General features: G+C 40.9%; 1 protein-coding gene across 2 annotated transcripts; it reads right to left on the bottom strand.

The window, feature by feature from the left end:
- Positions 1 to 61,823: 61,823 nt before the first annotated feature.
- Positions 61,824 to 277,731, bottom strand: angpt2b (angiopoietin 2b). 2 transcript variants are annotated; one of them, XM_048558424.2, is made up of 10 exons: positions 277,432 to 277,731; positions 260,125 to 261,037; positions 188,275 to 188,430; positions 179,986 to 180,107; positions 176,840 to 177,072; positions 173,305 to 173,426; positions 159,092 to 159,193; positions 134,571 to 134,737; positions 85,325 to 85,455; positions 61,824 to 63,575 (listed from the first exon to the last, which is right to left on the bottom strand). In XM_048558424.2, exons 2-10 carry the CDS (start codon positions 260,422 to 260,424, stop codon positions 63,415 to 63,417), a joined length of 1,494 nt encoding a protein of 497 aa, XP_048414381.1. In that variant the 5' UTR covers positions 260,425 to 261,037; positions 277,432 to 277,731; the 3' UTR covers positions 61,824 to 63,414. The 2 variants fall into 2 exon arrangements, with proteins under 2 accessions (XP_048414381.1, XP_048414382.1); XM_048558425.2 differs by lacking the exon at positions 277,432 to 277,731 and adding an exon at positions 265,813 to 265,897.
- Positions 277,732 to 288,358: the final 10,627 nt, after the last annotated feature.

Below are 288,358 nucleotides of genomic sequence, written 5' to 3'. Positions count from 1 at the left end.
CCCTTGGCTAGTTCTTATGAAGGTGTTCCTGGTAGGTAAACAGGGGGTCTGAGGGGGAATATCTGATTTGTGTTCTTTAGGAAGTCCAATGAAACAGGCGATGTTTGTACCTTCTGGTTTTATGCTCATGCAGTCCGTCTTGGGTATCTGCCTGCATCCTTTAGTGCCGTGTCTGGTTGATCCTATTACCTAGCTGGGGTGTTGGGTCAAACGCATGCAGATCAAGACCTGAAATGACCCTACTCACCATAACGGACCAAACAGTATAAATTCCAAACGGAATAGAATAACATTGCTTCATTGGACGCTCCACTGATGATGTCACCTAGCATGGTGACGAAACGTCTGAACTAGAACAAGCTAGCTTGGGGAGCAAGTCAACAACCTCACCCCCAACCTGAGATACAATTCTTTACCAAAACCTTAAACAGCAATATAGTTCCAAGTCAGACTGCCCTACCAGAGTTCTTTTTGGGCATGTTTGAACATAATTCATTTTTAGCAGCTTTCATTCACTTTTGCAAACCTTCAGAAATAACTTGGCCTTATTTGGACATAAATGCAATCGTTCAGCTATCAGCGCCAAGAAGCAATCACATGACCATAAATTGACATTCCTCATGGGTATGTGTTGGCCTTTTGCCAATGATTGGTATTGAATGTAATACCACTGCACTCAAGCATTTGCAGGTCGCCATCATTTGATTTCCTTCAGCTCTATTAGCTGGTTGTATGAGAAAGTAAGAAAATTTGACTAAACCCAAGACATCTGTTTAACGTCAGCCACGGGATTTCTAGCCTATAAGCTAAGTCCTTTCAAAATTCTCGCATCTTACTTTTTTTGGACTTTGAGACATCAAGTTTGATCAATGGCTTTTTATGATAACTTAGTAATATTTTATAGTACAATATGGTGATGGCTAGAATAGTAAATACGTTAAAGGGAATTAAAAATAATTGATTCACCTCTGGGCACTGTAGGAGTAAATATCCAGAATAGTACTAATTTAAGAATGCAATTGGTTTAAAATATTACAAACCCTTGTAAAATTGATGCAATATACAAATACATTACAGGAAAATCAAAGAAATGAAATCAGTGTTGACATATGACAATAGTTTTAAAAAGGCAAAACAGATTGACATTTCTTGGACCTTCTTTGTGAATGCATCTTCAGCTGCAAGATAATAACTTCAGGATGGAGGTTTGACAGCAGGACAGAATTTGGTGAAGTTAGTGCTGGCTTGATATCTTTTAAATCACATTTAACATGGATAGGACACAAAAATCACAAATACAAGGCAATTCGTCCCCAGCTACACCATGAATGAGATACTCAAATATCTTTTTATCGAGCTCACAATGATGTTGCAAGCTGAGTAGGGTTGTTTTACACTAAGTACAGGTGAAATGTAATTTCTATTCATGGATCATTGCAGAGTCCAATTTCTGTCTATCAGGCAACAGCAGATCTCTCACCATAGCAATATAAATACAGTCATTGATACAATCTTGGGTAATGATACATGAAAAGCATGCACAGAATAGAAAGAAAGACACCCAGGCAAAATCATCATCTTCCAAAAGAAAAACCATGCTCAAACCCTAAAATTATTGAACTCAGTATTGACTCCAGAAAGCTGTAGAGTTCTGAGCTGGGAAATGAGGTGTTGTTGTACAGCTTGAATTAGCTTCTCTCATGTCCTTGCCCCAATGCCCACACACCAGGCCTTGTCATCACATGAGCTGCTACCATAAACAACCCATTATCAGGCACTAATGGCCCCATTATTCCTTTTCCCAGGCTGACCTTTACCCATTCCACTGAGTGTCACCTGTTATTCTCTCTCTCTAGGATCTATTTCAACTCATTGTTTACTCTTCCTTCATTCCATCTTCAGCATACATACCAACCTATTTCCAGCTATTATCAGTTCGGATGAAGGATCACTGGACCCGAAATGTTAACTGATTTCTCTCAACAGATGCTGCCAGGCCTGCTGTGTGTTTTCCAACAATTTCTACTTTCATTTCTAATTTCCAAAGAACTGCAAATGCTGCTTTATCCTCTACATCTCATACTATTTTCTTTGCCACCTAATATTCAAGTGGCTTTCCTTCCTTTCAGATGCATGGGCTGCAGACTGTTGCACTCCTGCGAATGTCGAGTACCTTCATGACCATCAATCAATTGGTAGCCTTTGGTAATTTGGGGAAGCTACAACACATGTGGGAGGTGCACGCTGCACATACACTTCCCGAGGCCTGGTTATGGATTCAGTGCTTGGCTGCTTTGTATGTCTCTCATCATTTTCAAGGCCTTCATTTTGTTTTGGTTTTAGCTTATTATGTTTATAGCTGTGGTACTTATAGCTTTATAGACTTTCATTTATTATTTTCTCATTTTTGATAGTTTCATTGCTTGCACATTTTTATCACTGACAATTTGTATAATTCCATAAGCTTATGAGTTTATCGTCATTTTTTTTTGCATTGTATTACAAGTTTGATTAGAGAGATGGAGGCGGATAGAAGATGTACAGAGGAGAATATAGGTAGAGAGGAGACAGACCGGTCAATGAGGTGGGGATGGAACCAATAAAGGTGAGTGTAGGTGGGGAGGTAGGGAGGAGATAGATCAGCCCAGGGAGGACGGACAGGTCAAGGGGGTGGGATGAGGTTAGGAGGTAGGAAATGGGGGTGGGGCTTGAGGTGGGAGGAGGGGATATGTGGGAGGAAGGACAGGTTAGGGACTGGAGATGAGCTGGGCTGATTTGGAGATGTGGTAAGGGGAGGGGAGATTTTGAAGCTTGTGAAGTCCACATTGATTTATATCCATCCTGGAGCTCCTGTAGTGTCACAATGATGCCACCCGAAGGTTGCAGAACAGCAACTCATATTCTGCTTGGGAACCCTGCAGCCCAAAGGTATCAATGTCCTCCCTACCTCCCCACCTACACTCACCTTTACTGGCTCCATCCCCACCTCTTTGACTGTCTCCTCTCCACCTATCGTCTCCTCTATCCATCTTCTATCTGCCTCCCCCTCTCTCCCTATTTATTTCAGAACCCCCTTCCCCTCCCCCATTTCTGAAGAAGGGTCTCGGCCCAAAATATCAGCTCTCCTGCTCCTATGCTGCTGCTTGGCCTGCTGTGTTCATCCAGCTCTACACCTTGCTATCTCAGATTCTCCAGCATCTGCAGCTCCTACTATCTTTGCATTGATGCCTGGTTTATGCGCCAAAATCCAGAGAGACTATAAGACCATAAGACATAGGAGCAGAAATTAGGCCATTCAGCTCATCCAGGCTGCACGGCATGCAATCTTCAACACCATTCTCCCACATTGTCCCTATTACCATTGATCAACATCACAATCAAGAACCTATCTATCTCCATATTAATTTTACTCAATGATCTGGCCTCCACAGCCTTCTGTGGTTGTGAATCCCATAAATTTATCATTCTCTAGCTGAAGAAGTTTCACCTTATCTCTGATCTAAAAATTCTTGCCTTTACTCTAAGGCCGTGCCCTTATGTTCTCGTCTCTCCTACCAATGGAAAGATCCTCCCAACATTCACCCTGCCAGGCTATTCAGTATTTTAAAATTTTTATTTAAATCCCCCCTCATCCTTCTAAACTCCATCAAGTTTAGACCCAAAGCCCTCAAACGTTCCTCATATGTTAAGATTTTCATTCCTGGGACCATTCTCATGAACTCCCTCTGAACCTGCCAGTACATCCTTCCTGAGGTATTGGGCCCAAAACCACACACAATACTCCAAAAGTAGCCTGACCAGAGGCTTATAAAGCCTTAGTAGTACATCCCTGCTATAACGTCTATTGGCTGTCCTTGGTCTACCTTGCTCAGTGCTTCCCCAAAGATTTCTGGCAGATTTGTCAGGCATGACCTCCCCTTGATGAAACTATATTGACTTTGCCCTACTTTACCATGCATTTCCAAATATTCAGAAATCTCATCCTTCATAACGTACTCCAAAACCTTGCCCATAAGTGAGTTTAAGCTAATCGGCCTATAATTTTCCATCTTTTGCCTTACTCCCTTTTTAAACAGGGGGTGTCATGTTAGCAATTTTCCAGTCCTCAGAGGCCTTCCCTGACTCTAGCGATTCCTGAAAGATTAGCACTAGGGCCTCCACTATTTCTTCTGCTATCTCCTTTAGAACTCAGGGCATCGAGAGAAGAGATTTTTACCTTTAATCATTTGTTTTTACTTATTGGCATTGCTCAATTCACATATATATAGATTGACATAGATTTCTTACAGATTGGCGTTATCAATGTCAGAACTTTACTTTGCAACTTACTGAATTAGTAGTGCATTTCAGAATCTCACCGAACTGATGATAAACTTAGTGAGATTTATGATCCAATGCATAGGCCACAGACACTACAAAACACTTTCCCCTAAATTTAAATATCGAGTTAACCTGGAGGGACATTGGTACTATTAAAATAGTCAGCTGAGAGATCATTCAGGTTTACCTAGACAGGTGATTGAAACAGAATGGCCAAAGTTTTCACCCACAATAAATTGAATTTGTCTAAAGCACTCACAAATTATCAACGTAACTTAAAATATTTGACATATGACAGGTCAGTTTTTTACAACAGGACTGGAATGAGTGACATAAAGTATCATGTCTGGACTTGTATTTCAATTTGTTTTCATCTATCCATCTTTTCCTATTATCTGTTGATGCTTTGCTTCCTCTGCTACACATTATTGACATGCCGGAGAGAAAAGGTAAGCAATCTACTTGTGCGTTCCAAAATTGATTGATAGGTGGGAAGCTGTGGGAGAAATAGGTTTGACATTATTGGACATTGGATCCATTAGTGGGGAAGGAGGGAGCTTTTCCAATGGAGTGGAATCCACTGTAATCAGTACTGGGACCAGAGTCCTGGCGAATCACATAACTTGATCTGCAGATAGAGCTTTAAAATAATTTCAGGTTTGAGGGGAGTATTCAGGTTCTTGGCACAATCAAAGGGGAGAGTGGCTCACCAAGTGTCACTAAAGTTTCCAGAATAAGTATTAGGACAGAATCAGGTATTTAACTTCAAGCACTAGCAGATAAAGGGACAAATACAGAAGTTAGGGGTGGGTGGACAAAGCAGGACTGAGAGTATTGTGCATGAATGTGCACAGTATATGAAACAAGATAAATGAGCTTATAGTGCAGATCAGAATTCGGGGGTATGATGCTGAGGCATCAAAGAGACATGGCTGAATGGAGATCAGGACTGGGAACTAAATATCCAAGGATATACATGCTCTTGAAATGTCAGGCAGATGGGCAAAATGGGTGGAGTTGCCTTTTTGGTAAGAAATGAAATCAAATTAATAGGAAAGAAGTGATATGGAAACAAAACTCACAGATCCTGTATGGGTAGCACTGCGGAGCCACAAAGGAAAAAGACCCAGATGGGAGTTATGTGAGGCCCATTGTTTAAGAGGAGACGTAAGTGGAAGACAGGAAATTATGGGCTGCTCAACCTAACCTCTGAGTTGGTAAGATGTTAAAGTCTATTATTCAGGAGGAGATTGCAGAGAATTCGGAAGTGCATGGTAAAATAGGGCTGAGTCAGCACAACTTTGTCAAGAGGAGGCCATACCTGACAAATTTGTTAGAAGTCTTTGTGGAGGTAACAAGCAAGTGAGTCAAAGGAGAGCCAGTGGATGTAATCTATTTGGGTTTCCAAAAGGTCTTTGACAAAGTGCAGTACATGAGCTGTTAAATAAGAGCCCATGGTGTTAGGTGCAAGGTGCTGGCATTGAGGATTGGCTTTTGGGACAACTATTTGCATTATACAATAACAATCTGGATAAAGGAACTGAGGGCATTGTTGCTAAGTTTGCAGCTAACACAAAGATAGGTGGAGGAATGGATCATGTTGCGGCAGCAGTGAGGCTACAGAATGACTTGGAAAGGCGAGGAGAGAGAAATGTTTGAGGGATTGAGGTTATGTACGTTGGTGAGAAGATTGGAGGCATAATCTGTTTTCTAAATCAGGGAAGGCTTCAGAAACCTGAAGCACAAAGGGACTTTTGAGTCATAATTTAAGATTCTCTTAAGGTTAACGTGCAGGTTCAGTTAACAGTCAGGAAGGCAAATGCAATTTCAGCATTCATTTTGAGAAAGCTGGAATACCAGAGCAAGAATGTACTGCTGAGCTGTATAAGGCTCGGAACCAACTGTATTTGGAATACTGTGAGCAGTTTTGGGCCATCTATCTAATTGAGGATATGTTGGCCTTGCGGAGATTCAGAATGTTTAGAAGAATGATCCTGGAAATGAAGGACTTGTCATATGAGGAGCAGAAGAACCTGGGTCTGTAATCAATGGATTTAGATGGATGATGGGGGCAACTCATTGAAACTCACAGAATATTGAGAAGCCTGAGTAGCGTGGCTGTGGAGAAGATGTTGCCTCTAGTAGGAGAGACGAGGACCTGAGGGCACAGCTTCAGAGTCAAGGGATGATACTTTAAATCTGAAAAGTGGAGAAGTTTCTTCAGTCAGAGGGGGATGAATCTGTGGAGCTCATTGCATAGGGTTGTGGAGTCCAAGTCATTCAGTGTATTTAACTTAAATGGACATGTTCTTGATGAGTAAGGGAGCAAAAGATTATGGAGAGAAGGCAGGAGAGTGGGGTTGAGAAACATGTTAGCCATGATCAAATTGTGCAAGAACTTTGATGGGCTGAATGGCCTAATTCTGCTTCTGCATCTTATGGCCTTAAGGGAGCTTGTCAAGAATAGCACTTTGCTGGGAATTTTGGTTTTGTCACTCTCCTTTACTGTTTGATTACCTGCCTCCTTATTACTTGCTGCCTAAGCCAGTTTTGTCAACACACAAAAGAAAAAAAATCAAACGGCAAATGAACAATGATTGAATCAATTACTATCTTAAGATATTTTGCAGTCTCATGGCAATATTTTGTATCAGCTGACTTTTAGCTTCAAAGACACTACCTAAACTGGCAGACTCCTGTACCCCCGTTGCTGTCATATTGATAATTTTCCAGTAAGACTTACATGTGCAGGTCTAATGGATGGTCCAAGAGCTTGCATTACATCTGAATGAAGCAACCTATACACAGCATGCAAAGGATTCATATACAGACAATCCCATCCCAAGCAATTTCCAGAAGCTATTCATATTCTTATTCATTCTGCGCAATGAAGACAAGATTCAGGATAAATACTTTCCCTTTAATGAGAGCAACTTGTGAGAAATTGTCAACATGATTTGTACTTCAGTGCTTCAGTGAGCTGATGCATTTTGGTAAAATATAAAGTTAAAATCAAGGCAGCTGTTTCAAAACATATTATAAGCAATGCATTGCTTTGGTGTTTAGTAAAATGTTTTAATGTTGTTGGTAATCAGACAGTGCAGAAAGAAAATGGAAAATCAACACATTCAGAATCGTTTTGGCAACCATGAAGTTTCAGCACACAACACAGTAATAGAACTCTGAAAATAATTAAACATATTGGGAAACTAGATAAAGGCGAGATTCTGGATGTGAGTCCATGCCAACCAGATGTGCATATTTACACAGCACAAACCTGTACACAATGGAAATGCTGTCTTAGATACTTTACTCTTATCACATGGGCTTCTTGTCCATAGAATATATACCTGAGGGGACAAGATATGAACTATCAAATCAATAGCTGTGTTGCGTCAAAGTCCATTTGCTATCATGCTAAATCCTCCAGTGCCAGATGTCACTGATGAGGCACGCAGGTACAAGAGACAGAGATAGAGACTGCTCCTGGAAGCCGTTGTCTGTTGTCTTCCTGTACAGCCTATCTATCTAAAATGAAGATACCAGAGGCAACTTTTGCCAACAAGTGCATCACCTGCCGTTAAGGGTGAATGAAGAACTTCCAGTAAATGAGTTACAGGCAAAGAAGATTCCAGGCCCTGGTTGTGCAGGTTATTATGTTCAAAAATGGCCACCAGAAAACCAGTCGAGAAGCATGGGTACGTAAGCTAAGGGGAGGGGATTGATGTTATCACTCTTCATCTCACAAGTAAGAGTCTGCATCTCATGCACAGCCGTTGTATTAACTCTCCTTTATTTAAGTCTGGTTAAGCATCAGCTTGGAAATGTTTTAATTGTGGATTTAAGCACTTTTATATTAGGCAGCATGACAAAGTTCCGAAGAAAATTAAATTTTATGGTTTGAATTTACTGACCAAATTCCGAGAGCTTAACGTCACAAATATTGCAGTTTGATTGGTCCAATGTGTTTTCACAAATTGCCAACTTGTGTAAAATGCAGGTCCGTATGTTTTTGGGCAGCTGCTAGCTTTGACCCCAACATGACTCATGCTGTCGAACGATTGGTCTCCAGGACATGTTTTAATTAAATGACTAATATTGAAGTAATCTTTCTTGACACTTACAACCTCCAATGCCCAAGACACTATCTGTAACTGATAACCACAGACATTTGAAACAGTCCCAAATGACAAAGCAGGGAAGAAAAGCAGCAGTGACTCCAAATATGAGTCGTTAATGTAGTCCAGTCCTGGGAAGCCTGTATATTAAACACATTGTTGCAATATTGTAGGTTTTGGCAGCCACATCTAAGACAAACAAACAGTGAAAAATATTACCTGCTTCACAATGCCCATCTGTTAATTTTGTCCTTTCACAACAAACAGAATCACCATTTGTCATCTCAGCTAGACAGCAAAAAAAAACAGAACTGTGTTAGAACAAACTGTGGCAACTCTGGACTGTGTATCTGCTCACATCTTGGAATGAAACAAGCACACACAAAGTAGTTTTGACTTTTGAAACAGATGTTAATATTTATAATAATGCAGAAGATTTCGGGCCATGTTAACTAATGTTATCTCAGCATGTTACTTTTATCTCTGTTGTGCAATTAGCAAAAAATATTTTCATAGTTTGGGCTGTAATTGAATTAGTTGTAGATGTTATGTACTGAGCTTCACAAAGACATGACATATTGTTGTCTTAAAAAATAAAAAAGTGTTGCTTTGTAAACAAAATCTCAGCCACTGTTATCTCACATGAAACAGAGTCCCACAGACCAAGCCAGTAACTAAATGCACTGCTGAGTTGATGCTTGGATAGGCAGACATTGAATTATGCCCCAGGCTACAGATGGAACAGATCACCCAGAGTTTTCCCTCATGTGGAGATCCAGTATCTCTCGCTGAAAGGTTCACATATTTTGACATTGAACAAAGACACAAGTTTGGGCTCATTCATGATTTTTGTAACACTATTGTCAAAATGTGCTTCCATACTTGGCTTTGCATAAAAACCATAAGGCTCATTGGCACGATATTTCACAAATGCTGGTACCATCATCAGCAGCCTTATTCAGAATCTTCAGGTTATTTTCTTTCAGCAGCAAGGTGTGAATTACTTCAAAACTCAAAGAAAGGTACCACTTGCATTAGCAATAGTGATATTTTATGTTTGTCTCCACATTGATTCAGTGCTTTTTTTTAATGACCTGATCTTCTATTTGGTTTGACTTACATCCTTTCAAAGCAAAGAATGGTATAAAAATCTCACATACCTCTTAAGAAATAAGCCCATGTCATTAGTTCCTCTGTCAGAGCCTTCACTGGATCAAATGAAGTTTAGAAATTTCCTGTTTATATTTCGCATTTCTGCCATTTATTGTTCTGACTTCATTTTCAGCTATTTCTGTCTATCACCTTCAGAGGATTCTCAGAACAAAGTCACAATTTAATCAAATGCCTTTTGTTGTTTGTGAAGACTTTGCTATTTATCCCATATTTTGGAAAACCAAAATTTTCTTTTACTTTTGCATGACTATGTTTTTATTTTCAAACAACAACAGAAAGTCAACCTTTGAACAGAAATGTGTGCCTTAAATAACAACTTGAATCTGTAAAACTAACTCTTGAACAATCTGTATAATTTGCAGATTAGGAAATTGACCGCTCAATCTATGATTGAGGGGTTTAGCTGCAAATCTCATGAAAGGAAGGCAATCTTTCTTGTCTGCCAGCTACAAAAAGTCTTAAAGTGATTGGTTCAGAACATTTATTCTAAATTTTTCTTTGGCATCCCAACAAGCTAATTACAGTAATTCACACAAGCAGTTTGCAAAAAAAAATAATTGTGAGACCAGTGTAGCCAGATGGGCCACTCAAAATGGCAGAATCGGATAGCATACCAAGCGTACTGGGAAATCAAGCCAAACATTACCAAGGTACCAAAATAAACAAGCTGCAGACCCAGAAAGGCAGGCTGCAGCTGCAGAGAGTAAAATATAAAACTGACTAAGTCAACACAGTATGGAGCTGGAGGAACACAACAGGCCAGGCAGCATCAGAGGAACAGCAAAGTTGAAGTTTTAGGTCAGGACCCTTCTTTAGAACTTTTCTTTCCCGCATGAACCTGTCTCTTTGAGTCTGATCAATTAGGCTAATCAATTCCTGATCGATCCATAGGTGGGAATCAAAGATCCTCCCAAAAGGGTGCAGAAGTTTCCAAGGAAGCAGCACCCTCACGAGCGGTAACTCGAGACCAACCACCATAAGAAGAGGTGCCCCTGGGACCAATGGGAGAAGAAGACCAATTGGCCATTACCACATGGATAAAGGCCAAGGTCTAGTGTGTTGACGTTCGATCATTTCATGTTAAGTTAAAGTACTTGGTACTGACTTAGACTAAGAATATTGTCAGATTTATAGTATTAATTGTTAGTTTGTAGTATAATTGCTATTGCAGTATTTATGGTGTTATAATCAATAAAGATCATTTCATATTACTATTAAGAGTCGGCTCACAGTCCTTTATGGGATATATGGACTAGACACACGGTGTGGCGAGTGCAATAATAGTTAAATCTAAGTGGGTGATGTGATCAACGACATTATCCATCTCCTCAAGCCATACAGAACAAGATTGCGCATGTCTTTTCATTGCCATCCTCTGTCGGAACGCTCAGTGTGGCATTTATTCTCAGTCATATCAATGAAAATTGATTATGGATGAAGGCAATGCGCACACCCCAGGTAGCTGCTTAATTGCCTTCCAACACACCACCTTGCTCTGTCTCCAGCATTCATCATTGTTGCTCACCTTGTGTTGCCATGTTATGAAGATACAAAGGGTAACAGAGGAGTCTTAAACTGATCTTTTGCTTTATCATCTTTGAAATTAGGTCTTGAAAGATTTGAGATTTCCATTCCTGCCATTGTTCATGCCTGCAATCTTGTAGTTTCCTTACACCCAGAATGTGGTCTTATAAGAAATGAGCATGTGATAAATAGATAAATAAATGATAAATAGAAGAAAATATAGGCACTGACATTCACATTCCTTAGATCGGAGCCAGATACTGTTAGGTTCTCTTCTTAGAAATCCACTGCACTCTCTCAATTTGTCAAGGGTAAAGGAGTCATGGGTGCAGGTGTGGTAAATGCCACCCATGTTTATGATGACATTCCCAGAACCACACACCATCTGTACACTGACAGAGTGGAGCCTTTTCCTGCTGAAGCAAATGGTTCCCATTCCCAGGATTCATGGAGCTGACTCTGAGTGCTGTCAGTAGCACCCAGGAAAACAACACTGATAAAGAAGCTCTGCCTCGTTCTCTGCCATTGCTGCTGCGATGATGGAAATCGGATAAAGTAATGTGCTTCTTCAGAGCAAATCAACTGTGACTTGAGAAATGGCTTTGGATATTGCCAACAGACTGCTGCCTGTTGATGCTCCAGCTGTGGTCTGAAAGGTGCCAACAGTGTAGGAAAGAAAGCATGGTCGCTGGCAATGGCTCATTTACAGCTTTATGATGTACCATTCTCTCCTACAGCTTGGCAGCTGAATTACTGGTTCACAAGTCCTTGAAAGTAGGGGTGGTGCATTCCTACACAGGTCATGATCTGAGACTGTTTGGATTTTTCTGATTTAAGCTCCTCCTTCCCTTCTTTTGAATGGGCTTCCTGAATATGGTGGTCAGGTGACCCATGGCCTCCAGAATTGGCACACAAATATTCTTTTCTTGAGCTGGGATGAAAAAATAAAATTGAATTGTGGAAGCTAAGCTTAAAGCTAGCGGTACTTTGTAATTTGCAAACTGCAGAGCCAGAGCACATAGTTTTCATGTAGCCAGGCCTTGGAGAATCAACTTCCTGCCAAAACCAGACGGGTCTGGAACTGCCTGCTGGGTGCTAACAGCCACATTGTCTCAGAATGAACTGTTGTTTCCATCTCCAGGGGACCTGCTTTGTTGGAAGGATGTTACACAGTCTTCATGACACCGAGCTCAGAGGGAGGCCTGAACTTACAGGACAGTAGTCATGGTGAAATCTCTATTAAATATCTTCACAAATGAGGCAGGTCAAAGAAGAAAATTGTGAGGGTACAAGGCCTCACACCCATTTCAGAAATGTTTCCAAAAATACTGGCCTGAATTTTGGCCTGTACAGTGTGCAGCTGGAGGAACACAGTGGGTCAGGCAGCATCAGAGGAGTGTGGCAGTTGAAGCTTTGGGCCTAGAGCCTTCTGGAAGGGACTAGGCCCCAAACATTGACTCTTCTCCTTCTCTGATGCTTCCTGACCTACTGTGTTCTTCCAGCTCCACCCAGTATCGCCTTTGACTCCAACACCTGCAGTTCTTGCTATCTCCTAGGCCAGAATTTTAGCAGAAACCGTAAACGTGTCAATTTCGTTGAGTTTCACTCTGTCTCTTTTGTTAAAGTTTCTCTTCATAAGGCCTAAGGAGATTTCTCATGCTCCTTTCCAAAATTCACCTCATTACCTGTGCACTGTGCTCCTATGGCACCCTGCTCGTCACATTCTCCCTCTCAAAACAGGTGGAAGTACTCACCAAGATTCTGTTATTGGGCACCATATTAAACCTGCAGATGGGTATGAGGTCATGTACCAGTCTGGAGCTGCCCAGTACAGATCCTGACGTGTGTGGAAATTGGCAAACCAGTTTGCAGTCAGGCCCCTAGAGATACTGGTAGACAGGGTTGTGCAGATGAGTGCTATCCTTTTCCTCCAGGATTGGCAGAGGACAACACAGCAGCAGACCCTGCCCGCCTGGCTCAGTGTAGAGCTCTGAAGGAATGTTCAGCCATGCAGGAAGAAGGCCAATGGCCTCTGCAAGAGTAAGTGAAACCATCTTTTCTCTGCTACATCATGTTCACCATTTCTGCTACTCCACAGGCTTCCCACCAAGGCTCATTGTCTACTGTCACTGGCCTAATATCCCACATCCTAAGCAAACCTGTGCACCCACTGCACTGCCAGCTCCCGATGTCTCAGCATCCTCCCCCCTCCATCTGTGCCAATACTAAAAGCTGTGCCTACCACTTTCATCTCTTTAAGTCCCTCCCTTTGTTGCATTCCCAGAGAAAATGACCCATGGAGAGATCCACTGTGGGTGGTAAGGTGCCAGACATTCCATCTCTTAGCCCCTCCCCCACTGATAGGGAGAGGATGTTGGTTCCGGTCGGTGATGACCATTACTGTTTGTGTGGTGATGACGAGACCTCCATGTTCCAGTAACCAAGTAAGAATCATTATCCACAACTTTGCTGCTTTCCTATTAATGTCCTCTTAACTTGTCTGAACTTCGATTTGTTTTTGTGACTCTGTCAGTTGTCTCCTTGTGGTACAAATGGCATCTGCACAGCTTCTGCAGTCAAGACATCACCCCTCTATCTGAGAAGAAAGCCACAGATCCCTCACTGGCACTCAGCATTCTCCATCAGTTCAAGTATTTTTAATTAGGTTAAAGTTAGAGAATCTGCTGTTCAGTAAGTTCGGCCATTTGGCCCTTTATGCCTGCTCCACCATTCGACCTGACCAGGGTATGGAGGGAAGGTCTTACGAGGAAAGGCTGAGGGACTTGAGGCTGTATTCGTGAGAGAGAAGAAGGTTGAGAGGTGACTTAATTGAGGCATATAAAATAATCAGAGGGTTGGATAGGGAGAGCCTTTTTCCTAGGATGGTGATGGCGAGCACGAGGGGGCATAGCTTTAATTTGAGGGGTGAAAGATATAGGACAGATGTCAGAGGTAGTTTCTTTACTCAGAGAGTAGTAAGGGAATGGAACGCTTTGCCTGCAACGGTAGTAGATTCTCCAACTTTAAGTAATTTAAGTCATCATTGGACAAGCATATGGACGTACATGGAATAGTGTAGGTTAGATGGGCTTCAGATTGGTATGACAGGTTGGCACAACATCGAGGGCCGAAGGGCCTGTACTGTGCTGTAATGTTCTATGTTCTATCTCAATGCTATATTCCCAACTTCTTCCCTTGCTGCCTGTAAAATCTAAAAATAAATCAATTTCTTGAATATATTCAGTGATTTGGCCACAACTATAAAGAATTTGAGATGTTCACTACCTTATGAGTGAAGAATTTTTTCCTCATCTCAGTCTTAAATGGCCTAACTCATATCGTGAGACTAAGGCTCCTTGCTGTAGACTCCCTAATCAGCAAAAACTTTGCACCTGCATCCACTCTGTCCAGTGCTGTTAGCATTTTATACATTTCAATTAGATCCTCCTCATTCTTTGAAACTCTAGTGTATACAGGCCGGCCCAGTCAAACTATTCTGTCCTTATAGGACAGTCCTGCCATTGCCGGTATCAGCCAAGTAAAGTTCTGCTACACTCTTTCTATGGCAGGTATATTTTTATTTGGTGGGGAGACCAAAGTTGCATGTGATACCCCAGTTGTAGTCTCATCATTGTCCTGTATCCCTGCAGTAAGACCTCCCTACTCTGAAATCCAATCCCTCAGCAATGAAGGCCAATTTAACATCTGGTCTTCCAAACTGCTTCCTGCAACTGCTTGTCTACTTTCAGTGACTGATATTTAACTTGCATTGACTGCTGCCAACAGCCTCAGCCACGCCTCCATAGCTGGCCAAGGAAGAAACAGTCCAGGTTGCTGGCACTCAGCACTGCAAGAGACGAGGCACCTGCTCATGCTCAGGCAGGTTCGGACCAGAAGGTGTTATATTTCAGAAGATAATTGGATTGCACAGACTGTCGGACTGTCGAAAGTCCTCCAATGAGGTTTGGTCTATGCTGCCTCAGGTTTAGATACACCTGACTGCGTCTATGAACAGATTGGCAGTTGCCATGGAGAGTCAGGTCCAGCAGTCTCAGTAGGTGCTGCAAATGCATACAGATCTTTACTGTCTCTTGCTGTAGCCATTGATGCTCAACAAAGGGGGCTGGAGGAACAGGCATTGGCGGTGGATCTTGACCTAACTCTGGATGCTCCTTCCTCACAGAAAGCAGCGCAATACCAATAGAAACTCAGCTGGAGGGGGATCCTGAGACATGGTCTCCAGAAGCCTCCTTTTAGAACACTCCAGTGATTGCTGGGACTTCCACTTCCACCCCGCTGGCAACCGTCAGCCCTGTGGGAGGTCCAGGTGAGCTACTGCTTCGGGGCAGGGTACATTCAGCATGCCTGGGCCTTCTATCCACAGTCACCTGATAAAAAACCATCAGACCATTAGGTTCCTGTGGAGGGCAGGCTCCTGCTTAACCAGCTGCAGACTCCGGGAGAGCACAAGAGGAACTTGGGGGGAGAGGAGGAAAAGGGCACGCAGGAAGCGTCATTGTAAATATGTTTTCACAAGTGTATGTGCATGCTTACCATTCATCACCAGCTTTGTGTCCAAATGTCTTTCTAGCTACAACTGCAAGATTGATGACACAAAGCCTAGCCACCTTTACACTACACAGTAACTTAAGATCCAAGGGGAGTAGGGAGCAGTCTATACAGTGCAGGAGCTATCAGACCTTGAAGGTATTTGCTACTATGGCAACAGATTTGTCAGCAAATTCGCTCCCCCCACCCCAGCCCCCAACACATTAATATCATGGTAATGTTAACAACTAAACTTCACAAAAGAATCATACCTTTTAAAGATAGTAGGAACTGTAGATGCTGGAGAATCTGAGATAACAAGGTATAGAGCTGGATGAACACAGCAAGCCAAGGAGCAGAGGAGCAGGAAAGCCGGAAGGGTCTAGCCCCGAAACATCAACCTTCCTGCTCCTCTGATTCTGCTTGGCCTGCTGTATTCATCCATCTCTACACCGTGTTATATCTCTTACTGATGTGGCCTTGGAGCCCCATCTCAAAAGCCAATGCCTGGTCAGCATCTCCATTTCTGAATATACACCTTCCCTGTTGGACCTGCATTCGCCAGACACTGTAATAGTATTCTGGTAATTACTAACAAGCTGAATTTCATCATTTTACTTACAGATAGCCTCCTGGAGCTAGTTCTGCCTTTGGGTATCCCCACCCGCAAAGCTCTAATGTTGATCATTTCACACTCAAATTCACATCAAGCATGTGATGCTCGAGCTATTTAATGCACTCTCTCTTAAAGGAATCAAAGTATTAGTGTTTGAAGGCTTCTCCAAGACCCTCACAAATTCCTCCAACATAAATCCAATGGCCTTCCTACTTCCACAGCACATCAAGGCTTAAAGTCTGATTCCAACACTGACCACAGTCCCAGTACCAATGGCACAGAGCAATCTGATTGCTCCAATTTCTTACTGCCTCCCTTGTGCAGAACCAATATCGTTCAGTTGCCTTCAAAGATGCACCAATGAAGGTAGCAAGGCCTAACATGGAGTATAATTCTCTCTGCCTCTCTCACATCTTCATTCTTTCCCATCTGTTTATAACCTTTGAACTCCTCCTCAGTGATCTCTATGGAAAGCCTTGCCATAAGCCTCTCCACTGTTTGCCCAATAGCAAGGAGGCAAAATATAAAATCTGTTTGCTTGTTTACAGCTAGAAAGGTCCCAATCTATTTCTAAAAGTGAGAGGCTGAAATGATGTCCCATTATGGGGCCCTTCCATTAGTCCAAACTGAATGGATCAATTAATATTTAAGTTGACATAATGCATTTTAACAAGATTGTACAATGAGGAATACATTTAATGACATCTGCATCTGAGAACATTGATAAACTTGCAAAGAGCATAAATGTCACAAAGCTGAAAGCTAAAAGCAGACTGTGGCAATTGCTGTTAGATAAGGAGCCCAAATTTCTAATGACCTACATGACACAATTTTAATGTTATTGTTTTGACGGTCTACATTTTGGAATTATAACAGTATCATGACCTTCTAAAGGACAATGTTAAACATACAATAGGATATGGATAATGTTGTCTGTCGGGTAGATGATATTCTCATGGGTCCACAAAAGTACATGACAAAAGATTACAGTGTCTTATTAGTGTTACAAGGTGCCCATCCAACACAATGAGATGTATGAATGTTCAAATCACAAAAAGCAAAAGTAATTTTCAATGGTACTGCCAATGCAATGCTGTTCACTGCAGATAAACAGGAGATGAAAGGGTCCATCATCCAGTAATAGGACAGAAATCTATAGGTATGGTGAATCAAGTGGAAAAGACGCTTAACCCATTTTGCTCAATTAAACAAATATCCAAGGCAACATTTAAAACAAGGTTGTGAGAGGTACTGAAGTAGTTTCCTGCTTCTGTAGAAGACCAAACCATCCAAAATTTAACAAAACCATTGAAGGTAATGATACTCTGTCACTGCTTCATCTAAAGATGGAGTTGGTGAGAATGATAAAGGAGTCCCGAGCAACCAAAATGTAGCCCACAAGACAATCACAAAAACCACCCTCAAAAAATATTTTGACCACTGGTCATGATATCAGAACACAAGATATTGGAATTTCATGGAAAAGGGCATTAATGTCCAGAGAAATAGGGCTTCCTAAACATCAATAGTTTGCAGCAGCTTTGTCCTCATCTATCTCAAGTTCACAGTGTTGCAAGTAATATTTTTTCAACAATGCTTCTAGATCTCTGCACTCCCACAACTCTGCCCATTATACAGCCGATATTTTTTGATTGTGGTGATTTCTGCTCAGGAAATGTCATTAAAGTCAAGGAGAAGTGGGGACAGAAAAGTTGAAATTATCACTGTTTTCAGTGTTTTGGTGATTCATTTTGGCATGTGTGCTGTAATGCAGCCTATGTTGGGGTTATGAATGACTGCAATATCAGGATTTCTACTCAATCAGCTCTTATACCACTCTCTGAACATACAATTTCAGAGGGTACTGGCAGTAAACATATGACAGCCTAATGCTTCCATCACAACATCCAGGACTTTATCTTGTTACAGTCATCCATATCGTGAAGATAAATGTCAAAATTCACACACAATATTATGTATATGGGAAACTCACTGGGAGCAAATCCTTACCTGGAGCTGAAACATTCAGCAAGACAGCGACTGTCATGTGAGTGTATCAATGACATTAGCCAGATCAGGACTGGATCCTTTGATCTGCTAGAAAACAGCCAGACAGAACTGAAAACCAATCCTGAGATCTTTCACAGGACAGAAGCCTGTGTTAGTCACCCAGGATTTGCTGCTAATGACATGTCTGAATAAATGAAAAACTGAACACTATAAAAGTTTGTTGGGCTAGTTGTGTCAGACCAATAAAACAGAGACCTTGGAGTGCAGGCTCATAGTTACTTGAAAATAGACTAGCAGATAAACAGGATCATGAAGAAGGTATTTGATATGCTTGCCTTTACTGGCCAGTGCACTGAGTATAGGAGTTGGGAGGTCATCATACAGCTGTAAAATACATTGGTTAGGCAATTTTTGGAATACTGCATGCAATTCTGTTTACCCCGCAACAGGAAAGATGTTGTGAAACTTGAAAGGGTTCAGGAAAGATTTAGGAACAATGTTGCCAGGGTTGGAGGGTTTGAGCTATTGGGAGATGCTAAGTAGGCTGGGGCAGTTTTCTCTGGAACATTAGAGGCTGAGGGCTGACCTTACAGAGGTTCAGAAAATCATGAGGAGAATGTTTAGGGTAAATAGAGAAAGTCTTTTCCCCAGGGCAGAGGTTTAAGGTGAGGGTGAAATAGTTAAATGGGGCCTAAGGGGCAACTTTTTCATGCAGAGGGTGGTGCATGTATGGAATGAGCTGCCAGAGGATGTGGTAGAGGCTGGTACAATTACCACATTTAAAAGGCATCTGTAAGCTATATGAATAGGAAGGATTTAGAAGGATATGAGCCAAATGCTGGCAAATGGGTCTAGATTTATTTATGATATCTGTTTGGTATGGATGAGTGGAAATGATGGTCTGTTTCTGTGCTGTGCATCTCCACGACTCAAAGTTGAATTTTACGTAACACTGCAAATTCAGAGATGTACGTCTCTGTAATATGTCCATGGTATTAACAGTAATGCTCACGAATGAATGTAATAATTTACAGAAACATAAGCCATAGATACTGAATAATTTATGAATAACTGTTGCTTGTGTTTTATGCACTGACAGTCACTCATTATTTAAATGTGGAAATCCACTGGGCTGCATGTGGTGCCTAACCTTCATACAAGATTAGTCATCTGATTATTTACTAGCACTAGTTTTTTCAATGATTTGTAAAGAAGTTCTTATATTTCCCAGAACCAGCAGAATTATGCTAAAGGATTGTAAATTCAACGTATTTTTCTACATACAAACACCATTCTGATTGTATGGCAATCTTTCATTCTGCACCTGTTCAATTAATTTCACCTGATACTTTTGACAATTGCCTTTATTGCTAGAAGAATACCAGTGAACGTACTTAAAAATCTCATCAAATTTAGTTTGCTCCTACATTATGGGAGTTTCAATGAGTTTCTTCAACACTAGCCATCAGCAAGACCTGATCAAATCTAATCAAAAATAAATGGGATAATCAATCTTTAGATTGCTTTGCTCATGCGGAATAAGTTTCATCTACAGAGGTTGCTTAGATGTAGATATCAGAGAAAGCAGTATCCAAGATAACAAGGTGTAGAGCTAGATGAACACAGCAGGCCAAGCAGCATCAAAGGAGCAGGGTCTAAGCCTGAAACGTCAGCTTTCCTGCTCCTCTAATGCTGCTTGGCCTGCTGTATTCATCCAGCTTTACACCTTGTTATCTCAGATTCTCCAGCATCTGCAGTTCCTACTATCTCAGTCACAGTATCCAATCTGGTTCCCTCTAAGATTTAGCTAGTTACATTCTCCCACCCTTCCCCCATAATCCTGCACGTATTTTCTCTTCAGTTAGTGAGGAGGCAGGATTTCATTTCTTTCCTGATTATTGCTTTGATTCCAAGCAAATCTTATGATCATTGACACAGAATAAGAAATGCTCACCATTGGCTATTGCCTCTTTTAAAAACAAAAACAAAGGAGAGGAAGCCTACACGTAATCCTCAAAAATATTGGCCTAAATACAGGGATCGACTGTAAATATTACCTCAAATTCATGCTTAATTCTCTTCTTTGAATAATTCTGCAGCGTGGCATGTGCCAACACAGACTCAGTGCCAATGGGCATGCAATTGTAATCTTGCCATCAGAGGTATTCCTGACATGAGATTATGTAACTCAACACTAAGCGACAAGTTAGTAGGCAGTAACTCAAATAAGAGATAATGGGAACTGCAGATGCTGGAGAATCCAAGATAATAAAATGTGGGGCTGGATGAACACAGCAAGCCAAGCAACATCTCAGGAGCACAAAAGCTGACGTTTTGGGCCTAGACCCTTCATCAGAGAGAAACTCGAATAATGCTCCCATAATTGTCTCTTTTGAATCCCTAGGCAGGATATACAAAAGGCTTATTTCCAAATGGGTAATCCCCTAACCATTAAACTGCACACTTTAGCTTAACTTCCTCACCTCAAATTTATTGACACTATATGAGTTATGCTGGGAAAAATAATGTGAGAAATGGTTAAAAGAGAACACACTAAACTGCATTTGATGTCACAAAATAAATTACAGCTATCGGTGCTTTTCAGGGAGACAAAGACAATTGAATTTCATAACTCCAGGCTGAAGCAAACATGGTGCCTTTGATCCCATTCAGGTATCAAAAATGGAGATTCAGTTTAGAGATAGCTAAACACAGGAGGATAGGAGGAGGGGTTTGTGCACAGGATTGAAGGGTGGAAGAGGGGGTGAGGGCAAAGGGGAGGGAAAGGGGCAGGAGAGGGAAGGGGGAGAAGGAGTGGGGGTTAGGGAAAAGGGGAGAGTGAAGGAGCAGACGAGGGAGCAAGGGGAATGGGGAAGGGGGGGGGAGTGGTGTGAGGAGGAGAGTTAGGATGTCAAAAACAGGGGTTCAGTTTAGAGGTAGATAAAACATAGTAGGAGAGGTGGCAGACAGGAGACGGGAGGATGGGGTTGAAGGGTGGAAGGAGGGAGAGGAAAGGGGAAGAAAGGAAGGGGCAAGAGGATCATAGAATCCTTACAATATAGTAACAGGCTCTTCGGCCCAACAAGTCCACACCAACCCTCACAGCACCCCACCTAGACCCATGCCCCTATAACCCACCTAATCGACACATCCATGAACGCTTTGGGCAATTCAGCATGGTCAATCCACCTACCCTGCATATCTTTGGACTGTGGGAGGAAATCAGAGCACCCAGAGGAAACCCACGCAGACACGGGGGGAACACAGACAGGTGCCCCAGGGTGGAATTGTGAGGCAGCAGTCGCTGTGAGGCAGCAGTGTTAACCACTGAGCCACTGTGCTGCCAGGTGGGATGGGTCAGAGTGTGAGGAGGGGAGTAAGGGATGTCAGGGAGGGGCAGGAGTGAAGTGGGAGAGGGAGCAATACACCACATTTGCATGGAAACTCTCAGACAATGGTGCCTAAGCAAATAGGGGTTTGTAAGAGGCTCCAGTGTGGCCGCACTGCTGTCCTAGCTGGTTGTGAACTGATTTCACAAGGACCACTCTTTCTGTGGTAATTCAAAACCTGCAATTTGACAAATTAGATTTGTCACAAGAAACCTGTTAGTGACTCTTGACTTAAAGAATTATCTTTCACTATTGAAATGAAACCACTCCTATCTAAGAATTTTTTTGGGGGAGTGTTGTTTTCAATTTGTAAACCATTTAATATTACAAGCTTCAATCTACATTCTGCTTAAGTATTAGAAGGTAAAAGGGAACAGATGCGATCATCTCCATGTGCACTGAACTCATGCTGACTCTAATAGGGATTCTACTGATACTGGAATATAATGGAGTTTAATATCATTTCTCTTTGGTCTCTTTGTTTTATGTACCATTTCAAAACATGAAGCCACATTTTCAAGATACTCTGGAAATAATTTTGATTTGGGCTTTACCTTCCCAATATGCTTTTTTTAAAAAAGTTGTTAATTAGTTACAGCAGAAAGGAAAAGAGGGAGATTCAGAATAACTGATCCCACCCAGCTGGGTAAATTAGTGCCATAACAGGTATTACAGTAACTGCATTGGAATATTTACAATGCACTGTTTGCGAAAGAGTTTTAGAATGGTGTGTTATAGTGCCCTTGCCCTTATGTTTCCCTCCTGAGCTTCAGTACTATATCCTTGATACCACTAACGTTTTAGCTTTACTTTGCTGTCTTTCATCCGAGAATACATTTGAGTTCTGTTATTGGGCTTAAATGTAATAAAGTAGAATCAGCATAATTTATGTGAAAACAAAACCATGGTTGACAAAATTCCCAGTGTTCCTTGAGGATGGAGCAAGCAGTTGGTAAAGGGTAACTGGTAAATGTAGCTTATTTGGATTTCCAGAAGGTATTCAGAAAAGGTGCCACGTAAAAAGGGTATTGTGCAAGAGAGAATCTCATGATAATGGAGGTAATGTATCAGCATTAATTGAGGATGGATTAATACATGAAAGACAGAGAATTAGGATCAATGTATCTTTTTAGATTGAAACGATGTAACTAGTGTAGTGTCACATGGATTAGTGTTAGGACTTCACTTCCTTACTGTATACAAGAATGAATAAGTGAGAGGACAGAGTATTCTACCCAAATTTGCCGACAACACAAAAATAAGTGGGAGCGCAAGTTGTAATGAGGAAATAGGAATTTATAAGAGAGTATATTTCCTTCTGGAATTTTCAGCACCATTCTAGCCATTCTGCTTCAATTACTTTTTCTGACTACATGATTTTTGATTCTTGCTGCATAGCTTCTATATTTTGACTTCCTTATACTATTTTCAGGTCCAAAGGTCACTGTCACATGGACCAGGACTCCTTCTAATCTCAGAAAAAGTGACAATAGATCTCCATGTGATTGATACAACCTGGTAAATGTCTCAAATTTATTTTTTTAAAGACAATGACAGATTCCAGTGTCATTTAAATAAATTACATATTTTCCTTGTTACTTCTTCCAGGTTAAACACATATCTGTTCAAATTACATCACCTGTAGTGGCTTCTGAATTGAAGGGTATTGTAAATTTTGGAGGCCTCTTGACCTCCAACCCTACTTGTAGGGAAAAAAAAAGTATATTTTTTCTCTTGTTCACATCTTGCACCAAGTTATCTTGTACAGTGGAAGAAAACATTGGTGCTTGCTCTCTTGCCTGTTCAAACACACCTCAAAGTAAAGCCACAATTATCCTAACGGGCTGTAGGGCTGCTCTCTCATTAGATAGAGATGAATGGTGATGGTTTAACCCGAGAGTCATCACACCTTAGGCAAGGGGAAAGGTTGAGAAGGAAAATCCTTCATGGTAACCTCAGCTGGTGTTGGTGTTACTCTGCGTTATAAGCCAACCATGAAACCAACTGATCTAAGTGACCTTCATTCCTCAAAGCATCACAGCCCAGATTCAAAAAAGATAATTGAAAAGGCTTAAATATATTTGGCATGTTTTGAAACCATCAGACGTCCACGAGCACTTTTGATGTTAACCACCACTCCAGGAGAAAATCTCTTCGTTTGCGATGCTGGATGAGGGATAAATATTGGCTAGAATATTGCTCATCCTCAAAATGGTATCACAGAGTCTTTTACAACCAACCGAAGAGGTGGAACTTAAGTCAAACATCTTAACCAAAATCACAACAACTTCAACATGCAATGCTTCTTGAAAAAGCCACTAGAGCTACAACCTTGATTTTTTTTTCTGAGTACATACCCTGAGGCTGCATTTTATGAGTGGGAGCCACGGAGATGGAGATAAAAGTGGTGTTATAGTGGGTCATGACTCCTCAGAATCCCGGTGAAGGAAAGTCAGCCATAAACCAAAATAACTGGAATAAGGGGACTACAGTTGTTGAAAGTAGTTTCTGAGCAGTGGTTAAAGTGAGTCCCACCTTTGTGGATCTATGTTCGTCTAGTTGTGCAGTTCAGGAATTAAAGATGAGGCAAATGCTTTAGTGCTGCACATTTTTAAGTGTGTCCTGATTCTTAGCTGCAAGTCATTTCCAGCAAAAAGACATTCAAGGTCTTGTTAAAGGCAATTATAGATAATGGATAACGTAAACAGTGCACTGAAAGGCAGTATATGGTCTAATGGCTGCTCCTTGCATCCAAAGGTAGGGATAAAACCAGAAGTAAAAAAGTTTGAAGTTGGCAGCCAATCTAATTGGCCAGAAACGCAAGTGGTGCTGATAGTGCCTGAGCTTAGGTTTGGGCATTGCTGAGACTCCCACGAAGAGCTCTGTAAAGACAATCAATGTTGTCCCAGTAAGGTACTCCCAAGGCCAATGAGAGATCAGACAACCCAGGGATTAGAAGATAATAAAATGTGAGGCTGGATGAACACAGCAGGCCAAGCAGCATCTCAGGAGCACAAAAGCTGACGTTTTGGGCCTAGACCCTTCATCAGAGAGGTGGATGGGGAGAGGGAACTGGAATAAATAGGGAGAGAGGGGGAGGCGGACCGAAGATGGAGAGTAAAGAAGATAGGTGGAGAGAGTATAGGTGGGGAGGTAGGGAGGGGATAGGTCAGTCCAGGGAAGACGGACAGGTCAAGGAGGTGGGATGAGGTTAGTAGGTAGATGGGGGTGCGGCTTGGGGTGGGAGGAAGGGATGGGTGAGAGGAAGAACCGGTTAGGGAGGCAGAGACAGGTTGGACTGGTTTTGGGATGCAGTGGGTGGGGGGGAAGAGCTGGGCTGGTTGTGTGGTGCAGTGGGGGGAGGGGACGAACTGGGCTGGTTTAGGGATGCAGTAGGGGAAGGGGAGATTTTGAAACTGGTGAAGTCCACATTGATACCATATGGCTGCAGGGTTCCCAGGCGGAATATGAGTTGCTGTTCCTGCAACCTTCGGGTGGCATCATTGTGGCACTGCAGGAGGCCCATGATGGACATGTCATCTAGAGAATGGGAGGGGGAGTGGAAATGGTTTGCGACTGGGAGGTGCAATTGTTTGTTGCGAACTGAGCGGAGGTGTTCTGCAAAGCGGTCCCCAAGCCTCCGCTTGGTTTCCCCAATGTAGAGGAAGCCGCACCGGGTACAGTGGATGCAGTATACCACATTGGCAGATGTGCAGGTGAACCTCTGCTTAATGTGGAATGTCATCTTGGGGCCTGGGATAGGGGTGAGGGAGGAGGTGTGGGGACAAGTGTAGCATTTCCTGCGGTTGCAGGGGAAGGTGCCGGGTGTGGTGGGGTTGGAGGGCAGTGTGGAGCGAACAAGGGAGTCACGGAGAGAGTGGTCTCTCCGGAAAGCAGACAGGAGAGGGGATGGAAAAATGTCTTGGTTGGTGGGGTCGGATTGTAAATGGCGGAAGTGTCGGAGGATGATGCGTTGTATCCGGAGGTTGGTAGGGTGGTGTGTGAGAACGAGGGGGATCCTCTTAGCTTTTGTGCTCCTGAGATGCTGCTTGGCCTGCTGTGTTCATCCAGCCTCACATTTTGTTATCTTGGAACTCTCCAGCATCTGCAGTTCCCATTATCTCTGATATTATTTTAACCCAGGGATTAGTTGGGTGTTGGGCTTTTGACAAAGGTGAGGAAAGGGGCTGAATGCCTGTGACGTGCACAGTGAATGTACTGAATGAATTGTATCCCATTCCATGTCAACGTTGTTAATCTCAACCATAAAACGAAGTCTACCCAAGTAGGCATACTCTGGTATATATGGGTATGAGCAATATATTATTCAGGTCAAACGAGCCCTAAGTGACCTTTAATCAACAAAGTTACTGGAAAAGCTCAGCAAGTGTGGCAGCATCTGTGTGGGGAAAAAATCAGAGTTAACATTTTGGACCTGGTGACCCTTCCTCAGAACTTTTCAGAATGCAATTCATCTCTCAGCTAGTATTTTATGAAAGAGCCCGAGGACCACTGAGGACATGTTTGTAGGCCTCAGATCCTTCTGGTTGTTGATCTTGCCCTTGGTCTTTGGGACAAGTGTTATTCGTGAGGCTCTCAATCTCTGTGGAACATATTCCAATGTCATAATTAAAGTATCCTGCCCAGATATTCACATCCGAGGCAGCTATGTCATCTGCTGTGACTCTGTCAATTCCAGGAGGGGAACCCCTAGAGGCCAATATGGCATTTTTCACTTCTTCCACCACACATGGGTTGATTAACCTCCTCATTGTTTCTTGGGTTCTTCTAGTAGGTCTCTCATCCATCTTAGTTTCTCTCGATAGAAGCTCTTTCCAATATTCCATGGTGTTATCCGGACAACATTTACCCGCTTTTACTGCATCCCTCCATTTGCCCTGGAGAATGGTTTTAACCATATATCTCCTTCATCTTGCCCAATGTGCTAGTACATGGGCGTATTCCTTCCTCTTTTTTTGTTTAGCTTTCACATACTGCCATTTTCTAGATATTACCCTCACTTTTATTGTCTTCCATTTTCTTGGCAATGTAACTACTGCTTGTTCATCCAGATGTTTTCTTGCTCCCATTATTGAGCATTCCTCTCAGATGGTCTGTCCTACTAATTCCTGGAGCATTCCGGATCCATAGGATACGAAGTTCTGAGGAATGGACACCGGACCCAAAACGTTATCTCTGTTTTTTCCGTCAAAGATGCTGCCAGACCTGCCGAGCTTCTCCAGCAACTTTGTTTTGTTCCTGCTTCACAGCGCCCACAGTTCTTTTGGTTTTTATTATGACCTTTAATTATTTATGTATAGCAGGGAAGCCACTATGTTCAGCAACCACCCTCTGCAACATTATCGTGCAAGGTTAACACTTCCACCCATCCCAAAATATAGTTTGAGTTGAAGAATCATAGAGATCTATGACATTGATAAAAGGCCCTTCAGCCCATTGAGGCTGTGTCATGCAAAAACAACCACATAGCTATTCTGATCCCATTTTCAAGCACTTGGCCCATAGCCTTGTGTGCCTTGGCATCTGTACATCTAAATAATATTTAATTGTTCGGAGAGTTTCAGCCCTCACCAAGCTTACAGTTGGCGAGAGCCAGTTTTTGGAATGGGGCTTGAGCTTAAAACCTTGTTAAGCCCAGGCAAGAGTGCTACTGCTGAGCCCCATCTACTCTCAAAGAACTACATTTCCAAGAGTTCTCTACATTTCTTGAAGCTACAACTCACTCCTCTCGGAGGCACAGTCTGCATTTACATGGAGGCAGCCACTCATGATACCAGGCTCCCTGCTCGGATGTGCAGCGAATGGAAATTGCCTGCAGGTCTGGCTATATGAAGTAATCATTTATAATGTAAGTGAGTGAGGTCAAGTTAATCAGGCACCACAAACACCCTGCCCATTTCTGGGCATTGTCCTATTTAAATTCCAGTGCATTAGTTTTATCCTTTTGATGGTATTAACATGAAACCACACAGATGAGCTAAATAGCTCTTTTCTGTGCAATGAACATTCATGTTTTGGGAGTTGAATACTATCAACTAAGATGAAAGAAGCCACATTGAAATTCAACCACACTATCTGAATAGATTGCAAAAAGTGGTGAATGGGATTAGTGTCATTATGCTGTAGCGATGACATGGCATCAACTTGATGGAATTTGAGATAACTGAATTTGGTTATTCTGGTGAAAATGTCCAAGGCTCCATTACACAGAACTTGCATAAACCGTGGGAATTGATAGAACACAATATAGCTTGTGGTCCATTTTTTTTCCAGCTCATCCTTTGTGACCTTGAATCAAAAACATGTATGTCTAATTCGACGCCAACATAAAGAGGAATTTTATTTTAACATAAATTGAACCAGAAACAATGAAAAAAAAATGTGCGCTGTATAATGAAAGGATCCCTGGACTACAAAGGAACATCAACGATAATGAAATGTGAGGCTGGATGAACACAGCAGGCCCAGCAGCATCTCAGGAGCACAAAAGCTGACATTTCGGGCCTAGACCCTTCATCAGAGAGGGGGATGGGGTGAGGGTTCTGGAATAAATAGGGAGAGAGGGGGAGGCAGATCGAAGATGGAGAGAAAAGAAGATAGGTGGAGAGGAGAGTATAGGTGGGGAGGTAGGGAGGCGATCGGTCAGTTCAGGGAAGATGGACAGGTCAAGGAGGTGGGATGAGGTTAGTAGGTAGGAGATGGAGGTGTAGCTTGGGGTGGGAGGAAGGGATGGGTGAGAGGAAGAACAGGTTAGGGAGGCAGAGACAGGTTGGACTGGTTTTGGGATGCAGTGGGTGGAGGGGAAGAGCTGGGCTGGTTGTGTGGTGCAGTGGGGGGAGGGGACGAACTGGGTTGGCTTTGGGATGCAGTGGGGGAAGGGGAGCGCTTTGCAGAACACCTCCGCTCGGTTCGCAATAAACAACTGCACCTCCCAGTCGCAAACCATTTCCACTCCCCCTCCCATTCTTTAGATGACATGTCCATCATGGGCCTCCTGCAGTGCCACAATGATGCCACCCGAAGGTTGCAGGAACAGCACCCTGCAGCCTAATGGTATCAATGTGGACTTCACCAGCTTCAAAATCCCCCCTTCCCCCACCACATCCCAAAACCAGCCCAGTTTGTCCCCTGCCCCCACTGCACCAAACAACCAGCCCAGCTCTTCCCCTCCACCCACTGCATCCCAAAACGAGTCCAACCTGCCTCTGCCTCCCTAACCTGTTCTTCCTCTCACCCATCCCTTCCTCCCACCCCAAGCCGCACCTCCATCTCCTACCTACTAACCTCATCCCACCTCCTTGACCTGTCCGTCTTCCCTGGACTGACCTATCCCCTCCCTACCTCCCCACCTATACTCTCCTCTCCACCTATCTTCTTTTCTCTCCATCTTCGGTCCACCTCCCCCTCTCTCCCTATTTATTCCAGAACACTCACCCCATCCCCCTCTCTGATGAAGGGTCTAGGCCCAAAACGTCAGCTTTTGGGCTCCTGAGATGCTACTTGGCCTGCTGTGTTCATCCAGCCTCACATTTCATTATCTTGGATTCTCCAGCATCTGCAGTTCCCATTATCCAAGGAACATCAACACTGCTTTCTATTACAGAGAGAGACAATTGGTTATGTATAACTTTGTGGTAACCACTCCACAAACATGGGGGCAAGTTAGAAAATTGGTTTCCATGAACTATTACAGTCCGCAAGGGAACTGGATATATTATGTTAGCTTTGGATTTACAGCACACTATAGGCATCTAGCCAAGAGAGTTGTCATCATCAGCAATGACTTGCTAACAAGTATGGTTGTCCACCGAGGAAATTCCATGACACGGTTATGGATGCTGTGGGTCCTTGTGTGCCCATTGAGTCTGAACCTTGAACTGCATCTCTGACTGCACATTTGGCAGATGGTGAAAAAGGCCCTTAGTCTTGAGATTGTTGGCATTCCATCAATCTCCTAATGTCCTGTATTTGATTTGCACAATGTTATTTGCACTTTGTAAGCTTTTTTGCTTCTGGTTTTATCCTGAGCTTTGGATGCAAGAAGCGGCCATTAGATTGCCTTTCAATGCACTGTTTATGTTATCCATTATCTATAATAGCCATTAATGAGGCCTTGAATTGAAAGCTATTTGCTGGAAATAACTTGCAGTTGAGCATCAGGACACACTTAAAAATGTGCAGCACTAAAGTATCTGTCTCAACTTTATTCCTGAACTGCACAACAAGACTAATACAAAGTTAAAAAGCTATTTAAATTCTTTAATAAATGAAAAAGATATAGATCCAAGGTAAGATTTTTGGACATATTTGAGCATTGGGCACAGAACTGCACATTCAATGATGCAAAGAGAATGTTTAGGGCGGGCAATGTTCTTTTTCTGCACAAGACCATTGAAACATATTGCTAGAAAAGATGATGTGATGTCATGATGGTTAGAGTGGTAATTTGAAAAGTGATATCAAATAGGCCAAAGGCCTTTTCCATCAATTATATTGATGATCCTGTAGAATTATAATTTTAGACAAATTGAGGGGTATGTGATGAACAGGAGAACTGTTTGTGCATGGCTGGTGTTCACTGCCCGACACAAAGCTTTGGCAACTGGTGTAACGAAAATTTCAGGCAATTTGAGAACAAGTTAGAGAAGGAATTTTGTTTAAACTTATCTTATCCGTAATTTTCCTTTGTGGAGGGTAAATGCCCTCTCCCTCATCATCTCAGACAAGCTACCAATGGTATGCAAAATAAAATCAGAGACTAGATTTACCTTATCTTGATAGAAGGTAGCCTAAGTCTGCTTGGAACATAAATAAAAATCTACAACAGCAGCCATACAGTTCAGATGGCTTGACTTTCTTCCAGTGATCTCTTAAATATTTTCCATGTATATGTTCCTGTATGGAGGAATGCAACAGGAATGTAAGGTGAGATTGCAATATTTGCCAGGACAGAGGGGAACCAGGGATGGTGACCAAATCATTACCTTTCCCCAGATCACATTGTTCCCATGATCATACTGTAGTCTGTAAAAAAAAAACCCCACACACCAACCTAAAACTTACTGAATTTAGGATTTATTTCGATGACACAGAATTTAAAGTACTAGAAGAGGCCATTAGTCTACATGGGTATAAGAGAAAGCTCTGTTCTCAGGAATTCTGAAACAAAAAACAACAGAATATGCTGAAGATATACAGTCAGTTTGATAACAACTGTGGAGAGAAAGTCAGAATTAAAATTTTTGGTCAGTTACCCTTGTCGTGGTTAGAGGTGTAATAGAAATGGTGAAAGATGTAACAGCAAGAACAGGGACAGAGAAAGTCAATAGTGTGCTGGGTTGGGATGGGATTGCCAGAGGAACAAAAGCTTGTGGCAAGAAGGATTCAATGAGAAAAGGGATGATAGATTGATATAAAAAATAAAGATGGTTATGAATCGGGTGAAGAAACAAAAGATGGTCTAAATGATATGTGAATGGGATTGGAATCTAGCAGAATCAGACACAGCTCCTATTCAAACTCTATGGAGGCAGAGTTCATGAATTAAAATTGTTGAATACAATGTTGACTCTAAAAGGCTGTGAAATAGCGAACCAAAGATGGAGTGCATTTCTTGAAGTTTGCATCAATCTTTGACAGAACATTATTGAATGCCAAGGAAAGAGAGCTTAGAGTGGGAAACGACAAGAGAATGAAATGTCAGGTGACTAGAAGTTTCTGGTCACTCTCTGGACTTGAGTTCCATGAAGCAGCTGTTCAGAAATTACACCATGTTAAATCATTACCTTTCTCCAGATCACATTGTTCCCACAATTATACTGTAGTCCGTTGAAAATTTACTGAATTTAGGATTTAATTAGATTACGTGGAATTTAAAGTACCAAGTGAATTGTTGTTTCATGTAGAAGTAGTATTTGGGTCCTTGGATGCTCGCAGGCAAGGAATTAAAAAGGCAGGCTTTTCGGATGAAGGGTCTAGGCCCGAAACGTCAGTTTTTGTACCCCTAAGATGCTGCGTGGCCTGCTGTGTTCATCTAGCTCCACACTTTGTTATCTTGGTGTTTGTAGAAGCCTATTTCCACCCAACTTCATTCAACCAACCAGATATCCATCCATTCCTTCTCTTATGTAAATTATTGCTTGTAAGTTGAGAATAATGGATTCTGTCACTCTGTGTTTCAGGTACTATGAATGAGAATGTGTTCACCGAGCATGGCATTGGCGCACAAGTGAAATGTTAGTGAAATTTGTGCATAAAATTGCACAAAAATACAGTATGATTACTTGCTTGAAATTTCCTCTTTACCTTTGAGAGAAATGTCTAATGATTGCATACAATTCATATTTATTGATAAATTATTCAGTAAATACAACATTGATTACACCAATGAAACTGAGTCATTAAACTACTATTCTACAATATTCAGCATTATCTCATCGCTTAGTGGTGATATAACACAACTTCCATAATCACTCACTCGTGATAAGAGATACATGCATACAGGAAACTGTATAGTGCATATTTAGTTTAGAAGGAAATTCACAGCTATTTACAAATGCAATTCTTCTGAACTTGCTAAAATTACCAGAAAGTTAATCAAAATTCATCAGTTCACAACTGATACCTAAGTTTTACTCCTACATTTTATATTTAACTTGAAAGGCAGGCTGGGTTACAGTTGCATGGAACAGAGAGTAATGTAGTTTTAGAATTTGTGTTCTCTGTGACCAATGGATCTTAATTATTGTCTCTCAAGATGCAAGTCAGGTTTCCCCTACTTAGCCACTCTGTAAAATAATTATTATTTGGCACCCCATTGGTCTAGCAACAGACAAATGAACTTATTCACAGAAGGATCCATTCATAAATGCAAGTAGTAACAGAGAATTGTTGAATTTTGTCCAAATAAGACATTGAGATTAATTGTAAACTAATCCACCCAGTGGGATACAAATGAATACGAGTCAACTATTTATTTATGGTCCATTCAATTTTTCTTGCTGAGAAATACAAGTAACCAATTTGATCCAGTCAAATCTCTCATCCTTAACTGAGGTTAAAATTACTCTCGGTGGCTTTGAAGCAATTTTAAAAAATTATACTTAATACTCAAAATTCCTGTTGCAAAAGCAACAACACTTCATGGAGCTTTATCAATCATGGAAAAAAGAATAGTCTTAATCCATACCTTTATCTGTACTTTGAGTTTGATGTGTAAAACCTAATCTTTAATGATGTGCCTCATTTGACAACAAGAGGTCATCTCTGGCAAGAATGAGAGTAAACTCACATTTTGAATATCTTACCAAAAATGTTCTGTTAGCAAGTTTATGGGTTTCATAAAGGACGCACAGTTAGAATGTTTATGCTCAAGATTTATTCAGAGGTCTGGATTTATGTGTTACATCGAGTTTAAAAATCAAACTGAAACAGACACATATTTTTGTGAAAAAAATTTTTTTCGCAAATAAATAACATTGTTAAAAATGCAATAAACTGACCGGTCATAAAATTTCCATCAAGCGTGGTAAATCTGATAGAAATAATAGTTACCTACCCTCACCATAGCGTGTTGAATGATGATTCTTGATAAACAACCCACATTGTAGCTCGTGACATGTTCACTTTGAATGCTACCTCGTCAAGAGTCATATGATATATATTCTAACAGACAGAGAAATAGACAGACATTTCTGAGACTAAGATAGTCAATAGTCCAAAGATGTGCAGGTTATGTGGATTAGCCATGCTAAATTGCCCATAGTTTCCAAGAGTATGCAGGCTAGGTGGATTAGCCATGGGAAATGTGGTGTCGCAAGGATAGGGTTGGGAGTGGGGCTGGGTGGGATGTTCTATGGAGAGTTTGTATGGACTCAATGGGCCAAATGACCTGCTTCCACACTTTAGGGATTTTAAGAGTCGAAGGTGTGTAGAGGGCAATCAGGTGACATGAATAGGCAGCTAGGTGGAGGGCTATTTCATTTTTGTTGGAATAGTGTTGTGCAGCACTGAGGTGGGTCTTTCTCATCATGAGCTTTGACACCCAACAACCTCTCTGCCAGGTCCTGAATGCTTTCAAGGAGCAATGGGATGACATCATCACACTGCCTTTGCTGAAATTAAAGTGAGAAAGTTCTGAGTACTTTTTCCTAACGCTGCAATCCCAGCATGGGAGCAGAAATTCAGGCCAAATGCAGCCATCATAGAGTTCGGAAGACAAGGCACCAGCCCCACTTCAATTCTCCTCATTCATGCAGGATCTTGTGCTCAAACTTTCCGACCTGCTCTGTAATTGTACACACCATGATGTTCAGAGATCGGTCATGTTTCAACTCACAAAATAATCTCACATGTTGCTATGAAAATGAGACTATTGGTACAACTTTAAAATATTTATCTTAATGTCACAAATCTGTCTATTTCTCTGTCTGTTAGAATATATATCCTATGATTCTTGACTAGATATGATTCAAAGTGAACATGTCACGAGCTACAATGTGGGCTGTTTGTCAAGGGTCATGGGAGACTTCTTTCCACAGACTATGGTGGGGGTAGGTAAATATTATTTCTATCAGATTTACTATCCTTGATGGAAATTTTATGACCAGTCAGTTTACTGCATTTTTGACAATGCTATTTATTTATGAAAGATTATTTTTGTTATTTGTCTATTTCAGTTTGAATTTTAAACTCGATGTAACACATAAATCCAGGCTTCTGAATAAATCTTGAGCATAAACATTCTAACTGTGCATCCTTTATGAAACCCATGAACTTGCTAACAGAACATTTTTGATTTGATGCACAAAATGTGAGTTTACTATCATTCTTGTCATACCAGAACACCTGATGGAACCCACGCAGACAATGTGCAAGCTCCACGCAGACAGTTATTTTAGGCTGGAGTCAAACTCAGACCCCTAACACTGTTAGGCCGCAGTGCTAACCACTGAGCCACCATACCACCCCTTGATAGCCCAAGGCCAGCTTTTGCACCTTTAATAATCCCCTTCATCAATGTATATTCCAATTGAGCGCCAACTCATATAAACTGATTGCTTGATTTGGAGTAACAGCCGCCCCAAGTCAACTCATGCAGGATCACCAGATATCATGACCCACACTTCGATTAAATCGAGTCCTTCAGTGTCTATTGATGAATTCACTATCGAACAAAATCACATTCGTCATTTTAAAAAATCACTACATAGAATATTAATGACTTCCTTATAAAAATAAACATTTGTATTCACTGTTTCACGACAAATATCGTGTAGCCACTTGGAGTTGTCAACCGACATGAGAGCTGCCAGTCACCCTGTTGTGATAAAATATATGTTGTGAATTTGATCTTGCAATTTTAGTTTGATAATAATCACTCACAGGTGTGAGTCAATAGAAAGATTGAAATAGCAAATACAATATTTTGTAGCATTTCAAACAGTTCTTTTTCAAAGATTTAAAAGGCAGAATATTAAAAACCTTTGAGAGCTCCCTTTACAGTTCAAACCAGTTTTTTTTTCATTTTTTACTCGCAATAACGTCTACCTTTACCAATCTTAAAGGCAATTTGATCTCTCCCAAAGGTTATTTTACCTCCTCCAGTATATCTTTTCCGCAAAAATTGATCCAAAAACTGTTTAAGTATTCCAGCTGCGGCCTGACTAGCATCTTTTGTAGTTTTAGGAAAACCTCTCAATTTTATACTCCATTCCTTTTTGAAATAAAGGCCAACATTGCACTGGTCTTCACTATTACCTGCTGAGCGTAAATGCTAGCAACTTGTCATTCATGAGCCAGGATCTCCGTATCTCTCTGCACTACAGCTTTCTGTGGGCTTTCTCTGTTTAATTCTTTTTCTTTGTTTGTGAGACATGGGCATCATTGGCTTGCGAGCATTTTTTTTAATTGTCCTTACCACATTGCCTTTGAGAAGGTGAGGGTGAGCTATCTTCTTGAACTGGTGAGCCCACATGTTGTAGGTTGACCCACAATGATCTTACGGATGGAATTCAAGGATTTTTACCCAGTGATAATGAAGAAACGTTGACATATTTCCAAGTCAGAGTGGTGAGTAGCTTGGATGGGAACTTGTAGGTGGTCGTGCTCCCATGTATCTGCTACCCTTGGGTTTCGAAATGGATGGCGCTGTCCAAGGATCTTTAGTGAATTTCTGCAGTGCATCTTGTTGACAGTGTACATTGCTGTCAGTGGTGGAGAGAATGGATGCTAGGGGATGTGGTGCCAATTAAACAGGCTGCTTTGTCCTGGATGGTATCTTGAAGAAGGTGGAGAAGCATCTACCCAGGCAAATGAGGTGTATTCCATCGCAATCCTGACTTTTGCCTTGTAGATGGAGGGTAGGCTTTGTGGAGTCAGGAGTTATTTACTGCAGTATTTCTAGCCTTTGATCCAGGCCTAGCTCCACTATTCTTTCTGCAAAACTCACATCTTGCCACAATATATTCCATCTGCCATGTTCTTGCCCACTCGTTTAATCCTGTCTATACCCCTCTGCAGACTCTTTGTGTCATCCTAACCACTTGCTTTTTCACTTATTGTCATGGCATCCACAAACGTAGCTATGGTACATTCACTTCCTTCATCCAAGTCTTTGTACATGTTACATATACTTGTGGGCCCAGCACTGATCATTTTAGCATCCACTAGCTCTAGGTTGCCAACCTGAAAATGCCCACCACCCCTTATCACAACTCTTTGTTTACTATCAATTATCCAAACCTCATCCATGCAAGTATAATATCTCCAACAGCATGGCCTCTCATCTTGTTACATAGTTTAATGACTGGTATCTATTCAATCACCTTCTGAAAATCCAAATATGTTAAGTGTGCTGCTTCCCCTTCATCTGTCCTGATTGATACCTTCTCAAAAAAATTCTAGTAAATTTGTCAGGTATGATTTCCCCTTCATGAAGCCATCATGAATTGTTAGCCCTAGCTGTCTAATTATTTTCAAAAAGATGGAGTATATAGTCAAGCGTACTTTTGTTTTTGGCTTCTTACTCTGCTTCTGTTTCATTTGCACAGCGATCTTCCAAGGAGGGGAAAGGGTCTGTAAATGGGACAGAGGGATCGCAAGGAAAACTGAGGGTCTGGGGAGGGGAGTTTGTAAGTCTGATAAGCAGTGGGGTGTCTGCAAAGGGAGATGGATTGCAAAGGAAGACTGAGAAACTTCAAATGGGGAAGTGAGAGGCCAAAGATGGAGAGAAGGGCAGAAAAAAAAGTGAGCTTATTCAAAGTGGGTGGTCGAGGAGATTCAGAAGAGGTCATAGAGCCTGCAAATGAGTAACGGGGGCTAGAACGGGGAGAGAGGGGCTGCAAAGGGGAAAGGGTCTTCAAAAGGTGAGAAGCGCAAGAGCAAGGACAGTGGGGTAGCCAAAGTGGAAGAGAGGCTGAAAAAGGGCAGGAGGCAATGGGGTAAAGAGGCCATAAGGATGAAACAGGGCTGCAAAAGAAATTGAGGGACTGCAAAATGGAGAGGTTCTTCATTCAGAGGGACAAGCTGCAAAGAGGGTGTGAGGAGGCACAAAAGGGGGTTGAGTGTCTTCAAAGGGAGAGACAGGCAAAAAAGTAGAATGGCGTCCAGGAAGAGACAGAGGATCTGCAAAGTGAGCAGAGTCTGCAAATCTATTAAGGGGACGGAACTGGGCTAAGGTCAGCAAACAGGAGGGAGAGTCTGTAAAGATGCGTGATGGACTGCAGACAGGGAAGGGTCTTCAGTGGGGAAGGGTCTGAAAGGGGGAAAGAGCTCTGCAAATGGAGGGGAAGGGTCTGCAAATATTTGAACATTTCTGAAAGGAAGGAGAGTGTCAGCAAAGTGGGAGAATATGCTTGGGGAGAAAACATTCTATTCATTTCAAAAAAGCAAGAGTGCCCGAATTGGGAACAGGAAAACTAAGGTTATGAATTCCTTACAAATGAAAATGAAGACTCGAGGTTAAAGCCGCAGGAATTCAGGAACTGCTATCTTAGGGAAATGAACACTATATCAATAGAATAATTTAAAATTTAGCAGTTTTGAACACAAAGATTTTGAGTTATCACATTTCTAGGCATCGTGTATTCAATGATTTATTTGAATTTCAATGACTGTGTTGGAGACAAACATGCAACAATTCAGCTGTGGCCTCACCATTCCACAAAAGAGCATGGCTAGAATGTTGGCTTTTTATGCACAGATGCGAGTTAGTTACTTTTTATAAAGCATCTATGTTTATCTATGCCTGTTGGCAAATTAAATATTCTGGTGTCTCAGAAATGAATTCTTTCCCCTGTGCATTGGGATTTTATGTTTGATAGAGTGGCAATGAATGTAGGGGATGTTGATGAATTATTCTAATTCTACTTCTGTGTGAAACCAAATCTCTCATACCAATGTCAATGCAGAAGATGTTGTAACTAAGTGGTTGTATCATCCAGTGGAGGAGTTGGTGAGACTAAAAGTGAATTCCCTGAGTATCAAAAAGTAGCCTTTAAAAAAAAATCATGAAAAGAAGTCTTCAGAAGAAAACTATTTTTAGCGCAGTTTCTCTGGGTGGACAGAAAACTCCATCACTGTCACAAGGGAAAGGCTGCAAAGTTGACCTTATTCCAATTGTGTCACTTTCCCAAGTAAATGACAACAGACAGTTTGCTTCTGAAAACCATTCTGCTTGCCAGTTTAATGGGCAGATTTTTCTTCAATCCAGCATGGATGTTGATTGGTCTCCCATAGTAATCAGCCTGAGAACAGCATCTAGAAATACTATTGCATCTAGCTAGAATTTTACCTCGCCCATGGAACTCAGGGCTGATGTGTTTAGCTGTATGGAAATTGAAGCCAGACCTGTTTAAATTTTGCTTTCTTTTTGTAATTTTGAAACTTTTTCTTAAAGCATAGTTCATCTGACATTCAATGCTGCATCATGTTCTGAAAGATTTGTTGAATTAATGTAAGCAATACTGGAGGATAAATTTGGTGTGGGATCAGTTTAAGATGCAAGCATTTCCATTTTCTGTTGTTAATGTGGAATGTTAAATCTATTTCCTTAATTACCTTGTATTTCAAAAGATTATAATTTAGCCAGGCACGGAATGGAACAGGCTGAGAAACTATAGTTTGTAAATATGATAAACCGAATTTGGAAACAAATCTAAATCATGAACAAATAATCATTTTAAAACAAAATTCTTACACATTAAGACATCTCAGATAAGTTATCCACAACAAACATAAATGTAATTGGCTTCTCACATGGTCAATTCTAGTCTGCCTGCTAAAAGAAACTACTACTACTTCAGTAAGATTGGTCTTCCTGAGAATAAGGATTATTGGCTGGATTTTACAGAGAAATTATACAGTTTGCGAACTCAGCAGCCCTCCTCCAAACCTGGAAGGAAAGTTGGTTGCAAATGAACTGATGTAAAACAAATACAGGAATTGCCAGAAAAACTTAGCAGGCCTGGCGTTAACTGTAAGGAGAAAGCACAGTTAATGTTAAAGGCCTGGTGACTCTTCATCAAAACTGTTAGTAATTGGGAAAATGTAGTATACATGCTGGCACTGAAATGGGGCGGGGATGAAGGTGTTGTAGGGGAGAGGTAAGCAGATATATAGAGTTGGAGCCCAGAGAGACAGAACAAGAAAAGAGGTAAGTAAACAAAGATATTATGGACAGCCAGTCAGAACATAAGAAAGCTAGAATAAGTAATAATAAGAACTAAGATTAGAAGAAAATAAGTGAGCTGTTCTGAAAGCAACCCATATAATATGATGAAAACAAAAAAAAATGGACATCATAGCAGGTCAGCCAGCATTCTGGGAGACAAAACATATTAATGTTTTCAGTCTTGATGACTCTCCATCAGAGAGTCATCCAGGGATCCTACCTGACATATTATGATCTCCAACAATTTTAGTCTTCAGTACAGATTCCAGCATCTGCAATAACTTGCTCCTCTATTTAATGTGATGAATGGGCCTAGGAGGAGTTGAGAATGGGTGGCTGTGCTCATAACAATGTTTGTCACAACAGGGCCGGGTGTGGGAGCTGGTGAGAAAAAAAATGAAAAGATGAAATCAGGATCTAAAGTTATTTAGCTCAATGTTGAGTCCGAGAGACTGCATGGTCGCCAGTTGGAAAATAGGGTGTTGTTCTTAGAGCTTGAACTGAGGAAGGAGTGTCCACCCTCAAGCTCTGCTTGTCATTCTAATTAGCCAGCAGCTCTAGTGGTCCAAACAATGCTGGATATTGGCAGTGGACACTGTTAGCACTGCAAGCATTCCCAAAGAGGAGACATGATGAATGGAGTGATCCAAGTGCTGGGAGTTTAGAATAGGAATGTGTTGGTCACTTCATGGAGAAGTGGGGTGGAGTGAAGAGGGTTTGGTAATGTGATTATTTTGGACGTTAGATGAGGATGAGCAAGAGGGCTGGTGTGACATCTTTGGGAGGAGAGACCAATGTTCTCAAGCCAGGCAGTAAATGACCTATTCCCCTTCCTTCACACCTTGTTAAAAACAAACTATTTTAAGAATAGCATTTGCACACTGGCCTGCTGGCCACTGCCCAGCTCTTTATGGCAGTGGAGACAGATTGACACCCTAATAGTGTTTAATTAAGGGCCTCAGTAGAGCAGGGTACCATCATGTGCCTAATCCGCACTCTCCCCCTGTGTTACATGGGCTAGGTCGGGAATATGGGTGGTATTACTTACCATTTCTGTTCAAAACACACCCCTCAGACTGCCTACCCCTGCAGGTGTTATTCAGAATTTTATACTTGAAATGAGTATTTGATTGCAAAAGTTATATAATGGAACAGACACAAAAGATGCCAAATGTCCATCACAATAATATTAAAATGCCATCTCCCACGGAGTATCAAGGAGGGAGGCAAAGCAGACGACAGAAATTCATTTGAATTGAACTTCAACTCAAGCGATAAAGCATATATTTTAGTTTAATTTCATTTTATTTAAGATGAGTTGATGTGACACTTCTTAAGCTTCTTGAGTTAAATAAATGCTTTGAACTTCTTCAAGCAAAACCTGCAGCTTCAACTGACCTCCAGCCCGAGTTACGAGAGATCCCCCCTCTCCCAGGTTACAATTCACAGAATTTGAAACTATGGTATTTACAACATGTTAACAGATACATTCTTAATCTTTTTTTGAGGCCAGTGATTAACAGTTTGCTCCAATACTTCAAAACCTGAGATTGCACTCCAACTTCAAAGGTGGGATAAATCCAGAGATTAAACTTGTTTCAGATCATTACATCCATATACTTCCCACCAGTATGAATCACTTCATGGTTCTCTGCCTTAAATTTCATCCGTTAATTGCCTGTTATTTCTGCCAACCTGTAAACATGTTGATGAAGCTTATCACTATCCTCAGTGGAGCTCATTATACTTCCAAGGTTTATGACAAATTGCAAATTTTGAAATTCTTTCTCATACACACAATTCTAGGTCGTCTTTATTTATCGAGAAAAGCAAGGGCTCTGGAACACTAAGAAACAACTGTTCACAACCACACTCTGCCTCCAGTCAGGCAGCCAATTTCGTAACACTGCTACAAACTTCATTGTCACTAGCAAGTACCCTACCGCACACGATCCTATCATGGAAGTATATTGTCACTCCTTTACTGTGCAGGGTCAATACTTGGATGTTCCTCCTTTGCTGTGCAGCGGGTGGAACTAAACAACATTAATTGAAATAGTCCAAGCAGGTGTTCACCTTCTCCAAGGTTTTTGGAATAAATACTGACCTTGTCTGTGACACCTACATGTTGTGAATGAAATAAAGGAAAGTTGAAAGCTGTGAACCTGATATCAAAAATGCTGCCCTTTATAAGCCAGGGTTGAATGAATTATCCTTCACTTCAAGAATATTATGCAGTGAACTGGCCCTTACTAATTGAAAGTAACATCGTTTTTCCTCCTTTTTGAACTAGATCAACATGGCACTGGATACATTTGCAGGGAATACCACATGTTTAAACATTTTTTTAAAAAAAACAGTAACAGCTGGCTGACTCCTGTCAGCTCTCTCCTAACATTCAACTTTAACTGGCGTTCCAATGTTGGTGAGTGACGTACAATATTATTCAAAGGTTTGTTTACTCTGACACAAGAGCCAGAGGGAGAACTTCATGCAATTCAGTTTTACTGGTTCTGTTTTCAGTTTTACCCAATTCCTGTGGTATTACAGCAATCTGTACAGAAATCTAAACCTTTATCTTAAAATGACAGAACCTCTAATTGTACTAGTTATTTGGTGCTTTCTGTAATGAAATTCGTTACTCTAATCTCATAACATGTTGAAATCTTTTAAATCAACTTATCACAAATTTTGTATTACACAAATTTTGTATTATTTGTATTACAGTGTAGAATTTACAATGAAAGAGAGTTCAGTTAATAAACAAGACAGATGAGTTTAATAATGGTCAAAATTTCAATCAATATGGACTGTTCCTTTTTTTGACAATTGTCCATTTTTCAAAAAATATGTTACATTTCACGCATTAATTTTAGCACTTCAAGGTCGATTTTGGCACTTGTTCTCTTTTCCCTCAGTTCTTTCTCTGCTGAACTATTATTACAGGGACATAACTTGACGTGCTGATGCAGCAATGAAATTTATCCAGAAAGGATATCTCAGTGAAATGGTTAGCTGGCAACATATCTTTTGTTTTGTCAGTGAGAACCAGAAATATCTTTTCTATAGCTATTACAAACACAAAGCTGAAAGTAGTTTATTAAAGCATAACCAAAGAATTCAAAGTACAACAATTAAGCCATTGGGATTGTCTTTAGAATGTATGAATCAGATGTGAACCACACCCTTGCTGCTAAGATAGGGATGATATGAAAACACAAATGTAGTGAACTGTTAACAATGAAAATGCAACAGTTCTTACAATAACTAAAAGTCAAACATTATCAATAGGTTCAGACTTGTGATTCTAAATTGGAGGAGATGTATCAGTGGGAATCAGAAGTAGGAGTACTCACCAATATATCTGTGTATATGAAAGCACTAATAAACTGACTATCTATGCAGCAACTGTGCCTCCAGCCTTTTCAGCATTCAGTCTGTACATGACTTATGGATTATTCTGCAGCCCATCTACCTGCCAAAATGGTAAAGCAACCCCGTGTTCCTTTATTACTAGCTCATGAGCAAGTGAAGTTTCCCATGGTGTTACAGAACCAGGGGAATGCCAACTATAATAAGTTTCATTGGTGCACAACACCCCGTAAAATAGATGGCAGAGACCTGCAGCACATAAAAATATCCTTTCCTTTCAAGTTTCCTTTGCAGCTTTTTCTCCCATATATTAAGGAGGCGCACTTTTAAGTTAAAGGCAGGCGGTTTAGACAGGGTTTGGAAAAACGGTATTGTTTCACCCATAAGGTACTGGGGGTCTGAAATGCATTGCCTGGGAGCATGGGTGAGGTGGGTAACTCATAACTTTTAAAAATTACTTGATCATGTAAAGTGTCCTTGTCTTCAAGGCTAACAATGTGTGAAACTGGATGAACACAGCAGGCCAAGCAGCTTCTCAGGAGCACAAAAGCTGACATTTCAGGCCTAGACCCTTCAGCAGAGTAATCCTGAGATGCTGCTTGGCCTGCTGTGTTCATCCAGCTTCACACTTTGTTATCTTGGATTCTCCAGCATCTGCAGTTCCCATTATCTCTTGTCTTCAAGGCAATTGGCCAAGTGCTGGAAAATGAGCCTAGTATGGGTTTAGTATATTTTGACTTGATGGACTGAAGGGCCTCTTCTGTAATGGATGGCTCGATGATTCTATCAAGGCATCAAATGCAAACTGTATTTATACCTTTAAAGAGATAGTGATTTGTCCTTATATGCTTATACTAGCATCATTTCAGATGGCTATGCATGTTAAATTGTTTGCATCTAATGATTTTGTACTACAGGAATATCACCAAATGAATTCTTCAGGAGTATTTTAATCCTTTCCACCAGCCCATCTGTCAACTGTCAAACAGTCTGCTAACAATGACTGCCAAGGCTCACACGTAATAACAACTGCTTTGGTAAGCTGTGAGAATTGATCTGTATCCTTCAAATTGTCTCCAAGAAAATGATTTGGGTCTCCAAGAAAAGAAGAGGGGCAAAAGGTTTTCTAATTCAAATGGAATGCCCCTATCCTGGATCTTTATAATTTAAATCTGCGCAATTAATAAGCAGTAGAATGACCAAACTCTAAATTCTCGAGGTGGATTTTTTGCATCCTATAACTTGGAGATGATTCAAATATGCGTCAAGAAATTAGTTGTTATTTTTACCAATTGAGTGGCAATGGTACAATATGAAATAATTTTGCTGAATTTTGGATCAGTTCAGATTCAGATTAAAGGTGAATAGGTATTAGGTGAATAGTTATCTCCATTCCAATGTCACACTTGGAGTCGGCACAGGAGAAAGGGTTGCTGATATCCCCAAACAATAAATTTGAAGGATTACAGGAGCTGGAGTATTGTTGAAAATCTCCAAAACAATAAATTTGAAGATTTATAGAAGCTGGAATATAAAGGTGGAATAAGTTTGTAAAGTACTAACTGTATTGCAGATAATGTGCCATCATATTAGACTCAGTGGTGAGTGTATCAATAAAATTTATTATTTACTAAACAATTGATTCCATGACAATCCAGATATTCCCAACCATCAATAAATTACCTTTGTTATGAACAAATATACTTTTTTTTGAACTCTCTAATTCAATTTTCTTCAATTCCAATATCAACCTGGAATTTACAGTTAAGCAGTATGCTAGATACATTGAGATTCTGAAACGGGAAATCCACATTGAGACCATTGTGTTGTAGGCTCCCAAGGTGGAACATGATCTGCTGCTCCTCCAGTTTCTGGGTGGCATCATTGTGACACTGGAGGAAGCCCAGGATGGACATGTCACCCAGCGAGTGGGAGGGGGAGTTGAAATGGTTTGCGCTGGAAGACATTGTCGTTTGTCACAAACAGAGCTCAGGTGCTATATAAAGCGGTCTCCGAGCCTCTGCTTGCTCTCACCGATGTAGAGGGTCTCCCAATGTGGCCTCCTCTACATTGTTGAGACCAAGCAGACTTTACCAGTTTCAAAATCTCCCCACCCCTGGCTCATCCCATGACCAACCCTCCCTCTGATCCTCACCTCCTCGACCTGACACAACCTGTCCATCTTCTTTCCTACCTATCCGCTCCTCCCAACTCACTTTCCAAACCCCACCACTCCGTACCTGCACTCACCTATCACCATCCCAGCAACCTTCCCCAGCTCCACCCCCGCTCTCTATTTATTTCTAAGCTCCCTCCCCTACTCTCATTTCTGAAAAAAGACCCCATCCCAAAGCATCAGCTTTCCTCCTCTGATGCTGCCTGGTCTGCTGTGTTCCTCCAGCTCTACACTGTCTTATCTCTAACTCCAGCATCTGCAGTTCTCACTATCTCTGCCAGATGTATTGGTTGTTCTTATCTACTGGGTATTTAGCAATACTTGGAAATGAGAACTGATATCAGTGGTTGTCTGTCTTTTAGTTCACGTGAATTAAAGAATTGGAAGCAGAAGTAGGCCATTTAGTCCTCAAATGTGCTCTGCCTTTCATTATGATCATAGTTGATCTATACATACTCCAGATTTCCACCTACCCCCAATATGCTTTAATTCTTTTGCCTAATAAGTAGCTATTTACCTCTTCCTCAAAAATATTCAATGACCCAACACCACGGCCTTCTAAAGCAAAGATTTCTAAAGTTGCATAATTCTCTGACAGAGATGAATAACTTCCATCATAAAAGGGTGACCCCCACATGTCTAAACAGTGCCCTACAGTTCAGGGGCTCACCCACAGAATCTCAGAATTGTTATTGTGCACAAGGAGGTCAGTTGGCCCATTGTGCAGCCATCCGTCTCCAAAAAACATCATTACCTTGTGCCAATCTCTAGCTTTTCCTCCATACCTTTGCACATTGTTTCTATACAGATGATCATCCAATGCCCTTTTTGAATACCTCAACTGGACCTGCCTCCACCATTTTTCCACATAGTGTATTCCATACTCTAAATACTTGCAGTGTGAAAAAGATTTTTCTCACATTACACATGCTCCATTTGCAAGTCACTTCAATTCTATGCCTTCTTGTTCTTGTTCTTTGTAATAAGCAGGAAGTTTCTTTCTATCCACTCTATCCAGCCCCCTCATGATTTTGAAAACAGCCATTAAATCTCCTCTCAGCCTTCTTCTCTCCAAGGAGAGCAAAACCGGCTTCTTCAATCTATTCGTATCACTGAAATTTTTCATTCCAAGAACCATCCCTTCATATTACTCCTGCACCCACAAGATGAAATAATCTTTCCATGTAAATCTTGTCAAGACCATTCAGTGTTTTTCACATTTAAATCAAGTCACCCCTTCACTCGTCTAAATTCCAGTGCAAACAAATCTTGACTATCCAAGTTTTCTTCATGAGACAATTTGCTTATAACAAGTATTATTGTGTAAATCTTCTCTAACCACTTCTAATTAATCAACATCACTTCTTAAATTGGGAGCTCTAAACTACAAACAATATTCGAGATGTGGTCCCACCAATATTCTGTATAAACTGACATGTTGGATAGACCTTTCAAAGAGGTGTCTTGAGTCCAGTTTCAGCAGCACACTTCGATAATTATTCAGAGCTCCTTACCAACGTGATGTGGGAGAGATCTCTGGGGACAGTCTCCAACATAGTTCCCCTCTCCCAGTCAAGTACAGAATATTCACACAATCTGTGTGACAATGAATACATGCAACATTGATATCAGTGCTTGCTACATCCACTCTGACCATTCTGCTCCTCTCTGGATATTTGGCAGCTGCACCATTCTGAGTGGACGCTGATTGTTACCTTGTGATGCTGTGATTGTTTATTTTTCTGAGGTCATAATGACTGTATAATGCTTTTCAATTGCTTTTCCCCCCCTCATAATGCTACCTGTTTCCTGGTATTCTTTCATGAGATAATCTATTTATAACATCTAGTCCTTGGTGGTTAATATCATTTGTCATATGTCCTCCAGCCCTTGGTATTTACATCATTTGTCATTCAATCTACTTTGCTTGTAGGATGGGGCCTTGTTTTTATTAAATGCAAACATTTGTTTAAAGGAATCCAGCTAAATTCCTTTACACTAGTTGCTTTTATAATTCCAGTTGGCCAACATGTATAGAATGTAATGATAATTATCTGGAAAGTATTTGATTACAGTGGGATCAGACTTTTCCTTCTGGACATTACTAAATAACAAACTTTGGACTCGTTGGCATCATGCATTTTTCTAGGTTCTTCAAGGGTGCTCCTTAATAAGATTGTTTCTGTGCCTAGAGTTGACTGCCTACAGGAATCTAATTAATTTTTCAATGTTTATTATACTAAAACTACCACAAATTGAAGTTGCTCCTATTATAAAATGAATATATATGTAGTTACAATCACCTAAAAGGGACATAACTCAGGTTGTTTGAGCTTTCCTCTTCTTCCTCATATTAGATAGCAAGCTTTACATTAGCTTGCGAAAAGGCTTCAAATCTGAGCTTCCTTTATCAGAAACTTCCCTTATCACTGTCTCAGTGTTCACATTTTTCTCCTTATTTATTGAGATTTGAACAGGCCACTTTGTTATCTTATCTGGTTGCCTGGAATACGAAGGCCATGATTCTGACTGTACAAAGTGCTGCCTCAGCTTTCAAAGAAGGGTTACCAAACCATTGACTCTGATTTTTCTCCACAGATGCTGCCAGACCTGCCAAATTTTTCCAGAAATTTCTGTCTTTGCTCCTCGTTTATAGCATCCACAACTTGTTCAGTTTTTATTTGCCTCAGCTATCAATTCTTCTCAGCCACCTTGTCAGCTAAAGGCTACAGCCAGCCATTTTATGTAAACTTCAGCCATAGACAGCCCCCACATAAAGCATAAAATCTGACTTTTATGTTCAATTTCTCTTTTAATAGAGGATAGCATCTCTTTAGCCTTTATAATTACCTGATCTACTTGCATATTAACTTTCTTTGTGATTCATACACCTGAACACTTGGACTTCACAGTACCTTGGAATTCTGCAGTCATTCTCCATTTAAGTTATATCCTGCTTTGTAATTCCACCTGCCTAATTGAATAAACTCACATTTTTCCACATTCAAATTCATCTACCAGTCTTTTACTCATAACTTATCTCTATCTGTCTGCAATCTTATTAAATCTTCTTCACAACGTAATCTTTCTGCCTCTCCTCATTTGTGCTATCTGCAAATGTAGCTAATATGTTTTCAACACCTTCATCCAAGTCATTAGGATAAATTGCCAAAAGCTGAAGCAATATTATAGAGCCCTGCAGGACTACAATTGGCATATCCTGCCAATCAGACAAGACCCATTTATGCCTACCCTCTATTTTCTTCTAGCCAATGAATATTCTATCCTTGCTAAAATGTCACCCACTACACCATGAGCTACTTTGCACAATAGTCTTTTTTGTGATGTCTTGTCAAATGTCTTCTCAAAATCTAAATACAAAACAGATGCCAGCTCCTCTTAATCCACAACACATGTTACTCCTTCAAAGAAATCCAATGAATTGGTTAAATATGGTTTGCCTTTTATCTTGAGTATTTCTAATTGCCCAGCTATAGCCTCCTTAATCGTCTATTCTAACCCTTTCCCTCAACAGATGTTAAGCTACTGACTTGCAGTTTCCTTTTTGTAGTCAATCTCCCTTCTTAAATAGATAATTTGTATTTGCTGCTTTCCAATTTAGTGGAGCCGTTCCAGAATCTCGCTAGTCTCAGAAAATTAGCACAAACACATCTATTACCTCATTCATCACTTTTAAGACTCAAGAGTGAACTCCCTCTGAACGCAAGGACTTGTTAGCACATAGCTCCATCAGTTTACTTAGTACTGTTTCTCTAATGATTGTAATTTCACTAAGTTCCTCTCTCTGTTGCATCTCCTAATTTACAGCTGTTACTGGATTTTTGTTTTCGTAATGTCTGTCGTGAAAACAGAAACCATTTATTGTCACCATTTACACATACTAGCATCAAAGATTCCAGCACATTCTACACCTTTCATGGGTGGAGCCACCATGCACTGGGTCAGGAACAGGGCTACAGTGCTCGGCTCAGGAGTGGGGCAACTGTTCTCATGTCAAGGGCTGGGAGCCTAAGCTTGGAGAAACATGGTTTCTGTCCCTGCCTCTGGCATCTGCCCCACATGGATGGCAGTTGTTCAAGAAGGAAGCTCACCACCACCACCTACTTAAGGACAATTAGGGATGAGCAAAAATTCTGGCCTTGCCATTGATTGCCCAAAAGAAATTCTTTAAAGCTGAGATACTGGCTGCTCTTGAACATGAGATAACAAAGTGTGGAGCTGGATGAACACAGCAGGTCAAGCAGCATCTTAGGAGCACAAAAGCTGACTTTTCGGGCCTAGACCCTGTTGAAGGGTCCAGGCTCGAAACATCAGCTTTTGTGCTTCGAAGATGCTGCTTGGCCTGCTGTGTTCAGCCAGCTCCACACTTTGTTATCTCAGATTCTCCAGCATCTGCAGTTCCCATTATCTCTGCTCTTGAACACATGTTTGATTGCGTGTGTATTTACATTATGGCACCAGTTAGAGAGTTTAACTTCAAAACTGGGAGGTGGAAGGGAGTGAGGAATTTAGGGAAATCATCACCACTTGGGGAACAGCGCTGAGCGAAGTTATGGGGCTGCAGGTAGAGAAGTTCTGATGGAATTTGTTCCTGTACTGTATTGTTTTATATTCTATTCTGGGGCATTAAAAATGATGGCTAATGAGGTAGTTAATTGATGTTATTTTTCTAAATTTTTTTAGATTTGGAAAAGGTTCTATGAGTTTTGTTTTATTTGTTTGTGGATGGGGGTGTTGCTGGCTGCCCAGCTTTTATTGCCTGTGCTTAGTTGCCCTTGAGAAGCTGGTAATGAGCTGCCTTCTTAAACTGCTGCAGTCCACTTGCTATGGGCTGATCCACAAAGTCCTTGGAGAGGGAATTCCTGGATTTTGACCCAGTGGCAGTGAAGGATCAAGAATGTATTTCCAAGGCAGGATGGTGAGTGGCTTGGAGGGGAACTTGCATTTGGTGGCCTACCCATCTATCTGCTGCCCTTGTCCTCTGGTCATGGGTTTGAATGATTTAGGTTTGTCTGAGGATCATTGGTGAATGTCTGCAGCACATCTTGTAAATAGTACACACTACTACTCTGAGTATTGATGGTAGAGGGAGTGGATGTTTGTGTACAAGATGCTAATCAAGAGGGCTGTTTTGTCCTGGATGGTGTCAAGTTTCTTGAGTGTTGATGGAGTTACACAAATCCAGGCAAGTGAGGTATATCTATCACACTGCTGACCTTTTTGAGGAGGCAACGGAGAGGATTATTGAAGGCAGAGTGGTCGATGTGATCTATATAGACTTCAGTAAGGCCTTTGTAAGGTTCCGCATGATAGACTATTTAACAAGGTTCGGTCACATGGAATACAGGAAGAACTAGCTATTTGGGCTCATAACCGACTTAAAGGTAGAAGACAGAGGATGGTGTTGGATGGTTGCTTTTCAGACTGGAGACCTGTGACCAGTGGTATGCTGAAAGGATGGGTGCTGGGTCCACTGTTTTTAGTCATTTATGTAAAATACGTACGATTAGTAAGTTTGCAGATGACACCAAAATTGCTTGTGCAATGGATAGTGAAGCAAGTTATCTCAGAATACAATGGGACCTTGATCAGATGGGTGATGAGCCAAGGAGTGGCAGATGACATTTAACCTCAATAAATATGAGGTGCTGTATTCAGTAAGATAAATCAAGGCAGGATATAAACTCTGAATGGTAAGGATCTGGGGAGTACTGCTGAACAAAAAGACCTTGGAGTTGCTTGAAAATGAAGTCCCAGGTAGATAGGATAATGAAGAAGGTGTTTGAAACATTTGTTTTCATCCCTCAGTGCATTGAGTACAGGAGTTGGAAGGTCATGATGTGGCAGTACAGGACATTGGTTAGGCCACGTTTGAGATACTGCATTCAATTCTGTTCTCCCAGCTAGGAAAAAAATGTTGTGAAATTTGAGAGGTTGCAGAAAAGATTTCTAAAGATGTTGCCAGGGTTGGAGGATTTGAGCTATAAGGAGAGGCCGAATAGACTGGGGCAACTTTCTCTGGAGCATCGGAGGCTGAGGGGTGACGTCATAGAGGTTTATAAAATCATGAGGGGCATGGATAAGGTGAATAGGTAAGGTTATTGCCCCCGCAGGTAGGGGAGTCAAAAAGTAGAGGGCAGAGATTTAAGGTGAGGGGGGAGAGATCTAAAAGGGACCTAAGGGGCAACATTTTCACACAGAGGAATGTGCACGTGTGAAATGAGCTGCCAGAGGAAGTGGTGGAGGCTGGTACAATTACAACATTTGAAAGGCATCTGGATGGGCCTATGAATAGGAGTGGTTTACAGGGATATGTGCCAAATGCTGGTAAATGGGATTAGATTAATTTGAGATATCTGTTCAGTGTGGACAAGTTCGACTGAAAGGTCTGTTTCCATGCCATACATCTCTATGACTCTGTCTCTTTGACTTGTGACTTATGGATGATGGAAAAACTTTGGGGAGTCAGGGGGTGAGTTATGTGCAGCAGTATTCCTTGCCTCTGACCTGCTCTTGCAGCCACTGTATTTTTACTGTGGCAAGCCCAGTCGAGTTTCTGGCCAATGTTAAAACCCCAGACCTTGATGATGCAGGATTCAGTGACTATAACATCATTGAATCTCAAGGGGCAGAGGCTAGATTGCACTTGACCAGTGATAGTCATTGCCTGGCATTTGTGTCAAGCAAATCTTACTTGCTGTTTTAAAGCACAATCCTGAATGTTGTCCAGATCTTGTTGCATTTGAACATGAACTGCTTCAGTGTCTGAGCTGCCATAAATGGTGCTAAACATTACTCAATCATTAGCGAACATCCCCACTTCTGGCCTTACGAGCGGGGGAAGGTCATTGATGATGCAGCTGAGGAACTCCTGCAGAGATGTCCTGGAGCTTAGATGACTGACCTCCGACAACCCCAACTATCTTCCTATATTTCCAAACAGCAGAGAGTATGTAGAGTAACAGATACAAATCCCCTTGCTCTGATTGAACAAACTGAAAACATATTTGCTAGCATCACGTCAGACACACATATGAACATACAAACAAGGCACAAGAGTAGGCAACTTGCATATTGAGTCTGCTCTGCCACTCAATTAGATCAGGGCCGATCTGATTTTAACCTCAACTCTACATTCTATAAAGATTGCCCCAGATAACCTTTCCTCTACTTGGTAAAAAAGTATTGATCTATCTCTGCCTTAAGAATATTTAAAGATTCTGCATCCATTGCCTTATGAAGAAGGGAGCTACAAATTGTTTTTTTCCTCTTCTCTTGTCTTAAATGGGTGACACTTTTATTTTCAAGCTATGTTATACGTTCTAGATTCTTACAAGAAGAAACTTCCTTTCTACATCCACCCGGTCAAGACCCCTCAGGGTCTTATTATTAAAATTATCTTATTAAGTCATGTCTGACTCTTCTAAACTCTCGTAGATACAGGCATAGCCTGTCAACCTTTCCTCAGAAGACAGTCTGCTTGTTGCAGGCCATTCCACTGATTGACATCACCATCTGCCTATTATGCACATTCCTGGTGACTGTTCCAGACGTTCTCACTAACAAGAATGGTTTCTGGCATGGTGAGTGACAGAAGTGTGGATATACAATGTGGACACTACTTTGGAGTTAAAATGCAATTTATAGTGCTGAAAAATTAGGCTTCACCAACATTTTCTTGTAGCACGTGACTCTTATCCATGAAACAAAGTTGCATATTTATCAATGTTTTAGGTCCTGGAACAACCACATGCTACTAGAATAAGTTCACCCGACTTTCTTTTCTCTGCTCTTGCTCATTCCAATGCAGAACAGCCCTGTCAGGCCCAATTAGAATATGTAAACTGAATTGTGAGATCAAAGTTAAAGTTTGCAGCTTTTGGTCAGCACATAATGGTTACTGTGGAAGAATATAGCTGGAAATTACAGAAGAAGGTAATGCAGAAAGTGAAATGTAAAATGTCTAACAATGATCAAATATCCCAGTGATAAAAATCTGAAGGAGTATAAGGCTGATTGAAGCTCAGTATATTGGAGATCTATTTTCAAATCATATCTGAGGACAGGCTAGTAACACTTCAGCATGGGAACAGAATAGGCCATTTAGTTCTTTGAATTTTGCTATTCTGCTGGATAGATCCCAGTCTGTATATGAATGCTATCAGCTGATCTTGATTCTTCTACATCCTGCAAAACCATTGCTTAACAGAAGTGATCTTATTTGCGACATTTTCAATTCACCCAGCTTCAACTGTTTTCTATTCAAAATGCTCCAGATTTCCACGAATATTTGTGTGAAGAAGTTCTTCAGCTTCACTGTAGAATAGCTTGACTTAGTTTTAAGTTTGAACCTTTCACTCTGGACTCTCACAGCAAAGGAGATTGAGTAGATTGAGGGAAACTATCATATTCTTTAACCACCTGAAATACTTCAATTAGATCATGCCTTAACTTTTGCATCCCAGTACTTTGTAATAACAAAATTGTTACTGGTAACTTTGAAATCACAACCAGTCTGAGTCAGTAATTCTGAGGAAAGACAAGTGTGTTTGGGTTGGTGTTAAAATTTGAAATAAATATAGATCTTATTAAAAAAATGAAAGAAAACACCCCAAAATTAATTCAATCTGACTAAATTATCTAACAATGGGATATAAGACAGGCTGGGAAAGCTATTATTAAGCATAAAACCAGATGGATGAAATAAGCCAAGCATTTTAATTAATTATCGAAATGTGATTGTTCCCACCCATCCAAGCAATTTAGAACACTGTCAATGGAAAACCCACATCTGATTTGACGAGAGAAATAGATTGAGCGGTCAAGTAACCGAAGGACAAAGGAATAATAATGAATTGTATTCAAGGAAGACTGCTTAAAAAAACATGATGGAGCACTGCTATTGAGTTTTCTAGCCAGCATGTCTCATTTGAAAATCTTGGAAACAGATACAGTACTTGGCCACAATAGTGTAAAGATGCAATCATCAACCTGCTGTAGCAAGGCGTTGTCAAATAATGTGAAAGCTGCAGAATGCAACCATTGTCAAAGACATTTTCTTGACTGTGATGTTGAACAAATCTAACAAATGAGAATCAGCAAGGTTTGAGGTTAACATTGATCGATTTCTGTATTGTGACTGTATGAGAATACCAGAAGTTTCCAGTCCCCTAAAATCTGAATTTAACTGATTGCAAAGGGATATCCAATTCGTTATACAAATATCACTGAGCTGAAAGGTTAGTTTTCAGACGTTTCGTCACCATTCTAGGTAACATCATCAGGGAGCCTCCGACGAAGCGCTGGAATTCCGGTTGGAATGCCAACAAACACATTGACTTGGAGCCAATCTACCATCCCCTGAGAAAAAGAACAGGAAATGACATTACCAACACAAGGAAACCTAACCAGATAAATAGAAAGCGGGACATAACACCAGCGCTCCATCGGAGGCTCACTGATGATGTTACCTAGAATGGTGACGAAACGTCTGAAAACTAACCTTCCAGCTCAGCGAGCAAACTCACATCCAGAACCTCAACCTGAGCTACAAATCTTCTCAAAACTCGCTAACAAATATCACCTTTGGAAATTAATACAAGTGTCTAGGGTACTGCAGAACTTGATTACTGAGCACAAATGGTCTTACCAAGCAGCCTGCTCAGACTCCATTCATCAGGTTTTCTGCAGTTTAACTGGCACTCGCGCTCAGCAAGATCATGTCCCGTCCCCACTGTTACATAGAATACAATGAAATTAATTCTAAACTAAATACTCCATTATTGTGAGCAGGATTTATTGCTAACATGCCAAAATGTCAGACAGTCCTGGTTTTGAATTAATATGTCTGTTAACTCATAGAGAGGACAGCTTTAACTTAACTACTCAGTGGTTTCCATAGTTTGAAAGTTAGATTGTGTTAGTGTATCAGCAGATGAGTCAAAGGTGATTCTAGAATAATAAAACAGCACAAACTCAAAGGAATTTCTGTCTGAAGTAGAAAATAAAGACATGTTTACTGAGACAAGACAGCGAGGGGGAGGATGGTTAAATAATTCTTTTTCGACATAGATAGCTTAGAGATAGGCTAGATTTCTGGGCGCAGTACAAAGACAAAGCGACAGGATGGAGCAGTAGACGTGCACCCGGAAGAAGAATCATATGCAGACTGGCCAGAAGTCTGCTCTCAGAGTGCCTGGCCCACCCACCTTCACTCTGACTGATATCCCCATCAAGTCACCACAGGTATAAGGATCTGCTCAGTTGAATACTTCAGGGCCTGTCTAGACTGGCCCACACATTGGAATGATTGCATTAGTGTGCAAATAATCTGCACCTCTTATTTCTTATGGCAGCAAACTGAGGTTATGAATCACGTCATCAACAAAAGCGATATCTTTTCATCAGGGAAGGTGATGGCCGAGTTTTATTATCAATAAACTATTAATCCCAGAGACCCAGGTAATGTTCTGGGAATCTGATTCAAATTCCTGCCAAGGCAGATGGTATAATTTGAATTCAGTAAGTAACTGGAATTAAGAGCCTACTGATAACAATGTCTGGATAAATAACTTTTGATTCACAAATGTCCTTTAGAGAAGAAATCTATCATCATTAACTCATCTGGCCTACGTGTGACTCTCATTTCCCTTCTGGACAATTAGCGATGGACAATAAATACTGAACTATGAATTATGCCCACAAACCATTAATGAATTAAATAAAGCCATATCACTCCATAGCCACTCTGCTGTGGTGACATTTTAATTATGTGGCACAGCAGATTAAACAAGGGAGGCACCATGACGACTGAGTAGACAGATTTGACCTGTACTGTGTGCTGACTATGGTCACATTTGAAACATTGAGTTCTTTTCAGTTCTTGTATAAGACATAATTAAAATGCAACACAATACTCCTACAATCAATGGCACCCTGTACCGAACGGAAGCCTGCAAACATTTTAAACCCTTGCGTCTACTCTGCCTGCTTGACAAGAGGGATTGAAATGGAATTATTTCTTTCTGAATAGACAGCATCAGTGACCTTATTTTTATTCATTCAAGCGACGTGGTTGTCATTGTCAAGGACGCATTTGCAGCCCATTCTTAACTGCCATTGAGGAGCTGAATTTGAATGACAACTGCAATCTGGGAGGGGTTGTTAACATCATCAGCAAGCAGCCAGAAAGGAGCCGGACACATAGACATTCACTGCCACAGTCACTGATTGTGTGATCCTTTCTCTACTCCGAGTCTGTGATTCAGGCTACAGCAGTTGGCAGAATTAAATCAAGGCTTTCTTAATGAGGTGGAGACTTCTTGAATATTGGTCATCACTGAGATTTATGCTGGAGAATTGCTCCCTGAATACGCTAGCTGATATGATCATGGGTTTTATGTGTTATTTAGTATCAAATTGAATTTGATCTCCTGATATAATATTACTGTACTCTACAGAAAATTCTGTAAGAACCATTTATTTACAACTAAATCTAGATATACTGTACTTTCATGTAAGGTTAGTACTTCTTCTTCTAGCTCTCTTCAATTAATCAGGTGATTCCAACACCATCACAATATATGCTTCTGAAATTAATCCCATTATTCTACATTGTGAAACATCTGTGTTTTCCTCTTACCTCTCCTGACAAATTGTCCTAATCTGCCTGACCTTTGCTTATTCCTCTATATTTCACCAACTTCAGCCCTATGTAGATTCTGTGGTCCCTTTGCTGCACCACTAATTCCTGTGCCTTTACCTGTCTGGGCTCCAACTTCAGGAGATCCCTCTCTAAATATCTCATTTTTACTTTGCATCATTCTTGATCTCATCTAGCGAGTTTTGAGAAGAATTGTAGCTCAGGTTGAGGTTCTGGATGTGAGTTTGCTCGCTGAGCTGGAAGGTTAGTTTTCAGACATTTCGTCACCATTCTAGGTAACATCATCAGTGAGCCTCCGACAAAGCGCTGGTGTTATGTCCCGCTTTCTATTTATCTGGTTAGGTTTCCTTGGGTTGGTGATGTCATTTCCTGCACTGGTGATGTCATTTACTGTTCTTTTTTTCAGGGGATGGTACGAGCCACCACACACTGCAGCACAGAGGAACTACGCAGAGCAGAGGGAAATCACCTATACAGCGTATTCAAAAAGAATGGGTACCCTATGAACACAGTCCGCCGATTCCTCAGCAATGAACCCAAACAAACAGACAAAACGGGCTCAGAAACCATAACCACTCTCCCCTACATCAAAGACATTTCCGAAATGGCTGCCAGACTACTCGGACCACTTGGCATCAGGGTAGCCCACAAACCCACCAACACACTAAAACAGCAGCTAATGAACTTAAAAGACCCTATACAAACAACAAATAAAATCAGCGTCATCTACAAAATACCTTGCAAGAACTGTGACAAACACTACATTGGACAAACTGGCAGAAAGCTAGCCACCAGGATACATGAACATCAACTAGCCACAAAACGACATGACCCACTGTCACTCGTATCCTTACATACAGATGAGGAAGGACACCACTTTGATTGGGACAACACATCCATCCTCGGACAAGCCAAACAGAGAAATGCACGGGAATTCCTAGAAGCATGGCATTCCAACTGGAACTCCATCAACAATCACATTGATTTGGAACCAATCTACCATCCCCTGAGAAAAAGAACAGGAAATGACATGACCAACGCAGGAAATGACATCACCAACCCAAGGAAGCCTAACCAGATAAATAGAAAGCGGGACATAACACCAGAGCTTCACCGGAGGCTCACTGATGATGTTACCTAGAATGGTGACGAAACGTCTGAAAACGAACCTTCCAGCTCAGCGAGCAAACTCATATCCTTGATCTCATCTATTTTATCAAATATTCAGTCACAGATCTTAATATGGCAATCTATAATTTCCTTACATCCACCAAGGTGAAATTGCAGTATTTTGAGCCCAAATTGATCCAGGACAGTGGTGTAATTTAGATCTACTATTCAAAATAAAAGTAACTATGAACAAACTTAAACCTGTTTACAGCTTGTCACTCTTTTCTTCTTAGATTACTGATTCCCCACTGGTGTTCAGTCCCATTTGTGGTACTTGACCTTTGATTGGCCATTGTCAAGTGATTGCCCAAGAACATTGGTCAATATTGACAAAGTCACTATTTTGAAAACATTGTACCTTCAACATATGCTGAAAATCAATCCATCCCTGATCTAACACGAATGTACATTTCAGAATAACAGTCTTTCTTTATATTTTGTGTGACGGAACAAATGCTTCTGTGAAACATTGGACCTAGCTGCAAAAATAACTTACGATTCAGGAAGTCATGTACAACACTGTGATCCTAGCTTCAGCTGCTGTCTTAATGACAAATGCTAAGTGATTAAACACACCTACCATAATTTATTTCCCTCCAGATTGCAAATGAGTAACAGATGCGTCGCACAAATTATTGCTGATGAAATGTCTGTCAGTACTGACAAACGTCCTATTTTACAAAACAATAGTGTCCACGTATTAAAGAACACAATTCTTTTTTAATTTCTCATTACTAAACAAATCTAATTAGTCACACACATGTGCTGCGGCCAAATATGCAGAAGGAATAATAGATTCAGTTATCAGAATGCGACAGAGAGATTTGTAAAAGCATGTTCTCTGACCATCTTCTGTAAACAAGACAATTTTGTGCTAATATTTTTTGTATCAATCTATTGAATTTTTAACTAAGAAGTATATCATAATTAAGTTAGAAATTAAAGGCAGTGTCTTAGAGGTTTTACGCGTTAAATGGAATATTCACCATAGAAACCATTTGACATCACAAGGCTGTCCTGGAGTTTATGCTTCACTTGAGCCCCCACTCATCCTTTCTCATCTAATTCTATCAGCATTACCCTTCCCTTTTCTCCAATGTGCTTAAATTGCTACCTGGCACAGTGACTCAGTGGCTAGTACTGCTGCATCACAGGACCAGGGACATGAGTTCGATTCCAGCCTTGGGTAAATGTCTGTGTGGAGTCTGCACATTCTCCCTGTATCTGCCTGGGTTTCCTGCAGGTGCTCCTGTTTCCTTCTACAGTGCAAAGACGTACTGGCTAAGTGGATTGGCTTTGCTAAACTGCCCATAGTGTCCATGGATGTGCAGGATAGGTGGATTAACCATGGGAAATGCAGGATTACAGGGATGTGGATCTGGGTGGGACACTCTTAGGAGTTTTGGACTGAATGCAATGGGCTGAATGGCTTGTTTTCACACTTGAGGGATTCTATGATTCCCATTACGTCTATCTCTGCTATTCACCCCAATTACTATCTGTAACCGCAAATATCAAATTCTCACTACTTGAGCTTTCTGTAAAGAACCACCCTTATGAACCTGTGCATAAATATTGTTCACAAGAGATATGAAGTCAAAGTTTTTTTGTCTTGTGTTCGCCAGGGCTGAAATGCAAGAAAATCAATTCAGTTGGGAAGCAATAATCTATGCAGCATGTGAATAAAGTGAGAATTGTTTAGACTAGGGTTAACATGAACATGAATTGGGAACTGTTAACTCATGAAGTTCAAACCAGGCAAATTCACTGATTAGTAAGAGCCTTTCCCTGAAGATTCAGCAGGGATTGTTTGTTTCCATGGAGCTTTCTGCAATGGAGAATGTACAATTTGTGGTCATATTGCTTCAGCTTGCAAAGAACAGGGCCTTGTGTGCGAACAAATATAGCTTCTGGCACACTCAGTTGAATCGCACTGCAAACCTGACTGATTAAATTCATTTCTGGTTTAATTCTTAGCACATTTGGGATTATCCAGTGAATGTTATCCAAAAGCAGAATCACATCAAATGTTGGAAATTTTGGTTTGCTTAAGTTAAGTAACATGTACAGTTGACATGTTACCTGTGTCGTTTGATATATTACACAAGGTACTGGGACAAATGGACTATGTAACTGATATCACACTAGCAGGGGAATTCATGCCACATTTTACTCATCTGTGTAGCAGACAGAATATTTTCTTTTTTGCCATAACAGTAGTTTCCTGTTAACAAAGACTATCACTCATATATCTACTGCGAAATGGCATTGTAAGACATCCACAAACAAACGAATGGACAAATAGGTTCAAAATAACACAAATCAATTTGAAAAAATGCAGACAATCTATAAGATGTTACCCAAGGAGTACAATAACCAAACATGAAAAGATTGATAGCTTTCTATTTTCTGCATAATATAAATCTGTTTACCCTCTCGGTTCTTTCGCATTTTGCTTTTACATCTCGTAGAACCTATTAACAGTTTATGAATTAGTTTCAGGCAACAGGCATGCTCATTTTATACTAGTGTCATCAGACACCAGGATGTGAGGAAAAGCACGAAGGGGCTGAGGTGGGAATGAAGATGATAACTGTTTCCCAGCTATTGCAGAAAAGTATTCGGTTGGTCTCTAGTGCTTCCCTCAGTGTTACAGTAGAGATGTGAAAAATCTTGGATGGGGACAAGTCGCACTGACAAAATATGTTGGAGATCTGATCATGGCCTCACTGTTTCCTGGTTCACCATATGCATACTTATGACATATTACAGCTTTAACGCATAATTCAAGGTCACAGCATTGTGATAATGATCAAGTTTTTTTTGCTAGCAGATAGAACTGAGAAAAAAACATGAATAGAATTTTGAATACGTTAAATTTGTCCAAAACCTATAGTAAATTGTATGATCATGCTTCATGATGCATAAAAAGTGAAAGTATGCAAAACATTATCAATTTATTGTTTGCCAATTTACCTAAATTTCTTTTTGAAGAGTAGTAGCGTAATATTTTCCAACATCTGCATATACTGGAAACAGTAAATAATTAAGCTGAAATTATTTCGAAATTATGGCCGATGAATCAATGTTTGTAGCATTCTTTATTTCAACAGTCTGGTATATAAAAAAGATACTTAAGCATAGCCTAATTCTTGATTTTATGCTTCAATTGACTTAAAAAACCGTCTATCACATGAATAGGACTGGTCTGTGGCGATAAATTTGAACAGATTCTCATTTTTGGGAAACACACTTTCTTGGTTCTGTTACAGACAGAGTTAGTGCAGTTCAGCACAGTTTTGTTTTTTTGGTCATTACTTAAACAAGATCTGTAACTCATTGTTGCTCCACCTGCTTGTGACGTTTCACCATTGCCATTGGCACACCCTTAATATTTTGCTTGGAGCAACATTCTAGTAGACGGATACGCATCTGTGTTGTACTCTGCACACAGAGGGCGTGTGAAATAAGAGATGAACAATTACAAAGTGGTGTTCCTTAATTAACGCTTGGCAGTGGAATTGTTAATCTTACAAAAAATGTTAATAAACACTTGCCAATCAATGTTTGAAAACAAAGCTAATCATTTCAAGCTGTGTCATATTCTCAGCACCCTGCATCTGTGTTTTTAAAGGACCTGCCTGGGAACAAGGGTTGGGAAGTAGACTTGTCCAGATATTGAGGTGTAAATCTGAGAAAATACCTTGGGTCACTCTCACATAGTAGCTTGCAGCATTTTCACACTCACAGGCCAAAAAGTTGGCCAATTGTACTATCTTGGAACTGGAGAGTTCACAATGGGAACAGCAAGGAACTTGGAAGCAATAGCGATAACAAGGTGTAGAGCTGGATGAACACAGCAGGCCAAGCAGCATCAGAGGAGCAGGAAAGCTGACATTTCAGGCCTACACCCTTCTTCAGGAATCTTATAAAAAATTTCTGAATTCTGAAGAATTCTGAAGAAGGGTCTGGGCCCAAAATTTCAGCTTTCCTGCTCCTCTGATGCTACTTGGCCTGCTGTGTTCATCCAGCTCTACACCTTGTTATCTCAGATTCTCTAGCATCTGCAGTTCCTACTATCTATGGAAGAAATAGGTTTGTTTTACTTTTACTGATCAAAAGAATAAAATCAAAAGATCTTGGATCTCAAGCAATGTTTGTTCCTTCTCTCTTACAAAAAGTATTTGTTCACCTTTAGCATTTTATGAGCATTATTTTGATTTGCTACTTAGGATGATTCAGAATTTGTGTGCTCTTAAGCAGTCAAAATTATGTATTTTTCACATTCACAGTAATACTATAAAACCACAGGTGGCCCACATTTGTTGCAACAATAAAGGGGCTGGTATGCAAGCAAAAGTTAGACGATTTAAGAGAGTGTAGCCAGATGCAACCATCCCAACCAAAATTTTTTGGGAACATTTGAATTTCATTCCATATTTTGACCATGATAATAACCTTCGCCCTTTCCCCCAATTTTTGGCTTTTTGTTTGACGAGAATGTGAGGAGCAATGGGTAATTGTCAGAAGCACAATTACCAATTTTACAGTCAGCTGTGCACTGCAAAAGCAATGATATCTCAAAACTGGACCGCAGTTGAACTGGATAGGCTTCCTCAGTACCAATACATGCAGTAGAAGCTTTCACAGCAAATTGTCCAACAGAGGCTCATTGCAAAAGAATAAAGTGACCAAGCCTTCATGCACTGAAAGATATTTAACCATGTTTTTATACAGAGGTCTGGCACCAGGCTTTCTACATACAGCAGATTTAATCATCACTATAATGAAAAAAGAAACAAAGATGTCAAAAGTGCAGTGATACAAACAGCTGGGCATGCAGAAAATAGGACATCTGTTAGAATGCAAATAGGCAGTAATAGCCAACAAACAACTGGAGTTTTTTTTTGGAAAAGACTGTATATGTTGGCTGCCATAGTAACTTAGCCTACTCAGAAACAGGCTGTTTTCAAAAATACGGAAGATCCATAGATAGGTAAACATAATAATGTAAATATGCAATGATCTCTCAAAGAATTTACTGGGGAAGCACAACAAGATACTTTCTGTACGTTAAATAATTAAACACGTCACCTTCACACTATTGTTTGCTTTTGCAATGGTCATATGCCTCAGAAGCTACTGAAGGAGAAAGTATGTGTGAAGCTTGATGTATTGAAGACAACATTGAAGGCAGCTGACAAAGAATGAAGACTTTCAGATATACTTTGCCCTGAATCTAGATTATGTCAATGGGCAACACATGCTTTGCATCATTCGAGTTGAACAGGAGAAGGCCCAAGGGGATTTTCTATTTCATGAACTAGTTCAATGGCAAGTCACTTAATATTCTCCTTCTAGCTTTCCGCCGAGAGTGTCCTTGTCAATCTTTTCACCACTGAAGTAACGCAACAAAGCTTTTATCAAAAAAAATTTTGTAGCAAACTGCAGGCTGAAGGTTTATAGCTGTGGTGGTGAAGCCTTGAATATTTATATCCCACCAGTGTGCACTAAACAATTAAAAAAAATCTTTAATCAGTGGCTATGTGGCGGATGCACAGTATCCTGTACATTTGACGGCGAATTCCATGAGCTGCTCCGAAAAGCAATGCCGATGCATTGCTCAGAAACCTACAGGCCGGAACATCATTGTGGTGGACTTGAGGGAATAATGCGAACCTTTCCAATAGTGCCACTTGATCCCATTAAAGCGAATTGTGTTCATCCCGCCTGAGTAATACATACCATTCAAGTTAGAAGGGCCACAGGCCTGAAACCACCATCCTGCAGCCAAAACAAAGCAACAAATAAATCAGAGATTACAATGCATCCATCTTGATATCATCCTAAGTAACATCTTTTCACACTGAGTTACATTAGCAGTTTAAGTATAAGAAACCACATCCGTAAGCAGCACTATGAAATAATGTTGATAAGTGTCCTTGATTGTTTGCGTAGCGAATTCTCAATCTGGGCTATGCCGTCTGGTAAGGATTCCAGTTAATTCATTGGCAGTGGAAAATTAACAGCAATATTGTGCTAGTCACCTGTTATGGAGCTGGTGTGAAGTTGCAGCTTTGGCAGAGGGGCAGAAAGCATTGACATGGTGAATCTGTTCTTTAAAATGCACTCATAAGTTTGGCATTACTGGCTAAACCAACATTTCTTGCCCAACCCTAACTGGCCCAGACAGTTGCTAAGAATCACCAGTCTGGAGTCACATGTAGGCTAGACCAAACAAAGATGGTAGCTTCCACGCTTAAAGGATATAGATGGGTTTCTCCTGACAATTAACAATGGTCCCATGGTTGACATTACAACTTTAATTCTGTATTATTTTTTAGTTGAGTTTAAATTCCACCATCTGCCACAGTGGGAATCAAACCTGGGTTCTTAGAACATTAACTTCCACTGGGTCATCACCTCCCTATTAAAAATAAGGCAAAGATCAACAGTTGCATGAAAATGTGTAGTTTTTTTTTAATGTGGAAATGTTAGAGCCACAAAGATATTTTTATCTCGGAAGAAACATACTAATTGCTCTGAAACTCAGCAGTAATTGTTGCTTCTCATTACAACACAACCTCCTATTCAGTGTTTGTATGTGTCATGTCCTATTTGTGAGAAAGTATACACACATTGTTTTCAGTAGATGTACCCATGAGTAGGCTAACCAGGGCTGGTTTGTTCTCATTAATGGGTGGAGATTAATGGGAAAGTTGGATGGCTCCAGCAAAAGCCAGAACAGATTCAAAGGCATTTTCTGGGATGTGTGGGATGGATGGAATGGAAGTGAAAAGATTGGGGAGCTTGGGGTAGAAAGTCGAATAGAAGCACTGAAATATGCGCTCACCTGCATGCTGCAGAGTTCTAAATCCACTCTGTGGAATGTCAGCCCAGACAGTGTCCACTAGCAGAGCAAACTCACAAGAAGTGGCAGAACAATGGTATTATGCTGGACTCCATGAAGCCATATGGAATCATATCAGAGAAACCTCCTGCTGCTTTCCACTTACCTCCCTCCCTCAGCAGAACAACGAGCACTCCTCCATGTTAAATACCACTTGGAAAAAAAACACAAAAGGACAACAAGGACATAAAACACACTTTGGGTGGGGGATTCCAATGCCAATCACCAAGGAAAATTTAATAATACCACTGATGACCACGTTAACAGTGACAAAAGTGCATTAGTTCCAAGAAAACATGCAAAGGCACTTAAATGCCTGGGGGACCCCTGTGTTGTTACCAGATGGATTGTTTATACTGCTGAATTTACAACAAATCAGAAGGTCACTAGATATAGTTTTGACTTCAGAAAGTTCAAAGCCTCAGTTCAGAGGCAACGAGTGTTCAGTTCAAAAGGGAGATGCTTTCTCCTGGCTGGAGAATCAAGCTTTTACTCCCGAGTATCCAGTCACCCATAACCAAAATAATGTTTATGGAGCTTTCAAGCCGCGAGAGCCTGGATAGAAATATTCAATTGTCAGAACAGATAACAATCAGGCTACTAAAATCGTAAAAGCTTCATGCTGGCAAACTCAGAAAAGAGTTCAATATTGATAGGTATGATATTATTTGGGAAATCCAAACAAAGCCAGAGAATACATAATAAGCAGGAGGGCATTGCTCCTAAGCGGTCTTTTTGGCTTATGGGCCTCATGTTAGCAAGCACATGGCAACACCACTATATCCAAAGTATATTGGTTATGAATTGGTTCAAGTGCATATTCCCTGGAGCAATCCTGAGGCTCACAGGGTTTTGCTTTGAGGATATTTGCACAACCTTGAGTTTAGAAAATTGAGGGATGATCAACATCGAGATATTTAAAATGATGAAGAAATTTATTTAGGTAGATTCGGAGAAACAAGTACCTCTATTTAAATGAAGTAGAAAACATAAAATCTTTCCACCTTGATCTGCTGTAGGATATAAAGTAAATGAAAGTCACCATACTTCCTGAGGACTGTAAGGCTGCTCCCTCATTAGAGAGGGATGACTGGTCATGGCTTACCCTGAGGGTCACCACACCCGAGGTGAAGGGTGAGATTGAAGAGAAGAGACCTGCATGGTAACCTCAGCTGATACAGAATTGAACCCATATTGTTGGTGAAACTGCATGGCATTCCAACCACCAAATCAAGTGAGCTAAAATCATAGTTACACACACAAGTGGTAACAATATCAGGAATTCAACAGGACTAGTTCTTCAAAGAATGATTCAAGTAAGTGCACATTATCAGTTTTCTTGAGTGTTTGATATTTTAGATCTAAGAGCTCAGACATGGTAAACCCAGACACAGAGATAGCTAGGAATAGTGTTGTCATTGGTATATTTTTTTGATAGGCCTTAAAGCTAGGACAGACTTTGCTGGGCTCAAACATTGCAAGAAATAATACTTATGCTGCTGAGAAAGGTCCCGGACATTGGTTTGATGAACAAGGCAGAGAAAAGACCACATACATTACATCCTGAAAAGCCAAACTGAGAAATATTGGATCCAGTTGAAGGTAGGAATACAAAATGAGATTTGGAGGGGGTCATAAAGATTTCCCCCGATCAGGTAAAATTGTGCTGCCAGCAGTAGACAAGATAATTGCTAAAAATTTCACATCAGATAATCATGCCGCAAAATAGTGCCCTGAAATGACCATGGTAATCTTCTAAATTACGAGCCTCAATTGCTGGAGTAGCTTTTGAATCTGGTTTTCAGCTGGAGATCTTTTTTCAATATTACTTCCACCCCTTACGAGGACATGGAAAGCTGGGAAGTAAATGGTTTAAATCTTTAAAGGGGAATATTAAACTGAAAGAACAAAATGACAGCAAGAATAAGATAAACACACTTCTTGTTTTCCAATATGAATCTACTTCTCTTTGCATTGCAATGTTGCTATTGTTAAACAACATGAACAAGAGCTTTAACTGCCCACATTTTTAAAAATTCTTTTAGAGAATTTAAGTTCTCTGGCAAGGCCAGCGCTTGTTGGAATTTCCAAATTGCCCCTGAATTGAATGACATGCTCGACCATTTTTGAGGGCAGGTAAGAGTCAACTGCAATGTTGTGTGTCTGTCTTGCGCATACAATCCATAGTATCACCTCTTCACTATTAAGCCAGCAGGCCTCACACTTGACCTATCCTTTGCCACATCCCATCCATAATTTACTACTACTTTGCCCCCAATGCCCTCTATAAACCCACACCTTGCCATTGTCCAATTGGGAAAAACAAATATATGCAAACAATCAGGCAATTCCAAATATGAAACTTTATTTGCAGACAGCAAATTAAATTAATAGAGGCTGCGTTGTGCTCCACAAAGCAAACCAGCTTCTCCAATGATAGCCAATGACTATTTTGACAATTCTACAACCGTATGCTGTGCATAAGCCTTATCTACTGGAACCTGTTGATTTGTCAACAAGATGCTGTATGACTTATAGTACCGGAGCCCACTGAGCTCCATCCTTACAAGGAGATCTTCCTTCTCCCCAGTGTCCTTGGAAGGCTACTCTCATTCCCCGCTGTTCCTCAGTATCCACTAAATTGCCTTGTTGCCTGCTCCAATTGTGCAGCACAACACGGTGGATGCAGCACACTGTGTCTGGATTATACGGAACGCACCCCTTCCTGGTGCAGTCGATACAGCAGGACCCTCACCTTCAGTAGCCCCATTGTAGGCTCCACCACAGCCTAGATGAAGCCTGTGCAGCATTGTGTCTATGCTCTGCATCAGCCAGACAGGCACAGATCGCTTGAAAATGAATAGAATGGAACCCCTTCCCATTGATCAATTTCACAGTGTTGTTATATGCTGCACTCAGTGTGTATAGTTGATGGCACCTGCATTTGGGAAACCTTCCTGAATTACACTGCCCAGGGGTTCAGCATTGACCTTCTTACAAGGGAACAAAGTGAACCAAAGCAACCATGCACTGATGGTATTGGTTACCATCCTGATATACTTGTGGGTGCATGACAGATATGCCACACAAGTCATCCATCACACCTTGAAAGGAGATAATGGGAACTGCAGATGCTGGAGAATTCCAAGATAATAAAATGTGAGGCTGGATGAACACAGCAGGCCAAGCAGCATCTCAGGAGCTCAAAAGCTGACGTTTCGGGCCTAGACCCTTCATCAGAGAGCTCTCTGATGAAGGGTCTAGGCCCGAAACGTCAGCTTTTGTGCTCCTGAGATGCTGCTTGGCCTGCTGTGTTCATCCAGCCTCACATTTTATTATCATACACCTTGAAAGGAGCTAGTCACAGAGATGTTCACAATAGCTCTGACCTTCACAGCCTCCAGGAAAGGATGGCCTCTCACTCCTGCAATGCTCAGGCGTCACTCCAGCATCTGGCACTGCTTGGGCGCAGTGTCCTGGGAAATACAAAGCCTGTACTGACACTGCACCCCACTTAACTTCAGCAATGAGATTTGGTGTGCGAAAACTCTGCTCCTCCTGCGGGCCCCCACACATGCCGACGGGGCCCTATCGTTAACATTATCTGGTTGAGCTGGGTTCCTCTCATCCTCTGCGATGGATCTCTGCTGCTTTTGGTCTTGATATCAGGCCTGTATTTGCCTTCACCTTCTTAGGAAGGCTCCCGCAATGACCCACACCCCACTAGCAGCTGGTTTCATGACTCTTGCTGGCAATGATCTTTGTTGGTAACATAAGCAGTAAGACAGGTCCTGACCTCTGAGAAGTTAGTGGCAACATTCCACGCATTTAAGAGCTAAGCACACTTCTCCATGCAATGAGATATGCAACACATTGATGGACTGGCACATAGAATCATAGAATCCTTAAGGTGCAGATGGAGGCCATTTGACCCATCACGTCTGCATCTACATTCCAAAGTGAATCCCACCCTATTCCCAAAATCTCACACCTCCCATGTCTAATTTCCCTAGCCTGCACATCCCTGGACATTACGGGACAATATAGTATTGCCGGTCCACCTAACCTACACATTTTTGGACAGTGGGAGGAAATGAGAGCACCTGGTGGAAAGCCACGTAGACATGGGGAGAATGTGCAAACTGCACAAAGTTGCTCGAAGCTCGAATCAAATCTGTGTGCCTGGCACTGAGGCAGCAGTACTAACCCTTGAGCCACCATGCCACTACATGCTCCAGTGATGTGGAGCATTCTTGTTCTTAAATATCTTGGCCTCTTCCTGAGGTTCCCTGTGTCACTAATGCCTATCTTCAGCCAGGTTGATTCATTTCGCACCATGTTGAGAAACAGCTGAAGATACTGGGTACAAAAATGGTGACAAACACTGACAGCATCCCACCCATCCATCATACTGAAACCTTGTGCCCCAAAGCTGACCTAACCCATAGCCATGTTTTTCTAGTACAGGTACAACACTGTCATCTACTGAGAACGCTTGTCCTATTTGTTTGAAATCAAATGCAGCAAATTACAACTTAATCAGTCTACTTTCATCAGCAAAGTAATGAAGGATGTCATCAACAATGCCATTAAACAACACTTACATTCCAGGAAGTTGCACATCAATGATGAGCACACGTTCCATCATGGCTGCCTAACTGCTGTGTGTATTACAATCCAAGCTTGTCAAATGAACTGAAGTCAAGAGATGAAGTGAACATGCCTGCCTTGACAACAGGGCAGCATTTGACCTCAATGCCCGAGCAAAATTGAAGTCAATAAAATCGGGGAAAAAATTTCCACTGATTGAAATCACATCTAGCACAATGGAAGATGGTCCTATCCATTGGAGCTCAATTATCTCCGCCTTAGGATTTCACGGCAGGCATTTGTCCGGGTAGTATCTAAAATTCAGTGAACGGCTGCTTCATTGTTAACTACGCCACCCCCACCCCCGATCCTAAGGTTAGAAGTAGGGACATTGGCTGATGATTTCCCCAATGTCCAGACAAAACTTTGAAATTAATTCTACAATTTACAAATTCTGCTAGTTATTCTACATAGCAATATTCTCAAAAGTTATTTGAGAAATATAAGCCAAGAGGTCACTGATTGTGTCTGAAAGCACAGTTCAATAGCCTGGTGTTGCAAATATATTTCTGTTTTCCTTCCAGCTCTGTTCCTCTTTTACGACAATCTGTTGTCTCATCTAATGTCACAATAAGCAAAATTGTATATTCGGCTTCATCACCCGATAACAATGAGGACAAAATGGTAAATAATTCACCAGTGCTCCTGATTTTTATTCATATATGAAAATGGTATGTGAAATATGGAATTGTTTTGTCCAGGTGAGAAGCTTGCTGATGCTCACAGTGAGAAATTGTCACTTGGAATAGAGTCAGAAAGACAATTAGTAACTTCATAGAATCCTGAATTCAAAGGAATAAAAAAAGGTTTGTTCGTAGCTTATTGCTCTTGCCTCAAAAGCTCTTTACAAGAAAATGTTTATGCAGCATCTTTCAAAATCTCAGGACATCCCAAAGTAAAGTCTATAAAGTGCTGTAATCTGGAGTTGCAACAATTAGTTTTCATGCGGTTTAGCTCCTTAATTAGATAATTACAGTGTTTTTTTGTTTGGCATAGTTTGATGATATTGTGGAAAAATCTTTGTTCTTTCATGGTATGTGAACATTTCTGGTAATACAAGCATTTGTTGCCCATCAGTAATTGCTTGCCTCAACACACCACTGAGTCTTTGGAGTCACATGTTGGCCAGACTGAGTCAGAATGTCAGATTTCCTTTCCAAAAGGACATGATGAAACAAAGGTCTTGACAGAACTATCAATGATAACAGTCACTTTTGTGATAACTGGTAATAATGTTACATATTCAAGATTTATCATCTGAGTTTGATTCCCAACTGCTGATGCTGTTGGATCAGAAGCCATGTTCCTGGGGCATTAGACTGGAACTCTAGAGTGTTAAGACTCCCATAAACAACACTGCTCACAGAGTCATCGAGATGTACAACATGGAAACAGACCCTTCAATCCAACTCACCCATGCCAAGAGATATCCTAAATAAATCTAGTACCATATGCCAGCGTTTAGCCCATGTCCCTCTAAACTCTTCTTATTCATGTACCCATCCAGGTGTCTTTCAAATGTTGTAATTGTACCAGCCTTCACTAATTCCTTTCGCAGATCATTCCATACACACACCACCCTCTGCGTGAAAAAGTTGCCCCTTAGGTCCCTTTTAAATCTTTCCCCGTCACCTTAAATCTATGTCCTCGAGTTTCCAGACCTTGTCTACTTACCCTATCCACACCTCTCATGATTTTATAAACTTCTGTAAGGTCACTCCACGGGCTCCGAAGCGCCTGGGAAAATAGCCCCAAGCTATTCAGCCTCTCTCTATAGCTAAAACAGTCCAACCCTGGCAACATCTCTATAAATCCTGTCCGAACCCTTTCAAGTTTCACAACATCCTTCCTATAGGAGGAAGATCAGAATTGTGCACAATACTCCAAAAGTGGCCCAACCAATATCCTGTACAGCTGCAATACGACTTCCCAGCTCCTACACTCAATGCACTGACCAACAAAGGCAAGCACACCAAATGCCATCTTCGCTATCCAATCTATCGATGACTCCACTTTCAAGGAACTATGAACCTGCACTCCAAGGCCTCTTTGTTCAGCAACACTCCCCAGGCCCTTACGATTAAGTGTATAAGTCCTGCCCTGGTTTGCCTTTCCAAAATGCAGCACTTCACATTCATCTAAATTAAAGGCAATCTCTGCCCATCAGCCCATCTGATCAAGATTTCATTGTACTCTGAGGTAACCTTCTTTGCTGTCCACTACACTTCCAATTTTGGTGTCATCTGCAAACTTACTAACCATGCCTCCTATGTTCAAGTGACAAAAAGCAGTCACACTGTTCAGAGAAGTTATGACACGAATCTGAAGCAAGTGGGGCTTGAACTCAGTTCTCCTGGACTATAATTAGGGTCAATACTTCTGTGCCACAAGAGTCCTCCATGGGACATAGTAAGCTTAGCTGAGAGGATGGGGAAGACATGGATTTAACATGTAGTCCACAAGATTAAATTTCAAAGTGTAGCAGGCCTTCAGAACTATACTAGAGTGCCAACCTCAAATTTTTTCTTGAAGTGAGACTGAACCGGAAACGTTTTAACTCAGAGACAGAACTTGTGTTAAAATTGTACTTCTCTTGGCGGTTGACGATTTCGAGAGATTTGCAGAAGTAAAAAGTACCTTCTGCACATGCCATTTATGAATCTGCTTCAATTCAGCTTGACAGTCATGGAAGGAGGCTATTCAATATTCAGAAAAAATGTTCAGAACTGGAGTTGCAGGAGTCAGCAGAAGAGAATAGGAATGTACTTGATCAGATATCAGATCAGGAAGGGATAATTGCAGCGATTCTGCAAGATTTTTGACATACAGCTGTGTGTTCCTGGTGCGTGTCTCACTCTCAGCTCCGAAATATTCTTTTGCTGTATTAATTATCTGCACTGCTTTCCAGTGCTGGTGGGAATGTTTAATCTGGCAAGTTAGCAACAGTTGAATTTGCAGCTGTTTATTTGGTTTACTGCTTCAATAATCAGTCCAAATCTGAGGTATTACCCTAAACATCCATTCACACAGAAACACCTGTGAAGAGGGACTTTGAAATATAAAAAAAAGCTTGAAGTTGTTAAATTACTTGTGTCAGAATAGTACGCATGTTTGTATTTAATTAGTTACACAAATTACTGGAAATCTGAAACAAAAAAAATGTAGGGAATAGATGAAAGGAAAGTTTAATTTGCCTTTTATCTTTACACATTTAAATTTTTGTGCCTTTTCCAACATTTCATAACTGTGTCAAATTATCAATGCTGTTGGAAGTGTTCAAAGTAATTAGTGTACATAATTTTGAGTTTTGTGTTTGTGTGTATTCAGTAAATGAATTTATTTGAAGAGGAGCTTTTTTCTTCATTAGAACTGCGGCTATACACGCCTAAACATAGAAATTATTCCAGTGCATTTACTGGATAAAGGGATACAGCTGCTGGTAGAGCTTTGATTCAGAGGTTGCAATGCATGGTTTACAGATGAAGCTGGAGAATATGATGACAAGAACTTGCTATGCACAATTTGGCTGCTGTGTTGTCAACAGTAAAGCACACATGACACTTAAAAGCATTTCAATAGTTATGAGGCCCTTTGGGACATCGTAAGGTCATGAAATGAAATATACATATGAATTTTTTTTCCTCTTTAGTAAGAACCAGAAACTGAACTGATTAAAACTGCTCGTACTTTCACAAACATTCTCCATGACATACTTGGTTGCAGCAGTGTGTACTATTAACAGAATGCACTGCAAAAATCCATGAAAACTCCTGAGATAACATCTTCCAGAACAATGTCCACTACCATCTAGAAGGACAAGGTTAGCAGATACTATTGTGCACCAACAACTGCAAGTTCCACTTCAAAACCATTCAGTGTTTATACTCAGAAATACATTATTATTCCTCCACTGTAGCTGTGTTAAAATCCTGAAATTCCATTCCAAACAGTGTTGTGAGTCCACACACATCACATGAACTGCAGAAGAAACATTTGTATGGGCAATAGCCAGTCAATGACACTAACATCTCGATAAAGAAGAAAAAAAAAACAAATAACCACACAAATGCTGTGACTTCAAGAGCAGGTGAGAGACTAAGAACTCTAGCGAACAATTCACCTCCCAATTCCACAAAGCCTATCGACCTTCTACAGGGCTCACGTCTGTTGTGTAATAGAATACTCCCTGCGTACCTAGATGAGTGCGGTCCTAACAACCCTCAAAAAGCTTGACATCATCTGGACATTGCAGGCCATTTGACTGGCGTTCCATCCATGAACTTCATCAATTTCTCCCTACACTACCAATGCACAGTAGCAGCAGTATGTACCATCCAGAAGATACATTGCAACAACTCACCAAGGACCTCACAACAACATTATCTCAGATGGTGACACCTACCATCTAAAAGGTCAAAGACGAGTGCTACCACAATCTGTAAGCTCCCTTCAAGGCACAGCCTACTCTGGCTTTGAAATATATTGGGTATCTTTTAGTTTTGTTGCATCAAAATCTTGGAAATTCCTTGAAGTCACATCAATGAAACTGCAATAATTCAAGGAGCTGGAACTCTACCACCTTCTCAAACATAATTCAGGATAAACAATAAATGGCGCCTGAGCAAACAACATTTCCAGGTAAAACCTTCAATTCAGAACTGGTATAGAACATAGCAGAAGCAGTGTGAGGTGGTAAAACTTTTTTAAAAAAGGTCACACTTGGGAGTTAGAGTCCTTAGAAAAAAGAATGATGTGTAAGGGCAGACTTGGTTTAAGGTTCAGTAGGAAGTGATTGTTTCAGAGCTCCCTGAGCAAAGCTAAAAATTCCTGTCAGAAAAGGTGAAAATATGAAAGCCATAGCACAAAAAGATTGGTTGGGAAAGATTGAAGTTAGGAAAGACGTACTTACCATTCACAGTGAACATTGCTGCCACATTAAGTGCGTACATTGGTGCATGTCTACAGTGGAAAAGTGAGGGGCCATGATTTTATTTGTACTCAGGCCACAGCTTCAGGACATCAGAGAGTAGATTAAATTGACAAAGAAATAATTTCAAAAGATATGAGGTAGCATCTAACAGAAAAATATAGCTGAACACTGTTAACAATGTGATAAAGAAGCAAAAGCAATAATTCAGACTACAATTTTAGTGAGGAGGTTTAGTAAGACTACAGCAATTAAATGCATTTTGAAAATCACAGGAGTATATGCTTGTGAAATATGAGAAAGAATCCATTTTGCTTCAAGAAAGTAGAATTTTTGGCTGCAGAATGCAGGAAAGTACCATTTAAATCACAAAAGTCTTGGAAGACCCTCAGTGATCAGCAAAGATACAGATTTGCTGTTTCACAGAAATGAAAACTTTATTACAGGAAGATTATATAGTCCCATAAAAGAGAACACAAAGTTTTAAAAGAACAAGAATACAGTAATCCAAACTGCATAGTTTAAAAGCTTGTAAAACAAAAATTGGAACAGCTTTTTTATTTACAGAAGTAGAAGCTGTCCAAAGACAGATTAATGCAGTATTGACTTACTGTGGGATTAAAAGCTTTAATTCCAGAAATACAACAGAATATAGGTACTGGAGAATTAAAACAGCTTTCTTCAATATGTTCTGATGTTCTTCAAGCATTGGACAATAACTTTACCTGAGATCAAATACAATTTTTGAAAGAACATGATTTAACAGAAGAGTTTAACGTCCAGGGACTCTGGGGATAATTTTGTTAATGTTCTCTACAGGCTTTTGGAAACTATGACTATGGGGCTTTGAAATCAGAATTCATAAGATACAGCATTGTTGTTATAATTGTTATAATGATTGCTCTAAACTATCACAGTCCAAAGAAGGCTTGATTTTGCAGGAAGCTATTCAAATTGTTGTGGAAGCAGAAACAAGGAACACACAATTAAATCCTGAGAGGTGTTTAACATAGGAGTCTAACAGAATCCATGCAATTTATAAAGTTAGTGGGAAGTGTAGGCCAAACAACAGATACTGAGAGCTAGTGTCAGAACTGTGGAACAAAAAACCTCATAAGCATAAGTAGTGCCCAGCTATGACAAAAAAACACATCTGTAAAGTTAAAGATCACTTCTAGAAGATGTGTTGAAGTCGGATGCAGTTTCAGAGCAGCAAAATAGTCAAATACTTGCTCATACAATCATTAATGTGGAAGAACGATCACTATTAGAAAAAGCACTCCACACTTTCGTAGAGGAAATCATTGATTCGACCAATTTGAGTTTGATAGAACCTGTTAATGTCAATGGATATCTCACCAGTTTTTAGACTGAGGCAGAGATGACTGCCACGTCTTATCAGGGTGAATACCATAGCTGAAAATGATAGAGTATACAGAGAAGGAACTATGTAGGTGAGAAGGCATAACTCTCAATATTAAAGGCAGGCAAGAAGCAACTCTGCCAGACAAAAAGATTCAGAGAATTATGAGTGTATTCATAATTCATAATCAACACTTCTCACTTCTGAGTCTGCTGACATGTCTTGACTTCAATATTCTTGCAACAGCAGGAGTTCAACTCAGTCCAAGGGAATAACTGGTCCAGGAGCAAACTATTGTCAAGCAACCAGTCAAGTACAAATTATAGAAAAGTATATTGTGCTCATTTGCGCAGTGGCTATCAAGTCAAAAGCTGCTGAAACAAATTTGACAAAAACAAAAGCATGCCCAAGAATGTGCTGTCATTCACCAATGCTGCACTGGGTCAAAATTCTAGTGAGGTAGCTGGAAATAAATGCATTGAGCACCAAACACATTTCAAAGTCATAGATGACTCATTGATATATGACCAATGAGCAGTGGCCTGGATTTTCAAATGGCCAGACCATCATTACTCTCACGTAGATGAGAGTTGCACAAGAGGATTCTCTGAAATCCCCATCATTGCAAAATCCAAATAAATTGCCCAGGAGATTGAATATTCTAATGAGCAATTTCTCAATGCTTGGGGCTATCTGAAAGTCTCCATTTACATTAGGGAATTCAGTGGATTCCAATGAAATTAAGTAAACGATTAACAAGAAGAAAGCTAACTTTTAAAGACATAGTTACTCAGTAATGTTTCAACTGACATCATGGTTACCTCACACACCCCACACTTTACTTTCCTCAGACCACCTACACACCCCAAACATCGATCTGACATGTTCTCACAGACCTACAATCCTCGCTCCAACCGGGGAACCAATACTCTGCTTCTCTGCTGCAGGCCTGCCACTAGCCCCTTGTCCCCCTCCGGAAACAATCTGCCTCCCCCTCACCCTCACAGGACTCGGAATCCCTTTGTTACCAATGGAGACTGCTCAGCCTTCCCAGTCTGGACACATTCCTTCCCCCACCCCAGAGGGCATACCATCACACCAGGCCCCCCTCTGGATCTGCCACCCCTGCTACATCCTTTCTTCAGTTTGGACTTGCCCCACCTTTACTCATTTTGTACCCAATCTGTCTCTGGTTTCACCCCAGAACCTGACCCTCTATTTCACCCACCATCAGAACCAACTCCCGCAGAATGCAACATTCATCCCCTCCAGCCAATAACCCACCCATATCACCTAGATTAAACACTATCAATTGCCTGGCCTCCTTTCAATTTTGCACCTTAACACAGTATCAGCCTAATATCCTACGATTAACTATTTGGCATCTCACCTACCTGGCATCTGACCCCTTACTCACAAGGAATATACCTATGTGACAGTCCGCCCAACTGGTACTCTAACCCCTCCCAACTTTAGTACTCTATCCAATCTGGCATTCTGCTTACCTGGCACTTTAATCACCTGCCCTAACTTTATACTTCCCTTATTTATTTACCAGCTGACAGCAATGGTCACAACTCAGAATAAAGCAGCTGAATGTTGTGAAAACAAAGTGAGAGTTCCACAAATCCAGTGTACTTCCTCCAGCTTCCCTTCTGGATGTGTTTTTGGAAAAAGATACAGTGGAACTCATAGAGAAATTTCACAAGAAATTCAAGACATTATTAGTCATTGTGAAATCTACAATGACGCAGGATTTTCAGGACTGGAGAACAGTCTTATTATCACTTTTTTAAAAAATCAGATAACATAAACCAGGCAAAGTTTACCAAAAATTGGAAATTATGAGAAGATGAATAGGAGCTCATTGAAAAAATGTATTTTAGAATCCTGAAAAAGCCTGAATTTGTGAAGACAGAAACTTTGGGGGGGAATGGGATAATTGTAAATATAAATATAATCATATACCAAATTTTTTTAGCCTCCTAAGTAAGAAGGGGCTTTATTGCACCTTCTTGACTGTCACATTAATATTGGTGGTCCAGGACAGACTGTTGGTGATAGTCACTCCAAGGAACTTGACTCTCTTGACCATCTTCATCTCAGCTCCATTGATGTAGATCTGGCCATGCCCTCCCTTTTGCTTCCTGATATCAATGATCAGCACTTTAATTTTGCTGACATTGACGGAGAGACTGTTATCTTTGCACCATGTCACCAAGCACATTATCTCTTTTCTGTATCCATCTTGTCATTGCTTGATATCTGGCCTACAATGGCTGTGTGGTCAGCAAATTTGTAGATGTATTGGCCAGTGTTTTCTTTGTTTGGTCCTCTATCAATGTTACTCAGTTCAACCCTTATACCCAGTATGGAAAGAATGTTTGTGGAGTGAGCAGTAGAAGGGACTAGAGGGAGCATGCAATGCCCATCATCACAATACAGAACTTTAGAGACAGGTTGGCACTGCAGTGGCTGGAGTGTATCATCTTCCTGGGCTATGTTATTTTCCTTTCATAAGTTACATTTTTTTAATAAGTTTATGTCGACCATTTGGTAATGTTTCACTTATCAGGAGTTGTCTCAGCATTTGTTAATTTTGTGTTTAAAAGAGTATATAGGAGGACAGGTGGTACCACTCTATCCCAAACTTTAGAATTAGAATTAGAAATAACTTTATTGTCACATGCACTCACATGAAGAATTTCTAAGTTACCACTTATGGCGCCATCTTAGGTACCAAGGTACACAGTTACAGATTCTTCAGTACAAATTCTAAAGGGAAATAATTAGATAAAATAAAGTAACAAAATGTCCAGAAAAAATTAGAACAACAAAGAAATAAGAGATCAGAATAACTCAGACATCACTAGGCTTCACCTCAAGGCCGGGAGTCAAGCCTGTGCTGAGGCCTGGAATCCTCACTGGCTTTCACCCCAGACATCACCAATGCCACCTGAGGACAGGAGATAAAAAGAGAAAAGACATGAAAGGAAAGAGGAGTGAAGAAAAGAAATGGATAGAGCAGATGAGCCTTCAGCTCAGGAGTCCTACTCCACCACCTTCTTGGAAGTTAGTGCTATTATGTCGCACATATAATATAAACTGCTGACTTAGAATCTGAAGCAGGTCAGAATACTTGAAGAGGCAATGACATTGCAAAAAGACCATGGATATATTCTTGGAAAATTTCAACCAAATGGTATCGTGTGAGACTGGCAAGCATTATGCAAAATTGCATCATAACCTGCAGCTTCGGGCCGTCAAGTGGCAGTTGTTGATTTTGCTTTGTAATGGTAAATGACCCTGGCAGCAGTAGGAAGATGAAACTCAATTATCCCAGGTGATGGAGACTGTAACATGATATAATTTTATTACAAAATAGGCATCGCTATTGCTGAGGGAGAGCAACCAGGTTTGAAATTTTAAAATGCCAAGCTGCGAAAGAAGACTGAAACAGATTGACAGGAGTGATTGTCTCATAATATCGCCATTCAGGACAAAAGGAACACTTTGAAAGACATAATGAGAAACATGCATACAAAATTCAAATGATGGAGAGAGGCCAATGAAGGTGGCCATGTTTAATTAACAAATCAAAATAATGAAATGAGGTCAACAAAATCTGCAGAAAGAAGGGTAAGAAAGTCCATTGTGAAAGAGGATGTGAATCTTCTATAGCGTGTCAAAATAGTGATTAGTTGAGTGAAGGAGGAAATTGGAAATGAATATTGTTGTAAACAGGCACAGCTGCAAGAAGATCCCCCAATACCATTGTTGAAAGAGTAAATTCAGGGAACCAGCTTAAAAACATGCCCATGGCCTGAAATTTGCAAATGATAGACAATGTTTATTTTAAAAAAATCAGATGAAATTGCATTCCATCAGTTGGTGAGGGGTGGGGGGGGGAGAGGTGGAGGTAGAAAACACTTTTGTATTTTAACATCCACAGAGCTTCTCATTAGACACAAAAGCACTAAAAGTGAACAAGTCCCTAGACTTAATGACACCCATCCCACATTGCAAAGACAGATGTAGGTTGAAATTTATGAAGAGCTTATGGGCATCAAGAAGTCATTGAACACTCTGCTAGTTCTATCCAGTTCGGAAGAAGCTTACATGGTATCCAAAATTCAATAAAGTGAAATTTAGATTCATAAATTTTACATCAATACTGACAAAATAATGGCATGAATATTGCAAGAGCAAAGTTAAGAATCGTGAGCTTATAAGTAATGGAGCGAACTGAAACATGGAAGAAATTCCAGTTTTGGTTCATTCAGTTCATATTCTTGGAGGTGATTGGGTAGAATATCTGTCATTAAGGATCAATAAAAGGGAAGTTAAGGACGAAGGGGGGCACCCGGGGGAGAAAAAGTGATGTTAATCAAATCAGCTATGACCTTATTAACAGTGACACATGCTCTGTGAAGGGTTAGGGTTAGTGGGAAAATGGTTTTGCATTGGCCCTATTTCTTTTGATGTTAGGTTCTTGTGATCGAATGTTTACAGGCATTCTTAAGACAAGGTCAAAAATCACACGGCTCATGTTGGACTGTATAAAAAGCTAAAAGTACTGCGGATGCTGTAAATCAGGAAAAAAAAATGGAGTTGCTGGAAAAGCCCAGCAGGTGTGGCAGCATCTGTGAGGAGAAAAACAGAGTTAATGTTTTGAGTCTGGTGACCTGAGTCCTGAGGAACAGTCACTGGCCCTGAAACTTTAACTCAGTTTTTTTCCTTCACAGGTGCTGCCAGACCTGCTGACCTTTTCCAGCAACTTCTGTTTTTGCTCCTGTATGACTATAACCTGGTGTCATGTGATTTCTGATCTTGTCCATGCCAGTCCAATACCGGCACCTCCACATCATTCTTGAGATGGTACCAGGATGTATAGGAATGCAGGGGGGAGCTAAGTTGGCATCAAATTGGAAGAAAAAATAAGGGCCAAATCAAAAGAACTGACTGGAAAAGACTTTTGCAGTACCAGAAAACACTTTGTTACACTGCTAATGATATGGAATACATAACAAAAACAGAAGTTGCGAGAGAAACTCAGCAGGCCTGGCAGCATCTATGCAGAGAAAACCGAGTTAATGTTCTGCTCCAGTGGTGCCAAAATGTTAACTCTGCTTTCTCTCCACAGGTGCCACTAGATCGGCTGAGTTTCTCTAGCAATTTCTATATTTCTCTTGAATTTTCAGCACCTGTGGGGTTTTTTATGTGTGTTTTAGGCATGGTATTCATAAGTGTGTTGCACTGGAAATATGAAACTGGGTCATGGAGTCATACAGCACAAAAAGTCCAACTAGTCCATGCTGAACATAATCCCAAACTAACCTAGTCCCATAATCCCGCTCCAGGCCTGGATCCCTCCAAACCTTTCCTATTCATGTACATAGCTAAGGGTCTTTGAAATGATGCAATCCATGAAGCACATGGCAAATACAGTGATTACAACAGCAGGTCATAACACCTAACTCCTGTCTACCATCCACAAGACACTTTTCTGGGTGCATTTTCTATGCAGGTCTAACAACACTCAGGAACCTCAACATCTTGCAGGGCAAATCATATAGCTAAATTGGCATCCCATCCCACCACTTCCACATTCAGTCTATTGACCACAGATGCACAGTGGGAGCAGTGAGTACATCCATTAGGTGCACTGCACTTGCTCACCAAGGCTGTTCCGAAAGCACCTTCCAAACTCGTATCTTCTAACACCTAGAATCCCAATGGCAGCTGATGTATGGGAAGACGACTGCCTGCAAACAGCTTCCTAGCTAATGTTCTGCACATGACGATCAGTGCTGGCATTCTGGTTGCAACATTGACGGCCATTTTTGGAAGCCGCTGTCACACAGGGGCCTCAGAGACCCATGCAACCATAATGAAAATTAAGGGAACATTGCCTGCATGTTTGCCTCCGAGACACACATTCTCCTTCCTTGGAAATGTATCACCGCTCCTTCAATGTCACTGGTTCAAGACTCTTCAATGCCCTCTCTAGCAGCACTGAGGATTCACTTACACTGGTTCAAGAAGGCAGCTTGCCACAACCTTCTCCAGAGCCATTAGAGAAATGGCAATAACTTAGTCAGATTGCTCATATCCCATGAATAAATAATAATAAAAGGAATAATTTCATTTCCTGGATTAACTGTGGGACAATAACCTGGTTGAGAAGTTCAAGGATATAAAAAAGTATAACAAATACCTGCATGATATAAAAGTGCCTTTCAAGCACACAAGTATCCAAAGTGCTGCTGAAAAATAGATGATAAGCTAATAATGGAACTATTTGAAGGAATGATGTAACCTTTGGTGAAGGGCCAGTTTTCAGGAGGATCTCAAAAGAAGAGAGGGTGCAGAGGGAAGGGAGTTATGGAAGAATTCCATTGCATGGAGCCACAACAACTGAAGGCTTTGTTGTTTGAGAAATGTATGCCAGGGAGTTGATGCCTGAGACGTCAATATTAGAAAGATATAAGTACTGTGATGCTGTAGGTTTATAAGTCTGAAAGACCTTACATTCAGCAAGGGAGGAGGGAGATCATGAATGGTTTAAACATGGACTTGAGAGTTTAACATTGGAGCACTAGGAGTAAATACATGCTGGAGAAGATAGGAATGAACAGTGAGCCAGACCTGACGAGAGATAGGACACAGACAGTAATGCTTTCAAAGTATTGACATTTCCAGGCAGTCGAGATGAAAATTTGCCAGAAAAATCAATGAAATAATTGATGCTGGTGGTGAGAAGAGAATGGGTGAGTGTTTCACTGTCATCGAGACTGACAGAAAGAGAGAATTATTTGATATTACAGAGATGGAATGTATCTGTGCCAGGCATGGAGAATATGTAGTGTTAGAAACCTCAGATTGTGAACAATTTGGTTAACCCTGAAGTAATTAAGTGGTAGCAACAAAAGAAATTGATGATTTTCACTGATCTCCAAAGGTGATTTGAGGAGTGGGTGATTTTAGCCAGGAAGGGCAATAATGCTTGAGGCCTGATTATGCTCAAGATGGTCCATTCTGCACTGAACAGTGAAGCCAGTTGTCCAACAGACATGCCCTATTGACTTGGAATAAAGATAGAGTTCACACCAGAAGGCCTGATTGAAAAGGGGGCGAGGAAAGGTTGCACTCAAGTCAAAACTATCCAAAGCAAAAATGGTTAAGAAGATTGATGATGAAACATAAGCCATTTGAATCTGAAGAACCCTTTCAAATTCACTTTGGCTTTGCTTCATCCTTTAATAGCAAAAACCTTATGAGTCACAATTAGTATTAGTTCTGCGCTTATAGTGGCTGATTCAGCTTGATATCATTGGCACGCAGTTAGGTCTGCACTGAACAATTATTGAAGATGATATTGCAACAGCTAATTCAGCAATACATGGTTTGAAGAAGTTTATCTTTGGGAAATTCTAGCTCCACAGTATGTTTATTATTTTTCAGGCAAGAATTTACAGAATTCTGTTATTGTGTAAAATTAAAACAGTGAGAACATATTTTAGGGCTTGTGATTCATTCTTTCCTGCCAGAGATAGTGAAGTGGAATAAAGTGTACATCCAATCCAATGTGAATTAATACCTGACAAACTGTCAAACTGCTAAAATTTAAGTGCAGGATCAAATCGTACTTATCTCAATTTCAAACAAAGTGCATGAGAACCTACATTCCCTCTAATTTTTCCTGAGCTGTGAGGAATTCTGAAGCTGTGCCTGACATGACTTCCAAGTCAATCCTTCTGTGCGTAAATGTGTGTGGACCCTCTGAGAGGCAGACAGAGAGTATTGAAGAGAACACTATCCTTTCACCTCTAGAACTGAATGGTAATGGCACAGTATTTTCAAATTAAAGATATATGAGATTGATACCTAGGATGAGTTGGTTGTCTTATGAAGTTAGGTGGGTCAAGCTGGGCTTCCATTAGCGTTTAGAAAGTTGAGGGATAACATGTATAAGGATTGAAGTATATTTGATCCTGAAAATCTAATTAATAAGATGATTGAGAAAGGATATTTCTGATTTTAAATCAGTCCAGGACTGTTGGGTGTTATTTTAAATTAGGTCTTGTCCTTTTACGACAGTGATGAGGAGAGCATTTTTTCTCTCTCAGAGGGCTGTCCGACTTTGGAACTCTGTCACAGAGAGAAGCAAAATCATTAAATATTTTTAAGTCAGAGTGAGATAGATCCTTGTTAGGCAAGGGATTCAAAAGTTATTGGGGGCCAATGGGAATGTGAAATTCATAGCACCATCAGATCAGCTACGATTTTACCGAATAGTAAAGCAGACTCGAAGAGCTAAGTGGTCTACTCCTGCTCCTGTTTCTTATTTGAGTGTGTATGCTCATAACAACAATCTCTCTCAGAGTCTCTCCATGTAAGTGAAGACTTTCGTCCCTGTTACCATTCTATAAACCTCCTCTGCACCCTCTCTCATGCGTTAGCATTCTTTCCTCGAATGTGATGCCCAGAATTTGCCATAATATTGCAGCTAGGACAGGACCAGTGTTTTATAAATGCTGAGCATAATTTCCCTGCTTTCATGAAACGTGCTTCTAATTATCATGTCAAGAATCCACCAACGCAGTTTCTTTGATTTACCAACTCCTCCTTCAAAGAATCATGTACATACACCCCCAGGTCTTTCTATTCCTGAGCCTTTTCTAAAATTGTTTCATTTTATTTATATTTCTACTGTTCATTCCTGCTACTAAAATAAATCTCTGTGTGTAATTTATTGGCTGAGTTTTCCTGGGCCTAAGAAGCTCAGTTTGGAAAAGCTCAGCAGGTCTGTGAAGAAAAAGTCAGAATTAACCTTTTCGGGTCCTCAGATCATTCTGAGGATAGGTCACCGGACCCGAAATGTTAACTCTGATTTTTTTTCACAAATCCTGCCACACGCTGCCAAGCTTTTCCAGCAACTTATGATTTTGTCCCTGATTTACAGCAGCTGCAGTTCTTTCAGTTTTTATTACACTGTATTTCGGGATGGGGAGGGCATATTTCCATGGAGTGGGATGGTGGCCTTTCTATTTTGAGCATCACCAAATTTTCAAATGTCTCTTTTTTTTGTTATTATCCGATCCAATTTCCCTATTACCACCTCCTTTGGTGTAACGTTAGCAGCCTTCTCTCTTTAAAAAAGACAGATGTAATATACTCAGTAATGTAACTTTAACCATTTATACATTGCTGGGCACAAATTTGCAGCAGAATGTGTAAATATCAGAGTGAGTTAATAAGGGATTTTGTGGAAAATGGGGCCATCATTTCATTTTGAAAGACAACTGCTGGGTTGCAGCAACACTGCCTCTACTAGAAAATAATGCTGGAAGTCTTAAGTCTTGGCTTAAGTTGTACCCAATCTGGATAAGAATTTCTTGGCAAGAGTTATCAATACAAATCAATCTTTTCCATTTTTCATTTTGATTAGCATAAAACAAAAAATTGGAAAATGCTTTGCCACAATCATTATGGAGGCAAGAGAAAATGTTTCTTATTTCACCACTGATTTTGCATTCTGGTTTCTGGATGTTGCTACGGAAACATTCTTAGTCTCTTCTGCTTTCTAACAAGAGGTCACACTGATGATACTGTCCTGTTTTGAAAGCAGTTTCCCAGTACAACCAACAGATAGCTTGGAGAATGAACTTCTTCTGTCTTACCTCCAGATGCCATCTGGGAGCATTTACAGCCACATTCATCATTGTCAGCATCCTTGGTGCTAAATTTTGTACCAGAGGGGCTGAGGCTGCTGGTTCTCCCGGCTGTTCCACTGTAACCCTTTATGTGGAGCCTATGAGATAAACAGAAAAAAATTGAGACAATGCTTCCTATTGCCAGACTTTTCCTCAGCTCAACAAAACAAGCTTCTTTCGGCATTTGCTGTTAAATAGCTGAAGTAAACAGCGATTTATTAATATGATCTAGCCAAAATAAATTTGCAATTTATGCATATTTAACATCTCTGTGACTGCAATTAATTAATAATTGCCACAGATTTCACTGCAATAATCATGACACCTGAACAATGCACAGTGTTACTAATATGAAAATCTTCCATAATGAATTGTGAATTACCATCAGTAGCTGTTTGATATGTGTTGATTTAGTATTTCACACTTATCCACCCTATGATTTTCTTTGTTTGCACATTAATTATTCACTGTATTTATAGAAAATCCAGTCTAATAACTAGAGCAAGCACTGTTTTGAGCAAAGTGCGAAGTGTTAATGATTAACATTCAACATCTCTGGGCCAGAAAATGAATAATTTGCACTTCTAACCAGTTATTAGTTTATTTTTGTTTCCAACATAATGACTGATGTAGAACAAGTTGTTTTATCTGTACAGTTATTTCATACATGTTGCAGCAGACTGTGGACTATTCAAGCATTAGGCAGGGAACATCATGTTAATGATGAGGTGTCAAATATTTCAAACCTTCACTTGAATATAAATGTTTTACAAAAATATATCACACTTAACAAAAATGATACACTACGAAGGTATATTTCTAAACAAATGGTGAAGGCTAGCTCTAGAGTTCTGCACATGGGTTCCGTTAGACCAGTATTTATTATTTTGGTCCAGAAAGTTTACCTAACTGAATGAACATTCTTTGCATGGAAATATTGTTTGAATTAGTTGTCTAAATTCTGCTAAAATGTGCCCTGTTAGATAGAATCATATTATCCCTACAGTGTGGAAGCAGGCTATTAGGCCCACCAAGTCCACACTGACATTCTGAAGGGCATCCTACCCAACCACACCACCTCCCCCACCCATTCCCTGTAGCCTTGCATTTCACATCACTAATCCACCTCGCCTGCATCTTTGGGCTGTGGGAGAAACCAGAGAACCTGGAGGAAACTCACACAGACATGAGGAGAATATGCAAACTCTACAAAGGTAGTCACCCGACGTTGGAATTGAACCTTCATCCCTGGCTCTGTGAAGCAACAACCAAACCACCATGCCACCCTCATTGTTTCATCTATGTTCAGTTTTTCATTTATTTTCCAAGTGGATGTAGATTTAAAAGCAATAGGCCTTTGGAGACCAACAACATATCTTCTTAACCAATGATACAAAAAGAATTTGTTAAGGAAATAAGAAACAGCTGAGAAATGAATACATTTCAGTATTAAAGAAAATTCGGGGATAGCAATTGGCCTAATAGTATTTTCGCAGACTATTAATCCAGAGAGTGAGTGAGTGAGTAAGTGTGCGCATGTGTGTGTGTGTGTGTGTGTGTGTGTGTGTGTGTGTGTGTGTGTGTGTGTGTGTGTGTGTGGAATTAGGCAGATATAGATTAACTCACATTGTAGCTGACTTGATAATCAGTCTATCACTTGTTTGAGGGATAGGTTTGCCTGTAACAGACATGTTATATTTAGTATATTTAAATGATTGATGAAATCCTCTTTTGTTTTAGTTAACAGAAATAAAAAGGGAAAAGTAATCATTTTTGATGATTGAATAAGGCATATACACATTTGGTACAGCTGTGGAGTTGTCCAGTGTACTCCTTCTGCCAGAGTCATAACATTCTCCAAAAAGATTTAATGATCTCAGTGGTGAGGATTTCCTTTTTCCCAATGCTACTTTTAATCTGGTTTCAAAAGACAGGAATCTACAGACATCAGCTGCTTGAAACAGGGTAAATAGTCAATCAATCTGAAATATTCTTACAAATAGAACTAAAGCTAATAGCACTAAATTCATTTGCTTACAATTTAGGGAGTGTAATAAATAATAAAAAAAGGTGTTCAAAAAGAAGCAAAAAATTTTTTTCCTACAATATTTTGGTGTTATAATGGAAAAATTTGATACTCCACATGTAAGTTATCCTTTCAAGGACACTGAAGGTGATTGGTAATAATTCTGATGTTAGTGTGCTGTTAAAAGAAAGCAAGTTATATCTCTCTCAATAATTTGTGACCTCTTCAATGTTTTCAGAGACAGGTATATGAATTAACTGCAAGTTTCCCTCATTCTATAATTTGATTATTACATACAATCATTACATTTTGGAGGTTGTGATGTCAACAGCATTTCTACCAGAGAAAGTTGGACCCACTGTAAACCATTCCTGAATTGTCATGTTATTCTGTACACATGTGGACTCCATAAATATCTATCAGTTTCAGTGGTGCACGATGATAGTGTCACTTTCATAATCACTAGAAAATCTGGATGTTTAAGACAGGATGGAAGGTATCTAGCATGCTCAAGAAAAAAATAGAACAAAAGGAAAGAGGAAGATGTACTTCTAAATGAAAGAAACATCCAGAAGGTTAAGCAAAATTATGGCACATGAGAAGTTAACCAAGGTATTACTGTTGTGCTTTTAAAAATTCATAGCAAGAAATCATTGGTGTTCATCCTAGCTGAAGAGGAAAACCATCCACTTACGGTGAAATAACCAATGTGTATCCTAATCAATTGCTGAAATTTAATAGGGAATTTATGCCAAGCTAATACAAATTGTGAATGCCCAAGTGATTTTAAAATTAATAAATTACTGCATGATTGCTTCATGACCCAATGCCTCAGAGACACAGGAATAAAAAGATATCATGGATGGTAATTGTAAGTGAATTTTAAAAAAAAGACCCTTAAACAGAGAATGACTATGGAAACTAAAATTTATACAGTACATTTAAGTTAGAGAGATACCATGCGGCTCTTAGTAGTTAGTTCCACATAACTTAGTAACATCAGTTGAGACCAAATGAATTCCTTTTAAAAGCAAACCACTGAGTATCTAGAATGATGAAGAATGGTCCTAAAAAGATCAACAGTATGCTCTGTAAAGGAATAAAACATAGCCTAAACATTTTGTCACAATGCTGCACTGAAAAGCTCGACATTAGAATAATGGAATTTGAATGTAAAGCTTAGAAGAAAATAAGACATCATTTGAAGACTAGGAGGAAATTATGAGGCCAATGTTCAGTTCAGGAGGGGAAAAAAGATATTCCCCAGGAAATGGCATTGGGAACTCTATTGTTCTTATTCAGGTTAATGATTCAAGTAAGGATAGCCATCAAATGATAGATGAGCTCAGGAAGTAGTTGCTGTTTGATTTGTACAGTCAACCAAAGGCCTGCCAAATGGAATTGATCAATCTAAGTGTTCAGAACAGCTGCCAGGTTTATTTTAATCAACTTTTATGTAAATGTTGTTCACATAGCACCACTTCAAAGCTGTGCTTTACAGATTACATAAGCCTTCCCATGAGTTGACAGCACCACAGGCTAATAAAGTGTGAACATCCCACATGGGTTTCTCCATTGATAGCATGAAGAAAGCAGTGCTGCATGAACGAGCTTTGAACCTGTAATTTTTAATATATCCAATGAGTGAGAAAGCGGCAACCAAAACAAATGATGCAGAAATAAGTTGCTAAGCCAATAAGTCATCTTTGAAGGATATGATATGAAATATGTAGCAGAATGAACTTAATGTGAGGTAATCTACTTTGTGTCCGCGACAGATCAATAGAGTCTCTAAATGACAAAAGCTGGGAGCAGGGAGATTTAGAGACTTGCATGAAATCATTAAAAGCTAGTAGGCAAGCACAAAATTAATTTATAAGGCTACTGGAGTGTTGGTCTTTACCTCTAGAGGACTGGAATGCAAATAAATGATAGCCTACTCATATAAAACTAGGCAGACTATATCTGAATTACTGTGTTTACTTCTAGGAATACAAATGTACCATAGTCTTAAATGGGACACAATGCAGATCACCAGAACAATTGAAAATGATCCCAGGAACGATACTCAATGTCCCTGAAGAAAATTCAGACCCGAACCGACTGCGTATAAAAAAGGCCTTGCACACCACCCACGGGAAGAGAGGAGATGTCAAACTTGCACTTCTCAGTAACAGGCAATCCTGCTGTTGAGACCTGCCAGGGAAATCTGATTGTTTTAACAGTCCCCATAACAAAATGTTGCGTTCTGCTCGGACTTCAAACATTTCCCAGAAATAGGATACCATGAGCAATGGCCTCCAGGGTGTGGGATGCAAAGGGATCAGAGAAGATAGTGGGGCACGCATGGGATGGGACGCTGGAACTCAAGGATTTCTGGAGGCACAATGTGTAAGGCCAGAGAGGTTGCGAGGTTGGTGAGGGAAATGGCCTTCAGATGCTGAGGGGCACATCACCAAGGGGCTTTGGTGGACATTGTATCACAGAAAGAGAGGTGTAGAAAGAAAAAGAGTAGGCCATCAAATAGGCAATACTTGGTTTCTTAAGGGCCTCACGAGAACTAAGGCTGTAGGCCTACTGCGCACCATATTTATCCCTTAATACAAAAGGGGCAAGGTTTAGGTTGATGAGTAGGGAAGAGGTGGGCTTGCCATCAAAATATTTCATGTGCTCCCCCACAATAGGGAACTATGAAATCCAGCATAACCTCTTTATTCAAAGTGCTCTTCAAATTTGGTACCCTCTTTCTAGAAAAAGCTCTTGAAATAGCAGGTCCATTCACAATTCCCAAACAGAAATTGGTGTCATTGATTGGTTTCCTGCCTGGAAGCTAGCCAATTTTTTTCATTTTGCTTCCAGTTAGAGGGGGATCTGGGATGGTGAAAGCAATAGGATGAGACTATGTTGTTGGAGAATGTGGAAGGGAGGGTTGTGGATCTTTGGCGGGGATGGGAGTAGGGGAATGTGGTAGAAAAGAGATGCAAGTCCCACAAGAGTGGAAGACGGTGGATCATTCCAAGGGTTTGGGTTTGGGTTGACAGTAAAGTCAGTGGTGGTGTTGTGAAGGTGCAAGTGGGATGAGTGCAGTGGGCTGATGATCCCTGAATTATAGAAACTGGATTTGGATACTTGGGTGCACATCAGGGATATAGAATCATTGAATCCCTACTGTGAAGAAGTAGACCATTCCGCCTAGTGAGTCCACATCAACCCTGCAAAGAGCATCCCATCCACACTCAATCCCAATAACCCTGTATTCCCCATGGCTAATCCAACTAACCTACAAATCCCTGGGCACTATGGGCAATGTAGCATGGCCAACCCACCCTAGCCTGCAAGTCTGTGGACTGTGGGAGGAAGCCAAAGTACTGGAGTAAATCCACGCCTGTGTAACACCACACAGACAGTTGCCTGAGGGTGGAATTGAACATAGGTCCCTGGTGCTGTGAAGTGACAGTGCAAACCACTAAGCCACTCTGCAGGCTCATGTGGTGTTGGACATGTGGTGGTGGAATCAGGGATACTGTGGGGAAAATTGGTGGGGTTGCACAACGCTGACCGGTGCCCAGGATCCAAGAAGGAGATGAAAAGGCATGTAACTCCCTGATTTACTAAGTCCTTGCCACAGTGGAGCTATGTTGTTCCTCAATCTCAAAACATCCAGTGGAGAAAGTTGGAATTGTTGGTAATATTAAGAGTCATGATTGCTTTATCACAAACTACTAATGTATTTGCTTTGACTAGATTAGTTCCTTCCCACCTTCCGAATTCAGATAAAGTCAGAAATGAGTGGTTTGTGGAACAACATGACTTTCAAATCTTTAATCCCCTACCTTCACAAACCTGCCTCTTTTGTATTTAAAATTTCTTCCCCTCCACTGCACCACCATAGTAATATTCTTCTGAACTGTCCAAACACCTTTCTATTCTCTTAATAATAAAATAACATTCGCACACCACTATTTTTAAACTTTGGAATTACTGACCTATCAGAATGTCTGAAAGGCAGTAAATTACTGTTTTTAGACAGACTCTAATTTAATGACAAAACATCTTTCTCCAAATGGGTCTGAATTATTTTTGTCCTACTTGCCCATATTATGCATTACCACCCAACAAATTGTGTGTTTTAATTTATCATGTGAAAAAACATATTGAATAGATATAATGTATCACCAAGTGGGAAACAGATGCAACATTTATTGCCATTTTCCATAGGCATATTTATGAACACACTAATGATGATGCTACTAGAGTGATGTGAAGGGGTTTGCAACTTTCTTTCGAACAGGCTTAAATGTAATGTCCCTATTTCTACTCTTATTTAAAGTTTTTGCTCAAGGTAAAATTGGAGTGCTCACGAAAACCCATAATACTACAATAATGAATGACCATTGAGGCAACTCAAGTTTGAATCCAACTTGCTATTCTAAGATTTATCATTTACCCTTAATATGAATGAATATCAGATATCGATGAAGCATCAGGCCTGATGGAATATTTGAAGATAACCAAAGACTTTACTATTTTATCTTAGAACTGAAAAGATATCAAGGGCAAAGAGGAACCTAATCCATTGTCCAAACCAGGCTGAAGTGCCTATTTTCTATGCTGTGATAATTCTGTGACTATGACTCTATGACTATAACTCATAACTCAATACAAGCTAAAATAGTTGACTTGAGAATACACTGTCCCTTCTTTCAGCTCATGAAGTGCAAGGGAAGGATTGAAAAGAGAACAATCAGGCAAGGAATGTGTTTAAAGGCCTCAGTTGTAGATGGGGCAACATAGATTCGGAAAATAAATGAAACATAATTTAAATGAAATCAAACATGCCTGTATATTCTCTTGTCACTGCAAATTCATAAAATTTAATTGCGTTCACAAATCACTACAACAGATATCATTGTTACAGACTCATAGTGAACAACGTACAACTTTTAATCATCATTATACACTTCTACTTCAACAGTGCCAAAGTATTAGGCTCTGAAATATCTTGATAACTGAGATAGTGAGTCTGTGATTTTGGTCAAAAAGAAGGGATTTGCAGACACTGGTGAGACATGAAGTACATGAATCAAACTGAGGTCCTGAAACACGTTTTCTTCATTGTTTCATTCATGGGATCTAGATCTTACTGTTCTGGCCACTAATTATTGCTTATACATAACTGCCTTTGAGAAATTTGAGAGTCACCATCTAGATGGAAATGATTAATAGTCCATTCCAGAGAATAGTTAAGAATCAACTATTAACACAAAAACAAAATATTGCAGGCCGTGGAAGTCTCCAAGAAAATCAGAATATGTTGGAAGTACACAGCAAATCTGGCAGCATATGCAGTAAGAAACTGAGTTAATAATCCACCACTGTGACTCAAAATCAAAATCTAGTTATTAGTCATGTTGATGTGGCTCTGGGGTTAACTAAATATTTCAGAACAGGGAAGGACAGCAGATTTCCTCCCTAAAATGGCATCCCTGAAAGTGAATCAGATGCATCTTTCTTTAAAAGAAAGAACAATAATCCAATAGTTTTACTGTTACCATTATTGATAGTAGTTTTTTTTAATTCCAAATTTGTTTGATGAATCAGCATTTAATTTCCCAGTTGTCATGGTGGGAACTGCACATTCCAAAGCATTGCTAGTCGAGTAAGATAACATTATGCTATCATACATAACTTCTTTCCAAATGAAAGTCTGATCTAAAGTTAGACAGAGGATTACAAGTAAGTCAGGGAAAAGCAAACCCAAAGTATCAAAACCAAAATAAGTACCTTCAGGGAAATTAGAAAAATGTTCTGTAGTGAGTAAATATTTAATTACTTTGGCAAAAAAAAGTGACTTCCCTGATATTATCTAACATGCTTTTTTTGCAATACCTGGGTAGTTTAACTATGTCATGGAATTTCTTACCACAACACAATTACATCTATTGGTAGAAGATAAAAAATCAAGAATGGTCACTAGATAAAACTGATGATTATCACCTCACATTTGTTAATCCTACAATGTGGATCTCCCTATACATCAAAGTAGACACAAAGACTGAATTAAACAATCCCTGAATTAGATGAAATTCATTATAAAGACTGATCTTTACAGCAATTTCAAGGTTATCTCAAATATATTGCATGTGATGTCTTTAATGAGATTTCTGCTTTGTAGATTACTGATTTGCAATCAATCCCACGAAACTTTCATTGCCTATTTAATCTCATCAATTGCATGTTATGACTTTTATAAATCCCCAACCCAAAAAACTGCATTGAAGTGAAAAGCTATTCTCTGGTCTCCACCTGGTGATAAGTCAGCACAACACAAAATATTTATTCCGACCCTGTTGAGTGCACTATTAGAGCATATCAGAAACACATTAGTTAACTAAGCTTTAACAAATTAATTGCAACCAACTCTTCAAGTATATTTAAATAGAGGCTGAGTGCATTTTTGTAACAATTTATCTGATCTTCCTCTCAGGCAAGGTCATCAGTTAGTTCCCCAACTAAAAATCAGCATCTCCTGGTAGCATTGTTGGCTATTGGGATGATGCTGCTCGATGAAGCATAGTTAAACACACGAGATTTTTATATTGAGATGTGGTTCCCAGAGCCTTTGTTTCTTTTGAAAATTAGCACATCTGTTCTTCTGGATTCCACTCTAGACCTGTTGAAGGTTTCATTCCCTACACCTTAACTGTTAAGCCCAATTGTATAAAGCCAACTGGGAAATGCTTTCCAGGGCTCCTAACAACTTTTATAACATCACAAAAGTTTTGAACTATAAATCAGTCTCAGAAAAATGCCAAGATAAATTTAAAATGGCACTCAAAATGTAATGTGCAATCTACCTCCACAATAAGGCACATTGAAACTTAAATTTTAGTTTTGTTTCACACAGGTTGATGTTCTGTTTGAGAAAAACAGGAGAAAAGGACAAAAGGGAACGAACCGAAAATATATTCTGACATATGTTTCATTGGCTTATATTACTTGGCTTACACATACATGGCATAGGCCAAGGAGATTACTATATCTTGGAAGTGTTTTGACAATAAGCTGAAAGTTGAAACCCAGAGCTGCTCAAAACCATGGGAAAGTTGACCAAGTAATCTGAAAAACCCACAGCAGATTCCACACAACTTTTCATTCCCAATGTTTCTTTGTTGCGCTCTTTGAAAATCTGCTGCTTGACATTTTGACAAACGCCCTGAGTGCAGCGCATCAGGATTTATAGTTGGCTCTGTTCGTAAAATTTAAACAGCATGATTCACAATGATAAAGACCAGCATCACTTGGGAGTACCCAAATACACTCCTGCTGAGGGTTTCTGGAGCTCAGCTCTCGCAGCCTCAAAATGTTCCACAGAAATGTTTTAATACCTTATGGGTGACATAGCTGCTGTAGCTAGAAGTCAAGCATGATAAGTTATCATGCATTTGCCTCACTGGGTAATGGGGCTGTTCACTAATTCAACAAGCAACAATCCCTACAATTAATACTTATCACCAACAGTCTAGAATCAATTGAAATGTTTTAACGGCTGACAGGGATTTCAGCAAATACGTCTATATATGGGTTGCATTTTCTTACCTCAGTTAGCTATCATCGTGGCATTTTTCAGCTGGTGTGTCCTCTATATCTCTTGAGATTAGAAACAGAAAGTGCTTATAATGTATATAAGCAATGGAAGAGAAAAATCAGGCCATGCATCATTGTACCAATTATAATAATTGCATTTAGATAGAAAGAAGGTAGGCAATTCATTGAGCAGGATTGGTCTGTCCAAGCAAATGTCCTTGGCTTTGTTTTTGTGAGCTCCAGGAAATCAAACAGAATCATCATATCCATATTATTTCTGAAGATTACATTTTTGCATCTTAGTCAATAGTGACATCGATGGTGGTCCTGGAGATGAAGCCCCAAATGGATTTTGAAATAACTCCATGAAGGCCTGTATCTTGTCACCAAGTCACTGTTTATTTACACACGCAGAGTAACACTGACCCAGGTAGCACAGAGCCTGCACTGAGAGTGAGATCCTGGCAGATATTGTTCCAATCAGTATTTGTCTCCCTTTCTAAGTACTGGGACATAGGCTTGTTCCTTTTCCTGGAGCTTCTTCTGGCACATTTTGGCACCAGGTCGGTTCCTCTAACCCATCCTTGGGTATGAGCGATGTGTACCAGCCCATAGCCTGCCTCTTGCACCCAGAGTGCTTCACCTGAAACTCATCCTCAAATTGAGATGGTAACAGCATCAATGCCGCGACATCTGCCATGTCCATCTCATCCCCAGAGGTTTCTTCAATGCTCGGTGGAAGGGAAGAACCCACTGGCTCTGACAGCAATGTCAGATGTTCTGAGGGACTGGGTATGTTTTACTCCTGTTCCGTTTGTGAGGTTGCAGCTTTCGTGTGGCCCACGTGCTCGTTCGGAGTTCTTCTCCTACCCAAACTTTGTACGTCCCTTACTCACGTGGGGCTGCTCCATGGTTTTGACACCGTACATTGTCCCCCGAATTAAATTGCCTCCCTCACTTAGAAGAATCATGTCAGATATTAGCATTCCTGATGCCATTTCACCCTCTCCCCTAAGGCCCAGGAAGACCAGGTTTAATCTGGTGCACAGTCTTCTTCCCACTAGCAACTTTCCTGGAGCTATCCCTGTGGTTGTGTGAAGATTATTTCGATATTCAAGCAGGAACTTGGACAGCTTGGTAACTGAGATAACAAGGTGTGGAGCTGGATGAATACAGCAGGCCAAGCAAATTTCCCATAAGATGCTGCTTGGCCTGCTGTGTTCATCCAACTCCACATCAAGTTATCTTGGATTCTCCAGCATCTGCAGTTCCTATTATCTCAGCTTGGTAACCAAGTCTAGTTTTTACCCAGTAATTTTTGAAGTTACTACTTCAAAAATTCAATCAAACTGCTCAGACATGACATTACTTTAACAAAACCATGCCGACTGTCTTGATTAATCCCTGCCTCTCCAAATACAGATTTATTCTGTCTCTTAGTAGGAATTCTAATAGTTTCCCTCCACCAAAGTTAGACTTCTTCTCTGGCCACAACACCTTTCCTGAGATAAGGAGACCTATAATGTACACATTCCTCCAGGTAGGGTTTAGACAAGCTCAAAAACAATTGAACCAAGACTTTAACACTTTGCACTCAGATCTTGCACAAAAGGCTAACATTCCATTACAGCCATAGAGCTACAAAGTTGTACAGCACAGAAACAGGTCCTTCAGCCCAAATCATCTATGTTGAATAGATTTCATGAACTGAACTAGTATCCTTTGCCTGGATTTGGCCCAAATCCCTCTAAACCTTTCCTGTCCATGTACTTGTCCAAATGTCTTTTAAATAATGTAATTGTATCTGCCTTCATCACCTCCTCTGGTAGCTCATTCTATATATGCAACACATTCTGCGTGAAAAATTTGCCCCTCAGTTCCCTTTTGAATCTTTCCCCTCTCACCTTAAGCTTATGCCCTCTAGTTGTGATCTCACCCTATCCTGGAGAAGTGATCTTGACTCTTCATTTTACCTCTGCTCCTCATGATCTCTATATGGTCACTGCTCAGTCTCCTATGCTCCGGGGAAAAATGTTCCAATCTATCCTTATAACTTAAACCTTCCAGTCTTAGGTAACATCATTGTAAATCTTTGTTGCCTCCTTTCCAGCTTAATAACATCCTTCTTATTGCAGGGTAAACGGAATTGTGCAAGGTCCTCCAAATGTGGCCTTAGCAATGCCTTGTACAGCCGTAACATGACATGCTAACTCTTGCCCTCAGTGCTCTGACCGATGAAGGCAAACATACCAAATGCCTTTTTCACCACCCTGTCTCCCTTTGGCCCTACTTTCAAGGAATAATGCACCTGCACGCCTTGGTCCATCTGTTCAACAACACTCCCCAGGACCCTAACGTAAACTGCATATAAGTCCTGCCCTGGTTTGTCTTACCAAAATGTAACACCTCATATGTATCTAAGTTAAACTCCTTTTGCCATTCCTCAGCTCACTGGCCCTGTTGATCAAGTTCCTGTTGTACTCTTTGATAACCTTCTTCACTGTCCACTCTATCAAAAATGCTGGTGTCATTCTCAAATTTACTAACGATACCTCTTATTTTGTCATCTAAATTGTTTATGTAAATGATGAACTACAGTGGACCCAACACTGATCCTCCTGGCACACCATTGGTCATAGCCTTCTTAATCGTTTACTTTTTATGCATGTTTGCCCTCAGTGACCTATCGACAAAGACACTGAGGTCTCAATGTGCACCTACACTTTCCAACCTCTTAAATCTAGAGATGAGAGGCTTGTCTTACAAGGAGAGACTGAACATTTTGACACACCCTTTCCGGAGCTTAGAAGAACAAGATGAGATCTGGTTGTTGCATAAAACATGTTGAGGGAGTTTGATCATGTAGGCAAAGGAAGGGTATTGCCCCTTGTGGGTCACAGATTTAAAACAGAGATGAGGAATAATTACTTCTCTCAAAGTAATAAGATAATAAAATGTGAGGCTGGATGAACACAGCAGGCCAAGCAGCATCTCAGGAGCACAAAAGCTGACGTTTCGGGCCTAGACCCTTCATCAGAGAGGGGGATGGGGTGAGGGCTCTGGAATAAATAGGGAGAGAGGGGGAGGCGGACCGAAGATGGAGAGTAAAGAAGATAGGTGGAGAGGAGAGTATACGTGGGGAGGTAGGGAGGGGATAGGTCAGTCCAGGGAAGACGGACAGGCCAAGGAGGTGGGATGAGGTTAGTAGGTAGATGGGGGTGCGGCTTGGGGTGGGAGGAAGGGATGGGTGAGAGGAAGAACAGGTTAGGGAGGCAGAGACAGGTTGGACTGGTTTTGGGATGCAGTGGGTGGGGGGGGAAGAGCTGGGCTGGTTGAGTGGTGCAGTGGGGGGAGGGGACGAACTGGGCTGGTTTAGGGATGCAGTTGGGGAAGGGGAGATTTTGAAACTGGTGAAGTCCACATTGATACCATTAGGCTGCAGGGTTCCCAGGCGGAATATGAGTTGCTGTTCCTGCAACCTTCGGGTGGCATCATTGTGGCACTGCAGGAGGCCCATGATGGACATGTCATCTAAAGAATGGGAGGGGGAGTGGAAATGGTTTGCGACTGGGAGGTGCAGTTGTTTGTTGCGAACTGAGCGGAGGTGTTCTGCAAAGCGGTCTCCAAGCCTCCGCTTGGTTTCCCCAATGTAGAGGAAGCCACACCGGGTACAGTGGATGCAGTATACCACATTGGCAGATGAGCAGCTGAACCTGTGCTTAATGTGGAATGTCATCTTGGGGCCTGGGATAGGGGTGAGGGAGGAGGTGTGGGGGCAAGTGTCGCATTTCCTGGGGTTGCAGGGGAAGGTGCCGGGTGTGGTGGGGTTGGAGGGCAGTGTGGAGCGAACAAGGGAGTCACAGAGAGAGTGGTCTCTCCAGAAAGCAGACAGGGGTGGGGATGGAAAAATGTCTTGGGTAGTGGGGTCGGATTGTAAATGGCGGAAGTGTCGGAGGATGATGCGTGGTATCCGGAGGTTGGTAGGGTGGTGTGTGAGAACGAGGGGGATCCTCTTTGGGCGGTTGTGGCGGGAGCGGGGTGTGAGGGATGTGTTGCGGGAAATGCGGGAGACGTGGTCAAGGGTGTTCTCGATCACTGTGGGGGGAAAGTTGCGGTCCTGGAAGAACTTGGACATCTGGGATGTGCGGGAGTGGAATGTCTTATCGTGGGAGCAGATGCGGCGGAGGCGGAGGAATTGGGAATAGAGGATGGAATTTTTGCAGGGGGGTGGGTGGGAGGAGGTGTATTCTAGGTAGCTGTGGGAGTCGGTGGGCTTGAAATGGACATCAGTTACAAGCTGGTTGCCTGAGATGGAGACTGAGAGGTCCAGGAAGGTGAGGGATGTGCTGGAGATGGCCCAGGTGAACTGAAGGTTGGGGTGGAAGGTGTTGGTGAAGTGGATGAACTGTTCGAGCTCCTCTGGGGAGCAAGAGGCGGCGCCAATACAGTCATCAATGTACCGGAGGAAGAGGTGGGGTTTGGGGCCTGTGTAGGTGCGGAAGAGGGACTGTTCCACGTAACCTACAAAGAGGCAGGCATAGCTGGGGCCCATGCGGGTGCCCATGGCCACCCCCTTAGTCTGTAGGAAGTGGGAGAAGTCAAAAGAGAAGTTGTTGAGGGTGAGGACGAGTTCAGCTAGGTGGATGAGGGTGACGAGTTCAGCTAGGCGGACTTCTCTCAAAGTGTTGTTAATCTGTGGAATTCACTATCCCAGAGGGCGGTGGACACTACGATATTGAATATATTTAAGAGGGAGATAGACAGAGTTTTAATTAACAATGAGTCAAGGGGTTATAAGGAGCAGATGGGAGAGTGGAGTTGAGGCTGAGATAATTCTATGAACCAATTCAATTCTATGAAAATCAGCCATGATCATATTGAATGGTAGAAAAGGCTGAGAGAGGATGACTTGCTACTCCAGCCCCTAGCTCTTCTCATTCTTATGATTTAAGAAATACTCTGCACATCTGTCACTGCTGCAACATGGATAATCCCACATTTGTCCAGATTATATTCCATCTGACATGCTTTGATTATTCCCTAAACTTGTTTAAAACTTCCTAAAACTATTTATACCTTCCTCAAGATAAACATTCCCACTTAGCTTTGCCTCACCCACAAATCTGGAAATATTACGTTTTGTCTTGATCTTCAAATATTTGATATATATTGAGAAAAACTGAAACCCAAGTGCTGATCATTACGATAATCCAGCGATAATACCATTTGGCCATTACCTCCCTTGCAGGTATCTTTTCCCCGGGGTGTGGGATTTGAAGAACAGGGGTTACATGTTTAAGGTGAGAGCAGAGAGATTTTAAAAAGACATGAGGGACAATTCTTTTATACAGAGTGTAGTTCATGTGTGGGATGAACATCCTGAAGAAGCGGTGGATTTGGGTTAGCACTGTAGCCTCACAGCGCCAGGGACCCGGGTTCAATTCCAGCCTCGGGCGACTGTCTGTGCAGAGTTTGCACATTCTCCCCGTGTCTGCGTGGGTTTCCTTCGCGTGCTCCGGTTTCCTCCCACAGTCCAAAGATGTGCGGGCTAGGTAGATCGGCCATGCTAAATTGCCCATAGTGTTCAAGGGGTGTGTGGGTTATGGGGAATGGGTTAAGGGTGGGATGCTTCAAGGGGCAGTGTGGACTTGTTGGGCCGAAGGGCCTGTTTCTACACTGTAGGGAATAAAATCTAATCTAATCTAACAAATTTTGTTTCAATAGGCCAGTTTGCATTTTCATTTGTCAGAATCGATGGATTGGAGCTTGTTATTCCATCATAATTGGTTAATTTTTTACTATGGAAGGAATTTTTTTATTGATAATTAATAGATTCTAAAGATTGAAAATTATGTTCCTCAAATGGACTATTGGGGGTTCCTTGAGATGGGGTGGGCAGTATGGATGATCTGAGGGTGCAGGGAGGATTCCTAGGAGACCTGGAGATGGCAAATGTAACCTGGGAGGACAAGGGAGAGAACATGGGGTGTGGAGGTGGAATGAGGAGAGGGGGATAAGAGACGTTAGAGATCATTTAAACAGTTGAGAGTCAAGACTCACTTTCTGACCGGTTGCCTTCTGCAGGCTCATTCATAGCTTGCAAAATGCATTGCAAACTGGACTCCCATATGAAAAGACAAAAATAGTGTGCAAAGTCACGCACAAGTTTGGTATTCATTTTGTAATCGACAGAAATGCTCAGAGCACATTGTCCTGAGTCCAGAGGAATACTTGTCCCATAATCAATAGTTTGGTCTGTAATATCAAGAAAACATAACACACGAGGAATTGAGCCAAATTTGCTGTTGTCCATTGGAAAGGCAAGTTTTGGGCATTTCTGTGCATGAATAGTAAAACGTACAGAAAATTGGCCCAGAGGTTGAAGTGAAAGAAAATCACAAAGTCTGAAGCTAAGACCCTCAATGTCTATGTGTATTTGTTTGTTAATTCACTGAATGCACATGGTTTTATATACTCTAAAGATATCTGTGAAGAATGATAAGTGGCTGTTTGAAAAAACATTCTAATAAATTTACAAGTGTGAATCAACTCATGTTCTGCAAGAAAGAATAAAGCAGAAAGCTTCACCCTATCTGTTCAGTCACCTTGGTTATGCTGTGCTGAACACAATATCAATGAATTCATCCATGAATCCAAAGTCCGTTGGGAAGCAGTGTTATCAGTATCAAACTTTAGCTTTGTGAAAATAAGGCAAAAAATAGAAGGTAAATTTTGTCAAGTTTGATTAACTAGGAAATGTTAAAAAAATTTCTAAAAATTATTGACCTAAAACATTACCAGCAATTATCCCGCCACAGTTGCTGTCTATCTTGAGAAGTTTCTTTTCTCTCATGATAGATGGTGTAAGGCACACTGTTCCTCAAAAGATAATTTTTGCATGATATTGAATACCCTTAAAACTACTCATGGGCTGACATTGTTTCATAATCTGTTCTACAATGATCATGTAAAGTTTCTTTACTTCTTATTGCTCACACCATGATACAAACATCCTTCTGGCAAAGCTGATGAGTTGTGAAATTCATACAATCTGCTTCATCAAAACCAGCTTTTCTGGACTGCCATTCTTATGAACTTGATTAACCATCAACCAGCTCGTCAATAAAGGAAGCTAAACTTGAATTTTGTTAAAAATTGCAATTTTCTTTACTTTTTCTATGCTTTAATTCTACACCTTGTTCTATATATTGGGGATGATGGATGGTTTTGAATAGGAGTAAATGCAGACAACCTTTCCTGACAAAACCTCCAATTAAACATGAAATCAGGCTATGAATGTAGGAATGTCCTATGGATTTCTTGATGAGATGATTTGTCACACAAGAGACAGATGACCTATCAATCAAATCATTGAAGGTGGAAGGGCACGTTACTGTACAAATTGTGTGAGAACGAGACGGAAGTTCTTGCCATTGCTGGGGCCTCTGGGTTCCAAGGCTCTGGTAGATTATCTTAAGGTCAGTTGACAACTACTGTCGATACTGAAAGCCCTTACATTATCTTGGCTGCCCCATAAATCTCAACAGATGACACAAAAGAAATAACTGAATGAGCGCCCTGTTTCGCAGACAAAGCTATCAAGGTACTGTTGGGTGGGCAATGGGAGAAAGGTCAATTGTTTTTCCTGCTTCTCACAACAGTCAGTTATCCCAGCCTGGGCAGAGATAGCAGCACATGTCAATGCTGTCTCCACTATGAAAGGTGGCGGTCTGCAGTGCAGAAAGAAGGTCAATGATATCCCAAGCTCTACAAGGATCAGAGATGCTATCTTCCCTTTGCTACAAACAACTCACTATTGATTACTGCCTTGATTAGTGTATTGATTACACTATTTATCACCCGTGTCTCGCCATGGGTGATGGACTGTAACTCTGTGGGTCACATTCATCATGTCCACTCTAGAGCTGACAGCCACTTTATGCTGTACAACTACTAAGCCTCCTTATCTTCTGTGCATCCTACCTACTCACTGAGAACACCTCACCCTCTCTCATGGTTTTCATGATCACTAATTGCTGTTATATCTAATTCCATCAGACTCTTTTTTTCATTTCAGAAAATACTAACCCATAATTGGGCCTAGTGGTTCAAGGCTGGTGGATGGGTTTTGGACTATCAGGCTCCTCACCCCCATTGAGGGTAAGATAGTTCTGCGGATCATGGTTGACCAGGACTTGTTATGTAGTGACAGGGAGATAATAAAGGACACCCAATTCAATAAGCTCCATTGCGCTATGGTTATTTCTGAATACCATCAGCATTAGGATACTCATGTTCTGCAATAGCTTTAATCCATCTTCTCCGACTAATTTCCTCTCCTCTTTTATTCAAGCACTGTCTGCAACCAGCGAGCCACAGAAAGAAAGAAACCACATTTTCAACTCCCTCAGCGAGACATCTGCCTCTGAGCAGGAGGCCTATGACCCCTCAGTGAATGCTTTGTCAAGGCTTTAACCTGCAGTAGCCACCAAAACAGAGCCGTGTACTTCAGCTAGATTAGTCCCAGGACATAATCGAGTCAGCACAATGCTGACATTCGTTACAGGCTGGGCAGGAAGAAATGCCTGAATAAAACATAGCGTAATGAAATAAGCACAGAAAATGTTGGTGAAGCTCAACAGGTTTGATAGCAAGCGTGGAGGGAGAACCTGATTTAACATTTTGACTCAGGCTCAGAACACTGTTCAGTGAGCAGCTTCACATGTTCTGAAAAAGAGTCACATTGGATTCGAAACATGAACCGTTTTGCTTCCAGGCTTGCTGGGTTTCTTCCGCGCTTTCTGAACAAATCCCTGACATCTCTAGCAATCCGAGGACAGCCAGGCACCACGCACATACTCAGCATCATGATGATGATGTGACCCTACATGCAATCATAAGTGACATGGTCAACCTGCAAAGATAGGCATAGTATCATCAGACAGAGGCACTCATAGCTTCAAACAGAAATTTGAGCTGTCCATTGCTGTTCTCCCCACTGTGGTGGTTCTCAAATGTGAGTCCTTGACAGTGTCCATACAAAGAGCAGTGGGCACCTTGGAGACCATCCAGCAGAACATTCAGTGGACATGTGATCAGATCTGCTGTCCATAATTTCTCCACGGGGGCTCAGCATCAATGCCATGACATACGGTGGAACGAGGTGCCCCTTTGTCTCAAGGAGGCCGGGTGGTGATGGTAGGCACTCACAGGGAGGAAGAATGACACACGGATACCCCAGAACATTACAGAGATGCCCTGTCCATTTGATACCCTCTGCCTGTGATTTCAAAACCTGCTTCAGCTGACAGTGAGATGCATCTGGGCAGGACTTTCTTCAGAGACCTGGGCTCTCTAGGCATAGAGGACAAGATCCCAAACCTTCCAAACCACCAGCATATACCTTTGAGCCAGCTTTGGCAATTCCAAGTGCAAATGTTGAGGCTGCATCTAGAGGTGGCAGATGGGGGGTAAAAATAAAACATACTAAGGGACATATGTAACTCAGGTACTACATCATTGTAAAAGAAAGGCTGTTGTTTTCATAATAACATATTCACTATTATTAGTGCTTATGGAGTATTGTTGCCACAATGGGAGAGGATTAACTGAAACCCACATGACAAATGAAAGTCTCTTCATACAATCCTAGGCTATTAGCCAACAGAATCGCTGAGCAGTGATCAACTCTCACAAGCCAACGCATTGGAGAACGCATCTGTCGGGGGTTATCATAGAATCATAGAATCCCCACAGTATGGAATCAGGCCATTTGGCCCAACAAGTCCACACCGACGCCCTGAACAGCTTCCCACTCAGACCCATCCCCAGACTCTATCCCCATAACCCTGCATTTCCTGTGCACATCCCTGAACACATTGGACAATTTTGCATGGCCAATCCACCTAACTTGCTACACCTTTGGACTGTGAGACGACACTGGAGCACCCGGTGGAAACCCATTGACAAGTGGAGAATTTGCAAACTCCACACGGACAGTCACCCAAGGATGGATTTAAACTCTGTTCCCTGGTGCTGTGAGGCAGCAGTGCTAACTACTGAGCCACCGTGCCACCCTTACTGAGCCACTATGCTGCCTCTTGGACTACAATGTTGGGGATTGGATGCAAGGCATTTCATAGTAATGTGGACATCACTGATGCCAAAGATAACGTTAAACTAAGATGCCAGGAATGTCCTGCACCCACTGTCAAATACTCAAGGGTGAAAGGTTGGAATCATTAATAATTCAATGCAATCAGTGGGTAAGATTGTTCCGATGCCTGAGCTTTTCAGGGGAGTGACGTAACATTCAATACTGTGATATGTTCAATGGGCATGTCTCATGCCGTGCAAGATTCTGGACTGAAAAGGCTCACAAAATATTGACTTTTGCAGGTTCACCTCTGTCATAGATTGTGTCAAGCACATCAAGACAATGTTAGAGGCTTAGAGAGTACACAAAAGCATTGAAAGGACACAGATGAAAGAAGAGTCATGGATGGATAAAAGTTAAATAACAGCAGCACCATGTGATGTGCATGCAGTATCTTACTCACAGCTCTTTCCTAAATGCTGATAGACGGAAGGTTATGTGTAGGAAGTTTTTGTGTGAATATTAAAATGATTAATTCACTATTCATTCTGGAATGCAAACTGTGAAAAGCAGCAAAAAAAGCTATTTGACCTTTCAATTATGCAATACATGAATCTGCCAGCTGGCTAAGCAATATAGATGCACAAAAATTCCAATGACGTCTCAACCCAGCTCCATCATCCCAGAAGTAAATGTACGGCAATCGGCTTGTCTTTGGCACCTTGGGTTCTCCAAAAAATGCTTTATATTCCTCTTGTGGCTGGTTTTCCTGTCAATCTTTTAGTCCTCAGCCTGATCTTCACCGTCAGAGGCTGTCTGCCACCACTCCTCTATTTCTTCTGCATCCAGAACATCTGACTTTTTAGGGTTAAATTGTGATGGGTACAGAATGTGAAAGCAAGATGGGACAACATGTCTGGGCAATATTGCAGATGAGAATGTGAGAAATGCTGTCCAGGCTCATGGACTGGTACTCAGATCAACCCCTGACTGTTGGGCTCTAAATTTACTCCACAATACACTCCTCCCACTGACTTTCAGACCATTATTTCTTTAAGCACGTGTAGTATGTTCATCACGTGGGCTGCAGTGTGACCTTGGCTCTCCCCCAGCCAATTGAAACATTCCCACTCTCAGAAGCTGCATGTACTAAAGTAGAAAGGTGAAATCATAGAGGCTCCTTATCTCAGTGTTACACGAAAGACTTCCTGTGCCTAAAAGTAGGCTAAGTCAAAGAATCTGAGATAATGGGAACTGCAGATGCTGGAGAATCCAAGATAACAAAGTGTGAGGCTGGATGAACACAGCAGGCCAAACAGCATCTTAGGAGCACAAAAGCTGACGTTTCGGGCCTAGACCCTTCATGAGAGAGGGGGATGGGGAGAGGGAACTGGAATAAATAGGGAGAGAGGGGGAGGCGGACCGAAGACGGAGAGAAAAGAAGATAGGTGGAGAGGAGAGTTTAGGTGGGGAGGTAGGGCGGGGATAGGTCACTCTAGGGAAGACGGACAGGTCAAGGAGGTGGGATGAGGTTAGTAGGTAGAAAATGGAGGTGCGGCTTGAGATGGGAGGAAGGGATGGGTAAGAGGAAGAACAGGTTAGGGAGGCAGAGACAGGCTGGGCTGGTTTTGGGATGCAGTGGGGGGAGGGAATGAGCTAGGCTGGTTGTGTGATGCCGTGGGGGGAGGGGACGAACTGGGCTGGTTTTGGGATGCGGTGGGGGAAGGGGAGATTTTGAAGCTGGTGAAGTCCACATTGATACCATTGGGCTGCAGGTTTCCCAAGCAGAATATGAGTTGCTGTTCCTGCAACCTTCAGGTGGCATCCTTGTGGCACTGCAGGAGTTCCATGATGGACATGTCATCTGAAGAATGGGAGGGGGGAGTCAAAATGGTTGTGACTGGGAGGTGCAGTTGTTTATTGCGAACTGAGTGGAGTTGTTCTGCAAAGCGGTCCCCAAGCCTCCGCTTGGTTTCCCCAATGTAGAGGAAGCCACACCGGGTACAGTGGATACAGTAAACCACACTGGCGGATGTGCAGGTGAACCTCTGCTTAATATGGAAAGTCATCTTGGGGCCTGGGATGGGGATGAGGGAGGAGGTGTGGGGGCAAGTGTAGCACTTCCTGCGGTTGCAGGTGAAGGTGCTGGGTGTGGTGGGGTTGGAGGGCAGTGTGGAGTGAATAAGGGAGTCACGGAGAGAGTGGTCTCTCCGGAAAGCAGACAAGGGTGGGGATGGAAAAATGTCTTGGGTGTTGGGGTCGGATTGTAGATGGCGGACGTGTCGGAGGATGATGCGTTGTATCTGGAGGTTGGTGGTGTGGTGTGTGAGAACGAGGGTGATCCTCTTTGGGCGGTTGTCTTGGGGGCGGGGTGTGCGGGGTTGTGGCGGGGGCGGGGTGTGAAGGAATACCAACACCTTCCACCCCATCCTCAAGTTCACCTGGGACATGTCCAACACATCCCTCACCTTCCTGGACCTCTCAGTCTCCATCTCAGGCAACCAGCTAGTTACTGATGTCTATTTCAAGCCCACCGACTCCCACAGCTGCCTAGAATACACCTCTTTCCACCCACCCTCCTGCAAAAATTCCATCCCCATTCCCAATTCCTCCGCCTCCGCCGCATCTGCTCCCATGATGAGGCATTCCACTCCCGCACATTCCAGATGTCCAAGTTCTTCAAGGACTGCAACTTTCCCCCCACAGTGGTCGAGAATGCCCTTGACCGCGTCTCCTGCATTTCCCGCAACACATCCCTCACACCCCGCCCCCGCCACAACTGCCCAAAGAGGATCTCCCTCGTTCTCACACACCACACCACCAACCTCCGGATACAACGCATCATCCTCCGACACTTCTGCCATCTACAATCCGACCCCACCAACCAAGACATTTTTCCATCCCCACCCTTGTCTGCTTTCCGGAGAGACCACTCTCTCCGTGACTCCCTTGTTCGCTCCACTCTGCCCTCCAACCCCACCACACCCGGCACCTTCACCTGCAACCACAGGAAGTGCTACACTTGCCCCCACACCTCCTCCCTCACCCCCATCCCAGGCCCCAAGATGACTTTCCATATTAAGCAGAGGTTCACCTGCACATCTGCCAATGTGGTATACTGTATCCATTGTACCCGGTGTGGCTTCCTCTACATTGGGGAAACCAAGCAAAGGCTTGGGGACTGCTTTGCAGAACACCTCCGCTTGTTTCGCAATAAACAACTGCACCTCCCAGTCGCAAACCATTTTACCTCCCCCTCCCATTCTTTAGATGACATGTCCATCATGGGCCTCCTGCAGTGCCGCAATGATGCCACCCAAAGGTTGCAGGAACAGCAACTCATATTCTGCTTGGGAACCCTGCATCCCAGTGGTATCAATGTGGACTTCACCAGCTTCAAAATCTCCCCTTTCCCCACCGCATCCCAAAACCAGCCCAGCTCATTCCCTCCACCCACTGCATCCCAAAACCAGCCCAACCTGTCTCTACCTCCCAAACCTGTTCTTCCTCTCACCCATCCCTTCCTTCCCCCTCAAGCCACACCTCCATCTCCTACCTACTAACCTCATGCCACCTCCTTGACCTGTCCGTCTTCCCTGGACTGACCTATCCCCTCCCTACCTCCCCACCTATACTCTCCTCTCCAACTATCTTCTTTTCTCTCCATCTTCGGTCCGCCTCCCCTGCTCTCCCTATTTATTCCAGTTCCCTCTCCCCATCCCCCTCTCTGATGAAGGGTCTAGGCCCAAAACATCAGCTTTTGAGCTCCTGAGATGCTGCTTGGCCTGCTGAGTTCATCCAGCTTCACACTTTGTTAACTAAGTCATAGAATCTGCCTGGCTCCATGTCAGCAAAAAAAAAATCACAAAAATCACTTGTTTCTCTCCCTCAGGCCCAGAGCGCATGCTTAAAGCCCTCGTGTTGATAAGAGTTGGCCCTAGAACAAGCACAATGAGACTGGCATTTTGCTGTAGTTGAGTCATGTGGATGGAGGGTACAGGAAAGATGTGCCCATGGATGTTCTCTCCACACATGAAACAGCTCCATGTGATGTGAGTTTAAGTAGCTGGCACAGCAATTCTATGAGCTACGATGGGTGCTGCTAAGTTAGATTGATAAACAGGCCATCTCGTTTACTGGTCACATTTTGTGTCATCTAGTTTCCTGATTATGGCGAGGGTATTTGGGTATGTCATGGTAATACCGCAAATTAAGCAATTAGTTGGATGCAAATGCATACAAATTGGCTTCTTGCCAACACTTGCAAAGTTTATTTGACTTGCCATTTAAGCCTTGAGGACTTGAGTGCAGGAACTTTTTGTCGACAATAAGCCATTACAGCACAGAAGGCTAAAAGGAGATTTAAGGGAAATCTTCACATTCATGAAGAGTTGAGAACAGTCAAGAAAAAGTGAAAAACAGAAACACTTTCCACTTGCTGAGGGGTCAATAACCAGAGGACGCGGGGTTAAAGATAATTTGTAAAAGGATGAAGGACAACATGGAAAAACACCTTTCAGAAGGAATGGGCAGCTGGAGTTTAGAATACACTACTGTAATAAAGTAGAGAACATTGGTCCAACAGAAGCTTTCCAAACAGCATTGATAAATCCATGAAGGAAAAGAAATGCAGGTGTATAGGAGAATATCAGAGTAAAGGCATGAACTAAATTATCACTCAGTCACAGAGATCTGCAGAACTGAAAAAGGCCCTTCAGTCCATCAAGTCTGTGCCAGTAAAAACAAACAGCTAAGTCTTCCAATCCCACTTTCCCACACTTGTTCCATAGCCTTGTATACACTGGCATTTCAAGTACACATCTAAATATTTCTTAAAAGTGATCAGCATTTCTGCCTCTACTGCTCTGGGGATGAGTTCCACATTCCCACCACCTCCATGTAAAAATATTTTCCTCACATCCTCTCTAAATTTCCTGTCTCTTCCCGTAAATCTACTTCCCTTTGTCACTGAGCAATATAGACGCACTTGGTCACTGATCCCTCACCAAGGTAAAAATTCCTCCTGTCTACCCTACCTTTTGCCCTTCATTTTTCTGTACATTCCAGCCATGTCCTGCCTCAGCTTCTTTTGCTGCAAGGTGAATAACCCTAGCCTATCCACTCTCTTTTCCTAACTAAAACTCTCCAGGCCAAACAACACATTGGTAAATCTCCTTCTGCACCTTCTCCACTGCTCTCATACCTCTCCTATAGTGCAGTGGCCAGAACCACATACAACACTGCAGCTGTGACCCAACCAACAGTTTAGACAGCTCCAGCATAATCTCACTGCTCTTTGCTCTTTTGAGGTTGCTGTTTGAAAGAGCTGACCTTGACTCAATGTGCCGTCTTTGCTATACTATTCCACGAATTGAACTTTTAAGTGTATATTTTCATTCATAAACTGAAACATGAAGATGCAATTACATTTACACAGGATAGGAAGAATACTTTTTAATTCATACACCACAAAAGTAACCCCTTTCTTTGGCTTCTTCCTTATAGATAATGTCAAATCTCAAGTAAATAGATTCAGTGAGGGAGGGGGAGGCGGACCGAAGAAGGAGAGAAAAGAAGATAGGTGGAGAGAGTATAGGTGGGGAGGTAGGGAGGGGATAGGTCAGTCCAGGGAAGACGGACAGGTCAAGGAGGTGGGATGAGGTTAGTAGGTAGATGGGGGTGCGGCTTGGGGTGGGAGGAAGGGATGGGTGAGAGGAAGAACAGGTTAGGGAGGCAGAGACAGGTTGGACTGGTTTTGGGATGCAGTGGGGGGAGGGGACGAACTGGGCTGGTTTAGGGATGCAGTTGGTGTAGGGGAGATGTTGAAACTGGTGAAGTCCACATTGATAGTTAGGCTGCAGGGTTCCCAGGCGGAATATGAGTTGCTGTTCCTGAAACCTTCGGGTTGCATCATTGTGGCAGTGCAGGAGGCCCATGATGGACATGTCATCTAAAGAATGGGAGGGGGAGTGGAAATGGTTTGCGACTGGGAGGTGCAGTTGTTTATTGCGAACTGAGCGGAGGTGTTCTGCAAAGCAGTCTCCAAGCCTCCGCTTGGTTTCCCCAAAGTAGAGGAAGCCGCACCGGGTACAGTGGATGCAGTATACCACATTGGCAGATGTGCAGCTGAACCTGTGCTTAATGTGGAATGTCATCTTGGGGCCTGGGATGGGGGTGAGGTGTGGGGGCAAGTGTAGCATTTCCTGCGGTTGCAGGTGAAGGTGCCGGGTGTGGTGGGGTTGGAGGGCAGAGTGGAGCGAACAAGGGAGTCACGGAGAGAGTGGTCTCTCCGGAAAGCAGACAGGGGTGGGGATGGAATAATGCCTTGGGTAGTGGAGTCGGATTGTAGATGGCGGAAGTGTCGGAGGATAATGTGTTGTATCCGGAGGTTGGTGGGGTGGAGTGTGAGAACGAGGGGGATCCTCTTTGGGCGGTTGTGGCGGGGGCGGGGTGTGAGGGACATGTTGCGGGAAATACGGGCGACGCGGTGGAGGGCGTTCTCGATCACTGTGGGGGGAAAGTTGCGGTCCTGGAAGAACTTGGACATCTGGGATGTGCGGGAGTGGAATGTCTTATCGTGGGAGCAGATGAGGCGGAGGCAGAGGAATTGGGAATAGGGGATGGAATTTTTGCTGGAGGCTGGGTGGGAGGAGGTGTACTCTAGGTAGCTGTGGGAGTCGGTGGGCTTGAAATGGACATCAGTTGCAAGCTGGTTGCCTGAGATGGAGACTGAGAGGTCCAGGAAGGTGAGGGATGTGCTGGAGATGGCCCAGGTGAACTGAAGGTTGGGGTGGAAGGTGTTGGTGAAGTGAATGAACTCTTCGAGCTCCTCTGGGGTACAAGAGGCGGCACCGATACAGTCATCAATGTACCGGAGGAAGAGGTGGGGTTTGGGGCCTGTGTAGGTGCGGAAGAGGGACTGTTCCACGTAACCTACAAAGAGGCAGGCATAGCTGGGGCCCATGCGGGTGCCCATGGCCACCCCCTTAGTCTGTCGGAAGTGGGAGGAGTCAAAAGAGAAGTTGTTGAGGGTGAGGACGAGTTCGGCTAGGCGGTTGAGGGTGTCGGTGGAGGGGGACTGGTCGGGCCTGCGGGACAGGAAGAAGCGGAGTGCCTTGAGGCCCAAATTCTTCCAGGACCGCAACTTTCCCCCCACAGTGATCGAGAACTCCCTCCACCGCGTCTCCCGTATTTCCCGCAACATGTCCCTCACACCCCGCCCCCAGCACAACCGCCCAAAGAGGATCCCCCTCGTTCTCACACTCCACCCCACCAACCTCCGGATACAACACATCATCCTCCGACACTTCCGCCATCTACAATCCGACCCCACCACCCAAGACAATTTTCCATCCCCACCCCTGTCTGCTTTCCGGAGAGACCACACTCTCCGTAACTCCATTGTTCGCTCCACACTGCCCTCCAATCCCACCACACCCGGCACCTTCCCCTGCAACCGCAGGAAATTGCGACACTTGCCCCCACACCTCCCCCCTCACCCCCATCCCAGGCCCCAAGATGACATTCCACATTAAGCACAGGTTCACCTGCACATCTGCCAATGTGGTATACTGCATCCACTGTACCCTCTACATTGGGGAAACCAAGCGGAGGCTTGGAGACTGCTTTGCAGAACACCTCCGCTCAGTTCGCAACAAACTACTACACCTCCCAGTCACAAACCATTTCCACTCCCCCTCCCGTTCTTTAGATGACATGTCCATCATGGGCCTCCTGCAGTGCCACAATGATGCCACCCGAAGGTTGCAGGAACAGCAACTCATATTCCGCCTGGGAACCCTGCAGCCTAATGGTATCAATGTGGACTTCACCAGTTTCAAAATCTCCCCTTCCCCAACTGCATCCCTAAACCAGCCCAGTTCGTCCCCTCCCCCCACTGCACCACACAACCAGCCCAGCTCTTCCCCTCCACCCACTGCATCCCAAAACCAGTCCAACCTGTCTCTGCCTCCCTAACCTGTTCTTCCTCTCATCTATCCCTTCCTCCCACCCCAAGCCGCACCCCCATCTACCTACTAACCTCATCCCACCTCCTTGACCTGTCCGTCTTCCCTGGACTGACCTATCCCCTCCCTACCTCCCCAACTATACTCTCTCCACCTATCTTCTTTCCTCTCCATCTTTGGTCCGCTCCCCCCCACCCTCTCCCTATTTATTCCAGAACCCTCACCCCATCCCCCTTTCTGTTGAAGGATCTAGGCCCAAAACGTCAGCTTTTGTGCTCCTGAGATGCTGCTTGGCCTGCTGTGTTCATCCAGCCTCACATTTTGTTGTCTTGGATTCTCCAGCATCTACAGTTCCCATTATTTCTAAATAGATTCAGTAATGTTTGTCTGGATTTGATACACATTGCTGTTCTACTTTGAGTTTTTTCCAGATTATTTTGCACCCTTGCGGAATTCTTGGCTTTCTGTCTGTGCTTTCTTAGTAGTAAACCCTCAGAGGATGCCGTTCAATCTCTCATCAGGGCATTGATTCAAGTTTGCAGCCAGCCAATGACAGCTTTCTCATGGACAAAAAAACACGTAGTTCCAGTCGTATTATCAAGTGCGAGCTGGAGTGATTGTAATATTGGCTAATCACTGTGCCTGACCCTGGAAATGTAACCACTCCTGAACTATGATCTCATACCAGCATGAAAAACATTGCACCTCTGGGGCTTCTGTAGGTTCAGAGAGACATGATTCAGACTATGACATGAACTCTAATGAAGTAGCAAAATCCATAGACAATAAAAGATTCCCGGTCACGATAAGAGATTTTAAACCAGCGCACTGATTGCTGCATAGCAAAGATTAATCTTCTTTTAACAATGTAACATCAAACAGTTATGGATCAAATCTAACAAACATTTGATGAAATTTCTTTACTCTGCCCCAGTGTCGCAACACCAATTCCTTTAAATGGCAGTTTCCTACACCAAACATCACTGCAGCCTCCTTGAGTGAGTATGTCAATTTAATGCTAATTTGAGGACATTTTTGTACTTGAAACTGACAGCTATTTATTTTAAATTGGTTAATGCTTCCATTAAAATGCCAGCAAGCTGAAAAAAATGTGCCTAACTTGTTTCCATTGCCTGCCATTTTAATTGAGGCAGAAATCCATTTAAAATAATGAATTGCCATTTTCTAACAAAGAACTGCACACCACTTAGAACTACAGCCATCAGAGGGAGTGAGATCAGTGATAATGGGAGCTGCAGATGCTGGAGAATCCAAGATAACAAAGTGCGAAGCTGGATGAACACAGCAGGCCAAGCAGCATCTCAGGAGCACAAAAGCTGACGTTTCGGACCTAGACCCTTCATCAGAGAGGGGAATGGGGAGAGGGTTCTGAAATAAATAGAGAGAGAGGGGGAGGCGGACCGAAGATGGAGAGAAAAGAAAATAGGTGGAGAGGAGAGTATAGGTGGGGAGGTAGGGAGGGGATAGGTCAGTCCAGGGAAGATGGACAGGTCAAGGAGGTGGGATGAGGTTAGTAGGTAGGAGATGGAGGTGCAGGTTGGGGTGGCAGGAAGGGATGGGTGAGAGGAAGAACAGGTTAGGGAGGCAGAGACAGGTTGGACTGGTTTTGGGATGCAGTGGGTGGAGGGAAAGAGCTGGGCTGGTTGTGTGCGTCTCCCGCATTTCCCACAACACATCCCTCACACCCCGCCCCCGCCACAACCGCCCAAAGAGGATCTCCCTCGTTCTCACACACCACCCCACCAACCTCCGGATATAACGTATCATCCTCCGACACTTCTGCCATCTACAATCCGACCCCAACACCCAAGACATTTTTCCATCCCCACCCCTGTCTGCTTTCCGGCGAGACCACTCTCTCCGTGACTCCCTTGTTCGCTCCACACTGCCCTCCAACCCCGAGACACCCGGCACCTTCCCGTGCAACCTCAGGAAATGCTACACTTGTCCCCACACCGCCTCCCTCACCCCTATCCCAGGCCCCAAGGTGACTTTCCATATTAAGCAGAGGTTCACCTGCACATCTGCCAATGTGGTATACTGCATCCATTGTACCTGATGTGGCTTCCTCTACTTTGGGGAAACCAAGCAGAGGCTTGGGGACCACTTTGCAGAACACCTCCGCTCGGTTCGCAATAAACACCTGCACCTCCCAGTCGCAAACCATTTCCACTCCCCCTCCCATTCTTTAGATGACATGTCCATCATGGGCCTCCTGCAGTGCCACAATGATGCCACCCGAAGGTTGCAGGAACAGCAACTCATATTCCGCTTGGGAACCCTGCAGCCCAATGGTGTCAATGTGGACTTCACCAGCTTCAAAATCTCCCCTTCCCCGACCGCATCCCAAAACCAGCCCAGTTCGTCCCCTCCCCCCACTGCACCACACAACCAGCCCAGCTCTTCCCATCCACCCACTGCATCCCAAAACCAGCCCAGCCTGTCTCTGCCTCCCTAACCTGTTCTTCCTCTCACCCATCCCTTCCTCCCACCCCAAGCCGCACCTCCATCTCCTACCTACTAACCTCATCCCACCTCCTTGACCTGTCCATCTTCCCTGGACTGACCTATCCCCTCCCTACCTCCCCACCTATACTCTCCTCTCCACCTATCTTCTTTTCTCTCCATCTTCGGTCCGCCTCCCCCTCTCTCCCTATTTATTTCAGAACCCTCTCCCTATCCCCCTCTCTGATGAAGGGCCTAGGCCCGAAACGTCAGCTTTTGAGCTCCTGAAATGCTGCTGGGCCTGCTGTGTTCATCCAGCCTCACATTTTGTTATCTTGGAGGGAGTGAGATGTCTTGTATTATCAATAACATTGTTACATTGTACTTTGGGTTATAGTCACCTCCTCATGGTTTAGAAACTCAGCACTGGCGTTTTTAAAGCGCTCTTGTGGGCCAAGATAGTGTCCCTACTTCTGTGCCAGGAAGCCTGCATTCAATCCCACCAGCTTCAGAGATACATAATAATGTGTCTGAGCCAGTTGATTGGAAAATGTTGCAGTGTGATCCTTCTAACTGGAGTGAAAACCTCAGGTAACCTGTTCCTCAGCATTATACTGGATGATTGCTATCATTTGCCTGTAATTTCTGCATTACCCCTTTGTGAAAATATTTTTGGATTTCTTAATTTCACTGGAAATGTCAGTGGAGCCTGAAACACCTGTTTTGTTCCAGAGTCACGGATCTATCCCTGCACTTAGAGATCCCTTTTGTTTTGTATAATGCTTGGATCTTAGGCACATTGTCAGCACGGCCCAAAGTCAGAAGTTCACTCGGCATCTGATCAAGTCACATAGTGCCTTTGGCATTTATACTGATGACCAGATTGTGACCAAGTTCTGACATAAATTCTCCTGAAGTAAAAGTCCTTGCCCTAACTAATACAGAAATCAGCTTTATATAACAAAAAGAAAGTCTGTGGCCTTTTAAGTTGAAATGGTGATGCAAGCTCTCTGAACTGTAACAACTCATTCATAAAATATACTGGGCAAATCATTAGTTTGTTAATTCAAACGCTCAGCATAGTTCCAAATACTCTGCAACACATTAATATCACTGTTTATATTAGTCATCTTTGAGGAGTTCCAGTTTCTAACTGTGAAGCCACTCAACACAGCAACAAATTGACTGGCCATGTAGCTCTGGGTGAGTTAACTTCCTAACTCCAACAAAATAGCCACAGGCAATATTTGCAACTAATGTGGGCTTGGGAAAAGACTACTATTCGCTAAAAAGCCAGTCTGGCCATAAAGAGTAAACATTAAGGAACATTTGTTTGTTTTCTGGCCAGCACATTAATGCATTGACAGCTCCTGGATTTGTGTCCGAATTCTGCTACAGCAAGATATATGAAGTTCTCAAGTTCTTCCTCATAACAAGAGTTGGCATTGCTTGATCTGTGGTTATGAATAAATTTACCTGAACTTAACCTTTCTCAATACAGGAAAAATAAGTCAACAATGATAAATCGGCCACCAGAATACACCACTGAACTGAAAACAATTCGATGAGTTTCTGAGGCAATTAGTTTTTTTCTGTCAAAAAGAAAGGAATTGAAGGATACAATGAATTATGCAATAGGGACCACATAAATGCTGGGTTTAAGGCTAAACCATTACTTCTTGCTAGAAAAAGTCTTCCAATTCCCTTTTGCTCGTGCTGAGATTGTTCATATTGAGGAGAATGACAGAATGGAATTTGGTGGATGGCAGAGACAACAAAAATGAAATAAAAGCAGATAATAATGAATTCCTTCTTTTGCAATAAAGGACCAAACTTGGAGCTTAATTTTATATTGAGTTGGTTGTCAGGCCTCCCAACTTACAACACAGATTCTCTGCACAGCAGGGAAGCCTTGTGCCATTTTAATGGCCGTTGAGCTGTTGGCTTGGGAGGGTGGGTGTGATTTGGCATGACAACCTGTCTCTGAGCAGTGCCAGGTGGTCAGATGGCCGCCAGCTGTCTATTCTCAGCAATGCCATTAGGAGTGCTGGGCATGTAGGCACAGCCATGGAACCAGATGGACAGATTACTTCAGTGTTTGGCTGTTGCCATTCTGTCAGGAAATGACAAAGAGGGGATGGGGTTTAGGAGGATGAAAGGAGACACGTGAAGACAGGAAGTACCATGGGGAGGAGGAGATATCACTGCTGGGCATCAGATTCCCAAACAAGAGGGAGGCCCTCTCCTGGCTCGAGTCCCTGCAAGGGCACCACCTACTGGTGATAAAGTAGGAGTAAAAGTGGGCGGAGGTCTATTTGGCTTTTTGCTGGCCTCAGTTAACCAAAGGGTAAGTAGGCTGCCTACACAACTCCAACTACTGCCAAAATTCCAGCAGGAAACAGATTCACGATGAACAAAGCCCTGCCATTATGAAGCCTGATTTTACCATATCACAGGCTGGTAGTATATTCCCACAGGGTGAGGGACACAAAATTCCACTCTTGATTATCATCAGGGTAGAATAACTTTGTGGAGTTGGAAGTAATTGAGTGGAGTTCACTCAAGTATAAAGTTTAGCACGACAGGCCTCAATTTCTTTTGTGCACAATATTGTTATAATTGCAACTTCTATTGGCCTGCTATTACTCAAAAGTTACTTTTGCCATTTAATTCAGCTTCAGTTACGTGAACCCAATACTTAGAAATTCCAAAATCTCCTGAAGAGAATGATATGGTTAATTGTCATCCCAGAAACAAAAAAAACATAAATATAAATAAGCTTCAAACATGAAATTTAGAAGAAAATTGGAAATTTGGAAGCACTCAACTGCTCTGCTCATATCTCTGAAGATAAAAGTCAGACTCACACATTACCAGGCTTGACATTTCCACATTCTGATTAAGGGTCTGTTCATTAACTCTCTCAGCCTCTTTCTAAAATGTTGACAAATCCTTTAAGCTTTACTTTCTGTTACAAATGCAAAATTAATTGTCTCAAAAGTCTGGGTGATCACCTATTTTTATTGTTACATACATTTTCTACTGAATACTAAATACACAATCAATGGATGCAAACTTGACGTAACAGGTGGTTATAAAACACCCAGGAGCAACAGATGACATTGTAAATTGTTCAAGTGAAACCTTTGATCATGGAAATACAATTGGACCCAAGTGTATTATATCCTTAAGCGACATCCACAATCATTTATAAGATAAAGATTGAATTTTTCATTAAAAGAAATAGAAATTTTTAAATTTTATTTACTTACTATGCCATTTATCTTTTATTCCCTATTATTATCCACATTGGCTTCAATCATATCAGCACAGTTTATATCACCAGAAAGCAGATGGTTGTATGAACAGATTTTGACCAGGGTTATAATAAGTGTTGTGGAGGCAATGAAAGTTCTTTTTTAAATAAAATATTGTTTTCCCTTAATTGAGTACTTTGTTTTTGCAAAGACTATTGAGAATTACTAACAATGGAATCCTGAGTCATGATTTTTTTTTGTGTAGAAGATGGTCATGCCATGTATCTATCTACACTCTAATGAATGTAACAGTAACTGTGCTTCAGCACATGATGGCCAAAAATGTGGGTGGAATGTTCCAATTTTCAATTGAAGTGTTTTGTTGAGTAAGATTCATGGCACCCAGTCCACATTGGCTCAGAGTGAGTTTTCACTTGCAATCTTCCTCTCAGTAATTATACAGCTGAGGTGTTTGTTACCCATCTTGGGAAATTTGCACAGTAGGGGAGATACTTGGCACTGCCTGGACCTTCCAATCGTCCTGCCGCTGATACCTCATTTAAAGTCCACCAGCATACCACTGTGAACAAAATGAACCAGGTACTTTAGGGCCCAGAGAGAAGCAAAGCTTGCTCCCTGCTTCAATGACAAAGACCTGGAGGTACTGGTCAATGAGACAGTGAGGATGGTGGCACTGCCATTGCAGGCCCAAGACCCCCACCCAAGCCAGCTGGTATCAACTATAGAGTGGATTAGTGTTCTGTTCCAGGTGAAGTAGGATGCCCTGTAAATTGACGTTCTGTGCTCTCCTAGGGTAAATACAACCATCTTTTCTCTGTTAACTCTCATTCACAGGGCCACCACTCATTCCAATTCTGACACTGTATATGCCTCTCCTCAAGTCTAATGGATAACAACTCTCACTTTCGCATGTGGCAACCACTCTCATCCAGTTCATCCTCTCAACGTAACAAAGTATCCGAAACATCACTGGGGACACCTCACCACACCTCACCTTCATTAAACTGAACTCCCCCCGCAACACCCTTAATCTAACTGCAGAAAAAATCAGACCCCAACACAGGCCAAGAGGAAAAAGACTAATGGACTTGAGGTTCCTCATTCCTCGTGATCTAACCAAAGAAAATCTCATGCTGAGACATGGAGACCTCAATGGTCTCATTTTACTGCACTGTGCTGATCTCCTATTATTGACTGCAACCATAATCTGCACAATCTTTGATTCGTTTAGACAAACAATTCCCTCTTTTAGCATTGGCAAACACTTGCAGCAAATCACCACTAAGAAAGGGCTAGTGCCAGAGACACTGAGATCCACCTCCAATTCAGAGGAGGGATCCCCATAGAAGGCATCAGCAAGGCTTTCTTCTGCACCTTTTCCAGCTCCAAGTCTTCCTCCACAGTGGGTTTTTATTCTAGATTAGACTTGGGAGTGCAGTCTGGCGAGCACACCACAAATACTTCTCCATAGATAAATACTTCTCCATACCTGGCCAAGGAAGAAACGTTCTCGGTCTCTGACACTCACAGGACTGCTGAAGACCAGGCGGCTACTCAGCATCAAGCTGAAGGTAATCATATTTTCTCAGATATTAATGCTTTTGACAAATGAAGAGTCAGGAATAGGAGACACTGGTAGGTTTGTCAGGGGTACTTACAAAGCTGGTTTCTCAACATTATCAATACCGTGCTGCTGGACTATTTGTGCACATGACTTTCTCCACGGACAGGTTAGCAACTGCCTTGAAGAGCCAGGACCAGCACTTGGTATCTGCTGAATATGCATGGAACTGCACTCCATCGTTCAGCATCAATGGCACAGGTGAAGAATCCTGAACTCGCTCCAGATGCCCCATCCCCCTCACGTCACGGAGAGATAGCATCAAGAGCTGTTGAAAAGAGGATCCTCACACAGGTCCCATACAGGCATCCTCTTAGGTCACTCCAGAGGCTCCAGGGTCAACTACCCATATCTTTCAGTCCATCAGGCTGATGAAGCAGCAATGAAAATAACTGTTCATTTTTTAAATATATCTTCACTTGCATTGTCAAAAGATCTGATCTTGTGTAATTCTTGCTGGTCCATCTGGTTAAGTCGTACAAATTTGAAAGATGGCAGCTTTTTCTGAAATCCCAAGGGCAAAAGAAGCTGCACTGGCTAAGTATTTCTCATCTCTTACAAGCAACCAATTCCTTGGCTGTAGCTAGCCTCCAATATCAGGATGCTTGAACTGTAACAGTGATAAACCTCCATCATTGTGTCACCCTTTAATGCTGACAACAGTGAAGCTAAATGGAGAGATTGTGGTGCCTGGTCGACATAGATCTTCAACGTTTACGGTTACCTAGTAAGTGGGTATATCAATTCCGTGATGATTCCACACATCCCTGGAGGGAAAGGGTCATTCTCTGAACCAGCTTTTCAAGAAAGCACACTGCCTTGCAAGTCCGAAACGGCTTACATGGCCATTCTCTCTCATAGCACAGTTGCCTGCTGAGGAAAGTTACACAAAGCACTGCCTCCCACGCGTTCAATGTGGTCCAACAAGATGCTGAAACATTTCAAGGTAAAGTTAAGTACTGTGTAATGTTAGCACACTCTCTCACTACCTGCTGCTTTTACCCAAACGATCAGCAGGATATGCAATGTGTAAGTAGTTGAAAGGGGGATCACTCAAATTTTAAATCTGAGATAGATAGATTTTTTTGTAAGCAAAAGTATTAAGGGATATTGGCCAATATGGAGTTAGGCCACAGATCAGTCATTTGTTTGGCAAAATAGGCTCAAGGGGCTGAATGGCTTACACCTGTTCATATATTCCAAAGAAAACAAGCACATAGTAAGATAGATAACAAGTGGGTCATTCAGCAACACATATAACTTAAAATTGCATGGAAGCCTTCTCTGTTGATGAACTCTGCAGCTAGTGCTAGGGGCCTGTCAAAGCGACATGGAGATAGTTGATAGTATCCTGGGGGAAGCCAGTCGTGGTGAACAACCTGATTGTCAAAATTGCTTGACTCTCCTCAACATGTGGGAGGGAGTAAAAAAAGACTATGAAATGGAGAAAATGGCATCAATGGCCATGCAGATGCATTAATGGGTTGAAGATTGGGGGATGCCACACAAGTCCCCAGATACTCTTTGAAATGAATCACTGGCGTATAACTTGAATGCAGCCTTGACATTGATGGACATCAAGATGATGACCATCTACTCCTTTGAAGTGTAACTCCTAATCCAGCATCTGACAAGTTTTGGTGATAATGGCCCTTTGCTTCTTTCAACAGGTTCTCCATTATCTTTGAAAATAAAATGACAGCAAGGCATGTAGATCTGAGGGGGTCATCATTCTCCACCATCTCCTTGGGGGTTCTTCACCAGACGCTTTTCCCTCAAGAGCCTGTGTAGCAGCCGTTGTGGGCTGCCTTTTTACAGGGATTACTGCCGGCATTGTAATTGCTGTCTCTTTCTCTGTTGTCTTTGGCACTGAACCAAAGCCACAAAGACACCAACCATAATGATGTCTATGTCAGATGCATGAGAAGATAATCTATGAGAAATGTAGAAGGATAATATAATCTTATTCCACGTCCATCACAACAAAGCCTTATGTATGCCCTTGCGCTGTGCAGAATGGTGAGTTGCCAAAGAGGTCACATTTTTCATACTTCTCTAAGGAGTTCTGAGGTATGTAAACTGACCTGAATGTACAATGCACCATCACAATTTATGTTCGGCATTGGGAGAGTAAAATGCTTCCAGTAAACCAAACTGACTATTACCATCTCACCATCAAACCCAAACTCCCCACCAATCATACTATCCAATTCCCCCACCAGCACCTGATAAACTGCACATCAAGAAAAGGTTCTCTCTCATATAGCAATTATACAACCTGATACAATTACAGTTTGGAATGCAAATGTGGCTGTTGCAAAACACTGGTTTCCAGTAAAAACCAAAAGAACTGTGGATTGCTGTAAATCAAGAACAAAAACAAAGTTGCTGGAAAACCTCAACAGGCCTGGCAGCATCTGTGGAGGAGAAAACAGAGTTAACATTTCGGGTCCGGTGACCCTTCTTCGGTTCGAAACGTTAACACTGTTTTCCAGTGTTAGATATGAAATGTCTTTGTGAAACCAAAACAACAAATACCATTTTTGAATGCCTTTGTAGGTGGGACTTGCACCACGGCTTTCTGGCCCAAAAGTAGCCACGCTATTACTTCACCACAAGAACCTCTCTATCAGTGGAAGTATGATCACAGCTATAGTCCTGAACAGAGTCTTCAATTCCAAGGCAATAAAACAGAAATTGCTGGAAAATCTCAGCAGTTCTAACAGGAACTGTGAAGAGAAATCACAGCACTGATTGTACACTGATTATGTTTCGGATTCAGTGACCCTTCTCCAGAACTGATGGTAGCTAGGGAAAAGTTTATTTTTTTATAAATGATTAGGTGGGGGTGGGCGGGGATAAGGAGTAAACAATGTGTAGAGATAGAGCCTAAAGATACAGAAGAGCAGTTGGACTGATAAAGGAATGGTTATCAATCAACCTGGGAGAATGAATGGCTGCTCATGGGGACTATCAGTGGCTAACAATGGGTGGCTTGTAATAGCAGACCATGTGATAATGAGGCCTCATGTTTCGGGGGGTTGGGGTAAGGTCTTAGAAGAAGATGCCTCAAACTCTAAAATTGTTGAACTTAATATTCAGTCCAGAAGGCTGAAGGGTTCCCAAGAGGAAAATGGGTGCTGTTATTCCAGCTTGTGCTGAGTTTTGTTGGAGTACTGTAGTAAGTCTGAGACAGAGACGTTGTCCGGCCAACAAGGTCATGCTTTGAAGCAACTGAAAGCTCAAGATCTTTTTGTGTAAACAGAACACAGGAGTTCTGCGAAATGGCCACCCTGTCTATGTTTTGTTTCACCTGGAGGGTGTGTTTGGGCTCTTGGATACTGAGCAAACAGGCAGGTGTTACACCTTCTGTGGTGTGCTTCTGAGGCTTAATAAGGCTCTTAGTTAGGCCCCATTTAGAATACTGTGTCCAATTTTGGGCCCCACACCTCAGGAAGGACATACTAGCCCTGGAGCATGTCCAGCGCAGATTCACACGGATGATCCCTGGAATGGTAGGTTTAACGTATGATGAATGGCTAAGGATCCTGGGATTGTATTCATTAGCGTTTAGAAGGCTGTGGGGAGATCTAATAGAAACTTACAAGATAATGTATGGTTTAGAAGGGGTGGACACTAGGAAGTTGTTTCCATTAGGCAGTGAGACTAGGACCCGTGGGCACAGCCTTAAATTAGAGGGGGTAAATTTAAAACTGAAATGAGACGACATTTCTTCAGCCAGAGAGTGGTGGGCTTGTGGAATTCATTGCCGTAGAGTGCAATGGAGGCCGGCACATTGGATGCCTTCAAGGCAGAGATCGACAAATTCTTGATCTCAAAAGGAATCAAGGGCTACAGGGAGAGTGCAGGGAAGTGGTGTTGAAATGCCCATCAGCCATGATTTAAATGGCGGAGTGGACTTGAAGGGCCGCATGGCCTTACTTCCACTCCTATGTCTTATGGTCTTATGGTTGCAGGAGAAGGCACTGTGGAGCTGTGGACGGCTGCTGGGAATGAAGGGAGAGTGGACCAGGGTGTCCAAGAGGGAATGGTCCCTGCAGAAGACTGATAAGGGAGAGGAGGGGAATACGTGCCTGGTGGTGGTATCGCACTGGAGGTGGCGGAAATGGTGGCTAATGGTCCTCTGGATGTGGATGCTAGTGGGATGGTAGGTAAGGACAAGGGAGGCCCTATCGCTGTTGCAGGAGGGAAGAAAGGGAGTGAGGGCAGAAATGCAGGAGATGGGTCAGACCCGGTTGATGGCCCTGTCAGTAATGGTGCTGGGGAATCATTGATTGAGGAAGAAGGTGGACATTTCGGAGGCTCTCTTGTTAAAATGGCATCATCAGAACAGATGTGATGGAGCCAGAAGAACTGGGGGAATGGAACAGAGTTTTTACAGGAAAAGGGATGTGAGGATGTATCGTCAAAGTAGCTGTGTGAGTCAGTGGGTTTGTAGTAGATGTTGGTGGCCAACTTATCCCCAGAAATGGAAATCAAAATATCGAGGAAGAGAAGGGAGGAGTAAGAGATGGACCAGGTGAAGGTGACAGCGAGATGGAAACTAGGAGTGAAATTGATACACTTTACCAATTCTACGTGAAATTACTCTCCTTCCTGAACTTCCAGTTCTTTCCTATTCCTTAAAATGTCTCACCCCACAATCTCTGGTTGGCCCTTATCGCTATCACCATTCCCTCAGTGACACAGTCCAAATAAGCCCCTTGTAGAGTTGAATTGCCCACTTTTCCCATGAATCCCTCACAACATTTAAGAAATATCTGGATGAGCTCATAAAATTCAATGGACAGTAGGCTACAGGAGAAGTGCATATAAATGGGATTAGTGTAGTTTGGTGCTTGTTGGCCGACATAGAGATCGTGGGCAGACAGGTCCGTTTTTATGCTGCTTGACTGTATGACCTTGGCCTAATACCCCAGATGGACTTATCAGAACAGCCTCAATAACCCACAGCTCACCCTCTGGATCAATGTCTCCAAACCACCCTGGTGGACTGACCTGTAATTCCCAGGCTGGATGCAGTTGACCTACAAAGTTAAACATGGCACATCCCCTGGACTGCAAAAAGGCAGATTCCAGGCCTCTGATAGAACCAAGCATTTGACTGACAGTGGCAAACCCTCTTGATGTGAATTGGATGAGGCATTTGATTTGATTGCAGCATGATACCCACTGACAAAAGAGCTTTCTCATCCCACTAAGCAATGCTCCCCTTTCTCTTCACACATAATTTCCTGAATGAAGGAACTACAGTGTGTTTGCCATGTAAACTACTGCTAAATGTTACAGGTGTGACTTTAACAAAGCATAGACCGCATTGTGATATGTCCACCCCTTCAGCTGTAAAATGCATCTTATCATCACAAGCTCTCTGCCTTTCCTACTGTGCTAAAAAATCAATGCAAAGGGACTGTCAGCCTATGGCACACCTTGTGTGCTAAAAAAACAATGCATGCCATACTGTGACGAGCAGCCCGTAATTCAGTGCTGATATCAGTGAGTGTATACTAAGAAAACAATGCGAAATAGACAGACACTGATGGCACACACATAAGCATAATGTGAGTGAACACTGAAAAAGCAAGCTAAGAGCTATGAAATATATCCTGTGCAGATGGATAAGAAGTGTGTGTATCCCTGTACTCTGTTATAATGCTTCAGAGGTAGTCGGAACAGCAGATGTTGCAGAATCTGAGATAACAAGGTGAGGAGCTGGATGAACACAGCAGGCTAAGTATCTTCACAAGAGCAGGAAGGCTGATATTTCAGGCCTGACCCATCTTCAGAAAAAGGGTCTAGGCCCGAAATGTCAGCCTTCCTGCACCTCTGATGTTGCTTGGCCTGCTGTGTTCATCCAGCTCCTCACCTTATCTCTGTTATAATGATGTGACTTTAAGAGGTATGTTTTGTCCTGATTTCCTCTAGAGAAAGAATGAGGAACAGGTACAGAGCTGTCGATGAGAAGACAAACTTGTGAGGCCTTAGGTTTTCTTTTGAGCCGCAGTCTGAGGGGGTGAGGTCAAACTCTCACAGATCAAAGATTTTTAGCTTGCTTTCAGCAGTTGCTGTTGCGGGCATGAAGAAGTGGAAGCTATTTTTCCTTCTCTTGGTTACAGTCAAAAGCTAGGGGTTCTCTCCCTAGACTGCTGGATTGCATGTAGACAAAATATATTTCCCTAAAGTAGGGTTATACATTTCCAAAGAAGGGTCCCAACTGGAAACATCAGCTTTCCTGCTCCTCTAAAGCTGCCTGGCTTGCTGTGTTCCTCCAGCTCCACACTGTGTTATCTGTTTCTCTGAATTTACCTTTTGGCCAAGGGGAGTATGTATGGGATGTTACTATATTAGAACATTTGAATAGTAATAGCTACTGTATCTATTATTCTGTTATTTTTTCCAGTAGTTATTCGAAGTCCTCCTTTCTTTTGTTCTATTTTAATTATAGTGTTTGAATAAATTGAGTTTTGCTTAATGCTGAGTAGTTTGATCAGTCAAAATACATCTGGAACACAGTATGTTACATTTGCCTTAAAACAAGAAAAAGTTAGATTCCTAGTCTTCTTTCTTAAAATATTTTGTGGCGGTCTGGTCTGCTCCACAACAACTCATTAGTATCCCTGCACACCAAATAAAAGTGTTGAAGGGTTGTCGTCGTGAAGTGGTGTGTGTGAGTTGAACTGAGAGCAAGTATGATGATGTGGTTTTGCTAGTACTGACTTTTGCCGGCAATGTTTGTAAGAGATTGGTAGCCATGGAGCATGCAGGGGTAGTGGTGTGAAAAATGAGTTGCACAGTGACCAATACAGCTGCAGCTGCCAGATTCCTGCATTGATTTATATAGTGGAAAGTATAAACATGATTTCTTGGGCAAAGGCAGGAGTGGTGTTTAATTAATTTGAGAAAGGGCCTCTGTAAGATGCAAATATATGGAAATAGTGTAGTCACTGAAGTGACTCTGAATTTGCCATCTGGGTGTGAGGGGAAAATTGCAAATAATTTTCTTGAGGTTTAGAGTCTGATCTTTTCATTCTTTCTGTACTTTCCACCTTTCTTGCCATTGTTCATTTCACATCAGGGAGGGAAAATTCCACCTTATATTTCAACTTGTGTACAATGCCAATCAGTTGGTAATGATAGCCCACACCTTACTGAGCAGCCAACAGTACGCATCAGTAATTAGATATTTCCCTTCAGAAAGATATTTTCCTTAATATTGCTATAAATGGTAATTTTACGAGGAGGAGGACGGCGAATTTATTAAATGGGTGATCAGACCAACCTTACGTGACGAGATGTAAAGATTGAGAAAACATACAGCAGAGAGCAAGGGTGAATGAAGATATGAGAATTGAACTCAAATACGGTACAAGGGGTGAAGTCAGAATTGACAGTAGGGAAGAAAGGAAAAGAAACAAAATTAAATTTGACGCTTAATTCAGATTTAATGCACAAATAAAAGAAGGTCTTGAGAAATAAGGTTGAGGCTGAGGTGTCGTTTGTGTGGGGCAAGGTAGTGGCACTGTATAAATATTTTCTTCACCTGTGCATTAGTTTATTTGCATTAATAACAACATTTGTTATGAGCACTCAGTTAATGGCTCATTGTCTAAGAGAGAGATGCAAAGATTTGTTTTTGACATCCTGTACAAATTATTTTGACCTTTTGCAGAACACTGAGCTCCAGCTGCAGCAAAACTGTGTTCCTGAAACAAACGTGGCAGTTTGGTTTACACATCAACAAGGCTTATGCTCCTGTTTTGGGCATGATCATGTGCACACTGGTGGCTATATAACAGCTCTCCTCATTTTGTAAAGGATCTTAAGGGTTTGGAATTGAAATGAGTAAAGGAGAAAGAAACTGGTTTTCTTTGTCACTTGCAAGATAATGTTTTGTGCACTACTGATGTTGTTTTCTGAAAGTTCCCTTCCTCACATGATCCAAAACCTGTTCTTTGCACTATCTGGGGGGAAAAAAATGCCAAAAAGATTTCATTCAATGAACAATACTGATGTAGTTAGATGTGGTTGCTACAAAAAGACACATAACATTAAGGGGATCAGTTAGCAGGATAACCAAGTGTGAAGCTGGATGAACACAGCAGGCCAAGCAGCATCTCAGGTGCTCCTGAGATACTGCTTGGCCTGCTGTATTCATCCAGCTTCACACTTGGTTATCTTGGATTCTCCAGCATCTGCAGTTCCCATTATCTCAATTAGCAGGATAACTGGTTTGCGCTGTCGAATGAAGCTAACAGCAAGGGTTGAATTCCTTCGCCAACCGAAGTTACCATGAAGATTCTCCTTCTCAACCTCTCCACTGAGGCATGGTGGCTGTTAGCTTAAACTACTGTCAGTTGTCTATGGAGAATTTGCTTTACATGATGGTATACCTAAGTCAAGGAAAGGATTGGCATTTACATTGGAACGTCTGGAATCCTGTCCACATTTGCTGTCATTACTGTCTTTCTGGAATCTACACATGAGCAATCTAACATGGAAGTCCAGATGTTGCCTGTTAATGATTTTACATTTCTCTAGAGGTTGTGCAATAGAGGGGCTCCAGATGCAATCAATAGCAAGTCCTTGAATTAATGAGAACTTTCATTGTTGCGTGGTTAGTTTCACTGCAAAAATAACCCTTATAAAAGTTCAACTTTGTTGAATGAAGCATTAATTGATATTTAATGGCATACTAGCTTTATTACCACTACTAAAACATCCTCCTCACTGACCCTGGAAAACTTATCTTATAATTGTAAAATATCAAATTTATCCATGATGATAAAAAAATTGCACTTTTTAAAATATTTATTTAAGTTTTCAATGCCAGTGCGATTTCAGGTTCATAGGCTGTTCATTCCCAAAGACTAATGGATCATCTCAAACATCAAATCCCTTTGTTCACAGTAAGCAAGGCACTCACTGTGCCTATTTAGCCAGCACTTATAAAGCTTGCAACACAATACCCAACATTATTCATGATTCTGCAACTGGGCAAGATTCGCTACATGATTCTGTACATGATAAGAATTACACTAACAACCAACTTTGGATGGTAAGTCAGGCCCACAGTTTGTGCATTTACATGCACTGTATCTAAGTACGCAGAGTCCTGCTCCTTGCAAACAGATGGAACTGCACCTATTTCAAATAAATAAAACAGTATTTGCTTGTTCATTTCCATGGGCAGTTCCCTGGTCAATCGGGTACAAGAAGATCAATGTGAAATTGAAGGAAAGCCTGGTAGTTAATTATCAATCATTGTTAGTTGGTTCATTCTTCATGGAAACACCACTACTTATCAAAGTTCATTTATTAATCAATCAGCACTCTTCTCTCATATAACATTAATGATAATTAACTTGGTATTCTTGTGAATTTGTCCTGATAAGTACAAGATGATAAACTTTGACAAAGTCCATTTGTTCAGCAATATTTATGCATTTTTAATTATACTTCTGCCTTTTAAATCCAATTCTAATCATTTATTTGGTGATCTGAAAGGTTAAATCAGAAGCAAAGAATATTAACTGCTCCTTACTCCTTGGTTTTCAATTTGTTTGCTTGTTTCACCCTGGTACTAAGATCGTGGCTGCTATATGTTTCACATACTCAGATGTAGCCCCAGGTATAAATTGCCATCGGGAAAGGGCAAGTCTCCACCATACAGATCACTGGACTTTTGTGGGAAGGTTTCTTTGAAACAAATGGTGTGTTATGCTCTTCATCACGGACTGCACTGTCAAGAGTTCAAGGGGTTTTCCTGTGTTAGCAGGGAGGGTTGCACACTTAACAGATACAATTCATAATAAAGTGGAAGTGGTGGATTACAAAAATTGACATCATGTACATAAGATGTTCTTAATACTAGCACTGCACAAATATTCAAGTTTGGTGACATTGCTGGCAACTTCAAACTTCATTTCACTGAAACTTAGAACTTTAGAATCTACTACATTATCCACAAGGACATTTATATTTTTGATCAACTACGAGATGTTAATTGAATAGAAATTCTCAATTGTGCACTCCTCTGCCACCTCTGGTCCCAGTGTTGATGACATATTTTTCTTCCATAGCTATTGTGTCTCTTTTTTTATATAGCTTAATGATAAATACAAAATAATGCATTCTGGCTGGTATAATTCCAGGATGACTGCTCACTTTAAATGCAAAGACAAAAGATGCATTTGCTTTGTGGAAGATTTTGTTTTTGCAAGCTGCCATATTCAGTGGCCATTTATTAGAAACAGCCATGTATTTTCATAATAAACATAATTTCAAATTAAAGATAACAAGCTGAAAAAATATTGAGTTTAGTTCCAGAATATTTCGGCCATTACTTCTTTAAACTGATAGACCTGGTGTTAAGAGATTAAATATGTTACTTGTTCAGCACATTGATTGTTAATATGAACAACTTAATATTGAAACTGAATGCCACACAATCTCAGCACAGCTAATGTAGAGTGAATGTTATGTTGTTGTGAACAGCAACACTTTTTTATGTCATAGAGTTGTACAACATGTAAACAGACCCTTTAGCCCAAGCCGTCCATGCTGACCAGATATTTTAAATTAATCTAGTCCCATTTGCCAGTATTTGGCCTATATCCGTCTGAGCCCCTCTTATTCATATATCCATCCATGTGCATTTGCAATGTTGTAATTGTACCAGTCTCCATCAACTCATTCCATACATGCACTATCCCATGAGTGAAGACATTGTTCCTTAAGTCCCTTTTAAATCTTTCCCCTTCGTCTCAAACCTATGCCCTCTAGTACTGTACTCCCCTAGCCTGGGAAAAAAGACCTTGGCTATTCTCCCTACCTATGCCCTTAATGAATTTATGAGGCTCTACAAGGTCACCCTTTAGCCTCCAATGCTGCAAGGAAAATAACATCAGCCTAATAGCCTCTCACTACAGCACCAACATCCTTATAAATTTTTTGTGAACCTTTCAAATTTAATAGTATCTTGCATATGGTAGAGAGACAAGAACTAAACATAATATTTCAAAAGTGGCCTCACCTATGCCCTGTACAGCCACAACATGACATGCCAACTCTTATACTCAATGCTCTGACCAACAAAAGGAAGTGTATCAAGTATCTTCTTCAATACCCTGTCCATCTGTGACTCTAGCTTCAAGGAATCATGAACCTACATCCCCAGGTCTCTTCGTTTGTCAACATTCTCCAGGACCTTAACATTAAGTGCCCTGATTTGCTGTTCCAAAATGCAACACCTCACATTTATCTGAAATAAACTTCATCTGCCACTCGCGAGTCCACTTGCCCATCTGCTCAAGCCCTGTTGTACTCTGAGATAACCTTCTTCATTGTCCACTACACCTCTAATTTTGATATCACCTGCTGGTCATAGGCATCCAGTTAGAGAAACAACCCTTAGCTACCACCATCTGTCTCCGACTATCAAGCCAATTTTGCATCCAAATGGCTAGCTCTCTCTGGATTTCATATGATCTAACCTTGCTAACCAGTCTACCATGTAGAACTTGGTTGAACGCCTTACTGAATCCGTTTGGACAACTTCTACTGATCTGCCTTCATCACTCTTCAGGTTTTGCAACAAAAGAGAATTGACAAGCTTTAGGTTTTTAAAGTAAACTCTACACATACAAAGGTGGCAAAAGTGCAAATGGGTTTAGAATTGTTGTTCGCACAAATAATGAAAACAACATACACCCATTGCAAAATTAAGAAATGATTTGTATGCATTGAAAATTCTCTTACCTTGATAACATAATATGGGGTTGTCAAGCACAGGTCCTTCGTATTTGGTTGAGAATTATGGAAATCTTTTATCCTGAACAAGAAATTTAGGATACAAGTTCTTAACTAGGTGTTGGGTTGAATTTTCCCAACTCTGAACAATTTGGCCAATAGGGAGATAGTTTGGAAAATATGGCAAGATTGGAAAAATGCGATTCTTGCCTTCAATAAATTAAAAGCCTGTTTTTGCACCCAAGGTTTGAATGTCAAGGACAGAATCTCAATAGAGAGAGGCAAGAGGCCAATTTCATGCGTTTACATCTCAATATGACGTATTCACATTTTATTTAGATACTATTTCCCATTCTCCCACACCATAGACAAAGACCAGACAGTGACAATTCCTAACATGAAAGTCAGAATGTGTAACTGGCTGCTCCAGCTTACTGTTTTCTTCTCTAGCCTTCACCTTGACTAGTAGTCCCCAATATCTCAGGCTATCCCATGGGTAGTGACTGCCAGCATTCTTTGTCCTTACAGGTTGACATCAGACTTGTACCAGCCTCACCACATCATCATGGCACATTTACGATACACTTCAAATGCATTTGATCACTTTGGCATGCCCCATCATCTTCTGGAAATCCAACTACAATATGTCCGCAGGCTTCCTTTCACCAGCAGCACACGTTACTTCTTCAACGAACTTTAATAAATTGATAATTCCTTTTTCAGTTATGTTTCTTGAAATGCTCAGCTGTAACCTCTTTAATGATTTATTCCAACACCTTCTCCATTACAATCATCAGGCTAACTAGCTATTAGTTGCCATTTCTATGCCTAGTCATGTTTTCTATTTTCCAATTTGATGAGCCTTTCCAGAATCCACCGAACTTTGGAAAATTAATACAAGCACACTGTTATTAGTCACCTTTTTAAAGATCTTTGACTAGGGTTTGGATAGGGTAGGGTTAGGGTTAGGGGTTTTGGGTTACTGTTAATGTTACCATTAATATTAAGGTTAGGGCTAGTTAGCCCTCCCAAGACCTGGGGACTTATCAATTGATAGCTCAATCTGATTGATCAGTACTTCTTCCCTTGTGAATGTATTCTCATCAACTTCCTCCCTCCATTCTACCTCTTGACTTACAGTCATTGAATTTGATTTTGTTCTCCACAGTGAAAAGCAGAAGTAAAATATTTGTTCATTTCATCTGTTATTTCCTTACTACCTATCATTAGCAACCATTTCTTACTCAGTAGTGGATCAATAACCTTTCTACTTATCCAGATCCTTTACAAATCTACATAAACCTTTGCCATCCATTTTTACATTTCTAGCTGGGTTCTTCTCATAATCAAGCTTCCTTCATCTGATCAGTCTTTATATTCTCTGCAATCATCTGACCTGAATATGTATTCAGCCATATTGTTTTCATGTTATGACAAAAAGAACTGATATTTAACCAATGCTTTCACAAAAAAACTTCACAAGAGCTTATCAGAAAAAAAAAGTGTTGAAACATTACAAGGAGATGCCATAACAGATGATAAAAACTCATTTCAAGCAGAGATTGATTGTATTAAAGTAGACTTTTAAATACCAAAGTGTGAAGTTAATTATAAATCATATACTTAATTTGCATTTTCTGGATAAAACGGTTTGTGATTTTTATGCATTTCTGTCATAACTAAAAGAATATTCTTAAAGTATTATTTGAAATTTTGCAAACATCCACATCTTCCTTCCACTAATACTCAGTTGTTGTTGTGTCACCATATTCTTACCAGAACCCATGGCTGCTCTCTCATTAGAGAGTGAGAGAGAGTGATTTAAGCTGAGTGCCACCTTGCCTTAGGTAAGGGGAGAGGTTGAGAAGGAGACCCCTTTATGGTAACATCAAGTGGTGATGGGAATTGAACCTACACTGTTGGTATCACACTGCTTTGCAAACCAACCATCCAGCCAACTGAGTTAAATCAATCCTCTGCAGTGAGCACCAACAGTGTGTACTATCTGCAAGATGCACTGCAGAAATTCACCAAAGATCCTCAGACAGCACTTTCCAAATCCACCACCATGTTCATCTATATTGGGCAGCAGATACATGGAAACACCACTTGCAAGTTCCCCTCCAATCCACTCACCTTTCTGGAAATATATCGCCATTCCTTCAGTGTCACTTGAGAGAGTTACTTGTGCAATCTGCACCCAAAAAACTGCCCAAGCTACAAAATAGTCACATGAAAATGGTGTGGGATTGACAAGGCAAAGTAAAACAGTTTATTCAGCAAGCAAAAATCAACAAAAATCAATGATTCACAGCTCTGAGAACATGCATTTCTGACCCAACAATTAGCAACTTCTGACTTAATATTCTTTAAAACAAATGAAAATGCTCAAATGAAACTTACTGATATTTTTCCTCCTCACTTCCCACAAGGAAATGGTCAAAGGTAGCAAATGCTTCATTTCCATTCCAGTCTTTCAGCTGAATGCGCAGAACATGAGGAGACTGGCTGGTTAGAAGATGAACAAATTCATTTCCGAGCCAATATTCACCCGAGGCATCTCCAAAGCCCTGAGAAGACAATTGTGGTTATTTTCCATTAAGTAGCAACCACACCAGAACAGAAGACTGATCCAAATGGAAAAATGTCTTTCCAAAGCATGCACAAATTTCATACAAAGTTTGGAGCTGGATGAACAGACTAGGCCAAGCAGCATCTTAGGACCACAAAAGCTGATGTTTGACCCCTTCAGGGTCTAGGCCCGAAACATCAGCTTTTGTGCTCCTAAGATGCTACTTGGCCTGATGTGTTCATGCAGCTCCACACATTGCTATCTCAGATTCTCCAGCATCTACAGTTCCCATTATCTCTGATACTATTTTCATACATTTGCTTGTGAATTCTGAAGATTAAATGGCTATGTTATCTTAAGGGTAATAAATTCATGTGGCTGAAAAGAAAACTGACAGCTGTGTTGATATTTCACATCGGATAAAAGTGCATGTAAAGTTTTCTCCAAAGTATTTGATAAACGTTTGTTTAAATAGTGTTGCTGTTGTAATGGGGCAGTCAGTTGCTGCTGCAGATTAAAAACAAATGAAAAGAAAAGGTTAAATAAAATTTGGGGGGAAATAACATAACACCTGTTAACTGACGTGAATAGTTTCACAATACTAAACTAAAAAACCACAGATTTGGGAAAATGCAACAGCTGGTTCTGATAAGCATATTTTTCATGAAGGCAATCTACAACAAAAAGGAAACAGATCAGTCAGAAAGATGTTGAGTAGTAACTCACTCTACTGTTGTATTGTCAGAAATTGGACAAAGTATATAGTGTAGCTAGCAGACTAAAATAATTGTATGCCTTTGCACATTATCCACGGGCTTATTAACCAGAAGATCATATTCGTTTCAGTAGTAATAAAAATCATTTATACATTGTTGATAAAATCATGTCTTGGAAATAAGCTTCTTTGTGTTATTTTTATACCAGAATTGTTCAATTTGTTACCAATGGTTCCAAATTATATGCAGGGTTTTATTGTTGAGCTATAGCCACAAAGAATCAAACCAAGATTACTTAAACACTTTTTTTTTATTTGGGTCCCCTGCAGATGTTGGAAAAGAAAGACTTCTAGCCAATCAATTTCGGTGACTCAAGGCTCGGTGAGTTGATATTGTACTGATAATTGCACAAACCACTCTGCTTATTCACAATTTCAGCAGGTTGGGAACAATGATTTTGGTCAAAATAAAAGCTTTTCCATATTAGTATCACAATGATACGCACACACAAACTGAATCTAGTCACAGAGATTCCATTTATAGACGCCAAGATAATAAAGTGTGAAGCTGGATGAACACAGCAGGCCCAGCAGCATCTCAGGAGCACAAAAGCTGACGTTTCGGGCCTAGACCATTCATCAGAGAGGGGGATGGGGAGAGGGAACTGGAATAAATAGGGAGAGAGGGGGAGGCGGACCGAAGATGGAGAGGAAAGAAGATAGGTGGAGAGGAGAGTATAGGTGGGGAGGCAGGGAGGGGATAGGTCAGTCCAGGGAAGATGGACAGGTCAAGGAGGTGGGATGAAGTTAATAGGTAGGAAATGGAGGTGCGGCTTGAGGTGGGAGGAAGGGATGGGTGAGAGGAAGAACAGGTTAGGGAGGCAGAGACAGGTTGGGCTGGCTTTGGGATGCAGTCGGGGGAGGAGATGAGCTGGGCTGGTTGTGTGATGCAGTCGGGGGAGGGTACAAACTGGGCTGGTTTTGGGATGCGGTGAGGGAAGGGGAGATTTTGAAGCTGGTGAAGTCCACATTGATACCATTGGGAGGCAGGGTTCCCAAGCGGAATATGAGTTGCTGTTCCTGCAACCTTCAGGTGGCATCATTGTGGCACTGCAGGAGGCCCATGATGGACATGTCATCTAAAGAATTGGAGGGGGAGTTGAAATGGTTTGCGACTGGGAGGTGCAGTTGTTTATTGCAAACCGAGCGGAGGTGTTCTGCAAAGCAGTCCCCAAGCCTCTGCTTGGTTTCCCCAATGTAGAATAAGCCACACCGGGTGCAATGGATACAGTATACCACATTGGCAGATGTGCAGGTGACCCTCTGCTTAATATGGAAAGTCATCTTGGGGCCTGGGATGGGGGTGAGGGAGGAGGTGTGGGGGCAAGTGTAGCATTTCCTGCGGTTGCAGGGGAAGGAGCCGGGTGTGGTGGGGTTGGAGGGCAGTATGGAGCGAACAAGGGAGTCACGGAGAGAGTGTCTCTCTGGAAGGCAGACAAGGATGGGGATGGAAAAATGTCTTGGGTGGTGGGGTAGGATTGTAGATGGCGGAAGTGTCAGAGGATGATGTGTTGTATCCAGAGGTTGGTGGGGTGGTGTGTGAGAACGAGGGGGATCCTCTTTGGGCGGTTGTGGCGGGGGTGGGGTGTGAGGGATGTGTTGCGGGAACTGCGGGAGACGCGCTCAAGGGCTTTCTTGACCACTGTGGGAGAAAAGATGCGGTCCTTGAAGAACTTGGACATCTTGGATGTGCGAGAGTGGAATGCCTCATCGTGGGAGCAGATGCGACGGAGGCGGAGTAATTGGGAATAGGAGATGGAATTTTTGCAGGAGGGTGGGTGGGAGGAGGTGTATTCTAGGTAGCTGTGGGTGTTGGTGGGCTTGAAATGGACATCGGTTACAAGCTGGTTGCCTGAGATGGAGGCTGAGAGGTCCAGGAAGGTGAGGGATGTGTTGGAGATGGTCCAGGTGAACTTGAGGCTGGGGTGGAAGATGTTGGTCAAGTGGATGAGCTGTTGAGCTCCTCTGGGGAGCAAGAGGTGGCGCTGATACAGTCATCAATATAACGGAGGAAGAGGTGGGGTTTAGGGCCTGTGTAGGTGCAGAGGAGGGACTGTTCCATGTAACGTACAAAGAGGCAGGCATAGCTGGGGCCCATGCGGGTACCCATGGCCACCCCCTTTGTCTGTAGGAAGTGTGAGTAATCGAAAGAGAAGTTGGGTGAGGACGGGTTCGGCTAGGCAGATGAGGGTGTCTGTGGAGTGGGGCTGGTCTTGCCTGCGGGACAGGAAGAAGTGGAGGGCCTTGAGGCCATCTGCATGCGGAATACAGGTGTATAGAGACTGGACGTCCATGGTGAAAATGAGGTGTTGGGGGCCAGGGAATTGGAAGTCCTGGAGGAGGTGGAGAGCGTGGGTGGTGTCACGGATGTAGGTAGGGAGTTCCTGGACCAAAGGGGAGAAAATGGAGTCCAGATAGGTGGAGATGAGTTTGGTGGGGCAGGAACAGGCTGAGGCAATGGGTTGACCAGGGCAGGGACCCACCCACCCTCCTGCAAAAATTCCATCCCCTATTCCCAATCCCTCCGCCTCTGCCGCATCTGCTCCCACGATGAGGCATTCCACTCCCGCACATCCCAGATGTCCAAGTTCTTCAAGGACCGCAACTTTCCCCCAACAGTGGTCGAGAATGCCCTTGACCGCGTCTCCCGCATTTCTCGCAACACATCCCTCACACCCCGCCCCCGCCACAACCGCCCAAAGAGGATCCCCCTCGTTCTCACACACCACCCCACCAACCTCCGGATACAACGCATCATCCTCCGACACTTCCGCCATCTACAATCCGACCCCAATACCCAAGACATTTTTCCATCCCCACCCCTGTCTGCTTTCCGGAGAGACCACTCTCTCCGTGACTCCCTTGTTTGCTCCACACTGCCCTCCAACCCCAGCACACCCAGCATCTTCCCCTGCAACCGCAGGAAGTGCTACACTTGCCCCCACACCTCCTCCCTCACCCCCATCCCAGGCCCCAAGATGACTTTCCATATTAAGCAGAGGTTCACCTGCACATCTGCCAATGTGGTATGCTGTATCCATTGTACCCGGTGTGGCTTCCTCTACATTGGGAAAACCAAGCAGAGGCTTGGGGACTGCTTTGCAGAACACCTCCGCTCGGTTCGCAATAAACAACTGCACCTCCCAGTCTCAACTCCCCCTCCCATTCTTTAGATGACATGTCCATCATGGGCCTCCTGCAGTGCCACAATGATGCCACATGAAGGTTGCAGAAACAGCAACTCATATTCTGCTTGGGAACCCTGCAGCCCAATGGTATCAATGTGGACTTCACCAGTTTCAAAATCTCCCCTTGCCCCATCGCATCCCAAAACCAGCCCAGTTCGTCCCCTCCCCCGACTGCATCACACAACCAGCCCAGCTCATCCCCTCCCCCCACTGCATCCCAAAACCAGCCCAGCCTGTCTCTGCCTCCCTAACCTGTTCTTCCTCTCATCCATCCCTTCCTCCCACCTCAAGCCGCACCTCCATTTCCTACCTATTAACCTCATCCCACCTCCTTGACCTGTCCATCTTCCCTGGACTGACCTATCCCCTCCCTACCTCCCCACCTATACTCTCCTCTCCACCTATCTTCTTTTCTCTGCATCTTTGGTCCGCCTCCCCCTCTCTCCTTATTTATTCCAGAACCCTCACCCCATCCTCCTCTCTGATGAAGGGTCTAGGCCCAAAACATCAGTTTTTGTGCTCCTGAAATGCTGCTTGGCCTGCTGTGTTCATCCAGCTTCACACTTTTTCATCTTGGATTCTCCAGCATCTGCAGTTCCGATTATCTCTCTCCATTTATAGACGCGTAAGCTTTGTGACATTGTCAGACCTTCTTTGCTTCAAAATAAATGACACAATTGCACAACCAATAAATTGTTCTCTTATTAACTGTGTATTAGTAAAAGTACTGAGTTTTCCAAGTTCAAGCAATTAAGATTGTATCCTTAAAATAAAACCATTAAGTAACAGCAATTAACTATTTTCATTGTTGGCTGGACACGTTTTCACACAATGTACGTTAAGGAACAGAATTTTAATGTAATTGCAGTTATGTTCAATGATGTAAAGCTTCTTCTCACAATAAATAAGGTTAAAATAAAACATATTTATACTCATAATTGAAATTCAGCAAATACATTTGCATTCTTCTAACTTTCTTTATGTTTTTCTACCCTGTTGGGTTGTTGTCTGTGTAGCTCATGGACACTCATAGTAAATTCTTAAGTAAATTAGCTGGGACCAGAGTATTTACAACCTTCCAGATGTCAGAAGATCTTATTCTAATAAATAAAAGTGCCACGCAATGTAAACTGAGTCGTTTGTTTAAAATGCCCAAACTTTTTAAGACAATCCAGAAAGGAACGGTTGCAATTAATCTCATGCAAAATGGATTCATAGTATATCCTCAGCCTTTGATATATTGTGCTAGATTTAATACTCCGATGACTTGGAAAACGTAGCCTACATTTTTATTTCAATGCAATTAAAAGCAGCGAGATGCAAAACTCTGACAAAGTCTTTGAACAATTGTTCAATGAGCTTCAGTGGAAGGACAATCAAGCACAGTATACAAAAGAATGTATGTTGCTCTACATTGTCTTCTTGAGCTTTTGTTCCTTCTTCAATAATTAAAGAAAGATAAATAGAAAACAAACAAAAAGCAGAAAATAGTCCCTAACTTCTGACGATTTTATTTCTTTAGAGTTCAAATAACTTATTTGCAGGAAATGTTAACAGTTTTATCACCATGACAGACCAAACAGTTGCAACTGTTGATTACCTGATACAGAATAGCCGTCTTATTTTGACAGTTGAAAGAAACTAAACAAAATGCTTTCGAACAGATCGTTTGTTGGGTTTATTCACAAGCAACATATATTTATTTTGACTGATTACTGAACAAAAGGTATCTGCCTGTCTCGGATTCTGCCAATTTCCAATCTTCTATTCAGAAGCACAGTGAAGTTGACAACCTTAATCTAGCACTGGCTATTTTTGAAATTATAGAGTTAAAACAGAATTGCCTGCTTGCATCACAACAAAATATTTTAAAAAGTAAACAAAATCTTAAAAAAAAACTGTCTCTAAGAATATTTCAATCCTTTTCTGTTATTTTTTCTCTGCTTGACTTTTTCTACATGATTTAACCTTGATTTAAATATTCTATTTTAAAAATAAATCTTAAATATTCTACTATAGAGTCCTAGAGATATACAGCATGGAAACAAACCCTTCAGACCAAATTGTCCATGCTGACCAGATTCCTAAATATATCTAGTCCCATTTGCCAGCATTTGGCCCATCTCCCTCTAAACCCTTCCTATTCATGTCCTCATCCAGATGTCTTTTAAATGCCATAACTTTACCAGTCTCCACCACTTCTTCTAGCAGCTCATTCCATACATGTACCATTTTCAGCGTGAAAAAAAATCCCCTTTGATCCCTCTTCGGTCTTTCCCCTCACATCTTAAACCTATGCCCTCTAGTTTTTGACTCCTCCACTCCAGGAAAAAGACCTTGTCTATTCACTCTATCCATGCATCTCATGATTTTATAAACCTCTATAAGATCACACCCCACCCAGCCTCTGATGTTCCAAGGAAAATAACCCCAACTTATTCAGACTCTCCCTATGGCTGAAACCCTCCATCCCTCACTACATCCTTGTAAATCCTTTCTCAACCCTTTCAAGGTGCACAACATCATCCCAATATCCAGGAGACTAGAATTTCATTCAATATTCAAAAAGTGGCCTAATCGATGTACAATGTACAGTCACAACATGATCTCTCAGCTCTTATACTCAATGCACTGACCAATAAAGGAAAGCATACCAAATGCTTTCTTCAATGCCCTATCTATGTGCAACTCCACTTTTAAGGAAATATGAACTTGCACTCCAAGGCCTCTTTGTTCAGCAATATTCCCAGGTCCTTGCCATTAAGTGCGTAAATCCTGCCCTGATTTACCTTTCCAAAATGCAGCACCTCACATGTATCCAAATTAAATTCCAACTGCCACTCCTTAGCCCACTGGTTCATCTGATGAAGTTCCCATTGTACTGTCAGGTAACCTTCTTCACTGTGCACTACAACTCCAATTTTGGTGTAATCTGCAAGTTTACTAACCATACCTTGTACATTCGCATCCAAATCATTTATGTAAATGATAAAAAAAAAGTGGACCCTGCACCAATCCTAATGGCATACTGCTGGTCACAGGCCTCCAGTCTGAAAAGCATCCATACACCACCACCCACTGTCTTCTATCACTTCTGTATCCAAGTAGCTACTTCTCCCTGTATTCCATGTGATCTAACCGTGGTAACCAATCTACCATGGGGAGCCTTATTGAACACTTTGCTAAAATCTAAATAGATTACTTCCACCACTCTGCCCTCACCAATCCACTTTGTTACTCCTTCAAAAGACTCAGACAAGTTAGTGAGACATGATTTCCCATGTACAAAGCCATCTTAACTGTCCCTAATCAGCCCATGCCTTTTCAAATACATGTAAGTCCTGGCCCTCAGGATTCCCTCCACCCACTTGCCCACCACTGATGCCAAGCTCATCGACCTGTGGGTCCCTGGTTTTTCCTTACCAACACTGTTAAATAATGGCTCCATGTTAACCAACTTCCAGTCTTCTGGCACTTCACTTGTGGCTATCAATGGGAGAAATATCTCAGCAAGGGGCCCAGCAATCACTTCTACAGCTTCCCTTAGATTTCTTAACTTTTTCTTTTGGTTTAAGCTTGCATACCTCAGTAAGGATTATTGAATCTGACTAACTGAAAAGAAACAACATTACTTAGCCGTACACATGAAGTAGATGCTAATTTCGATGTAATTCAGTAAACTTGCAGATTACACCAAATTTGGAGGTGTAAGTGGGCAATGAAGAAGTTTACCTTAGAGAACAATGGGAAATTCATTAGGCGAGCCAGTGGGCTAAGGAGTGACAGATGGAACTTAATTTGGATACATGTGAGGTGCTGCATTTTGGAAAGGTAAATCAGGGCAGGATTTATGCACTTAATGGTAAGGGCCTGGGAATATCGCTGAACAAAGAGACTTGGAGTGCAGGTTCATATTTCCTTAAAAGTGGAGTTACACATTGGTAGGGTATTGAAGAAGGCATTTGGAATGCTTTCCTTCATTTATGAGTTCTTGCATGCTAGCTGGAGAGCCACTGATAGGTCCTGTGTCTCTCTTTTCAAGCTTGATGTATTAATTACAAGTCATTAGTTAACATCAGGCACTCCATGGTTTAGTGGCAGCAGGGACAGAGAGCATGTTCAATGAAGTTGATTGGTTCAGCAGGACGGAGACGATGACTGCTGTCGAGACCCAGAATCACCAATGGCAGGAGCGGAATAATGAGGTGACTGTCCCAAGGGGTGATGCTGGAGGTTAGTATCAAATGCAAATAGTGATTCTCAACAGGTCCACTTTTCCCAATGCCAGGTTTGTCCATAAGGCATTGCGTGCTTTTCAAATAGGAGCTAGCCTCTCCATTCCCATCCCAGCCCAGGAGCAATCCTGATAGCAACTGATTTTCTGCCTCCCCACATGATGTGCTCCCCATCTACTGCTGAATTTAACAACAGTGGTAGTGGAATGGATCCCTTCAGTTGGTATTAATTATGACAGGAAGGTAGCAGGTTCATGAGCCTCACTCTCAATTCAATGCCATCCTCGCAGCAAATTGATTGAGGGAGTAGACATTAAATTCTATGCACAAGTCCTAGATTCCCCATTGAGAGCGCAGCTGTGAATCTGCCCCTTTATTCCCACAATATGCTATGTGAAAATACATCAGAATTGGGGCATTGAATGCATTGCCAGAGAGGCCATTGGAGTCGGCCTCATTGGCGGCATTTGACCGGCTATTAGATAGGCATATAAATGATAGCATAAGATAGACATGGAGGTTATATAGACTTTATGTTTAGAGTGAACGTTCCCCACAACATCTTGGGCTGAGTGGCCTGTGCTGTGCTGTACTGTTCTATATTCTATTTGTTATAATTGTTAGAGTAACTGAATGTATTACAAATGGTAAGCAGGGCTCATTTGGGTGGCACGGTGGCTCAGTGGTTAGCACTGCTGCCTCACAGCACCAGGGACCCAGGTTTGATTCCAGCCTCGGGTGGCTGCCTGTGTGGAGTTTGCACGTTCTCTTCGTGTCTGCGTGGGTTTCCTCCGGGTGCTCCGGTTTCCTCCCACAGTCCACAGATGTGCAGGTTAGGTGGATCGGCCATGCTAAATTGCCCATAGTGTTCAGGGGTGCATAGGTTATAGGGGGATGGGTCTGGGTGGAATGCTTCAAGGGGCGGTGTGGACTTGTTGGGCCAAAGGGCCTGTTTCCACACTGTAGGGAATCAAATCTAATCAATTCTAATTTACCACTTACAGGTAAAATATAGATCCTTATATTCCCTTGCTCTTGTGTCCTCCATCAGAGGAAACTGCTGCTTCTCTCTGTCCTATCAGATGATGGAAATTGCATTTTGCTTTATTGCTTCGCAAAGTGAACTTTTAGAACTCCCCATTGAATTTTACAGCAAAGTCAAGGGTAATGATAAATTTCGAACTATGACATCTAGTAGCATTTTTGGGAAACAACTGTTTCATGCTAAAACGGTTAGAAATATGACATTGGCTGCTGATATTAGGTCCAATAAGACATTCAAGACTAAGAAGGCTGGACTTCATTTAGGCAAGGGTAAAATGGATATGGAGCAAAGGTGAGTAAATGGAGCTGAGATGTCTTTCAGCCATGTTTTTAAAGAATTACTTCATAATGTTGTCATTGCTAGCAAGATCATCCCTAATTGGACATAAGTAGTTTGCTAAAATATTGAGAGTTAACCACATTACTGTAAGTCTAGAGTTGTACGTAGGTGAGTTAAGAATGGCAGATTTCCTTCCTGAAAGGACATCAGTGAACTGGATGAGCTTCTACAATGATCAATCATAGGCTCATGATCACTATTTCATAAACTAACTTTAATTCCAGATTTTATCAACTGAATTTAAATTCTATTTGGTTCCATTGTGGAACTTAAACCCTTGTCTCCAGAACATTATACTGGGATCCTGAAGTGTGAGCCCAGGGTTATTACCACTACATTCCTGGAGGATTGAATGGCAGGACAGATTTGGGGAACTGAATGGTCTACTCTTATTATGACATTGAAAGTTAATATGCTCATCTTCTCCTCAAATGATGTGACGTGAAGCTATGAACTCTTGGTGAATTCAAACACAGCCTTTTAACTGCTCTTTTACTTGCATGCTTTATTCAGTTAAATAGAAGGCTGATATATATACACTTAAATAGATGAATCCTTTTTTCCCTTCATTTTCAGACAAGGTAGATACTGATGCAGATCACATCACTGAAGAAGCAACTCAGGAGACTAGGTTAATGTTCTGGGGACATGGGCTCACCTCTTCTCAGGTGGCTGGCAGAACTTAATTCTAGATTTTATTACTTTAAGTTTAAAGTGGCCTAAGTAATGCTGTCTGTAGAAGTATTTTGACCATAAAATTCTTGCAAAAACCCATTTGGTTCTCTAATGTCCCTTTAAGAAAGTAAGAAAATCTACATTCCTTACCCAGTCTTGTCTTTATGTGCCTGCAGACATGCAGGAATGTGCTTGATTCCTAATTATCCTTTTGAAATGCCCTGTCTACCATTCATTTCAATCAGATTTAACGGTGGCCAGCAAGTACTACCTTTATCAACAATACCCAGAGTAACTCAAAACTTCACAAGTTACTTTCCATGCTGTGAACAATCAGTGTCATTAAGCATTGAGTGTAAGCGCACACTCTAAAATGTTCACAACTCATACAGAAGTTTCTTCGTAAAAAGAAGCAAAACAACATAAATCATGAGAGCTGGTGATATTGATGCAGCTTGCTGTACTGAACATACTTCATTCACCATTCAATATGGCCATGCCACGTCTTGGGTTTCAACTCCATTTCTAAACCATTCCCAATATCTCTTGATTCCCAAAGAGGCCAAAATTTTAGCATAACCTGAAATATATTCAATGAAGTCACAATGGCAGATCCACAACCATTTAGGCCACAAAATTCTAAAAATTTACAGCCCTTTGAGTGAAGTAATTTTAGCACATCTCAATCCTAAATGATAGCTCCTTACCATTTGTTTTTTAGCCGTCCAGGCTGGAGAATCTCTCAGGACTTTTCTTGCCTACCTCCTTCATTATCTTCCAAGAATGTTCCAATGCGGTTATATTCCATTCTGCAAATTTTCTTAAAATATAGATCGGATATGTTCAGGCTTTCAAAATAGGATGATCCTTTCATCCCAAGGACCAAGCTAATGAACCTTTGCTGTATTAACTTCAATACAAGTACGTGCCTCTTTAAACAGAAAGATCAAAAATGTGCACGGTATTCTTGTTAAAATCTAAATAAAGCCACGTACAATTGTGGCTGGCGGCTACATTTTTTAAAACTTCCTTGTGAAGCCTGACAAATCATTTGCTTTCCTAATTTTATGCTGCACCCGTACGCTAATTTCCTGTCTTCCTTGTCGGAGGGCACACAAGTGTCTCAGAACATCAACATTTAAAATTTTCACGTGTTTCAAACATATTCTACTTTTGCATTTGTGACCACTCCACTGGTCACAACATTCCAATTTCAAAATGCCCCATATGTCCCTTCTCTCTGCTTTCAGCCCAATGACTAGCCCAATCTCCATCTTGTTGTGATTATGATTAAATTAGAATATTAATTTTCAACTTCCATGATCTGATTTTAATATTTAGGACCTTTACTGGACTTCCTTTAAAAAAACACTGAAATAAGATGGTAGGAGTGGCCAAGCTGATTAAATGATCTATGAACAAGAATCACTGCAAGCCAAAATTGACATTATGAAACAAACGGCTTGGAATAATATTCCCTGCTTGTTGGTTGATTCATAACTTCTCAAACTTCCATGTGTTAGGCTGAAGTTTGGTTCATGATTATCTAGCCTGAAACAAAAACAATGAAATCAGACATGGGAATACACCAGTGAAATGTATCTCACATAAATGGCTTTTGGGCATCATGAGGAAAGAAAATGGATTTGTAATAGCAATGGCCTAGTGGTATTATGGCTGGACTGTTTAATCCAGAGACTCAGATAATGATCTGGGGACGTGGGTTTGAATCGTGCTACTGCAAACATCAGGCTCACTAATGCCCTTTAAGGAAGGGAACTGCCATTCTGACCTGGTCTGGCCTTCATGTGACACCAGACCCACAGCAATGCGGTTGACTCTCAACTGCCCTGTGGGCAATTAGGGATGGACAATAAATGCTGCTTAGCCAGCAATGCTCTCATCCCATGAATGAATTAAAAAAGGTGGAATTTCAATTCAATAAATATCTGGAATTAAGAGTCTAATGATGAGCACGAGTCCATTGTTAATTGTTGAAAAACCCATCTGGTTCACTAATGTCCTTTTGGGAAGGAAACTGCCATCTTTACCTGATCTGGCCTACCTGAGACTCCAGACTCACAGCAATATGGTTGGCTCTTAACTGCCCTCTGGACAGTTAGGGATGGGAATTAAAAGCTGCCTAGCCAGTGACGCTCTTGTCCCATGAATGAATAAATTATAAGAAAAAAAACTCCCTCATTCCCTTTTCTTCTCAGGCTCTCAGAGGCACTAGCTGGTGAAAGATAAATTGGAGAAATACCCATTCATCAAAAACTCAAATACATCTCCTGGTTTCACTCCTGTTAAAGTTACAAGTAATCAAGTAAACAACCTTGGTCACAGGTTAAAACCTGACACATCAAGGACTCTAAGGATTTTTAAAATTGCCGAGTTTTTCTCTTCCATTTTGGATTTAACACCCAGACTTTTTTATAATTCATATCTGTTAGTGCATCTGTATGTTTGAGGTTGTTTCTTTTATCATTTTCCTCAGGGTTACAAAGGAAAATAATTGATTTTCTGCACTCAATGAAATGTTGCAATTGGACCTTTCTTTATTATCTGGAAAACTGATGTGAGATATAATTGTGCTCTAAAAGGAATTTAAGGCCTTGGTTGCATCCAGCTGAGGGTGGGGGTGGGGTTAAAATAAGGGAGTTGATTCAAACCCCTGAGCTAGTTGCAGCAATGCTAATATATCAATCTAACTCCATTAGCCCTGAAGTTGTGTACCAACATTTAAATAATATCTTATCAAATTCCCCTTTATCTACCCTCTTAGTTACATCCTTTAAAAAAATCTATAAAGTTGTTCAACAGAATTTCCCTTTTGCAAAATCATTTTGACTTATTCTGATCATACTATGCTTTTATGAGTACATTCACTTCCTTAATCATAGATTGCTAATTTCCAAATGATTGATGTTAAGTTAACTGACCTGTTCCTGGTTATTTGCTCCTCATTTCTTCAATAGCAGTGCTACTTGAACTGATTTCTAATCTGTTGTGACTACCCCAACAGCCGAGGAATTTTGAAAAAAAAATCACTGTCCCTTCAGCTATCTCTTTTCAAACATTAGGCCGTCAGATCATGAAGATTTATTGGAGTTTAGGCCCTTGAGTTTCTCAGTTGATGTTCAATATTTTAATTTCCTCACTCTTATTCACCCTTGCACTAACCTTTATCTTTAACCGTGACAGCGGATGGTTTTAACTTATGAAATATTACATTTGTCTTGCAATTATTGCCAATAAGATTATTCATGTAAAACTTCATCACATTTAGTGAGTGAACTACGTTTTCAAAGTTGTTTTGAATTTATATCCAATGCTTCTAACAGGAAATTTCTCGATACCCAAAACTGATGACAGAAGCAACACAGCCATGAGTACATTATATTTTACTGAAAGTTAATCTTGTGAAAATAGATGCTCATCCTTGGCACTTACCTTGCCCCATTTACCTACTTTAAGAGGATATGCAACATTGGACGGGAAAAGTAAATAGAAGAATCTCACTAGTCTGCACTAATCGTGCTTTCCTTCTAAGTGTCCACATGTTAATCAGTGCTTTTTACTGGTTGAGTAGGGCGTCAACAGAAGGGAGATGGGATCCTTCCTAAATTATATAGACTGGATGAGAAAACCCAGCAATGTGCTGGCTTTCCTATCAAGTGGAGTCTGGGGGAGAAGGTATGTATTAGCCATTATGGTTTATCAAGGCAAAAAAGATGTTAAGGACCACAGAAAAAAAGCCTTAGATTTCTCCTACACAATCACCCTCCACAATCAAAACAAGTATCTTCTTGCTCCCGAAGTGTGTGCGTAGATGTGTGTGTGTGTGTGTGTGTGTGTGTGTGTGTGTGTGTGTGTGTGTGTGTGTCTGTGTGTGTGTGTGTGTCTGTGTGTGTGTGTCTGTGTGCGTGTGTGTGTGTCTGTGTGTGTGTGTGCATAGATGCGTGTGAGTGTGTGTGTGTGCACGCACATGTGTGTGCGTAGATGCATGTATGTGTGTGCGTGTATGTGTGTGTCTGTGTCTGTCTGTGTGTGTGTAGATGTGTGTGTGTGTGTGCGCGTGTGTGTGTGTGTGTGTGTGTGTATGTGTGTGTGTATGTATGTGTGTGTGCGTGTGTGTGTGTGTGTGTGTGTGTGTGTGTTGGGCAGTGAGGGAGGCTTCTCAGAGGTCATGTTTTTGGAACTAGCACCGGATATTTTCCTGACAAGAATGTACTGCCACCATGGAAAAAACCTTGGATAATAATTAGATAGGGTGGATAGGGAGAGCCTTTTTCCTAGGATGGTGACGGTGAGCATGAGGGGGCATAGCTTCAAATTGAGGGGTGAAAGATATAGGACAGATGTCAGAGGTAGCTTCTTTACTCAGAGAGTAGTAAGGGAATGGAATGCTTTGCCTGCAACGGTAGTAGATTCGCCATCTTTAGGTACACTTAAGTCGTCATTGGACAAGCATATGGACGTACATGGAATAGTGTAGGTTAGATGGGCTTGAGATCGGTATGACAGGTCAGCACAACATCGAGGGCTGAAGGGCCTGTACTGTGCTGTAATGTTCTATGTTCTATGTTCTATAAATAATTGGTCATTTACACATGAATAATTCTCAATAGTGTAAACTGGTTATCGGATTAGTGTGCGTCTTTGACACTAAGAGAACAAATTAGATCTGTTGAAATTAAAGAAAACTTTTCTCTGATAATAATTTTCGCATTTTTTACAGGATGCGAATAAATTCTTCTCTTTCTGGGATGTAACCAAAAATAACTACAATGTCTACAAGAATACATCTGAGCAACAAATTCTACCACAAATATGAGGGGTATGCAGCTGTTTTTCATTTACTAATACGAGAATATACTACATGGATTCTGCCTAAGATGGGAAATCATGAGCCACACGACGACCATCCCATTCCCCGCCCCTCCTCCTCCAACCTCCCAGCAAGTTTTTTGTCTCCTTTGGAGGTCTTTCACAAATTCCTGACACCCTTCTGCAGAGGGAAGGATAGTTTGATACCTAATAGAAAACAGGCAATCACTATTCATCTCCTGCTGTGCAAAAGAACTTACTGATCTCAATCCCCACCGTTGGAATTTACCTCAGACTGACTGGAGATTTGCTTGAGAATTTCTAGATTGCCTTTCATAGACCCAAGATGATTCAGAGCTCTTCAGTTACTTATGAAGCATTTTTTCCTTGGGAAACACCAGCAGCTAAAGTGTTGACAACGCTCAATTTCTCTCCTTGTCCCCATGGCAAATCACCAATGGGAGAAATGATAAAAAAAAGTGTTCTTCCCGAACTTGATTCTATGGGAAATATATTCCAGCCATTGCACCTAGAGAACCCTAAAATGCTGTAGGATCAATCAGCGCCAATAAAGAGAACAGACAAGTTAACATGTTAGGTATGCCCCTACATCAGGACTGGGAAAAAATATCAAAGTAACTGCATTTGAAAAAGAACACAGCAAAGAGAACCAAAAAAAGCAAGTAAACTTATCAATTTCTTTCCTTATTCATAAGTAGGTTTCCTCTTAACTTAACCCTGTTCCTTTCTGAATATTGTCCACTTATAAAGTCCATAGTTCTGTTGAAGGTGGTGCAATTTGACTTCAGGTTGTTTATTTATTGCACAATTGTCGCCTGAACTAGTGTTGCTGTTCTGTTTTCTGATTTGCCTGGTTTCTTATGTATTTTGCTTAAACAGTAGAACCTGCTCTTCTGAGAATGTGCAATGGGATTTCTAACAACTATATCATAAATTGATTTAACTTTTGTTCTAACATATGGCACCTTCAACAATACATTCCCAAACTGCCACCTAGATTATGTGTTGAAATCCTGGAGTTTATTTAAAATTCATATGATACTGACAGATACCAGGAAGCCATGTGAATGATAGTGAATCAAAGTCAGTAGTTGCTGGAAAAACTCAGCAGGTCTGGAAACATCTATGTTACGAAAGCACAGTTAATGTTGCAGGTCCACTGATTCTGCTTCAAAACAATAGAGACAATGGGCTAATCACACAATACTGTGAAAACCTGTGGGCAAATTTTGAATATAAGCTAATAAAGTGTGGAGCTGGATGAACACAGCAGGCCAAGCAGCAACTCAGGAGCACAAAAGCTGACGTTTCGGGCCTAGATCTTTCATCAGAGAGGGGGATGGGGAGTGGGAACTGGAATAAATAGGGACAGAGGGGGAGGCCAACCGAAGATGCAGAGAAAAGAAGATAGGTGGAGAGGAGAGTATAGGTGGGGAGGTAGAGAGGGGATAGGTCAGTCCAGGGAAGACAGACAGGTCAAGGAGGTGGGATGAGGTTGATAGGTAGGAAATGGAGGTGCAGCTTGAGGTGGGAGGAAGGGATGGGTGAGAGGAAGAACAGGTTGGGAGGCAGAGACAGGTTGGGCTGGTTTTGGGATGCAGTGGGGGGAGGGCAAGAGCTGGGCTGGTTGTGTGGTGCAGTGGGGGGAGGGGACGAACTGGGCTGGTTTAGGGATGCAGTGGGGAAAGGGGAGATTTTGAAGCTGGTGAAGTCCACATTGATACCATTGGGCTGCAGGGTTCCCAAGCGGAATATGAGTTGCTGTTCCTGCAACCTTCGGGTGGCATCATTGTGGCACTGCAGGAGGTCCATAATGGACATGTCATCTAAAGAATGGGAGGGGGTGTTGAAATGGTTCGCGACGGGGAGGTGCAGTTGTTTGTTGCAAACCGAGCGGAGGTGTTCTGCAAAGCAGTCCCCAAGCCTCCGCTTGGTTTCCCCAATGTAGATGAAGCCACACCGGGTGCAATGGATACAGTATACCACATTGGCAGATGTGCAGGTGACCCTCTGCTTAATATGGAAAGTCATCTTGGGGCCTGGGATAAGGGTGAGGGAGGAGGTGTGGGAGCAAGTGTAGCACTTCCTGCGGTTGCAGGTGAAGGTGCCGGGTGTGGTGGGGTTGGAGGGCAGTGTGGAGCGAACTTTGGAGTCATGGAGAGAGTGGTCTCTCCGGAAGGCAGACATGGGTGGGGATGGAAAAATGTCTTGGGTGGTGGGGTCGGATTGTAGATGGCGGAAGTGTCGGAGGATGATGCGTTGTATCCGGAGGTTGGTGGGGTGGTGTGTGGGAACGAGGGAGATCCTCTTTGGGCGGTTGTGGCGGGGGCGGGGTGTGAGGGATGTGTTGCGGGAAATGCGGGAGACATGGTCAAGGGCGTTCTCGACCACTGTGGGGGGAAAGTTGCGGTCCTTGAAGAACTTGGACATCTGGGATGTGCGGGAGTGGAATGCCTCATCGTGGGAGCAGATGCGGCGGAGGTGGAGGAATTGGGAATAGGGGATGGAATTTTTGCAGGAGGGTGGGTGGGAGGAGGTGTGTTCTAGGTAGCTGTGGGAGTCGGTGGGCTTGAAATGGACATCAGTTACAAGCTGGTTGCCTGAGATGGAGGCTGAGAGGTCCAGGAAGGTGAGGGATGTGTTGGAGATGGCCCAGGTGAACTGAAGGTTGGGGTGGAAGGTGTTGGTGAAGTGGACGAACTGTTCGAGCTCCTCTGGGGAGCAAGAGGCGGTGCCGATACAGTCATCAATGTAACGGAGGAAGAGGTGGAGTTCTACTCGGTTTGCAACAAACAACTGCACCTCCCAGTCGCAAACCATTTCAACTCCCCCTCCCATTCTTTAGATGACATGTCCATCATGGGCCTCCTCCAGTGCCACATTGATGCCACCCGAAGGTTGCAGGAACAGCAACTCATATTCCGCTTGGGAACCCTGCAGCCCAATGGCATCAATGTGGACTTCACCAGCTTCAAAATCTCCCCTTCCCCCACTGCATCCCAAAACCAGCCCAGTTCATCCCTTCCCCCTAGTGCACCACACAACCAGCCCAGCTCTTGCCCTCCACCCACTGCATCCCAAAACCAGCCCAGCCTGTCTCTGCCTCCCTAACCTGTTCTTCCTCTCACCCATCCCTACCTCCCACCTCAAGCCGCACCTCCATTTCCTACCTACCAACCTCATCCCACCTCCTTGACCTGTCCATCTTCCATGGACTGACCTATCCCCTCCCTACCTCCCCACCTATACTCTACTCTCCACCTATCTTCTTTCCATCTTCTGTCCGCCTCCCCCTCTCTCCCTATTTATTCCAGAACCCTCACCCCATCCCCCTCTCTGATGAAGGGTCTAGACCCGAAACGTCAGCTTTTGTGCTCCTGAGATGCTGCTTGGCCTTCTGTGTTCATCTAGCTTCGCACTTTATTATCTTGGATTCTCCAGCATCTGCAGTTCCCATTATCACTGAGGCAAATTTTGAATGTTCTAAATTGAAAATAAAGTCTCAACTAGGCTGTTAACCATTGAATTGTTGCCAATTCTAACCTTTAAGTTCATTGTTTTAGTTTTGTTGACTTTTTGAAATACTGTATAAAACCACATGCTGAACAATTCATTCCAATGTTGAAGGATCTATCAGTATGCATAAGAAACACAAGCACTCATGAGCCAGTTAAGCTTGCTGCTCGTGCAAAATAGACAAGTTAGACTACCGGACATTTTCTCTTTTGTGATTCATAAATTGGGTGCAAATTTTACTCACAACTGTACTGGCTTTTGGATGCTTTGTTTCTGCAAGTTTTCTCTCAAACATATTTTCATATCACAGAATGTAAACATTATCCTGAAATTGAACAATTGAGCATCATTTTATATCATTTTTGGATTAGAAAATATTCCTTGATGTATTTAAGAACAGCAATGGAAAGATGAAAGTGTGGGTAATGACATTATGTAAGCATTTTTGACCAGTTTATCCAGTATATCACTTGCGAATGTTTTAATATTTGAAAATGATTTTGAAAAAATATGTCGAAATATTGGTTACATTGGCACACAAGACTTAGTTTCTCAGTAAATATTTTTTGGAAGTTTTTAAAATGGATAGGTTGGAAGCTTATGGCTTAATTGCACAGGGCACTGGAGAGACCAGATCTGGATACTGTGCATACATTGGTTAGTTTATGTAAGGAAGGACACCAATGCATTACATGTGGTTCAGAGAAGGTTTACTAGATTAATATCTGGAATGAGCATGTTGCTTTCTGGGGCAAGGCTGGAAAGGTTGGAAAGGCTAGGCTGATATCGACTGGATTTTAGAAGAGTAAGAAACAATTTAATTGAACATAGAAAATTCTGAAGGGTCCTAGGTAAAGAGGATATTTCCTCTAATGGGAGAACCTCAGACTAAAGTTCACTGTTCAAGTGTCAGTGTATATATTTAAACCAGAGGTTCAGCAATTTTCTTTCTTTCGGAAGGTTCTCAGGCTTTGGAACTCTTTTCCTGGAAAGGGTAACTGAGGTAGAGTCCTCAAAAATTTTTAAAGGCAGAAATGGATGGATTTTTGTGAAGCAAAGGATTGAAAGCTGATCTGAAGCAGTCAATATGTATTCAAGGTTGCAATCAGAATGGACATGATCGTGTTAAAAAGTTGAGCAGGATGAAGGGCCTACTCCTGTTTTTGATTTGTATGTCCTTTGCACAAAATCTGCAACTGGGTACAATTAATGGAAACTCACAATGGAGATAAATACAATCTGAGTGTAGGTCTTGTTTTATGGGTGACTAATCTTCCAGTGAGCTAAATATAGAACATAGAATGGGCTTTAGCACAGGAACAGGCTTTTCAGCCCATGATTTTGTGCCAAATATGGCGCCAAAATAAACTAATCCCTTTTGCCTGCCCTTGGTTCATATTCCTCTATTCCTTGCATATTCGTGTGCTCATCTAAAAGTCCTCTACACACCACAATTATATCTGCAAAGAAGTCGCTTCGTCAAATTAAACAAAATATAGCAGGAACTCATTTGCATTGGACATCATTTTCACTTGAAATTCCTTGATCACTTTACTGCCTCTTTTGTGATTTTCCAACAGAACATCATGGAGATTCTAGATGTATGTTATTTAACAATGACATTGAGAATAATTCCGTTAACATGGCATAGTTCACCTCTCCTGATATCTCTTTCATTCCCTTGGTGTCAATTTCCTTTGGCCTGTTACAATTGTGAGGTGCCTTTAGTGCATTTTAGTATATTGAATGCACTTCATCTAACTACAAAGGAAGGAATATTCCCAGATTGTTCGTATTAGATCAAGACCAAGGACTATAAACCCTGCATACCCAGGGGTCCACTACAATTGTTCAAACAAAGGCCCACTCATGCTCGGTCCTGTGACTCCATACGCAGTAAGAATTACTATAGGCATTTAAAAAAGGAATAAGTGAGAGTTGGTCCTCCTGAGGGTGTGTTTGTGCAATTAATAATGGAAAACAGATGAACAGCAGATGAATCAAATAGTTACGTTGCTACTGTCTTCAACATAAAGGACAAAAATAACATCCCAGAAGTAATTATGAATCAGAATGTGACAGAATGTGAAGAACTTAGAAGAATTACAATCACCAGAAAAAAAGGTGCTGAGAAAATTGTTAAAACCAAAATCAGACAAATACCATGATGCTGACGGGCTTCATCCTAGGATGTTAAAAGAAGTGGCTCCTGAAATAGTGGATATATTAGTTTTAAATTTTCAGAATACCTTGGCTATTAGAAAGGGTCGCTGTAGACTGGAAAGTAGCAAATGTGATACTTCTATTCAAGATTGAAGGCATTCAGAAGCAGGAGTCTATAGGCCATTAAATGCAAGCGCAGAAGTCGGCCGTCCAACCACAGCGTCTCCTACACCGTTGACTAAGATCATGGATGCTCTGATAATTCTCTACTCCACTTTCTTGCCTTTATCCCATAACCTTTGACTCGCTCACTGATTAAAAATTTGTCCACACAGCCTTGAATATTCTTAATGGTCCAATACTGGTAACTCTCTACAGTAAAGATTTCAACAGATTTGCTACTTTGCAGCACCTTCTACATGTTGGCATTAAAATGTTGGTTTTTTTATTCACTCATGGGATGTGGGCATCTTTGGCTAGGCCAATACATAATGCCCATCATTAATTGTCCATAGAGCAGTTAATGGCCAGCCACATTGCTGTGAGCCTAGAGTCGCATGTGGTCAGACCAAATAGGAATGGCAGATTTCCTTCCCTAAAGGACATTAGTGAACCTGATGGGCTTTTCCATAGCAATCAACAATGATCTCTTGGTCATCATGAGACCCTCAATTCCAGTTTCATTGACTTCAAATTCCAGCATCTGCCATGGCAGGATTTGAATCTTTTCACCCAGGATCATAGTACCCTTACAGTGTGCAAACAGGACCTTCAGCCCAAAAGCGATCCTCAGAGCACTCCACCCAGACCCATCCCCCTATAACCCACCTACTTTACACATCTCTGAACACTATGGGCAGCTTAGCATGGCCAATCCACCTGCACATCTTTGGACTGTGGGAGGAAACCAGAACACATGGAGGAAAATCACGCAGACATGGGGACAATGTGCAAAGCCCACATGAACAGTTACCTGAGGGTAGAATCAAACCCGGGTCCCTGGCGCTGTGAGGCAGCAGTGCTACCCACTGAGTCACTGTGCCGCCCCAACAAGCTCATACCAATCCTTAGAGCATCCCGCCAGACCCATAACCCTACTCCACTTAATCTACACATCCCTAATATTAACTAAGTTTCTGGAGTAATATTTTAACAATAATGCCATTAGGCCATGGTTTCACCATTTAATATGTCAGTTAACATGTACTTGTTGACCACCAGTTTGCCTGTTAAGTCATGATTACTTCATATTGCTTCTGTATGCTACAGTATCAGAAAGATAATGTTGACTGTTTGACTAATCAGTTCTTGCTCTGTAAAATTCTTATGTTTGTCTGAAATCATGAAAGCTTGTGACTTTATTTTCTTAGCAAATACTTGAAATTTAAGATATTGTTTACTTTACAAATAAAGTTACTCGTCCCTAACCAGACTCAATGTACAATCATACAGTATTGGAACAGCATAATTGAACATTAAAAGAAACCTTTATTCATCTTGTGAGAACTCTTCTTTGTTGTTCATATTTGTTTAATGTGAAGTATGATATTGCAGTCTACAAATGGCCAAGGTATCTGAGAAAGTTTTTTTAACATCTCTTTTGTGTTGCTATGGGTAGCAGGCAACATTGCGTTGAAAGCTTCCAAATTCTTTCCCTGTTGCAACTATTTTTTCATTCTAAATTAAAACCTACTTGTTCTGACTCTATAGCAACTTACCAAATCACCCTCCATCTCAATTTCCCACTCAGAAATCCGTGTTCTACTGGTCCAGAGATCTTCAAATCCTTTCATTTGGCTGGTAAAACACAGTTTGGAGCTGGAGGAACACAACAGCTCAGGCGGCATCAGAGGGACAGGACAGTTGACATTTCAGGTCGGGACCCTTCTTCAGACTCTTCTGTTTTTTTCTGAAGAAGGGTCTCGACCTGAAACCTTACCTTTCCTGCTTCACTGATGCTGCCTGGCCTGCTGTGTTGCTCCTGCTCCACACTGTGTTTTCCCTGACTCCAGCATAGGGTAATTCTTACTATCTATTTTATTCAACTGCATCTGATCCAGAAGTAAATCTGCCTCAAATGTTTATGGATCATTTTCCACCATTTTAACATGCAGAATATTTTAATTGCGCACTCAGCTTCCATTTCAAGCTTAGTTCTAAGTGTTAACATGCTCCATATCTCTCCAGCAGAACACTGTCTACCATAGAACGTTTGGCCCTTTCATTACCCCTTCCTCCTCCAAGGAATTTGCTTTAACATAAAATCTCTTGCTGTTCTCCATTTGCATCTTCAAAATGTATCTTTTCATCCAGCTGCTTATACACTTAATGGTGTTGCCGAGCAAAGAGACCTTGGGGTGCGGGCTCATAGATCCTTGAAAGTGGTGTTGCAGGAAGACAGGGTAGTGAAGAAGGCAACTGATGTTTTTGCCTTTGTTAGTCAGTGCACTGAGTGTGGGAATTGGGAGGTTATGTTGTGGCTGTACATGACATTGATTAGGCCACTTTTAGAATACTGCGTTCAATTCTAGACCCCCTGCCATAGGAAAGATGTTGTTCAACTTGAAATGGTTCAGAAAAGATTTATAAGGATGTTGCCAGGGTAGGAGGGTTTGAGCTGTAAGGAGAGGCTGAATAGGCTGGGACTACTTTCCCTGAAATGTCAGCAGCTGAGGAGTGACCTTACAGTGGTTTATAAAATCATGAGAGGCATGGATAGGGTGGATAATCAAGGCCTTTTTCCCAGGGTAGGGGAGTGCAAAACCAGAGGGCATAAGTTTAACATGAGAGGGGAAAGATTGTGAAAGGACCTAAGGGGGATTTTTTTTTACGCAGAGGGTGGTGAGTGTATGGAATGAGCTGCCAGAGGAAGTGATGGAGGAGAGTACATTACAATATTTAAGAGGCATCTGGAAAGATTTATGAATAGGAATGGTTTAGAAGGACATAGGTCAAGTTCTGGCAAACATAACTAGATTAATTTAGGAGCTAGTAGGAACTGCGAATGCTGGAGAATCTGAGATAACAAAGTGTACAGCTGGATGAACACAGCAGGCCAGGCAGCATCAGAGGAGCAGGAAAACTGACGTTCCAGGTTGAGACCTTTCTTCAGAAAAAGGGTCTGCAGAAGGGTCTCGACCTGAAACGTCAGCTTTCCTGCTCCTCTGATGCGACTTGACCTGCTGTGTTCATCCAGCTCGACATCTTGTTATCTTAGATTAATTTAGGATATCCGGTGGGTAATGAATAGGAAGAGCTCAAAGGGATATTGGCCAAATGCTGAAAAATGTGACCAGATTAATTTAGGATATCTGCTGGGTATAGATGAGTTGGACCAAAGGGTCTATTTCAATGCTATGCATCTCTCTGACTCTATGATTGTAAGCTGGATCCCAAATTTGGCCTTGGGGCATTAGAATAGTTTAAAAAATATTTTTTTCTTCTGTTGGACATAAACGCAAATTACTTTCTGATACCAATTTCTAGATAAAAGCATTTTATTTTGATGCTACTGATATCAAATTCAAAGAGTTATTTCTTAAATCAAAACTGAAGTGCTTCTTACAAGTTTATATTCTTTCCAGTCACGGTGAAAGTCTATGTTCCCATTTTCACGATGCTGGAAGATTGTCCATCCTCCTCCATTGATCTCCATATCACAGAACACCTACAGAGAAGAAATGGGATGTAGTAATTCAAATAACTTCTGCTGATATTCTAAAAGAAGCTTCAGAGTCAATTTTAATTGCTTTCTCAGCACACCCTTCACTCTGTTGACTTCCATATGAAATTAAAGTAGTTTTTTTTGCATTTTCAATATCATTGTAATATATTCCCATTAAATCCGGCAAGTCCTTCAGCCAATTACTTGTCAAGTTTGTTATGTTCTTGGTAGCATCATCTGGCATTGTTTGTTCTAATCTGAGGGTTTTCAAACAATAAATTTTGATATGGAAATGACTGAGAAATAAAGATGATGTTATTTCAACAACTACAATGAAAAATTTATTTGATTGCTTTTCATTTTTCTGACAGGGCATCATGAAGTTATTGCAATGTAATGGTGATCTACTAAGGGCAGGCCTTCTTCAATGAAAATAACCAGTTGTTCAGATACTGCTTCCCCAATAACCTTTGGTTCCAGCTCTTCAGCTCATTCTTGTCCCATTGATATCCAATCTCTGTAAATTGATTATTTCCACTCTGGATTGACCAATGTCATTTCCCACTATCATCGCTTTAGAGTTTGAACTAGCATAATGTAGATTTAGGTCCACCAGGAAGAGAGATTTAAGAATTAGCTTGCCAGTCCTCCTGGAGCCATGATTTTATAACCAATATGTATGAAACAGCAGCTCCTGGATAATAATGGGAAATTTGTATGCATTGTGAGAGTTTTATGATTGAAAAATTAAATATTGAAGAGATTTAGCTTGCTTTTAGTTCAGAAGAAATAGGGTTTTTATTGTTGCTTTGGGGACAAACCAGTAGCTTGAAAAGTCCTTTCATGGCAGTTCACAGAAAGCATGGATGAGGTTAGATGTCTGAACAGTTTGTCGTGCAGAAGGAATTGAGTTCAGAACAGCTAGGAAATATATATTACCACAGGGTAGGATGTTGTATTGAAAATTACAGGCAAAAAGAGTTTGGTTAGAACTCTGAAGATGTTATTCAAAGCGAAGAAAATTTAAGTTCATTTGTGTGAATAATCAACAAAAGGACTATTAAATATTTGGGACCAGGAAATGAAAGAAATGGTTATGCCAAACTTATAGACATGATGTGGAGGTGCCAGTGCTAGACTAGGGACGATTTATGAAGAAAAGTCCAGACCCAAAACATCAGCTTTTCTCGTCCTCTGATGCTGCTTGGCCTGCTGTGTTCATGCAGCTCTACACCTTGATATCTCAGATTCTCCAGCATTGGCAGTTCCTATTATCGCTGAAGTATGCATATTTGTTGGAGCGAAAGATCACCACGTTAAAAGTTTGAAAAATAATCTGCTAAACTAGATTTCATTCTGGGATCTGACTTGTCCAGTAGTATTACCAGATGAGATTATAACACTAAACTTTATCATACACTGAACACTAGCCCCTGAAGGTTTCCCTACTAGTCGCCTGACCTATCTGGCCCATCACATTCTAAAGAACTATGTTGAACAATGTCTTCCTTCTTTTTAGACTGGACGCAAGATGCTGTCAGAAATTCTCCTAAGCACTACTGAGGAATGCTTGACCCTCGCTGGCCCTTGTACTATCATGACCCCAGCCAAAATGAAAAATTAAAACCCTCCATTATAACTGTGACATGATCCTCCCATGTTTTGGTAATTTCCTTGCAGATTTGTTACCCGATATTCTTCCCAATAGCTGGTGGACTTTGCATTACACTGAGCAATATAATTTCAGCATCGTTATTCCTTAACTTTAGCTAAGTCAATTCCATCTTGGAAACCTCCAAAACATCCTCTTTTCCCAGTACTATAATGAGCTCGTCAAGCAAAAATGCCACCTTCCTCCTTTTTTACTCTTTGCTATCTTTTATGAATACCTTGTAGCCAGGAATATTTAACACCCAGGTCTGCCTTTCCTGAAACTATCTCCCCCGGGCCCATCCCAGTGCCCCAGGAAAAAAAAAGCCTTCTCTCAAGCACCATTTTTTTAACCGTGCACTCAATTGCCTAATCTTCCTATTTCTCAACTCACTTGCACATGGAACTTGGAGGAACTTGGGCATTACTACTTTCAATGTACTGCCTACTAATTTTTTTTACTCAGCTACCTAAATTCTGATTGGAGGACCATATGCCCCTTCCTATTTATGCCATTTGTCCCAATGCAGAGCATGACCTCTGGCTGTTCACCTTTCTGAAAAGAATATCTTGAAGACATTCTGTGAAGTCCCTGGCCTCAGCACTAGGGAGGCAACCAACCTCCTTGGAGTCATGTTGATGGCCGCAGAGAAACATTTCTGTTCCTCTAACTAAAGAACCACCAATCAGTATTACCCCTGCAAACCTCTTCTCTGCCTGCTGCACAGCTGAGCCACCTCTAGTGCCACAGGCTTGGCTTTTGCCTCACTCCTTCGAGGATCCATTGTGCTGACTGATATCTAGAATGGAAAACTGATTAGTGGGCAAGATGTGTGGGGATGTCTGCATTACCTACTCTTCTCCATTGGGCTGTCTTATGGCAATCATCAATACTCTGATCATTTGCCCCCACCTTGCTGTGTGCTTCTGGCTTTCATACCTTGTGTCTGCAAATTGCAAAACAATGTTTTCCAATGATACATCAATGACTACATCTCAAAATATTTAATAAGCGATAAAGCACTTTGGTGTGTCATGAAAAGTGTTGTAAAAATGAAAGAAGTGTTGCACTAGAAACCTAAATATTGACACATAGGGAACAGAAGCAGGAGTAGGCCATATGGCCCTTCAAACTTGCTCTACCGTTCAATATTATCATGGCTGCTCACCACTTTCTTCCTGTACACTTTGATCCATTTAGTCCTCAGAACTATACCTAACTCCATCTTGAAAACATTAAATGTTTTGATCTCAATTGCTTTCTGTATCAGAGAATTTCGCATGCTCACTACTTTATGGGGGAAGAAATTTCTCTTCATCTCAGTCTTAAGTGGACAATTCCGTATCCTAAGACTGTGACTCTCGGTTCTGGGCATCTTTCTTGTTTTTACCCTGTTTAGTCCCATTTGAATTTAAAGGTTTTTACGAGATCTTTCTGTATTCTTCTAAATTCCAGTGAATAGAATTCTAACCAATCCAGTCTCTCTTCAGACCTCAATCCTGCCATTCCAAGGAATCAATCTGGTAAACCTTTGTTCTACACCTCCCATAGTCAAGACATTCCTCCTCAAATAAGGAGACTAAACCAATAATTTTCCAAGTGTGGTCTCACCAAACCTCTATACAAGCACAGCACAGATAGTATCTCTAGGAAGACCAACATCCCATTTTCCTTCTTCACCATCTGTTTCACCTGCATGATTACTTTCAGCAGCTGTTATACAAGGATACCCAATTCTCATTGTAGCTGCTCCCTTTCCCAATCTATCACTAGTGGGCAGCACGGTGGCTCAGTGGTTAGCACTGCAGCCTCATAGCACTAGGGACCTGGGTTCAATTGCAGCCTCGGAAAACTATCTGTGCAGAGTTTGCACATTCTCCTTGTGTCTATGTGGGTTTTCTCCCACAGTCCAAAGATGTGTGGGCTGGGTGGATTGGCCGTGCTCAATGGCCTGTAGTGTTCAGGGGTGTGTGGGTTATAGGGGGATTGGTGTGGGTGGGATGATCCTAAGGGCACTGAGGACTTGTTGGGCCGAAGGGCCTGTTACCACACTGTAGGGAATCTAAGCTCGTCAGATAATAATCTGCCTTCCTGTTTATCCATTTTCCACATGATACTTCATTAGGCATGCATTTTCCCACTCACTCAACTGTTACGCAGCAGTGTTGATGCACTGTTATGTTGTTAATACAACAGAATTTTTTTTGCAGCATTATTATTCTCTTGTGTTCCTGTAATTAGTCTAGGGAGGGTTGTGAAATGTGTTGTAAATTGCCTTAATGCTTTCTCATGTCCCTGTCATCAGCCAGCGGAGGTGACACAGAAACAGCATTAATGCTCACTCATGAATGTGTTGTTAGGCAGAGGAAAAGTTCAAAATGAATGAACAGAATTACTGCTCTCCTGTGCTGCCCCACCATTAATCAGAGAACTGCAGAGTGAAGCTTTAGAATTTATTTTTACAGCTGTTCAATTTAATTCATTGTTTGAAAGTTAATTTGTTTAGCGTTAATGGATGTTCTTAAGATTAGAAATCAGTGCTTATTGGTTAATGGATTCAGAAACTAAATGTTCTTTCTTTCCTTATTTGCATTCCTTTTATCTTTTACCTACTGTTACCTCATGGGAATGTTCACTTTGTTACCTATAATTACTTAATAAGCAGTCAAGTTAGAAGTCATGGGAGGCACTCTTGTACAAGTTGTAAGGTACTTCACATGCAGCATGATCCTGTTTTTTTATGATGACAGTAATTGTGAAAGCCTATTTAATTTTCTTCATCTGAAGAACTGGATATGCATTGCGACATAAATATCTCATAGGCCTTCAATTAAGATTTGCTTCAACTTTACAAAGTTCACCAGAACTTAGTGGTACTAGAGATCTGGCAAAGAGCTGGCCTATGCTCCAAGCCTCATCGTCTTCTGTTTCCTCTTCAACTCCTCATAGGAGCCCACTATTTTCAATTCATGTTTTGTAACTATGCCGTTCTCCTTTCCCTTCTTGGTCTGCATCCCTCTATCTTCATTCAGTCATCAACTTCAGCAAGTTCTCAGGCCTTAGAATATGACCTTTTTCTGCTTGATGGCAATTCCATAATTCTGGATGAAGGTGATATCCGGTAGTGAAAGACAAACTGGACCTTAAGCCTCTTGAATGGAAGGATTTAGCAAAGGTTCCTGCTTGCTAGTCTCTATTCGGTGTCATCTGTTGGCAATTTTAATCAATGTTGGATTTGGTTGGTGATAATATTGTCAACAGCCTCGCTTTAAATTATCAGCAAGTTTCAGGTAGGAAACCACAGCCACATTTGAATCTCACACTTGCCCATTCTGGATTAGATGTCACAAAATTCATGGAAAATTGTGAAATCCGTCAATGCCAACAGTTTCCCCACTCTATCTCCAAGTTAAAACTGTAATTACATGCATCACATCAGCAGGACCAAAAGACAAATGGTGGAAAGTATCTTCCTATACTGAGGAAGCCTCCTTGAGAAGATAGCACAATGTTTAGCACTGTTGATTACTCCTCCCATACGAATGCAATCAGTATCTGTACCCAGCAAGACATGGACAGCATTTGACTTCAACTGTTAAGTGGCAAGTAACATTCATGCATCATAAGTGTCGGACATTAAACCATATCGAAAGAGAGAATCTAACCTTTACTCTTGACATTCAAAGGCATTATCAGTGCTGGGTCTCCTACTGTCAACAACAAGCTACTGTTGACCAGAAGTGTGTGTGTGTGTGTGTATGTGCGCGCGCGCTTCTATGTGTGTGTACAGTTACAAGTCAAAGATTGAGAATTCTGTGAGGGCAATTCATCGTCTGATTCCTCAAAGTCTATCCACCATCCACAAAGCACCAGTTAGGAATCTGAAGGAATATTCTTTACTTTTCTGAATGAAAAATGGCTCTGAAACACTTAAGAAGTTCAATAAAAGCTGAAAAAATTGTGGATGCTATAAATCAGAAACAAAAACATAAATTACTGGAAAACCTTAGCAGGTCTGGGAACATCTGCGGAGAGAAATCAGAGTTAATGTTTCAGGTTGTATAACCCTTCCTCAGAACCCTCGACCTGAAACATTAACTCTAATTTCTCTCCACTCATGCTGCCAGGCCTGCTGACCTATTCCAGCAATTTCAGCTTTTGTCCTTAAAAAACTCAATCCTGTTGCATACTTGTCTGGAAGGGTTGGAAAGGGCCTGAAAGGTTTGATGTTTGATTGAGTGCAATAAGCACTGAGATGATAGCATGCAGTCTTGGTGTGAGCCAAAGGCAGTTGGTACGTGTGAGCAGTGCCATCACTTTACACAAATCCTGACTTTGAATTACATCATTATCCTTTACTGAAATTCTATTAAATTCCATGAGTATGAAACCCAGTCATCTTGACTTTTAGAAACATGGGTTGCAGGTTACAGTGCAACTGTGAGCTTCCTGCTTTACATCCCACTGATATTGTCTCACATCAATGTGTTGCTACAGATTGTTTACTTCCGGCAACAAAGAAATGCTATCAATCCTGACAGTTGCCCCCAAGAGAAAAAGCAACAGTACTGCACTGATGAAGAAGTTGTTTTTGGGACACTGATCCTACCTGTTGGCAGTAGTCCTAACATGGAGATTAATATAGACTGAGGATCAGAATGCTTTGAGTCATCTGAGCATGAATGGGATTCAGTCAGGTCAGGAGAAAAGGATGCTTCATTTGCCACATCATTAGAGGGTGAAGTGACTGATGTGCTCTGTTGCAGAGGTCTCATATGAGGGCATTGTTGGGACAGGATACAGTAGACCTGATCAGCACGGATACATAGATGCTAAGTGCATTCAATAGCTAGTCATCTTCCCAACATTGTCAAGCAATGTAAGCTCCAAGCTCCTAAAGGGAATGGTGCAAAGTTTTTCTCTCTGCTCCATTTCCCCATGGTACTGCCAATGCAGCTGTGAAAGACACGGTCTATGTAGTCCCCATCCTTACATGGTCTGTGCAGGCAGAACTCTGTATCCTCCGCTTTCCTTGTGACAATGGGACAACATGATCTTGCAAATGCAACAAAATATTTCCACGAGCACTCTGCAGTATTTTTAAATGATTTCTGGCAGAAACATAGGCTCCAAATGCATTTCTCAGTTTCAATCAGGGTGCCTGGCCTTTTCAATGATGTGACTATAGGGTTTATCTCACTTCTTCCACTTCCAAGTCCAATATCGGAGAACACAATGTGGCGATGCCGATGTTTGACTGGGATAGACAAAGTAAAAAAAAGTCAAATGACACCAGGTCATGGTCCAACATGTTTGTATGACATCACAAGCTTTCAGAGCACTGCTCCTTTGTCAGGTGAAGTGGTGAAATATTGAAGAAGCCAGAATGTCAAAACATGCACTATCCAATTTTGGTAACCTACTTTGCGGGAGCAAATTACAAAACAACAGATGCTGGAGATCACAGCAGGCCAGACAGCATCCACAGAGGGAGAGCAAGCTAATGTTTTGAGTCTAGATGACTCTTCATCAGAGCTGAAGTGAAATGTGGAGGGGATAGCAATTATGAAATAGTTGAATGGATGGGGGAGGGTGTGGTGTTGGTGGACATAGGGTGCTGGTGAGGAAACAATGTTGATAGTTCAGAGTAAATGATTGGAATGTGAGAATGGCAGAATAATGGTATGTCATGTGCCAGACTTTAAAGACCAGGCAGTCCTGTTGGGGTGGGACGCAGTACATGGTACAAGTTACAGGACATCTACAGAAGGTGCAACATCTTCCCATTCACCTCCTTCTGGCTCAACATCTAAGGACTGAAACAATCATTCCAGGTGAGGCAGCATTTCATCTGTACCTCCTCCAATCTTAAGTATTGTATTTGCTGCACCCAATGTGGCATACTCTACATTGAAAAAACCAAATGCAGACTGTGAACACTTTGCACAACACCTCTGGTCAGTGCATAAGCAAGACCCCGATCTTACCATAGCTGGTAATTTTAACACAGCGTCCCACTCATATGTCCACTTGTCTATCCACAGCATGCTGCAATGAATCACAATGCAAACTGGAGGAACTACATCTTACTTTTAGACTCAGCACTTTATAGCTTTCTGGACTTAAAATTTGAATGTGTTGAACTCAATATTGAACCAACTCCCATTTCTTCCCTTTCTTATAGTTTTACTTGCTACATTCTCTGTTATCATGTCCTCTCCTCCACCCACCTCCTTCACCGCACTCCTCTCCACACCCCCCCCCAACCCACCCCACCACCCTCACCCCAGTGGGACTGTCTGCTCTTTCAAGTCTGGCAGGTAGACACACCACTGTTCTGCCATGCTCACATTTTGATCACTTAACCTGCACTAACAATATCTTTTCTCCACTAGCACTTTACCTCCACTATGGCCTCACCACATGGCCCTCCACCACAAACTATAACATAAATGCTGTCCCCTTCACACTTCATTTCAGCTCTAATGAAGAGTTATCTAAACTTGAAACGTTTTCTGAAGAAGGGTCTAGGCCCCAAACTTTAGCTTTCCTGCTCCTCTGATGCTGCTTGGCCTGCTGTGTTCATCCAGCTTCACACCGTGTTATCTCTTGAAGCATTAGCTTGCACTCTCTCTATGGATGCTGTCTGGCCAGCTGTGATCTCCAGCATTTGTTGTCAGATATATTGATTGGTCTATGTCAGGATAGCACTGTTCCCATGTACCAAGAAGCAGCTGTCTATATCCTTGTGAGTGAAGATTGCCACTTGAACAACACAGGTCGTTCAACCCTAACCCTAACCCTATCGCCTGTGACATTATTAATACTGACAAATTATGCTAAGTCTTCACACCATGACTAAAAGTTACACAGTGTGAATGAATTCTTTGTTTTAAGCACCAAATATATTTCAGCTAAATGTCCTTTGGTAATTTAAGCAGGCCAATGTTACATTATTAAGTATTCAAGAATGTAAGTCATAAAATAAACCTCTTTAGAAGATTGGTCTACACTCCAGTTTGAAATGCTGAAGCTGCTAAAATTAGAAATATTGATCTGTGCTGAACAGATTTATGTTTAATGTATGATAATGCTTATTAGGAGTACAGTTGAAACTAATGCTTAACGTGCATAATGTAGAAGGCTTCCTGGCTTAGGAATGGCTGTAGAAAGTGTTCCTCTCATACTTCACATGATCCACATGGTCAATTTGGTGCAGAAATCGGAAAATAATGGATGCTCAGCATGAGTCCGTGACTAGCGCATGATCAACTGCAGAGTCTGATTTTGCACCAATGTCAAAACCACCGCAACAATGGTTTGAAGTCGACACTATCTCAGAAGGACTGCAATGCAAACGCAGCTGGAATATAAGTCCTTGCTTTGTTGCCAGGCAACCAACATTTTTCTTTTTGGTCGAAGACCATTCATAGTTATACCAGTATCCTGTGAATCATGAGGCAGATGGCTTTTCTCTGTAGGTATTTCCATGGCTAAATCTCCTGATTGCAGAGCAGCTCAGCAAATTTAATTTCAGAATTGGATGTGCAGAGGTATTAGCTTACAAGTATTAAACTCAATGCTGAACTAATAAACGGCTTAAAAATATTGTAGCACTTCAAGCTGATCCTCAAGGCATTAGGTTTATGCTTAAAGTCTCGCAAAGAAGATTGATTCAATTACCTAGCTCCTCAGTACAAAAACAGAAACAATTTTGGTTCAGTTGCTTCTCAGCAACACTTGCCCCTCGTTCCGTAATTTTCCACTCCCCCTTTCCCAATTTTGTTGTGTCTAGTCAGTTCATGGAGATTTTTCATAAGAAAGCCATTTGTTCAGTGGTACTTTGTCTATTTTCAGTTTCTCTGTGCTTCAGACTACCTCCAAATGAAAAACCAGTACCCTTGTTTCTGCTAAGACTACCCTGCGTAACGGGAGTAGTGGAAGGCGATCTCTTCCTAATGTTTCCTTTGCTTCAGTAAATATGAACTGACCTAGAACTCTGCTTGATAGGCATCCTACCTCACACAGCTCTGTGCTTGCTGACCTATGCTAGCTCCTAGTTTGGCAATTCTGCGAATTTAAACTTCTTTCCTTTGTCTTCAAATTTCTACATAGCCTCACTGCTTCCTTACTCCTATTTCTTCCTTCATTCCCTCAAGCATCCAGGATCAACCACAATCCTTTAATTCTGGCCACACATGATTTGCTGATTTTCTTAATTCTATCATTGCCATCTATGCATTTAGTTCCCCAGGCCCTTAATTTTGGAATCCCTACTTGATCTCTTTTTCTTCTCTTTCAAAACACATCCTAAAATGTATCTCTTTGACTGAGCTTGTTATCACCAACTATCTCCTTCTGTGGCAAATGTCAAATTTTATTTTTAATGATTTTGAAGGAAATGTTGCTATTTTTATAACTTTTTAAAATCTGTTCTGTTTTACAAGTTATGGATACCTTTCTGTATGTATTTGTATAAATTCTGGTAGATGAAAGGCTAATTCTAAATATATGCTTAGGATATTTGACCTTTGTGAGTTGAGTTGAGTCAAATCAAGTCAACTGCTTCATGAATCGGAAGTGCTCATTGCAGTTAGGAAGCAAACAGATTCCCAAAGCTGTGTTACTAGTTAGATTGAAGGTATGTTTTTAAATGTATAGAATTTGGTATTAGGATTATATGAGTATAAGTAGTTATGCAAGAAAATGTTCATGATGAGCTGTTTTGAGAATGCCCTGTTTACAGGTCCATGACTGATTACAAATGGGTTAGTAAGATAAAAGTCTGGCAGTGAAACAAGAAGACAATGGGAGCCCTAGCTGCAGAGAATAAATAAGGACAATGAAAAGAAGTTCACTACACAAAGTTTGAAGATGACAGAGGGAGAAAAAGAAATTTAGAAATCACACTGAGACATCTGTGGTCATTGCTCTCAATGGAAAGGAAGAACGAAGGAATCTAAGATATCAATCACCTTCCATCCTTCACTCAGTATAATTTTTGTTGCTTCTTACATTCTTTTAATGCCATGACATCAAGTGTCTTCCTGTCAAAGGTTATTATCTGATCTCTGAACCTCTCACAATTCCTTCTCTCACAAAGTTCTCTTACAATTTTTTGGATATTTTATAAAGCTAAAGATGTGATAGAGTTGTAACTGGCTGATACATCTTAAGGTCCTCATTCATAATGGAAATTAATTTTTAGATTATCAATCCAGAGAACTAAAGTTTTATGTCATTCTTCTGTGTTTTGTGGGATGTGGGCATTACTGACAAGGTGTTCATTTTTGCCGATCACTAAGTACCCTTGAATTGGGTGGCATATGAGAGACCAGTTAAGGGTCAACTGCATTACTGAGAATCTTGGATTGTTTGCAGGCCTGATGATGTAAGGATGGGAGATTTCCTTCCCTAAATGATATGAGTGAATTTAATACAGTGATCAGTGATTCTGGATTACTAATCAGTTAACATTGTCACAATGCATCTTCTGCCCAAATCAATGAAGTTGAGTGCAAATCCACATATATGGAGATGGGTCAAATGAGGTTAGGAGATTAGCACGCAACAGATTGCGGATAAATACACTCCATTCAGCCCAATGAGACTGCAATGACTTTGCAAGGGGCATTCCCTTATGAACCATTATCCCTAGCATTATCAGTACTCCTGGTCCTAATCCAATGGTGATGTACATTCCGGCTTCAAAGTTTCTCTTACATCAGTTTTGATGCTAAATTTCTCCAGTTACAAAATGTTCCATTGATAGGTCAGGTAACCAATTAAAGACTTATTTTTAGCAGCTCAAGAACATAATTGCTGTTATCATAGGGAATGATTATCTAAAGACTAAGAGCTATCTAACATCCATTCACAATAATAAAAACAATGCTGACATAAACAACTAGTCTTCATATAGTTGTTCCCTATGAAACGGGCAATTAGGTTCTCAGGAGCATTTCATCACTCCTTTAATTGGCTACCTGAACTATCACTATTTTTGAGTGATTTTAGCAGAAAGCTCTTTAACTGGTGAAAATTAGCCACCCACCTTCACTAAAGTAGCTATTAATATTTACTTCCAACATAGAACACCCACAACATGCAACTCATTACATCTCTTCAAGAGAAAGAATAGCTTAAATTCACAAACACCCCACATAAAACATCATTGTAAAAGAGATAAGAAAAATGAGAGAGGATTCACTTCTAATTATGCTAGATTATGAATCTCTTGATGAGGAACCTTCTTTTCTTTTAAATAGTGTGAATTGCCCTTTATAACATTTGGTATCAATCATAAGGGCTAAAGTGATTTTAGTGATGCACTGATCTGTTAACTTGGCAACAGAATAGGTGTGATTTAGGCAAAAATGCATCGATGGTTGTAAAGTTCATTGACCTGAATAAAGTAAATGAATTACTTGTCTAACAATTTCTACATCGATCTTTCTATTCATCTTACTCATCATTTTTTCCTCAGGCTTTCAACTAGCAAAGGTCCTCACTTATTTAACCTCTTACTTCAAAATTCTATTGTCACTGCTGATGCTGATCATAGAATCACAGAATCCCGAATGCGCAGAAAGAGGCCATTTAGCCCTTTGAGTTTGCAATGACCCTCCAAAGGGCATCTCCATATGAACCACTACTCCAACATTATCACTAGTCCTGGTCATAATCCAATGTTTGACAACGGACATTGCAAACTACAACATTTGTGCCAATGGAAACATTGTTAGTGGTAACCTGATGTAACATACATATCAGAACTGAGTGCAATACTTTAATGTAATAAGAGTTTGCAGCAGTATGCTATTGGTATTACATTAGGTGAGGTTTTAGCTTAGGTTCTTTGTTATTACCATTAACCCTTTTGGATACTTCCTCATGTAGGGATGGAAGATTTTTAATTAAAATAATGGTGGATGGTAAATACCGGATTACTTTGAAACACCCTTGATAACTGGAAGTTCTGACCGCTGACAATCAAAATCTCTTAATCCTGGCATTGACGTGTACCATGGTAAAAGCAAAAAGGAAAAAATAAATGTGATAAAAAAATTTATTTGTACATTTTGGTTAACTCTTAATATGCTCCCATTAAGGCAAAGCCTTGATCTGTTTAGGAAATTAGTCTTTTTAAGCCTGCAACATTCAACAGTTCGGCATTACAATAACATACAGCCTAAAACTATATCATTTAAGTTAGACACATTGATTATTGTTAATAGCATCTAAATCTGATAGTCTGTGGGTTTAATGGAAATGGTGGTTGGTGCAATATTGAAGTTACCTTCTGCATACTTTCAATAAATGATAATGAAATCAGCATTTGCAAAGCTCTCAAAAGATGCCCCAAGGTTACTTTATTGTACTATACTTTCCTGCTCATTGATTATGTTGCCCCTGCAATGGGCTCTGAAAGACAATATTTGAAATGACTCTTGATTCAGAACTATGGATCTAACAGCAGCTCAGAGCAAATGAAAAAAAGAATTCTTTCGTTATCATTCCTATTTTTGTACTTATTTAATTTTTTCTTTATAATCTTGCTGGACACCCAGCATTGATGAACTAAAATAAATAACAACTGCAAAAATCTATTACTTATGCTCTTCAGTCAGACATTCTGGAATGATGTGTTGACATTCCCCGAATTTACCTCCCATTCTGATTACAAATCATCTCCCACATATCTACAATATGCTTTGAATGAAATGAGATGTATTGTGAGGGAACAGGGGCATGAATGTACGATCTACTATTCTAGTACCCCAACTAAAACATTTGAATAGATCAGTATTGAGTATCAGTGGGACACACTCTCCATGACAATACTGGCACAGAAAAAAATGCTCTTATTTCTTTAGCAATAGATCTTTAGTTCAAGTTCCACTATAGAGGTTTCAGGGAATAATCCAGACTAAAACTTTAATGAGGAATTGTGAAATACTACTTTGCCATCTTTCAGATGAGATGTTAGGGAAATACACTTCTACTATCAAAGGTAAAAGATACATTGGCACTATTTTGAAGTTCATTAGAGAAACTGAAGAAAGGAAGATATTGGATTTAGGTAATGCTTTTCAGCCTCTCAGGAATCTCAAAGTGCACTACAGGCAAAACTATATTTCTGAACCATAACAATGATTTTAACAGAAAGTAACTCTTGGTTTCCAAGTCAATATTTATCTGATAATCAATATCTCTGGGGCCAAGTAAACTAGTTATCTATTCCATTGTGGCTTGTGGACTGAGTACAATTTTCCTGACATCACACTTCATTAGTAATTCACTGGTTGTTAAACACCTTGACATATCTTGGGATTATGAATTGTGCTGCCTGAAGTGAAGATGTGGAAATAAAGATTTAAAAAGACATTGTAAAATCAAAAGAGCAAAATGATTTTAAAAGCAGAACTTCTTCTAAAGAAGGCAGAGACGTATTTTACCTTACCCTCACTGTTTCTGTTGCGTTGATGATATGTAGAGTATAGACTCCACTTGTAGTAAATCCTGATTTGTACACTTCAGCACAGTCTTTAAATGTAACTTGATCTTTGGCAATCTGTTTAATTTCTGTGATATAGAACAGTAGAGGTGTTAATTTATTTGAACAAATTTTTAAAAAAATACAGGACTTCACAGTGTTAATGTCACTTATTGCAACTTAAAGAAAGGTGCTTTATCATACTTCTCTTACTAAGGAGAAAGGGGGGCTTATTACTACTTATAATGTAAGACGAGAGAGGGACATTAATTTCTACTCTCCCGAGTTTATTCCTCGTGGTAGGACTGTGACAAAGCCAAGTCAGTGAGAACTGGTCAGATGATGCACCGATTGCCCAGAAATATCATTTTCTCCGCTTTTCCAGATGAAATAGCATGTAGAAGCTGTTTCAACAACAGAATAGGTAAATTTGTGGAAATAGATTCACATCCCAACAGGGCAGCAACTTAACCTATGAGCAAGTATTTATTTATTAAAATAAACAATAAAATAATAATTCTGACAGGTTACCTGTATGCTTATTACCTCTTGGGGCTACCATTGATGATGCTCACAAATTGCACATTTGACACAGGATTTAAATATTAATTACTGCCCGACACTCCAGTAGGGAATCACCCATATGTTGCCTTGAGGCAGATCACAGCTATTTGCATCTGACACTGTTTAATTTTGCACTGCTGATCATATTTCAGGGGAGGGAAAAGATAGGAGTAATAAAAATATAATTACTACATTTGCATCTTTCATTTCTTTTCCTTATAAACTCTTTGAAGGCTGGAGATTTTCAGCTCCGGTGCTTTTTGCATTTGTTGTTCAAGTGTCCTCATTTGCATATTTATGAACATTGTTTATAAGTCTAAAATATGCAAGCTCCATTTCAGTCTGTTTATCTCTATACATAGGTCTGCTGACCCCTTGCACAAAATGAAGGGCAAGTCATTCTAGTTGTATTATGGATTGGATCAATATTTTGTGTTACACCATCAGTCAACTCAAGAGCCTTGTAGCAGACTGAATAATGATAAGGTAAGCACAATACTATGAGCAGGTGGGAATAGTCTGTTGAATTGTCTATTCAACATTTCAGGCAAGAGTTACAAATTGCCTGGTTATATCCTTATAAATTCATTAATCGTTCATTGTCCCCCTCATGGCATTGCATGAGAAGGCACATAATTCTCAAGTTCCCCACCAATATTCCCTCAGCTCCTGATTCCAATGGATTTTCAAGGCAACTTCCATCAGCTTCCCTAAACCTCTTCATGTTTCAAAAGCCAATAAATCCTAAGTTTGCTTGCAAATGAAGTTTTATTTTTGGCATTTTTTTAACTAGATATAGCAGATATTGTTTTCCAGGATTTGAGAGAGTGGCTTGTGTCGACTCACCTGACACTATTCACTTCCACCCTTTTCAGAGTCCATTGGAAATTTGGACATCACTTGAAGTAGTACTGACTTTGGAAGAATTGATCAGGAACAACAGGTCTGATCAAGCTACTTAGGAACACAGGAAAGCCATTCAACCCATCAAGCCTGTCCCACCAGCAATATGATTGCTGCTGAACATACACTTCAATGCTTTTCCCTCATCCCATCCACATAACATTGAACACCACTGATAATCAGAAATCTGTCAATTTCTACCTTAAACACTCTCAAGGTCTGAGCTTCCAGAGGTTAACAACCATCTGAGTAAAAACAAAACCTCCTCATCTTGGATCTCAGCGGCGATTCCCTCCTTTTTAATTTAATTCCCCAACTAGGGGAAATATCTTACCTGCATCTACCTTGTTTATCCCTTCATGTATTTTGCAAGTTTCAATGAGATCACCTCTTAATCTTTGAAACTGGAAAATACAGGCTCAGTTTGCCCGTAGGATAAGCCCACTATCCTAAGAACAAGTCTGATGAACCTTTGGTGCATTCCCTCTATGAAAGTAACATCTTTACTGAAATAAGGAGACAAAAATTACACACAGTATTTCAGGTGTAGTCTAATCAGGTTCCTATAAAATTGAAGTAAGACTCCATTACTGATGTACTCAAATCTTCTTGATACATATTACGGAAAGTGGAAAATTTACTTAGTTCCTTCAATTCAGTTACTTTCTGGTTTTATATATAGTGATTTGCATTAGGCAATCATAAACAAGGCAATAATTTCATCAGAACAGTTGTCATTCAAATGCCCGAGAAGGACCCCATTCAATCTATAATCTTTGTTGAGTTAAATGCTGTCAGAAAGGGCATCTAGAATTGACCAGAGTTTACATCCGACACTGACCATTCACAACACCTGTCCACGAGATGTTGAAAACATAATGAATATTGTCTGAAATAGACTCATAAGCAACTCATAAAGTGAATGCTTGTTTCTCGCTCCACAGATGCTGCCAAACCTGCTGAATATTTCCAACATTTTCTGGTTACCTTTCGGAGTTCCAACATTTGCAATATATTTTGCTATTATTTGTGTGAAATAATTATTGTTAATTGTTGATTTGGAGAAGAAAAAATCCTTGATCTCTCACTGTGAAATTTGTTAATTGATCAGTTTTATTTATAGCCATCAAACTAACTAGCACATTTCCAATTTTCCCAGCTGTTTCAGAGAAAGACTGAAGTCACTAGGGTGAAGTATAACTAAATACCATATGATTGCAACAGTTCTAGAGTTCTTGTCAAGGCTATGTGTCTGAGTGCAGAGAATACCCTGCCAGAGTCAGGCAGTGAGGATGCAAAAATAGCAAGATGTTCTTGAATATTGCTTTGTTACTCTCAGCAGAGGTTTCTCTCAGTATCTAATCAATTCTTATTCTATGGAGAGAACTTCAGTGTCTCTTCATGTTGGTGTCTGATTGAACATGTCAAAATGCATCATAAAAGCTCTCACTTCAATGCTAAGACATGAGCCCTGGACAAATATGAAAGTCACAGAACAATGTGTAGCCTTACTTATTCAAGCCACTTCTCACAAGTGTTCCTGTAAACAATGCTGTTACCTTGTTTTCTCCAAGATCCAAAATGTTCCCTGTTGCCTACAATAGTGATGTAGGAGCAGCCCTGTCTGTGGACCATCCAAGGGGGAGACTGAACTTGTTCATAATTTTAAAATGAGATCTGAAAATGCAACCAGTCTCTTTAGAGCACAGAAATGGACTTCACGTCCCACTGTGACTTTGTTGGCTCTTTTCCAGAATTGTCAGAACTAACAGAATTGATTCACCCTCTCTATAGCTGGAATCTTCATCCAGTTCAGTCAATGGCTTTTGGGCATGTTGAAGGTAAGCCAAAGTTTTTTTTAGCCATATGGAGGCCTCATTCTCTACTTCCCTTGAGTAAAAGGTAATGAGAGTAGGGGATCAGAAATTATGGAGAAAACCAACATGTGCTCCCCCATAATTCAGTTCTTTAGCATGAGAAGGCACAGCCATATCAGTAAGCATGCATGAAATTTCAACATGGTCTTATCACTAACCGTCGCCATGGGAGACCATATTCAGCAGATTGTGAACAGTCTCCATTAATAAAAGCTGCTGGCTCTGTAGTACACTGTTGTTCTGGGTGGCTACATTCAGCTGCTTTTCTAGTTCCCCGATAATTGTACTCTGCTTCACCAACAGGTCCTGCATCTCCAGCTTCTCTGCTTTTATTGACTGAAGCTCAGTTTCATGTTTACCTTCCATTTCCAGAACTTTCTGCTCGAGAAAGCTGAAAGACAAGATGTGCCAGAGAATATCAACATGCTTACACTTCACTGAATAAAGATTAGTATATTCAGCATTCTGTAAGGAATGCTTGCAGATGTTAGACTGATAATTCATGAAAAAGTGATTTTACTTTTATTCCTAAAAGAGTTCAAAATTCCAGAACTTTATTTGTCACTTTTTTCCAGCAGTCATGGCAATAGCTGTATTTCAGGACGGTATGAGATTTCTAGCTTAGAGGAGATTTGCAAACTCAAGGGTTAAAAGTCTCCACACTCCCAGCACCAAAAGAGTTTCTTAATACTTTGATCGTGGTATATACAATTTTGAGATTAGTTTGTTTAATGTATTGTGGATTCAACATATTGATACAAAAAAAGATAAAAGCAAGTTAAGTCCTCGGGCAGGTCTGTGAGATGTTTATCACAGAAAAGGAAATAGATCAATTCAGGGTCAGGAATCTGACAACCAGGTCATTTCCAGGTCCTGATGACGCATTGTATTATTGTCAATTATTAGCCTCACTCGGAAAGTGGGCTGGAAATCAAGCTGCACTAGTTCCAGACTTCCCACAACAGTAATAGATTCTAAAATGTACACAGAATTCCTCAATTTGCTGGGTTTTCAGATCCAGGTTGACTAAAAGCTTGGACCATGTTTCTGTGATTGGCAAAAATTACTAGTTTTTACAAGTAAGTAGATGTTACCTACAGGTAAACAATTATGAACTGTCAGCATATAACTCCACTGATTAAAATTCTAATCCCTGATAAACTGTCACTTGAACACAGACACAGGCAGAACAAAATCTGCGTGTTTTGGATGAAGAAAACTAATAAATCAGTTCAGTGGCTTCTCTTCACAGGATTTGCTGAGATGGTTTTTGTGCTGCTCAGAATGCTGCTTCTTGGTCTTCCTTCTCTGGACATTTTCATCCATTTGTTAGAGGTAAAGGGAGATTAGTTCACACAATTGTAAATATTGCTGACTTATTAATTAAAACCATGACTTACAGCGATGGTTCGAGGGAAAAATAAATTGGTTTTCTTCAGTCCTAAAGGAGCTTTTCTTGCAGCAAGAACTCCTGAGCTGGTGAAGTTCGAATAGGTATCTTTGTGCCTTGTTCACAGACCCAAGTTGTTCAGAGCCCTGAGAACCAATCATCTTGTTGTTGGCAGGTCAAAAGGCCTTTGTCACTAGCCTACAGGCCAACCAGCTACTTGTTGCCAACCCAAGCTCCATTTGTGCGTAACACTTCAACTCCAACAAATCTGAGTTGACCTGGATGGAGAAGGCAGGACGAGGAATTGTGAGGGTGCCATTGCATTAGGCTGTGGCTTATGGCAAGATGTGAGGCAGTGAAGCGTAGGATTCAATGCTAACTCAGCTTACAACTGATGGGCAAGAAAATCTTTTGGGTGTTTCTTGCAGTGGCTTTACACCTACTTTCATCTATGAGGTTGGTTCTGGTAAAGTATCTGTTCAAGTTGTGTTGTATTAGAAGGATATATAAATTGTGATTTGGATAGGAACATGGGGACAGGCACAGGCCATTCAGCAATCACGCCTAATCTATCATTTAATCACATCAAGGTTGATCGATTCCTCAACGTCATTTAGTAGTCTTTGTTTTGTATCCTCGATACTGTATCAAACAAAATGTTATTGATCTCAGCCTTGAAAGTTACAACAGGCTAAAGCATTCAAGGATGTTGCGGAAGGGGGTTGGAGTTGAGTAGCCACTACCTTTAAGATGTAGTGTATTGCTCACTCAGTCTGTCTGAATATCTCACTGTGTGTAAAGATCTTTTTATTTCGCTATATTTTTCACCGTGGACTGAAATAGGAAATGGAATGTTTTAATAACCAAGGATTATGGATGTCATTGCTGTACTATTTAAGAGCAAATTTCGTGACACTCTTTGTTTGCTCTGTTACACGACTGTTTCTTCAAGAAGGTTGGGCTAAGTCTAGTTGCAGATGAACTGGAGTCAAGTAGTATATGTGAATGCAGATTCAGGCCAAGAGCAAGTAGCTGACTGTGGAATGGTGATTCATTGGCAAGGCAATTATTCCTGCCCATAACTATGTAATTGGCTCTCAAGTAGCTGAAAAGCTTGTCGGTGTGAATGTTTGGGCAGTGGTCAGAGGATGATTGACAAAGAAGGAGTTGTCTTTCTTGCTACAATAAAAATACACCTCAGCTTTGAAGGGAGCCAGTTTGTATCCATTCATCAGTTGCTGTAAGCTGGGCTCTTAAACCAACAACCATTTATTAATGTGCAACAGTCTTCCTGTGCATCCTACAAACAATTGTGAAGTCCTGGAGAAGGAAGGTTGATAAGCAGCAAGTCCTAATGAGCAAGAAAGGATCATTTCAGTGTACTTTGTAGACAAGGGTCTTGACCTGCCTTCCCAGTCTTTTTCTCCATCCTTCAAACACAAGGTTTATTTTTCTCTGTCTTTGTATGTCTGTCCATGTATGTGTAAAGGGGATTTTGCATTTTTGACTGATGAAGTTACATTTTGATGATTTATATTTGTTTACCTGTAGATAGAATCTACTTGGTTGTAATAACTAATCATTCTTCCAAGTGCAGAAATCTGATCCACACTTTCTGCCAATCTGTCAATATACAAGACATATAAATTGGGGATTTATATGCACTTTTATAAAACTTTTATCATTTGCAATGAGTCTGGGATTAGTGAGGCTTGATTTCCAGCATGCTATCCCAGTGAGGCATTACAGCCCCACAAGTTCTGTTTGAATTTGGAATCATACATAGGACTGAGCTCAGAAGAATAAATCTCGAGAACTTTTTATTTCTGCCCATTTCAACAGGATGTTTCAATTTGTCTCACAGTTTGAGTCTATAGCAGCTTCAGTGACAATTCCAGCTGCATTTAAACACACCTGTTCTTTTCATGGAGTTTGGTAATTTCCTGCGTCTGCACCATGATTTGTTTCTCCAGTTTGTTTGTTGAAAGTGAATTCTCCAGCAACTGGATTTCAAGACGCGACGTTTGATTCAGAACCTCAAAAATAAGGCAAGTTATTATTGACAATGGAAAGGAACAGTTCACATTGGAGCCAGAATTCAGCACTTGCTAAACTTTGAGTTGTCAATTAGTTTAAACTGGAAGCCTGCGGTGAATGTTGAATATACACTGAAATTTATTTTGTTATAGAACATAGAACAGTACAGCACAGGGACATACTCTTCAGCCCATGATGTTGTGCTGAACATGATGCCAAATTAAACTGATCCCTTCTGCCTGCCCTTGGCCCCTATCTCTCCATTCCTTGCATTTTCATGAGTTTGTTTAAAAGTTCCCTAAATGCCCCTGTCATATTTGTCTCTGGCAATGCGTTCTGAATTCCTTCCACTCTTTGTGTAAAATTCTTGTCTCTCACATCCCCTTTGAACTTTTGCCCTCTCATCTTAATACATGCCTCCTAGTATTAGACATTTCAAATCTGGGGGAGAAAGAAAAGAATCTTTCAAAACTATCCAGGGTTGAATTGTTGACCAGCAGTGTGCCATCTCATAATTTACTCAACTTCTCTCAAGTCCCTCCTCAACCTCCACCACCCCAGAGAAAACAAGCCAAGATTTCCTAGCCTGTCCTTCCAGCTTATATCCTCTAATCCAATCAGCATCCTGGTAAACCTCTTCTGCACCGTCTCCAAAGCCTCCATATCCTTCCTGTAATGTGGCAACTAGCATTGAATGCAATACTCTAAGTGTGACCTTACCAAAGTCTTAAGCTGCAACATGACATCCTGACTCTTTACTCAATCACGCGAACAATGAAGGCAAGCATGCCATACACCTTTTTTGACACCCTATCTACTTGTATGGCAACTTTCAGGGAGCTATGAACTTGAACCCCTAGATCCCTCTGCACAACAATGCCGCTCAGGGTACTGCCATTAACTGCATATTTTTCCTTAACATTTGACCTTCCAAAGTGCAACACCTCACATTTATCTGGTTGACCTCCATCTGCCATTTCTCCACCAATATCTGCAACTATCTATATCTCACTGTATCATTTGATAGCATTCCACACTATCCACAACTCCACCATTCTTTGTATTGTCTGCAAACTTACTAACCCCCTCATCTATATTCTCATCAGAGCCATTTATACATATTACAAAAAGCAGAGATCCCAATATGGGTCCCTATGGAACACCATCAGTCACGGAACGCCAACCAGAAAGAAACCTACACTAATCTCTGCCTTCTATCGGCCAACCAAGTCACCGGGGATCGCATGCATTTTAATCCTCTGGAAGGAACAACTATGAGGGACCTTGTTGAAAGCCTTACTAAAATCCATATGGGCAATATCCTCCTGCTCTACCGTCATTGATCACCTTCATCAATTCTTTGAAAAATTCAATCAAGTTACGAAGACATGACCTACCCCGTATAGAGCTATACTGACCATTCCTAATTAGGCCATGCTTTTCCAAATGCACATAAATCCTACTCTAGGAATTTTCTCAAATATCTGTCCAACCTCTGATGTGAGACTCACTGTCTATATTTTCCTAGATTATCCTTATTTCCCTTCATAGGCAAAGAACAACTTTAGATACTTACCAGTCCATCAGGACCTCTCCAGTGGCTAGCACAGATACAAAGATCTTGTTCAATGCTCTAACAATCTCCTGTCTTGCTTCTCTCAACAACCTGGGGTAGATACTTTCAGGGCCTGGGGACTTACCTGCCTTCATGCTTCTCAAGAGGCCCAACATCACTTCTTTCTTGATCTCAAAATGTCCTAGCATATGAGCATGCTTCACACAAATCTCACTATTCTCCATATCCTTCTCCTGGGTGAATACCGATGCAAAGTACTCATTTAGAATCTCACCCACATCCTCTGCCTCCAAGCACAATTTCCCTTCTTTATCCTTGAGTGATGCTACCTTCTTCCCAGTTATCCTCTTGTTTTTACTGTACACAAAGAATTGTTCTCCTAATTCCCTGCTTGAGTTCTTTCCTGCTTTCTTTATATTCCTTGTGGGCTCTGTCCAAGTTTAGTTTTGTAAACCTAATGTATGTTTCTTTTCTCCTTTTGTCTTAGTTCACAACGTCCCTCATTATCCAAGAGTCCCTTGCCATGTCATCCTTGTCCTTCCTTCTTGCCCAGGCCTGAACTCTGATCAGTAGATCTTTAAACAATTCCCTCATGTCAAGTGTGGATTTGCCAATAACAGCTCATCCCAATTAATATTCCCTAGTTCCTGTCTAATACTGACAAAACTTGCCCTCCCTCACTTTAGTATCTTCTCACAAGGCCCTGATTATCATTATTCATAGCTATCTTAAAATTTAAGTTGTGATCCAAAATGCTTTCCCACTAAAATGTCAGTCATCTGGGTAGACTCATTAGCCAATACAATGTCCAGTATGGCCCTTCAGTCAATATTGGGGAACTTGAAGTCACCCACAATGAAAACCATGTTGTTATTGCATCTTTCCACAATCTGCCTACATATTTGTCCCTCAATATCTCAGTGGCTGTTCAGGGGGTTGTTGCATAATCTTTTCAGAGTGATGGTACCCATACTATTTTTGAGCTGTACCCATGTTGCTCAGTGGATGAGCCCTCCAGTATGTCTTATCTGAGGATCTTCATGGTGGACTGGTGAGTAAGGTTCGATCACATGGAATAGAGGGGAATCTAACAATCTGGATAAAGAATCAGCCTGAAGTTAGAGGACAGAGGGTGGTGGTAGGCAGGTGCTTTGCAGACTGAAGGCCTTTGACCAGCAGTGTGCCACAAGAATTGGTGCTGAATTCATTGCTTTTAGTCATTTTTATAAATGATTTGGATGTGAACATAGGAGGAATGGATAGTAAGTTTGCAGATGGCACCAAAATTGGAGTTGTAGAGGCCCGCAAAGAAAATTATCTCGAAGTTCAACAGGACGTTGATCAAATGGACCAATGGGCCAAGGAGTGTCTGATGGAGTTTACTTTAGGCAAATGTGAGGAGCTGCATTTTAGAAAGGCAAATTAGTTAATTGTACACATGAGGTAAGGTAATAGGAAGTGTTGCTGAACAAAGAGATCTTGGAGTGCTTGTTTGTAGTTCCTTGAAAGTGGAGTTGCAGGTAAATAGGATAGTGAAGAAGACACTTGATATGCTTGCCTTTGTTTGTCAGTGCATTGAGTAGAAAAGTTGGGAGATTATGTCACGGCTGTACAGGACATTGGTTAGGCCACGATTACAATACTGCCTGAACTTCTATTCTCCCTGCTATGGGAATGATGTTGTGAAACTTGAAACGGCTCAGAAAAGATTTATAAGGATGTCGCCAGGGTTGGAGCGTTTGAGCTACAGGGAGAGGCTGAATAGGCTGGGCGTATTTTCCCTGGAGTGTTGGAGGCTGAGGGGTAACCTTATAGAGGTTTATAAAATCTTGAGGGGCATAGATAGGGTAAATATCCAAGTCTTTTTCCCAGGGTAGGGGACTCAAAACTTGAGTTCATAAGTTTAAGGTGAGGGAGAATGATTTAAAAGGGAACTGAGGGGTAACTTTCTCACACTGAGAATGGTGTGTGTATGGAATGAGCTGCCAGAGGAAATGGTGGAGGCTGGTACAGATGCAACATTTAAAAGGCATCTGATGGCTATTCGAATAGGAAGGGTTTAGAGAGATATGGGCCAAATGCTGACAAATGTGACTAGATTTATTCCAGATATTTGATCAGTGTGGATGTGTTGAGCCAAAGGGCTGTTTCCTTGCTGTACATCTCTATGATTCAATGACTCTTTGAGTGCAGATGTGACATTCTCCCTGATTAATAGTGCAACTCCTCCACTTCTTTCACCTTTCTCTCTCTCACGCCTAAAACAACAAAGCTGGAGAAAGTTGATCAGCCAGTCCTGTCCTTCTCTCAACCAAGTCTGTGTAATGGCCATAGCTCCATGTACTGATCCAGGCTGTAAGCTCATCTGCCTTCACTATAATTGTCTTTGCATTGAAATAAACACACCAGCCCACTTATATCATCGTGTTCATTTACCAGTCTCTGCCTGTCCTTCTTTTCCGACTTACTAGTCCTAACGTTTGTTTTTCCCTCAATCCCTCCACTTGCTGACTTGTTGCTCTGGTTCCCAGCTCCCTGCCTCTCTACTTTAAGCCCTCCCAAGTAGCACTAGCAAACCTCCCTGCAAGGATTTTACTGCTGAATTTCTACATTTGAAATGTTTTAGATTTTTACCGGAGTTCTAGTTATGTATTGGTCAATGTTTTACACTGCAGCACTTGCTTATGCCGTAATTTTGTAACTGGCAAGAAGATTGCAGGCAAATTACAGCTGGCATAGTCAGTACTTTGGGTGAGTGAGTGAGTGAGTGAGTGATTGAGGAGTCAGTGAGTGAGTGAGTAAGTGCGTGAGTGAGTGAGTGAATGAGTGAGTGACTCAATTAATGATTGAATGAGTGTGTGAATGATTTAGTGTGTGTAAGAGTGAGAAAGTGTGAGAATGTAAAAGAATATCACTGACAGAACGTCTGAGTGAGTGCATGAGTGAGTAAGTGGATTGATTGAGTCAGCTGTTGGCTTGAGTGGTATATCTAGATCAATAGGGTTCAAGTGATATTGAAAGATGTCCAGGTCTGATCAGTTGGGATGGAGGAGAATAGCTGGCTCTGATCGGGTTGAGGGCACAGTGATTGGAGAGTGATGTGAAGATGATGTCGCTGGCTATACTAGTGTTTATTGCCCATCTCTAATTGTCCATTTGATCGTTGAGAGTCAACCAGGCTGCATTGGGTCTGGAGTCACACGCAGCCCAAACCAGATAAGATGGCCGTTTCCTTAAAGGACATTAATGCCCCAGAGGGGCTTTTCCCCAACTATCATTGTCTAATGGTGACAATGATTTCATGGTTATCATTAGAGTTTTAGTTCCAGAGTTTCATTGGATTCAAATTCCACCATATTCTGTAGTAGGATTTGAATCCCTGTCCTCAGAACTGAGGAGTTCATTATTATTCTGGGTAACGGTCACCAGACCCGAAACATTAACTCTGCTTTTTTTCTTCACAGATGCTGCCAGACCTTCTGAGCTTTTTCATGAAACTTCTGTTTTTGTTCCTGATTTACAGCATCCGCGGTTCTTTCGGTTTTTATTGAGAAGTTTAAATTTCCAGGGTAGTTTCAATGCATGCGTGTGTACCAGAATTTCTCCAGGACGTCAACAGCCTACAGCAACCTGAATCCAGATTTTGCTATTCTAGGCATTGGAATAATTTAGCCAATGTTTCTTGCTGTCGTGGGCTTATATTTTAATGTCTGGAGTTTGTCATACAATGTGAGACAGTGATTAAAAACAATATTTAGTCACTATTGGTTCCCAAAGGAGTTAAGTTGGGATCAGATCAAGTGCAAAAAAAGGTAAAAATCTCCAACCCAGGCTGAACTCAATCATTTCTGGACTTAATGGAAATGGAACACATGAAGACAGAGAAGATGCAACCGAAGCAACCCCATGAAATTGGATTGGGAATTCTAATGCACCATTACAATGTGGCATCCCATTCAACTTCAGTTATAGATTTGACAAAGGTTCGGGGTGGGAGCCAATGGTGCTGTGGGTAACATCCCTGCATCAATAGCTCCAGGTTAGAGACCCACCTCACCTTCGATGGCCAAAGGAAATGTAGCCAAGCAGATTAAGTATCAACCTGAAAATCATTCTTACACAATCCAATGACAGGCAGTAAGGACAGGAGAGATGGTCACCCACGTGATAGAAAAAACATTGGAACCTCTGCTTCAACGTCTATTGCTCCGGAAATCAATGTGTACAGAAATGTACTACTTGCCACAGCAACTCAAACTTGCTCTGTGATGCGTAGCATTCTGAAACCACAGTCTTAACCTTAGCTGATGGTTTTATTTGCTATAATATTGAAACAGCCTCTACATTCTGTTTCTTTTTTTTTCTGGAAGACTGAGCCCATGACCTTGCTGGACACTCAAAGCATTTTCTGGAGCTTTTTTTCACTGACCTATCCTTACCACAGGCCTGGCAGCTCACATGAGGTGAGAGCTGTTTCATTGAGAAGGTAAGTGCATTATTTTGGGCTATCTGGCGAATGAATGTTTCCTCATGGTTGTTAAGACTTTCTCTAGGACTGAATACAAATTGCTGACTCATAAACTGAACCCTCCCCACCATCACAGTTGGGGATTATATCCCTCCATGAACCACCTCACTGCCTTCACTCCCAATAGCATATGCAATTTTCCTAACTGCTCTGAAAGAGTTCTTCACTGATTTGGAAGCCTGAATTGTCAATCAGAATGATTTTGGTAACACTATCAAATAATAAGTTGATCTGTGGGACTATATTTCCAGGATTTTCAGGTTTCCTTACCAAAATATTGCGCTTTCATCCCAAAAGACCCATCCTGTTTGAAGAATCTAGACCATTATTTTAATGGGTGGAAATTGCAGTTATCAGAGGTACAGAGGACGTGGGACTCCTGGTGTGTGAATCACAAAAAAATTACTATACAATATACCAACTGATCAGGATGGCAATCGATATTCTGTGATTTATTGCATGGGGCAGCATGGTGGCTCAGCAGCTAATACTGCTGCTTCATAGCACAAGGGATCCAGGTTGAAATCCACCCTCGGGCAACTGTATGGAGTTTGCACATTCTCCCCGTGTTTGCATGGATTTCCTCTGGGTGTTCTCGTTTCCTCCTGGATTCCAAAGATGTGTAGGTTAGGTGGATTGGCCATGGGAAATGCAGGGCTACAGGGATACAGTAGTGTTGGGGAGTGAGTCTGGGTGGGATACTCTTCAGAGGGTCAGTGTGGACTTGTTGGGCCAAATGGCCTGTTCCCACACCCTAGGGATACAATGGGCCATGTTATCAAGACCAATAACTGCTGCCATTCATCACAGTGGGTAGCACTATCATGTCAGTTACCAGAACTCCAAGATTGTGTACTTCAGACCTGAATTCACTTCAGCCAATGTATTGCTTTTCAATTTTAGTTAAAGCTACCTTGTAGGCGAATATACAGCAGCTGTTAGACTCCAAAAGCAGAAAAAAAGAAATGCTAAGATTATTTGCTTCAGTGATATTTACTGGGGGATAAATGCAGACAGAATGCCCTCTCCGGTGCCCCCGAAGCTCTTTGAATTTCTCAACCTGCTCCTGGTAGCATTATTCCATCCGAATGTTCCTCACCTCGCCCAGTCTGTTCTGTACTCTCAATGGGATTCTGTCTCTCAACCAAATTCTCTCTCAGATAATTGTGTTTAGTTTTACGTAGGACCTACACTTTGTCCATAAAAGCATTTTGAAACATTTCTCTTGTTTCCCAATATTAGTTGAACAAACATCTTTTAATATCATTCTATCTGACGTGGATAAAAATTATATGGAATTCCTTGAGTGCAAACAAATGTGATTGTGACCCATCTTTCTTTGGCAATGCCAAGCAAAGGGCTTCTAAAAGTAATAACATACTTCAGACTATGATTATTTACAAAGGCATATTCTGTGGAGGTTTCAGATTGTCTAACCCAAAGACTCCTTAATACGTGTGTTAAATGGAAAGCAGAAAGAAACCGAGCTGAGAGTACAAAATGTAGAAATTAAATGGGAGATTCCTGAAAAACAAATGACAATCAGAAGTGCAGTGCTCAGTAAATACGTGATGTTAAACAGAAAGTAAATGTTCGCCATGTGTGTGTTTTATATAAAAGAAATTGTTGGATCTGGAGGCAACAGAAAATGAAGAGTCTTTCACTCAAAATAAACTGTAGTCAGTGTATGTTAGACTAGGAGTAATCGCAGGAAGGAAAATGCTATAAAGAGATCAGCAATGCAGAAATTTTATATTTTATAATTTGAATCTGGGGCATTTTGCAATGGAGGCTTTGTCTGGAAGGATTCAAATAAAAATATCTATGTTCAAAACTGCTGCATATTCAATGGAAGAACAGTAGCAAAATCCAAACTGGGTTAAATTCAATCTGTTCCAATTCAAATTAGGAAATAATTGTGGCACTCTTTGTGCTGACTCCAAATTCATCTAAATCTTTTGCAAGAAAGTACATTAACATTTGCCGGGCAATTAGTTTTGAAAAAAAAAACAGATTAATGAGAGAAGGTCATTGATGCTACTTGGATAAATGAATGGATTACCTGTGTTTCCACATCGGTGAGCTTGCGAGTTTGTTCTGCAGTTTGAGTCAGGAGATTAGTTCCTATTTCCAACATGGCTGCAGTTTGGTTCTGCACTGCATTTCGCTGGATCTCCACTATCTCAGTCTTCACGCTGTCCTGAATATAATTTTCAAGCTGCAATGAAATGATATAAACCATTTTATAGAGGCTGTGTGGTGACTCAGTATATTAAAAAAAATGCACCCAGCTTTCAAGTTGCAACGTGATAGAGAAAACACATTTTTGAAAAGTTTATTGAATCTACTGGTTCTGAAGAGAAAGCCTACAGCATCACTAGTGTGATTTTATATTCCATTTTTAATGCACTAAAATGTTCAGTGCCTCTTCACAGGAACATTATCATTCAAAATTCAATACCACACCCTATAAGACAATGTCAGGCCAAACAATTAACTGTTGGCCAGAGGTGGCTTTTTGGTGCAAGTTGAAGCAATAAGTAGATCGAGAAGGTACAGACGTAATTCCAGAGTTTAGGTCTTTTGCAGCAAGAGGAACATGGATATATAAGAAGGTTTTAGGACAGGCAGAGCTTTCTTCTTTCTAAGAGTTTCATTATCAGACACTCTTATTTTGACGAGGGATTTTCACCTTTGAGGCCTCTTTCAAAGACACAGCATAGGTGTCAAAGCTCTTTCAAAGCAGGAATCTAAAGCACCAGGACTTCTAACAAAGAACTGAGGAATGAATTTCCATGGGCTGTTCACCAATTTAATTGCTGCATCTTCAGCAGAAGAGAGTCTGTAACCCCAAGGATATCTGTATGCACGCTGCGTTTTCCATTAATTTTACAGACTTCTGATGAAGTGACAATGAGTTACTTGGAGCGCAGAGGCAAAAAATTGTTCCCTAATTCCTGAGGTCTCTTAAAACTTTCCTGCCATAATGGCAGTGTGGTATGCTTCTTTCTCATGTTCCACTCTTCTACTGAATTTACAGTGGGAGACAGGGAGTATTTCCATAAGACGTTCCTGCCTGTATTATGCAAATTATTTCTATTTCTTGTAGCATTAGTTTGATTTTAATTGGAACATTTTAATTTCAGACAATATATGTACATTGTGTTTTATGTTTCAAGCTCACTAATCAGACATCTAATCAAATTATCTCATTGACTATTTTCCATTAAAAACTTCATAACAATGATAATTTGCTGTACTATTGCTTGGCATCCAGTTGACATGACAACGTCTCCACCATGGCATTTCAGATGCTTTCAATGTAAGAAAAGGAAATGAAATGAAGCTGCTAGTAACCATTGATTCAAATGAAAGTACAATCATTGGGGCAGAGGATACATTTTTATGCGTCCCTCGGGACACCTATTTTTAAAAATTTATAGGAATTGATAGCCGATTTTGAAAAGTACCCAGTTCTAATTCACTGCGAGGAAACAAAATCAGACACAGGGTTAAAAAATGGGCTGACAGTTCGCCACAAGTTTGCTTTATGTTTTTGACAAACATCATTTTCACCCTTGCAACCCGTTTAAGAGCCAGCCCGATATCAATGGAGGTTATAGAATGATTTTGAATCCAGTAAAGAATCTACTTCGGTACATTTATTATGCAAAATCGATAGTTATTAAGAAAATTTCTCCAATTCACCCAATTCCGTTAATAACATGAACAAAAATGTGAAGGAATTCTGGAGTTAGTCATTGTAAACTTCTTGACCTGTAAACAGGAAGTGAATTGTCCCTCACGTTGCACTGCTTGTGGTAAGTTGGCAGTAAAAAGACCGATTGGGAATGGAGTTGTTCTGATGACAAGACACAAGCCTGACTTGGCACTTCTCACGGTGAAATATGGGGTCCGAAGAAGGATGTGGATCAGGGGTTGTACCAGAAATGTCACACAATCAAGTAACAAGAGATTGCTGATTAACATATAATTCTAGACTTGGTGAGTATTAACATAAGTTATCAGGTCAGTTAATCAGATTGACAAACAGAAGAGTTCTAAATCTTGCGTCTCTATTATACTTCTAACATACCCCAGTTTGTAGTGTGTGTTCTTCCAGCATCTTCACACTGCACAAGTTATCCTACTATGCATTTTGTCAATAAAACATTAATTGTCACCCCCATACTTTTGCATGTTGCTGGTGCACAAAACGTTTTTGCATATCAGCCTACTTGGTTTATATAATTATTTCATTTCCTGCATGTTTAAAATTGTTCTGGCATGGTAGGTGTATGGTGGGCCGTAATTGGCATAGGAATTGAATCCACACTCTGCTCATGGGTTGAAAGTCTCTCTCAGAATTCAGGCACTCTCGTCAAAGTTGTAAGAATCCCTCTTCCAGATACGACAGCCATGGAACAGATCCTTGCTAATAAGCAGTCTCACTCAAAAGTGACCTGAGGACCACTTGTGGAGAAGATAATGATGTAGTAGAATTCATTCTTTGGGGATAGTTTTGAAAGAATGTTCCTTAGCCATTACTGATGGAGTGGTATCTGATCCTCACTATATCTGAGCTGCAGCATACATAATGGGCGCTGGGCACTGAGCTTAAAGAAGAAAGATTGATTGTAGACACCAGAATGACTCACTGTAAGAGTATTTACTTTTCGTTTTATTTTAATTCATGTTTTCATGGATGTGGGTGTCATTAGCTAGCCGGCATTGCAGCCCTAATTGCCCTCAAGTAGGTGATGGTCTTGAAATGTAATAGTCCATCTGGTGAAAGTACATCCAATCTAAAAGTAAGTGTTTTCACAAAGTTTCACAAACAAGCTGAAAAACCAAGTCTGTGACAAGAGCCTGAAGTGAATCAAGAAATATATTACTGTGTGGGATAGTGGAAAATTCTGTACTTTGTTTCTAAATACTTCAGTGTTATTTAGGAACTTTATAGCTGCTCAAGTGGGTCACTCAATTGTTCCAAATGAGATAAGTTGCCATGGAAACTTATATATATCTAGCCATGCCTACCTTCTTCTTTCTGGAAAATGTGGAATATTCTTTTTCACAAAATTATGTTGATTGCCTCCTTCATCTCTTTATATATTTTTTTCCAGAACAGCGATAACTGTATCGTGGCTGCATCTTGCTTTTGGCAGTGATCAATTTCGCTTTCACATTTCTTCATTATCCCTTCCCTGCAGACCATTTCAGGGGTAAATCCATCAATCATGTTTAATGTTATGATGGGGATCAGAGTCCCAAAGCTATCACAGATACATTGTCTCTTGTTTCATTTTTAAACAAAGAGGACCTACAGCCAAAAGGCGACTGCAGATGTAAAACCAATGTCTGTCCAGAAAGGAAGTCTAGAATATCATCCCTGAATGTGCCAAGAGAAATGCAATTGGTAACTTCTCAAAACAAGAGAGGTAACTCAAAACAAACTGGACTGTGAGCCCCTGAGGCTACAGAAATAATAGACAGTAGGCAATAGATAATAGACAATAGGTGCTGGAGTAGGCCATTCGGCCCTTGGAGCCAGCACCACCATTCATTATGATCATGGCTGATCATCCACAATCAGTATCCTGTTCCTGCCTTATCCCCATAACCCTTGATCCCACTATCTTTAAGAGCGCTATCCATCTCTTTCTTGAAAGCATCCAGAGGCTTGGCCTTCACTGCCTTCTGGGGCAGAGCATTCCATATATCCACCACTCTCTGGGTGAAGAAGTTTTTCCTCAACCATATTCTAAATGCCCTACCCCTAATTTTTAAACTGTGTCCTCTGGTTCTGGACTCACCCATCAGCAGAAACATGCTCCCTGCCTCCAGAGTGTCCAATCCCTTAATAATCTTATATGTCTCAATCAGATCCCCTCTCATCCTTCTAAACTCAAGTGTATACAAGCCCAGTCACTCCAATCTTTCAACATATGATAGTTCCGCCATTCCGGGAATTGACCTCATGAACCTACGCTGCACTCCCTCAATAGCAAGAATGTCCTTCCTCAAATTTAGAGACCAAAACTGCACACACTACTCCAGGTGCAGTCTCAACAGGGCCCTGTACAGCTGCAGAAGGACCTCTTTGCTCCTATAGTCAATTCCTCTTGTTGTGAAGGCCAGCGTGCCATAAGCTTCCATCACTGCCTGCTGTACCTGCATGCTTTTTTTCATTGACTGATGTACAAGAACACCTAGATCTCGTTGTACTTCCCCTTTACCTAACTTGACTGCATTTAGATTGTAATAAGAGGCTGATTTGCATGATCCATCCCTCACATCACCACAACCCTCCTTCCCAATCTCATTGAAAAGTTGCTTTGTATGGATTTCATCCCAAACTGTAGACATGTTTTTTTCTCTAAATGCTGAAAGAATTGCAGATACTATAAATCAGTAACAAGAACAGAAACTTCTGGAAAATCTCAGTAGGTCTGGCAGCATCTGTGGAGAGAGAAATTTCAATTACTGTCCTGGTCTGTGTGACTTAGTGGCCTTGTGTACTATGAAAAGCATAGCTTGAGTACTACAATCAAACATCCCTGCACTACAGGTAAAAATAAAATTACTAAATCTCATATTGGGTGCTGCAACCAGTCATTGTCCAAAAGAAACAAGACAAAACAATTTCAGCTGACTTGCAAAGCCAGCCATCTTGAAGCCAACATCTCACCTACAAACCTGTGCTCCTTGCATTGCCCAATACTGCATCATTACTCTTGACTCATTGTCAAATGTTCACGAACCTCAGAGACTGCCCTGTATACATTGTCTCACTTTTAAACTTCTTTTGGGCTCAGGCAGAATCATTGAGTCACACAGCCCAGAAACAGACACTTCGATCCTACTCATCCATGCAGACCAGGCTTTCTAAATTGAACATGTCCCATTTGCCAGTATTTGGCCCAGATCCCTCTAAGCTCTTCCTATCACATCCAAATGTATTTTAAATGCTGTAATTGTACTCACTTCTATCACTTCCTCTGGCACTCATTTAAACAGAGTCTTGAGTTACCACAGCTACCTCAATTTCACTGACTCTTGCTTCATTTCCAAGAAGACAATATGCCCTCCTCTCAGATTGTCCATTGCGTCCAGAATCGGTTTAAATGAGCAATAAATCACTGCGACACCCTAAAGCTGTGCAAAAAACAAAGAGGAACACCTGTACAGAGTCTTCGAAAGCAATGGCTATCCTAACAGCTTCATCCGCTGATGCCTGGAAAGCAAACAACACCAAGAAGACACTGTACATCCCAACACACCGGCCACCCTACCTTATGTTAGAAACACATCCAAATTGACTACAAGACTCTTACAACCTCTTGGAATAAGGATAGCACACAAACCAACACAAGCCGCACTTCGCTGGTTACTCCCAAAGACCAAAGACCACAAACCCATAATGAGCAGGACAAATGTGGTATACAAAATACCAGGCAGCAACTGCAAGGAACACTACATAGGACAATGGGCAGGAAACTCACCACCAGATACATGAACACCAACTCACTCAAAACAGCACAACCAACCCTCTCTCGTTTCAATACACTCTGACATAGAAGGACATCAATTTGACATGGACAAAGTTACAGTACAGGGACAAGTGAGACAAAGACAAGCACTGAATTCCAGGAGGCCTGTTTTTCAACCACTGATGCAATTAACAGACATGTTGAAAGAGACTCCATCAACACACCACCATGGTCCAAAACTGGAAATAAGACAGCCCAACATGACAGATCGGACCATGTAAGTTCAGAGCGGGACAGAAAAACAGCACTTCGATAGAGGCAACACCGCATTGATGATGTCACCTAGAAGGGAGGTGAAATATTTGCATGAAAACCAGTCAGCTCGGCCAATCAATCAACTCCAGAAAGGATTCCTTTTAAACTAAACTTGTTGCGATTGAAGAAATGACAAATAAAGAAGGGAGCCAGTTTATCCCTTCTCATCTAGGTGCATAATAATTTGAGACATTCTGTCTGAAACCATATTCACTTGAGGGACCTGGCCCAAGGATTGGTCCTAATGCAACATAAACCAAAAATGATTGAGTACACAGCAGATGGGGCAACGTCTACAGACAGATAAACAGAAAGAACTTTTCAGGTTGATGTCTTGATCATCAGCTCATGAAAAATAACTGACCTAAATGTTGACATTGTTTCTCTTTATATTGATGTTTTCTATCCATTGACGATTCCCGGCATTTCCTGTTTTTATTTTGGTTTCCTGATATTTAATGTACTTTCCTTTTCTAATATAAACTCATGGATTTCCACAGCTACCTCAGTTAAACAGACTCTGCCTTCACTTCCTTGAAGACACTATTCCCTCCTCTCAGATTATCCATTGATATTGCATATGTTTTCATAATGTTGCCTTCTACACTGACTCTTCCAATTTGGACTTACTTTATTCAGCTGAGGATTCCCCTCAATGATACTGGCAGAATATATCCCATTACATCCAATTCTGATATTAAATCTTCCTCTTCCTCTCAGAAACAGATAGGGTTCCCCTTGTTCTCACTTTCTACAACATAGGTTATCAACTATTATCTATATTTCCTAATGGGTGATGCTACTGCCAAATGTCTTTGCCATGGACCCTTCACAATTCTGAAGGAATTGCTCCCCCAATGATATACCTGTGCACTCTTCAATTATTGCAAGTGTCCCTGCCTTTCCCATGCCAGATAAGCTCAAAGGTAAAACATCTACTCTTTCAACCCTTTCTTTGTTAACATCCAAGATACCAATATTGTTCCTGGTTGCTTCATTTATTCTCTTGATGTGTATTTTTAAAATTATTTCTTCTGCTTTTAATAGCTCGAAAATTTACTCCTCAGTTAACTCAAGGAAGAGACCACGAAAAATTGTTTGCCTGAGAGAAAGGTATACACAAAAGGAGAGACATTCCACATTAATGTATTGCATTCACTGCTCACAGACCAATCTCCTCTACTATGGGCAAGTTAAATACAAACTGTAGAACCAATTTGCTGAACACCTCTGTTCAGTCCACAACGCTGAAATTTTGACTGCTTATCATTTTAATTCTCCAGTGTATTCCCATTCCAACTTTTCTGTCTTTGGTCTTGAGTGCTGGTTCAAAGATGTTCACAAATGTTTGAGGAACATTTTTCAGTGGAGAAAAGTCAGATCAGATCATAACACTACACCGATTCTTTCAGAAAGTAAATGCTGGTAGTAATTCTGTTATTATTGTTTACTGCTCATTTTGGAATCCATCTTTATTTTCCACCACTTTTTTTGTCTTCTGCCATTAACAATTCTGATATTTAATGTTTCCTGCATACACTCCAACATCAACCTTCTTTTTTGTTCCTTCCCCACCTCCCTTCATATTTAGCCTCTATTTTTGCTGACAGCCGACAGCATCACTAGCCTCTTCCCGTTCTCAGGGAAAGATCTGCACCCTTAAATGTTAACTCAGTTTCTGTCTCCGCAGATGCTGCTGTTCTGAGTCCCACCAAGTTGCATGTTTTTTTCCCAAGTCAGGACACCTCAGAAGCCCTCAATTCACCAAGTGTTGCTGTGATGTAGGAACAGATAAAACAGGATTACTGAATGCTGCCAAGAGGTCTGTTCATGCCCAGATCACAAGCACAGCACATTTCAGATGCTGTGTAAATGAATGGACCTTGTGCACTTCAATACCTTCCATCTCCAAGCCACCAGATAGAGTGAAGAGTAAGAGTTCTCTGCACAGCATGAAATGTTATACATGTTTGGAAAGTTTTGGAAGATGAACATAGTTTTAAACAGTGAAATAGGTCAAAAGTAAACAACAGGAATTTGCAGCTAGTTTTCCTGAAAGAGGCCACTGAACATTCAGAGTCCAATGGAGATCTTCCTGCCAGATTCTGGGCCATGGCCCTAATTTAATTAGTTTTGAATGCCTGAAAGGAACAAGTGTGCAGGCATACTCACTCTGAACACTTAGGTTTCCAGGCTACTTCATTAAAAGCACTACATATCAGATGCTATCAGCAGCCCCTATGGCAGTGCTAGCATCCAAAGTTTGACATGTGGCCAGAGGATTACATTGACCAGTCTGCTGCCTTTTCTAAAAACGCAATATTCGATCAAACATAAAGCAAACATTGCTGGAGTTATTTTCAATCTCCCTCACAGAGAGACAAAGCTAACAATAAACATATGACAATGATCTTTTCAAGTTGTTATAATAGCAGATGGGGATCCAAATCATGTGGGGAGCATACGAACACATTTCATTTGGAATTGGACACATTCACACCTCTGCATGGTTTAAAAACCCTGAGAATTGATCTGGAGAAGCACAACTAAAAGATGCTGAAAGCATTCAACATATTCGTCAACACCTCTACCAGCAACAATAACTCCTTAATAGGAAATGAGAAGTATCGCTAAGTTTGTCCTCCTAGTTAATGTTCTGATATCATGTATGCCTCCCACATTCCTGTGTGTCATGCTGTCTGAGTAAAAGATGTGGTTAAATTCAGAGATGATTAAATTTTCAGGAAAGGTTCATTCACACCCCCACCCTGATTAGAATGTTCCCTAATCTTTACAGTGCTTCCTTTGTTATATTACTTACATTGGCGGCTACATTAAAAGTAAAGGACAAGGTTTTTTCAAGTACTTTCACTTCTAAAAGTTGGTTCAGAAAATTTGTAATATCACAGAATATTATTTCCACAGCACAATTCTCTGAGTTGAAAGCAAACATATTTTGTTATGACTTGCTGATTGTACACTTCAGACAGTAGTCATTAGCTGCTTTTAGGAGATAAAACAAAGCCAGCCCATTTGATCCATTAAGGAATATCTACTTTATAGATTTTGTCCTCACACGTCTGCCTTCTTATCCTACTCTTCAATATATTCCCTCCAGAACATAACAATTACCTGAGTCAAAGTTTACATCTATTTCCACAGCCCTGTTTTTCCTAATGTTTTAAATTATCATGTCGCAGATGAAAGTGAAACAGTTCATTTGAATCTCTATTCCTTTGCAATGCTCAGAGATTCTGCAGAGGAGATGCTGGTTGAGGGAATTAAGCCTGTACCTGAGGCAAGTTCTGGCCTCTAAACACCAGTGAAATACTTTCAATGGTTTTGTATGTCCCTGGTCATACATCCTCTGTTCTGCATTGCAGATTGTTTGCTGGTCCAGGGCAGAGTTCCGAAAAAGAGATTGTCTATGCCAGAATCTCTGCCAGACTGAATGTGCTCTGCAGGTCATCTGCGGTCACTTATAGTGAGGCCACGTCCTGACATTTTTTTCATCCTCTAGCCCTATTAGAAGTTTTCAGTCTGCTTGGTTTTACATCACAGCGTACCCCAAATAAAAGTCTGGAACTCCAAAGCTCAACACAATGTGCTGATCTCTCGAAGTTGCCACCCAAGTTGGCAGTGTTGTAGTGAAGGCGTATGGTGTGTTTGCTTTCCTCAACAAGGGAATTGAGTTTAAGAGCCAAGGGATTATGCTGCAGCTCTATAAAACCCTGGTTAGACCACACTTGGAATATTATGTTCAGTTCTGGTCACCTCGTTATAGGAAAGATGTGGAAGCTTTAGAGAGGGTGCAGAGGAGATTTACCAGGATGCTGCCTGGACTGGAGGGCAGGTGTGATGAGGAAAGGTTGAGGGAGCTAGGGATTTTTTCATTGGAGTGAAGAAGGATGAGAGGTGACTTGATAGAGGTGTACAAGATGATGAGAAGCATAGATAGTGTGGATGGTCAGAGACTTTTGTCCCAGGGCCGAAATGACTATTACGAGGGGGCATAATTTTAAGGTGATTGGAGGAAGGTATAGGGTAGATATCAGAGGTAGGTTCTTCACACAGAGTGTGGTGGGCATGTGGAATGCACTGCCAGCAGTGGTAGTGGAGTCAGATACTTTAGAGACTTTTAAGTGATTCTTGGATAGGCACATGGAGGATAGAAAAATGCAGGGCATGCAGGGTAGTTCAATCTTAGTAGGATAATAATTCGGTACAACATGGTTGGCTGAAGGACCAGTACAGTTCTGTACTGTTCTATCTTCAATGTTCTATGTTTGATGTAAGGAGCCTGTATGGCTTTGCCTCATTATTAGTAATTCCTTGCGCCATGGGGACAAAAGCCATGCCCAATTTCAAGTGCCAATTATCTTGGTAATTCTTGGATGGATTTTGGGTGTACTAGAGTAACATGGATGATGGTAGGGGAGTGGTTGAAGGATGTATGGGATGGGATCAATGGTGGTGGAAATTGAACTCCACTCCAGTACCTTTTAGCTGAAAGAGTTCAAACTTACTTCACTGTGTTCTCTTTTTCTCCTTATTCCAGCCAGTGTCCCTTGTATTGGAATCAGAGGTAATGGGAACTGTAGATGCTGGAGAATCCAAGATAACAAAGTGTGAAGCTGGATGAACACAGCAGGCCAAGCAGCATCTTAGGAGCACAAAAACTGATGTTTTGGGCCTAGACCCTTCATCAGAAAAGGGGGAAGGGGAGGGGATTCTGAAATAAATAGGGAGAGAGGGGGAGGCGGACTGAAGATGGATAGAGGAGCAGATAGGTGGAGAGGACAGTATGGGTGGGGAGGTAGGGACAGGATAGGTCAGTCTGGGGAGGATGGACAGGTCAAGGGGGGGTATGAAATTAGTAGGTAGGAAATGAAGGTGCAGCTTGAGGTGGGAGGGGGGAATAGGTGAGAGGAAGAACAGATTAGACAGGCGGGGATGAGCTGGGCTGGTTTTGGGAAGCAGTGGGGGAGGGGAGATTTTGAAGCTGGTGAAATCCACATTGATACCATTAGGCTGCAGTGTTCCCAAGCGGAATATGAGTTGCTGTTCCTGCAACCTACGGGTGGCATATTAAGGCACTGCAGGAGGCCCAGGATGGACATGTCGTCTAAGGAATGGGAGGGGGAGTTGAAATGGTTCACGACTGGGAGGTGCAGTTGTTTACTGCGAACGGAGCATAGGTGTTCTGCAAAGCGGTCCCCAAGCCTCTGCTTGGTTTACCCAATGTAGAGGAAGCCACACCATGTACAGCGGAAGCAGTGTACCACATTGGCAGATGTGCAGGTGAACATCTGCTTGATGTGGAAAGTCATCTTGGGGCCTGGGATGGGGGTGAGGGAGGTGATGTGGGGGCAGGTGTAGCACTTCCTGCGGTTGCAGGGGAAAGTGCTGGGTGTGGTGGAGTTGGAGGGGAGTGTGGAGCGGACAAGGGAGTCGCGGAGAGAGTGGGCTCTCCGGAAGGTAGGCAAGGGTGGGGTTGGAAAAATGTCTTTAGTGTTGGAGTCAGATCGTAGATGGCGGAAGTGTTCGGAGGATGATGCATTGTATCCGGAGGTTGGTGGGGTGGTATGTGAGGACTCGGGGGATTCTCTTTTGGCGGTTATTGCGAGGGCGGGGTGTGAGGGATGAGGTGTGGGAAATGCGGGAGACATGGTGGAGGGCGTTCTCGACCACTGCGGGGAAACCGTTTGTTATTAATTATATGACACAGTTGTACATTTATGCATTGTGAGGAAGCTTTAAAAGAGGCAAACATTATTGTAATTTCAATCTGTGTCTAAAGAAGAAGATCCAGCACTGTTCTGGCTTGGAAAGGAACCCAGGGAGGATTAAATGGTAGACAACATTACAACAAGGGGGCTTATACAACCTATAACAGCAAAGGGTCAGCAGTTAACATAAGACAACTTAAGTCAAAGACCTATATTAAGTGCTTTTTACTTTTGAAATATCTAGTAATATATTCAGTCTACTGCAGAGGGTGAGTTGGGGAAAGTTTAATATGCCCAAAATGGTTGGGCTGGATGTGTTTATGACATTATATTCTAACTCAGAGGTTCAAATGACATCATTAGTCACTAACAACAAGATTTCCTGTGAGACATCCCCTTTTTACTCAAAGGCATGTGTTATGGGTAATGTTAAGAGAGAATAGTGAAAATTGGCTCAATAACTCTGAAGTGACTTCATAGCCAGCAGGACTGTGGTCAGTAACTACTAGAGGAAATCATAAACTTATCTCACTGCTTCCGCTGACATAATCTATTTGTGATACAAATTTAGAAGATGAAGTCGTTTGCATTTTACTGAATACCTAATGGATTTTATTTTAATTTAATGTGGAGTAATGAGGGATGTTATCTGCAGTTACTGCAAATTCCTACTTAGTAAAATTGGATCTGGCATTTACAGACTAAATGGGGGGAATGGAAAGGATTACTGCTAAATTGTAAACTTACTGTTATCTAATGAATGTTATTCCTGGTTCCCAAATATCCATCCCTTCCCCTGTTGCATTTTTATGAATGGCAGGGCAGGCATTCTGTATGAATGCCAACCTTTGCCATGTTATTTTAGCTCTGAACTGAAGATTGATCTGTAGTCGATACCAACATTTATGAGACTGATGACATACATTCCCTACTAAAGATATTTGCAGATAAAAAATAAATTATCCAAGATTATGAGGCGAAATTGACAATCCTTCAAGATCAGTCATCAACAGATAGATCAGCAATTCCACATGTCATCTCACTGATTTGGTCATTTGCCCCAGCAGAAGGAATGTGGTTACACAACAAGAGCAATGCAAATAGTTCTGTCTTTGGGAAGGGATTGAAGATCCAACATCAAGATGTCCTCAAGGACAACGATATCAGAAACTCAAGGAACATGCAGCACTGAAACATACTGTTTAACTCAAGGCCACAAGTTTTGTTTCCACTTCATCTAACACCACCAGAATAATCCTCAATAACTTTGTCCCTCATGAGCTTGTGTGTGTTCGTTTCTAAAAGCATTTGTGGTATTTGCTGTAGGTACATACATTGGAAAGGTTTACAGAGATATGGACCAGATGTAGGCAAATGGGAATAATTTAGTTTGGAAAAGTTGGTCAGCATGGATGAATTGAACTGAAAGGTCTGTTTCTATACTGTATGACACTATGAATTTATGAGCTCTACGCTCAAATAATTAATCATAAAATCACTCAAGTAATAAGCAGTCAAATCATATGGAAAGACGGAAGCCAAAACGGAATTAATGGAAAATCCATGGCAGAGGAAGCAAATAGCATTTTTCTGAAGTAAGTATATGCTCCATTGAGAAAATTAAAGCAAATTCCGTTTTAAAGAACCTTTGCACTGTTTTGTGTTTTTGTTTCCAGATGACACTGACCTGCCCCAGCTTCCCACAGGATATCATCATTTTAGGCTGAACCAAGCTGTTTCATTCCTAAATGACAGAATGTCCAGTTCATGGTAAGGAGCATACATGGGGAACAGACGACTCTCCACTGGGGATCTGCAAACTGTCCTAGTTGGGTGAACTGGAGAATTCCTTAGAAATAGCACTATAGTGGTTTCTGGGCTCCCCATCACTTGTCTATGTTATTCGCAGAGTAGGAGAACCCTTGTAAAATAATTTTTCTCTAATTATAGGCATACAACTAATCAATGATTTAGAATAATTTAGTCTGACTGAAAGATATTGAAATGCTTAGCAATCGCAGATGGGCGTAAGTTGTTTCCTGCTCTATTAGCAACTGAACTTATTTTATTTTTGGCCCAGTGGTTCTCTAAGTTGAAGCTAAGAATTTCTTTTAAAGTGGATTTGTAAGCCAACAGTGTCCTATCCAAATTACAATGCTGCAAGACACTCAGGTGTAGATTTAGGTAGTGTCAGATCTGCCATGATCCTTTTGAACGTTGGAGCAGGCTTGAAAGATCAAATGGCATATTCCTGTTCCTACTCCTGATGGTCTTATAGTGGTAACAAGATTTTCAGGACTTGGCTATAACTTGGGACAGTTCAGCCGGACAGAAATAAAAGCAGCAAAGGTTAAGCATGAAAGGCTATAAATGGGCAACATTTCAGTGAGAAGGATCAGAAAAGCAGTGAGAAGGTCCATTAAAATTCAACAGCAGATGAGGTCACAATGGTGCATCTATGAAGTTGAGAGCTTCATGCTGAGCACATTTATAGATGTAGCCAAGCCATCAGAGGAAAAGAGGAATATGTGACTGCCAGACAACACAAGGGCCCCTGAGTGCATTCTAAATGCCAACGAATGTTTGGTCCTAACCATGAGAGGGGTGGTTCATCCAGAAGAAACAACCAAAGTCAATTCGATGGCACCACGGGTTAGGTTAGGGCTCCAAGGATGACTAGAACTGCATCGGTGTGGTTGGTGATTCCGATGGGGAATAGGTAAGAGATCATGTGGCTGTAGACATGAATCCAGGATGGTGTTTCTGATTGGAGATAATGGGAACTGCAGATGCTGGAGAATTCCAAGATAATAAAATGTGAGGCTGGATGAACACAGCAGGCCAAGCAGCATCTCAGGAGCACAAAAGCTGATGTTTCGGGCCTAGACCCTTCATCAAAGAGAGCTCTGATGAAGGGTCTAGGCCCGAAACGTCAGCTTTTGTGCTCCTGAGATGCTGCTTGGCCTGCTGTGTTCATCCAGCCTCACATTTTATTATCTTGGTGTTTCTGATTCACAGGATCTACTCTGATCAATCTGGAGCTAAGGAGTAAATATCCTGCAGTTATGGTCAACATTACTATGGACAGCATAAGCAGAAAAAAAGAGAGAGTTCTGTATCCAATCTGAGCCAAGTAGGAAATTAGGAGTGAAAAGTAGTGTTCATTGAATTACGTCCAGTGCCAAGTGCAAGTGATTAGAGAAATAGAAGGGCGAGGCAGAGGAATGCTTCATTAAAGATGGTACAGGAAGGAAGGTTTCAAACATTGTTTTGTTGTAATGATGTGGAGATTTTCTTTTGATGGAATATGGTGACAGAGGGAGGATGATAATGGCCTTTGCAAACAGTGATATTAATATTATAATAGGATGAAAGTTACTATTGAGAAAAGAGACAATCCCAAAGGGTAAAGCAATGGGTTAAAAAGAAAGAAAACAAATTTAAAACAAAAAGACATTTTCAGAGTAAGGAGAAAATTGGCAAAATGCAAAAGTTGTTAAATAGGTAACATTCCTAATTAATAAAAGGGGCTGGATTTTCCCATACAACATGAAGCAAATACATGAAGAGTGGTGGAGATGGAGGTATGTCGGCACTCCATGTGGAGGTCCTGCTGTTACTTAGATCATGATGCGCGCAAAGAGAATGATCTGTGTGCTGACATTCAGCCCTTCTGCCTTGGACACTTTCTTTGTGGCTGTTGGCATTTTTGACCTGCTATTATTTTCATGTTTTGGTTGCTGATGTGGTTCATGACAAAATGGAGGATTCATGGATCATGGGGGTACAGAGTCAGGGCTCAGAGTCTTTCAGCATGTATGTTCAGACTGTGGTGGTAAATTCACATCATAATACTACGGAGATAATGGGAACTGCAGATGCTGGAGATTCCAAGATAATAAAATGTGAGGCTGGATGAACACAGCAGGCCAAGCAGCATCTCAGGAGCACAAAAGCTCCTGAGATGCTGCTTGGCCTGCTGTGTTCATCCAGCCTCACATTTTATTATCATAATACTACGGTATGGTTTATAAAAGTGTTTAGTGGCAAGGATTTGTTTTAGGTTAAGTGGCCATTACATTATCTTATAGTGTGGAAGTCAAAAAGATTTTTGGTGCATTTGACTGTATTATCCAATGGATATACTGCTTTGAATTATGTCCGGTGCCCAGTGCAAGTGATTGGAGAAATAGAAGGGTAAGACAGAGTAATGCTTGATTAAAGCTGGTACAGGAAGGAAAGATTTAGATTCTTGAGACAATGCGATTGGGGGAAGTGCAACCTATATAGGCCAGAGGATCTATGCCTAATCATCTATGAATTGTACTGTTGCGGAAGCATTGTGAACTATGAGGATGATTGTACAGAAATTCAAAACAGCATTGACAAGTCAATGGAATGAACAAATGAGATTGAATAAGGACAAATGTGAGTTGATTCATTTTGTCAGCAAGAACATGGAGAATCAATGTGAAGTAAAAGAGCACTTCTAAAGGGAATGCAGAAGCAGAGGCACTTGGATATCTGTGTGCATAAATCATTGAAGGTGACAGGACAAGTTGACAGAGTGGGTAATAAAGCATTCAATATCCTCAGTTAATCGAGAGGGGCATAGAGTACAAGAATAGGCAGTTACATTGAACTTTCATAGTAAGCTGAAAGGAAGTACCTTGCTGAGTCCAGTTTGGTGCACTATAGCTTTGGAAGGATGTGAAAGCATCGGAGAGAGCCAGAAAATATATACGTCATGGCTCTAGGGATGAGAAAGCTCGGTTATGAGGATAGATTGAATAAGTTAAGGCTGTTTTCATGGAGAAAAGAAAGCTAAGAGGACAGCTTATTGAGATATTAAAATCATGATGGGTCTTGACAGAGTCGATAGGGAGGAACAATTCTTACTCATGAAACAGACAAGAATGGGAAGGCACAAATTTAAAATAATTGGCAAAAAGAAGGAAAACTGATGTGAATAAAGAAAAACCCTTGAAAAAACAGTCAGCAGTTAAGGCCCATAATACACCACCTAAGAATGTGCTGGAGATAAGCTTAATAGAAGCTTTCAGAAAGGTATTAAATTGTTATATGAAAAGGAAGGCTTTGCAGAGTTTTGATGGGTGGGATCACTACGTGAATGGTTCATTTGGAGAACTGGTACAGACATGATGGACTGATTGATTTCCTTTAGAACTTAGTAATTCTGAGATGCTGTGATGTTAAAGAGATGTGCCTGAGCCAAATATGTACTCTGGCATGCTTTAAGTTGGAGTATGTAGTACTGAAATACTTGAAAAGGCATTGAGAGCATCTCTTGAATAGGATAAAATAGCTAGCCTTGGAAGTTGCAGGTACACATGGGAATCTTTGTGCAGCTCTCATTGTTCCTCTTTCCTCAGTGAGAGAGCCAGCACACTGTACAGCAGAAATAGCACACACAATCCATTCATTCCTCCCAGCCCTCTCCCCAGCCACTCACTTGTACACTCTTGACCATGGCACCTTGTTGGCCGCTCACATTGTCTGTCCATAATGCCACTCCAACATGGTAAACACTTTGACATTATTCCCATGACCTCTGAGAAAGCCTCCATGAAACTCTGTTTGAGAAATGTTATATTAGTTCTAAAGCGTCTAACCTCCCTCTCTTAATCTTTCCATTTGATTTCCACAGCAACTTTTTCTTAATTTTGAAAATGTTTAAATATCATCTTTCACTGTCTTCTCCATCTATCAAGTCTTGGTCACCTCCTCTTCCTGTAAATCTTTCTTTTCCTCTGTGTTTCTCAAATTGCCTTCTGTTTCACTGCATATTTCTTCTTCTTTTTATCAATGTGCCTTTTCTCTGTTCTACTTTCACTGAGGAATGGAGACAGGCACAACACCGCTGACACCTTTGAGGGGTGGAAGTGATGTGATCTCCCTTTGGATAAAAGCTATAACTCTGTTCCCCAAGATATGACATACAGCCATAAATGTAATTATCACAACACCTTAAATTAGGAGCTTTGATGGCCATAAAGATCAATTATTGGGGTAACTATTGTGACAATGCTAATACTTGATGCAATGACTGTAATTGTCATTTGGAATTGGTAGTTTTGTCCAGTTAAATGTTGAATAGCTTTGCATTTGATAAGTATGAATATTTATATATTTTGTTTTGAGAAGTACATGTTAGCACTGACCATGAACTCTCGTTGTGGTTGTAATTCAAACATTGTTTTGTTGTAATGATGTGGAGATTTTCTTTTGATGGAATATGGTGACAGAGGGAGGATGATAATGGCCTTTGCAAACAGTGATATTAATATTATAATAGGATGAAAGTTACTATTGAGAAAAGAGACAATCCCAAAGGGTAAAGCAATGGGTTAAAAAGAAAGAAAACAAATTTAAAACAAAAAGACATTTTCAGAGTAAGGAGAAAATTGGCAAAATGCAAAAGTTGTTAAATAGGTAACATTCCTAATTAATAAAAGGGGCTGGATTTTCCCATACAACATGAAGCAAATACATGAAGAGTGGTGGAGATGGAGGTATGTCGGCACTCCATGTGGAGGTCCTGCTGTTACTTAGATCATCATGCGCGCAAAGAGAATGCTCTGTGTGCTGACATTCAGCCCTTCTGCCTTGGACACTTTCTTTGTGGCTGTTGGCATTTTTGAGCCGCTATTATTTTCATGGAGTTGGGCCTGTTTTGGTTGCTGATGTGGTTCATGACAAAATGGAGGTGTCATGTATGTTCAGACTGTGGTGGCAAATTCACATCATAATACTACGGTATGGTTTATAAAAGTGTTCAATGGCAAGGATTTGTTTTAGGTTAAGTGGCCATTACATTGTCTTATAGTGTGGAATCAAAAAGATTTTCGGTGCATCTGAACGTATTATCCAATGGATATACTGTTTTTCTGCATTGAACAGATTTGATGTTCTGATTTGTGTCTTTTATCTTCTGTTGTTTAATTGTTTAACTAAGTTCAAATATCAGTTTCCCTGCTTTTCTAACCTTGCACACCTACACGTGCGACATGGTCTCTAAAATGGGTTTTGGGGAGAGAATCTGCAATTGGTTCTGAATGCTCTACACCAACATTTTAGAGCCATCTCAATCAATGGATGAGAATCAGAAGGCTTCTGATCAGGTCTGAAGTCAGGAAGGGCTGCCCACACTCTCCTGTGCGTTGCATAGAATTTTCGCTGACTCCATCATGAAGGATGAGAGACTGAGATGGCTGACTATTCCAAGCAACAGAGGCCTGCAGGTCAAATCTTGCCTGTACATGGATGACAGAGATAATGGGAACTGCAGATGCTGGAGAATCCAAGATAACGAAGTGTGGGGCTGGATGAACACAGCAGGCCAAGCAGCATATTAGGAGCACAAAAGCTGATGTTTCGGGCCTAGACCCTTCCCAAAATGTCAGCTTTTGTGCTCCTAAGATGCTGCTTGGCCTGCTGTGTTCATCCAGCCCCACACTTCGTTACCTTGTACATGGATGACATCTCTGTATTCTGCTTGTGTCCACTGCTAGTGTGCAGACTCATGAGCATCTATAACTAGTTCGAGCTGTACTCAGGAGTCAAGGTAAATTGTAGTAAGAGTGAGGCCATGTTCTTTGGGAGCTGGGCTGACTGATCCTTTATCCTCTTCACCATCAAGACAGATTACCTCAAGATGTTGAGAATATGATTCAAAGGGGTTGGATTGTGCGCAAAATCTTGGGAGGAGTGCACCGTCAAGGTGTGGCAGAAACTGGGCTTTCAGAATGACCAGTCCCTCTGCATTCTGGGCAAAAATCTAGTCATCAGGTGTGAGGCACTCTGTCTGTTGTTGTACACAACACAGGTCTGGCCAGTTCTGAGAACCTGCACTGTTGCAATCACCTGAGCCACCTTCCATTTCATCGAAGATGGACCATGCCTGCAGGGACTCTACATTCAAAACGCCCAATAAAGAAGATCATATCCAATGGCAATGTCACCCTGATGGCTACCTTTGTGTTTGGCTGCATTAAGCTGTGTGCAACTCTCAGTCCAAAACCACCGTGTCACTACGTACTGAGGTTCTGCCTGTCTTTGGTGTTTTGAAGATTGGGATTGACCTCGTGGCCTTGGAATGCTCCATGAAGTTGGACTGTTATGTATCAGCTGTGCTTCAAGGAGAAGTTTGCAAAAAGAAACACCTTTGGCTACAAATCCACCAGGAAGTGGTCAGCATGTAAACAATCTTGAAACCCTGTGAGAAAAGGAGATGGTGGATCCTGCTAGGTTGCTCTCCAAATAGACTGTCATTTGGCAGAATGTCCCATCACCAGAACTTTCCTACAAGCATCAAGACATTTGTTGGCTGGCAGTGAGAAACGTATTATCTGCGAGATTCTTTGTATACATCCAAACTCCCTGCGCCACCTCATGCTGTCCTAGAAGCAGCTGCTGGGGCCAGGGATTAGTTTCTAAGCTGCCAGACATCTCCTGCTGGAATCTGGCTTTGCAAATGATGCTTGAGAGAGGTGCAATGGTTCTTGTCGAGGTTCATCCCAAGCAGTTCCACGACACACGATTCTGTGCTGTTCAATCTATTCCCCAGGATGCACACTCATCTGAATAAACTCATCCGGTTCATGAGTGGCCTTTAGGGAAGGAATCTGTCATCTTTACCTGGTCTGGCCTACATGTGACTCGAGACCCATGGCAATTTGGTTGACTCTTAACTGCCCTCTGGGAAATTAAGGATGGGCAATAAATGCTGACTAGCCAGCGATGACCTCATCCCATTAATGGATAAAGAAAAAAAAAGAGACAAACATCAACTGTGTCTGGAGGACTGTCAACTCAGTGTAAAATGCTCTTCGGTCAGCCAAAAACTTGTTAGTCTTCTGGAACAAGGAGCTGGCCTTGACTGAGTGTTGCAGAATAGCACATTCCAAGGTCCAGGAATACGTGCTGAGAGAGATATTAAAGCCTGGGGCAGCTGCCCCAAGGTGCAGTCAGCAAAGACCACTATCTTTCCCAAGTTAAATGGGGGTCAGTGAGTTATTGGAGTTATACCGTGCCTCATATGTATGCAAATATAGTCTTGTCCAAGTAACAACTACCTCAGATTTGTTTGCTGAACAGAGTCAAACTCCAACGTTTGTTTGTTTCTTCATATGCTACCGTACAGAACCAAAGAGCTTCAGTTACTATATCTGTGTGTGTGTATTTTTTAATTTAAAAAAAGAAGCTCACTCAAATGAACTCATCCATCACGAAGAAACAGCACAGGTGATCTTATTGTCATTTATTCTGAAATTCTGAATAATAGCACCTGAAAAATAATTTTATTTTACATAAAATAAGGTGTCAAGAAGTAGACAAGTACACTCAGCCTTATGCCTAATAACAGAACGCCATGTTTCTCAGCAAAGTGCATTGTCACTGAGTGATGTGTTTAAACAACAGAAAACTCAGCTCTAACAGTACTGAAGCTTCAATGTTCCATTGCTTCCATCATTTACTCTAACCCCATCTGTATAGACTTTAATTTCTTTCATAACCATATGTTCTTCCAACTTTTTTTGAAGAGATTGATCACCCAAGCAATAATTGTTTCCCTGAGAAAACCATTTCCCATGTATGGGAGGAGAACAATCCTATACAATTTAAGATTTTGTTAAGGTTATCAATTCTATATTTGCTTCCTTTATTTGGACAGTACAGAAAAGAAACACACAGTTAATGATCATTCTGTCTATTGCCATATGTCATTAATAGCAGAACATTAAATACAAAATGGCATTTAAGCAGAAATCATTCATTTGTGTAACTGTTATTTCAAACAGCTGGATTGTTAAACGATGGATTAGAGAAAGTGGCTAAGTTATTTCCAGATGTCAATTTAGCTGGAAAACCATAAATTACACAACTTGTAAAGAGCAAACACTTGATGTGAAGAGGTTTGAATATTTTTCTCAGCTTGTTTTGATCAGTTTAAAGAGAAATATCCTGTGTAATTGGATTCCAATGTTTATTAGTTAATGTTTTTTGTTCCATGATTGCTTCGGCTATTCTGAATCAATTACTTTTCATTGTGATATTCAGAATGTTGACAAAAAATTACTACAAGAAATTAACCCTCCTTTAAAGATGTTGGTCTTTTTTAAAGGAGGCTGATTTATTTCCTTTCTTTTCCGCTACAACAACTTAGAGATATTTTCCATAACACAGCCACTACACACTCAACAGGCCACAAGTGCCTGTTGTTCATTCATGAATAAGGTGACAAGTCAGTCCGAGGGACATCCAAGTAATCAACCAGCAACTCTACGTGTTAAAACTCCTGTGCCTGTGAACCCAAGCTTGTGGTACCTTTGCGGCACCTGGGAATGAAAAGCAGGTTTGCTTCTGTTGGAGATGCAAGTTTGAGAAGAGCCTTTGACTTTTATTTTAAGATAGTTTGCAGCATTGACCTGGGGGGAAAGCCACACCTTGAATAGGGAACATTATGACCATGGCTTATCATTGATCTGGTCAGTCTCTAATGTAAATTACAATTTATACTTGACATGCAGGCAACAAGTATTCTCAATTGGAGTCATAACTATCAGTCAGCCTGTCACACTGAACAAATATTGCCACCTCAGCAGGGAGCTTTCAGACAAGTTCATAGCCTGAAACACCAGGCAACAGTCCGTTCTGAAAACATTGTAACCATGCCAACATGTCAACAGGCCATTTGTTGTATCTGGTGAAGCACAATCTTTTTCTATATGCGTTTTCATTTAGTTTCAGAATTATGAAAACTGGCAGATGCACAGATGTGGTGACAGCAAAGATACTTCATCTCCCAAACTCACAACATTCTTTTCAGCTCCTTACTATAGATGACTACATAACAAAGGTATCATGCATTCTGGCTGTCAGTTATACTGACATACATTATGATTCAAGCAGATACTACAAAATGCAACTCATATTTATGTAGGATCGAGATATCAAACTCTGATGGTCACATAATACAACAACGTTGCCTTGCCCTCTAAGGAGCCTGTTGAGTAGCTAAGGTTCTGCACATTGTCCAGATATGCTTCCTTTCCAAAGCGAAATAGGAAAGGTTCTGTCCCTTCATTCTCAATGAATAGTCATTCCTGGTTAGGTGAGGTAATGACCTCGTGGTATTATCTGTTAATCCAGAGACCCAGGAATGCTCTGGGGACCCAGGTTTGAATCCTGCCACTGCAGATGGTGAAATTTGAATTCAATCTTTTAAAAAAATCTGGAATTAAGAGTCTAATGATGACCATGAATCCATTCTTGATTGTCAGAAAAAAAAATCTAGTTCACTAATGTCTTTTAGGGAAGGAAACTGCTCCCAGACCTAGTCTGGCCGACATGTGACTCCAGACTCCAGACCAACGACAATGTGATTGACTCTTAACTGTCCTCTGGGCAATTAGGGAAGGGCAATAAATGTTGATCTAGCCAGTGATGCCTCTTATCGCATGAATGAATAAAAAATGTTACGTCAGATTATTACTGGATTAGATGGAAGGACTCCCAATTTTAGCAAAACCAATGTAAAATCAAAGGTTCTAAAAGAGGTGCAAATGTAGAGGGATATGTGGTCAAGTGATTGAATGTAGTGCATGTTGAGAAAACAGTAAATAAAACATAAAGGATCCCAGTTTTTATCAGTAAGGGGCACAGAATAGAAAGACAAAGTTACAATAAATCTGTACAAAACACTAATTTGAAAGCACTATACTTGAGGGAGGATGTGAATATATGAGAGAGGAGCCAAATACACTCAAAAACAAATTGGTCCTGAAGATGAGGAATTTCAATTATGTGGATAGACTGCAAAACTGGGAATGTTCATCTTCAAGGTAAAAGAATTAAGAGATTTATTGCACAATCAAAAAACACAAAATGCCCAGACAGACTAGTTCGGGAGAAACCATTCTGACAAAACAGGTGAGTAACAGTGGAAGCCAATTTAAGTTGTTTGGCATAAGTGCAACAGCAAAATGAGGAAAATCATTTCTTATGCATGAGGGATTGGAATCTAGAATGTACTGTTTGAGACAGTTTGCAAAATATGTATTCAACTGGGGCCATCAAAACAGAATTCAATAATTATATGAAAAAGAAAAAAAATGTGGGACAAGGTTGTTTGTTCTTCCTGAGAGCTGGTACTGACACATCAGGCTGAATGGTGTCCTTCAATCCTGTAACCATTTTAGGAAAGTTCCATACTGTGCTAATCATTGATTCTTTGGGATGACGCCTTTTTGTTTCAGATGTCATCTTCAAGAGCTGGCACAAGTGAAGTAACCTGTTTTGAGATGTAGATTTTGTGAAGATGAGTTCTTCCAACATACCTAGGTATGTTTGATGGACTTCATAACCACGGATTGTCAGAATATCAACGAATACTTTCAGAACACCTCAGGAATCAATCTTCCAACATATTTTGGCTCCTCATGAGCTTCTTTTCCGCTTGAAATCATGTAGCCTGGCCACCCTATTCGACCTCCAGCTTACTACTGAAGAAACAATTAAAAATAATGGAGAAAGGTCTCTTGGTAAGCAATGGCTCAAAAGTTACGTAAACTACTTCAGAAGAAAGCTTAAGATGTGGTGCAGAATCCACTTATAAACATATGCAAGAACAAAATGTGAGAAAATTACATGCTGAATTCCAACATTTGAAATCCCAGGATAACCAATACTTCTAAATTATATTATCGCAACATATAGCTGGATGTATTCTCACCATTCGTTTTGTGAATATTTCCAGAGAATTAATATCCCAGATCGTCTAAGCAGTAACAAAAAATACAGGATTGCAGACTGATTATAAATTCTCATGACTTTTTTTTCCAGGACCTTCTAAGCCCAGTTTTGTCAGAAATGTGCAGTACAGATTCCATTGGGGATCTTGGTCTCAGCGAAGCAGAGTCAACGGTGAGAAGGACAGTACCCCTTCCCCACTCAGATGTTGATAACCCCGTCATCACTAGATCACTAATGAGCATTTCTTCTTTATTCATTCATGGGATGAGGGTGTGACTGGCTAGGCCAGCATTTCCCCAAAGGGTAGTTAGGAGTCAACCATATTCCTGTGAATCTGGAGTCACGTGTAGTCCAGATCAAGTACGGATAGTAGTTGATAGATACTAGCTGCTTTAAGGTGAGTTTAAATGTCCAGTCTTTCAATGCTAGTGAATAGGTGAGTAGATGAATGGATAAAAGAGCAGGTGGATATGTGAGGTAAGTGGTGGCTAGGTGGGGTAAACTGATAATTGTGTAGGATGGGTGGGTTAGCGATTTGGATAAGCGAGGAGAGATATTTTTGGATTGGTGGGTCAGGTCTGGAGGCACAGTCAGGTCAGGGGTAGGGTTTGTCTTGTTAGACAGCTAGTCAATGCTTGAGATAGTGAGATTAAGTCAGGAAGCAATCAAGTGCTGGGAGTAGTCAATTCTGGTGTGGGGATTGTTGCGTGTTGGGAATGATCAGGTCTGGTGGGTGGAGTGGTTGGATGAGATGCGAGAGAGGCAATTGCCTGGTGGTATTATTGCTGGACTATTAACTTACAGACCCAGATAATATTCTGGGGACCCAAGTTCAAATCCCGACATGGCAGATGGTGAAATTTAGATTCAATAAAAATCTAGAATTAAAACTTAAACAGATAAATAGAAAGCGGGACATAACACAAGCGCTTCATCGGAGGCTCACTGATGATGTTACCTAGAATGGTGACGAAACGTGTGAAAATTAGCCTTCCAGCTCAGCGAGCAAACTCACATCCAGAACCTCAACCCGAGCTACAAATCTTCTCAAAACTCGCTGGAATTAAGAGTCTAATGTTGACCATTGTCAAATGTCAGGGAAAAAAAACAAACTCATCTGGTTCACTTATGTCATTTAGGAAAGGAAACTACTATCCCTACTTGATCTGGAATACAAGTGGCTCTAGATTCACAAGAATATGGTTGACTCTTAACTACCCTCCGGGGAAATACTGGCCTGGACACCCTTATCCCATGAATGAATAAAGAAGAAATGCTCATTAGTGATCTAGGGGTGATGGGGTTAGCAACGTCTGATTGGGGATGGGGTTAGTCGGGGGGCTTTGGGATAATGATAGTCAGTGGTGGGGTAAGGGTGTGTTGGGTATTTGGGGGTGTTGGTGTTTGGATGTGGTTGAGCAGGCAAGTCAGATTCATGGCTGGTCGGATGTTTGGGGTACAAAGGACTGGATTGAGATGGTTGGCTGGATTTGGTAGAGGAATCGTAGGGAGGTGGCTGGGTGGTCAGGGGAAACAACAGAATAGTAAGGTGAAGTTGAAGTGATAGTCAGGTCGGGATTCAAAGGGCTCAGTATGACTGACTGTTGTCAGTTCCCAGGCATGAGGCTGTTTTTAATATAAGTAATATTTCCTGGATAACACTTTAGGTAAGTACATGAGGGCAATTTCAAGGTTCCAAATCTGACTCTGACTCCTGGCAATTCCAATGGAGGTCAGCACACCAGGGCTTCTGCAGGGTGCTAAGGCTAATATTGGATTACATGTCCATTTCCCAATGATCTGGAGATCAGATGATTTGGCCCATTTTATAGCTTAAATAAATGCATCAAGAAAAATGAGGTTTATAACAGCATTACAGTCTCTTTCTGGCTCTAAAACAATTGTGCATTGGCTACTGTGGCAGGTACTCTTGTTGACTCTTCCAATCCATTATGCTTAATGAAAGCTCACATCAGTAATGATAAAATACGACACATGGCTGTTGCATATGAAGCAGATCATTTTAACTAAACCTACCAGTGGGCCACTAATGGGATCATATCAATTGTCCCTTTCATTTACCAGTGGTTCAAACCCTGTAGTCTATTTCAGGAAGTTCCAGTATATTTCAAAAAGACACAAAGACATGAATCAATAACCACCAGAAATATGACAAATATTAGTCTGCCACCCTCACACGTCACAGATAAGTAGAAATGACAAACCGGCAATGAAAATGAGGGGAAGAAAGAAAATAGGAAAAGAGTTGCGCTTAAAGCAGATAATTATGATGTCCTTTAAAAAAAATTGCTGCCTGTTTGTTCTCATTTTCAGTGACCACAGCAATGTCTTGTCCCACAGTACGATGCATGCTGTTCAGTACTGATAACAGTACCATTTGTTTCAGGCATGACAAGGCAAATGCCATTTCCAAAAAAATGAATGGAAAACGGCCATGCACCATAGTTGAATTAAAGATCGAGTAAACAAATAGCAACTCCAGCACATAAATTTCCAGTCATGCCTACAACATATCTGTGAATAAATACTTTTCTAGCTTAATTGATACAAAGTATTCACCAAAAGTTTCTGGAGGTCTGTCATAACCTGAGCACACACTCAGTTTTTAGGTCTATTTAGTTTTCCTTTGTGTAGACTTTTATTTGTCCTAATCATTCTGCTTGCATACAAACTAACTATTATTATTTAAGAAAAATAATGATTTGATTAAGACCTTGTTACAAGCTACCAGAAAACTTAGGGGTAGAGTTAACAATTATTTTGTTATCATAAATAAAATTATTAATAAAAACTGCAGAATGCAAACTGTCTACACAAGGCAATGAGTGCGAGGTTTCCAAGTATCAAGAAAGCAGCAATTATAATGTTTACTTATTTGCCCTAATTTTGAAAATCAGGCATGTAGTGTTCATTAGCCTTTTATTTCAAAAGTGTTGATCAGACACCAATTTTAAGATAGAAGTGGAGGATTAGTTTAGGTAGCCAAATTCTCTACAGATCTATTTCTGTTGGAACTATGACTATGTCATCTGTGCAGAGCTACCAGTCAAAGTGAGTGATGCATGGTACTAAATTGATAGTCTAGAGTTTTCACTAAATTACCTTCTACGAAGACTGGTGAGGAAGAGTCGGGAAAAAACTTTTCATAAAATTTGCTATGTGGAAGTTTTATTGCTGTTAGTCACAGGTCTCAGGAGATTAAATAAGTTGGAGATATTTCATGCTGCAGTAAATTGGAACTGTCTTTTAGAAAGCACGGCCTTCACAGACCAAACTACCATTTTTTTTCATTTAATAATGACTGAGGTTATTGTCAGAGATTTGTGATTTCATCCCACAGCTTCTCGCAGGTGTGAAGAGAGGGGAATTGCAGTGGCATCAATATTTATTAACAGAGGTGTTTGGGTACTCGCTGCCTCTGAGACTCTCCAAGGCATCAGCAGAAGGCACAAGCCACTTGGATGGTCAGAACAGAGTCGTGTTTACCCAGTAAACTGCATGTTCTAAAACTGAATTGGGTGGAAGTGAGAGAGAGGGTGAAGAGTGTCAAGGGGGAAATGCAGTCTGGAAATCAGTTAGCTCCTATGTTTAAACACGTAAGAAACCGTAGGTTTTAATGGACAGAAGCAGTCACGTGGCTTTATAGATGGGGCAGAAATTATAGGACTGAGCAAGCACCAACTATTTTGGTGAGTAGTTTTCTACAAAACCCTTAATTGCTGCTTATCTCAAAAAAGAAACAGAGTTAGCATGCACTGCAAATTGCATTTGGACCCCGAGCATATCATTGTCTTCTATGCATGGATGAGCTTGTCAGTTTCTCATCTCCATTTGCCATGTGAGTGAATTTCATCTCATTTCCAAAATGGGACAAGCAATGAAAGAGTCCTGAGTGCATTTTATATGCATTCTGTGACATACTCATTGTGTTTTATAATTTAAGCAAGACAGACCTTGTAATTTTACTCTTTTGGGACTCAAGACCATTGGCTCTATCTTCATAGTCCTATAATACGCTTCACCAAAAAAATTCTTCAAAGGAAGATAATTTTCACATATTTAGGGGTTAAGAGAGGGAAGATGAAATGATGCTAAATGTGGTCACTGTTTGGAGCAAAATGTTCCTGAAGCTTAAACACAACCATCACATTATGCCAGCTGGCTGATAATTCATGATATTTTGAAGCCATCTCACAGAAGATCAAAAACTTGCGTACTTTCAATATGGTATACAAATGGTCTATAGTTAATTGAACTTCTCAGGTGACTTAAGTCTTTCTCTCTAATACAAGCTCAAATAAAATTGTTGCTCATTTGGACTCATTAGACTCAAGAGTGAGCTTTTCATCAGTGTGGAAGTACAAAACGACCAGGGTGCCCTTGTACACCAATCACTGAATATAGGCAGGCCAGCGTAATAAGCAATCAGGAAGGCAAATGAGTATCGGCCTTCATTGTAAGAGGGTTGGAGTTCAGAAGAAGGGATGCCTTACTGCAGTGATACAGTGCTTTGGAAAGATCATACCTAAAATATTGTCTAAAGTTTTCATCTCCTTACCTAAAAATGGATACATTTTCCTCAGACAGAGTGCAGAGAGGTTCACCAGGCTTATTCTGAGGATGACAGGAAATTCTACTGGCGAAAGATTGTTCAACTGTTTCAGTATTCATTAGATTTTAGAAGGATGGGAGGATCTAATTTAAGTGTATAAAGTTTTAACAGGAATGCACAGATTAGACGCAGGGAGAATATTTTCCCTGGTCTAGAATGAGGGGATGCATATCTCAGAAAATGGGGTAGATCATTTAGAACTGAGATGAGGAAATATTTCTTCACAGGATGGTGAACCTATGGGATTCTCTATCACAAAGGGCTGTGGAGGGCAAGTCACTGACTGAATTCAAGCATTAGATACATTTAAAGATTTTAGTGACATTAAGGAGCATGGGACGATTGTGGGAACATGGCATTGAGTTAGAGGATCAGCCAAGATTATTTTGAATGGTGCAGCAAGGCTCAATAGTCTATTCCCACTTCTAGGTTCTATATTTCTGCGATATGTGCCAAGTTCTACAATGATTGAACAGCCAACATGTCATATTAATCATAATTACCAGCTATTGCACAAACATTCACACATCAGATAACAGAGCTGACAATGCAAGAATATTGCTTCTTTCCAGTTCAGGCTGGCATTTTGGATTGATTATTCTCCACTAACCCGGATAATATTTCAATGAACTATAAAAGGCAGGCACTGTAATCAAAAGATTTTAAATATCTTTAAATGTCTTAAACATGTTCGTAAAGATTACCAGGACAATGAAATTAATTTAAATTGGAAGTTGATTTGGTATAAAATTTCACCCAAACACAAAAAACATCAGAGATGCTGGAAGCCTGAAAATAAAAAGGAAAGCATAAAATGATGCAAACAATCAGCAGATCACACAAAGCCTGCTGAGAAAGAAAAACAGAGTTAGTGTGTCAAGGGTTATTGGTCTGATGTATTAACTATTTCCTTCCATTGATATTACCCAATTTGCAGAGCATTTCTGGCATTTTCTGCATTAATTTAAAATCTTACCCTGTTCAGTTACCTATCACTTTCAGAAACTGCTGGCAAGAATATAATTGTTACTTTGGGCTGTTTAATGTCTCTTTAAGTCTTGTTTAACATGCACCACAGATATTGATGACAGAACACCCAAACTGAATTCTGCCAAACATGTACGTCATTTGCAATTCCTTTCTTCCTTCACTTATTTCGGTGCCACGTACAGGCTATGAAAGGTGGAAAAGCAGGAAAAGTGGCTAATTATTTTTCCACATGGATTGGGTTATGGAAATTACAAAACTTTCAACACATTGTCTCACTCAGTGCCTTTTCATCTATCCTATTTGCACCTTTCCAGCACTTCCTGGAATTTAATCTGTGGGAAATCACTGTAAAGAAGGGAAATGAATTAGATGCAACACATTGCAGAGCTGGAGGAGCACAGCGGGCCAGGCAGCATCAGAGGAACAGGAAAGTGGATGTTTCGGGCCGGGACACAAAACGAATTATATGTAATCACTCTGTGACCCACCATATATCTGAAATAGCCATCAATTAAGTACAGGAGACTTATTTGGTTTCCCTACAGATCCGCTAGAAGCGATGTCAGGACTGTACAAAATCATTTCTTCCTCTATCCTTGACTGAACTTCAAACCAAACAAATATTAAGTATCCTGACTTGCTTTTATATCAGAATAAACTCAAAGCATTTTCACTAATATTGGCTCCCAAGAAAGTAAGCACACCATTGTGTCCTCACTATCGTTATTGCACACTTGAAAACTCAAATTGAACAAAATTAAGAAGGGACCTAAATATTATTTAGTTGCATCTCCCAATTTAAAGCTGAATAGCTGTTTTCTGTTTGTAGAGGTCCTGTAATCGTTTAAAAATGACTATTGATAATGATGATATTAGTTCTATGTTTTACTTTCAGCTATTTCTGTCTTTTCATTCTCTCTCTCTCTCTCTCTCTCTCTCTCTGTTGCCATTACTCAGAACTGCACAGCAGTGTTGCAGGCTAAGAAGGAAAACATTTTAGTCCATCAATCTCATCTCACCTCCTGCTGATTCATCATACACTGACAGATTACTTTCTATTCCCAGCAGGCAGAAGAGAGTTCATGCGAAGTGGAAATCAACTCAAAAAGAGGAAGGATAGGACTATAACCATGCTGGGAATTGAGCTGAATGGACAGAATGATACTATTAAAATGAAGAGGGAATGCACAAGGGGGTTTTAACAGAGGTAAAGTGCAAAATAATTTGAACAGGATCAAGCTTTAAAGGGAATGGGAAAGACAAGCTACAAAGCTTTGTGTTCCTGATAGGGAGGCTCTGCTGGGAGTAATGTACAGGCCTCCTAGCAGAGGACAGGATGTGCAGTGGAAAATAAAGGCATGTAAGAAAGGTACTATTACAATAATAATGGAGTGCTTAGAAATGCAGGTGGACTGAGAAAATCAGGTTGGTAACCGATCCCAAGAAAAGGACTTTCTGGAATGTGTAGAAGGTAGTTTCTTTTTGTAGCAGCTTTGTGTTAGAGGCCACTAGGGAGCAGGCAGCTCTGCAGATGACACTGGAAGGGGTGGCGGGATGGTGTTGCGCAAGCAGGGAGGATGCAGAAGGATTTGAACAAGGCAGAAAGTGAGCAAAATAATGTTAGATGGAGTACAATGTGGGAAATTGTGAAGTTATGCACTTTCGTAGGAAGAAATGAAGTGCAGATTATTTTCTAAATGGCGAAAGGATTCAAAATGGTATTTAGGAGTTCTAGTTTAGAATTCTCTTAGGGCTAACATGCAGGTTCATTTGGCAGTTAGAAAGGCAAATGCAATGTTAGCATTCATACTGAAAGGGCTGGAATACCAGAGCAGGGATATACTGTTTAAACTGTATAAGGTTCAGCACAGATAGCATTTTGGAACATTATGAATAATTTTGGATGCTATATCTAAGGAAAGATGTGTTGATCTTGGAGGGGTTCTCAGGAGGTTCAGAAGATTGATCCTGGGAAAGAGAGGGCTTATCCTATGAAGGCTCTGGATCTGAACTCAATGTGTCTACTAAAAAGACAGCAGTTACCCAACAAGTGACTGACCATATAAAGGTTATGGGTGGCATGGTAGCTCAGTGGTGAGGACTGCTGCCTGACAACACAAGGACTCAGGTTCAATTCTAGTCTCAAGTGACTGCCTGTGTGGAGTTTGCATATTTTCCCCGTGTCAATGTGGGCTTCCTCCAGGATGGTGTAATGGTGAGTGCGCTGGTTCCTCCAGGTCATCTGGTTTCTTCCCACAGTCCAAAGATGTGCAGGTTGAGTAGACTGGCCAAGCTAAATTGCCCAAAATGCCCACAGATGTGCTGACATAGCTGGATTAGCCATGGGAAATGCAGGGTTACAGGGATAGGCTAAGGGTGTGGCTCTGAGTAGGATGCTGTTGGCAGACTTGGTGTGGACTCAGTGGGTCGAATATACCGCTTCCACACTGTAGGGGATCTATGGATTCTAAATTTTGAGCAATGCAATTTATTGGCTGTCTGGAAGGCTTGTGCTGATTACTCTCAGCCTCAAGGAAGACTCTGCAATGTCATACTTGATTTGTTTGAAAACAACTTTGAAATAAAGGACTCCAAAGGGGGAAATGCACTGCAGACTGAACTGTAATAGTCTTTTAATTATCTCAGGCTGTAAACATGATGGGAGAAAGGAGAGCTGTCCAGGTGAGAGAGATAGGCCTGTGTTTTCCACTATTACTAATATACAAGGACAAGGATTAAAAGCAAGCTTCAATCCTGGTCTGGGTACATTTGTGGGTGAAGTGTGTAAGTTGCAACAAAGAAAACTCCAAGGCATCCCTGTGTTGCAGCTATAAAGAAATGAAATCTATCTCTCTCTGCTGGGAGCCAGAAAGCAAGTAAATCTGCAGATAACAGGAAACAGGGCATAGGCCTCTCAACTCCACTACAAATCCAAGCATCTCAAAATAAACTGTTCACCTACACAATAAAATGTGAGGCTGGATGAACACAGCAGGCCCAGCAGCATCTCAGGAGCAAAAAATCTGACGTTTCGGGCCTAGACCCTTCATCAGAGAGGGGTATGGGATGAGGGTTCTGGAATAAATAGGGAGAGAGGGGGAGGCGGACCGAAGATGGGGAGAAAAGAAGATAGGTGGAGAGGAGAGTATAGATGGGGAGGTAGGGAGGGGATAGGTCAGTTCAGGGAAGATGGACAGGTCAAGGAGGTGGGATGAGGTTAGTAGGTAGGAGATGGAGGTGCGGCTTGGGGTGGGAGGAAGGGATGGGTGAGAGGAAGAACAGGTTAGGGAGGCAGAGACAGGTTGGACTGGTTTTGGAATGCAGTGGGTGGAGGGGAAGAGCTGGGCTGGTTGTGTGGTGCACAGGGGGGAGGGGACGAACTGGCCTGGTTTTGGGACGCGGTGGGGGAAGGGGAGATTTTGAAGCTGGTGAAGTCCACATTGATACGATTGGGCTGCAGGGTTCCCAAGCGGAATATGAGTTGCTGTTCCTGCAACCTTCGGGTGGCATCATTGTGGCACTGTAGGAGGCCCATGATGGACATGTCATCTAAAGAATGGGAGGGGGAGTGGAAATGGTTTGCGACTGGGACGTGCAGTTGTTTATTGCGAACTGAGCGGAGGTGTTCTGCAAAGCGGTCCCCAAGCCTCCGCTTGGTTTCCCCAATGTAGAGGAAGCCACACCGGATACAGTGGATGCAGTATACCACATTGGCAGATGTGCAGCTGAACCTCTGCTTAATGTGGAAAGTCATCTTGGGGCCTGGGATAGGGGTGAGGGAGGAGGTGTGGGGGCAAGTGTAGCATTTCCTGCGGTTGTAGGGGAAGGTGCCGGGTGTGGTGGGGTTGGAGGGCGGTGTGGAGCAAACAAGGGAGTCATGGAGAGAGTGGTCTCTCTGGAAAGCAGACAGGGGTGGGGATGGAAAAATGTCTTGGGTGGTGGGGTCGGATTGTAGATGGCGGAAGTGTCGGAGGATGATGCGTTGTATCCGGAGGTTGGTGGGGTGGTGTGTGAGAACGAGGGAGATCCTCTTTGGGCGGTTGTGGCGGGGGCGGGTTGTGAGGGATGTGTTGCGGGAAATGCGGAGACGCGGTCAAGGGCATTCTCGACCACTGTGGGGGGAAAGTTGCGGTCCTTGATGAACTTGGACATCTGGGATGTGCGGGAGTGGAATGCCTCATCGTGGGAGCAGATGCGGCGGAGGCGGAGGAATTGGGAATAGGGGATGGAATTTTTGCAGGAGGGTGGGTGGGAGGTGGTGTATTCTAGGTAGCTGTGGGAGTCGGTGGTCTTGAAATAGACATCAGTTACAAGCTGGTTGCCTGAGATGGAGACTGAGAGATCCAGGAAGGTGAGGGATGTGCTGGAGATGGCCCAGGTGAACTGAAGATTGGGGTGGAGGGTGTTGGTGAAGTCGATGAACTGTTCGAGCTCCTCTGGGGAGCAAGACGCGGCGCCGATACAGTCATTAATGTAACGGAGGAAGAGGTGGGGTTTGGGGCCTATGTAGGTGCGGAAGAGGGACTGTTCCACGTAACCTACAAAGAGGCAGGCATAGCTGGGGCCCATGCGCGTGCCCATGGCCACCCACTTAGTCTGTAGGAAGTGGGAGGAATCGAAAGAAAAGTTGTTGAGGGTGAGGACGAGTTCGGCTAGGCGGATGAGGGTGTCGGTGGAGGGGGACTGGTCGGGCCTGCGGGACAGGAAGAAGCGGAGGGCCTGGGTTTCTGCTATCACTTCAATATGTCAGCTACAATGTTCCCCAGTCTATTCTTCATGGAACTTAGGGACTGACCAGTGAATCTTCTTTGACTTGTGCTGTTTTTAGATTTCCCTCTTGTTTCTAATCTGTGTGCACGTACGCTTTATCATTATTCCTTCTCATGTTTAGTACTTAAAAAAACTCGTTATTTCATTCCTTAAGAAATAGGAATACGTTGGATCCTTTTAAATCGCACCTTCATTTAAAAAAGAAGCAGTCACAAGGGAAGGGGTCACTTTATGTATTAGCCTTATTGAGTCAACCAATGGGGTGGGTGAATAAACAAAGGCAGCCAATTCATTTTTCTTCACTTGCAAACTTGACAATTTGGAATATGTAATCAATCAGGGAACTTGCCTCAAGGAGTGAGTTATGAAAGAATGTTATTCATTCTTTTTAGAGATCAGTATTTGAAAGATACAATGCAACCTCTTATTGCACAGAGTTGGTTTATCCCCAACATATTTGAAATGAGGTAATAAAAGGTAAGACCAGCCCTTTAGTCTGCTAAAACTATGGCGGTTTTATCTTAGTATAAGGTAAAGTTACCATTATTGTACTAGACTACAGGACTGCTTTCTCATTATAGAGAGAGATGACTGGTGGCGTTTCAACTTGAGGAACACTACACTGTGAACAAAGGAAGAGATTGAGAAGGAGACCCCTTCCTAGTGACCACAACTGGTTTGGGAAATGAGTCTGTGCTGCTGGTGTCTCTCTGACCTGCAAACAATATAGCTGAGCCAAACAAACCCCCTTTTAATCATAAACTCCCCACAGTGTGGAAAGAGGCCATCTGCCCCATCAAGTCTACACTGACACATCCCATCCAAACCAATACCCCACCCCACCCCAACCCTATCCCTGTGTTTCCCACGGCTAATCCACCTAGACGACACATCCCTGAACACTACAGGCAATTTAGCAAGGCCAATCCACCTAACCTGTACATCTTTGGAGTGTGGGAGGAAGCCGGAGCACCCACAGGAAACCCACACAGACACGGGGAGAATGTGCAAACTCCACACAGTCATCCGAGGGTGGAATCAAACCTGAATCCCTGGTGCTGTGAGATAGCAGTGTGAACCACTGAGCCACCGTGCCATGGTATTTGAATTAAATTAGAACTCAAATTCTGTCGGAGGAGTTTATATTTTAGTGTAAAGGCATCTCAAAGTAGTTGGATACAAGGAGAAATGGTTTAAGCACCAATGCCATGGAAAATTTAACAATATCTGAATGGTTCTCCTGCTGTCACCTCTCTCCTGTTTTCATTAATTACTAGCACTCCAAAAAGTTCCCTTGGAGGCTTGGTCACAGTCAAAAAAGAGAGGAGACATTCTCAAAGGATACTTTGCACCAGTGCTGACAGACTATCTGATGTTTCAAGTCACAGCGGCCCCTCGATGACCAAACTTAAAGGTCAAAGATTATTTAACTATTTATGCTACTTCCTTCCTCCCCGTTGCATATCCCACACATCCGGATTCTATTCTAGTCAATGGTTCAGGGATTCCATGGTGCTTGACACTCAGCTCATTGGAATTGAATCCATGTATTCATTGCATATCCAGAGAAAATGTAACATTTTTTTCACATGGCAACCTATTGACCCTGCCAAAACTCCCACAATGTTAGTGTAATGTGGAAAGCTCATGGGCTATATTATTTACAGAAAGGAATCATGCAAAATGAGTGAATAGTGACCACAACAAGCATATGTAATTAAGTTACAACAATGCACATCATTCACTGCCAAAACATTGCACACAAATGTATGATTTATATTGCATGCTTACAATTCCTCTAATGTTTGCAACCATTATCTCTTCATGCTTCTTACAGTCGCTTCATGATTTAACCACAGCGATAATTTGAAATTAGACAGTGGCTTTTACATTATAAATATCCCCAGGGCACATCACAGAATTGGGGTGGCACAAAACCGGACAGTGAACAAGAAATGAAGGAGAATGGGGAGGCACAGGGGACAAAGGTTCCCCACTTCATTCTTCACAGTAAACCCTCAAACAATCAAAGTCAACTTGCCTACTCATCAGCAGCATTTTTGTTCGTGTAGTAGTCATTGTTGCTTCCTGTGAAATGTGGCATTCTTGCCTTTGTTCTGATAAATGCAAGACAAAAAGCTTTGACAGCGTGCCAACCTTTTCAGCAATAGTTTAAATGTAATAATTTAGTGATCAAGCATTAACTCCAACTACCTTGCTTATTATGACTAATGTCATGCCACTCAGCTATTCAGATTATAAGTCATAATTATTCCGGGCACAGATTTGGTCCAACATGGGCGATGCTGGCTTGAAATTGGGTCTGAGGCCTCATCAATTATTGTAAAATAAGATGTATTTCTTATTCACTTTAATCTGAAGTTAAGCTTTGAGGTGGGTGACGGTGTGAGGAAGGTAACAGTTTCTGCCATACTGTAATGTCGATTAAGAAATCTTGCATTTCTGGGATCCGCAGCAATGACTTCATCATTCATGAAAGAAAATTGTCTAATTTTTATTCAAGTCCTCTGCTCCCTACTGCAAAATTGGCTGAAGAATCTGACATTGGAATTGAATTTTACTAGGAATTGCTTGTCATTTTCTGAGAAGGTTTTGCTCCATGAGGCCTAAAAGGTTCTTGTGCGACTGCCCCAACCTCACCTCATCATCTATCTACCACCCCATTTCTTGGCTGATGCTAGCCCAAGCCTCCAATTCATCCCAGGGTCCTTGGTGGTCATCTTGGAAGCCCTGCTGTGCATCTGATCAAACTTTGGCAGCCCAGATTTGTTCTTCAACATCAGTGTAGTGGCAGAGCGATCATAAGCCAATGATTCTCATGGCACATGTGTTGTACAGCTGGCACTTCCTTGTGCGAACAACACATTCTTATCTCAAATCGCTGTTGAACCAACAGGCCACATATCTAACCTTTCCTTAACCACACCCTATCCTACAACCCCACAGCTACTCTTTCCCCAATGCCCACTATAGCCCAATATCTTACCATTGGCCATTGAGGGATCATCACATACAGTCACCTCAAAACGCTCCCTTTTATTCACCAACACCAAAAATGAATATAAATCAAACAAACAGGTGTTGCATTTGCCGCTTGCATGTTGAGAGTTATCAATTTTACAATGAATGAATGGTCATTGTACTAAGCTTTCATCAGCTGGAGCAATGTGTCAATTAAGTCACGTCTAGTTTGTAGTGCTTAACTCTGCTGCACTCTATCACGCAGGAGGTGAACTCCTCCTGCTTAATATCCTTACCATCCTCCTCAGGTGATTGGTCTCACTAAACCAGCTCTCAACAGCCATGACCTCTCCTCTTTGCTCATTCCGTTTGTACAGAGCACAGTAAACAAAGATTATGTATTTGCCTCTGTCTGCAAGGTACCACAAGGCCTCCCACAGACTGGTCAAAATGGTGGAATCTCATCTGCATGAAGCCTATTGTTTTCACCACCATGGTCTGGTTAAAGACTGGGCTGCATTTTATCTATACACAACCTCAATCAAGGAGTCTGTGTAATGGTATTATCAAGTCATAATTGTAATGTGTACCCAGTAACCATCGTTATAAGACATTTGTGCCTTAAAGCACAGCAAAAGCATGAGTTCTCTAGGACATAGGCATTGTGGTAGTTCTCAGGGGGTTAAACTCTAAGAAATGATAGTGATGATCACAGATCACTTATACTTTAGTGGAATGGAGCCCTTTTCTATTGATGACCTTGGCTGATGTGGTGACAGTGTGGCCTTCCCAGCGTGGTGTGTACACTCCATCACAGCCTACACCAAGGGGAAGTCAGCCTACTGCCTGGGCAGCACTCACCCCATCACAGGGAAATAAGATGAAGTGGTATGACAATTTCATTAATGGTATTGATGTGTTGTGGCTGGATGATTGAGAAACTGCACACTGGTTCCCAGTGAATACTTGGAAACAGCCAGCCACTAAAAGTTCAACACAGCTGTCACTTTGACAGCCAACACTCTGTCAGGCCCTACTCTAGCAATAGACATAGTTCAGTGACAGAGTCCCAGGACATTCTCAACCTTAAACCTATCTGTGCACATATGGTAGAAAGGGCAGCAAGGATTCTGGCCCTCTACCTTTAGAGGTCTTCAGCTGTGACCTCTTCATATGAAACTTGCACAGCATCTGTTGGAGGCTGCTGCTGGTCCTGAGCTTGCTAATGCATTTGTTCCTCTTCCGTTTTTCTGTGGCCTTCATTGCATTACAGCAACAGTGACAATAATACTTACTACGGCTAGATCTATCAGTCACACTTTCAGTGAACCTGTGTGGGGGCTAGAAGGAATAGCACAGATCTTTATTAATATGAGCAGTCAGCATTCACATCACTTACAAGAGGCAACTTAACTTACTCCTCCCTATATAGGAAGATGAGCATTCCAACAAGCAGGGCGATGGAGTTTATCTATTTAGAACTTTGACATTAGATCTTATCCTGGTGGATACCAGTCATGGCATAAAGAGTTAGTAGAAGAGTCTAAGTTTTGCATGTGCTCAGAACCCTTTTCTCTGTGGCTCTAGATCACCTAAGAAATACATCACAGCATTTCAGAGTATCTTGCATTATGCTCACAATTCAAGTTGAGAAAGAAGCTCAATCATGTCTGTGTGAAGCCCTAGAGGTCTTGCATTAGGGGCATGCTTTATAGCTTGCCTATACCTCTCTTAAAAAGTCTATTTGTGCTACAGAGATGTCTATCTGTAATCTGCAAGGACCTGTGACATGGTCAATATTGCTGTGACCAATATTTACACCCCATTCACACGTACAATGCATGCATTTCACATGCACAATTACCACCAAATGCCTGGATTGAACCAGGGACCCGTAGATTTTTCAGTCAAGCACCCTCTCGGCTGAGCTATTTCAGCCAATTTCACATGCCTAATGATGTGAAAGTATTTGATTTAAAACTGGACTCTGAATGTTGATGGTTAATGCAATTATCTGAAGGGCCTGCTGTTACGCAGGAGTCCACATTCACAACCATCAAACTGACACCCGCTCCACCCACTTTGGTCAGGATCGTAGGCATTTTTTTAAGGCTGCAATTAGCAAATTGAAAGATCATGGAAGGCGATGTAGGTTGAACTGGACGCCATGAGTATCAGACTTGGGCTAGTCATTAGGTTCCCTCCACGTCATGCCTTTGTCTTTCTACTGAGCACTGGATAGTGTATCTCCACTTAACCCACACATGTTTCCATTCACCACCTCAGGCAACCAATTCAATTCTCAAGCTCAGGGGGGCAAAGAAGTAAAATGCAAGGCCAGACTGCGAGTGTCCTGGTACAGCAAAGTGAGTGAGCACTAAGAGAGTAAAAGAGCTGCCCTCAAGGCAGAGCTGCACTTCAATTTGTCCTCCTTTTGTCACCTTTATTGATAAGGACATCTTAGTAATGGTCTTGGTAGTGGCGGTAAGTGAATCAGATTAAGCACTGAGATCTTGGAATGACTTGAATGACTTGAAGCTGTCAAACACAGTATCTGTTCTGACCACTAAGATCACACCATGCTAATAGAAATGAATAGAAACCTAGGTCACATCCAGTTATCTAATGATAAACGTGAATGCCTACAGTAATAAATCCATCATGACGAACCAAATTCAGGTCAGCTTTGATTTCTGATCACTGCGTTTCTCAGTAAAATTCAGATTGCATAAAACATCATGAAAAAGAATGCATCAGCTTTGGAGAGTAGTTACTCATTGTGGGCATCTGGGCAGCAGGTCAACTGGTCAAACGGGACAGGTCCCCACATCATGAATAACATTTTGAAAAGAACAAATGAGGCTGGATTTTCCAAGTTGTGGCAATCTCATACATTTCTGACCAAAGATTCTGATCAGGGCTCTTTCAGCAATGTGGAGTCATCCTTCCATTCTCATAGGTCTATTTTGCACAGGGCTGTAAGAGGCAGAATGCTCAACTGTCACAGCAGTCAGTTGCTGGATTCTGACATTTAACACAGGCAACTAGTTTGTTAGCTGCCCTTCAAATGTTAAATACAGCAGCCAAGTTTGAGTTGAGGTGCTGGAAGAGTGGGGAAGGCAAGTTAAATAAGGTGTCAGGATGCCAGCTGGATGAGTCAAGGTGCCAGGTAAGTAGATTACCAGTTAAATAGAGGGTCAGGTACCCAGTGGGTAGGTTGTAAGTGGGTAATAGGGAGGGGGCTAGGATAAGGCGTCAGGTGGATAGGGTGTGAAGTGAAGAGGGGCTGGGTGGCCAGTGGGGCAATTGTGTCTGTAGCAGGTGAAGGGTGTTGGTTTCAAAGGTTACATTTAATGAATTGCTATATTTCAAGCACACCAGAAGAAGCATTCCTTGGTAAGGGCTAATGATCCGGGGAGTATACTACCCTTGTCTAATTCAACCTTGGAAGTCCGGATGCATCAACTAAACAGCCTCAGCCTTACGTCTGTAGCTTTAAAACATTAGGTTATTGTCTTCACTCTATTTGCAATCCCATGATGTATATCTTTGTCAAACAAAGCTAGATAGAATCACGTGATGGTAAATTACCAAAATCTGCACCAATTACTGTTCAGCAGGATAATGTAATATTAGATTAATCACCGAATAAATTGATTATGTGATAACTAATCATAGAATGTTAGTTTTGCTACTCATCCTACAAACCTTTCTGTTTATTTTAAACTTATTAGAGTTTTGTATCATTATTTCCTGAAAAAAACTTTTATGTTCTGTTTGACTGTGTAAGTGCTACTGTGGATAGAAGCCAGGTGATTAAGGCTGAGAGTTTTGAAACTCCCAGTAAAGACACAAATAATCGAAATCTTGCCATTTCATGATGGATAAAAATGGATACAACCTGGAGCGCTCTTTCTTCCCAAGAAATATGTTGAGCTTTACATTGTTCTCCACATTATTAGTTTGCTGTTTCAATCTGCACTTACCTAATCATAACATTCACATGCAAAGTGATTCACAAACATCAGTGATTTCATGAATTATACACTGAGTTAGTAGAGGGGAGAAAAAATTACAATTATCATGTCAAAGTGATTAGCCTCAATTTATATTAACAACTTTGGGTCACTGTTTGTCAAGAATATATAGAGCTTTGTACATACTATCACTAAATGGTAGATTTTGTCTTGATTGCCTTTTATTCTCGAGGCAATCCATTTCTTGGTGATTTCACGCACAATGTAATTTAAACAGTACTTAAAGCAGGCTGGCTTGGCAGATAGCACATTGGAACAGCATATGTTACCTATAATATGAAGCCTGTTATAACTTTGCTGTTGCTTTCTTTGCATTAATTTTGTCTTGTTACCCTCACCACAAGATTCTATTACAAATCAATTTTTATAAACGCAGTATAAACATTTTATGTTCAGGACAGAGCATGCAAGTATGAGCCTGGAGTTTCTGTTTTCATTTGAAGAATCAGAAAAGGAGTAGGCCCATTTTGTCTGCATTATGAAGCTGATGAGGTGTAGAAAAATGATAAATAATTCAGGACACAGTAATTAAGTTATATAAAGGCTGAATTTTAAAAGCCTGTAAGTCTGCAGAAAAACCAGAAAAACCAAAGCATTTGATCTGGACTGCCTGAGAACAAATAAGACAGAAAGCAGCTCTGATGAAGGGTCTAGGCCCGAAACGTCAGCTTTTGTGCTCCTGAGATGCTGCTTGGCCTGCTGTGTTCATCCAGCTCCACACTTTGTTATCTTGGATTCTCCAGCATCTGCAGTTCCCATTATCACAGGACAGAAAACATAAGCCATTGCTTTGGCTTGTTCTAACCTGCATGATTCCTTTGAGTGTTTGTAAATCTCATGATTAATAATGAGATATTAAAATGAAATCAAACTTTTGCAGGATATCTGGAACCTGTATGTACAATACATCGCCTTACCCAAGAAGTTGAGGTATTGTTTCTTAATAGTGCAGTGCCTCAAACAGGAAACATAAGTTAGAGCCATTAATTCAATGTCAAATCTGGTACAGAAAGGAATTTTAAAAAGGATGAAAAGCAAGGGTTAAAAAAATCAGAAGAAAGGAATTAAACTAAATTTCTTTTTACCATCTCTAATAATTAAAACTGAAGTAAGCTTAACTTCACACCTATGAAATTTTAGCACCAGACAGTTTTTTTTTACTGTGCAATAGACTTAACACATTGTTAAAATAGGAATTTGACTGAAATTGATGAGTCTAACTTACAGTGCAGATTAGCTTCTGCCACTTATATCCGCGCTTCTCAACATATTTGAATGGAGAAGCAAACTGTGAAGTGTTATATTTGCATGATTTATCGTGAAAACCGCATTGTGAAAAGTATTGCACTTGCACTATGCAATTACCATCCAATTTATTTGTAGATAATAGTGAGTGCGGCTCCAGCGTGCTGGGGCAGCCTCTGGCCACCTGAGGAAAAGGGTGTTCGAGAATAACAGCATCAAATCATGGTTTACAGAGCTGTGGTGCTTCCTGTCCTCCTATATGGCTCCGAGACATGGACTGCCTAGAGCAGATACATCAAGGCATTGGAGCAGCACCATCAATGCTGCCTGCATAAGATCCTGTGACTTCGGTGGGAAGAAAGATGCACCAACACCAGTGCCCTCAACCAGGCCAAGATCCCCAGCATTGGGGGGACTCACTGCCCTTGATCAGCTACGATGGGCTGGACACATGGTCTGAGTGGCTGACACAAGAATCCCCCAAGCAGGTGCTATATACTACCAGCTTCGAAAGGGCGGGCAAGTCCCAGGAGGACAGAGGAAGTGCTTCAGTGGTACCTTCAAGGTCTCTCTGATAAAGTGCAGTGTTCCCATGAAAAAGCACCAGGGAATCACTGGCCCAAGTCTGTTCAAAGTGGAGGAGGAACATCTGGCAAGGCATCGAGCCCGCTGAGACTTGCCATTGGGTAAAAATGGAAGCCAGGCGAAGACAGCGAAAGGAGCACAGTGCCGCATCTGTGCCCCACCCACCCCTTCCTGTCACCACCACCTGCCTCAACTGGAATAGAGCCGATGATGATGATAACTTTCCTGTGAATCCTAGCCTAAAATCATGAATTTTGATGAATTAACACAACGAAAGAAAGAAAAGTGAACATTTGTATGTTGATTTTATGGCCTCAACATGTCTCAAAGTACTTCACAGCCAATGGAATGAACTCTTGAAATGTCACCAATGTTATAATTTAAGAAATAAGGCAATCATTTTGTACCCAGCATGCTCCCATAAACAGCAATGTAATGAAAAATTAGTCAGAAGGTGAAATTACAACGAAAGGAAAAAGATCAGAGCAGCATTAATTATGGCAATGTTAGATTGCAACAGGAGAAGCAGAGTTCAAAGCCTATAGTTGTGAGATTTACATTACAAGGATATCTCAAATTACAGAATCTAAATTTGACACATAGAGCCTTTGAAATGAAAGCCTTTGTGATTACAGATTTTAATCAACTCTAACTATGCCATATGCATTATATCAGATATCTCAAATCATGATTGGTGATTTCAATTACATTTTCCTTAATTAAGAATGAAAAGTAAGTGTCAGGTCAAAGCCAAAGAGCAAGTTAACTGAACCTAACATCAGTACGATTACAGAATATCTACAGAGAGGTGTAACTTGAGCGTAGGACCATAGTTTTATGAAAAGGAAATCTAGAAGATCCGGTTCTCGTGTTCCCTTCAATGGCAGGATCCAACACTCTTTTATGAAATTTTTGTGTATCATCAAATTAAATGAAAAACTGAAAACTATCAGGTCTAACGTCAGGTGGATGGGGAGGAGAAGTGAAGTAGTCTGATCACTGCAGAGGTTCCAAGATAATAAAATGTGAGGCTGGATGAACACAGCAGGCCAAGCAGCATCTCAGGAGCACAAAAGCTGACGTTTCGGGCCTAGACCCTCATCAGGGGAAGGTTGTGTTGGAAAACCCTTCTGCCTTCTACACAACGGTCCTCATAGAATCCCTACAGCTTAGCCATTTGACCCATCAAGTCTGCATCAGCCCTCTAAAGATCACCCCTTACCTATTGCTGTAACCCTCATATTTTATCATAGCTAATCCAACCAGCCTGGACACTATGGGCCATTTAGCATGGCCAATCCACCTAACCTGCACATCTTTGGACTGTGGGAGCAAATTGGAGCACCCAGAGGAAACTCACATGAGCACAGGAGGAAAGAAGGTGCAGATCCCACACAGGCAATCATCTGAAGCTAGAATCAAACCTGCAAATTTGGCACGTGAGGCAACAGTGCTAACCACAATGCCATCATGCTGCCTGATGCCGCTGGAAGACCCAAGAAAAGTTGCCGGCTGGAGCTAAAGCAGGAAAAGAAAACAAAAACATCCAGGCCTTACAACTGAAATACTGGCCTCTTGAAAACAGGTTAGTCATTTGCCCACTATTTCAACACTGTCCAAAACACGACTCGGCAAGTTGGAATTGGACTAGATTTAGGTTTGATTTATTTCTTGTTTTAACTAGCCAGCTGATACAAACCCAACCATTTATCGAAATCTCTTTCAATATGTTCTCCAGATATTGAAATGATCTTTCCCGAAGTTGGTATGGGATTGAGTAAATGCTAACCGTAAATATATTGCAGTTTTAAAATAAAGCAGAATGTAAAACCAGTTTGATATGATACAGGATCCTTCATTTCTGAAGCAGAATATGCATTAAGCTGGAAACTCATGGTCTTTTTATTCTGAAAATCTACTCCTATTGCCAGGGCAGTACAGCTTGTCCCTCTCCCATATCATTCAGTCCAATTAATGATGCCAGAAAAGCATATTACTGTGCCATTTAGTTATAAAACAGCAATTTGTCCATTTGTTGGCAGGAAATTAGTTGGTTCTCCTGGCTTTTATTGGTGAAGCTCAGCCACAGTTATGAGAAGAACTGATCCACTTCAGCTACAGGAATGTGGTCTTTAGTAACAATTTGTAACGCAGAACTATGTTATAGTATCAGTTGCCACAAAACGAGCTGACAATGCATTTGATCCTGTAACTCTACTTAGTTTTAAGTCCTTCATTTTTAAGAGTACATATATGTCCTTCAAATAACCAAAATCCTTGGTCCCATCTGCTTCCTGACAGTAATGTTAATTACTCTGAAAGGATAAATCGCATTGTTATATTTGCAATTTGTATCTAAGTATCAATTTTAGATTCACCCTTGTATGTTTTAATTTTCATTTGGCTGTTTGAGCAACAGACTATTTGGATTCCTTTTCTTTCATGAGCAGAGTAAAAATCAATCTTTAGGACATATTTTTATAGGAACATATTAAATATAAAAACAAAGAGCTGCAAATGCTGGAAATCTGAAACTGAGCAGGTCTAGCAGTATCATTGGGTTGAGAATCATCTGTAGGGAGAGACTTTCTTTCTCTGTAGAGGCAGTCTAACCTGCTGAGTTTCTCCAGCACTTTCTGTTTGTGTAAACGTATTTAGTGGCTGTTTTAAAAACGCATAAAACAGCCAACCAAAATTGCTGTTGTAATCATTGACCAATTAGCAGTAACTTTCCAGAAACGCCTCCAAAGTCAACCACAGCTAGACAATCAGCACTCAGATATCCCTGCGATAGGGTTAGGAATGCAATCTAGTGTGTTATAATCTGTTACACAGCCTATCACCAGCAAATTTCTCTGGTTTGAAAATTGAAACAATGCATTGCAAAATGTTTCACTTCACCTCTAGGTGAATGAAGAGCGATATGGTGAGAGAAAGACTCATAGAAAATAGTAAAGTCTTGCATTAATTAAAACACAGCTAATGTCAGCCTTCAACTTTGCATCAGCAAATATTGCACAGATCAACATGGACAAATATCATGGTCAGCACCCTGGGAGGTCTATAAACATTGTGAAAGTAAGTAGAGGGGAAGAAAAAAACAAAGGGGCGGCACGGTGGCTCAGTGCTTAGCACTGCAGCCTCACAGCACCAGGGGCCCAGGTTCTGTTCCAGCCCTGGGTAGCTATCTGTGTGGAGTTTGCACATTCATCCCATGTCTGTGTGGGTTTCCTGTGGGTGGCCTGGTTTCCTCCCACAGTCCAAAGATGTGCAGGCTAGGTGGATCAGTCATGCTAAATTGCCCATAGTGTTCAGGGGTGTGTGGGTTATAGGGGGATGTGTCAGGGTGGGATGCTTCAAGGGGCAGTGTGGACTTGTTGGGCCAAAGGGCCTGTTTCCACTCTGTAGGGAATCTAATCTAATCTAAACTGGGGTCAATATCTTTGAGAAGTTCAAAGTTGGGCATCTCCAGTACATCAGCATTTAAAAATCACATTTTGCAGAACTGGAATGCATGATTTGGTTTGACTGAACCAAGCTGTGTTAATGCACTACACATCCTTCTCCCACTCTTCATCATCCAACTCTATCAATTTAATGTTCTACTCTCAATGTATTCAATATATTGATACAACTTGCCTCAGTTGTTTCCAAGAGTGGTGAGCTTTACATTCCTGCAGCACTCAGTTGGATTTTTAGTGTCTCCCATGTTAATATTTCCCCCATAACTTGAAAAACTTGTTATCAAATGCTTTAATAATGTTAAAAAAATTGTTGTAACACTCCTCAGCCTCTGTTTTCTGAAAGAATGTGCAAGGTGTACATAACGCATATCATTGAATTGAATTGAAATGCATTTCTTGTCGTTGGATCATAATTAATCCATCTGAACATTGAATTGGTTCCAATGTTATCAATGCATGAAGACCTGTTGCCCACTGTTTCACAATGTACATTTTGCTTGACAGCAGAAAATCCATTGGATGACTACTTCTGAAAATCACTTCAAAATGTCGCACTGTAGCCCTCACCATTTTAGCAGAGTGTGATTCCACCTACTCCTGAACTTGAAGCACGACCATTAAATTTTCCTTACAGCTCTGCTCAGTGGGTAACCGACCAAGTAATAATTTGCATCAATTACTAATACAATTTTTCACTCAAATAATTTATGCCTGTGCTGTCTAGGTAGCAGTATCATTCTCTGTTTTTGACATTTGCAGAAGATATGAAATAGGTTTCATTTTAGAGTTTGGCGTTTCTCAAAAATATACAAGTTTTAAATCAAATTTAAGCACAATGGAGCAAAGAAGACTCATACCCTGGAGTGAGACATTGGACTGACTGTATGACAGATTGTCACGTTGCTGTCAAGCTACTGACGTTGAATTCAAAGTCCAGTTCAGGTACAAAATGTGGGTTTTAGGCTCTCCTCCTTTCTAAAGGCTTGATGTTGAACATTTTAAACAAATATTGTTAGGATAATGGTTGTACAAATTCTCTTCAGTACCCTTAAACCATATCTAGGCCAGCCCAGCAGGTTGAAATTTTCATTGTCCTGCTCGGTAATAAATTGGAATATGGGCTAAATGTGAGATTATCCATTCTCACCTCCAAGCTAACAGAGACACATAGAATAACACTGATGGCAAATCTGCCATTTAAATCAGACACCACTAGCTCTGACACAAATTTCAAGTGTGGTAAATTTAAATACTTTGTGTCAATACATATTTTTTAGTTGAGAATCAGTGCTGTTGAGAGAGAAATTTGAGGCCATTTTACTGTACCTCCAATGATGGTACAGTTAATGTGAGCTTGCTTGATGCTCAAGCTGATGTGCGGAATGTGAGAAATGCTGTATTCCTGCAAGCTGATGATGGCAAAAAAAAAGGCAGATCAAGAGTGTTATCATGCACAAGGATTATTTATACTAAACCTAACTGAAATCTATAACGCTGAAGTCCAGAAAAAAAATCTGTATTTTGACCATTTTTTCAGCCCTACATATCATTGCTTCCTTCAGTCGATCGTTTTCAGTTAATGTTGCATGCAAAATGCATTTTGTAAGTTTTCCTTACTGATAGATAAACCTTGATAAATGCCCTTTATGTAATGCATCTCATCATAATCTCTTTGTGATTACCCCTCACTATTTCTTCTTCCACTCGCTAGGGCCCGCTTTGTGTCATCCCTCTTACTATAATGCTCTTTATGAAATATCTTTTTTACAATCTTGATGAAACATTCCTCAATATCAACATACACACAGAGAAATTGAAAATGAGATACAGCCTCATATTAGATCCTTTACACATGTAATTTCTATATGTAGAGAAGAACGACTTAGTCATTTTCATTAAGTTATCATGTTTGCCTCACGTAGCAAAATAAATATAATTTCACTGGCCTCACAACATAGTCATTTCCTGTGACAAGAAATCACACAAAGTCCTTTAGTCAAACTACAGAAGCATTCATTGAATATTTTACAGATTGCACACATCTGGATGAGAAAGCTATCATATGGGAATGCAGAGTGGCGGGTAAATTACAATGTTATGGGAAACAGCGGCATATTGTAGAACATAGCAAAGCCAATTATGCAAATACATTGTTAAGATATGAGGAAGTTATGAAATGAGAACATGAGCAGAAAATTTATGGAAGATTTAAAATAAAAGTGCTTCTGTTTTCTATAAGCAGCTCACTGCAAGATTTTTTGGAAATGTTTTCTCCTGCAGTCTATAGTATATTTAAATATTCCTTTTTAATTTCTGACAAACTAAGAGTACTGCTCAAATAATCTTTATGGTCAGAGATGTTTGTAATAGCTCTCTCAACCATATAGAACTCTAGGCCTGTGGGAATTATCTATCAATTCCAGATACAAGAACATTAAATTTAAGAAAGCAAAAAAGAAAACACTTGCATTTACAGTGTCTTTTTCTTCCTGTATTTGCCTCAAAATGCCCCAGAGTGAGTTAATGATTTTTAATCACAATTGGCAGATCATAATACGAGGTTTATTATCCTCGAACTTAACTCTTAAAACAGTTCAGTGTTTGCACTTCAGTTGAATCCCCAAATCCAATTTCCAAATTCAGTAAATCAATCCCTTAACAGCAGGTACAAAGTTGATTGTAGTACCATTGTATGGCTTAAAATTTTTGTATATTATATCAAACCACATATCTCCAACAAAGGAATAAACAATTACTTTGAGAGAGGGCGGGTCAATAGGCAGAACGGTGGCTCTGTGGTTAGCACAGCAGCCTCACGGCACCAGGGACCCGAGTTTGATTCCAGCCTCAGGCAACTGTCTCTGTGGAGTTTGCACATTCTCCTCGTGTCTGCATGGGTTTCCTTCAGGTGCTCTGGTTTCCTCCCACAGTCCAAAGATGTGCAGGCTAGGTGGATCGGCCAAGCTAAATTGTCCCATAGTGTTCAGGGATGTGTGGGTTATAGGGGGATGGGTCTGGATGGGGTGATCCAAGTGTCGGCATGGACTTGTTGGGCCAAAGGGCCTGTTTCCACACTGTAGGGAATCTAATCTGATAGTATCTGGAGTGGGAAATATAAACAGCTACACCATTTTTTGTCCTAGCTATAAGCAAGTTTGAAATGGACTTCAATTATATGAGACATCAATGTAGCTTTATATCATTGGCTTAAGTTGCCTCCGTTTTATTTATTTCATTTTTGAACTAGCAAGGTCAATTGGCATTGTAGGAACTTGAATCTTTTCTGTAAAAGGCTTCTTATTTGACAAAGTACCAGCACAAACACTTGAGACAAATTTTTAGTTTCTGTATAAAATCAATTTTTTTTGAAGTTGGAAGAATTAACACTGATTTCCCAATTTGGGGAGGATAAAAATGAGATGGCAGAAATCATCCAGCAATTTGAAGCAATGTGCAAAGTCTTTCTTTTCACGCATTATTGGGTGATTTCTGCAGGAATAATAAAGTGCTTATTAAACACTGATTTTTTTTATAGTGGGGGCTAATAGGCTTTCTGGCATCTTGCTGTAAGCCAGTTTCTGTATTTGCCAACACAACAATGAAATCTCATTCCTGCAGGTTGTAAATTGTTGCCTGGGTTTTTTTTTAACTTATTGTTTTTGTTTCTCATGGGTTTTTGCTTTGTGCCTCCCAGATGCCTAAATGATCTCGCATGTGTGGGCCAGCAATGTAAAGACCATGCTGTTAGCTGGTGTGAATGGGTTCAGGAATGAAAATGGGGAATCTTTATACTTCCCACTCCAGGCAGGCACCCATTGACAAAGGACAAACTGTGAACAGACACTTGTTGACATAGTCTTTAATTCTTTGATCGAGAGTTGTAAACTGATGTAAAATGCAATGGCATCAAATCCAGCAATCTTCAGCTGTTAATGCAATAATAGAATAAAACTGCTTTGTACTATCAGGCTGATACTAAATTGGGGGCTGCCACAAGGGAGTTAGTTTATTAAAAGACAGTGTTTGGAGTTGATGACAAAATGCAACTGCTCGATTTTTAAATATAGAAGTGTTTAAAAATACAAATTACCAGAGAGCCTATTAGCTCTCACTATAAAAAATTCAGAGTTTAATATGCACCTTATTATTCCTGCATAAATCACTCAATAATGTGCGGAAAGAAAGGCTTTGCAACTGCTCGATTTTGACATATCGAAGTGTTTTAAAATACAAGTTGCCATGATAATGAAACCTGTGCTTGACCTGCTGCATCTTTTACAATAATCTGTCAGACCAACAATGCCATTGGCAGATGGTGTAAAGGCAGTAGAAGAACGTTTTTCAGTCACTGGCCAACACTGGATCATCCTAAGAAAGTTGAGTGCCCCTGGCACAAAGCTACCTCAACTAATCTGATTTTAGAAATGATCAATTTTTTCTCGCTGAAATAATTCAGCCAGGATCTAAAACAAAAGTCAGTATGAGACTGAACCATACGAGCTAGGTAACGTTACAGTTATAAACTGTGCCCAGTGCTGGAATGGATAGATCTCTGCATAATTTGTTAAATCATAATTAGCTAACTAAGCCCGCTAGAAGAGCCCAGAGGTATGAATCACCAGATGGTGTGCAGGACATCGTATTTGATAAAATGCCCGCTCTTTCTAGTTTCAAAATCCTCTCTGATGTACTATTGTTCTACATGTCATTGAAACTATAAATAAATGACAAAAAGGGCTCATTGAAGCATGAGCTCAAACTGTGTTCAACAGAGTAAGAAAATTAATGTTATCTCTGCCTGTGCTTTTTTATGGCACCTTGTCAATCTACATCTTGATCGGTTTGGCCATCTTCATCCATTTTTCCTTGAAAATTATATAAGTATTTTTTGTCTTTTTTCACTGTGATTTTGGATTCTTTTTGTTACAATATTTGGACTGGTTTTTTTTGCATTTCTTGTGATCTTAAAAATTCATGCTAAATCTCTCCTCAACTTTAAACTCGATGTAACTATGTCCAAGAGCATGTATTATTTGTTATTCATTTTATCATAAAATGCCATTCTGCCAGGAAAGACAAACAAAATGAAATCAACAAATTGGTCATGCCAAGTGCCAATATCTTTCGACTTGCAAGCATTGTAAAAGGGCATACTACCACCACAATGCAAATAACTGGGCCTATATTCAGGACCTATATTTCAAATAAAGACTTGTAACAACCTTTGGTGATTCATTTACTGATTACTTAATCACTCCTTGCACAAAGATTCTCAAAAGGCTTGGTTGTGAAGGCAAGTTTTTGCCACTGCAAATGACTGGGCCTATATTCAGGACCTATATTTCAAATAAAGACTAAAAGCAACCTTTGGTGATTCATTATAACAAAGTGTGAAGCTGGATGAACACAGCAGGCCAAGCAGCATCTCAGGAGCACAAAAGCTGACGTTTCGGGCCTAGACCCTTCATCAGATGACCCTCTCTGATGAAGGGTCTAGGCCCGAAACGTCAGCTTTTGTGCTCCTGAGATGCTGCTTGGCCTGCTGTGTTCATCCAGCTTCACACTTTGTTATCTTGGAATTCTCCAGCATCTGCAGTTCCCATTATCTTTGGTGATTCATTTACTGATTACTTAATCACTCCTTGCACAAAGATTCTCAAAAGGCTTGGTTGTGAAGGCAAGTTTTTGCCACTGATTAGTAAATTATTGTTTTAATTCTGAAATTCCAGTGAAGATTTATTTTTTAAAATTATTTTTACTCAGTTGTGGAGCTGGAAGTTGCTGACCGCGCCAGCAAGTTTTTCCTGTTCCCTAGTTACCCTGGAGAACCACTTCTTGAACCATTGTAATCAATTTGTTGTAGGTTGACCTAAAAAGCACTTACAGATAGAATTGTAGGATTTTGACCCAGCGGCAGTGAAGGAAGAATGATATATTTTCAAGTCAGGATGGCAAGTAGCTTGGAAAGGGATCTTGAAGGTTGTGGTGTTCCCATTTATCTGATGCCCTTGTCCTTCTAGATGTAAGTCAGAGAGTTGTCCAGCATAGAAACAGACCCTTTGGCCCAACTCATCGATGCTGACCAGTTATCCTAAATTAATCTAGTCCCATTTGCCAGCATTTAAACCATATCCCTCTCAACCCTTTCTATTCTTGTACCCATCCAGATACCTTTAAAATGTTGTAATTGCACCAACATCTACCATTTCGCACATACACCACACTCTACATGAGAAAGTTGCCCGTTAGATCTCTTTTATATCTTTCCTCTCTCATCTTAAATATGTGGCTCCAGTTTTGACTCCCCTACCCTAGAGAAAAAGGACCTTGACTGTTTGCCTTATCGATCCACCTCATGTCTTCATTAACTTCTATAAGGTCATCTGTCAGCCTCTGATGATCTAGGGGAAATAGCCCCAGCATATCCATGTGTCTCCTCATAGCTCAAACCCTCCAACCCCAGCAATATCCTTGTAAATCTTTTCTGCAGTCTTTCAAGTTTAATAACATCTTGTGATAGCAGGAAGACCAGAGTTGAAAACAATATTCCAAAGGTGGCCAAACCAATGCCCTGCACAGTTGCAAGATGGCATCTTGATTCCTATACTCAATGCACTGACCAATACAGGAAAGAATATCAAATGCTTTATTCGCTACCCTGTCAACCTGTGACTCTACCTTTAAGGAGCAATGAGCTGCACCCAAGATCTCTTTGCTCAGCAACACTGCCCAGGACCCTACCATTAACTGTATAAGTCCTGTCCTGATTTGCTATATCAAAATGCAATATTTCACATTTATCTAAATTAAACTCCATTTGTCATTCCTCGCCCCATCAGCCCATTTGCACAAGTCCCGATGTACTCTGAGATAGCCTTCTTCATTGTCTACTTGCACCATGAATATTGGCATGATCTACAAACTTACTAACTATTCCTTCTATATCCACATCCATATATTTTATCAAAGTGACAAAAACCAGTGGACCCATCCCCAGTCCTTGTGACACACTGCTGGCCACAGACCTCCAGTCTGAAAAACAACCCTCCATTACCACCCTCTGCCTCCTACCTTCAAGCCAATTTTGTAAGCAAGCGGCTAGTTCTTCCTGGATTCCATGTTTATCTAACTTTGCTAACCCATCTACCATGTGGAATTTAGTTGAATTCCTTGATGAAGTCCAATAGACAACATCCACTGCTCTACCTTCATCAATCTTCTTTTGTACTTCTTCAATAAACTCAATCAAGTTAGTGATTTTCAGTTAATGTGCTGTCTAAGGAGCCTTGCTGAATTTCTGCATTCATTTAGCACATAGAACACACTGCTGCTGAGTGTCAATGGTGGGGGAATGGATGCCTGTGGATGTGGTGCCAATCAAGTGTGCTGCTTTGATCTGGATGGTGTCTTGCTTCTTGACTGTTGTTGGAGCAGCACTCACCGAGGCAACTGGGCAGTATTGCACCACTCCTGACTTGTGCCATATAGATGATGGAAAGGCTTCGAGGAATCATGAGGTAAGCTACTCACCGCAGTATTACTAGCTTCTGACCTACAATACCAATATTGTATTGCATATACAATATGTATATTGTATATACATAGTTAGTCCAAATCAGTTTCTCGTGAATAGTAACCTGCAGGATGTTGCTAGTGGAGAATTTCAGTGATGGTAATGCTATCAGGTAGATTATTCCTAATGGCCATTTATTCCAGAACCCTCACACCATCCCCCTCTCTGATGAAGGGTCTAGGCCCGAAACGTCAGCTTTTGTGCTCCTGAGATGCTGCTTGGCCTGCTGTGTTCATCCAGCCTCACATTTTGTTGTCTTTATTCCTAATGGAGATGGTCATTACCTAGCACTTGTGTTGCACAAATATTGCTTGCTAGTTTTTAGCCCAAGCATAGATATTGTCCTGGTCTTGTTACATTTGGACATGGTGTGCTGCAGTGTCTGAGAAGTTGTGAATGGTGTAGAACATTGTGCAATCATTGGCAAAAAACCCTCATCTCTGTCATTGATGAAGCACCTGAGATTGGTTGGACCTCGGACACTATCCTGAGGAACTCCTGAGGAGACGCCCTGGAGCTGAGTTGACGGTCATTTCACCTCTGGAATTTAGGTTTTTTTGTCCATGCTTGAACCAAAGTTGTAATGTGGTCAGAGGTTGAGTGGCCCTGGCAGAACTCAAACTGGACGGCAATGAGTTTTTTTTTTCTGAGCAGGTGCTGCGTTATAGCACAGTTGATGACACGTTCCATCACTTTCTGATGATCAAAAATAGATGGCAAGGATGTTAATTGGCTGGGTTGGATTTGTCCTGCTTTTGTGCATAGGACATTTGGGCAATTTTCCACATTGTTAGGTAGATGCCAATGTTATAGCTATACTGGAAAAGCTTGGCTAGGCATGCGGCAAGCTCTGAAGCACAAGTCTTCAGTATGGGCAGCACGGTGGCTCAATGGTTAGTATTGCTACCTCACAGTACCAGGGACCTGGATTCAATCCCAGCCTTGGGCACTTGTCTGTGTGGACTTTGCACATTCTCCCCATGTCTGTGTGAGTTTCCTCTGGGTTCTCCAGTTTCCTTCCACAGTCCAAAGATGTGCAGGCTAGGTGGTTTGGCCATGCTAAATTGCCCATAGTGCCCAGGGATAATTGAGTGAGACATGGGGATGTCAGGGGTAGGGGAATGGATCTGGATGGGATGCTTTTCAGAGGGGCAGTGTAGATGTATTGGCCTGAATGGCCTGATTTCACACTTTAAGGGTTCTATGATCTATGATCTACTATTGCCACAATGGTATCATAGCCTTAGCAGTATCCAGTGCTTTCAGCCAATTTTTGATATCACGTGGAGTGAATCAATTCAAATTATTGCCGGACTGAGGAAAGACAAGGTTGTCAGAGGTGCTAACATTCAGATAGAAATAAATTAAGGGAAGCCTTTTATACTTCAGTTTATATAAAGGAACTAGAGTGAGCTTATTCTCAATGCCCTGATCCACATTCCTCTGTCATCCAAAATGAACAGAAACAACCTGCTTCTTTCAATTATTTGTGTGCAGAATGGATTCATTGTTTAGCCGTTTAACAATTTAAGTCATTAAAGGAAACATTTTGAAAAGTTTTGGAGAGATTTGAAAAATTATGTTTTTTTCCACGCAGCATTAAATTGTATATCTAGGGTTGTTTTATTATCTTTGATGTAACAATTTTATAATGAGTCTAGCTTTTATTTATATCTTAGATTGAATTTACACATGAAATATAGCTCTTTTGTCCCCATTGGATTAGGTACTCAAATGAACCTCCTCCAGTCTACTTAATCTGACCATATCATCATTCCTACTACCTGTTTCCTCATGTACCTCTCTGGTTTCCTTTCAATGCATCTTTGCTGCTTATCTCAAAGACGCAGTAAAATGCCAAGTTCTGTATTCTAATCACTCACTCGGCAAAGAATTTATATTTATGACCTCTAGTATTGAGTTAGCATTAGGAAGCCATAAGCAATGTGTCAAATCAGAAGTCATGGAGCAGCATAAATTTGAGACACCGTTATAAGGTATAGCACCAGAATATCTGAGTTTATCATAAAAACATATCATAAGAAAGTGTGAGATGTGTAGAGATGAATGTGAGGGCACAGACTAAATACATGAGGCAGCTCCTTCATTTTACTTCCCCACAAACAAGCACAACCATCGAGTTTTGAAGGATACTTAGTCATGAATAACAAAAATAAAGTCTAACCTACGATTGGCATCCTCTGCCAGCAGAATAAAGATTTTAAAAATGTTTTTTGCTCTCTCAGAGTGTTAATCAGCTAACACGTTCTTACATCCTGGTCATGTGTTAGTTTATCTAAAAGAATAATGACACGTAATTGTCACATTCGAGTTGTTGAGATATGATGCCACATCGCAGTTATCACCTTCCTCGCTGACCAAATCAAGCTATTGTTAAGCAAATTGCTTCCTACGAAATGCAAGCAAGCTTTGTTTAAGCCTTCTAGCTACAAAGTGTGAGCTAACTGAAGCCCTTCCCCCACCACATCAGCATTGTATTGCTGCTGAAAACAATCACCAATACGATCCCAAGATAATAAAATGTGGGGCTGGATGAACACAGCAGGCCAAGCAGCATCTCAGGAGCACAAAAGCTGACGTTTCGGGCCTAGACCCTTCATCAGAGAGGGGGATGGGGGGAGGGAACTGGAATAAATAGGGAGAGAAGGGGGAGGCGGACCGAAGATGGAGAGTAAAGAAGAAAGGTGGAGAGAGTGTAGGTGGGGAGGTAGGGAGGGGATAGGTCAGTCCAGGGAAGACGGACAGGTCAAGGAGGTGGGATGAGGTTAGTAGGTAGCTGGGGGTGCGGCTTGGGGTGGGAGGAAGGGATGGGTGAGAGGAAGAACCGGTTAGGGAGGCAGAGACAGGTTGGACCAATACGATCCAGCTCGTTGGGGGAAGGGCTTTTTGAGGCACAGTGGTAGTGTTCCTACGTCCTGCTCTGCAGCTTCCATCCTAACTCCCTGAAATCACTTTTTATATCCTCAAACCTATTTCTGGCTATATCATTTGTGCCAATATGTAACACGATTTCTGGCTGTTCGCCCTCCCCTTTCAGAACTTTATACACCCGATCGGAGACGTCCCGGACGTGTAATAGGATCTGAACATGTTGATTCGGAAAGCACCCATTGAATGATAGAGCAGGCAAGGGTAGACTTTCCTAATTCTTACGATTTACAAATGCATACTTCACCTCTCATCCTTTGACTATTCAAGAACTGTTTTAAAAAGCATGTGACTACATTAGAAGAAGTTAACCATAAATGTTGGGAAACATTGTTTAAATATTGCTGAATCAATGTCATGTTACCATCATCTGCGTATAGCTACAGTGACTTCTGTATATCATCTGTTGAAACACCACAGTTGTGACACTGGTGCCTGAATGCTTCTGCCTGACTTTAGAGTTTTCATTCTCAGTTTATGTTTTCTCGGTGGTCTTCAAATGGTGTGCCATTCGAAGTGTCCAATATCCTGTTCTGTATTAAATTGAATCATTTCTCCTATTGATGTCATGGGTGAATTATGTCTATTCTTTAAGGTTGTAATCATCGCACCTCAAAAAAAAACAATGTGTCCTAGTGATCTTGTGTGTATTGACATATGTCTCACTGAAGTGAATCCAAATGTTGGGCTCCAGATGCTCGTTTCTGTATGCGAATGATGTCATTTTTCTCGATGCATTAATTCTTGCGATGTAGTCATTGTTGAAAGAGCCATTGGAAAGGTGATAATTGGCCATTTTCTTGAATGTGGTGAAGGGGCTCTGACGTTGTGGTTAGCTAGTATTTTGGCCCAATGACAGTGAAGAATCAGCCATGTATGTACATGATGACATAGTATATGTTTTGAATGTGAACATGGAGGTCTTACTATTCCCTGGTGCCTGCTGCTATTGTCCTTCTAGATGGTAGAAGTCATGGATTCTGGAGACAGTACCAAAGATCCACTGACGAGTTGCTGCAGTGTAGGTTACAGATAGTACACAGTGCAATGCTATTATGTTGATGGAAGAAGGAAGGAATGTTCAGATTAATAGAGGAGCTGTGGATCAAACTGACTGTTTTGTTCAAGATAGTATATCCAAACTTATTGAGAATTGTTGAGGCTGCATCTTTTGGCAAATTAAATATATTCCCATCATACTCTTGACTTGTGCCTTATTGGTACGTAATGATCAATGGGCATACATTGCTGATATAAATGTTTGTGTCTTGGTGTTTATACAAGTGCAGTTCCATGCAGCATTGAGCATTCCCAAAAAGAAGAAGCAAAACATTAATTTTCATTTAACACTATTAATTGCCAGCTGCACAACAGATTTAAGACCAAATATTCTTCAAAAAGATGTGGATGGATTTGGGATAGAAGTCTGAGACATCTCAAGCCCACCTCCGAGCCACCCACTTGCCGCTTTCACTGGGGAGATGGTTGGGTGACATGCTTAAAAGGCATTTGGATGGGCACATGAATAGGAAGGGTTTAGAGGGATCTGCGTTAAATGCCTGCAAACAGAATCGGATTAATTTAGGATATTTGACTGGTATGGACAAGTTGGGCTGAATAGTCCATTTCCATACTGCACAACTCTAGGACTCTATAACTAAATGAAAAGTGTCAGTTTAATTCAAGGATATCACGTTGACCTCTTTGTAAAAATATAGCCAATTCAAACCTCACTGCAGCATAATTTTCAATCTACTTCAGAGCAGTATCAAGGGAGTGCTGTATTGACTGTAATGCTGTTTTGTATAGATGTCATATTTATTAACGACTTGCCTGTGCAGATATAAAGTAAAGTCACCATGGTTCTATTCTCTCACACAGATAGACAACTGGAAGTGGCTTAATCTGAGGGTCACCATACCTGAGGTGAGGGGAGAAGTAGAGTAAACTAGCTGGTGGGGAAATTGAGCCCATGCTATTGGCATCAGTCCAGATTATGAGACTGCTGTCCAGCTAATTGAGCTAACCAACCGCCATTTCTAGACACAACTTAACCTGTGGCACTATTTCTCCTTCTGATCTTCAGCCAACTCACCAAAACTGATGAAATGCTCTTTTTTTGTGCATTTTTTTTTGTCTTTCAAGTAACATAACATTAATGACCAGACATCAAAGTAATTCTTTGACAATGAAACGCTTTGTGCCACCCTAAGGGGATATATGAACTCAAGCTTTTTTGTTCCTTAACTAAAAAGAACAAAATGTTAAATTAGCAAAGGCCATTTTAAAAAATATTACATGACCCCAGTTAATAAAGTACAACTTGTTTTTAATTTAAGTGAACTGAAATGGTCCATAAAAATTACAATGAATAAATAGCCTGCAGTGTGGCCTGTTCCAAGAACTGGAGTGTTTCTATGATCTGGGATGCTTGGACTGAAAGATAGATAGGTGTATGTTTATTCAGCGGTAACCTGAAAAGGAACTGCATTTCTAGTGACAAATAAAACTTTTGCATGGCTATGAGGAAAGAGCAGGGAAGTCTTATGAATTGGATATCTGTTCCAAAAGAGTCCACGTGTATAAAGTCTTAAATGGCCTTCTGCTGGGCTACATGATTTGTTAGCCTATTGTCTGGCTGCTTGTGTAGTAAATGATTTGGGATTAGCATAAAGAAGAACAAATTTAAGATATTACAAACAAGTGGAACAGAGTTCAAAGGGGAGAAATTAATCCACGTACTGCCAGGATAGTGACTGATTGTAATTCCATGGGGTCAGTTAGTGTAGCGGGCTGTTCCTTGCATAAGATAGCAGGAACTGCAGATGCTGGAGAGTCTGAGATAACAAGGTGTAGAGCTGGAACACAGCAAGCCAAAATGCATCAGAGGAGCAGGGAGGCTGACGTTTCGGGCTGAGATCCCTCTTCCTTGCATGGACTATGTAATATTCTTCAATCTTATCACTTAAAAACACGCACAGGCTATGTAATTCCTACAGCAATGCCTGCCTTGAGGAAAGGATGTATATCTGCATAGTTCTGCTGGATTCTGTGATAAGTGAACAGATCTCATGCTTCTGCACTCCTCACAACTTATTAATATGAGAAAAGACCATTCTCTGTCATGGCTGATTAGTAAAACTTGTGGGTTAAGTCATTTCAATAAGAGCTCATTGATTACTCTGGAGAATATCTTTGATGAAAGATACAATTATACGCGATATTTAATTGAATCTTCTGATAAGTAAATATATATCTTTCAAAGCATTGCAGGAAAGTAGATAGTTTCCAGCACGAGATTAGATTCCCTACAGTGTGGAAACAGGCCCTTCGGCCCAACAAGCCCACACCGTCCCTTAGAGCATCCCCCCCAGACCCATCCCCCTATAACCCACACACCCCTGAACACCACAGGCAATTTAGCATGGCCAATCCACCTAGCCTGCACATCTTTGGACTGTGGGAGGAAACCGGAGCACCCGGAGAAAACCCACGCAGACCCGGGGAGAATGTGCAAACTCCACACAGACAGTCGCCCGAGACTGGAATTGAACCTGGGTCCCTGGTGCTGTGAGGCTGCAGTGTTAACCACCAAGCCACCTTGATGCCCCATGGTTAATAAAAAAACATGATCTTGCCAGGCAGATGGATTCTGTTTCAGTATTCTGCAGGTCAAAATCTGCTGTTTCTTGTGATTTAAGATTGAATAAGTAGTTCTTCAAGCTTTTCTACACTTTTAGTGCTGACTTTCTACAAACTTTCCCTCAGGCGATTATTTTTGAAACAAGACACTCACAATCATGCAGATGCTAAACCTCACTAAAATCACTTAGGACTATTGAACATTACGTGCTCAATTATCACACCACTGTATTGTGAACTTTCAAACTTTACGAATGCAGAGACAAAATGTTCTCTGGTCCCAGGTTATAAGCAATACTTCATTCATATCATGGCTTGCATCTTCAGAGATTTCAGCTGTTCTAACATTTTGCAAAGAAAAAAAAATGTAAAATGAGATTTAGAATGCTGTAGCTTGTGGCGACAAAGTTCTCCTGTAGTAAGTCTTGGCATTGACAGGTGAGATGTTTCAAGTTGGAGCAGCAATTAAAGATTTGAAACCAGTTCCAGGTTTTAACTCCTTGAGGCCATATTTTCTGATCATTATCTCTGCATGAGTGTGTGATTGTTGCATTTCTTTTTGTCTTTATTCTCTGAATTACAAATAAAGAGTTCGCTTAATGACTATTTCATCTATGAATCATATCATTGATTCTTTCTGTGATTCATGAAACAGTTTCTTTGCTCATCAATAATCTTCCAGTTCTGTAAATCTTAACTTTTTCAATAAAATGCTCAAAATTTCATTATTGAATATTGAACAAAAGTGGATGAGTCAGCAGATTACTGTGGAGGCCCTTCACTAAAGAGTCAAAAGATGCAGGCTCAGACCAACATAAATGCTCAAATTATAAACTTGAAAACTTGCACTCATCCATTCAGAAGAGGAAGGGAATAGCAGAAGCAAAAGAGCTTCCTCTCTGTGAGATAACTGGATGAGGAAAGTCAAATCATAATCAAATGGCCCCTAACCATCAGGAAAGACACAGTGACTCAGTGGTTAGCACTACTGCCTCACAATGCCAATGATCCATGTCCAATCCCCCGAGAGGGAACTGCCTGTGCGGACCTTGCATATTCACCTATGCCTGCATGGGTTTCCTCCCCTAGTCTAAAGATGCACAGTTCAGGTGGCTTGGCTATCCTCAATTGCATTGTAGTGTCCACTGATGTACAAGCTACGTGGATTAGCCACAGGAAATGCAGGGATGGAGGTGTGGGCCTGGGTGGAATGCTCTTTGTAGGGTTGATCTGTGCTCACTGGGCTGAATGACCTTCATCTGCACTGTGGGGATTCTGAAATAAGGATCCAATCATTGACGGCAGAAGCCAAAGTAGGATAATGCCTAATGATATTATTCACCATGCCTGTGTTGCAGTTTGAAAACTTATAAGGAAGATACTGTACAAGAATGGGTTGTTGCCTCAGATACATTTCTGCCAAAAGTTGTAGTCTGCAGTGGGAAGTTGTGAAGACCATATCATTCCCCAATTTTGCCAATATTTTCATCTATTCCAAGGAGCAGGAAAACCAATCCTTCCTAATGGTTGGAAAACTTGAAAGCCTTAACATTGTTGGACAATTTGGACACTACACTGTTTGAGAATTAGATGCATTGATATTGATGACACCCAATCCAGCTGCTTCTTCGGGTTCTCACATGTCCTCGAGATAGGCTGAGAGTGTTCATTTAGAAGACATGGCACAGGTATGTTTGGTCCCCAGAAAGCCCCATATGCTTAGAAATCCTAGGAGAACTGCCCTTCAATTCATCGTTTGCCCAGTAGGGACGGAACCAGTATTCCACCCCAAACAAAGCTGCAAGGAATCTGTAGTCTATGATTTGGCCACTTTGACCAGTTTCTGCGGAAACGCATTTTACATGGGAACTATTACAGTGAGACAACTAAAACAATCCATGTTAACTTGCAATTCAACACTATTTTATTCACAAAATAAACTAAAGGCACAAAAGGGACTGAATATTATCTTAAACCCTGGTCTTTCACTATCAAAGCTCCTAATTGTTACATTAATGATTCTACCAATTGCAATGTTAAGTCTTTGTTGCAATTGGTTACTGGACCCAAAATGTTAACTTAACAGTTAACGTTAACCCGGCAAGTCCAGGTTTATCCTTGCTTACTTTTGGCTTGCCTAACACAGTGTGTTGGACTCTGACTCCAGCATCTGCAGTTCTTGCTATCTCTGACTTGCTTCTGCCTTGTGTCGTGTGGAGGCTTTGTGCTTGACTTGTCCTGAAGTCCTCATTGGCCCTGTCTATTCAAAAGATGCCCAGTTGCTTGCAGGCCAAGTCATTCAGGCCAGGGTCTACACACTGTAAATCTCTTCAAATCGAATCCTCCATTACTTTTCTGGGAGACTCTAACACTTCAGACTCAGCAAGTTTAAGGGCATTTAAATGATCATTGGATAAACATATGGATAATAATGGAACAGTGTAGCTTAGATAGGCTTCAGTTTGGGTTCACAGGTCAGTGCAACATCGAGGGCTAAAGGGCCTGTGCTGCGCTGTCGTGTTCTATGTTCTATGTTCCTACGAGAAATGTGCAGCAAGTTTGGCAGAACATCCACGACACTTTAAGTAGAATGCATTTACCAATGACTATCATAACTGTGAAAATCACATAGATCACATGAACCACTGGCACAAACTAAGGTTACAAGTAAAATAATTCAGCATTTAAGGTGTGGTTTGAATTTTCTTCCCCTTCATTCATTCACAGGATGAGGGTATCACTGTCTAGGCAGCATTTATTGCCCACTTGAAATTGCCCAGAGGGCAGTTAAGAGCCAGCCACATTGCTGTGGTTTTGGAGTCACATGCAGGCCAGACCAGGTAAAGATAGCAGTTTCCACCCCTAAAGGGTATTAGTGAACCAGATGGGCTTTCCCCCCAACAATGGATTCATGGCCAACATTAGATTCTTAATTCCAGATAATTTATTGAATTCAAATTCCACTAACTGCCGTGGCAGGATTCAAACCCAGGTCCCCTGAGCATTACCTGAGTTTCTGGATTAATAGCCCAGCAATAATGCCACTTGGCTTTCACCTCCCTGCACCAGAGACGTGGGAATAGTACTGAACCTCAAGTAATGAGAACAGCAAGTTTAAGGAAATCTGGCTCCATGGGGCAAATCACATCAATTGCTATCCAGCTTATTGCAACATGCTGCTTATTCAGTAAACGAACAGATCAAACAGAGGTTTTAGATCTCAGCATACTGGGGAGATGAACTTTAAAGCATTGCAGTCTCTCCCGTAAACGATAACTGTGCTTGAGATAAACTAGTGTTCACATTCTCAAACATTGTTTCAGATTATCTGTTTTCAATTAACTATGCATCTTCTTTCACTCACTGTTTAGTAACAACTCAAGTCAGAATATCTTAAATGTTGTCGTGTTTATATGAACATTAATGTCATGGATTTTTCAGCTATATGAATAGTGTGCTCCAGAGTATTGAGAATCATTCATAGTTTCCTAACAAAATTCTTACATGATATAAGGTCCTGGTGGATCCCTCTTCATGTCCTTGTGTTGTGTAATTTTTTCCTTCATTTGATTTTTTAAATAAACATTATTATCAAACAGATGAACGTGTAGAGAGTCAAAAACAGAGGTGATTTAAAATGCATCTGAACAACTGCGAAAGAAGATTCCATTCAATAGATTTACTATGCTGTTGCTATCAGAAAACTCCCCAACATTTTTTGAGAGAAATGAGGTGAATAAGCAAAGTCCACCATATGTCCAACCAGTGTTCAAAAATATAACACATAAGGCGAATACAAAAATGTAGAATGATAAGCTTAAAACCTCATATAGAATGGAAGGCTTGGTAATCTGAGAGCTTGCTGTTATTTGTAGAAGTAATATAAAATGTACAACTTGTTCAAAAACGAATTGTGTAATGTAGCAACAATACCCCTCGCTTGAAAGTTATGTTATTCACTTACAAATTACATGTGCCCTGCCAGAAATCTTTGACATCTTCCAACATAATATGCTTTTGATAGTTTTCATTTTCTTTTTAAAATATTTCAGATATCACTTGATCCCTTAATATGAAAGTACAATATTTCATGTCTCAGTTGATATTGGTTACACTGGAGAGCAATCATATGCCTGTAAATTGACATCCCAGGTAGGTATCAGCAATCATTGTCATTAATTAACACTGGATGCAATATCGCAATATTTAAGCTTTGTAGGTTACTATTATTAGAGCCCCTTCAGTGATTTCAGCTGACTGAATGAGAAACTAAGCTAAAATTTGGCTCAGTTCTTACAGGGAGAAATTTTTACTGAGTCCAAGTGCAATTTGATATTCAGCCTTCTTAATTTTCTTGGTTCTGCAAACTGAGTAGCTGTATCTTATGTAGTTGAGCACCTTTTAAAAATTTTTTGCAGGTCTTTGAGACAACAACTGTGTGAATCAACAACTTGCTGATGATAGCATAATAAAATTTCATTGTAAAAGTTAATCCTGCATTACATTATAGTGATGGTTAAAATATGATAAATCAGAGGAGACGATAATTAAAATAGTCAATTTCCTATAGACAGTGTAGGAATAAATGTTCAGTGTGATATCAACTGAAAATTAATATTGGTTGTATACATTAACTGTTACAATTTTCAAACCCAGATGATTTGCAAACAGATAAGAATCAAACAAATGGAATCAATATTGAAACATGACAGTAATATTGAAAAGCAAAAACAGATTTACATTTCTTGCATATGTACACATTTTCATTGCCAAGGTGAACATTTCAAGGTGGAGATTTGGCAGCAGTTCAGAATTTGGTGAAATCAGTGCTCCCTTGAATCATCTTCAAAACAGCTGGGGTGCAAAAAATACAAATGCAATATCTGACAAGCTGTTCTTTGCCACACACAAATGTCTTCCATGTATGTAATAGGGACTGTTGCAGGCTGAGCAGTTTTGCTTCAAATAAACACATCTGCTGAAGTATAATTGTTGTTAATGGATCAGAATTCTGTACATTGTGCAACACTGGACTCCTCATCACAGCAAAATACAGCCCCAGTTACAATCTTTAGCATTGATGCGTGAACAGCATGCATAGCCCAGAAAGAAGTACATCTGGGCAAAAATGCCACCTTCCAAAGAAATTTTAAAAATCTGATAAAATTCTACTTTTCAGTGCGGAACACCAAACACTTCAAATGGCAAAAAGTGGCTCTTGGCACAAAGGAAAGAGAACAAGGTTTTTGGATTGTCCTTGCATTTTCCACAGTGGAAGACAATGGTCTTGTGGTATTATTAATCCAGAGACCTAGGTAATGTTCTGGGGAACTGAGTTTGAATCCTGCCATGGCAAGTGGTGGAATTTGAATTCAATAAAAATCTGGAATTGAGTTCAATTAGATTAGATTCCCTACAGTGTTGGAACAGGCCCTTTGACTCAACAAGTCCACACTGCACCTTGGAGCATCCCACCCAGACCCATCCCCCTAAAACCCACACACCCCTGAACACTATGGGCAATTTAGCATGGCTGACCCACCTAGCCTGCACATCTTTGGACTGTGAGAGGTAACTGGAGCAAACCCATGCAGGCACAGGAAGAATGTGCAAACTCCACACAGACAGTTACCTGAGGCTGGAATTGAACCTGGGTCCCTGGTGCTGTGAGGCTGCAGTGCTAACCACTGAGCCACCGTGCTGCCCCATCAATGATGGCCATTGTAAATTGTCAGGAATAAAACAAAAAACTGGTTCATTCAAGTCCTTTGGGAAAGGAAGCTACTATCCTTAACTGGTCTAAACCACATTTGACTCCAGACACAGCAATTTGATTTGTCATTAACTACCATCTGAACAATTAGGGATGGGCTAGCAATGTCCACATGCAATGAGAGAGGAAAAAGGTCCTACTCATTTGCTAACATTACTTTCCCTATTGCATTCAGTTTCTGTAATGGCAGCACCACATGAACTGTCAAAACAAATCTTCTATGACCAGGTCAAGGAAGATACTTGAATGAGTGGAAGACAAGAAAGTGTTTCAAGACTTCCCGAAGGCCTCCATCAAGAAAACTAACATAGATATCAACACATGGGAGATCCTTCTTCAGAAGAAACTGATTTGGGAAAAGCTCTGCATGAAGGAACACAGTTCTTTGTGAATACCTACTGGCATGAGGAATCACAGAAAAGAAAACAGAGGAAGGGCTGCCAGTGATCTCAAGGCTAAGGATAATATCGACCTCTGGGAAATGCCTGCTAAATTCGTGATCGGAAATGTGGCGCTAGTATCAGACTCATCAGCCACACAAGGACCCACCCATGATTAGTAACACAGAAATTGCTAGGGGGACATTCATACATGTCAGTGAGTGATTGCATCTGCCACCCCAAACACCTTGCACTTTGCACATCAATTTCAAAAGTGATTGAAATCAAGAGGCAATCTCGTACCAAGTTGAGGAATTATAGTCATTCAAATGACCACAACTGCTCCCTGCATCACAGATTTGTGAGTGCCTCAGCAACATTCCATTAAGTCCTTCCAGAGAAAAGGAGCTTAGACGCAAAATGTCCCAAAACCAGATCTATATCATGTTAAATGATGCAAAATTGTGCTCATGTGCTCAAAGCACAAAGTTCCAAATAATGTACAGTGCATAAGCTCAGCAGTTTCAATCCACATCTTATTTAATAGAGTCTACCAGATGAAAACAGTGTCGGTAGGGTCATCAAGTAGAAAGCTACTTAGCACATGGACAGTGTTATATGAAAAAAGGTGGCCTGTATGCATTTGTTTTTAAATATGCCATGTGCTGTTAGATAAACTCGGAAGATGAGAGGCGAGGTTTGGTAACTTTACAAAGAATAGTTTCTCAGCAGTAGCATATACTTATCTGCTGATGCAAAGTGGTTCCTGCTGATATTTTGGATCAAATAAAAGCCTGAGTAGCTACCTGACAGCTCCTGAGATACCATACATGCAGGCAATGATAACTTATTTTATTCACCATAGTTTGAGTGGAAATGGATCCTTTATTTTCAACATTGGTTTTCTACTTGCATCAACTGTTGTTGAATAATGAATATTTCTCCATGACTGTGAGATACATCAACATTCTTTGTGTTGAATTGAAATACCATGGCGTGACCCCTACCAGCTTTAAAAAGTTGTCACAATCGTCTGCAATTAGGTCAAAGACTCTCCATTGAAATTTGTGATGTTTGCAATGCCAGCTACTTAAGGAAAACCACAGGTTCTACCTAGTGGGATTAACTTGATATTGATTTTGTCCTTTGTAGTGATAATAGGCCACCTTAGTATCAATAGTATAAAGCTTCCTAAGTGCTTATCAAAAGCTTCTTGAAAGAATTCAAGCATGGTTTTCTTTCACGAAACCAGAGACCACCAAGAATGATATTTTCCCTGTTCATTTTTTCAGCACAAGGAAATTTAATGATAATGAAATAAATAACCCAGAAATCTCAATTTTCTAGATAGCTTATTTTATTTTGAGAGATTTTTGACAGTGTTGTTAAGAGTGTTATGTTTTGAGTAGATATCTGAGTATGGTTTATTTAAATTGGCAGATTTATGAGCTTCTCAAATATCTCTCGATGTTTCTGCAAATGACAGGTTCCACTCTAGTCTACCCCTGACTGCCTCCATGAAAATTGTGTGGACAGGCACTGTTGGGTAGAAGGTGGGATTGTGAAGTTAGGAAATGACCTGTGTCTTGATTCCTGAACCCAAGATGAAAACCTGTCATAGTCCCAGAATAAGGGTTTGAAATAAGGTGGAAAAAATGCTCTGAGCAGGCAATGAATCTTTGGAGGCCTCCACGGGAGGTGTTCTGTTGTTGAGCAGTCAAGAGTAAAATCTGCAAGAATATTCAACTCCAAGCCATTCAAGAAATACAGAAATCAGACAGAAATATGGAATCTAAGTTGTAGATCATCCACATTGCTAAATGGTGGTACTGGTTTTGAGGTTCACTATGGCTGCTATCTCTTATAATCTTATTGGATTCGGCCAGGCATACACAACATAAAAACAAAACAAGTCCTTCTATATTTACATTGAACTTTTTCTTCAACATGAATTAATCTGAAGAAATTTGTGAACACAATGAATGCTGATGATACTTTTGACCTGCAAGAGAAATTCCACTGACGTGGCACCCGAATACTTCAAAACACACTTCTGCCGATCATGTTCCCAAATACCGTTTTGAACATTCAGAGCAGAAAGTAGTTAGACCAAAAAAAAGACCAGAAAATTTCTAATGGACTGCATGGCATCCCTTAAAAACATCCCAGCAAAATTCCAAAGTTATAATTTTACATACATATATTCCAAATTTATATCACACATGAACATTAAAATATATCTGAATTTTATCCTAAAATGCATAATCCTAATTTGGATGGCTAGTTCAGTGATTTACATGTAATTAGGACCAGTTTACTGCACTAAATATCCACAGTATTACATTTCGGAATGAATTTGACATCAGTCTATTATATTTTCATAGTGCCTGATGCTACCTGTCCAACAAGTCATTTTATTCATTTAGTCTGATTGTCTCTTCTGCTTTTGAGATTCCTTCACAAAACCCAGTTTGCTGATGCACAAGGAGGCTGCAGCTATTTTCTTGTTCATACACAGAACTGTCAGTCACTTGGTATCCCCATTTTTCATACATTAGCTTGTCAATCACTCAGTGCCAGGCTATTTCCACTTTGCTTCTCAAAGTCTTAGCCAATAAGTTACATGGTCAATGCACCCAGCAGCCATTCCCCTTTCATTAGAAACAAATGCAAAAAATGCTGAAGGGTCTCAGCAGGTCATTCAGCCTCTGTAATGAAGAAAATAAAAAGGTTAACACTTCAGGTTAGAGCTTCCATCAGAGTTTGTCAAGGTTCAGATGAAGATCTCCACCCGAAATATTAACCTGCCTTTTCTCTTTACAGATATTGGCAGCCTTGCTGTGTGCTTCTGGTATTTTTGCTTGTAGCACCTTCTGTCATTATTTACTGCTATTTCACATTCTAAATTCCTATAGCATTTTTGAAAGTCAGTTTCATAAAAGTAAACAATGCTTCTCGTTGCATGCAATGTTGTAAGCAGATATTATATTCAAGAGATATACCGTAGAGACTCACTGCACATTCAAAAGTGTTCATTATAACCCAATGTATTATGCTTCTCCCTTTTATATTGCAAGGCAATAGCACCATGGTTTTAAATAATATTTGGAAGATTTGTGTCTTTTTCCTTTCATAGATATAACAAATTGGCTGATGAAGGAAGACTTTAAACTAGCACTTAATTGAAATCCAAATTAGCCACTCTGCAACATTATTATGGCAACTTTTTGATCCCTAAATCAATACTTTACTCACTTGATGTGTATCGCTACAACTGCGGAATAATTAGTACTTTCAGGAGTGACATGTCACCTTTTTAAAGGGAGCAATACGATGGTGGGGAGAGTGGAGCGGGGTGAGGCTTTGGATCTGAAATGCTTTTTCCACCTGTCTGCTATAAATGTAATGAAAATTCTCAAAGTGGAGATAGCATGTTATTTATTTAGTGGGTTATAAGTTATAAGTTTCTGCAAAAAAGACCTACTGAATCAGATTTCCAACAAGAATAGGCTTAATCCAGCATTGTATCAACGTGGTCAGAGTCTGGCAGGTTGCCATACACTCTAGTGAGAAACAGTATCCTCCCAATTTCTGGAAGCTGATCAGTGAAATATAAATATAAAAACTCAACTGAGCTGTTTCCTGAATGTTTTAAAATGCTCCTGTCCATCATCTTCCCTCGTACTATTTTCCATTAACTTTAGAAAATAAATGCTCAGAATAGAGAATAATTAGCCAAAGAACAAAGAGGTCGAATGATATATAACAAGATGCATGACATTCTTTGGTAACTGATTGAGAAATGTGTAGATATAACACTGTAGCATGTAATCCTCTGGTTTTAACAATACCCACATCAAAAACCCTGCCTGCATTGACAGGCAACATGTCTAATGATTGCAGCAAGATCTACAAAGCCGTGTCTGAAAATGAATAACAGAAACACATAAAAAGAAAACAGGTTATCATTAAAAGCAGGTACCAGTTATCTCAAACTATGAGATAATTGTTTAGATTCTTCAGCATCTCTTATATAATTCAGAGCATCATTGAATACTTTCAATTAAAATAAAATAAATTAAAACTTTCATCACTCGCAGGCAACATGCAGATACTAGGATAATAAGTTTGCAACATTTCACATATAATTGAGTTTTAAACTTGAATTTTCTCATATATTTCATGTTGGAGAGTCTAGAACTTTTAATTTAATTTCATTTAATGTAACAACTGCTTTCATACTCAAAAAAACTCTCTAACTTAGTAATGTAGCTGCTTCCATGTTGCAATTCTATTTTCTGAAATGGACTATTTTTGCTTTATGTTTATGTCAAAAGCTTTGTTTTAATCTCCCCAGCACTGTTTTATTTGCAATTATTTATAGCTCTTTATCATCCATACATAATCAATCCACCTACACAGGCACTGAAAATATTTTGAAAGTGACTCATAACATCAGAATGCCTAAATTTAAATATCGCTGCACTGGCACATGATTTTGGGTGAGCATATGGACAGGACACATCTAACAAACTGTTGTATGACACAAAAACAGTGTTTCCATATGATGGTCCTTACCTTTTGCAACCACTGCGTGTTGTTTTCCAAAATGCCTTCAAGTTGTTGCAGCCGCTTTAGAGACCAGTTGGGCTCCACTACTGGAGGAGCATCTCCCTGGAGAGAATTGGACAGATGGTAATCTGTGGTAGGTTGGCAGTTCTCGATCTCTGGAAGGAGAAATGTGTAGCTGCACGGCCCATGCTGTATCCGATGATGGTGCTTATCTGAATTGTCTGTGGCTTTATTGTAGGAGCTGAACCCTGACACAGCCAGGAAAACACAAACGCAACTCACAAATGACAAATAACTCGATAGCATTCTGAAGGCTTCTAACTGCAACTCAACTCTTCATAAAACTGAGTATGTTGCAGGGGAAAGAAAAGGAAAAGGTTCCAGTCTGTAACCAACTTCTTTTCTGTCTCTGGTTCTTTGACTATTCAATTGCTTGGTCATACATTCAGGATAAAAAGAGTTACTGCTTCTCCTGACAGTTGTTCTGACAGTTCACTGGCTTTATGTAATGTTGCCAAGAGTTTGTTTTCCTTCTGTGACTCAATGATAAGGCTCTGAATTGCTTCCTATGTCTCACAGCCCACGTTGCACTGACAAATGCAGGAAAAGTTCAGTTGCTCCTGATGGTAAGGCTCTCTCCAACTTCGGGTTGGACTGAAGCCAATGCATGGATCGAGATATGTGGTGTTAGAAGGTTATGAGTCAGTGGCTGTATCTCACCATCTGATTTGACCACAAGAATGCGTGATTAGCACATGGTCTGCTCCCTGCAGTAGCTTTCGTCTTAGCGTCTGAAAGTTTATCTTAGTGCACCATTCCGATAGCAAGGGACATTTCATTCCATTTTCCAGCCCACACTGCTTTCAAAATCGAGGCAGTAAATCAAGCGTCAGTGACATTCTGGACAAACTTCCATCACCTTTAGAAGGATAAAATATGCAAAGTTTACTTTCAGCATATTACCCTTGACTTGTGTCCCCTCTAAGAAATGTTAGTACATTCAACAGTTGTTTTAACTTTTCTCATAAAATTCATGTACAGGTAATAATTTAACCCTATCAGTCTAAACAGGCTCTGTGACTCCCAAGACATAGTTAAATATTCTTTCAAGTAGATACAAATAGCAACAAGTACACAAGTGCAAAAGGCTTGCACTGACATTTCTTCAATAGATGCCAAAGACCATTTGCAGCTTGAAAATCACATGCTTTCTCTTCCAGTTTTGTCCCTAATTGCCCCATCTTATATTGATGACCCTGCCACCGACCCACCAAGGAGCAAGAGGCTATCAGAGAAGCATTTTTTTCGGAAGAAATGGGTGGCCGTGTTTTCTCTCTCATGTAAAATATTACATGGCACTTGCGGAATGAGAGTAGAAGAGTGCTCTCAATTGCCCTGATCAATATTTATCCCTTCACTAACATCATCAAAAATAGATTATTGGATAATTATTGATAACAAAGTGTGGAGCTGGATGAACACAGCAGGCCAAGCAGCATCTTATGAGCACAAAAGCTGACGCTTCGGGCCTAGACTCTTCATCAGAACAAGGGGATGGGGAGAGGGTTCTGAAATAAATAGGGAGAGAGGGGGAGGCGGATCGAAGATAGATAGAGGAGAAGATAGGTGGAGAGGAGACAGGCAAGTTAGAGGGGCAGGGATGGAGCCAGTAGAGGTGAGTGTAGGTGGGGAGGTAGGGAGGGGATAGGTCAGTCTGGGGAGGACAGGCAAGTCAAGGGGGCGGGATGAGGTTAGAAGGTAGGAAATGGAGGTGCGACTTGAGGTGGGAGGAGGGGATAGGTGAGAGGAAGAACAGGTTAGGGAGGCATTGTTTTGAGTGGGATTGCACACATTGATTGTTATATTTCACAGATTTCAAGTGAGTTTATCATTATCATCTTGAATATAAAGTGCTTTGGAAAGTATAGATGTGAAAAATGCAATATAAAGTCTTTCTTGTTTATGTTATCATTAAACAAAATATTCTTAAAAATAGAAGTCCTTGTTATCTCATTGATGGTCACAGTTTGTTAACTTGGTAAATAAATGGATAATAAAGCCTGCAGTAAACTAATAAAATCTTAACTTAAGATCTATTGTTGAAATCCACATGTGAAAATTGATGGCTCGGATACTCAACAAAATATTCTACAAAATTGAAGTGCTATCAATGTTCACCACCTTGTCAATCTTTTCAATGAAGTTTCAATGTTGCCTTATGTGTTTGCCAGAGAAAACGTTTCGTTTTGTACCCTCCGATCTCCCATGGTGTTGGTTATAGTAAGCAGCAGGATTGGTTGTTCTACATGTGAACTTGTCCACTTTAGCAGGAAGAATTGTAAAGCAGGGAATTATTGAAACAAAGAGTGATTGCAGAACTCTGAGGCACAGAGGGTTCTAGGTGCCCTGGAACATGTATTATATACAGTTGGTACACCGGTATAGCAAATTATTACAATGGCAAATGAAATGTTGTCATGTTTTGCAAGGGGAATGGAACATACAAGTGGGATTTTTTTATTGCTACAGTTGTAGAAGTTTATGGTGAGATCACACCTGAACTACAGGGAACGGGTTTAATTTCCATTTTTAGGAAAGGATCTAAGTGTGTTAGAAGCAATTCAGACAAGACTCATTCAACTAATATACGTGATGCAGGTCTTATTTTTTTGTAAAAGTGTTGTATAGGCTGAATCTATATTAAATAGAGCTCAGAAGAATAAGAAGTGATCTTATTGAGATCTCTAGGATTCTGAGAGGATTTACCGGGCTGAAAGAGAATGGTGGAGGTAGGTTAAGCAGAGATGGATAATTTACAAACAAGGAAGTCAAAGGGTATGGGGTGTTGGTGAGAAAGTAAATTAGGGATTCAAAGGCAACTTGGGATGGAAAATAAAAGTTGACTCAGCCAGCAACACCAACACCCCACAAACAAGTTTTTAACAAAATCTTATGTGTTAGCATAGGATTGGGAAAAAAACTGTTAAATTTCAAAGCATATTTGAATTTAAAAACTTGCATGTTCCTAATAATTTACCAGTGAAATACCATTGCTATAACAAGTAGAATAGATCATAGAATCCTTACAGTGTGGAAACAGGCCTTTTGGCCCAACAAGTCCACGCTGGCTCAAGCCCCTATAACCCACCTAAGCTCCACATCCTTGAACACTATGGGCAATTAACTTAGTCTGCACATCTTTGGACTATAGGAGGAAACTAGAGCACTCGGAGGAGGCCCACGCAGACATGGGGAGAATGTGCAAACTCCACACAGACAGTCGCCCAAGGGTGGAATCGAACTCAGGTCCCTGGCACTGTGCGCAGCAGTGTTAACCACTGAGCCACTGCTCTGCCCAAAGTGACCTTCCAAGTGACCAAAAAAATCTGTTTGTCATATACAAATATACGTGAATAATGGAGAAGAAAAGACCAGTTGGTCCATTGATTGTTTCATAACTGTATGTTGCGTCTGAGCATTGTAGTCTTCAATGCTGTTCATCCACAACAGTTATATAACCTTTCAGGACTGAAGATGAACATAGGTGAAAAGAAAATGTTCAACAAATTCTGAGAAAATAGGGAATATTAACACCCCCCTTCCAATGCTGATCAAACTGATTCAAAGCCAGAAAAGAACAATCACTGTGAAGCTCTCATCTATTTTATCCTTCCCTCTCAGTCATGGAAAGCAATTTTTAAATGCTTGAAAAGCTGCTACATTCATTATAAGGGATTATTGAATCTTTGCAATGTGAGAAACATCTTGGCATCTAATCTACATTTAGCTGAGTTATACACACATGTGCTGTTTCTCCTTAGCATATTTAATTCAAACGGAAACATATGAAACTATATTATTCTCTTCAGCATTTTGATGACCAGAATCAAATCTCCTAATGTTTATGCTCTCTCTGAGTAAAGATCTTGAAGATTATTGTTGTGTAAGAGTATTTCAATCAAAGATCAATCTAATCATTCAGCACTGAGCCTTTTCCACGATCTTTGTATCACTGCCAAACAAAAGATTGAAAACTGGTCACAGTCCAAGATGAGACTTAACCAAGGCCTTGTGCAAGGACACAACAATGCACTTTGTTTTCTTCATTCCCCACTGCTTATGTTATCCATACTTATCATTGGGATATGCCTATAGTAGTAACTGTTCCATTGGGGGTCAATTTCTGAAGCGACACATATTAAACACACTGTCCAAATCAGTCTGTTCACTGGGTGCCTCAATTAATTTAGACTTTGTTAATTTCCTGTGTTTACCAATTCATTTTCTTACAGTACTAATTGTCTGCACTCCCTTTAACTAATGTAATTTTGAAATGGGCCCTATGTCTTGGTAATTGGGTTCCAACTGAGAACGAAATAAGTTCCTACAAGGCTTACCATCACCAAAGACAAGTAAAAATTCATGAAGATGAACAGAGGAAGAGAAATATGCTTAGTTGAAGCATGAGCATGGATTCACACTGTGGATTCTCAAATTGCCATGTGTATATTGTTCAATTTCAGCCTTACAATGAATTTAATTGACTGTTGCAATTGTGAATATGTTATCTGCTTCAGTCTGTTAAAACACCAATGTTGTCGACTGATGAGATAGTGATATATATGATGATGCAATGGCATCACCAGCAATCACGTGCTAGACTCTGTAAATAAAGCGAAATCAGTCTGTATTGGAGAGATACATGACTTCACAGGAGAGTGAGTTAAATAATGCAAATGAAAGGAGTTCTGCAGAAATCTACCAGAGCCAGTCACTCTTAGAAGAGTATATCTAACGACTGAAAGTTATTCAAGTTACTGAAAGAGACATCTAAATAGGATCTGATAGTGGAACCAACCCACAACTAAATGAGGCACTACAGAACCTTAAATTAACAGAAGTGCTATGGCAATAACACCAACTGGAGGTCATTATGATCGATTAGAGTGCATTGTATCTTCCTTTAGTCCCACGACTATACTCACCACTACATAAAGTGGATTGTTTTACACACTTACAGATATTGCTATTTAGATACTTAATCTACATTATTTTTACAATCATCCATCTATCGGGTTTCTTTAAAGACTCAAGAACATTATTGATTTATTGGGAAAACAAGATTTTTTTTCATAAAGATGTAAAGCTGATTAATATATAGTTTGAAAGATGAAAGTGTGAATATCTATCTTCTGAACATCCCAAAATACATATAAACACATACCTACTTACACAAGGAAAAGGGAAAAATTGTTTTCTTTTTCTCAAGTTTCACTTTGGAAAACATGTTTTTGGGCCAATGATCATTTGGTACTTCAAGGACTGAGACAGATACCTGTCAGTCTGGTAATTTGATACACATAATTACGTGTCACCAAAGATGGACAGTTTGCTCTGGGATTTTTGCAAATGTAGCTCCCCTAGGATTCTTTCAGGCACTCTTCAAGTGGTCAACTCAGGTTCATTAGATTCACTACAGGGAATTTTACAGAAGCAGGAAAGCTAAGCTGGGAAATTCCTTTCTTTCAACTAGGAGGTCATTAAATACCACAAACAATATCCAAATTTGAAAGTGAAACCTGACAGTCATAATCCCGTGCAGGGGTTCTGCAGTAATCAAGCAGTCAATCACAAGATATATGGCTGCCAAGTAATGCTTTATTAAAATGAATGTTCCAATATCCTTTTATTTACCTCTGAAAGAAAACCAGTGCAGGTATCCATAGTTCTTCAAACTCAAGTCCACATAGCTGATTAAATATGAAGACTTCATAGCAGATATTGTGCCAGTTCTCAAAGGAACTCACTCTAGTCATTGCTTTGAAAATAAAACATTTTCTTGAGAAACATATTAAGGTTTAAAATTAGTAAAGTTACAATTTGCCAACTTTACTGCACTTGTTACAGTATAGTCACCAGTATTTCTGATGAGCAAATCATGTAAACACCAATACACCAAATTATAAATGGCAGAAACTGTATAGGATCATTTTAGCAATATATTTTAATATTCTACTTGTTTTTGTTATTAATTTGTGTTATTAGCTGTGAATCTACAGAATATGATGAGGTATAAAAAATAGGTCTTTCACTCTTCAGTTGCAAATCTTGAATGGTATACGCATGCTTGTGTTTAGAACTACATAAATGCAAATAATGCTGTCATTAATATTAAATGTCTACATAAACGTTAATGGGCCAAATAGGAGTTTGTGACATGGAAGCAACAAACCAGCATGGATAGAATGTTAGATAACAAAGTGTGGAGCTGGATGAACACAGCAGGCCCAGCAGCATCTCAGGAGCATAAAAGCTGATGTTTCGGGCCTAGACCCTTCATCAAAGAGGCTAGAATGTTGTTTGGCTGGCAAACAGAAAATAGAGTTTGTATAAATGCCTCTGTTTCATATTGGCAACATGCGGCTGGTGGAGTCTTGCAGTGTCTAAGATGAGCCCACAACTTTTCACAGATTAGATTAATAACTCAGATGAGGGGAGTGAAAGCATGGTGGCTAAATTTGCAGATGACACAAAGGTAATTAGAAAAGTATCACGTGAAGTGACATATCAAGGATGAAGGCTAATCTGGATAAGCTGACTGAATAGGCAAAAGTCTGGAAGATGGGTATGTTGTGGAAATATGTAAAGTTGTTTATATTACATAATAAAAGAAGAATATTACTTAAATTGAGAATAACTGCAAAATTCCAAATGCAGAGGGATCGAGGTATTCTGGTGTGTGAGTTACATGAAGTTACTATGCCATTAAAACATAAAATCAGGCATACTAATGTGTGGTATTCTTAATTACGGGAGGAATTGAACATAAAAATAAGGATGTTATGCATCACTTACAAAAGGACATTGCTGAGACCACTCATTGAATACTGTGAACAGTTTGGACTCCTTATTGATGAAGGTTGTAAATGATTTGGAGGCAGTTTAGAGAAAGTTTACTGGACATGATACCTAGAATGAATGGGCTGTGTTATGAAGAAGGTTTAGACAGGCTGCACATGTTTTCACTGGAGTTCAGTCGAGCAAGGGATGATTTGTTTGAATTTATATGGTTGTGAACAGTCTTGACAAGTTGGCCTGGAAAAGGATGCTAACTCTAGTGACTTAGTCTAGAGTGAGGAGACTCTTCTTTTTTAGCATTAGATGTTACCCTTTGAGAACTGAGATGTAGAGAATTTTGTTTTATTGTACAGAGGGTTGTGTAGCTTAAGACCAAAGTTTGATTCTTGTTAAACAGAGGGATAAAAGCTTATTGGGGATAGATAGGAATGTGGGATTTGGAACACACACAGATCAGTCATGATTTTCTTGAATGGTGGTTCAGAGTCAGGGAGCTGAATAGCCCATTTCTACCTGTGATTTGTGTGCTTGTAAATGTTGTCTGCCACATATGGTCTAATTCAGTCATTAGAACTAAATCAGGCTGCAATTGTTTCATTCACATCTGAGATTATAACATTAGCACAATTCTTTTCACCATTTGTGCATAATTGTTCAAAACATTACTCATATTATTGTAGATGTTGAAGTGTGAGATCTCGAATATGAGTAGCTGTGGGATTCCACTTATCATTGGACTTCGTGCTGAACAGAGACTATTATTAGCCATCATTTATCTTTCAGAATTATTCTTTATTTAATCTCGAATCTTTATGCCAGTGCTGCAAAGCTCCACTTCTTAGAGTAACCTATTGTATGCTTGCTCATTAGAGCTCCGTCGAAAATCCAAATGTACGCTGTCCTCACTCATTAGCCATTTAACTAAATAGGCGTAATCTTCTTTTTCAGAGCTTACTTTCAGGCTCTTTTACTATTCCCACTCTTTCCATGTCCTCATACAGATGCCTTTGTTCTCAATGAAAATCTAAGAGATTTAAGATTCCGTGGACACAAATCATTAAGTTAGGTATGAGAAAAATCAAAACTGCTCATGATCTGAGGGCTAAACTTTTATAAACGGGTTGAGACAGGGCAAAGTTGAACAATGTTGCAAAGGTGATAATAGGTGTCCTTTGTGGTCTCATGAATATAAAGTGAAAAGCTCATCTCAGGATTAAATGTAAAGTGAACTTGCAAACAGACTGATGTAATCTCAGACTATTACCATGTAAAGTGATGAAATGCCGACAAAACAGAAAAAGGGGAGGAGGCCAAAATCACTGATTTCAGTATTTCAGATATTTAATAAAAGGAAATTTCTGCTTTTCTGTTGAGGGATTGCACATAATCAATCTGATACCTGAGCAACAGTGAAGGAGTCTTAAGAAGTGGTGGTAAGGTAAAGCTGAATGCCATTATTCTGCAGATGAACTAACACTGCGATTTCAGGTGAGGTTGCTGAGGTGCTACAAATAGATGAGAATTAGGAGCAGGCAAAGATAGAACCAACTGGTCCTGGAGGTAATGGTACAAGAGCACAGAGAGAAGCCAAGGTTCCACCCTAAGAGATTATATGAACCGAGCTGTTTTTTTCTGAAATATAAAAGTTTGAATCATCATATTTGCGAAGAGGGCTAAGATCAGAGTATGTTATTTTAGCAGTAATATTCATATGTGACAGGTTTTGTAAAAACCATGGCAGCAAGTATAATCGTGAAGCTTTGCAGTGACTGAAAATGTCCGTGAATCACGGTATCTGGGAATGTTGCAGCAGGGGAATTGGAGTAAGCCATTCAGCCCCTTGACTATAGGCTGTCACAATTACATGATAGATAATCTGTAACCTTAACTCGTTTAGGTTTTATTTATCTGTCTTTTGACAGTTCTGGTTACAAAAATCTATCAATCTCAATTTAAATTTAACGATTGTTTTCCTATCAATTGCCATTGAGAACTTAAGGATTCATTGCCTAAGAAAACACACAATTTTTAAAGAATAAATTCATGGGATGTTTCAGGCACTGGTTAGGCAAACATTTATGAGACACCTCTAGCTATCCTGGAGAAGATGCAATTGATTACTCAATGTGGTAAAGGTACACGCACAGTAATGCAACGGCGACAAATCCAGGATTTTCACCCAGCAACGATGAAGGAGTGGTGATATATTTCTAAGACAGGATGGCGTGTGATTTTTAGACTTTACGCTCCATTTTTGCAAAATATCTGTTTTCTGACAACCAGCCAGTCTTCTATCCATGCTAATATGTTTTTATTTCCCATAATATTCTTAGCTGTGGCAATATATCAAATGTCATCTGGAATTGCACTCTTTCATCCATAGCACACATTATTCTTTTGAAGAACTCCAACAGATTGGTTAAACACAATTTCCCTGTGATAAAACTATGCTGACTCTTCCTGATTATCATGCATTTTTCTAATTAAGAAGCTACAATCTCTTTAACAATTGATTCACACACATTCGCCAAAACAGACATCAAGGTGGTTGAACTCTAGATTCTTGTTTTCTGCCTCCCTCCCTTCTTTAATAAAAGGAATATTTGCTATGTTCCAGTCTAATGGAATCTTTCCTGAGCCAAGGGAATTTTGAAATATTAACACCAATGCATCCTCTATTTCACTGGAAACCATGATTAAGAGGTTTGGAAGTTGTCCATCTGGACCTGACAATTCGTCAGTCCACAGCTCCGCCAGTCTGCCTGGTACCACTTCCCTTACAATTGCAATTGCACTAATTCCCCTGTTCCCTTCTGCTTCCTGATTTACAGCTATTATTGGAATTTTTTTGTATCTTCTATAGTGAAGACAGAAGCAAAATGCTCGTTCATTTCATCTGCCATTTCCTTATTATCTACTATAATTCCACATTCTAACTCTCTAGAGGGTCAACGCTCATTTTACTTAGACTTTTCCTCTTTAAGTGCCTATAGAAATGCGTGATATCTATTTTTACACTCCTAGCTATCTTCCTCTCATACATTACTTTCTACCCCGACTAACCCTTTAATCAGTCTCTGTTTATTTTTATATTCTGCCCAATCATTTTACCTGCCATTCATCTATGCAGTTGCCTGCTTCCTCCTTAAATTTAATGCTTTTCCTGGGAGTACTTTAGTTCACTAGAGACAATGTACCCCCTAATTTAAAATATTTCTCTACAGTAGGCATACACTTGCTTTGAATATTCTGAAATGTTACTTTACATTTTTCCATTGAGTGTCCATTGATAGATCTTCTCATGTAAAATGGCAGTTCACTACAGCTAGCTCAGCTTTCATGCCACATAGTTGCCTTTATTTAAGTTTATAGCACTAGCCTTAGACACATTCTTCTCCCTTTCAAACTGGAAGTATTTTAAAGACAAAATATGGTCGCTGCTATCGAAGAGTGCATAAAATTTGTGGTCATCAATTCATCCTGTCAAATTATCCAATAGTAAAATAATCTAGTCTCTACATGTGACGTTACAAGAAAGTTTTCAAAGAGATTCTCATCCAGGCTACTACTGTCAAACAGATCTTTCAGCTTATATGTAGACTAGAAACATTTATTGCTATACCTTTAACAAAAGCACACAATATTTCTTTTTGTACACTTTGGTCTACATTGTGATTGTTGTTAGGGTGCCTCCCACTAATGATGTCTTTCCCCAACTATTTTCAATATTTAGTTCTGCAATTGTTTCTTGAATAATCTGCTGCAGGTTCTGTTGTATCTCTAATGTTTAACTGATTGTGACCAGTGCAAAGTCACACCATGTTGGTATACCTGGAGTTGCACGTCCGGTAGTGTCCGATGCAGGAAATCTGCAATGGTCAGATGGATTGAATGTACTTGCACTCCAACACATTGTACATGAAAGCTTTATGTTCAAATGTGTCATCTTTGTTTCCCATGTCTATGGCTATTTGACATTTTTAATTTACAGAGGTATTATATCGGTGCCTGTCCCTGTCATCAATCTTAGCTAATAATGAATAGTTACCAGTTTTATAAGGATGGATAATTTGAATTTTTGCAAATGCTTTGGATAGTGTGATGTCATTGATGTTTTCCAGGAGATTTTCCGTGAAATATGTTTGAACCATTTTCTGTCTCGTCACGTACAATGTCAGATGCTGGTTTTTCAATCAATTCATGTACCTACCTCTGGCAGGATACCAAACGGCCTTTATTGTTGTTTGAATGTTTTGTGTTTCAGCCATTGCATGGCTCTTTTTTAGCCATATTAGGCTTTGCTCTGGTGCACTACCTCTGCCACTGGCCTTTCTGCCATGTGCCTTGCAAAATGTAATTAAAATGGCCAGTTTCTTGATACATGCAGAAGTCCATGTATCACACTTTGTTTTGGCTTTCTAACAATGAGATTTGTGCCTAAGACTTGTTTTGTCTTCCTATGAGGATTACTTTGTGCTTACATCCATTCTTCAGTCACCCTTTGACACTGTAAGCCTCCAGTTAGTCTAGCAAATAGTCCTGAAAAGTGCCTCTCAGGTAGAATGTGATCGCCAACTCAATATTGTTTACTAGCCGCACAACTGGAAAATCAGATCATGAGCACTCTACTTGCCACTTGTTCATAAAATAGTCCATGGATTATGTCTAAACAACCTGAATTTAAATTAATATTGTTAAAGAAATCAAAGACAATACTGAATTGCTTTTCTGATGTAGTTATACCTTTTGGGGGATCTTTTAGTTCTTTGGCTGTTAATCCTGTTGATTTAACATATGTACATTACCACTCCTCAGTGCTAAGCAAATCTTAATGGCTTGGTTTTTTTTTGCATTGGGCACATAAATTTAAAAACACAGCTTTGCCATCATTTTAAATTCTGTTAGAAGATCTTCCATGACCTAATTTATCATAAGAAAAATGATCAACATTACAACAACATGCCATTGACCAGCAGTTCTGAGGAATAGTCACTGGACCCGAAACCCTAACCCTGTTTTTTTTCCGTTACAGATCTGCCAGACCTGCTGAGCTTTTCTGGCAACATTGTTTTTGTTCCTGATTTACAGCATCCGCGCTTCTTTCGGTTCTTATGCCTTTGATCTTCTCTGCTTGCTAGTGATCCAGCACACACCTTTGTCACTTTGCTTCCTTAATTGAGTTAAACTGACCTCTTGATAGGAATTTTCTGCTTACAAGCATGTTATGGTTTCAACATGCTTAGCTCGTCTAAAGGTACAAATTCAGTGATGGTTGTCTCATACACTTTATTTCATTTTATGTGTTTCGTTTGTAGGTTAACTTTCTCATTCACTGTTGAAGCACAATAGGCCTGATCATCCCAATGTTTGCCAACACCGTTCACCATGTCATATAATTGATAATGGTTTAATAATCAAGCTTTCAGAAGGAACTGAATGTGGCTTAATTTATTTAAAACAGTCTAATATGTCATAGATTATAAAGCAGATGTTCCAACATGGCAACAGATTTTATGGTGTGAAAATTACAAAGCCATTACAGACTAACTACCAGACAGAATGGCAACATGGCAACACAGAACATGGAATCCTTAAAGTTAGACTCTTCTAAAAACAAGGTCCGCACTTAACAGGTTCAACTAGACAGCAGTGTCTATGATACCATTCATCCAATTGAAAGTAGCTTAATGACGCAGTAGTTTGCAAAATTCAATCTGTACTGCTTTTCTTTTGTCATCAGAACATAAATGGGTAATCTTCCACTTTGTCACAAGATAAATGGATAATCTCACATTTTGGCAAATAGATGACAATATTGTATCTGCGCCTGGAGCAGATTAGTAAGTTGTGCTGCTTATTCTGGAGCACAAGTCTTCAGTACCGCAGCCAGGAAGTTGTCAGCACCCATAACCTTTTTCAGTATTCATTGCCATTAGCCAGCTCTTGATTTCACATGGAGTGTATCAACTTGACTTAAAGTTTCCTTCTGGGATACCTCAGGAAGAGGTCAACATGAATCATTCAATTGCCATACCTGGCTAAATATGGTTGCAAATGACTCAGCCTTTTTTTTCCAGAAGTTCTTTCCCTCAGTTGTACTTCACAGAGATTGATCAATGTCAGTTAGGTTATTACTGATGGCATTTCATTATATAATTTATTTATCACTCAAATTGGCCTTTTCCTATGCATTGTGCATGAGAAATGCAGAATAGATACTACAAGATCTCCTCCTTACCCCTTCTATCGACAACAGTTTCAATGTTCCTTCTTCATTTCCTCCCATGTGGAAGCCTCTGATTCCTGCTCTCCACTTGCCTGAGTGACCTTGCTAGAACTGATAACTCAACATTTGAGGAATTTAGTTTTGCTGCACCATGGGGCACATCTTCATTTCAGCTCCAAAACGCTATGTCCCATTCACATGAAACTTGGACAATTCACATTATGTTTCTTCAGATGATCGTCATTAATCATGTAAATCTTAATGAGTTTGCATGTGGTCAGCAGGTTAATTAGATTAAAAAATGTTCATTATGACGTATAAGAACAAATACTCGTGTTATACAGTGTTATATACTTTGAAATGTGCTTGTCATACCATTTAGGATAATTATGTTGATGAATTATTCGAGTATGACCTCATTTGCATCTGCAAGTCATAATTAAAACACAGCTTCTTCTACTAGAAGTACTGCTTTGATGATCTTTTTCTAATAAAATCATTCAGTATTTTAGATCAACTTATTCATAAATTTGGCTTGACATATAAAAAGTAGACAAGTTGTGTCAATTTCTAACTCAGTCATCTTAGCTTGGAGAACGATATTTTAGTTATTTTCCTCAACTTGCAAGAAGTAACCACTGGGATTTGGTGGGGTTACAAGGCTCTGGATTGGGTAGTTTGGCTATATTCCAAATAGTTTTTTTTAATCATTGAAGTGACATTAACATTACCTTGAAAATAGGTGATTTATTGATTCTATCAAAACTGATTAAAAAATATATTAAACAAAGAATCATTCAAAGGTGGCTAGGAATCCAGGGATGCAGCATCTAAAATTTATTTTATAAAATTCTCGGAGTGAGAAAGAAAACAACAACAAAAAAAGACAGAGATAGTAAGAACTGCCGATGCTGGAGTCTGAGATAACACAGTGTGGAGCCACAGGATCACAGCGGGCCAGGCAGCACCAGAAGAGCAAGAATGCTGACGTTTTGCGTCGGGACCCTTCTTCAGAAATGGGGGGGAAGTGGGGAAGTGTGCTCTAAAATAATTCAAATTGGGGGGGGGGGCAGTGATAGGAGGTAGGAATTGTTTTAGGAACAAAAACAAAGTTGTTGGAAAAGCTCAGCAGGTCTGGAAGCATTTGTGGAGGAGAAAACAGAGTTAACGTTTCGAGTCCAGTGGCCCTTCCTCAGAACCTGACCTGAAACGTTAACTCTGTTTTCTCCTCCACAGATGCTGCCAGGCCTGCTGAGCTTTTCCAGCAACTTTGTTTTTGTTTCTGATTTACAGCATCCACGGTTCTTTTGGTTTTTATTTAGGTAGTGGTGGAGATTGGTCAGTGAGGTGGGAGGAGTGGAAAGGTGGGAGAGAAGATGGACAGGCCAATGAAATAGGGATGGGTAGGGGGATCTAGCCTTGAGATGAAGTTGGGTTGGGGAGAATTTGAAGCTAGTAAAGTCCACATTGAGACCATTGGGTTGTAGGCTCCCAAGTTGGAATATGTGGTGCTGTTCCTCCAGTTTCCAGTTAACATCGTTGTGATACTGGAAGAGGCCCAGGATAGACATGTCATCCAGGAAGTGGGACGAGGAGTTGAAGAGGTTCATGACTGGGAGGTGTCGTTGTTGAGTGATAACTGAGCGTAGGTACTCTACAAAGCAGTCTGAGCCTCCACGTGGTAGAGGATGCCTCATCGGGAACAGCTGATACAATAGACCTCATTCGCAGATGTGCAGGTGAACACCTGTTTGATGTGGAAGGTTTTTTGGGGCCTGAGATGGAGGTGAGGGGGGAGCTGTGGGGGGACGTGCCGTTGCAGGGAAAAGTGCCGGGGCGGTGGCGCTAGTCGGGAATGTGGAGCACATGAGGGAGTCGCGAAGAGACCGGTCCCTCCGGCAGGTAGATAAAGGTGGGGAGCGAAATATATCCTTTGTAGTGGGGTCTCCCCTCTCTATTTATTTCAGAGCCCCCTTCCCCTCCCCCATTTCTGAAGAAGGGCCCCAACCCAAAACGTCCACTTTCCCGGTCCTCTGATGCTGCCTGGCCTGCTGTGTTCCTCTAGTTCCTCACTGTGTCAACAAAAAAAGACAACATGAAGTGTGTGCAAATGAGTGTTATACAATATATTTTTCTCAGATTCTGCTCAGGGAAAGTAGAGAAATTGTTTTTTTGATAAAACTACCAGAAGTAAGTTTTGCGAGTATTATGCTGCGAATTCTTTACCACTGTTTCATTTTCTTCCATTGTTAAATGACTGGTTGGCTGAATGATCAGTACCTGTGCTGTCATTTGTACAAATGTATTCTGACTTAGTTGTGTCAGCTCTGAAAGGCATTGTTTATACTGGATAATAATGCAGTACAAGGCATTCTCAGCAGAGAATCTTTCTATTGGATCTACTGGTCTCTGCTGGTGTCAATGCTTCACAGCCTTCTGTACCCCTATCTCTACCAGCCTTGGCTTCTGCTCTTTTCCCTGTCTGACTTCCCATTGGCTGCATTTATGCCGTCACGTCAACTATTCTCTATTACAACAAAAACCACATTGTGCCATTTCTATGGGTAAAGAAGATTCTACAAAATTTCCGACTGAATATATTAATGGCTACCTTATGCAATGCGAGCTGCCCATAAGTAGAAACAGGTTGACTGCATTAATATCAAACATACCAGTTGGGCACATTATTATACACAGTGGGTACTACACAACTGTTCTTCAGTATTAACATACATCACTTTACCAACGAGATACGCTGGATGGTGATTACAATTTTTTTTAAAGATGATGATACTGTGCATCTTCTTTATGTATTTAATACAAAAGTATTTTGTGCTATACCAATCTAACTTGGCACTAAATGTTAAATAGGCCAACAATAAGAGCCCTTCCCAAAATAAATTAATCTCATCCACATTATATACAGTTTTTAGATTAACAGTATCCTTTGAGAATACAATGAGTTGTAGATGAGTGACTTCAAATGTCTTCAATGTTAAAGGAACAAGCCCCTATTCTGACCCAAAAACTATTGTAATGCTTCAAATTAAAAATTATCACGTCAGTTCTTTTCAATCTTTGTTTTACTATACATATTGTTGTTAACTCATAAGGTTAAATATTTAATTATGTTACTTGCACCACACACTCCTATTGTCTCAAGCTAATTTTTCTTTGCTCAGTAGAGGAATTCAAGATATAACTTAAGATCTGTCTTGTAATAGAGTTGGGAGGAAGATGAAACAGCTGCTGTGAACATTATTTTTGCCAACCCAATGATCTAACCAGTGCCCCGACAGCTACAATAGATGAAGTGTGCAAAATGTGACTAATGAGAAAAGACTTTGTGTAATTATTCTGATATGAACAAATGATGTTGGCTCCACATAACTTATTCCATGTTTTCAAAACCAAAGCAGACTGTGTTCAACGGGTATGAGGATGACAAAACCAGTGATTAGTTTTTTTCCCTTTGTTTCAATGTCATTTGTTTGAATTAATCGCAAATGCAAGAACATTGTCTATTTGAAATCTATCAATGGCACAAGCTCAACAGCAGACTGCAAGGAAGCTAATATTATGACAATGGATTCACAAATCTTTCCTCCAGCTTAAGTGGAAACCAGAGTTTTCATTCTGAGACTTGTTTCGATTTAATTCATGGACAAACATATGCAAAATTTATTTTTTTTTCAAAATATTTATATTTAACACCACAGAAGTTACTTCCTCAACATACTGTAATATGAATTTCTGTCTATGACCAAGTTACTGTGGTACTGAGCATAAAATTATTTTCAGAAACTTATTTTGCAAAATAAAGCAACTATTTGCATCAGTTATTTCTGAATGATTCAAATGCCGTTTATCCATTTCCATAGTCAGAAGGTATCTAACCCCTTCCATTTCTCTTCCAGATTTTAGCAACATTGTCTTTCCATTGGAGCAAAGTGAAACTACAAAAATGAAATAACTGAAAGTTGTTTGCCCAAGTAGCGATCAGTATATTATCAAATACACCAATGACAGCTTAAAGAATCGAAATTAATTTCAATGCACAGGCACCCACTAACTACGATGTTTATTCTGGATGATCTGAAATTCTAATCATTTTTCAACTGCCTTCCTCAGACCTGTTTGTAAGCATGATGCTATGCCTGAAAAATTCTGTTTGGGAAAAAGAAATAATCCAAGCAAATACATTCTCTAATACATCATAGAACACTTACCTTATTGGGTTTTAACTGTGCAGCTGCTCAAATGCTTTCTTCACAATGGAAAAGTTTAATACACTTTGCTCAAGTTTCATAGCGAGTGGTAAGTATATATTTCGCTTGTAGCTTCACTGCTTCATTCGAATAAAATAGATCTGTAGATTTTCAGGTATGTTGAAAATTATCGATATGTAGAGTAGTGACCTAGTCTTAAATAAAAAGGCTTAGGAGAAGCACAGGAAGAGCAGGATGAAATGGGCTTGTTTTGAACCAAGAAATCGGAGTAAATTGCACAGATTTCCATACATGACTTCAAGCAGTGTTTCCTGAAAGGTTGCCAAAATTTTTTTTTTAGGGAACGGCCAGAAATGTTGTTTGTGTAAAAGGAAGAAACGACTGTAAGTCAATCAAATCTATGACATTTCTTCAAAAACTACTGAATTTATCAGTCTAGCAAGTAAGGATTGTTTTAGATATTTTGAAAATAAAGAAAAATAAACTAAGCATTTTTTAAGTGATAATGGGAACTGCAGATGCTGGAGAATCCAAAATAATAAAATGTGAGGCTGGATGAACACAGCAGGCCAAGCAACATCTCAGGAGCACAAAAGCTGACGTTTTGGACCTAGACCCTTCATCAGAGGGTGATGAAGGGTCTAGGCCCGAAACATCAGCTTTTGTGCTCCTGAGATGCTGCTGAGCCTGCTGTATTCATCCAGCCTCACATTTTATTATCTAAGCATTTTTTAACCTTTCCGCATTCTTTTACACTATTATAAATTCACAGTGTTTAAAATAATCTATTTGAGATCTTACTAGATTTTCAGTAACGAGATGATGCGTTTTTTCTGAAAAAGTACAATCGAACATCCGGGTAAAGCTAGCGAGTTTTGAGAAGATTTGTAGCTCAGGTTGAGGTTCCGGATGTGAGTTTACTCACTGAGCTGGAAAGTTAGTTTTCAGACGTTTCGTCACCATTCTAGGTAATATCATCAGTGTCTCAGAGACATGCACGAGAATTCCTAGAAACATGGCATTCCAACTGGAACTCCATCAACAAACACATTGACTACCACCCTCTGAGAAAAAGAACAGGAAATGACATCACCAACCCAAGGAAACCTAAGCACATAAATAGAAAGCTGGACATAACACCAGCACTTCACCGGAGGCTCACTGATGATGTTACCTAGAATGGTGACGAAATGTCTGAAAACTAACCTTCCAGCTCAGCGAGCAAACTTACATCCAGAACCAGGTCAAGCTGTTCAAAAAGGACTAAGTCATTTGGTCTAACAGGCAATAAAGAAATGAGAGAAGTTAGGGAGTAAGGCAACTAACATTTGTCTAATCAACGCTGTAACTTACAAGAGAACACCTTAGATAGAAGTCAAACTGGTGCAAGGGGAAATTTGGTTCTCTTTATGTCTCTCAGGTAAGGAATGGGAATATCATAACAGTCAGAGTCAAAGAGGTACATAGCACGGAAACAGGCCCTGCAAATACTTCCTATTAATGTACCCACCCAGGTGACTTTTAAATGTTGTAATCATACCAGCCTCTATGACTTCCTCTGGCAGTTCATTTCATATATGCACCACCATCAGTGTGAAAAAGGTCCCCCTTAGATCCCTTTTAAATCTTGCCCCCTCACCTTAAACCTATGCCCTCTAGTTCAGTGTTGGAGTGGATTTTCCTGATTTCTTGGAGCAGTAATTACTGTTTTATAAGCTGGAATTGGAAGTTGGAGCTTTGGAAAAAAAATCCTAATGATAAGATAGTAAACATACCAACAAATTATTCAGATATAAATTTTTAACTTTACCAGTACAGACTTTATCAATGATTCGCATGGAAAGTAAAGAACGGCAGAGTCCTGTTTCTCTAAGATTTGTTCATGTACCTTAAGACATAAAACACAGAGAACTAACAAAGGACCAATTTTTATATTACTGTACCTAAAGTTACAGTGAACATCACGTGAGTCATTGAGAAAGTATGTTGGGTATCCAGTTTTTCATTTTTTAAAACGGCTTTAACATTGTCCTCTTTCAACTTGCACTTTTTTTATTCTTAACTGCATTTAAATAGTGTTTTGTGATTCTCATACAGTTAAACTGGTTCATTGACTTTAAATATATGAGTTTATCCAAAAGTGCCAAGAATTTGGAAAGTGCATGTGGTCTATCGGCACTGAGAAACAATTTTAAATTCAGCACAGATCTACCCACACTGCTTAAGATATTGAAGACATATGTTGCTTTGGCCTGCTATCACTGAAGTATTTTTCACATTACTGTATGATTAGGTGATTTTGAACCAACCCAGTATTTTCAGATAGGGAAGACAATGTCTCATAGAACCCCTATAAGAAGTGATACATTTGTACGTAGCTAGTAGTGTTATAAACAAAAAAAAGAGTTAAGGAGGAGAAACTGTTCAAGTGGACAGCAGGAAATGCCTTGTTAAACTTATAGAAGAGCAACTTAGCAACATTAGAAACCGATAATAGACAATTGGAAGCTAAGACAAAGGATATATCGGTGGCACAGTTGCCCTCAAGCTGGTTTCACACACTTGTTAACAGCCAGCCCACACAAACTGAGATCTAACAACCAATTCCACACTTTAGCCCGCTGTTCTCTTTTCCAAGAGATAGAGTATACCATGGGAGAATTGAAAGTATTTGGCAGACATTGGAGCGATTTAAGTAGTCAATAAGTTTGCAAACAAGAAAGTAGGCATGCTTATCAACAAGGTGTTATTCACACGAAACAGTGCTTAAGTTCATAATTGAATTCTGAACCAAACACATTATCAGGGTTCTCATTCTTTGCTCCCCAAAGTAGGGTTCTAGAATTATGTTAATAAAAGCCGAGAGAAGGTGATTATTTTTCTCTTCTGCTGGAGTGTGATAATGGTGCAGTTCATCTTACAAAAGAGGAAGGGCGGTAAATATGTCAGCTTTTAGACATTTTGCCCTTGGTGGTGTCTCATGTCCAAATACGTGTCTATGCAATGCAAGTCTAACTTTGGCATGAGCAACTTTTTGGGTCCCATTTTGAGTACATTAGTAGTGTTCTCATGTTCCAATGCACTAGATAAGCACATTGTGGCGTCAGTCAATACATAACATTAATTTGGCATCGTGGCATTTTCAACTTCAATACTCCAGTTAAAATACTGTTCTAATCTTGTCGAGCTGAATATGGAAAATCTTCCCATAATCTCCAAACTCTGCCTCAGTCATATTTTTACGTTGATTTTATTTTTAAAGGGATGAATTGCCAAAGTCTTTTTCCAAGGGTAGGTGAGCCCAAACTAGAGGACTTAGTTTAAAGGTGAGAGGGGAAATAATTAAAAGGGACATAGGAACTTCTTCATGCAGAGGGTGATGCATTTATGAAATGAGCTGCCAGAAGAGATGGTGTAGGCTAGTACAATTACAACATTTAAATGGCATCCGAATGGGTATATGAATACCAAGAGTTTAGAGGGATATGAGCCAAATGCTGGCAAATGGGACGAGATTAATTTAGGATATTCAGCTGACATGGACTAGTATGATCGAAGGGTCTGTTTCCATCCTGTACAATTCTTGACTCCAGAACACTCTGTTCACTTGCTATTGAACTTCTATAGGCTGCAGTCAAGTTATTAAAATTAATGAAAGTAGTTGGTAAATTGCATGTTGGTAGTTAATTATAGTGAAGTTTACAGGGTGTGGCATGTCTCATGTTGGTCTTGGTTCTGCCTCCTAGTATCCTGTTCAAACCATTTAATCCTGTTACCATACTGCCCATTCACCTTAGCCTGCAACATAACAGAAGGAACTGAGATGACCTAGAGGGGTACAGATTGCGAGAAGGAGAACTGGAGAAAGGTGAGAAGGCAGAGAAGCTCTCTCAGAAGGACGTCATAATCATTTTTCTCAGGAAGGAAGTTTTGAGTTTTGGAGCCAATGACTGTGATCTGATGATGATATGACTCCAAGTCAAGAACATATGTGGTTTGGAGGGAAACTCACAGGTCTATTAAAATATCCCTGGGATCTGCAACTGTTTCAAGATGTTTTGAAATGAATTTTGAAGGATTTACAGTTATAAGAGAGTAAATTGTAATTTTCTCAGCGAAGAAGAAATACCAGTCCTTATAACTTGGCATCCCCTGACCTGGAAATAGTGCAGCCAGAAAGGAAGTTGAGAAAGCAGCTGTCTGCGTAACAGATAAAAAAAGGAGAGATGCAGATATGAAAGCTACAAACTGGGGGATGAGAGAATGAAGTTGGTAAACTCACAGCTCTATTCACAAGGGGGAGGCAATAGCCTATTGGTATTAATTGCTGGGCTATTAATCCAGAAACTCAGGTAATGTTCTGGGCACCCAAGCTTGAGTCCATGTGATGGAATTTGAATTTAATAGTAATCTGGAACTAAGGGTCCAATGACAACCACAAATCTATTATCGATTGTTGGAAAAACCCACCTGGTTCACAAATGTCCTTTAGGGAAGGAAGCTGCCATCTTTCCCTGGTCTGACCCACATGTGACTCCAGATTCACAGCAATATGGTTGACTCTTGACTGCTCTCTGGGCAATTAGGGATGAAGGGTCTAGGCCCGAAACATTAGCTTTTGCGGTCCTAAGATGCTGCTTGGCCTGCTGTGTTCATCCAGCTCCACACTTTGTTATCTCGGATTCTCCAGCATCTGTAGTTCCTACTATCTCTGAATAATAAATGCTGGCCAACCAGTGAAGTCTTTGTCCCATGAGTGAATTAAAAACAAAACACAGCTAGAAAGAAGAACTCAGCCAATTCTTGTGAAGGGAAGCAGCAATTCCCTCTCAAGTAGAGGTTGCTGTTTTATGCTAAGAGAAAGGCAGAGGTATTTGGAGATACAGTGTAAACTGGCCAAGAATATCTCATTCCTAGAAAGCAAGATTGGCTTGTAGACTTTGGAGTGAGCTTTGCCAGGAGTAGTCAAACTATGAACTGGGGTTTTATTGGTTCTTTAACAAGAAATTTGGGAAAATATATCATTGGGGCTGTTGTAACATGAGGGACAGAGATTTTGCCAAGGTGCATCTAGCTGATAATGATCACGCCTTTGAAACTAGACGGTGTTGCCAGAAACGACGTCTAACTTATCCTGCTTGAATAAAGAATTGTGTACAAGAGAACTTTGAGCTAGACAGTGCTAGTTTGGTCTGGAGAGTGATTGGATGTTTGTGATTGTGTGAGACGTTTCTCTGTTGATTGACAACTTGAAGTGAAGTTAATCTTTTTTTATTTAAATCCATTTGATTGTTAATTCACATTTAATCTGCATTGGCTGTGATTTATATTAAAGTCAAAAAAAACTAGAATCTTATTGGTAATATCTTCATTGGAGGTCATTTAGTAAATTTGATTTACAGTTTCCCGAAGGGGAATCACCAGAATGTAACATGAGTTGCATTGGACAGAAGATACCTCAGTGAAGCATTCACTGATGGATCTTATTGATAATATGATTGTTATCAAAATATTGCTTCTAGGAATTAGTAATGAATTTCTTTCTGTTCAGATTGGTAGCCTTAGCCATCAGGAGGGGGCAAAATGAAAAATGATTTTCATTGACTAAGAGATAGCAAGGCCTGCAGATGCTGGAAGATAGTGTTGATAAAATGTGGGGCTGCAGGAGCATCCGAAGAGCAGAATGAGACGGAAATAAATGGTATGGATTGGGGAACCACCTCCTGCACAAAGGCCACAAACCTGACAGCCCTGGTCGCCCATTGTCTCTGCCTGCTCCTGCCCCACTGAACTCATCTCCACCTGCCTCAACTCCATTCCATCCCCACCACCCCCCACCCCAGTCCAGGAGCTCCTCACCTACATTTGTCCCTTCACCTTCTCCAAGACTTTCACATCCCCAGCCCCCAACACCTCATCTCCACCATGGCCACTCAGTCTCTCTATACCTGTATGCCCTCCGTGAGGGGTGTCTAAAAGTCCTCTGTTTCTTCCTCTCCCAAAGGCTCAACCAGATCTCCTCCACCGACACTCTTATCTGCTAGATGAAACTTGTCTTTACCCCGAACAACTTTTCCTTTGACTCTTCCTACTTGCAACAAACTAAAGGGCTGGCTATGGGCTCCAGAATGGGTCTGAGCTATGCCTGCCTCTTCATAAGGTACATAACACAGCCCCCTTCTGCAGTTAAACTGGCTCCAACTCTCACCTCTATCTCCACTATATTGATGACTATATTGGTGTTGCCTCATGCTCCCATGAGGAGCTTAAACAGTTCATCTACATCACCAGCACCTTTCACCCTGACTTCAAATTCACCTGGACCATCTATGACACCTCCATCCCTTTCCTGGACCTCTCTGCCTCTATCTCTTGTAACCGTTTCAACACTGACATCTATTTCAAACCCGTCAAATCCCATAGCTACCTTGACTACACATCTTCTCGCCCACCCTCTTGCAAAAATGTGATCCCGTACTCCGAACTCCACCACCTTCGCCAAATCTACTCCCAGGATGAAGCATTCCACTCCTGAACATCTCTGAAGTCCTTCTACTGCAAGGACCATAACTTCCCCTCTCCCATGATTCATAAAGCCCTCAACTGAGCATCCTGCATTTCCCACACTTCTGTTCTCAAATCCCCTCTCCCCAACAACAAAAAAGATAGAATCCCCCGGTTGTCACATATTACCCCACCAAACTCTGTATCCAGCACATCATCCTCCACCATTTTTAACTCCACCTCCTACAATGCGACCCCACAACCTATTTATTTCCTCTATTTATTTCCCAGCTTCCTTCCCCCTCCCCATTCCTGAAGAAGAGTCCAGACATGAAATTTCAACTTTTCTGCTCCTTGGACGCTGTCTGACCTGTTGTGCTCCTCCAGCTCCACATTTTATCGAAATAATTTTCAATGTTTTGTTGCTTTTGCATATGACTCCAAATGTAATTGAACAAAGATACAATATCACTGTAGTAAGTCCTGGATCACATCCATATTCATATTTAATATCTGATGGTGTGAAAAACAAGGGATTAACTACAATTGGCTTCAGTCATAAATCATTCTGAAATTAATGTGTAGGAACTCAATGGTTCTTCTGTATTTAAAAGATATTTGGCTGTTTCTTTTCCCTCAAGTGATAGATGATTATGGGCTATGTTTAATATTATGTTTTTTGGGTTGCTTTCTTGAGGGTTATCCAAACAAAAACCCTTTCTGCACTTTCGCAAAAACATGGACATACACGCAATGGGGGAAATGGATAACCTAGATTAAAAATTCTCTACACAAACTTTTAATTATAGATGTCAAATTGTAAATATATGTTAGTTTATTTGTACAGCAAATCATCTTTGAAAACAGCACTAAGAAAATTCAGAGATAGTAAGAACTGCCGATACTGGAGTCTGAGATAACACAGTGTGAAACTGGATGCACACAGCAGGCCAAGAAGCATCAGATAAACAGGAAAGCTGACATTCCGGTTTGGGACCCTTCTTCAGAAATAAGAAAATTGAGATATTTTCAAAATATCCCCTTTATTGGCAAATAGATTTCTTCAAGATCTGCTGCTCACAAGCTCCAGCTAATCATATAATAATAGATGCAGTCCTTGATTTAACTTGGCTTAAAATTGCACCTATACTCTAAATCCAACCATCAGCTACTACTTCTTACTTTTGACGGCTTCACTCTTAGTCTTCCTTCATCTGAGTCCATCAGCCATAAGACCGGATCTTGTTGAACATTTTATATTATCACAGGGTAATTAGTTGCTTGCTATAGTGCATCTGAGTTATGTCATTGTCAGAAAGCATGAAGAAAAATCCCAAAGAAAATTGTTTTCTATTCAATATTATAAATTCTGTTTCTTCTAAACACATTCAACTCTGCTGAACTCAGAAAATAGCAAAGACTAATCACATGATTTTATTTTCAGAAGCGTCCAGACACCTTGCACTGTATAAGTCGTTCCTGCTAAAGCTGATACAAAGGGCCTGGAAACAAGATACCATGTCATCTCATAATGGAATTTCTGATGGGTGAGGCAAAGCTGCGCTGTTATTAGTGATTGAGAACTGATTGGGTTGCTTCGACAGATAATTCTGGGATTCTAAGTCAATTGCTGTTTGACTTTCAAAGGGAGAGATTCTAGGCAGAGTCCCAAAGCAAGTTACCTTGGTTGCAGGAACAGCAACTCATATTCTGCTTGGGAACCCTGCAGCCCAATCGTATCAATGTGGACTTCACCAGCTTCAAAATCTCCCCTTCCCCCACCGCGTCCCAAAACCAGGCCAGTTCGTCCCCTCCCCCCACTGCACCACACAACCAGCCCAGCTCTTCCCCTCCACCCACTGCATCCCAAAACCAGTCCAAACTGTCTCTGCCTCCCTAACCTGTTCTTCCTCTCACCCATCCCTTCCTCCCACCCCAAGCCGCACCTCCATCTCCTACCTACCAACCTCATCCCACCTCCTTGACCTGTCCATCTTCCCTGGACTGACCTATCCCCTCCCTACCTCCCCACCTATACTCTCCTCTCCACCTATCTTCTTTTCTCTCCATCTTCGGTCCGCCTCCCCCTCTCTCCCTATTTATTCCAGATCCCTCACCCCATCCCCCTCTCTGATGAAGGGTCTAGGCCCGAAACGTCAGCTTTTGTGCTCCTGAGATGCTACTGGGCCTGCTGTGTTCATGCAGCCTCACACTTTATTACCTTATATCCTCCATCTTTGTGCCCATTTTGCAGATTGTAAAGCAGTTCACTTTGACTGTAAAAGGAGGTAAACAGCTATAATTCACCAAGGATACTGTTATTGAATGCTGACTTCTTGGAAGTTGTAACTTAAATGAGCAACTATCTCTGGATTTACCAAAACCTGTAATTTATAACCTATCTCCTCTCCTGTCCTGTTCTCCTTAATCTCCTGAGTGCTCATGGGTGTGAATGACATGAAAAAAGCAAATTCCCAACTTACTCAATGCTTTTTCAATAAATCCTATCTTTAATTTCATCATAAAAGATATTGGCATGAGTTTATTTGAAAAATTTGGCATCTAACAAAACAAATGTTTGGGAACACCGTTTATCTTAATTTAGTCAGGGATGGGAATAAAAATGAGAGAAAAGCAAACATAACTTTGCTGCCTTAGACGCAAGGAAGGGAAAAACAATCATAATTTAAATTCACCTCAATTGCCCCTTCATCCCTAACAGTCACACAATTGACTTCTGTAAGTCATTGGGCTAGACTTAGGATAAGCTTCTCCCACAAACAGTCCTTTATATCCTGATAGACAGACTTTATTACATGACCTCAGTTAATGCAGTTAGTACCTGAAAGACTGAAGTAACTTCAACTGGCATTCTGAAAACCCCATCACTCTGACCGCAAATGGATTACCATTATCCCTCCAGTGTTAAAGCTGCATTCATGGTTTTCTTTGTTATCTCAAAGACTTAGGGGGCTAAATTTGTTCACCTCTGAAACTTTGTAATTAATCCACACTTGTTGATTGTAATGGAGAAAGCATAGCAGCTGCATGCTACCTGCCTATTCTAGTAATTTCAACCCTCAGCCAGCATTAGCTGATGCTTTGTTTTGGGATCAATGATGTGAGTAACTGTCAGCAATTGTGGATAACCTGGACTCCTTTAAGCTAGCCTACAACGTTAAAAGAGGAGGTTTATGGTAGCTGGGAGCAAACATGTAGCAAATTACTGAACTAGTACAAGAAGAAACAATATGGGTTCCAAGGCTATACAATGTTCCACTGGAGACCAGATTACGGCGGATAAAATTGGAAAGAAATGGCCTTCATCTACTTGACAAAAGGAGATCCGCCAGAGACATGTTCTGGAAGCAGTGAAAGCCGTTGGTGTACAGGCCAATCCCAGGAATTGGATCTGAGCAATCTAGATACAGCAAAAAGTCGAGCACTTCACAAAAAAAGGGTCAAGGTGAGTGAACGTTTCTCTGAACATTGTATTCTATCGAATGCACTATAAGTCTCCGATGATGAGATATGATGATATCCTCATACACAATTCACCTTATTGTACCATTCGTGCCTTCTTTTACCCACAGCCTATTGCTAATTTATGAGATACAGATGGTATAAGCATGCACCACTTACTTTCCCATTCTCTCTCTACATCACATTAAACTTTTCACAGACAGTTGGTAAGAGAGGAGACCAGAAGTCAACAATCACTCAGGTTTCAAGTTATTCACAAAGTGAGTCATTGTAAATGTAAGGCTCCACATTGTACAACAAACCATCACTGGTTTGAATGCCAAACACAATAAATTAATCAATGATCAAATGATCTGTCCCTTAAAGGGGCATTGAGACAAAACAAAATTAAAGGAAAATGATTAAGCCCAAGTTAAATTTTGAGGTGTTGGTGATGTGATCCAGTAGCTGCAATAACTTCCAGTTGCAGAGGGTTTGAAGGATATTGATGCTCACTATATTGTGTAGCCATTCTGGAGATTCATCAGTCAATTTAATCTATGGTTCAGTAGGATTGTTGAACACAACAGTCTCCAAGCCAAATCCCAGTCAGAAAGAGGAGGAAACCTGCATGGTGGGGCATCCACTGGGTATTCTCACTATCCAAATGGCACGACAGAATGTCATGGTATGTGCAGATGATTTATGTAAGTAAGGAAATGGAGGGTGGGCTGAAGTAACCAGAGTGGAATGGCACAAAGGGGACTTGTGGAAGAAGTCTTGGAGAAATTATGAATATGCTTTAGGGCTTGTTGCATTGACCTGTCCAAATGATGCTATGTTTTGAGAGGAATGTGCAACCCACCTCGAAAGTATGATTGCTGTTGAGTTTGAACATTCAATTATCAAGGTTTTGGATGGCATTGGCAGTGATTTGGCCATCCACACATTCACATTATAT

The sequence above is a fragment of the Stegostoma tigrinum genome, chromosome 24 (assembly GCF_030684315.1).
Source record: "Stegostoma tigrinum isolate sSteTig4 chromosome 24, sSteTig4.hap1, whole genome shotgun sequence".
NCBI lineage: Eukaryota > Metazoa > Chordata > Chondrichthyes > Orectolobiformes > Stegostomatidae > Stegostoma > Stegostoma tigrinum.
Note: the sequence above shows the minus strand (reverse complement) of the source record. Positions and strands in the feature narration are given on the sequence as shown.

What these genes read in the sequence shown, in the direction of transcription:
- angpt2b (XM_048558424.2), bottom strand. Translation starts at nt 260,424, where the DNA reads ATGCTATCGAGTTATTTGTCATTTGTGAGTTGCGTTTGTGTTTTCCTG. An exon ending in AGTGAGGAGGAAAAATATCA is followed by an intron (nt 85,456 to 134,570) that starts GTAAGTTTCATT and finishes TTTATCTCATAG; the next exon opens with GCTCCACATAAAGGGTTACA. An exon ending in CTCCCAGATGGCATCTGGAG is followed by an intron (nt 63,576 to 85,324) that starts GTAAGACAGAAG and finishes TTTTGGCTGCAG; the next exon opens with GATGGTGGTTTCAGGCCTGT.